A 288,358-nucleotide genomic window follows, 5' to 3' on the forward strand; every position below is an offset into this window, starting at 1 on the left:
TGTTAGTGCCCAGCTGAGAAGGGTTTGTGGGAGTGAACTTTCCTCTCTTGCTCTTCCGCCCTGCTGTCCTGTGTGCACACAGCATTCCAAAGGCCATCTGAAAGGAAGAGGGGAGAGCCCTGGTGGCTGCTGTCTGATCCAGGATTCCCCAGCCTCCAGAGCTGTGACAGTTACGCTCCTGGGCTTTGGGACTCACCCAGTCACAGGTTCTGTCACAGCAGCCCCAAATGGGGGCAGACTCAGCCACAGGAACAGCCGGGTACGGCAGGCTGGGGACCAGCCATGGCCAGAAGAACGCAGAAATGGAAGCACATGGCCAGTGGCTGGGAGGGAGGCTGTGCAAGGACCTGTGGAAAGACAGAGTCAGTAACATAAAAGTGTGTGTAGGCACGGGCATGTATGCCATATACAACCAGGCATGGGAATCGGGAAGCATTCCAGCCACAGCCAATGGGCTAACCTACTTCCGCAGACAAACCACAAGGCCCAGAAGACTCATGTGTTTCTAGGCAGAGGAGAAAGACTAACAAAGGATGCAAGAATGAAGACAGCAGACACAACAATGAACAGAGAAGTGCAGTTGGGTTTCAAATTCTTGTGGAGAGGTGGCCGCACCAGCTAAGTAGGAATTTACAGGATGCAAAGACAACTTTGCGTATGTAAGAACACAACATTTAGTGCACATTGATGTTTAAGGGCATCCCAGAAGCTTGTGTCTAGATGAAACAATCAGGTATTTTCACTGTGGTGAACTACAGGTAACATAGTTTGCTGTCTTAACCACTTGCAAACATGCAGACAGTTCGCTGGTGCTAAATGCATTTGCGCTGTTGTACCACCCAGCACCAGAGCTCTGTCTGTTGCAACACTTGAATGGCTGGCTTGCTCCTCTCCCAACATCCTGTTTTCTGCCCCTGTGACTTTGACCCCTGCAGGTGCCTCAAGTAGGTGAAATTGTGCAGTATTTGTGCTTTTGTGGTTGGCCTATTTCACTTAACGTAATCCCTCAGTACTCATCCCTACATAACATGTGTCAGAATTTCCTTCCTAAGGCTGAATGACATTCCATTAACTTTTCAGGGCCCTTTTCCTTGAAAAATTCAGGAAAACATTGTGATGACCAAAAAAAAAAAAAGTTGCTAGTCATCCTCCAAAGAAGTGTTGACATTTTACTGCATGTTCTTCAAGTTCAAAGGTAAACACAGTGAATTATACACCGTGTACAAATATTACAGTCCTGTGGCTTCCAGAACAAATCACTATGAAATGTACAAGTTAGCAATAGAAATTGATTCTTTTACCATTCTGGGAACTAGATGCCCAAAGTTGGTTTTCTGGGGGGTTAAAATCAATTTATTAGCACGTCTGTTTTCCTTTCAGAGGCTTTCGGGGGAAATCTGTGGCCTTGCCATGTCCAAGGGCTCAGGGAACATCTTCAGACAGAGGGCCTAGCATGCTCTCTATTTAGCACCCTAGGGTCTCTCCTGTTGGTAACCCCCTGTGCCTCCTGGCTCTCGGCAGGCTGCGGCTACGGCTGTAGAAAATCCAGGACAAGCTCTCGGCCTCTGAGCCCTATCTGACCTCAGCAGGGTGTCTGCCACGGAAGCTAGCATTCACAGACCACGGGGACTAGGCCTAGGACAGGGAACCACCCTGTAAGGGGCTATCATTCCATGTGCCCACCCCACAACGTCATGAATGGAGATTAGAAAAGTGTCTTCCATTTACACCTGGAGTCAGCCTTGGGTGGCTAAGCCTCCCTCCTCATTCTTTAACCTGTCCAAGACAGGTGAGATTTGCAGAAAGTTAGGCTGTTACATGCCTCAAAAGCAGCACATCCAAGGCGCCCCCTGGCTTCCTTGGCATCTGTGACTGATGCATGGTAGGAAGTACCTGATGTGTCTGCTGCCCGGGCCTACCGCCCTCTTGATGATACCTGGCATTGCTCTCTGTGCTCACACCACCCTTGTTCCTTCCATTTAAAAGTAGATGACATCAAATTTTAACTGAAGAGGCCCTCTCATGGGCCTCTCATGGACTCTGTCCCCCTGAAGTCCTGACTCCCAGGATCCCAGGTTGTGACAGTCCTTAGATGTTAATAGCTATGACGGGGTCACCCTTGGAAGAGGGTGACTCCTTAATGCCACGTGACTAGGACATGTCATAAGACCCAGCGACCTACTGGGAGGCCCACACCAGACAGCAGATACAGACACAAGAGGGGGGTGCCTACCAGCCAATGCATGCCATCCACATGGAAGCCAGCTAGAGGCAAGAAAGGGTTTCCACAGGATAACATGGGGAGCAGGGCCCTTGCTGGCACCGTGGGTTGGGATTTCTGTCCTCCAGAAATGTGAAAGAACAAATCTCTGGTGCTTGAAGCCACTCAGTTGGTGGCACTTTCTTTGGACAGACCCTGGAAATGAAATCAGACTCCAAAGCTACCTGTGCTTTATGACACCCTATGCCAACCTTGCTGTCTGGGAAGGAGGCCAAACCAAACCTTGGGGAAGGTTCGTGGCTAGCAAGGCTCGCAGCCTGAGCAGGAGACTAAGCCCTTGGCATCCCGGAGAGTCATCCATGTGGTCTGCTTGGGACATTCACCTTTCACCCCAGCACCCATTCCTGCACCATGTCCGACCTTTAACCAGTGTGCTCTCATCCTATCTGACCCCATTTACAACAGTCAAACAAAAGGCACCACTCCCGGCACTGACAAGTTCCCCAGACTATGCTACTTACCAGATTAGGTTGCCAGAAAAGCTATGCAGCCAGAAGGCCTAAACCGTGGGGCGTGTGATTGTGAACCGTAGCAGGCATTCTTTGTGCGGACTGAGTTTTGCAAAGGTTGTGCAGAGACTGATAGAGGACATGGTGAGGCCGAGCAAAGAAGCAGTGTGCAAAGGACAAGTCTTCAACTTCAGGCCGTGCGAAGGAGCCTCTGCAACTCCAGCCCTTCTGTCGCACCATCGCATGTCAGGCCGCCCTCACAAGGCTGCCCTAGGAGAGGCCTAGAGGTAGGCTAGAAATATACAGGGCCTGGCTTCTTAGCAGATCCAAAGGAAAAAGCTGTGTCAACATTTTCAGACTAAAGAGGAAAGGAAGAAGATGGAGGAGATGAGTCGGGGGAAGAAACACCTCGGGCCAGTGCAGTTGGAGGTTGAGATGGTCTGCCCTGCAGGCAGGGGTTCCCGGAGAGCAGAGCTGGGCTGGGTTGCAGTCCACAGGCCCTGGGAGAGAATCCGCTGCTTGCCCTGTTCAGCCTCTGGAATCCACCCACATCCTTGGCTCAGGACCCTCCGTCACTGCCTTTACAACCAACATGAGAAGGTTCACTTCTCCTATGACATCACTCTCATCTCAACTTCTACCTCCCTCATCCACATTTTTGAAGACACACACACTCTCTCTCTCTCTCTCTCTTTCACACATCCTCCCATATGTTGGTTCATTTTCCAAATGCCTGCCCCGACCCCCCTAATGTTTCCCCTGAGGGTGGCCAGAGCCAACCCAGTCACTGGACCATCATGACTGCCTCCCAGGGTGCCCGTTAGCAGAAAGCTGGAGCCAGGTACCAAATCCTGCATTCTGATGTGGGGCGCCAGTGTCCTAACTTGGGATTTTGCCCACTAAGCCAAATGCCGTCCCTATTTTAAGAAAGCAGCTGCTAGTTTGGCTTAAGGAGACCAACGTTTTTCTAAAAACACTCTTCATAATATTGTTTCCATCTTTTGTATTTTTCTTTACAACTGAAACATGATATAGAAATAAGGAGGTCTAGTGGGAATATATGATTTGACTAGAATTCTCCTTGCAACTATGCCTGTCTACTTTCTAATCAGATCTGGAGGGGTTGGTGTTGTGGTGCAGTGTGTTCAGCTACCTCCTGCCATACCAGCATCCCATATTGGAACGCAAGTTCAGGTTCTTGCTGCTTTACTTTTGAGTCCACTCCTGCTAATGTGCCCAGGAAGGCAGCAGAAGGTGGCCTGGGCATTGATTTCCTGTCACCCATGAACTTCCTGGCTTCAGTCTGGCCCAGCCAGGAGCCATTACAGCCAACTGGGGGCGTGGACCACAGGATAAAAGATCTCTCTCACTCCCTCCCTTCCTCCCTTCCAAGTAACTAAGATAGATCTTTAAAGGAAAGCAGAGCTGTATTAGTCCCATCTCTGCCCCTCAGGGCTGTGCTCCCTTGGGCCAGTTATCCACCTCTCTCAACCTGAATCTTCTCATCTGAAAAATCCACACTTGAAAATACCCATTTTCCAGGATAGCTGCAAGTATTGAAATGAATACATCACTTGCAGCCTGGGAACACAGTAAAATAAAAAATACTAGAATGACCAGGTTGAGCACTTGCTTCTGAGAATCCCACGAGTTGCGATGTGGCAGGGGCACCTTCGGGTGCCAGCTCAGGAGCCTGCAAAGGCAGGATCAGGAAGGCAGGGGGTGCCAGGAACAGAACATCAAGGTTTGAAGCTGAAAATTTAGACTCAAGTAGAGAGCATAAAAGACTGGGAGTATTTAAGAGCAGCCTATTAGTGCTGGCTCCAGCTTTTCAATTAAGGAGACACTGGGCCAGACAGCTCCTGTCTGAACTTGTCAGTTGGACAGGATGTGACTGCAGCCTCAGGGCCACCAGCCTTTAACTGACTTCCCGGTGCTGCTGCCCGACTCCATTAGGAATCAGCTGCTAGTGGGAGAGGCAGGAGCGCATCCTGCAGTGGAGGACAGGTGTGTGGTTCTGAGGCTATAAAGTAAGCCCTGAGTGCAGGAACAGGTGCACGTGGAAATGAAGCTTCCCATCAATGCATATCAAGACAGAAGGGGAAATCTGATTCCAGCTCTTCTCTGTGGCACTCCACCTGGAGTGGCCTCTGCCCCTCCGTGCCCTTCCTGCAGGATCGCTTGGAGTTTCTCAACGCTTCTGCACCTGCTGTCCTGCCTGCCTAGAGCGGCCCAGCTCCTCTCCTGTGTGTCCTTTCTCACCTCCCTCAGGTCCTCAGAGAGGCTTCCGCTGACCTCCCGCATGCCAGCAGGCACCTTCTATCAATCTCTGCATGCTGTTGGGTTTGTTTCCACACTTGCCTGAGGGAATATTTCCAAGTGTTTGTTCTCTTCGGAAGATGACCCTGCAGAGCATCGTGGGGCTTCTGTGATTTGAACCCATTTTATTCCCTCAGGCCGTTGTGGCAATGTTAGGAGGCAGGTGCTTTAAGGAGTGACTGAGATGCTAGGAGGGATTGATGCGTTCGCTGAGGGACTGGATTCATTCCCCAGGGCCTAGATGTGTTCCTGCGAGCGCATGCTCCTAAAAGCAAGGCTCTCTTCCATCTTTCTTCTCTTCTGCATGTGCCCACTTGCCTTTCAACTTTTCCATCATGTTGCAGTACAACCAGGTCCCATCTCCTGACACCTTCGATGCTAACTCTTACAGGCCCCAGTATCTTTGCCTCAGCTTGCAGTCCCTCTGTCCTGTCTTTGATGATGGTTAATCAACTCCTTGCTAAGGATCAACCCGCTAAAATAAGGGAGGGGCAGAAGGGTAACGCTAGCCCCACAAAACCCCAGTCACAAAAATTGCCGCTTCAGCAGTCGGCTTTCAGCGCTAGGCACTGGGTTCTGAGAGCTGCCAGCAACTCACGGACCCAGATCAAGTAAAACGGTATCCAATCTACCCGCAGACCCAGACACACCTCAGCTCACCTTTGCCATCACATAAGGAAGACATCAGTCCCTGTGACCGAGCAGTCCAAGAAAGGCCAAGAAGCGACTATGCAATGCCCAGCCTCACTGTAGGGTAGTCTCTCCTAATCTGAGGGGCAGCTGCCTGGCTCCTTGTTCTGCACATTGCAAAGAACTGCTTTCTACCAACCACTTCAGAGTGTTCGTGATTGGGCAAGCAGACCCAGTTATTTTTATTTATTTATGTTTTGCAGGGGAGTGCGGCAGATCTGTGAAAAATCCTGCAAAAATCTGGGAGATTTCCTATGATAATGGTTAACAGAAGATCCTCAACATAAGCATCGGCCCAACCTTGTACTCGCAGCCTGCAGAACTGGGAGCAAAATCAACTTCTTTAAGCATTCCCTAGCCCTGGGTAATGTTACAGCAACAGACAGCAGACCAAGTGAAGTTGGGAGGGAGGGGAGACGACCTCTTTGCGATAACGTTACAGAGGAGCAGGTGCTGTGGTGCAGTGGGCTAAGCCGCTGCTTAGACACGGACTTTCCCTATCAGAGTGCAGGTTTGAGTCCCAGCTTCTCTGCTCTCTTAGCTAGCTCTCTCTGAATGCACCTGGGAAGGCAACAGATGACCACTCAAGTCCTTGGGCCCTGCCACTCACATGAGAAATCCCAACGGTGTTCTTGGCACCAGACTTCATCCTGCTGAGGTCATCTGGGGAGGGACCTGGCAGATGAAGATTTCTCTCTCTCTCTCTCTCTCTCCCTCCCTCCCTCTCCCCTTGTCACTCTGTTTTTCCATGTAAATAGAGCCCATATTCTGCTGAGAAACCGTCAGCCATGCTTAGAAAATGCTACAGAGCAAGGACAGGAGGTCTTGACTAGACTGATTAGACACGATGACACTCTGTCCCCCAGCTTGTCAGCCACTATGACATGTCTGTCCCTGAGATGGCTCCCCTATCAAGTGCTACTCTTACAATGATTATTTCGCTGTTGTTGTTGACAATCACAACTTTTTTTTTTGCAGCTACAATTGTTTACAATTGCGCTGCTGCCCTTTCCAGGGTGACAAGCCTGGGTCCATTACTGTGTCTGAGCCCCACAGTAACCTGCACCCATTTCCCACAACTGAGGAACCATGGCACTGAGAGGGTGACCCACTCAAAACCTCCCACCCAGGAAGCTCGATGGGAGCGGGTGCTCTGGCTGTTGGTCCCCAGCCCAGCAGGCTGACCACAATTTTATTAATCTACCCCAATTTCCCAAATTCCAAATACTTAGCTTTTTTTGAATTCCGAGATCGCTTTTAGGGACGGAGATCCTTCCATGAAAGTTTGAGTAACCTAAATATCAAAATTATAGCATGCTTTCTTAGAAAAGGAAAACAGTCGCACCCAGAGATTCCATGGAGTGCTTGCGGCTGCTAGCAAACTGTGAGCTTGCCATTTTGCTGGAAGCACGAAACCACAGTCGGCTTCGAGTTCCTTCATTTGTTTGTTCCACTCCTTGTCATGGGGATAAGTAAACTTGAAAATAAAATATCACCGAGATTAAACGCGTCTGGAAAGAAAAATATTAAACCGTTACCAGTCTGTGGGGGGTTCAGTTACATGTTAATTCTATTTTATTTTACTGTATTTTCCAAATTTCCTATAATAATTGCATTACTTTTATGATCAGAAATTATGACTTGCCTCTCTGTGTATTATAACTGCCTACCTACTCAAAGAGGAAGGACATGCAAACTTTCTTAAGCTGGCTAGTTGAGCAGACAGCTGTTTGGGATTGCCGGTTGTTTATTGGAAAGACTGAGAGGCAGAGCGATTGCTCTCCCATCTATGCCTTCACACCTCAAATGCCCACAGCAGCCAGGGCTGGCCTAGGCTGAACCCAGGAACCTAGCATTCAGCTCAGGCGTCTCACGAGGGCAAGGCCAGGATCCGGCACTCTGCCAGCATCCTGTGCCTGCCGGGTACACATGAGCAGCAGTTCGAATCCCAAGTGGAGAAGCGGACTCAAATCAGGGGCTCCGCACACCCCCCAAATGAACTTTCTTAAAAAAGGAATAATTAGTCTGCTAGTATGCTCTAGAATTCCTTTGGCTACTTTGTGTGTTCTGTGATTTTTTTTTCTTGTTTTCATTTTATTTGAAAGAAAGAAAGAGAGGAAAATCTTCCATCTGCTAGTTCACTAGCCTGTCCTCTAAATCAATGCCCCTAACTCTGACTTTCAAATTGTTAAATAAATCTTTTAAAAAAAAAACGTAGTAGGGGTACTATAATATGTTAACAGATATTAAATGATTAAAGAATGAAGTAAAAAAAGGAATTGAATGTCTGGGGTGGGATTTGGGGGTAGGGTGTTCAGGGACAGCATGATCTGACAGAAGAGAGATGACAAGCCCCGCGGATGTGGGCAGGAAGACCAACATACACAACAAATGCAGAGGCACCAGCAGGCAAGTTGAGGTAGAGAGAATCAGCAGCTCATTGTTTGGGACATGTGAAGTTTAAGGTGCCGAATCTCCATGAGCACGGACATGATGATTTGACACTAGGGCACGCTTGTTCAGAGGTCAGGCGCAATAAAGCTGAGACTCACAGCATGTGGGTGACCTGTAAATCTATGAGACCCTAGAGCAGCAACAAGGATCAAGTGAGAAAAGAATCAGAACAGGAACCCAGGGATGGAGCGCTGGGAGCAACCTGCACATGGAGATCAAGGGAGTGGGGGCAAAAGGGAGACCGCCGTCCTGGACGCCCCAGGAACCCCACACTTCAAGGAGGACTTGAGCTGAAATGACCACCTTTGAGACCAATTAATTCTCAGAAAATTTCAAGTTGTGTTTGTTCCAAGGATTAACAACTCACATTACATCCAGGCCAGAGGGAGGAAAGGCATCTTAGAGGCCAGAATCTCATGGAAAAACAGAAGTTGGAAACATTGCTTTGAGGGCAGCTCCACTGCTCACTGGTTATGGAATCTAAGGAAAATCATTGAACCTTGTCAATCCCTTGGTCTCCACACCTGTATGGTAGAAAGGGTACCAGTTATCTCATTGTGTTGCTAAGAGAAGTAATGAAAATAAAATTCTTATCATCGTTGCTAACAAACAATGGATCCTCCATAAATATTCTCTTCCTCGTTGTGGTTACAGGTGACAGTTCTTGCGGGTCAGACTAACGGATACAAGTCAAAGCAGTCTGGAGGTGTTGAATCTACGGCACTGATTCAAGGTGACGCAAACCTTCATTCACTATCGTTCTAATTATTCAAGTGCCAGATATGCACCCCTTCCTTCCTAAAGTTTTAACTCAGCTTCTCAAACTAGAATTTCCCAAACTGAAGACTATTTGTAAAATAGTTCACGCAGATTAAGAACTTAATGTCAAGCAAGGCCTAGGAAGTGCTCCAGATTAAAATCAAATAACATGCCATCCCGTTTTCTCTCCATTGATTTAATCCCCAAGTGGCCATCATGACTGGAGCTGAGCTGACCCGAAACTAGGAGCCAGGAGTTTCCTACAGATTTCCCATGTGGAAGCAGGATCCCATGGCTTTGGGCCATTCTTGACTTGCCAGGCCACAAGCAGAGAGGTGGGGGAAGTGGAGCAGCTGGGACACAGACCAGCACCCATATGAGATCCCAGTGGATGCAAGACGAGGATTTAGCCACTAGGCTATTGCACCAGGGACCAATTTAAGATATATCTTAAGGTATGGAGTAATGACAGTGCTAGAATCTGAGAGCTGGATGATACTATTAAAATTGGTGACCCAGTGATGAGGGAACAGGTTTGAAAGAGAGGAGCAGAACATTTATCTTGCTGAAAATGTAAAGGAAGCCAGAATGCTTCTTTTGTCACTCAGGACCTTGCTCCACAGAAGGCAACATTGTGACTAAGGATGGATGACACAGCAGCAGTTTAGGAACTCCCTGGACTTTGTACATTTAGGTAAATTACTGCGAATCTCCAATTTCCTGTCCTCTTCAAATCTAGAGCCAAGATTTCTGCTAATGTCTGTCCTTAGAATACTTCTTTCTTTCCTTTCCTTTCCTTTCCTTTCCTTTCCTTTCCTTTCCTTTCCTTTCCTTTCCTTTCCTTTCCTTTCCTTTTCTTTTCTTTTCAAGGTTTATTTATTTTTATTGGAAAGGCAGATATACAGAGAGGAGAGACAGACAGGAAGATTTGGTCCATTGATTCACTCCCCAAGTGGCCACAAGAGCCAAGATTGAGCCGATCTAAAGCCAGGAACCCAGAGCTTCTTCCAGGTCTCCCATGCAGGTGCAGGGTCCCAAAGCCTTGGGCCATCCTCCACTGCTTTCCCAGGCCACAAGCAGGGAGCTAGATGGGAAGCAGGGCTGCCAGAATTAGAACTGGCGCCCATATGGGATCCTGGCACGTTCAAGGTGAGGACTTTAGCTGCTAGGCCACTGTGCCAGGCCCCTGACATGTTCTTAAGACTCTGCTGGGCACAGGCAACTTGCGAGATTTGGGGACATCAAAATACGAAGAAAGGTCCTGACAGGAGACTGCAACCCAGTCACAGAGTACAGTGGTAATGTAGAGTGTGCTTCTGAAATTGTATGAATTATAAGATTGTTTCTAAGCAATTAGAAAGCAACTCAAATAGTATTGTTTCAGAAATCAGTATTTTAGAAGGCTGTCCAACACAGTGATTACCAGCTGCGGCTCTGGGGGCTGGTGTTGGCACTCACCAGGTGCAGCTGCCGCTTATAGTGCCAGCATCCCACACTGGAGCACATTGGGATCCAGCCCCTGCTCACGCACCTGGGAAAGCAGCAGAAGACGGCCCCTAGTGCTTGGGCCCCTGAACCTGTGTGGGGAACCCGGGTGGAGTTCCTGCACCCTGGCTGAATTCATTCTGCCCCAGCCGTGGCTTTTGCTGGCATCGGGGACCTGAACCAGCTGATGGAAGATCTCTGGTTGTCTCTCTCTGTCTTGATCTCTTTGTCTGTTGTTCTTTCAAATAGATAAATAAATCTTAAAATAAAATGGAGCAACAGCTCTGGCTGGACTCACTTGAGTTCTCAAGCTGGCTGTGAGAAAAATGCCACATCCTGGGAGAAGGCTCCTGCCTAGGACTGGAGTGGCAATCCTGATGCTGTTACTATCTTGTCCTGAGATTGACGGGTAGACACTTAGCCCCCCAGGACTGTCTGTTGTTGGCAAAATGGAAGTCATAAATACTTGCCATGAAGTTGTAATAATTCAATGAAGAAACATACACAGAGACCTTAGGGTTGTGCTGGGAACAAAATAATAGCTCAATAAATGATTAGCCTCTGATTGTCATTCCTCAGAATGCAGAGGCAATTGTTCATGAAGCCAGATGGTTTTCCACCTTCCCCTAACCCCAAACCACGGGAGCTGAGTTGTGCTGTTCTGCAGAGCCTCGCTTCCCACATCTCCCCACTCCTCACCACCCCCGAGCCCAAATCTGTAATTTCTGCTCAGGGCTGAAATGATTTGCCAAAACCAGCCTCTGTCGGCTAGGGTTTCCCTCTTTCTATTTTCCATCAAAGGATGGGTCCCAGCCAGACAGAGGGTTTGAGGGTTCACTGGGACCTCTCCAAATAAACACAAAAATGCGGTTTTGGGGGCATCGTGAAAAGGGAGACATGTAAGGACAAAAGGATGACTGTGGGCAGGAGGGGACAGTGACATCTGGTAGAGCAATTTTGTTTGCCTGCGTCCTGCTTTTTGTTCTGTCATTATTTTCCACTAGATTTTTCTCAAAACATCTTCCACTGTTTTCTTTCCATCCCCTCAGATTAGATTGTGATGTTACCTACACATGCCAGGCGTTCTCCTTATTGACGGGTGGCAATGCTTCATCTTATTTCTTTTCCATGCAACTTCTCTCTCTCTCTCTCTCTCTCTCTCTCTCTCTCTCTCTCTCTCTTTCACACACACACACACACACACACACACACACACACACACACACATTCCTGACTCTTAGATTCTGAATTCTCACCAGATGAACAATTAAATTCCCCAACTCTTCGGGATTTTAGATAGCACATCATGGGGCAAGTGCTGTGGTGTTGCAAGCTAATCCTCCACCTGTCGTACTGGCATCCCATACATTCTAGTCCTGGCTGCTCCACTTCCAATCCAGCTCCCTACCCATGGCCTGAGAAAGCAGCAGAGGAGAACCCAAAGCCTGGGCTCCTACATCCACATGGAAAACTCAGAAGAAGCTCCTGGCTCCTAGCCCTGGACTAGGTCAGTTATGGCCATTGTGGCCATTTAGGGGGCAGACCAGCAGATGGAAGATCCCTCTCTCTGGCTTTCCCTCTCCCTCTCTTTGTAACTCTTACTTTTAAGTAGCATAAATAAATCTTAAAAAAAAATAGCATATCATTACAGTGTGGAAGCAGCTGGATCCACTCTCTTTTTCCCTAAATTTGAAGAAATCAGGCACAAGTCCCTGTTGGAAGTTGGGACTATAGAGTGGGGGAACTCTCGTTTGTAATCTACTCATTGGTGTAGCCTTTTACAGAATCCAATCCTTCCATGGCACGAAGGATCCTTATCACACAAGTCAAGATTCCGGCACATGTGGTATCTTTTCCTTCACTTGTTACAACAGCTTCTGGGAACCAATAACATGAGTTATTGGGGATGGCATTGTGCTGCACCAGGCTAAGCTGCTATCTACCGTGCTGGCATCTCTCAGTGTAGTGCTGGTTTGAGACTGATTGCTCTGCTTCCAATCTAGTTGCCCGCTAATGTGCCTGGGAAAGCAGAAAATAGCACGAGTACTTGGGCCCCCACACCAAGGTGGGAAGCCTTGTTGGAGTTCCTAACTGCAGGATTCAGCCTGGCCCATGGCTGGATGGTGTGGGCTTTTGCAGAATGACCCAGGAGAGGGAAGCACTCTTTCTCTGCTGCTCTTCCTTTCAAACAAACAAATCTTCAAAAGAAAAATTTGTCTCTGTGCATAGATTTCCAACATTTTTGCAACAACGTGATCTTGTCTTTAATTCTGCTTTCCATGAACTTTTTGAAATCCCCGTGCAAGGAACTGATTGTAGAAATGCACACTTTGGCTCTTAGCTACCTGCAATAACTTAGCCAAAAGTCTACAGCAACTCCAGCACCGAGCAGTGATGCTTGTGGGTCTTGGGAATGTTCTTTAGCCTGTAGGAACCTCAGTGTCGTCTGTTCAAGCAGAATCATCATAGCTACCCAATGTCCCACAATCTCTGTTTCTCTCACATGTAAATGAATTTCTGCTTTTTAGCTGGTTTTGTGGCTGCTTGTAATGAAACCTACATTTCCCAGATTTGGTCATGGGAAACAAGCTGTGAGCAGGTGTCCTGGACGAAGCAAAGGAATGCGGCCAGTAGGAGTGCCATCTTGGGTCTACGATGGACCCTTCATCCACTCAAGGAAAGGCTGAACAACGAGACAGAAAGCGCCTGGGTCCCTGGAACAGAGTCGTTACACTTGTCTTGTGCCACCTACCTCTGGACTCCTCTATGAGAAACAGAAATCTGTGTCATTCAGTTTCTTTTTTTTCCCTTCTGAATGTATAAGAAAGATTCACATGGTAGAACATGAAAACGTTCATGGTAAGTTGTTTTCTGTAAAAACTATACATGGATTTCAAAGTGGTTTTGGGAGGGTTGTACTGAAATAAACTTACTTTTTTTTTTAAAGATTTTTTTTTTTTTTATTGGAAAGTCAGATATACAGAGAGGAGGAGAGACACAGAGGAAGATCTTCCATCCAATGATTCACTCCCCAAGTGAGCCGCAACAGGCCGGTGCGCCCCGATCCTAAGCCAGGAACCAGGAACCTCTTCCGGGTCTCCCACGCGGGTGCAGGGTCCCAATGCATTGGGCCGTCCTCGACTGCTTTCCCAGGCCACAAGCAGGGAGCTGGATGGGAAGCAGGGCTGCCGGGATTAGAACCGGTGCCCGTATGGGATCCCGGCGCGTTCAGGGTAAGGACTTTAGCCGCTAGGCCAAGCCGCCGGGCCCAATAAACTTACTTTTTAATTCCATTTTCAGCAAACTTTTTGGTGTATCTTGGCTTTCTCTATGAGGAGGTGGTATTTATTCACTTGTTTGGACTGGAAGTTCCCCGCTGCTGAACAGCCTGAATTTCTCTCGCAGGGGTCTGGAGTTGGTTTCTGTTGCCTGCTGGGAGCCCCAGCTACTGGCTGTGGCCTCCTGTGCCTGTGGCAGTCCCACCTGGGTCTCAGCAGGCAACCAGGAGAGCTGACTGCATCGTCCCTGTCTCTCCTGGGGAGGAAGTGCTGTGATTTTATAAAGCACATGAGCTCCCCTACAGGTCCATGTTTCCATACATTGCTCTCCTAGCATTTCCCAGCTCTCCTGAAGGAGAGTAAAGAATATGAGTAATTCACAGGGAAATGTGAGCCAACATAACAAACATTTGAGATGATGAAAACACCTCCATATAAAATATTAATCACCCCAAGTATTCTCCCACAGTGGCAATCATACTCATGATTTGTAATATTAGTATCAACAACGTTGGGGAGAAATGCTGGTAGGAGACCAAGTTCGTGAATTAGCATCAAATGGCAATTAAGGTTTCTGTGGATATACTTATGCAGGAAAACAAAGCTACAGTGAGGCTGTCTGCAGTTTGCTTTTTTTAAATAGCTTTACTGAGGTTTAGTGCACATGGCATGAAAGGACGTCTTCTGAGTGTGCAAGTCAATGATGGTTAGCCAAATCATAATCACACAGCCACTACTCAAACTCAGGCTTGGAGACTTTCTATCTCCCCCAAGGGTCCTTTATGACCCTTTGCAGTCACACCCTTCCTCTCCCTTAGCCTCAGGCATCATTCATTATTTTTGACTTAGATTTGGCTTTCCTGATGTTGCACATCACTAACACATCTTAGTTTTTACTAGGGTACATCCCATCCCCAGCATCCTACATCTTTCATGAAAGCTCTAGTGTAAGATGTGGACATGTGATTTAAAGCCATGCTCAAATTTAGCTTAAAAGCATCCAGAATCCAGCCTCAATAAAGAGGAGATTGAAGGCTATTAAATGGCATCTAAGAGGAATTGGTATTAACACATTTATAGGTATAGTGCTTCATTCCAGAATTTGATAAGAAAGATCAATCGAACTTTGTCACAGAGCAAAGCTGTTGTTAATACTTTGCTCCATCCAGAGGGGGATACAAATTGATCCATGCATTTCAAAGCAGGAGGCACTGGGGACTTTGCAGAGCCTTATTATGGTGACAGTATTCCTATTATGCCAAATGTCTAATGTACAGGTAATGATTGTATAATACACAGAGAGCTGTTATGCACTGATTACCAACTGCTGTTTATAATCTTTTGAATGCATTTTTCTGATGCTGAAAAAATGATGGAGAAAATCACAAGAGGGAGAAAATGGAAAAGAAAGTGATCCATAAACAATGGGGCTTCAGAGAGCTCCATGTGGCCACGTTGAGCCCTGTGCTGTCTGAGAGTCACTGACAAGCTTCAGGAGCATGATAAATGTCTAGACCTAGCAGCAATAAAGCAAATAGTAACCTCCAATTGAACATGTACATGGGCTCAAGGGGGTGTGGTATCAGTGGAAGCCACAATTCCCATGCTGCTAGGCCTAATGGCAATTGCGCAGTTGCCTGTATCCCAGTCACACATTATCAGCCGTACTAATCAATGTGAGATCACTTCTTCTCAAGGGGAAACCAGCTACTTAAATGTTCAGAGATGTGATGGATGTTTGGCCTAGGGGCTAAGATGTTGCTTGGGTTGCCTGCATCTCCTATTGCAATGTCTGGATTCAGGTCTCAGCCACATTCCTGAGGCCCATTTTCCGCTAGAAGACACCCAGAGAGGCAGCAGGTGATGGCCCAAGTAGCTTGGTTTCTTTCATCAGTGTAGGGAAACTGGACTGGATTCCTGGCTCTTGGCTTTGGCCTGGCCAAGCCCTGTCCATTTCAGACATTGGGGAGTGGACCTGTGGACAGGAGATTTTTTTTTTAAATCACTTTTTTCTCTTTTTTGCCTGACTCTTCCTGTCTTTTAAATAAAACCAATTTCAACTCTAGATTACAATTTCTCCATTCAGTATGTCCACAAATCGTTCTTGAAGGCTTATTGAACACCAAGCACTGCTCCAGGGGCTAGTGATGAAGAAGAAACTCTTTGTTGGAGCTCAGTGGAAGAAATGCAATAGACCAGGAAAGCTCTACATGAAGACAGCACATGCTGGAAGTGGTATGTCCCATAACAAAATCAAAGATAGGGACTGTGGAGTGAGAGCAAATGAGGCTTGTCAAGTGGAAGATCAATGGTATCAAACCAGAACCTGTTTTGAAGTCATTAATATCATACCAATCATTGAAAGGTGATGAATGGCAATTCACCCAAGTGCTGAAAAATGCACAACTAAACCAGCAGTGGACTCTTCTTATAAGTGCTAAAAATGTCTGTTGTATTTGTTAATTTATTTGAAAGAGTGACAGAGAGAAAGGAAAAGACACACAGAGAAAAATCTGGTGTCTGCTGGTTTATTCCCCAAATGCCTGTGACAGCGGCCACAGCTAGACTGGGTCATATAGCCAAGAGCCAGGCTCTCTGCTTCTCCCTTCAAGGTGGCAAGAACCCAGGCATGTGGGAATCATTCACTGCCTCCCAGGTACATTAGCAGGAAGCTGGATTGGAAGCACAGAACAGCTAGGACTGGAGCCAGGTACTCTGATAGGGAATGTAGGTAGCCCGAGCAGCAGGTTAACCTACCATAGCATGTCCACCCCTAGGTCTGTAGACTGGGCAGATTGTGATTCATGGTGTCATTACTGTTGTTGATGAGGATTCAAGGAATCCTCATTCAGGGAAGCTTTTAATGATGTTCCACTCATTTCCTTCTTTACTAGAAATAGTTACTAAGGCTTAATTCAATTTATTTCTACAACTAGTAGAAGGCAATTCATTCATCCTTGAGCCAGTCTAGGAGATGTGACTAAAATAATATTACAAGGCTTTAGCTCTACTGCAAAGGTCTTAGTCTGTGATATATCCAGACATCAAAGCGATCTCAATGCCCAGCCTGAGTATCCCTTATTCAAAATGCTTGGGGCCAAAAATGTCTCCACGTTCAGAGGTTTTCTTATGCTGGAGTATTTGCATTGATGGTTAATCGTACATTCCTCACCAAAAATCTAAAATGTGAAATACTCAAAAACCCCAAGCTCTCTGAGTGTCAATGCCATGATCACAAGTTTTGAGATGTTTAGATTTTCAGCTTAAAGATGTTTAGCTCTTTCACTTTTTAAATAAGTATTTTCCACAAGGGACTCCTGGTAATATCCAGCCAAACAATTTTTTTAAATTAATTTTCTTTTTACTGGAAAGTCAGATATACAAAGAGGAAGATCTTCCATCCATTGATTCATTCCCAAGTGGCTGCAATGGCCAGAGCTGAGTCTGTCTGAAGTCAGTAGCCCGGAGCCTCTTCTGGGTCTCCCACTTGGGTGCAGGGTCCCAAGGCTTTGGGCTGTCCTTTGCTGTTTTCCCAGGCCACAAGCAGGGAGCTGGATGGGAAGCTTGGCTGCCAGGACACAAACTGGGATTCCAGCAAGGACTTCAAGGCAAGGACTTTAGCCAGTAGGCTACTGTGCTGGGCCCCAAGTGATGTTCTAAAGGGCAGAATTAGGGAAATCGTACCTCACAAGCTCCTTTTCCCTTCCTCGGTGCACCTCTGCCTCATTCCTCTGGAACAAAATCTAGGTCCCTTCTCTTCTTTGTTTAGTGTTTTAATTTTTACTTACTTAAATTTTTATTCAAAAGGTAGAATAACAAGAAACAGAGGAGACAGAGACAGAGAATGGTATCTTTCATCCCCTGGGTTACTCTCTCAGGGCTGTCACCAGCTGAGGGCTGGGCCTTCCCCAGTCAGGAGTGAGGAGCCCAGTCTGTGGCAGGTGAGTGGCAGGGACCCAAGTGCTTGAGCCATCACCACTGCCTTTCGGTGTGCATTTTACGAGGAAGCTGGATCAAAAGTAGAGGCAGGACTGCATCTTAGGCATCCCAACAGGGGATGTGGCGCCCCCAGTGGCGGGATCCATGGTGCCAAACGCCCACTCTTTCTTTGTTTCTTGACTACCCCATGGTGTGACTCTTTCTTCTCTTTTCTTCTCTTTTTTCATGACTCACTTTTCTGGGAAAGCTTTGCTTCCTAGTAACTGGTTTTTGACTTTCACAATTCTGCCTACTGGCAGGATTGGTCAATTCTCACCATATTACTGGGCTTTAATAGACTGCCTTCTACAAAAATATGCCAGAACTCTCTCTGTAGGATTCATCTGTACAAGGAAATTACCTGTATTTTTCTCTTCACTGACTCATGAGGACCATAACCATTCAGATCAAGAAAAATGATCCAAGGTATCATTCCCCAGACTTGACTGCGCTTAGAAGCCGTCTGAAGAATTTAATAATAATACAAGTTCTCTGATTTTACCTCAGACCTGACTGAGCTAGAAAACTATTCCAATATGGTTCTAATGCAACTTGATCTTTGACACTTTAATTCAATTTTATTTTGTTGTCATAAATTTGGGAGTAGAGCAAAGTTTAGTCATAACAACAAAAAACTTGCATTGACTTATTATTTTATATATTTTAAAATATTTTTTTCAAATAGCTCCAAGCACTTTGAGGTTTGGACAGAGTAGGTATCATAATTTCTGATTTTTATGTTGATTCTACAAAATGCCTAGGACTTGCTGTTCAATAGTCATCAAGGCAAAGTCCTAGATCCCAGGCTCTACATCCTACCACAGAGCAGAGACAAACATTAGCAATAAGGGAGAAAAGTCCTGTGAGAGGTCCCGTAGGGAGCACAGGCCCAATGACAGCACAAAGCTTGTGTAGCTGAGTGGGATGTGGGGACCCTCAGTAAGAGGTGGGCACCTTCAGTCTCCAGAGATGAGTTGACATCAGCGGCCAGGGTGAAACGTGTTTCTCAGAATGGGAAGAACACAATTTGAACAGTGCCATGCTAAGAAACTGAGAAAAGAGCTTAAGAAGCATGAATTAGGCACCTGTGTTGTGGTGCAGCAACTTAAGGCACCGCTGGGGCTATCTGTCTCCTGAGCTGGGGTGTCTGGTTTGAGGCCCAGCTACTCTGTTTGCGATCCAGCTCCCTGTTGATGTCCCTGAAAAGCAACACATGCTTATTCCAGCACTTGTGTCTCTGCCACCCTGCAGTCAGAAACAGACGGAGTTAACGGCTCCTGGCTTCGGCACAGCCTGCTTGGCTTGTCTGGGGAGTCAATCATCAGAAGGAAGATCAAGCTCTCTCTCTCTCATTATTTTTTCTTTCAAATAAAATAAGCAACTCATTTTCTAAAAAAGATTGAACTGTCAATGAAAAAAAAGAGAGAAACAGAACTTAGATCAGACTGATTAGAGAGAGGTTGCATGACAGAAAGTGGAAAAAGATGAGCGTGGGGTTGTAGACAGGAGCCAGCCAGTGAGACTGTGGCACGTACATACTTGCACAGCCTCGATGGGGGCGGAGAAAAGAGACGCAAGGTGGAGTCTACAGTGCTTGTGCAACCAGGCAGTTGCTGGCAACAATCACTGAGATTCAGATCAATATGGGAGGAGTTTGCAGGGATGGTGTCCAGCCTGACCTTAGTTATAATCAGCCAGAAGGTGAATCCACAAACATAGTGAGTTGGAGCTCAGGAGGGGAGCCAATGAAATAGGTGAAGACTTGAGAATCAGACGTTGAAACCGAAGCGGCAGATGAGACAGAACACACACAGGGAAACTAGGACTGAGAGGGTAGACGTACCACAGAAACAATGTGCTGGGAGTTGGGCTCAGGCCTCAGGTCTGCTGAGTCCTAGTGTCTTGCCTGTGAAGAGGGGTAGTTGGGAGCTGCCTCTGGGAGCTGACGCAGGGAGCAGACAGTAGCTGGAATGCCAACCTGACCAGGTACAAGCCACCGGTATTAGGCAAGAGACTTAATCTCTGTGCTTCACTTTCTTTTAAGTTTTGATAAGGAGATAGTGATAACATCCATCTCAAAGATAGTAGGCAGATTAAATGATAAAGCATAAAGCATGTAGGCTAGTGTCTAGCATAGAGCAGAAAGGCAGTGCACGGTGGTTCTTAACTGTCATGTCAACAGAAGGGACAAACTCCTTTGCAAGTTATTGCAGAGAATACATTGAAGGATATCGACTCTGGTATTTTAAGCTTAGTCAACTTGTCATGTTTAATTTTTATTTAAGTGCTTAATATTCACTCACGTTGATTCTCTCTTGTCTTTCAGAGGGTAGTTATATTATTGGGAACTGGCTGGCCAATGATAAATTTTAATGTGGCTAGGGGTGACAATTTGTATTCTGTTTTGCAGTAGCTATGCCTGAAGCTGAGAAAAACATGAGAACCACTCGCAAATTCAGGGTGTTTTAAATGAGGGGATACTGCTATATTTAGTTACAAGTAAGTGTACAGGAAGAGTACACTTACTTTAAAAATGTCAGGAGTTTCGTATCTGGAAGGGACAATTCTACAGCACAGACACAATCTACTTTGGAGGAAGAAAGATTCCACACAAAAAGAGCATGATAAATATGCTAAGTTTATACAATATGTGCTCAGTGATAAATATTCTAAGCATGTACTTCAATAATTCTCTCATCAGAGCAGACTTGTTACCTCCACCATCAGCAGATACTGATAATTAATCAACTGAAATGAATCTTTACAGAATAAACAAATCTGTTTTACATGAATGATGATTATGTCTCTTTCAGTTGTGAAAGCTTTTCATAACTTATTCATGCCAGCGTTAGGCAGACTTTTCCCTTGGGGAGAAAATCTCCCTTTTGGTGAGTTCCACCTTTTTATATATTTTTTTCCCAACATTCAGCGTTATACAGTGGATGGAGATTATTATGGGGAGCATACAGGAGTCATGGGGTACTGTACCAGTTCATCTCCAGCAAGGACAGAGTGAGCCCCTGCGGGGTCTCATGCATATTTGTAATTGTGCTGGAAGAGCTTAAGTGATGAGCCTTGACTACACTCAAGAAGGTGGCCATGACAGCTTTTGTGTCCAGATGGGAACACGCAGCGCTGCTGATAACTCCCCACAGGACAGGTTGCTTTGGAACAAGCAGACATTAAACTCTGCAGCTAGAGACCACGTAGAAAAAATAGAATATATCCCCTTCTTCCTCCAGTAAAACAGTACTCAGATCAACACATAAAGTAAATGATATATTCTAATTCCTAATAAGAGTACTTATGCTTTCATTAGAGATAATTCTCCAGCTATCTCTTGTATTTTATATAATTTTTAACATCTTGTGAACAGAGACGCTAATGAACTTTGTTACAAATGTTCTCATCAGAATGTTTGAAATTGGAAGCTCGTGAATGCAGGACAGCATGCTTACTGTCCATGAGAGAAGATTCAATCAGATTCCTCCCTGTGTTGCAAACTACTAACAGGTGATGGCATCACCTTGTCCTTGTTGTGTCACTTTGTGCAAGTTGGGACTTGAGAAATTCAAGATGTGGTCCGGCTGTTGACCTGTGTGTGACACACTGCACTTTGTCCCTGCGCTTTGTTCCGTCAGCATCCGTGAAATGTGTTAACTTGCAGGTCAGGTGAATTCTCAGGTAGTTTCATAATTCCTATCATTAGATTTTGGTAGTCTAATGTTTAGTGTGAGTTAATTTAGGTTTCAAGATTAAAATGTCAATTTTTAAAATGAATGATTTAACTTTTAAGTTATTTCATTTTTGTGATTCCCTTCCTTCTTAAGCTGAGCATATAGTTACTTCAGAGAGCTATGGTGCAAGCCAAATGGTCAAAGCATGTTCTGAGCCATATGCAACATGAAGAATTAGAAAAATCTTACCATATTTTAGTGACAAAAAATAAAAATCTATTCTTAAAGAATCAGATATAAAATTTAATAAGAAATGAAAGTTAAAATGAGTTGATTAAGCTGCTTTTGTTGAAGCCATCTGCTGACTAATTGTTACTGACTTTATTTATGTTTTTTTAAAATATATCATGACTCATTTTTCTGCTTGGATATAGATTTACCTGTAGCGGGAATCATCCTTCCTCTCCCCTCTGCCTCCCTATACCAGCCTCTTATCATTTGTTCCCAAGTTATGACAATGGCATATGCATTCGGTTTACTGTTACAGATTAGCTTTGTGATATATACACATATCATGACATCACAAATGTAGGAAGAAAATAAAGTAATAAAACGCATAAATATGATTACAAATAATAATGGAAATTCTACTACTGAGAGTAAAGATACATGCTGTATACATCTGTTCTTTCCCAATATTCTTATTCATTTCTTTCACTTTGTCTACAGTGGCTTTTATAAATTGTATTCATTTTTCTTAGAAACTCAGAATGAGTATACTATATAAAAGTATTTTTTGTATGTAAAGCCATCTGAGGTTCATCCTTTACATACTATATAAAAGTATTAACCATATTTTATCTATAATTGAGAAAATTATAAATTACTTAAATACCTTTAGAAAATGATTGAAGTGTTGATAAATTCTTATGAGGTAATGCTAGATAACCATTCCTAATTATGCTTTTTAAGAATAGTTAATGACATGATAAAATAGTTATGGCATAATACTAAGTGAAACAGTGAAATCCAAAAATTGATTATCCCAGGAACAGAACACATCATTACAGTACATAGTCATGAATAAAAGAAAAAATGGAAAAAAAAAACATTAAAATATTAAGGTCCAGTCGGTTGTTAATATACATGGACTCTGTATCCATGAATTCAAATAATCATATTTTTGAAAATGCTTTCTTTTAAAAAAATGCATCTCTACTGTGAGAGATGTCCTGTGAGTTTAATTGGCATTCCTTTACATGTCAATTGACTTTTTTCACGTGCACATTTAAGGATCTTTTCCTTATGTTCAATTGAAGAGAGCTTGATGATCATGTGTCATGGTGAAGATCGCTTTTGATCAAGCCTGTTGGAGTTCTGCACCCCTCCTGCATCTTGTTTTCCAATTTTTTCTCTAGATTAGGGAAATTTCCCTTTATTATTTCATTAAATACATTTGTAGAATCAGTTTCTCTTTCTGCCCCTTCTGGGACTCCCATAACTCTTATTTTTTAATATATATATTTTTATTAATTACATTGTATTATGTGACACAGTTTCATAGGCTCTGGGATTCCTCCAACCCCTCCCCATACCCTCCCCTCATGGTGGATTCCTCCACCTTGTTGCTGTATTACATTTCAAATTTAGTCAAGATTCTTTCATTGCAAGTGCCCATAACTCTTATGTTAGGCCTCTTAATAGTGTCTTTCAATCTTGAATACTTTTTTTGGCCTGATCCAGCTCTGCTTCTAGCTTCGTGGTGTTGTTAATTTCTTTTTTCTTCCTGATATTGATTTTGTTTTGTGGCTTTTCATTTAAGGGGATGTATAGTAGCTGTGTAATGGAGACAGTCATATCTAGTAACATGCTATTCAACTTCATGGCATTGTAAATTTCTACTTTTCTTTCTATTTTTGATTTTGTATTATAACTTTTCGTTTGAGGGGATGTACAGTAGCTGTGAAATGGAGACTGACATATCCAGATGTAAGGATACAATGTAGTATGCATCTCTACTTCTGACAAAGATGGACTTACAATGAAACTGTTTACTATATCTTGACAATAGGATGCTGGACTCTGCCATTGTCCATGCCTGTAATGATGGACATATGACTGTGTATGAAGAACTATACTTTAGTAATGATATAGAGGAATTAGGTGGGGGGTGAGGAAATTGGTGCTGGGATAAGGGAAATACCAGGAGCCTATGGAACTGTATCATAAAATGATAATAATAAAAATAATAATCAAAAAAAGAAAAAAAGAAATAAACATGGCAAAAACAAAAAAATGCATCTCTACTGAATAGGCACAGATTGTTTCTTGTTTAGTTATTCTCTAAACAATGTAATGCAGCAACTTTTTACATCACATTTCTATTGTTCTAGGCATTACAAGTAATCAAGAGATGATCTAAAGTATATCAGAGTATATGTGCACATTACACATAAATATGAACACCATTTTAAATAAGGGAGAAGAGTGGAATTTAAACTACCTCATTTGCAATACAATCAAAATCCTATTCCTAACACACTAAAGGGAGAAGCTTGAATCTACGATCATCACAGTGCCCATTTGAACTTTTGTAGCTGTCTGGGCTGACTCTACCAGGATTGCTAATTGACCTTATTAGCAAGTGGTTTGGGACAAATTGGCACATATTAAGGGAAATAGGTAACTTTTGTTATCCTACAACTCGGAGTAAGCACTTAGCTGGTATATGAATGCAGACAGGGTGGGTGACAGGCTCAAGGGAGAGCTGCCCCTTTGTTAAAAGACAAGTAGTCACTGCAAGAACAGGTAACTGTCCTCCATCTCTATCACCCTAACCTCCAAAGTGAACGGCTTCTTGTGTTACCCCATGCCTGCGGTTGGCTAGCTGCCTGTCCAAGGGAATCAGGAGAAAAAGAACATTACTATGGAACTGAACCTTGTAAGAAAACAAACAAACAAACAACAACAACAACAAAAACTTCACTCCTTTGCTTGATGAAGAAACTGGGTCCCAGAGAGAAATGACTACCTACAGTTAGAAACACTTTAAAGTTAGCAGTGGAACTATACTCCAACTAGAATCCAGGCCAACCTTTACACTGCGTCTGAAGTCTTTGACAGTGGTGAAGGCTAGCAAATCAGCTCATTTACCAACACAAATTTCTTAGATCTATGCTAGAAGTTATTTTATTTGTTTGGTTTTTTGGTGGAGTATGGAGGGTGGGGAGCAGTCTTCAAAGTCTATGTAAAATTTCAAATTTATTTTGCTTTAAAAAAGCATATGTATAATTTAAACATACATATTTAAATTGTTTGTATTTTAAATATATAAATATACATTTAAAATGCAGTAATTTGAGCTAGAGTGGCAGAGAGGGGGAGGGACTGACTGACCCGTCACCTGTCTTCCTTACATCTGTCTGTCTGTCCACGCGCTGCCTCATCCGCCAAGTGCCAACAACAGCTGTGCCTTTTCTTTGGCTATTCCACATGTTTGGCAGGGATTCAGGGTCTGAGCTGTTGTTCACTGTCTCTCCGACAGATGAATAGGAAGCTGGGTGACAGGCGCAGTGACCCAGACTCAAACCGGGCACTGTGTCCCAAGCAGTGGCTTAACGGGTCTGCCACAACGCTTGCCCAGTCAATGTTACCTTGTTAGCTCCATCTTCCAAGCTTTTTGAAGTACCTTCATGTGCAGCTACAGTAACATGTCACGGAAAATGATCTAACTGGGGAGCCAGGAAAACTGTGTTCTGGTTCAATCTGTTGGACACTAAACATGGCATTGGCCAAGCAAGTTTCCTCATTTGCTGAGGATACTTATGTAAGATACCTAGGATTCTCCCAGCCTAAAATTCCATGAACATTGACCCTTGAAATGCTAGAGGCAACATTTGGTGACTATTTTTTTGGGAGATGTTAGTAAATCATTTGCTTAACATACAGTTTAGTGCTCTCTACTATGGGATGGTATTTGGGATTTGTTAAATCATTAACAGTGAGTTGTTTACAGTTTAGGATGCAACAATACTCTTTGATGTTCCCTAATTATGCATTTTTAAAAATGAGTTCTGAGCCACTTCTCTGCCTAATTAAACCTCATTGAAAATTTGTTGAATTTTAAAGAAACATTTGATTTGCAAAAACGAGTCATACATTCAGTAACCTTCAGTATTTCACAAAGGATCCATAAAACATTTGAAAGTACAATAAGGTAATGTGGTATCTTGAACTAAATAAAAGAAAATTTGAAAAGCATAATTTTTCAACAGATTCTTTTTTGCTCACAAATTCTTGTTGGTAATATTTATTTTTATTTGTTTTAAAGGTCATTTACTTCCATTTAAAGCCTACATATATTTTTTTAAAGTTTTTTTTAATTATTATTGGAAAGCCGGATATACAGAGAGGAGGAGAGACAGAGAGGAAGATCTTCCATCCAATGTTTCACTCCCCAAGTGAGCCGCAACGGGCCGGTACGCGCCAATCCGATGCCGGGAACCAGGAACCTCTTCCAGGTCTCCCACGCAGGTGCAGGGTCCCAAAGCTTTGGGCCGTCTTCACCTGCTTTCCCAGGCCACAAGCAGGGAGCTGGATGGGAAGTGGAGCTGCCAGGATTAGAACCGGTGCCTATATGGGATCCCGGCGCGTTCAAGGTGAGGACTTTAGCCACTAGGCCACGCCGCCGGGTCCCAAAAGCCTATGATTTTTTTAGAAATCTTAAAAATTAATTAAATGATATAGGAAATCATTCTGTAGTAATATTAATTGGTTGAACTTGAAAGAGGTAAAATACAAATGGAGCTGAATTTTCATACAAGGGTGGGGCTCATTTAATATTTATTTCTCCTGTGAATCAACTAGATACTGTATCAGACGTTCATTTGAGGATACACATCATATATAATGTCTGAAAATATAATGATTTCTATACATGGCTGCTATATTCACTGATGAAAATACACAACTCCTTGCTAGGAATTTGTTCTGGAAAAGTGCACAAAAATAGATGATCATATCAACAGTGCTGAAACTAACGATAGGTTGGACACAGCCCTGATAAATATATATACGATAAGGTGGTACACAGACTAATGTGCATTGATACAAAAACACATGATGGCGATGTCAGAAAGACTTATTTACTAATGGGAAGTAATTTCTAAAATGTTTTATCAGGAGGAAAAGGTGTAATGCATGCACATTACAGTATGCAACATACAAGCAAATATACCTGTGTGTGCATTATCTCTAGAAAGCTATATAGGAGATCAGTAGTAACAGTTGCCTTGTTAAAAGGTTATTTTGTTTTATGTAGTAGCCTAGTTTTTCAGCAGTTTTAGACTCATAGTGAAATTAAGAGGAGGGTACAGAGACTGCCCATTAACTCTGCCCCAACACCTGCACAGTCCACCCATTGTCAGCATCTCCCCCCAGACCGGTGCGTAGGCTGCAGTTGGAAACTATACTAATTGACACATCACCACTCAAAGTCCACAGGTTACTCTGGGGGGTCAATCTTGGTGTTGCACACACTGTAAAGTTTATGGCTTTGGCCAAATGAGTGAATGTATCCACCACTGTAAAGGTATACACGGTTGCTTTGCTGCCCCTCCCCCACCTCCAAATCCTCCATCCCTCCACCCTTCAACTGCCAGCAACTGCTGACCTTGTATGAGCCCCATGGTTTTGCTACTTCCATAATGTCTTACAGTTGAACCTACACAGTAAGGTGGTATTTGGATTGAGCTCTTTGACTTAGCAATGTATTTTTAAGTTTCCTTAAAGTTTTTCTGTGGCTTAATAGCTAGGGTCTTTTTAGCACGGAATGATATTCCATCGTCTGAATGTGCTGGTTTATTTGTTCATTCACCTACTAAAAGGACATCTTGGCTGCTTCCTAGGCTTTACAATCACACATAAAGCTATGAGCATATGGAAATAAGCTTTCAGCTTTTAGTAACTACAAGGAGTACACTTGATGGATTGTTTGTAAATCGGAGTATGCTTAGTTTCCTGAGAAACTGCCAAGCTATCTTCCAAGTTTGCTATGATATTTCTCACTCCCGTCAGGAATGAATTAGAAATCCCCAGTGTCAGGTGATGTTCTGGGTTCTGGAGTCTGGGCCAATCTAACCAGAGGTGGCGGCTCATTATTTTCGTCCGCATTTCTATGTTGACATTTGGATGAAGCATCTTTTCATAAGATTATTTACGATCCGTATATCCTCCTTAGTGAGGTAAGTGCTAGATCTTCGGCAAATTTGTTTATAGGTTATTTGCATTCTTATTACTGAGTTTTAGGAATTCATTGTATATTTTACATAACAACGCCTTATTGTGTAAATATATTCTCACAGCCTGCTTTTTATTAACAATGCTTTTGTAGAAGAGAAATTATTAATTTTAATTAAATTCAGCTTATTATTTCTTTCATGGAGCATGGCTTTGAAGACTCTAAAACGTCATCAACAAGCCCAAGAAGTTTGGAAGCAATGTTTCTGCTTTGATCTTCTGAGCTATGGCGGAGAATTGGTATAATTTCTTCCCTAAATAAATGTTTGACAAAAGTCCCCAGTGGAGTCATCTGGGCCTGTTACTTTCTGTTTTGAAGAAACTTTCTGAAGGTTCATTAATTATTCACTGAATTTCTTTTAGTAATTTATTTAGTTAGATAAATATTCTTGTGTGAGTTTTATCACATTTTATCTTTCAAGGAATTTGTTCATTTCATTTAAGTTTTGTGAGCTCAGTGTTTATTATATATAATGCTATATATAATATATAATACATGATATATGACACATAATATATTATATATAATTATATGTTTTATGATATATAATTATAGGACATGTTATATATTGCATACATCATTATATAATATTACATGTTATACATAACATAATATACACAATTTTACATATGATACACCAAATATTATATCATACATAACATACAATCTGTAAAATAAATAAAATTAAAAAAATAACATAACATAGATAATATTTTAGACTATAAACATATAGTGTTTATATCATATATAATTATATATGTGATATATATTTCCATTTATATCACACATATATGTACATATATTATATATATGTTTATTATCCATTGTTTGTAGACTCTTAAATGATGTCTGCTCTTTGATTCATTAGAGTTTGTATCTTCTGTTTTTTTTATGTAGCCTACCTAAAGAATTATTTGTTTTAAAGATTTGTTTATTTATTCAAAAGCCAGAATGAAAGAGAGAGAGAGAGACTGGTTTACTCTCCAAATGGTCATAATGACTAGAGAAGGGTTGGTCTGAATATCCAGGAGCCAGGAGCTTATTCTGAATCTCCCAGGGGGACTCACAGGCACAAGCGCTTGGGCCTTCTTCTGCTGCTTTCCCAGGCGCGTTGGCAGGGAGTTGGACTGGAAATGGAGTAGCTGGGACTTGAACTGGAGCCCAGTGGAACGCCAGTACTGCAGGACTATCTCTGCTGAAGAGTTACTGATCTGGTGTTAAATTTCTGTCCTCTGAATTTGTTTTTTCTTTTTTATTGGAAAGGCAGATAAAAAGAGAGAAGGAGAGACAGAAAGTTCCTCTGTCTGGTGATTCACTCCCCAGTGGCTGCAATGCCCAGAGCTGAGCTGATCCACAGCCAGAACTTCCTCCAGGTCACCCGAGGCTTTGAGCTCTCCTCTACTGCTTTCCCAGGCCACAAGGAGGGAGCTGGATGGGAAGTGGGGCACCGGGATACAACCGGTGTCCCTGTGGGATCCTGGTGAGCAAGGTGGGGACTTTGAGCCACCAGGCTACCATGCTAGACCTGTTTTTTGGCTTTTTGTTTGTTTTAGTTCATTAACCAAGGATTAAAGAAAAACTAGTTCTGATTTTACTTGTCTGGTTTCTAAGACCAGTTTTTGGCTTTGTTGATTTTCTTTATTAATTTCTTGATTATCAATGATTTGTGCTCTAATCTTGATTCTTCTTTTTTTTCCTATTTATTTGGGAGTTAATTTGTTCTTTTTTTTCTAATTTACTACTGTGAGCAGCATAGATGATTTAGATTTTCTTTTTTTTTAATATGTCCATTTAATGCAAAAAGTTCCTTTTATGCACGGTTTTAATTTCAAAATTTTAATTAAATCTCAAAATTTTAATAAGTTATGCTATCATTGTTATTTAACTCAAATTATTTTAAAATTTCTCTTGAGATTTCTCTTTCAACTCATGTGTTCTTTAGAAGTATGTTGTTTTAATTTCTAAGAAATCAGGAATTTCCCAGCTATCTTCTTGTTATTGATTACAGTTTAAATCCATTGTGCTACACGAGCAAATATTGTATGATTTCTATTCCTGTAAATTTGTTAAGGTGTGGTTAATGACCCAGAATGTCATCTTTGATGTTGAATGCTCCATGTGAGCTTGAGAAGAATGTGCGTTCTGCTATTATTGGATGAAGTAATCTATAGATGTCCCCATTGTATCCAGTTGAGTGATGGTACTGTTGAGTTCAACTATGATTTGATTTTCTGCTTACTGGATTTGTGCATTTCTGATAGAAGGATGCTGAAGCCTCTAAATATAGCAGTGGATTTGTCTATTTCTCCTTGCAGTTCTATCAGTTTTTACCTTAAGCACTTGTATTTTGATACTATATTGCTAGTGCATGTTTTAAGGATTGCAATATCTTCCAGGAGACTTAACTCTTTTGCCATCATACAATTCCCCTCTTTACCCTTGAGAATATTTCTTGGTCTGCAATTTGTTCTGTCTCACATGCATCCAGCTGCTCTCACTCTTTTTGATTGGTGTTAGTACGATAAGGAGATCTGCTTGTTTGCACAGTAGAAGCATCTGTATGTTTAACATAAGTTTCTTGGACACAATTGGAATTGGGTCTATTTCTTGATCCATTCTGACAACATGTAATCTTTTAATTGGCATGAACTATTGAGACTCAGAGAAACTATTGGCACAGTTGCATGAAGATCTGTCTTCTTTATTTACTGTTTTCTATTTCTTTGTACTTATTCTTATGTTCCACTCTTTTTCTGCTTTTGGGGTTAAGTGACAATTCTAGTTTCTCTCCTTTATTAACATATTACTCATACTTTTAAAAACTTTTAAAGTAGTTGACCTAGAAACTGCAACCAACACATACATATCAATGTATATTTACATGTTGAAGTTCACTTTCAAAATAACATTCCAAAATTCCTTGGGTACAGTCTTTTTAATTCTTCCCTTATGCCCCTTATATCACTGCCATCATCCAGTTTGCATGAATATGAGCATAATAAGTATATATTCATAAGGACACTTCAAAATAATCATGAAAATCCTAAATATCCCGACCTAAAGAATGGAGCCAAAGCAGCTTTCCACAGAAGGGTTATCAAACCGTTATGTGGAGGATGATGCCTTTATTACTTAGGCAGTCACAACACTTTTAATAAGTACTATTCCAAATTATTTCTTTGATAAGAATATAACATCAATTCTAGAATCTGACAGATTTTATTAAAAGGGGGAGAGGTGGTGAGGAGTGGATAAAGACCGGTGTGATGTATAAACACTGAAACCAAACTCAGGCAACAAATTTTAAGGTTAAAGAACTATTAGTAAAGGGAGTCTATTCTATGAATCAAGGACTGTTCTACATAGAAGATATAATATTTTCTTCTAAGAATTTGAGAGGAGAGAAGGAGGGACAGAGTGTGGACAGGGGAGAGGAAGGGAGGGAGAGAGAAAGTGAGAGAGAAGTATCATTCATATGCTGGTTCACTCGTAAATGCCACAACAGCTGGGGTTGATCCTGGCTAAAGCCAGGAGCCCAGAACTTGATGCACACCTCCCTATGTGTGAGGAGGACTTCAAGTAAGCCTCCCCGAGTGTGTATTAGCAGGAAGCCAGAATTAAAAGTGGAATTGGGACTCAAACGCAGGTGCAGAAGCATGGGATGCAGGTGTTTTAAGGAACATGTCAGTTGTTATGCCAAATGCCCACCCCAAGGACAGGTATTTTACAAGGCATATTTTATCCAATCATGTCTTTTATGGCCATTGCTGCTCAGTACTTAAACAGACAAGCACTTTAGAGACTATAACTGGAGATGGCAAAATTCTATCATTTCTTCACTTACTATACAGATTCCTATGAAGAGAATTAGACTCTTCTATGAAAAGAACTAGATATTTAGTAAACTAACATCCTTAACAATTTCAAATCTACTGAAAAGTTGAAATTTAGTAAAAACTTTGATAATTCATCTAGACCCACTAGTTATTACCATTTTGTAACATTTATTACTTTCTCTATGCACACATGAGTATGTATCTAAGCAGCCTGCAAACATTATGATTCTCTAGACACTTCAGCACGTTTTTCTTAAAAATAGAATAATCTTTTGTAAAATCACCCAAAACATTTAAAATTTGAGCCAAATATTTTTACAACAGTGCTTGTATCCAGATTTGTCCAATTGCTTCCAAAATGTCCTTTATTGTGGTTATTTCTGATGTAGACTGCATCCTACGATGACATATCATATAAGAATATCATGTCTGTTTGAATTCATTTGTTTCATAGTGTCTCCTGTTTGGTCTTTTCCCCCTCTGTGGCACATATATATATATTTTTAAATTATTTATTATTTCTAATTCAGTAATTACATTGTATTATGTGACACAGTTTCATAGGTACTTGGGTTCTTCCCACCCCTCCCCAAACCCTCCCACCATGGTGGATTCCTCCACCTTGTTGCATAACCACAGCTCAAGTTCAGTTGAGATTCCCCCATTGCAAGCATATACCAAACATAGAGTCCAGCATCTTATTGTCCAGTCAAGTTCAACGGCTTCTTAGGTATACCCTCTCTGGTCTGAAGACAGAGCCAGCAGAGTATCAATGTGGCACATATATTTTTAAAACAGCAGAGACAATTGCTTTAGAGAAGATTTCATAATCTGAATTTGCTTCATTGCCGGGGTCCATGTGGTGGATGTGGGAAACAGGAAGATGTGAAAAGCATTGCTTCCTTGTGGCAGGGCCGCGGGGAGCTCCCCGCTGTGCAGCAGGGCTCCGGCGGAATGTTGCTTTGACCACCTGAATGCAGCCCACTTCCCATTGCATGGACACTGGACTATCCCACTGAGATTTCTGTGGTTTATTTAGGCATTGTCTGCCTCTGCGGAGTTAACAGTTAACGTATGGTATCTGTGCGAGCTTGGAAGCTGATGTTGCTGATATTGCTTTTAGCAATAAGGTTTCTCACTATTGCTGCCATGGCTGCCCCCTTTGATCCCTAGGCTAATCAAAGGCATAGCAGTTACCTTTGTTTAGAATCCTCTTCCATTGACCTTATGCTAATCAAGGGTGCTAGCCTCCAGGTATAGGGGAAACCCATTCTTTCCCTCTTTCTTTGATCTTTGGGTCCTGCCTCCTGTGTTGCATTTCCTCCCTTGGCTAATTCCAAACTGGTTGTGGAGTGAGGATTGTAGTAGGAATGTGTTACTGATTGATAGGCGCCAGCATGGATAACATCCTGCCTTAGGTGAAACAAACAGCAGAGTTGGCCTTGGTAACACCCACTTGACCATGACGGGGAAAGTCTGAGCCAGAGTTTGACTGATTCTGTATAAATAAAGCGGGATGGCTTTATTGCATAGTCCACAATCATCATGGAATCCTAGTGGTCCGTCTCTTTTTCTCTCTTTGCGCCGACTCCACGCACACTTCGCAAGTTCCGAACCTCGGCCGGAGCTGGACTCTGGAACTTCATAATTTTTTTGTGAATACATTCAGGTTAAATATTTCCATGAGTTTAATATGCAGGCCATGCAATGTAATTCCAACAGCTTTACATGCATCCACATAATGGGGTGGGTATTGAGGTTAATGGTCTAAGTTGCCAATTGGAACACCCTCTTTCCATGTTAGGGCACCTGGTTGGAGTTCTGGTGGCTCCACTTGCAACAGCTTCTTGTTAAAGTGGGAGAGCTGGAGTACTTGCCTCCCTGACACCAATGGTGGTGGCCAAAACCTAGGCTCCTGGTTTTGGCTTGGTCCAGCTCTGGCTATTGTAGCCATTTGAAAAACTGAACCTGTGGATGGAAGATCTCTGACCTTTTGCCTTAAAAAAAAAGTAAATGAAAATCATTTAAAATGTTACAGTCTGACAATGTCATCATAGAAGATGCTACATTACATCATCAGCTTCAAGCGGTAAGTCGTTTTTTTTTTAATTGAGAGAGAAGGAAAGTTAATTTTATGAACCTGATATTATTTAGCTCATTAACAACACACGGAGAAAAACTTGAAGTGACTTATCATGATCATAAAATAGATTTAAAATCTAGCCTATAGGGCCCGGCGGCATGGTCTAGCAGTTAAATTCCTTGCCTTGCCCTGAACGCCCTGGGATCCCATATGGGTGCCGGTTCTAATCCCGGCAGCTCCGCTTCCCATCCAGCTCTCTGCTTGTGCCCTGGGAAAGCAGTCGAGGACGGCCCAAAGCTTTGGGACCCTGCACCCATGTGGGAAACCTGGAAGAGGTTCCTGGTTCCCGGCTTCGGATTGGCACAGCACCGGCCGTTGTGGTCACTTGGGGAGTGAACCATTGGACGGAAGATCTTCCTCTCTGTTTCTCCTGCTGTCTGTATATCTGACTTTTCAATAAAAATAAATAAATCTTTAAAAAAATGTTGGATTGCATAAAAAAAATCTAGCCTATAAAGAAAGGCTATTCCATAATTTTTCAAACAACATTAATCCACACAGAACATACCCTGCTCTGTTTTGCCCAAACCATCATGAAATTCACTCAGGTCTTTTCCTGGCAAAAATGCCTCAGTTGAACTTCTTGTTCTTTGCTCTCCATTAAATATATGCTAGTAATGTGAATGTTTATGGTCTTTTTTCTGAAGTATAAGTTTCATGATTATTTGGAGTTCTCAACGTAACAAGGAAAATGCAAAATTTTACTTACACAGTTACAGGACACACACACACACACACACACAAACACACACTCCAGCCTTCAGAATACTTGTTTCTCCTTTACTTCTCAATATTCAAAACTAAAATTCTTTCCTTCACTCTGTATATGTTTCAAATAACTTTTGTTATGACTAGGAAGAAAGACCAGTTTTGTGTATATTGCAGCTCGTACAGTGAAAAGACACCCTGACGTTGCATGGAGCCTTGGAAAATGGTCCTGTGCTTGCATTACTTTGACATTTGAAGACTGTTCCCTGGCTCCGTCACTAATCACGTCACTTTGGATGGAAGTTTATTTGGCTTTCCAATTTGGCCCTGCTTTTTCTTTGCTTGCTTTTCCTTACTCATCTTTCTCTTTTCAGGCCTTGCTTGAACACTCGGTGTGTGTATGTGTGGTGGTGCGGGGTGCTTTACGAACTGTTTTCCAACTGAATTACCCCTCGAGAATATTCTGAATTCATAATAATTTCATATATTTGATAACATTAGGCTGCACCCAATTCTGTCACCAGGAGACTGGTTCCTAACTGCCCTTAGTAATACAAAGCAATTATTAGTTAGCGTAATAAATCTGAACAGGATAATATAACCAGATTTTTGTTTGTAGCTAACCTCATTTGACTTCTTTTGTGACGCAGGAAGCAGGTGACTGCAAGGATGGCTGAATGCTCCCAAGACAGAACATCAGGCCAGACCCTTCCCAGGCCCTTCTGACCTCTCCTTCACTTGTTCCCTGTAGTCCACATCATTCCATTTTAAGTCTCTCTCTCTCTCTCTCTCTCTCTCTCTCTCTCTCTCTCTCTCTCTCTCTCTTTTGCAAGTCTATAGCCTAGCATTTGAAATTACAAGAAAAATTATTTTTTGTTGAAGAGTAGCAGAACGACCTTTTCAAACTGAGTGTATGATTTGGCTCCGAGGACTGTTGTTCATGCCTCATCACACTTTTCAACATGGCAGTGGGGAAAGGAAATGTAGCAGGAAATGAGTTGGGCCAAAATTATCGTGTGGGGCAGCCTGGGGAGGCCAGAGTAGCAGCTCTGCGGGACTCAGCACCAGCATCAGCAGTTTTGGCTGTCTGACAGGAGCTCAGCAGGGGACTTTAGGCTTAACCAGGTTGAAGGCCTTGAACATGGACCTTGCTGATGTGAGAGACCCGGCAACCCAGCAGGCAGGCCATCCACAGCCTGAGGCTCCGGACGTCCCCAGACCATTCACTTTCCAGCAGCCACAGCCTGAGATCCCGCAGGCTGGCTCCCAGCCCCTCCCCCGGCAGCCATTGTGGTGGTCTAGAGCTCCATAGAAGCCCGGGTGTTTGCACAGCTGCTGTGCCCGGGACTTCCAGCCCAACGTGAAGTTTTAACCAATGCAAAAGCTTGGTTCTCTGCTGACGCGGGAGGAGAACCGACAGCTCCTTTCTGTTTCCTGGCTTTGTTCACATGCTCGCTCACATGTACTTTCTTGACTTTGTCTTTCAAAGATAAATGCTGACCATCCTTTAAGTAATGCTTCTGAAAAGAGCCCTAGATCTTTAAAAGTACTGTATTCTTAGCAGTTCCTCAAACCTTAGAAAATGTCACAATGCATTATAAAAATAAGTCATCATTGTTTTCTGCTTTGTGCCTGTTCACTACTGTCTTCATAATGTTTCCATTTTGGTCAAAGTCACTATTTACAAAGAAAAAAAAAGGCTTGGTTTTTGGTTTGGAATAAGTCTAATGTTAATAAAAAATGGGGAGACGAACACAGTCCTTCCACTATTTTGAAGTTTGATGCTCTTTGTAGAAAGGATAAACCAACACTGACATATCCACACTGTCACAAAGAAGATGACGCAAAACAAAGATCATCCCTATCAATCCTTGCCCTTTTTTTATTTAAAAGAATCACATATATATAAGAAATAAACCCTCAATAAAATTAAAAGTTTTTTATGTTTTATCAACAGTTTACCCACTACACTTGAAAAAAAAAATCACCAAGATATGATTTAAAAAGAGGCACCAAACCTGTGACATAAAGAGAAGACGCTTTGTCCAGTGTCCTTGTGCACCAGAGAACAGGCACAACGAAAGTTTCAGCAGGTGTTATGGGGCTAGATTTCTATGTAGATAGATAGTTTACCTTGCAGTCCAGGATGAAGTGGTCCAGGGAGAGCCCACACTTACTGCCATTCTACTAGAATGGCGGAAGTACTTATTTTCATCTCTCACTGGACATTACATGAAGGGAGAGCCTTGAAGGTAACCATGCTGTATGGTACTAATAAATCCAGTTTGTTCACGCGCATGGAGTTAAGCCCTCAAATAATCTTTTCAGTAACCCCTGAAGTAAGCTTGTGGTTATAATGATTCACAAGGCACTCATTCATTCATTTATTAAACCCACCAAAATTGTTTTTGAGTACCTGAGTTAGGCTAGAGATACCACACTAAATAGAAGAAACCAAAATCCAAGCCTTTGGAAATCAGAGAGAGGAATGGAGAGTCTTGTGCTGGTTACTTAAGAGGTAGAACTCAAGGAACATCAGGGCGTTTGACAACAGTATTTGACAGGAATTCTTTGCAGAGCCCCACAGAACATAGATCTGTGGGAACACACATCGGTGAACTCCATGTCTGGAGAGCCTCACAGCGAGAGGAAGTGGATGTGGGAATGCCAGTGAGGCTGAGGTCTTCAATTTAATTCTGTCCAAACTAAGATTATTACCCTGGAACAGATAAGTTGCAGCATGGCTGAATTCAGATGCCCCTGTAAATAATCTCCCACGGCTCCCTCTTTCTACTGTGTTATTATTACCAAACTTGAGTTACCATTCAGGAGCTCGTGTTACACCAGAGCATCGTTAATAGAGCCAAACCCAAGGTTTGCAGACACATGAGACAGAGGAATGTGTGAAGCCCACCCCAGTCTCCTGGAGCTAAATAAACCCACAGCTGAGCTCAGCTTTGCAAAAACGCAGCAAGTAGAGCAGGCAGCCCAGATGGGGCGTGGGCCAAACACACATCCCAGACCTCTGAGGTAACCAGCCATCATTCACCAGCCGAGAGAGGCGTTGGGTAAACAGGGCAACAAGCAGGCCTTCAGAAGCAATCCTGAGTGGCAGGGTCCGCCACCAAAGAACTGCATCTCTAACTGAAGCTCCAGTGTGATCAACTGACTGAAAAAAAAATGCAGTTCCCATGATGGCCCACTGTCAGAACACCAGACTACTTCAAAAAGTTCATGAAAAAATGGAATAGAAAGTGATTTATTGGTGCAAAATTTCGAGAACCATGCATATGAGAGGATCCTCCAAGTATTCCTAGGAAATGCAAATCATGAAGAAACTGCACATAGATGTCAAATTTGGTGTTGGTACCACTTTTGATTCCACTTTGCATGAATTTTTTGAAGTCTCTTTGTTCAGTTAAACAACAGGCTCTTGTTTTCACCAAGATCAGTTGTTCGTGGTCTCTGAAACTGGACTTCACCTTGGTGCCTGAGAGGCCACAGGGGGGCTAATGGAGTGAGTTCCTCAGCGACAGTGAGAACCTGACAAGTGCAAATCCAAATGAGTTAACATTTCTAAAGTTTTCTAGAGCCTCTAATCATGCATGCTGGCCAGCTGGTTGACAGTGGCTTAATACTTTGTTTTCTCCCAAATTCCCAGGTTGAAGCCCTCATAGCAATGTGGCTGCATTTGGGTTCTTAAAGGAGGCAAGTAAGGTTACATGAAGTCAGAATGTTTGGGGGGGGTCTAACCCAACAGGACCATTGTCCCTCTAAGAAGAAAAAGAAGCATCAGGTGCACACAGATAGCCATAGGGGAGGACCGTGTGAGGAAACAAAATGAAGGTGTTATCTGCAAGCCAGGAAGAGAGACGACACCGGCAACCAACCCTGCCGCCACCTTGAACTTGGGCTGACAGCCTCCAGAACCCTGACAAAATATCTTCTGCTGTTGCTTGTGATAACCAACATATGGTATTTGGTTATGGCAGACCTAGCTGGCTAATACAATGGCAAAGGTTAGAAATGAAATTAAGGTTGCTAATCAGCTGACCTTGCGACATGGAACATTATCTTGGGTCATTGGAGTCACAGATGTCCTTAAGCATGGAAGAGGGGGACAAAACAGAGGATCCTAAGAGGGCGGTATGTAAAGGACCAGGTCTGCCGCTGCTCGATTTGAAGTTGAACAAATGGACCATGGAACCAAGAAAATGGGCGGCTTCCACAGGTTATCACTTCAGTACCTGCAAATATCTAATACAAACATAGCAACCTAAGAGTACCTGTACAAGTCAACTGAATTAATATTTCTTAAGCCCACTGGACCATAAAAGCCTGCTTGCTGGCTACCTGGCTGGCAGTGGTTCAACACTGTTTGTCCTTTGCTTCCAGACAATGTAATTGTGACAGCAATCAAGCGGACTCAGAGATGGAAGGGACCTCAATACGTGGAGCACTTTGAAAACTCCAACAAATGACTTCACCTTATAATTTTCTCTAAAGGCCACCTACATTTCAGGATTACTTGGGGGGCACTCACTGATTTGTCAACCATTTGGTTTAGAAGAGGATTTGTTCTTATCCAGGGCCAAAAATCTGCTTTTCTTTTTCATGAGCCTAGTTAATCTAAGTTAGTTTATTTAAGCTGAGCCTTTGAAGAGCTATCAAGAAGCACTCAAAAGATCCAGGCTTGTGGCACAGCTAGTTCAGCTGCCACTTGCAACAGCAGCATTTCTTCACAGAGTCTGGCGATCCAGCTTCCCACCTAGCTTGCTGCTAACACTCCTGGAAAGGCAGTGGCAGATGGCTCAGGTACTTGGCCGCCTGACCCATGCAGCAATCCCAGGTGCAGTTTTCGGCTGCTGGCTTCAGCCTGGCCCAGATGTGGCTGTTGTGATCATGTGAGAGTGAATCAGAAGGTGAAAGGCTCTCTCTCTCTCTCTCTCTCTCTCTCTAAAGCAAATAAAACTTTTAAGAAAGAAAAATTTGAAACGTGCTCGTACAGGATAGACTTCAATAGGTGAGGCTAACTGTCTTGAAACTCCACATTATCCTGCTGCTGGTGAATGTTTTAAAATAATCCAGGCACTTCACACAAATGTTCCTTCTGAGAGGCGACTTTCTCCACGTTGTGGCCGTTTGATTAGGACCTTTCAATATGCAATTCCTAGCATGGAGCAGTCTCCAGAAGTTGTCTGCACAGTGCAGAAATGAACAGGCTCTGGTCTCCCTCATTCAGCCCCGGGATCATCTTAGCCCCCCAGAGAGGAAAGCAGCCTATAAATTGACATTTAGCTTGGACTCATACATTTTAAAAAGCATGTTAAATTGGGCTTTCCCAATCCTACACTTGTACCATTGATTATTTGGGTCCAAGAACACAAAATTCTTTTATCCCTTTTCAATATTATTGTATTCATATTTTATTTTCTTTCAGTCTAATGAACTCATTTACAATTGCAATTTTGTCATGTAAGGGATCAAGAGTTTCCTCTCAATTAGATTCAACAGACATCTATTGAACAAACTGGTGGACTGAGGCATCTACAATATTAATGGCGTGCGTTTCTAAGTAGTTATGAATTTAATGAACATGGCAGGATTAAACTTGGAGTGCTTTCTACAAAATATGTGCAGTTCTTAATGTAAACCTTTTGGGTATTGTCAGATTTGAATTAGTCTAACCATACAACCATATTCAGTTTCTATTTCTTCACCTTGTTCCTTGTAGTGCAACTTTGCCCAACGCCTATGGGAAATCCAGGAGTGCTATATTGCTATATTTGATATATAGTGTCGGATGTTTTAAAAAGGAAATGAGTTTGGATTTGGTACTTGCATGGCTCATAGCACCTAGTCTCCTTGTCACATATTAGGCCAGACACATCTTGCCTCACTCCCACTCTATTTCATCCTGTGACAGATTTTTTTAAACAAATAGAATAGTAGCCAAAGAGGCCTGCAAATATTGGAGACTAAAATCTGATTTGGCTAAGAAGTCCATGTTTCCTTTCGGAGAAGACAAGGCTGATAACAGAAGTAAAATGGCTGACGGGAATTTCTAAGTGAGAGTTCTGGAAAGCGGAGTGGAGAAGCAGGCGGCCGTGGAGTTTGATTTTTCAGGCAAACTCTGAGGGCCTAGCCGGAAACACTGCAGAGGGCACTGCATGCATGCAGGGTCTTGGATGGGGTTGTCTTAGCAACAGGCAGGCCCTTTCCCTGCCTGGCTCAGCCAGACAGGGATGTGAAAGCAGCTTGGAGGAATGTGCTGAACTTTGCAGGAGGTTGGTTTCCAAGCTCTTGGGATAGTTCAATTACAATTTCCCCAATGCATGTGATATTTTGATTCCTAAACCTTACGATTCAAAGAAATTGGCTTGTGCAATGCTTTGACAAAAAAGGGACCTTAATGACATTACCAGGCTATACAAAAGCTCAAGTTCTTTCTCCAGCTCTCTGCAGCCTGTCCTACCCTAAGGGACAGCCCTCACTGGGCTCTGGCTGGCCAACTGCAGTGGAAGAGTGACTGATTTCTCTGTCCTCTACCCACCTGCCACTCAGTTCCTTTTCTTCTAGCTGACAGAGAGACTTTTCTAAAGCCTTGATCTGTTCCTCATTTGAAATATTTTGATGTCTCCCATTGCCTTTAGGATACGAGCTAACCCTAAGGTCTTCAAAGATGCAGCTCATACTGGCAATGGGTACCCCCTTCTTCAATCCTCCTACACTTCAGTGCAACGGGTATTGCTTGTTTCCCTCATGCTCCCTCTTGCCTCCTTTACCTGCTGCTCTTCTCTGTTGGAGATGACTTCTCTCTATCCTTTGTCTTTTACGTTATATCCTTGCGTAGGGACCATGCTAACGTTCTCTGTAACATTCCAATTTTAGCATATGTGCTGCTGAAGTGAGCACTATCCTTTTGTCTTTTAAATTTCAGCAGAATCATCCCAAAAGCCTTCCCAATCTCTTTTTCCCCATACATTGGAAGGTAGTTCTTACATATGATATTATTTTAGTAATAGTAACGCATGCAAAACATAAAGAAAGCCCCTATTAGAATGCTGGTGTGTTTTATAGGATCCACACATTTTCTATTCATCATAACAATGTATGCTCATTAAGTTAAATTACAAGAGGGCATAGTTTGGGACTAAGCTTTTGCACTGAGCTCCAATAGTTCAGACTAAAAATAAAAATGTGTCACTCATGCTAAAGTTCCATGTCTCCAATCTGCAACAAATTTATTAGCAGACCCCAACTTTAATCCACATAATAATGATGACCCTCTGCTTTAATCCTTACCAAAGATGGGTAACCTGACATTGGCCAGTTATTTTTTCATTATTCTATGTCCTTGTCCCTGCCTGACAATGATTTGAAGTGACTAATTAGCTTTTTGGGGGGCTCTTTCCTGTCTATAAAACCAACCTCTTCTATTCAGCCCATCAGGATAGCTATTCTATCCAATGGGATGAAGTATTGCCTGATTCTAGAATTGTGAAGAAAACCAATGGACCAATGGAAACCTGTAAATTTGCTGAACTGTTGTCATTTGGGATGCCAGGTGACTCCGTGCTAATTGGCTTGGTTCATTGGCTAGTCTGATGGACTGCTCCCCTAGACAGCAGCACTGTCCTCATCTTGCCATGTGCTGCACTCACCCTCTATGGATGTTACAAATAGTGGGGGCTCCACTGTCTTCTCCAGCCTCAACCCCACCATTTCAAGCCCAGCTTGAACGTGCTTTTTCCATAAAGTCCTTCCATAATCCAACTCAGTGATCATCATTGTTGGTCTTAGTACAGCCAAACTTTAGCTCAGGGAAGCTGAGGGTGAGCGTTTGTTTCTTCTAATGCATTCACTCCAAGAAAACTCTTAGGGAAAGAGTCTCTTACAGCCCTTTGCCTAAAACGTTTGATTCAGATAAAACTGGATTAACAAAAATAGCACTTATACTTAGGAGCCTTATGCTATTTTAGTTATCAGTTTAGTCTCTGGGGAGCTAGTGCAGCATGAAAGTACTTTTGTGTTCCACCAGCTCATTGTAGGGCAACCTCGGGGCCCCAGGGCACTGCCCATGCTACTTGCTGCACGGTGCTCACCCTGACTTCCTGCACTATTCTCCAATACACCAGGTGTTAGCTGGGCCCAAGTTGACAGTGGAGTTTGCCCCCATCTTCTGGCCTGACAAAGGGCACTTCTTAATTCATTGATGCAAACTGCAATCATCCCACCCCCTTGACAGTGGCCAGCAAAGAAAGAAGAGCAGCAAGAGAAGCAGCAGTAGAATTCCTTTCTTTGGACATTGTCAGGTCTGTCTGGTATTCCTGGGACTGTGGCCTCCACGGCCACAAGGGGGTTAGTGCCAGGGTGGAACAGACAGATGAGAAGCAGGTAGGAGGATGAGGAGCATCGTTGAACAGCCCTACACCTCAGTACAAGGAGCTGCCTGATCTCACAACCTCCTGGGAAGTCAGAGAAAAGAATTTCTTTGTTTTTAGCCCATTAGCATATGGATTTTTTATTATGTGCAGCCATGTGTTTCTTAACTAGAACATATAGGTCTTCTAAAAAATCTGACCATCCACAGGCCCTCTCCCAGAGTAATTCCAGAACAAGGGAAAATGAATGCAGGAAGAGGCAATCAGCGGTAAGTGCACCAGTGAGCTAGGAAGTGAGTAAAACTCAGTGCCAAACATAAGCGTGAATAAGAAACATGTTGATGCGCAATTAGCTATGATATGCTGTAGAATCAAATAAGGGTTCAAACAGATTTGGAAAATGTGCTATAGGGAACACGGGAATTACATTGGGATTTAGAGAAGGCTTCATAGATGTAATAGGGAACTTTATGTGTCAAAGTGACTGGGCCAGGGGATGCCAAGTTATCTGCCTACACAGTATTTCTGGATGTTTCTAGGAGCAACTACATATGAATCAGTAGACTGGGTAAAGATGTCCTCACCCAATGCAGGTGAGCATCATCCAATTTGATTTGTTTCATTGAACTGTGGGCCTGAATAGAGCAAAAATTTGGAACAAAGGCAACTCTTTCCACCTGACCATTTGAGTTTGGACGTCAGTCCTTTCTTGCCCTTGGACTGGGACTTCACACTCCCTGCCCTCCTCATTTCAAGTCTTCAAATTCACACTGGAACTCACACCATCCAATCTCCCGTGTGACAGATTGTGGACTTAGACTATTTGTACAACGTGGACCATTCATTCTCTGGAGCCTCAGGACTTTGAACTTGAATAGAACCACAGCACCTGCTTACTAGCTTGAAGTTGAAATTTCTCGGCCTCTGTGATTATGTGGGACAATTTATTTTCATCTGTGAGTGAATGAATGTGTGTGTGTGTGTGTGTGTGTGTGTGTGTTGGGGGGGTGTTGCATAATCTCCTACTGGTTTTATTTCTTGGGAGAACTCTGACTTCTAACACGATGGGAGAGGCAGCGTTCAAGGGAGGCCGTGAAAGTGCCAGGATCTGGGATTGGGAAGGGGCTGACGGCTCGGGACGGCCCGCATGGGAAGCTGGATCCTGAGTGAGTGGTGAACAGACACTAGCTGCTCTTCTGAGCGTGCTTCTGAGCTGAATGGGAAAGACCTTTGTATCTGTGAGGCCGAGTGCAGGATACATGCATCTCCTTATGTGGCAGAGTTGGTTTTTGTACGACCAAGAAAAATAACAATGCTGTAGAGGTTAGAGGAAGGGCACCTCAAATCATCCGAAGGGCAGAGGCAAGACTGGGGCCATGATGATAGACTAGAAAATGAGGGGTTTTCCAACTGCACTGACAAAGGGAAAGGCAGGGAGGCCTTTTGAGAGACATGCCAAATCTCAAAACCGTGTGGAAAGGGGAAATAGGAATTAGAGGAATTAGCTCGCTAAAGAGATTTTTATTTAATGGGGTGAGTAAATGGGCGACTGAAAAATGTACTGAATTAAGAGTAAGAAAAAAAAAAAAAAAAGCAAACGAGCAAACAAAAGCCCTGGATTAATTTCCTCACTTGTGTGTAATCAGTTGTGTAATAATAACTGATAGGCAAATCAGCAAATCTCCCTGTGCCTCAGTTACCTTCCTGATAAAATGTCACATCCCCGACCTACCTCACACGGCCATCCTGAAGGTCAGAACAGAAACAGCGAGTGACAGACAACGGAAGGGAAAGGTTAGTTCTAAAGAAACATAAAAGGAATCCATTCTCCTAGAATTGTTTTAAAGCTTTATTTTTATTGGAAAGGCAGATTCACAGAGATAGAGAGATAGAGGAAGCAGAATTCGTTAAAATTAAATTGTATTTTATATTTATGTGGAAAGTAGGCATACAAAGATACAGAGACTGAACGATTGAGAGAGAGCAAGCGAGAGCAAGAGTGCATCTTCTGTGACCAGTTCACTGCTCAAAGTCATGTCATAGTTGGCGGGGGGTGGGGCTTGGTCCAGGCTGATGCCAGGAGCCTGCAGCTTAACACAAGTCTCCCAGTTGGGTTGCAGTGCCCCAAGCACCTGCTGCTTCCCAGGGTGTCCGTCAGCAGGAAGTTGGAACCAGAAGCAGATCTGGTACTCCAAATAGGCACTCTGGTAATGGGATGCAAGCATTTCAAGCCCTGACAAATCGTTTTTTTTTTTTTTTTAATGTGCTGAGATTGGTCACTCGGGAGAGTGACTGGGAGGCTGAGGAGTGAGAGGGTACAAACTTCAGGTGACAGGCACAGCATGCAGGAAGCCACCGCACTGCGTCCAGGCCAGCTTGCATGAGAGCAGGATGCTTGCAGGTGCGACGGAGGCACAGAGAGGGATGTTTTAGTAGTTAGGGGAATTAGGCTAAGACTTGCGGGTTTGGTTGGAAGGCTGCAATTAAGGCTGAATTTCAAAAGAAAAACTGAGACATAAGGAGGAGCTTGACCCTTTTTTGAGGCAATAATGACGTAATTCACACGTTCAGCTCTTGAACGCCTCAGAGACCCTGCTTATGTCCTTTCATGCTAAGAAGCACGGCACAGGTGGTGCGCAGAGCATCTCCAGAGGGAAGCAGAGGCGTGACCGAGGGCGCAAGGCATGGGCTTGGACAGAAAAGAAGCCACCCCTAGGGAGCCTCCTGATTCACCCTGGGTCAGTCTCTTTCCAGCTCCCTCCATGGCAAAGAGGTCGGCTGAGACATTTGAGAATTCCTAGAGGCACTGACCACTTTCCATCTCTAAACAGAAGTGGCCAGTTACATTCTCCTCTACTGTCCTTTGAAAGATTTGTGAGTTTGCTTTTTGATTGTCACACTGATTGTGGGGCCATCGTCAAGACACACTGGGCAGGTGTCAGAGATGTCCACGTTATTCAAGGTAAGGATAATGCTGCAAAGGATGGGCTGTTCTTTGCTCCACATTACTTCTTTTTGTCTGACTGGTATGTCATGTGTTTAGAGAAATCCATATGTAATTATTCAAACCACAACCCTGATTCCATTTGACATAAAAATCCAAGACCTAAATTTTCTTTTCGTTTGCTTTAGAATTTTTCTCCAATTTGTTCATTATTTGGAAATCCACCTGACTATTAAAAATCCGCAGCATTCTTTAAAGGATTTAGCTGTATATACAGCACAAGCAGCTTGGATTGTAAGGGCAGTTGTTGAATTCAGAGGTGACTTTCCATCCAAAGGCCAACTTTTGACTACTGCATTATGTCTCTCAATGTGGCTAGTCCCAAGTATTTACATATGCAATGCATATGATTTTATTATGAGCCATTTTCTTTTTTTCTAATTGCCACTATGCTTAAGATATTATCTTGATTTAAAACATTAATGGGTGTATATAGGTTACGTGAGCTATGAATCTCATTTCAGGATGGTGAATGGGGCTTGAAGTATGTGCTGTGAAAAGGTGGCCCCATGAGCTTGCAAGACACTGCATAGCAAAGGTGACAGACAGGGCAGGCGTCACAAGGTAGACTGTGTTAAATGTCCATGACTTACCCATTGTACCCGCTCTGATTTAACTGAAGGAAAATTACAACCAATGTGTAGGTCATGGAGGACAGACAAAAAAAAAAATGCTTTTGGATTGATTGTAAGTACCTCAATACAAGATTTTTTTTAAAGGACTTTGGCATGGAATACAGGAATGTGTCAGTCACAATACCAGGAGATTTGAAAGTGAAATAAATAATTAATAAACAAACAAACAAATAAATAAAGTGTATAAATCAATTTCCCACAAAGAATCTCTCCAGGCTCCTCAGGGAACAGGGAGAGGTTTCCGAATTCCAAGCGTGCAGAGCAGCGTGAGTTAACAGAGCCAGGGAAGATCAAAGGGACCTCTGGGTAGTCCTCGACCTCCATTAAACCCAAGGCATGGGGATGAGAGCTGTCCATCAGAACACAGAACAGAATTCTGGTTCAGGTCAGGCTTGCCTCTAGTGGAAATGACCTTCTGCTATGTGCTACCCCATGGATGGACCCTGGACACAAGAAGCTAGCGAAAGAAATTACACACACAAAGGTCAATGTTGCAGGATTCCAGCTTAGATGAGGTGCTCAGAGCAGGAAAATGCAGAGAACGTAAATAGGAAAAGATGGCCAGGGCCTGGCACAGGGCAGGACAGGGGAGCTGATGTTTCATGAGCACAGAGAAATGTTGGTTGTGGCCAGTGATGGTCCTGACTTTGGATGCATTTATTATCACTGAGCTATATGTGAATGGCTTACATGATGACTACTGTTACGTATAATTTATCAGAATAGAAAAACAAACAAACCAAAAACCCTAAAATTTGCTTTTGCTATTGTTGTTCAAACCCAACCTCCCGATGCAGTTCTATTCTGGAGTCTGTTCATTATGTCAAATCATCCCACTTTCCTTCCCAGTTCAGAATATGGTCATAAACACCACGTTGTTGGGGGATGGCTGGGTGTGGAGCAACCAGAAAGTCCTGGGAAGGAACTGTTCACAGTTTGTTTATGATCAGATCTTCCTGCATCGCTTCCAAAATCAAGCAGCAAAGATAACTGTGGACAAGCTCAGGAGATTCAGTGTTCTCCAAGTAAGTGTGGACAAGTGCAAAGGGCCACCAACGTTCCTCTTCCTGCCTGCTGCCCCTTTAGAAAGGAGAGTAGTAGCTGGGTGCTGCCTAAGGTTGCACTTGCGCTTTCAGACCCAACCACACACAAGATCGCACAGCAAGGTCAGTGCTCCCAGGCCCAGTCGGGGGGTGGGGGGCTGTTCAGCAGCTAAGCCCGAAGAGCTTCTTCCACCTGTAAGGGCTTTTGTAAAAACCATTTATCCTGATAATTTCCTAGTGTTCTTTTATCCTAGGTGCAGATTCCCACTCTGCGGAAAGAGAACGAAGAAAGATACAACCCAAACTAGGCCTGGAGGCCCTCTGCCGGATTCAGGCTCAGCCTGGACCACTGGAGAGCTGTGTTGTCTGCCTGAAGTCCCAGCTGGGATTTCAAGTCGGGCCTGCCACAGGCCATGGTGTATTTTCTGAGTCTTGTTTTCTGGTTGAATACCGTCATCATTTTGTTTGTGAATGAAAAATACAGTCAAACCTAATAATACCATTTGCCGGAACAACTGTTTGCTCTGACGGTCAGGCTGTCAGCTGGGTGACTGCATGGACGTGGCATCCTGTAGCACTCTCGGCCTCGGCATTTCTACCAGGGGCCAGAGGCCAGCAGCAATAAGAGTCAGCCCCCAGATCACTGGGGCTCAGCCACAGAAACTTCAAAAAAAAAAAAAAAAAAAAAAAAAAACCTGCCCTCTTGGGGACATCAAAGGTTTTTTGTTTGTTTGTTTTGTTTTGTTTTTTGTCTTCTTTTAATTTTACGGGTAAGGCAAATAGCAGAGTCTTTGTGCTTTATCAGAAAAGTTAATGAAGTTTACTTCTGTGGAACTTTGAGTGGATAGTAAACAGAATTATGTTGTCACTCTCCCTGGAGTACATCCAGTGCTGTTACACGATGCAAACATTTCTCCTGGGAACACGGTACGGCACGTGACTGGCGTGTGCAGGCAGCAAGCAGAAGCAGGGATCCACAGCAGGCACTGGCGGCGGTGTGCGATGGGCAAGGCTGGGTTTGTTTTCTTTTGTTTGTTTGTTTGCAGTTTGAAGAATTGTGGGAAGCCAGATTTACAGCCACCCTGCATGTCAGTTAGGAACTTTGCTATGAAATCTCAGTAGGAAGGATTAGCCCTGGGAGTCTCTCCCCGGGACAGCACCCCGTGAGCCAAGGGCAGGACTCCCACTTGTCTGGGAGGCTGTTCTGAACAGGAGTGGGGGTTGGCCTTGGGGACCTCTCACCTGATTGAGGCTGGGGGAAGAGGTGGCTAGCGCAGGCCCTCCGCCCCCACCGGCCCGGCTGCCATGCAGGCCAGCTGCACACAGCTGCTGACAGCAGGGACGGTGGTGGCTACCGCCAACAGAAAGAAAGGGGACGAATCCGCTGGCTGGAAACCCAGACCCACGGCTTGGAAATTTGTCCTAAAATGGCAACAGGCCCGTGGAGTCAACAAATTAGCTCATTTTGAGAAAGAACTATTCATGATCAAACATGACAGGTATAAAACGCCGGGGGGGGGGGGGGACAACTTTAGGACTCCAGGGGGAAGAGAAGGGACGGTTTACCCACCAGGCGATGCCACCCCCTAGAGTGTGAAAAAACATGTCTATTCCCACACCCCAACCTTGTGTGAATGCCTTGCCCCTCCTCATCCTTGGCAGTAGACGGTGCACTGCGCCCCCTTCCCCCCTTTCGGGTAAGTAAAGCTGCTTGGGACTCTGGGCTGTGCCCCATCCGAGAGTCACCGGGGACGACTTTTCAAGTGGCCTGTGGGGTTCGGCTGGCAGGGGTGCTGGGTTCTCTTGTGGTCAGGGAGCATTCAGAGAAGCAGGGGAGGGAAGAGCCACGTCAAGGCCTGACTTGTCCGTGGGAAGGTCCCTTGCCAGCAACCACGGGCCGCCTGACCCCAGTGCAAGGAAGGCCGCGTGGGGCAGCTGGCAAGCCAAGCAGCCATCGACAAGGCGAAGGACGCTGCGTGTGTGGCTTTGCGAGCTGGTCTCCGTGCCAGGGCCACACCACGTGACCCAACAGGGAGGAAGGCGGTTTTTCTTCCTCCCCTGCATTAAGAGCATTTCCTTCACAAATTAACAAAAAGTAAGGTTTTTTTTCCCTTCTTTTAAAGCAACGATTCTGCCTACTTGCTGATGAAATAAATGACATGTGAATGCTGGAAGGGAAATGGGGAAATAGTAGCTTCTGTTACTGGTCTCACTCTGAACAGGGAGACAGGCAAACTTGTTGCATCCAGCTCAAGGGCTTGTGGTTTGATGGTCAGGGGACAGGCGAGGGAGTCAGAAAGTCTAGGCTGTGTTTCCAGCTTTGCCACTGCCTCATGGAGTGACCTTGACCAGCGGCTGCACCCTCCATATCTTTGTAAACAGAAAGGGGATCTGTTTATTTATTTTAAACTTTTACTTTTTTATTTGAGGTGGAGGGAGTGACAGAGAGGAGGGAGATACACATATACAGATAGAAAATGAGAATTTCAGCAGGAACGAGAGAGACAGAGACAGAGAGAGTTCTTATCTGTTGTTTTACTTCCCAAATGCCTGCTGTAGCTGAGGCTTGGAGGAGGCCAAAGCTTGACACCTGGCACCCAGTCCACATTGCCCATATGGGTGGCTGGGACCCAACTAAGAAGCTGAAGTCAGGAGATGGAGTTGGGCATTAAACCCAGGCACACCAGACATGGGATGCAGGCTTCTTATCTGGCATCCCGATGGCCAGGCTAAACACTGCCCCAAGGGCAGGTCACTGAGCAACAGCTTCAGGAAGGAATGCTTATGTAGCTCATAGGCATGCTTGGGCTGCTGGGCAGGCAAAGATGGCTTGATTTCCTATTGTAATTGTCTTATACAGGGAAGTGTGGTCGAGAGCTTCTAGAAACTGGGTGGATCACCATAACCATCAGAGGAAACCTTGGTCCACAGTGTTACCGAAGAAATACTACGAGCTCCAAAGCTTATCACCTTCCAAGTTCCGTGCTACTAGGCTCTGTGAATTTATTGGAAAACAATATAAACTTAGATTCTGCAGCACTGAGTCCTCTCCTGCCACCTACTAAATACTAAGATGACCTTCTTTTAAAACATTAAACACAGTGGCTATTCAGGGGCATCACATTTGCTAGCTTAAAGACTTTCACACTTCCATTTGCTACTTTCCCTGAGAAACTTGAGAATTTGCTAATGTTACATTTAGCTCTTCATCTTTAAAATGAATACCTCAGGTCCCAGTGTGATGGCTCATTGGCTAAATCCTTGCCTGTGCCAGGCAGATGCCTGTGCCCATACAGATGCCAGTTCATGTCCCAGATGCTCCACTTCCCATCCAGCTCCCTGCTTTTGGCCCGGGAAAGCAGTCAAGGACAGCCCAAAGCCTTGGGACCCTGCACCCATGTGGGAGACCTGGAAGAAGCTCCTGGCTCCTGGCTTCGGATTGGCTCAGCTCTAACTGTTGTGGTCACTTGGGGAGTGAATCAGCAAATGGAGCATCATCTGCTCCATCTCTCCTCATCTCTGTATGTCTGGATTTCCAATTAAGAAAAAAAATCTTTTTAAAAAAATGTGGGAGACTTAATTCAACTGCAATTTTTAAAGGTACAGGTTTGGAGAAACAACCTCATCCTGATTAGGGTGGCATCTGCAAGACTGAATCCTGGTGAGCTCATCACAGATGGGCTGCAGAGGCGGACACGGGCATCCATTTTTTTGCCTTGTCATGCCCTGTGCCATCCTGGGACTCTGTTGCCAAAAACATTATCATCAGGAGCCAAACCAGTGAGCACTGCCCAAACTGTGGACTCTGACCTTCGGCAACCCTGGGCCAAAACAGACCTTCTTTGGGGAGCTGACTTGCCTCTGGTGGTTGGTTATAGTAAGGAAAAGTTGCCTAGTGATTCTTATGCACATCAGATACAAAACTAAAACCAAAAAGCAAGTTCACACACTAGAAAAATGTGGTTTCAGTTTATGTAACTATATATCCTTTGCAAAGACACACACACACACACACACACACGATCTTCAGAATGCTCATAGGAAATGTCCATTCTTAAAAAGGCTATGCAAGGATTTCAGAGAAGTTTCTATCATGACAAAGTCTTGTTAATTTCATTTTCTCAGACCTGTTTAAAGTTCCCTCATATTTGAAGTGCCTTTGTACCATCTGTAGAGCTAGTTCAGTTTTATTTTCAGTAGTTACACTGTATTTCATTCCTGAAAATGTCATCAGGTTTTACTGATGGATACTCAGTTTTTCTAATATTTATTTTTCAAACAATGTAATGAGCATTGCTGTACACACACTCTAGCGTACTTGTGTGTTGATTATTGAGTTCATTGATATGTTTGAATTTCTAATTTTATCCATCAGAAAGCTTGCACAATCCACATTATTAAAATGTGCTACCTGGTACTGAAATACCGAAATGTTCTTGAGCTGTACTAGAAAACAGAATGTCAATGGTTCTTACAAATTCTTGCTTACTGAATTTAAAATCTTCATTTCTGTTGATTAAACCCAGATGGAGTGTCCTAAAAGGAGTAATAATTGACAAGAAAGACATGGAAGACAAGTGGTTAGAGAACCGTATAAATAAATATTGAGTTGGAGCAGTTGAATGAGCGTCTTATGCTGCTGATCACTTTAAACCTGAGGGTTCCTTATCCCTGATTATTGTGAATAATTCTTTCCCTCTCATAGTTTTAAAATGCTCATATGACTACTATTTCAACATGATGATTGGATGCAGACAAGAGGAAGGCAACATTGATGTGCAGCAGCGAAACGGTTAACTGGGAGGCGATTATACTACAACCTAACCTCCTAAGTTACCATCAACTCAAGAATGACGTCCCTGAAGGATGAAATGAAGTTGTCTGAGGTCGTCACGTTGACTTGACTCACCAGCTAAGGAAGAGGCACTGTTATTCTTACACCGTGCATTGGTCTATTGCACAATGCTGACCTGCCACTCACAGGGACGACACAGACCAGGAGCCCGCTATGCTCTCTGGAAAGGGAAGCTTGCAGGCAGGAGTCAGCGTGGAGCTAGGGTAGCTACTGCAGAGCCTGGGACACACACAGCCCGGACCCAAGCGGAACACAATCCCGTGACACAGCTTAAGACGCACCGTCCGTGGAGACTGCTCTTCCCCAGCACAAGTTCTGCTCAAGACGTGTGGCTGCTTGGTTCTCATTGCTAGGAACACTCCCGCCGTGGCCTTACAACTTGGCATCCTTTGCGAAAATTAGAAACACAAACCTTGGACTTTCAGTTTCATTTGAAATTTGGGACTCTTGATGAAGGAAGTGAATAAAACTATTCATCAGCAGCTGCCCACAAATATTCCAATTCCCCATCATTTTCTACTGAGCAAATAGAGAGGATAATAGACGAAGCCACGTTGTGACTGGGAGATGTCACGCCACTTCAAGATTTTAGTAACACACTTTAAAAAAATATTAGAGGCCATGGCTCATTTGAAACAACCTATCAACCTGGAATTGCTGATAATGGCAATAATTGCCTGTTAATGGAGATTCAGGGTTTGAGATTCAAGCACTAGTATTAGGGAGAGATTTATTCTCATTCTCATTCCCAGAACACTCTTCCCTCTTCCCACCTCCAGGCTTAAATTTTTTTTTTTAAAGATTTATTTATTTTTATTAGAAAGGTGGATATACAGAGAGGAGGAGAGACAGAGAGGAAGATCTTCCGTCTGGTGGTTCACTCCCCAAGTGACCGCAACGGCTGGAGCTGAGCCAATCTGAAGTCAGGAGCCAGGAGCTCTTCAGGGTCTCCCACATGGGTGCAGGGTCCCAAGGCTTTGGGTCATCCTCACCTGCTTTCCCCAGGCCACAAGCAGGGAGCTGAATGGGAAGCGGGGCCGCTAGGATTAGAACCGGTGCGCTTATGAGATCCTGGTGTGTGCAAGGTGAGGACTTTAACCACTACACTATCGCGCTGGGCCCTCCAGGCTTAAATCTTATCTAGAGCATTAAGTTAGCAGAAGAAAATATTTTTGGGCTAGTGTATATATTTTAAGGATTGGGGTGGGTTTATGAAACTGTACATACGGGGCCCAGCACCGTGGCCTAGTGGCTAAATAAATCTTAAAAAAAAGAAACTGCACATACAATGGTTTCCTTGGGACATTTTGAATCATGAAGTTGATGTGCCTGCTCAGTGTTGGTTTGGCTTTGTTTAAAAGAGAAAACTTAATGAAGTGAGATCCAGAAAAACATTTACACTTCTTTGAATCTGTAATCATATTTCTAAAAAAAGATTTATTTATTTGAAAGGCAGAGCAAAGGGATAGAGAGGAGGAAAAGAAAGGGGGTGGGGGAGGGAGAAGACAGAGAGAGACTGAATCCTCCGACCTCTTGTCCACTCCCTGAATGGCTGGGCAGCCAGACTGGGGCCAAGCCTTGCCAGGACTGGTCTCCCCATGGCAGGTGAGAGCCAGATTACACGGCCTATCCAGACTGCCTTCCTGGGTGCATTAGGAGGGAGCTGGATTCCAAGTGGAGCAGCTGAGATTGCAGCTGGCACTTACATGGGGTGCTGGTGTCACAGTTGGTGACTTAACCAACTGAACCACAATGACAACCCCAGAATGATGAGTATCTAAAGGGGCTTGATGGGGTGAGCTTTTTCTTTTCTTTCATGATTTATTTATTTTTATTGGAAAGTCAGATATACAGAGAGGAGGAGAGACAGAGAGGAAGATCTTTCGTCTGATGATTCACTCCCCAAGCGGCTGCAATGGCCGAGCTAAACTGATCCGAAGTCAGAAACCCGGAGCCTCTTCCAGGTCTCCCATGTGGGTACAGGGTCCTAAGGCTGTGGGCCATCCTTGACTGCTTTCCCAGGCCACAGCAGGGAGCTGGATGGGAAGCAGGGCTGCTGGGATTAGAACCGGTGGCCATATGAGATCCCAGCATGTGCAAGGCGAGGACTTCAGTCACTCAGCTGCTGTGCCAGACCTAGGGGTGAGTTCTTTCTTTCCACCATTTGAGGATACTCCAAAAAGGCACCGTATTTTAAAATTTACTTTTGGGTTCTGGATTAAGATATAGTGCACGCACATTTTTTTAAGGGCCACATACAATTTTTGAGCACAAACATATGGTCTGATTGTACCAGACCGCTAGCCTTTCCATTCACTTATTTTTCTTTCTGTGAAGAAAATACCATCTTAGAAGCCCAGAGTGGGCTCTTGCCACACATCAAGGCTGGTGCCTTGGGCTTAGACTTCCTGGAGTTCAAAATACTGAGAAACACACTTCTGTTCTTGTTCAATTTACCCAGGTCAAGGCATTTTGTGAGAGTAGGAAACAAAGCAAAACAAAACAAAAACCAAGACACCTGGAAACGACTCCATTTCTCTGTACTATTCCAGGGACAAATTTTTTGGCTGCAGATGCACCTTGAGAAAGGCCAACACTGATCCGGCCTTCTGTCCCTGGGCTATAGCAACCCTCCCAACTTCTGGTTCTCCAGGGTTTCTGCTGAGAAATGAAGATGGAAGCTCCGGTCCTCTTGGCCCTGTTGATGAGACTAATGCGCTTGATGTTGTCTTGGGCCACAGTATCATGATGCCAGGGAAGTAGTCCTGTAATTCGAGACCTGCCATTCAGAGGTTAAAGGAAAAGGAGTGGCTACTTCAAATGTAGACATTAGGAGGTCTTCAAAAGACAAAAGTTTACCACTTTTAAAAACTGGAAACGGCCACTGAGAAATCTTACAGGTTTTAATCTTTCAGAAAATAGACATCAAACTCTATCACTAAGTTAAGCAAAGAGCTCTGAGGGGTTCCTTGTTGGAGTGTCAAGACCTCCAAGGTGAGCCCAAGTGCCTCCTGGGGAGGAGGCTTCCTGGGGGCTGCAGCCCTGCAGGTGGAGGCAGCTCCACAAGCTGAGTTGCCACGTTTCCTGTGCTTGAGCCTTTGCAAAGGCGGCTCATGGCTAAACCCTAATCGCACTCCAGCCTTGGCTTGGTCCTGGGTGACATGTGGGTCTCTGTGCACACCTAGGCAAGCTTTGATGGAGTCGACTGGGATGGCTGCAGAAAGGCCCATGCTGCCCCATCTCATTTCAGGGGGATTCCAGGAAGGCTGAGTCCACAAGAACAGAGAATGGAGTGAGGGTTGTGAGACTGGAGTGAGGGAGCAAGAGGCTCAGAGCGCAGTGTCCACCTGCACAGGAGATACAGGCTTTGATCTGCAGCATGGTGGGGAGGTCCTGGTCTACACTGTTGTGTATTAGTATCAGCAGAGCTGAGAAGATGCACCTGTCAAGGCTCAAGCATTGTGGATGGAAAATAAGACCCCCACCTCTACCGGGAAGCCCATGGACCCGATCTCATAGTGTGTGGGATCCAAAAGAGGGGAGCCGTGGGCCCAGCACCCCAGTCTGAGGCCTTGGTTCAGTGCAGGACAGCAGTGGGATTCTGTAGCAGGTGTTCAGGTCAAGTGGGCCCCCTGGAGAGCAGAGGGCCCTGCGTGGGGAAGCTGTGGTGATGGGCCCTTCCTCTATCCAGCTCTGTTTCTCTTTCAGGAGTTTCCTGGGGGATCTCATTAAGTGACCCTTTCTTCCAAACCTCACTGTAAGGTGAAAGCTCCCCCAAGATGGTTCACAGTCCTTTTCTGCCTTGCATCCTCTGCGTACACAATTGAGGATGTGTAGGCTCTCCACAGGCAGAGACTACTCAGGTCATCCTTGGGGTGCCTCTGAGAAGCCACATGGAAAAGTGATTTCAGAGAAAAATCCAGATCACCTCCATGAGTGACAGATGAATCCTGGTGGTCCTGAAGGGAGTCAGGCTCTGAGCTGTGTGCAGGGCAGCAAGGCAGACACTGGGCAGACTTCAGACACACAGGTTGCCTGGGTACCACCGTCATACCGGAGGCGGCAGGTCAGCCTTCCTGGTGTGTGCTTCTGATGATCCTACTGTGCCCTACTCGCTTTGAAAACCTGACTGCACAGTCTACCCACACATTCACTTCTAACAGAAAGCAAAAAGGAGATGTATTTATGCCAAAAAGTATGCCCAGGGAAATTTAGTTTCTTTGGGTTCTAACTTAATGTCCAGAACTGGCCACTGGCAAAGATTAAGACAACCATGGCTGTAACAATTGCTTTAAGGTCATATGGCTAACACCCCAACTCTCTTGGACCTCAGCAGGTCTATTCATCAAATTGCCCAAAGATCTTAAAATCAGATCATCGTTGAATAGCCGTAGGAAGGATCTAAGAGGTTGAGTTTACATGGGGATAGAGGAATTGTTTTTTCCTGGTGAATATAGGCGCTTGGCTAACTTCTTTGCATCTTCAAATATCCCAAAACTACTCCCTGAGTAAGAAACAAGAAATCAGGGATCTGTAGCAAAAGTCGAGGGTGGATAGGCAGTTGACAGCGAGACACTGAGAGCAGGGCTTGCTACCAAGGCCTCGCAGAAGTCCTAGGCCGATGAATCGCTCAGGAATGCTGGTTCTCATTTCTGAAGTCTCAAAAGCTTAGCACAGGGTCTGGTGTCAATGAATGAATAAAGGAACGAATGTGTGGGTGTCGAAGTGAGAGGGTGTTTAATAAGTGTTGACGGGTGGAGCAGCCTCCTAAAAGCGACAGTTGAGTGTGGGGGGGGGAGGTCCATGTGGGTGTAGAGGGAATACATCGTGAGATTTTTTTCTTCAAGGGCTGACTCTCAAGGCCTGGCGTTTGTTTTGGGAATAGTCCCCCTGTGGCGGAGTTTAAGAAGGGCCAGGTCCCCTTTCGTGGCTTCTCTCGCCATACCCCAGCCTCCTCCATCACTAGAATCAGTGCTGTGTCCAGCAGACGGCGCTGTTGTACTCCAGCGTGGTGGGTGAGGCCCTCCTCCTCCCTCTGAATGGTTCATCCCAGGTTTTCATAATAAAAAGGTCCTGAGGCACTTGGGCGAAGACCATCCTCACCTTCCCCCTCATCCCCCCCCACACACACACAAGAAAAAGAAAGGAGGGTTGCAAAAATATTTCTCTACATTGAGTTCATTCCTCATGTCTTTTCCAAGTGGCACAGGGAGGAAAAAAAAAATCATGTTTTTCCTGTTCTGGGAAACAAAACAGCTCCGACTTCTGTGGGATGGGGTCCTGACACCGTTGGCTGGACTCAGGGGCTGGGGGGCAGGAGAGGAGGCAGCAGTGGTCGGATCATGTCCGCCACTTAACCGCCAGCGTGTTTTGGTTGAGGGCCTCAAGTCCCACACTTGGTGGGAGGCCTGGGCTGAGCAGGACAGCTCTTCCTCGCAGCGAGCCAGGGAGAACACAAGGCCATTGTGGAGGACGGGGCAGGGGCTGCTGGAGGAGACTCGGGCAGTGCCTGTCCCCAGATGCCCACCGCCACAGCGTCTGCAGAGCAGCCCTGGCTGTGACCTCAAAGGGGCCGAGGAGGCTGCCACCCTGGCCAGGGGTCAAACTGTGTGTGGTGACAGGGAAAGGAATGTGGACTTTGGCCGAGTGGAGAAAGGAAACATGCGAACCCCAGGGCAAAAGCCACCTGGGCTTGTGGAAGGTTTACCTCCAGCCAGGGAGGGTGGTGCGCCTTGTCTTTCCAGATGTGGTGTGGGAAGCCCCGGTGTGTTAGCTGCTTTGAGAAATCCCATTTTGTATTGGGTACCATCTGGCAGAATCAAACAAGCTCTTTGGTGGCGGGGAGAAGGAACCGTTGGGGCCATTCCACGCAAGCCAGAGGCACGGCAGAGGAGGAGGGCGTTTCACAAGCACACGGCCTTCTGGATCACGGCAAAACTAACGTGCAGCTAAAACCATGGGAAGCCATCAATGGGAAAGCAGAATTCTCAAGCACAGCTGTGAATGGTGGCAAGCAGGCTGGATCAGGGATGGACTGTGGGCCTGGAGACACTGCTGAGTCTGAGCTCCATCGCTATGGGATGAGAATGGCCATTCATGTTCTGTCTCCCTCCCTGGGTTCTTCAGGGCTACACACGGAAAACAGCGTGTCAACTCCAAGTTTCCTGGAATTGTGAAGATTTCTGTTGGCTAGAAATCAGATCATTTCCCCTCTCATTTCCAGGTGACTCCTTGCCCCAGAATTCATTAGCTTTACATGCAGCAAATATTAACACATGCCATGGCTGAGCCAAGTCCTGACGCATTCTTGTGACTTTGGAATGAGGACTGCAACGTCCCCACCTCTGCTCCCCATCCTACATACTGGGTATTCCGGAGCTCCGCACTGCAGGAAGAGCCCTGGGTTCAGATAGCTTCAACACTTGGCTATTCCACTCTTCCGAGTGGCACAGCTATAAACCAGAAAGGACCTTCTGTGACCTCAGAAGCTTTAAGAAGTACTGCTTCATGCAGGTTATCATTACAGAAGAGATATAACAAAAACAAATGCATCTGTAATAATCCCTGAGTGCTAATGTGAGGCTGTTCAGGGCATAAAGTGGAATAGGAAAATACCAAACACCTGTACTATATAAGCTAAGACTATAAAAAACATAATTTAACTTCTGTACTTGACAGAAATACTCAAAGAACAGAAAGAAAAAGAAGCGAACTGCATTGTTAAAAGCCTTAGTCCTTTAGAAAATCCCCAAAGTGAGCTGTCTGTAATTCTTTCTTTGAATATAAACAAATGAGGACACGGATACACTAAAGTCAGTCCCGAATTCCTCCCTGCGCATGTTTTCTAAGCTGTGTCTGGTTGGCCAAAGGGAACACAGAATATGTGGCAGGCCAGGCAAATCCAGAGAACCAAATCACCATTCAGTCTAATAACGTCAGCAGGAACACGGGCTTCCGCGTCTGGGCCTCCCCTGCCCTTGGCGCGTCCCTGGGCCACAGTGCCAGCCTATCCTCTCTGCCCCTTTTCCATCGCGGCACAATGCCAAAGGCCTCAGCCCTGTGCACGTAGGGCTTTCTGGGTAAATGCTGGAAGAGGTTTTTCAAAGCCTCCTCATCACCAATTCAATTCAACTTCCAAACAAATGTCTAGGGTTGGGGAAGAAGTTAAAGGCTTAACAGGAGACTGAATTATTAAGCATTCATTCCAATGGAGACTATTTACAATGTGGCGGAAAGGGAGAGAGAATTCAAAGTAGGGTTGCACAAGGAGAAGGTAAAATGTGGAAAGAAAACATGTGAATTGTGGAATGTGCTTTCTGATACATTATTTATTTCAAGACTATTTTTGAATTGTGTTTAAGAACATTAACCTTAGTTTTCTTTCAGTTTATAAAAAGCCGATTGCTCAGACTTCCGTCTTGATCTTTGTAAAAATCGAAAACAATCCAACACTTCTTGAGTGTGCAATTTCAGTGCAGCTTTTTTGTCTTGTTTTTCCCCTCCGTTACGTGCTCCGTTACATGCTGACAGCTTCTGTGTTCATGCTGTTGAATGTTTTTCTCTGGCTGACGTCCAGTTCTAACGCTGCCCTCCTAAGTGTGATATTGCCCGAAACTGAACAAATATTTAATCTATTTCTCTTGAATAAATACTTTACTAAACTCTTAAAAGGGACATATGGAACAAGCAGTGTCATAACATGCAGCACAACATCGTTCTGTTTCATTTACATTTGACTTTTAAAATTAACTTGACATTTTTAAAAACATAGAAGGAAAGATGCTGACGGGTGAAGGCAGTACACGGTGCGTTGGGTTATTCCTTCCCCTGACAGATGGGCACGCGGAAATTAAGACTTTCTGTGGCAAAAGTCACAGAGCTAGCGAGGTACTACACCAAAGAGCCGGTCATTGGAGTTTGTGTCTAGGATTGCTTCTGGTATAACTGACTCCAATAGACTGAATTTGATGCCTTTAATCTCCTTTTTATATGTCTGGTGTGTGTGTGTGTGTGCTCTCAAATTGTAGTATCCCAGGAGGCAATTAATCTCAAAACAAATTAATATGAGAAACAAAGCAAGTGAAAATTTTTTTAAAATGGAAAAATTAGGAAAACAGGAAACTGATAAAACATTGTCATAATATCAAAGATGTCCAAGAAAAGTTGCCTTGGAGGCCTTGTGGGAAGGACATGGGGTATCAGTTCTGGTTCTTTAACTGAAATTCTGCAGGAGTTTGGGCAAATTGTGTCCCCAGTGTGAACTCCCATTTGTCATTTGCAAAATGCAGACAATGAGCTTCATGATCTACTGTCTTTCCCATCTCCCATCTTTCTCTTTGAGGTTATTTTGCCAGAAACCCCTGCTGTGCCAGTTGATCCAAAGATTCAAAGCTGGGCCTGTAGCATGCTGGATTAGGCTGGCACCTGTGATTCTGGCATCCCGTAAGGATGCCGGTTCAAGCCCAGCTGCTTCACTTCAGATCTCTCCTTGCTAATGTGTCTGGCAAAACAGTGGAGGATGTGCAGGCCCTTGAACCTCTGCACCCATGTGGGAGACTGCAAGAAACTTCTGGTCCCTGACCTGAGCCTGGCCATTGCGGTCATTTGGGGAGTGAAGCAACACATGGAAGAGTTCTGTTTCTCCATCCCTATCTGTAGTTTTGACTTTCAAATTAATAAATAAATCTCAAAAAAAAAAAAAAAAAAAGAAAGAAAAGGAAAAAGAAATGCTTAAAATAAACAAAAAGATAGTGGGTATGTAGCCTGGTGGTTAAGATGTATGCACGCCTCCCCTCATTCAAGTGCCTGGGTTCAATTCCTATCTCCGCTTCCAGATTCCAATTCCCATCAGTGTAGACTCTACCTTCCTCTCCTCCCCTCTCCCCTGTGCTCGCTCCTCCTCCCTCTCCTTCCCTCCCCTGTCTGTTCCCTGCCCTGCTCTCCTTTCCTCTCCTCTCCTCCCCTCTCTCCTATGTGTGCTCCTCTCCCCTCCCTTCCTCTCCTCTCTTCCTTTCTCCTTTTCTCTCTCAGAACTATCAATGGATTACAGAGATGAAAAAATTTAAGAAGATTGCTAACAAAAGTAGGTGACATTCTCTGAAGAAGATACAGGAGTGAATTGAAAAACAGAAAAAAAAATTCATTCATTCATCATACCGTTCATCAAATTCAACACTTTGTTAATTAAAGAAATAACTAAATTATAAGTTTGAGCAAATTATACATAAATAGAATAATCTGCAATAAAATTATTGTTACAAAAGAAATAGAGGAAGGATCATGGCACTTCTATGATGGCAATGGCAAAAACAGAAGATATTCTGATGATTGCATACATGAGGGAAGGGCACTTGAACCCGGAGAGCAACAGAAACCCACTGACATGAGGCCAGGAGAAGGAGGGAGTGGGGAGAACAGCACTCACAGACGTAGGCAGTCAACGTGCTAACCCTGCCTACGTTTCCATCCCCAGTGAAGCCAGAACTTAAAGACTCTGGGCCTCCAGAGCACCTGAGACCCAGCCCTTTGTCTCTGAGTTCTATACCAGTGGCTGACAGCAGAGTTTCTAGGCACATTTGGTTATCTTGGTCATGTATTCATACCATTTTATGAGTAAAAGTAGACAATGATTGGGGGGGGTTGTGATATTTTTGGTTTTTAATTTCTAAAACAAACAAGAAACTAATAATGTAATGGATGTCGAAGAGCACTAAGATCCTCATGCGATGGTCCTTTGGCTGTGACTTCTTTAGTGACAGACAGTGATTTCGATGATATAGTGACATGGCTATGATTTGGAGTTGTCAGATTGGTTTACCAGGATGTTTGAAGGCAGTGCTATGGTCTGGATACAGCTTTGGGTACTCCCCTGAGGTCCATGTGTTCAGGACTGTCTGTCCCTCAATTCTCACGTTAATGGTGGTAAGAAGGTGGAAATGTTTCCCACTGCAGTGTCTGGCGGTGGAGTCTTGGGGAAGTGAACTCTGCTGGTGCACCAAGGAGAGACATGGTCAAGTGCTCACTCAGTGCTGCTGGGGACACTGCCGGCCAGAATAGAGTAACCAGAGGCTGGAGCAGGAAGGCCGCCTGATCTCGGACTATGAACCACCCACACCATGAGCTGGGCGAACTCTCTCCTTCAAAGCCAGCTTATTTTAGGCACTTGCTTGTGGTTACCAAAAACTAAGAAGATATTATTTTCTTTTTTTTAAAGATTCATTCAAACAGTAACAAAAAGCACACAGATCTTTCATCTACTGGGTCAGTCCCTAAAGGTTCAGCTAGGCCAAAGCCAAGAGTTTCATTTGGGTCCCCTGCATGAATTATGTCCAAGTGCTTGGACCATCTTTCACTGCTTTTCCCAGTCACTAGCAGGGGATAAAAAGGGAGTGGCTGGGACATGAACCTGCTACTTTGCCTGCTACACTACAGTACTCCCCCCCTCTCCCTGCCTTTTTCAAGCTGCCTAAAGATGGAGTCGGAAGCAGGATGACGCAGTGATCAAGAGCCCATGATTTTAAGCCAAGTTCCCAGTTCCAGAGTTCATTCGTAGTAAGACTTAAGGAGATCACTTAACACTTGGATCCTTTGCTTCTTGGTCTGTGAAATGGGCTTTATGGAACTTGTCCCATCCACTCCGCTGGATTCTTAAAAAGGACCATATTCGAAGAGCCCACATAAACATTGACACTTTCCTCCTCCTAACAGTATGAATGCAACTTTTGCATGGATCTCTAGCCACAAGGCACCCCATGAAACATACCAGGCAACCAGTAAGTTGGATTCAATTGTGCTGCCCTCTTGATAAGACATAGTGGGTATCGTAGGGGTCTCTTATCTGAGTGTGATTTTCACTGTCTCAGTGGCTATCCTTGTCCCCCATCATAGCAGATCAATGTGAACATTTTTGGTGAAGTACAATATAATCTTCCTCAGCTGTAACTATCATGTCTTCATTAGATGAGGCCATTTTCCAGTAGTCCCCTTCATCAATGCACCCATAGTGTCATTTGTCATATAAAGGGATTTACCATGCAAGGTCCTAGGGTCTGTTCTGTGTTAGTGAACAGCTACCCACCATGGGACAGCCTAGAACACGGCTCAGCAGGAAATCGTGTTGTAAATGATTTGTTTTATTTTCGTCTTGTCATCTTGTGGAGCTCTGCATTGCTTTATCTGGGCTGTGGAAATAGTGTTGCGTGTGAGTGGTCAGAATCAAGGCATGTTCTCTCACTTCATCACATGTGACACATTTGCTCTCTGGGCAAATGCAGTGGACACTTTGCAGACCTGCTAATCTCAGGAAAACTGAAGTTTTTAGAAGCCACTCTTCGTATTTAGGGATAAGTGGCAAGAGGAGGAAATACTCACCACTGTTTGGATGTGTTTTCTTAGCTTGGCAGAGACTTAGAACTTAATGGGATTGATTAATGACTCACACTGGAGACATAGTCCAGCAGCTTGGGCTGAAGGAGCCTGTATATCTGCTTCGCTTTTCTGTCTCCCAAAATTTTTAGCAATCGCACAGCATCTGTTTCCCCAGTTGGCTTTTGCAAGTGGCGCTATCCAGAAGACATGTGCTTCGCAGAGAATTCCGTGCACAATCACTGCAGCCCTTTAGGGAATGTTATTCTCAAAAGAACGGGATGTCTGGTTTCACAGGTTCAGCATTTAAACTTATGAAATGGATTATTGAATTTTTTTGTTAATGATTTGGCAATGTTAGCTTCAAGAAGACTTCAGACAGTAGATAGACCAGCTTGGAGGAGGTACATCACCTTAACAAGCTAAGATCAAGGTTGAGTGCCCAGAGCTCTGGGGTCAGCCATTCAGCCTCAGCCTACTGTACCACGATAGCTGAGTAGCTTCCTATTGGATTTTTCAGGACCACTTCCTAGTGAAAGTGAAAATTCCCTTTTAAGAGTCTAAATTAGGGGTTGCTGCGATGGCTCAACTGGTTAATCTTTTGCCTACAAGGCACCATTATGGATGCCAGTTTGTGTCCTTGCTGCTCCACGTTCCATCTAGCTCCTTGCTTATTGCCAGGGAAAGCAGCAAAGGATGGTCCAAAGCATCGATACCCTGCATCTGTGTGGGAGACCCGGGAGAAATTTGTGGCTCCTAGCCCCAAATCAGCTCAGCTCTGGCCATTGAGGCCATTTGGGGAATGAACCAGTGGATGGAAGATCTTCGTCTTTCCTTCTCTCTCTATAAATTTGCCTTTCCAATAAAAAATAAATAAATCTTTCTTCAAAAGAGTTCAAACTAGATTTATCCAGATTTTGCCTCCTCTGTTGACAGTGTTTTGATAGGTGGGTAGATACTGTTAATGACCATTACTCATTAATATTAAACATTTATGCTACAAATAGTTGAATGAGTTCTAGGTGAAAAAGCTACCACTTTAAGCGAAACCAAGCTCCTCGTGTCTTGCGGCTTGCTTCTAATAGTAGGAAAAAACATTCGTGAATAATCAAGTTAATGTTTCATATTGTATTAGGTTGGTGGGGGTGCCACAAAAAAAAAAAAAAAAAGCAGCAGCAGCTCCAAGGAACAGGCAAACAGGGAGCATGGCTTTCCAGCAGGCAGCTGGGAAAGGTCACTCACAGGAAGTGTCATTGAGCAGAAGCCTGTCTGGGGAGAGGAAGGGAGCCACGCAGACGGGTGTCTAGAGGAGTGCGTTCCAAGCAGATGGGCCCAGCAAGCACAAAGGCAACATGGGACTGTGGTTAAGCAACTGGTCCCTGGAGCTTGCCTGGTTGAATTCACATCCTGGCTCTGCCACTTGTATTTGGGTATGACACAATAGTGATGATCCTAACTGGCCTTCATAAAGGGCTTCCCATGCTAAGCCTTTACATGGACTCTTGTTTAATTCCCACACAAGCCTTGTATAGTTGGCCTGGTTATTAATATCACTCAACTAATAAGAAAATAAAGCAAAAGAGGAGTGTTAAGAGGGGCTCCTGGTTCCATCCTTTGCAGTTGGAATCGAGAGCCAATAGTTTTAATGCAAAGTGAGATGTGGGATGAGCATCTCACTGGGGGAGATTGGACCATCTGCCCTTTGCAATGGCCCCCTCTCCAGCTGGTGCCTCTAGTACCCAACGCCACACAGGGTGGTTTGGGAGAAAGCCCCCCGCATCTCCACTTCTGGTCTTCGACCTTTCCCCACAAGAAGCACTCCTGGTTTCTACCAGCAGGAGCAGAGCTACTGTGCTCCAAGTCGACTGTCAAGTCCATCTCAGCGAGGTGCAGGTGGGAACTGATGTAGCAGAACTCACAGGAAATGCTAAGTGTTTGCTCAGCAAGGCAGCGGCTGTGGGCCCCAGGCCGTGTCACTGCATTGCTAAGATTCAATTTTTTCCCACATAACACGGATTGATACAATTTCTACCGCCAATCTCATCGCATGCTGTTTTTCTTTTCTGTGTGAATCAAGTGAGGTCCTTTGTGACAACATAAAATGGAAGCTAAAGTACAAACTGTATTTGGGCACACATAATGCTATAAGTAGCAAACAAACCCTGTGATGTTGTTTCTTGGTTACCAGAATACATTACTGTGACAAACTCCTGGTCCTGTTGGCTATTTCCATCTCTGATGTCTGTACTCTCCCACTTCTTCCAATTCTTTAAATTTTATTTCTTAAGACAATAAAGAAAATGTCACCTGGACTTTCACCAATAACTTAGTATAAAAATGTCACCTTTCTAGAAACTTAACTAATTAGAGCAGTTTGTAACCTTTGGTCTTGAAGTTATTTGACCCTAGTTTTTTTCCACATGTATTTATTTTGCTCTATGGAAAAATATCCATTAACCCAGAATGCTAGGTTGAATGAGAGGTTGTAAGAACTAACTATTGGTTAATTTAAAATGAAATAAGAGCACTTCCTCTTCTAATTCTCAAAAAATTATTCTTAAAATACATCAGTTACTCTGCAGTGAGGGTAACCAACTCTGTGTGAATTATCTCATGGAGAACAAAATTGCTATTTTAAGAATCTCTACCTAGCATGCAACCCTGTTTGTGAAGTCATAGGCAACACAGAAAGTTGAGTTAAAGAAGACAGGACCCTTGACAGCTCCTGGGGTAGTGATGGCTCTGTACTTTGGAAGAGTGGTAAAAACGACTTGGTTGCTGGAGAGTCAGGCTGGATGCCCGTTCACTAGGCTGGAAATCTGGTGTGGTTGTCTGGAAGCTTGGTTCCTTAGGACAAACTGCTTAATTTCTCTGAGTTGCTCATTCCCTTATCAGTTAAAATAAGGATACTAACAGCGATGTGTGGGTCCAAGAGCTGAAAAGGCAGTGACCTCCAACGGCTGGAAATCTGCAGTTGGCTGTGAAGAGCAAGATGTGCTTAACATGTTAGTTGATTCACAGCAGTTCTGTGAAGCAGGTCCCATCGTGATCTCTCAAAGAAAAGAGAGAATTGCAGAATACACGTGGGGAGTACCTTGCCTGGGGTCAGTCAGCTCCTGCTCCTGGCGCTGAAACTCCCCTAAGTCTGCCTGCCTCCACAGCCCTGATGTCCACACTGTCCTCTACTGCCTTGGATGGAACTCTAATGCCACTCCTTACCTCGTCCTTTATTTCCTGCTATTTGCATTTTTTTTTTCAGGGCTAAACAGTGAACATCTATGGAGTAGAACCTCAGTGGGGAATTAGAATTAGGGCTCTGATGGCTGGATTCCATGTGACTGGATTTTCAGAATATTACACATTAGTGAACATGGTCCTTCAAATTAATCACATACTGGGTGTGGCCCTGAATAAAGTGTTTTAAAAGTCAACATATCCTTTACATCAGATCTTTCAATCCTATCCTAAAATGTTCCTTGCTGGGTTTTATTCTTAAGCTTTTTGGTGAATGTGTTGACGTTTAGGGATAAATCTGAACTGTGCCTGGGACAATCCATCCCCAGCTGGGTGTGGGTCCACACTATCTGATGTGGGGATTGATATGAAGTCAGGGATGGCTTGTGGATGAAGGGTGGGGTACGGAAGGTAGGTGGGTGGCACGGTGGGTGGTCGGCTGGGTTGAGAAGAGCGTGCACAATCGAGTGTGTTTTTGGGGAATGTCAATGGGTCATGGATGAATTGTAAGTGGAAAGGGAAAAATTATTTTTCCATTCCAACGTATAAAACCATGACTCATGGTGGAACCGGTCTTGGATCTTGGTCCAATGACCCAGACTGACAAGGAAGGCGAAGAGATTCTGAGAAGACAAGGTAGAGAGCTGGAATGCTGGGACGGAGGCGGGATGCGCAGGCTTGTCGGAAGAATGAGAAGGAGCCGAGAGAAAGAGGCGGGAAAGCAGGGAGCACCACAGTGTTTTAAGACATCAAAGCAGAGTCTTTAAGATGAGTTCCCTGACCTCTTTTTGATAATCTTAAGAAATCCGAACTCCCTACCCAGCAAATTCATGGCGCATCCAAAGAAAACCTACTCCTCCTTGTAAACAAAGTGGAAATTTCCTGCTTTCCAAAAGGGCCCAGTCCCAGCCTTGGAAGAAGCAAGGAGGCAAAAAACACCATTTCTGCCTGAAATGACCTCCTATTTTAAGAAAAAACAACAGACCCAAAAGAAGGAAAGGAAAAACAAAGTTCCACCCAGAAGGAAATTGTGTGTAAACAGCCCAAAGGGAGACCCAGACAGAGAGGGATGGAAAACTGAAATAGGCAAGGAGGGACAAGCAGCAAGTCAGCAGCTGACCCCTGCAACTGCTTTGTAATCGACAGAGAGGGGCTGGGCTAGGGGGCTCTGAGCAGAGCGAGCTGCCTGCAAAGGCCCCGGCTGGGCCTGGAAACTTTGAAGTTGGCTGCATTTCTTTCTGCTTTTCTTTCTTCCTAGGTCTCTGCTAGTGTGTAACTCAGGGAATATCAGCAACCACAGAATGTTGGCTATAATTTTCTGCAATTTGTCACATGCCCTCTTCAAGCCCTGGTGTGATAGTTCTCTTTTGTTTTTAACCTGCAGATGGTAGCAAGGTAGTTTGGGCAAAATAAGAGCAAATTGGAATCGTTCTTCAATGCTCCTAAGCCTGGAAACTACATAACCCCCAGACATTTGCCTTTGTTCTGCATATGTATTTTATTTGGCCTACAGGGCATCCATCCCCACCCCCCTTCATGGACCCGGTACTTAAAAATCAAAAGAACCCAAGTAAAAACTAGATTTTTACTTACTTTTGAAAAAAAAGGTCTACTGACACTGGTCCCAGATTCCTGGGGGTGGGAGAGCATTGTCTGGAGCCGAGCCGACTTAGCAATTCCATTCTTCTGGCCAGGCCCCCTCTTACCACCTGTCTGCCCCGGGATCAGTGTGGGGTCCTGCACATCTCTCGGGATATCTCGTTGAATTCAGGATTGTAATAGCCTAAAGAGTCTAAGGTTGTGTTTGGACTTACAGTCATGTTTTGATGACTTGCTCATGTTCTCTTTGGGCACAGAAGTGAGTGGGAGGCAGCATATATGCCCTGAGTGCTGAATTATAACTCTCATCTTGCTTCATCTCTCCTTAAAATAAGATCCAGCCCAGCTTCTTAATGTACTTTTTCTACAAACATTCCCCAAACCTGAGAGTATTCATTTCATCTTAAGATTAATGAGCAGAACCTTCCTTAAGGAGTCTTATTGACTCTAGAAATCTCAGTACACCCACTGTCTTTTCATGGATCCTCAACCACTTCACAAGCAGCTGCTGGTACAGAATCAGAGTGAAAAATGTGTGAATTGAGAATGTGCTCCTGAACTGTAGCTCTTGTTTTAAGATGGCTTATGAGGTAGTGAAGACTTCTGTGGTTGTTTGGTTGCTCATTCGTTCATTCATTTATTCATCCATGCATCCAAGCGTCCATCCATCCTTCCATATTCTGGGGTCCCCAGCTGCCTGCTGTGGGAGTCAGGCAGAAGTACTCGCTCCTCCCCGCAAGTGGCCTTCACATCCCCATCACGGTTCTCTGCCTATTTACTGTCCCTTGGACAACCCCTCCAATTCAGCAGCCGGCCAGCCTGTAACTAACCCTTTCACACAAAATGGCCTGCCACAAGTTCAGGGCAGGGAGCCTCGGTTAGCTGCTGTTCTTAAATGAAACTCTTTGACACTTTCAGGGATTCTGTTGTTGCAGTTACAAGGACCCTTAAGAAAAATACTTGGAGCCAGCTGGCCCGGCCATCACCGGAGCCCAAGGGGAGGAGCGCCACGGGTGAGGAACTGTTCCCGAGATGTCTTAAAGTTGCTTGTATTTCAAAAGAATTCAGCTCACCACCACTGTGGCTTTTAGCCTCTCTAATAAAGCAGTTTTTAAAAAGCTAAAAACGTAATCTGCCTTTTAAATCTGCTCCTCCTGCTGAGTCTAAATGGGGTTGTAGCAAAATGCCTGGCCAGCATTAGAGTTCTCTGAAGTCAATCAGCTGAAATGGGGTTGCTTAGGGGTTTGAGATATATTTGAAAACACTCCAGGGGTGGTGCAAAATAACTGAACAAAGGCAAATTACATGAAAGGAAGAAGCAGGTGGAGGTTTATAAGGCTGAAGATTCACTTGCGTATTTTGGAAACATCAGAAACAGATAGCCACACTGACCTTACAAGTTGATCCATCTGATCATGAAAATGTTTTTCATTTGGACTTAGAAAAAGATTATGTTTAAGAGCATGGCTTCAGATACGGAATCTGGACTAGCCTGGGACAAACCCATGTACCCAGAGGATGTCCGAGGGGAGAGCATGGCGCAGGCCAGGAGGCCTGTATGTCTGACAGTGTCAACAGTTTTGAGTGGAGCAATACCATAAAATCATCCTGTTGAAAACGTGGACATATTCTTTGACGGCTCATATTTTTGGTAGGACAAACTCTAGCTTCCCATTGCATTGCATGAAAAAAATCAAGATGAAGTTACCATGGAGGGGGCATGAGGGGAAAATCTACAAATAAGCAGAACAATTGTTTTTTAAACTGAAGACAAGAGATTGTGGCTTGCGGTGCATTACACTCGTACTCGCTGCCATGTCTATGGGTCAGAGTCATTTAGAACGAGGGTGAACTCTGGGAAAAACATGTAGTTTGTGGGTTACCCTACAAACATAAAAAGTTATCTGATAAGAGAAGTTTGGATGGCCTCCAAGCCCCAAAGGATGTCTTCTTCCAACATCTTCCTTAATAGAAAGGAAGAAGATGAATTTCCCCGTAAATTTGTTAGCAGGTCAATGTCAGGACACACTTAAATAACAGACTGATGGACATATGACTGCTTATTAAGGATTATACTATTGTAATAATATGGGGAAAATCAGTTGAGGGGGTGGGAATTTGGGGAGGGGATAGGGAAATCCCAGACCCTTTGTAACTGTACCATAGCATTAAAAAATAATAAAATTAAAAATTAAAAAAATTGTTAGCTGGTTTACATGAGCTGCCTTAAAATTTTGCTAAGCCAAATTGAATTCTATTCTTGTGAGGGAGGAAGATTTAGTGATGCGAATTGCACTGGTGAAAAGCATATTTCTCTGCAGCAGATATGTGACACTTCTCTTCCTATACTTTTCCTCTGTTTGCAACATACAGAGTGGATAGTTGCCAGAAGTCCTTCCTCTCTTCGTTGGATGATGGTGATTTGGAGGCCTATACTTGAAAATGTAACTTCTGCCAGCACACAAAGGCTTGCTACCCTGGGAAGGCCAATACCCATGCTGAAAAGAAATGCCTTGGAATACTTGAAAAGCTGGATGCACAGGAATAAATTGTAAGGGATTGAAGGCTGGGTTTGGACCAGAATGGATACATTCAGAAGCTTCGCCAGGATAGTCCTAAGTGACTTTGATCTGAGTATCTCAAGAAAATGAGCCCGTGCTCTTCCAGCACTTTCTGGTTTTGGCCAGGCAAAGGATGTAGTGAAAACATAAATAATAATAATAAAAAAACATATCCAGAGTTTGTAATGGGCTTTCAGAACTTCTATCTCTGGCTGAAAAAGGAAGATAAAAGGGCAATCAATATTGTTTTTAAAATGCTAAGCCAAGATTTTTCAAACTCCAACAAAACATTGGGGTTTGATCAGGTTCCGCTTTGGGGCAAGTTTTGGGATGGTGCCTGTGCTAGCAACTTCCTTCCCACCTCCTTGGGAAGTCTGTTAGAGGCTTCTGTGGTTCCAGGAGCTGTGATCTGAAGGCTTGAGGCTGGGGCACCATAAGACGGGCTGCGAGTTTTCATTTGTGCCTCTGCCCATGCGCCCTTCAGTGTGGCCTGGGCCTTTTCTTACAACATGAGCCTTCACGGAGCTTAGAAGAGCCCTTCCGGTCCAGTCCTTCATGATAGAGGCTCTCGGCTGACTTCTACGCAGCTCCTCTGTGTGATCAGTCTCCAGCTGCCCCAGATGGGCACTTTGTCCATCCTAACTTGAGGGGATCTGGGGTGCGTATCTCATGTTCAATCAGCAGGTTCTTTTATTCGCATCATTCATTCAATTCTGGAATTCCTTGTTATCTGCTATACATTGTCTAGAAGGGGAAATGATGGTGTTTATTGGGAAATAAAAAGTAGACAGAGAGAAGATGAATGCTCTATGAGAACCTAGCATGTTCTAGGCACTATGCCAGGAGCTGTAATGCAGAATTTCAGTTATAATTCACATCCATATGATAGTGTGTAACCCATACTGTCAATAAGATACAAGGAGAGATTCATGTAGGAGACTGAACGCAGGGTGTGGCACCCAGGAAACACTCAGGAAGCCTGAGTTACTACCATTACTCTTTAAACTCCTTCCTTGAAAGGCATTCATTGACCTGTGCCTTTTCTTGGGGTTTCCTGCAACATTTTGCTATTAATAGGGTTTGATAAATATTTTCTGAATGACTACTATTGCAGATTTTCTTGTTAATAGGATATAATTTAAGAGATTAATTTATGTCCCTTTATAAAGCATAGCTTTGAAGAAGAATTTGACATCAAAATTGTCCAGATAAGGCAACAATTTTGTAATCTCATCTTAGTTTCTTTTCCTTCATTTTATGTTATCAGAGTTGAATTCTAATGAGCTGTATACTTTTTATGCTTGGATGAAACACAAATATACTACTTAGATAGCACTGTTTGATAAACTTAACCAGTGAATGCAATGTTTTGCAGAAATTTAAACTAGCTTGAACTCAAGCCATGGGAATATAAAAGCAAAACTGTGAGAAAATAGACTATCACTTAAGAACCATAGTGGAGAATGCCAGCACCGGCCAATGTCAACAGGATAACAATGAGTTAGAATGGCTTTCCTATTTCTTTTTAAAAAATATCTGTTTAATGTATTTGAAAGAGATAAACAGAGACGATCTTCCACCTGCTGGTTCACTCCCCAAATGCCTGTGACAGAGCTAGGGTGTGGCCAGGCTGAGGTCCAGAGTCAGCTTAATGTTGTGTGGTTGTCAGGGCCCCAACTGCTTGGGCCATTGCCTATCTGGGTATGCCTTATCAGGAAAATGGAATAGAGAGTGAAAGTGGGACTTGATTCCTGGTACTGTAGTTTAGGATGCAGCCATGTCAGCTGGTACTCTATCTGCCACTGTAAATACCCATTCCTGGCCTGCAAGTCCGTGAATGCAGTCACATCTTGAGCCTAGATCTGCAGAGTTTTCTTACCTGTGAAATGAAGCCACCAAGGCCATCTACTGGACCCTCTACCCTGATGCTCACACGGTGTGGTCCTTTTAATAACATACACTTATCTTCAACCTTTCAAAACCCTGAAATACTTATATTAACATATATATTTAAATTGTGATTTATTTAAATGTATTGAACAGTAACAAAGGTTGGAAATAAATTTAAATGTTACTTGGCTCCCCAGAATGTTGGACCAGAAAGACTTTAAGAGTCATGGGTGGTGAAAGATGAAAGAACGGACTCCCCTGGCTTTGCTCCCGGAGCTCCACCTTCCTAGCTGGGTGCTCTGCAGATGACCTCAGCTCCACCGCACTGATTGCCTGCCTGGTTATGCTGCTAGCCCCATGCAACCCAGGTGATCTCCAGGGCCAAACACAGAGATGTAATGCTGGAGGCTATGAAAAGTCACAAAAGGAAGGAAAATGGCTGAGAAACATTTTTTTCTACTATTGTAGCTTACAAAGGTTCTCTCATCTATCACTTATAATCAAAGGGCAATAATCTAGCATTTCCTCCTGAATGTGTTTATTTCTCCTTCCCCACCCTGCATCTACTCGAGGAATGTTTTATGTGTTTACCTGCATTCTCATGGACATAGGCAGTGTCTTGCTTTGCAAGGCAGATGATGGAGTCTTATTAGTCTTATTAGTCTTATTAGTTCAGAAGTTTCTAGACTAATGTTCTTCTAGTTCTAAATTTATCCTCAAGAAAGCCAATGCCAGAGAGCAAAACTTTTTAATCTTTAATTTACTTTTGTGCTAGAAAATTGAGTTTTATGTACTGACATTTAAAGTTTGAACGGTACATTAGTGTAATTTTCAAGATCTCAACATGAACATCTATTTTATATTTTTAAAAAGAGACTGTAAAATTACTCTTCTTTTTGGATTTGATAAATTCTCATTGCAGCATGGAGTTGCTCTTTAAAAAATCTTTTGCAAAATTCATATGCTAAATATCAAACTAGGTATGTGTCAAACTTTGGAAAAATATAAAGAAATTAGTGCTTTCAATTTTATTACCATATAGAAGTAGGAATCCTGTGGCACACATTTGAATTCTAAAACTTTTACAGTGATGCTAATGCAGGAGACAGTTATCAGCTCTCCGGAAGTGCAAATCCCCAGGTCGGGTATGTGAGTCTTTCTGCTTGCAAGCCTGTTATCAGCCAGTGAAAGCCGCATGTGAGAACCACACTTTGCAGACTATATGCATGGTCTCTGTGTATAGTCTGTGACTTCAGAAAGAACACAGCGGTAGATACTACCTAAAAATGGGTGACAGCGGTCAAGCCTTCAACAAGTTTGTTTTCTTTTTCTTGAAATGAAGACATAGAGATGGAGATAGAAATAGAGATTCTTCTTTGCCGGTTCACTTTCCCAAATACTCATGGCAGCCAGCAATGGGCCGGGTTATGGTCTGGAGCCTACAACTGCACCCAGGTCTCCCACATGAGTGGCAGGGGCCGAAGCAAAAAGTATTTATAACATGAACTCGTTCATTCATTAAACAATTTACTTATTGAATATGAGGACAAGAATAAATTCCTGTTTGCGTGTTTGATGGAGAAAAGAAATAAAACGAAGAAAAAAAAACCAAACAATCAAAAACCAAGTGTGTAATCTGTAGAAAATACTGGAGAGAAACGAAGGTAGGTGCAGGGGTCTGAAATGACAGCAGGTGCAGTGTGCTGAGGAGCCCGGGAGCAGCGCATAGGAAGGCACTTGAGCAGAGCTAAACAAAGGCAGCAATTGAACTGTGAGCATTGGTGGGAAGGACATTTTAGAGGGGAGACAGATTTTCAAGGGCTTGCACCAGAAATCGGGGATTGCTGGAGCAGAGGGGGAAGTCACAGCTGCAGAGGCCGCTGGCAAGCGCCTCGGATGGTGGAGATCACCCAGAAACAGAAAGGAACACGGCGGAGACTTCTAGTAGAGGAGCAGCTGATCGGCCTGCTGTTGACGGTTCGTGTGTGGCGTTACAGATCGCACCTCCTCAAGGGTCGAAGCTGTGTCCTGTTTCCTTCTGCAGCCACCGAAGGAACAAAACAACTTCTCCTCAGTCTCTATTTAAGTATATTTATGTTGAATAAATGTTTCCTGGAAGCACAAACTATTAGAATGATTGTGGAAAGAACTTAAAAATAGAAACCATCCCTGAGTTATCACAACTCCAGTGGTAACAACTGACTTGAGCAGAGTGTTCAGAGGGCTTCTTTATTACTTATTCAGCAGATAATTGTCTGGTTTTGTTCAATGATAATTCCCAGACGATGGCTTTTGCTCAGAGTGTCACAACTTTTCTTTATGAACATCTTGCATGACGAGAAAACCATACAATGTTTGAAGAATCAATCAAGGGCAAGACATAGCTCTAATTTTGGTCTGGAATGCAGTAGCTGCACGATTTTGGAAAATGAACTAATCATGCATCCATTTCTTTGTGAGGCACCTGTTGTGCTAGAACACCTGTTCACTGTTCTCTCAGTTGAGACTTTCACAAAGTCGGTGAGTGTGGGAGAATACCCGGAGGACTTTGAACGTGACCCTCCCATCTACAGTTTACCAGGCAGCTGAGAGAAATGGGCACCCAGAGCAAGGGACAAGTGCAAAACTCAGGTTATCCAGGTGAGGATGCTATGTTAGGGGAACCTGAAATGCATTTGTAAGAGAGATGGAGTCATTTTTGTCTACCAACATCTCTTCAGGGAGTCCGTATCTCACCCATTCCACATTCTTTATGATTTCTCCATTACCGTGCCGGTCTTGCTGACCACAGGTTAGGATAGGTCATCTGGAATGAGCCTCATGATACTGTAACCTAGTGGACAGAAGTGAATGAGGTAGATTCACTGAAGGACTTAAGGAGAGGAGGGCATCTTTTCCTTTGGATAAAGAGTTGGAGTTTGGGTTTGGATGTGACTATGGTTATGTTTCCTGGCATAGCTAAGAAATGCATACATAGCACTGAGGGAAGAAAGCTAAAGAAATATGAATGGATTTATATATCCATACACATATGATTCACATATAGACACATATACTACATTATAGGCATATAAAACATGCAATATCACACGCAGATAGATACATAGAGATCAAATGATGTACCTTGAGTCATGCCTAAACCAGCCATAAGCCAAGATTTCCTAATTTTCTGAGTCAGGTTGAGGAGGTTTATTCTTTCCATGCTGAGCAGAGCCTTATATACTAGGTCAATGAACTCAAGCTAAAAGAAGCTCTGCGGATGTTTCAGTCTGTCAGTGGCATGGTTTGACGGACCTACATACTATGAAGCTCACAATGACTGTTTTGTAGTAGATGGGCTATCCGAAGGGGCAAGATCAAATAAGGGAGCCCAGCTTTGAGGCCACTGCAGAGTGAGGCAAGGGGCAACAGTAGCCTGGCCAGAGGTGGTTAAGTGGTGAGATGAGAGAGACTCAGACTGTGAGAACCAGTCAAGCTTACAAGGGACAGGTAAAGGGGTGCTGGAGGACTCAGCAAGGCCCAGCAAAGGAGTGAACCCAAGTGTGGGTTTCTAGACTGGAGAACGAGAAAGGAGCAGCTAGGGGAAAAATGACTCAACAGTTCTAGAGATGTTAAAACCGAGTGTGAGCTGCAAACCACAATTCCTTTGCAGACAGAGATAACCGTTGGTCTAGTGGAGCTCCCGGTCATGCTGGGTCTGTGTGTGTGTTCTGATTTCACTTGGACGGAATGTTTCCACTTTTCTAAGAAGCTGAAGTGATGAGGTGGTGCTGGCAAGTGGGTGCACACACTACCATAGAGATCCCTGCGAGATCAGGCCTGGTCCACACACCCCTGCAGACACTCTATCTAGCCTATGTCAAAGGACTCCCGCATTCTAAAATGGGCATAAATGCAGTGAGTTTAAAGAGTTTCAGAGCTGTTTATGGTACTAACCCTAAATATACCACTTGGACAAAAATCAGTTGAAGAATTGTAATAAACTTCCATGTAACCAGAATAGCTACTGCCAGATGGTCACAAAAATGATATAAAAACACTTACTTTTTGTGCTCATTAGAAGTTAATTTAGCACAAAGGCCAAACTAGGTCTATAAAACTCTAAGTAGCAACTTAATAATTATTATTTTGTATTAGCTGAAGAATCAATAACCCATGATGCTCTTGCCAGCAGTCGCGTACAGCGTGGTGTTCTGTCTGCACAAGGTTCATTTGTGCTTCCTACTCTCACCTCCTGGCAACAGGAAGAGCAACAACTCAAGATAAGGGTTGGGGCTATCCCATCACCTGCTCCTCTCCTCCAAGTCACTCTCTCTCATGCTGCCAACTCATCAGCTCTAGCTCTCGAATCCAAGGCTGGCTTCATGTGGATGCGATCTTTGCCCCAGCTCAAAAGTGAGTCCACATTGGATTGCTCTACTGTGTGTTCGGAAACATTTACTCATTTTATCTTTAGGCGGATGTTTCACAGCTGCAGTGACATGTAGCTACAAAGCTGCATTTGAGCAGAGGGGTATGGAGACTCTTCCAGCAGCCCCTCTGGAACAGCATTCCCAATGCTCCTGGGGCACTTGGTGGATCCATGATGTGTGGGAGTTCAGCAAGATTCAAAATCAGCACCAGGTAGCTGAGTTACACCCCAGACTCTAGGGGAAGTCATGGGGGCACACTAACAGCCCCAAAGATCACACTTTCTGTTCAAACCAAAGAGTGCTTGAAGCACAGAAAGAAAGGCACTGCATTCAAAGAAATGCAGATGACCAGAAACCCATCTCTCCTGGCGTATCACTTCCCTGGTGCGCTAAAACGATGACATACGAGGAAAGGCAAACCTGAGGGAACCTGCTGAATGTGTTCCTTCTGCTTTCCTTGTTCATCAGTAGGCTGAGACTAGAGCACGTTGGAAGAACATGTGCCTACTGAGACAGAAAATAAAAACGACTACACAATTTGAAGAATGAAATACGTATGTGTGTGTGAGACACTCCAATGGCTACACATGTCCTAGAATTCACATGGCCCCTGTAAAATTTGATCTGGTACTTTAAAATGTTTTCAGAAATCCAGTTAGTCTCAAAAATTTCAGTCAACATGCTGAATTTCCTTTACGGATTTGTTGCTGCAGGTTGGTATTGTGGTACATTGGGTTAAGCTTCTGACTGTAACACCAGCTTCCCCCATATTAGTGCTAGTTCAAGTCCTGCCTGTTCCACTCCCAATCCGGCTCCAAGCTGATATACCTGGGAAGGCAGGGGAAGATGTCGCAAGTAACGGGGCCCCTGCCACATGTATGGCACACATGACACAGAGCTGCAAGCCTCATCCAGCCCTAGCAGTGCAGCCATTTGGGGAGTGAACCAGTGAATGGACGATCTCCATCATTCTGTCTCTGAAAGGCAACTCTGCCTTTCAAATAAATAAATAAAAGTAGTCTAAAACATTTTTGTTAATGATACAATGATTAATTATATTGCTCTTAATTAATGAAGTTTAATTAGTTTTTTATTGTATTCTTAACTTCCTTACGAGTCATCAAACTCCTTTGTAACATCTATTAAGAACTGTTCTTTGGTGCTCCTATGGAGGGAATTCTTCTTGCGGACACTCCTGTATTTCTGCCTGATCCTTGTCATCCCTTTAGTGCAACTTAATCAGACTCCTTGCACTGCATTTGGAAAGAGAAGCTGGGCATGCAGAGCCAGCGGGAAGCCTCCCGCAGAGGCACTCTCTCTGTTCAGCCTCTTGCTCCCTCCAGGCGTATTTCCACAGGATGCGATGGAGGGGTACAGCTATTTAACCAGAAAGAACTTTCTATGCCTGGGTCTTAGTCCTTTTAGGAGGCTCTCCTGTCTGTGAGAGAAGTCACCTTCTCTGACATCAGCCACCCATGCAGTTGCTCTAATGGCTTAGGTTTCAGGGAGCAGTCACGGTATACCGAGGAGAAAGGGAAAGGTGGGAGAAGCGAGCCAGGGAGCTCTGCCTTGTGGTAGATGGCCTGGCTCCAAGACGCAAGGCTCGTGCTTTCCTGCCCCGGACTTCCGAAGGACCGGTGAGACAGCAAATAGCAAGTTGGTCCAGCAAAGTAACTCAGTGTTTTCAGATTAAGTCAAGGTCCGGATGTGAAGAGGATGTTCTGAGTTGAATATATACCGAAAAACGGCAGGACCTAGATGAGTGCAGTCAGCTGATTCTGGCTTAAATCATTCCTCTTGGGCAAGCTTGTCAAGCGCTTTTTCCAAATTCTTTATGATAAATAACTCCCACCCATCTCACTCACTCCTTCCCCCCCGACACAGATGCACATCCATTAACTAATTCCACTGCTTTCTAAGACAGTTTCCATCATAAAGACAGAAACAAAAGAACATATTTTAGAGTCATCCTCCTTTGATCCATTAAATCATATTCTCAGGCGGAACAGGTTTATAACTTGAAACACTCACAGCCAGCTATTCCTTGGCAGAGAAGGCCCTAGGAGCTAATGAGCTCCAGACGGCGTTGGGGGGTGGGCAGCAAGCCCTCCAGGGGGGTCTGTGAAGTCCCACCTTGGGCTTCCTCTTTTCATGATGTCCAAAATAGACTCATTCATCTATTTTTAAACTTTCTAAAATTAGCAGGAGACAGAGTGCCAGGCTAAAGCCATAGGCTACTTCATTACCTCCCTCATTAGCCTGACAAAATAAGTGACTGTCCATTACACAGCCGTGACAGAAAAGGAGAAGGTTTAGGGGTCAATAGCTCCTGTACTAGGAATCCCTAAATGCAGTATTTCTCAAGGGACCGTGGGAATTAGCTGCTGACACGCTAATTGCTCTTATTCTGCAATTAAGCAAGCCTTGATTCATTAGTAGTTTGTTGCAATTGGACAATATTTTCAAGGATCTAAAGATCTACCCAATGATAATTAGTAAACAATTGAAATGAAACCAGCCTCCACTTGCTGACAAGATTAATTGAATAATTATTGTTTCATTGCAAATAAAAAGAGCAACAAAATGTAGTTAGGGAATCTGTACTTCTCTCTCTTTGGGCAAAAGTTCCTCTGAGACAAGCAAAAGATTCCTACTAGGAGGAGCTGTTGACTTGGTCTACTTAAAGAATCCCAATGTGGAATTTAATATTGAATTGATTATGATATATTGGATTTTATCTATTTTCAATAAAGCATTACTTTTGCATATATACACTTAACTATGTATCATTTAAAAGTAACCAGAGGGATAGACGTTGAACAAGCATCTGACAGAAGCCCCACAGATATATTGCTGCAAAAACTAATTGATTCGGCAAAGCAAACTGTACTCTTAAGAAACTTGGAAATATCACGGAACAATGTGTTTGCTTTAATTTGACTTAAAAGCTGTGTTTTTTGAAATTGTTAAACTGGTTTTTCAGTACCGAGTGCAAAAGACAAAAATTTACATCAAACTTCCGTGAAGATTCTTTTCTGCGTGTCATAATTAAGCGCTAGGGTGGATATTGAAGTTTGAAAATTGGTCACTGTGGACGGCCCATGATTCCGATGTGCTTAAGCCTGTTTTTTTCTTGTCAAAAATGATTTCAACCACACATCTCAAACTGTCAGTAAAAACACGATGCTGGCTGCCTCAGACATGCTAGTTCCCTCTGGAGGGTTGATAGGCTGTTAGTAAAAACCTGTTCGGAGAGGTCTGGGTACTTGCAGACCCCTCTATCAGCCAGAAATAAGCTCCTTCACACAGCCGTGGGGACAGCTACTCACTCTCTTAGCCAGGAAACAAGGGAGTCCAGCGTTATCCCAAACGGGCTGGCATCGCTTGGTCAGCTTGGCAGCTAACGGGACACAACGAGCAAGGAATCCAGAACTGGGAGGGTGGCCAGCCACCACCATGTGACATTCTTAGGACACTTACCTTTGGGAAATTTACTCCAACACATTCTAGAAAGGCGAGGAAATGGTGCTTATGGTAACAACAGTGGCTGCAATCCCTTTATCAGCTGGGGGTGTTGAGGACTCAACAGCCATCCTTATCTTTTACCCACACAAGGGTTCCTACAAATGAACTTTTCTTCCCGGCCTGTGGATGAGGAAACTAGGGCTTCAAAGAGCCAGGTGTCCTTTAGGAAGTTACAAACTCACTAACAAGGGAGAAAGCAGCAGGTTCAGGGTTCTGGCTCCATGCCTAAGAGGGCAGCCAAGCAGTGACCTACTGGAATTTTGGCTCTGTAGACATTTCTGCAGCATATAGGTGATCCGAAGTTAAGCAATTCAATGTGGAGTGAGGAACACACATCATTTCATCTGGGTTAGTGAACAGAAAATCCCAACACACTGAGAAGCTGCATTGGTCATCAGGCCCAGAGAAGCAGGGCAAGTGCTGGGAGAGATCTTGCCTTTGTCTAAATTAACTTTTGCTCTTGAATGGCGCCCATGGCTTCCCCACTCGGAGCAATGATGGATGGTGTACGGAGAGAGGCAGCCTCTGAGAGCTGAAGTACATTAGAGAGGGGCCTGAGTATCAAGGCAAAACTCAATAGGGGAAGAGACGGGAGAAAAACCACAGCTGACAGGAAGGTCCACATGCTGCAGAAGAAAGAGCAGCAGGTTGGGAGCCAGGAAACCTGGGTCCGTGGCCCTGCCCTTTGACTAACTGTGGGCCAGCGACTCCAGCGCTACATCATTCTTGACCTGCGTAGGACCAGAGCTTGTGCTTTGTCTTGTGGCTGAATTTGGCCAGCACAAATAGGAGATAGCCTCATGAGACACTTGTGGGGACAGGGCAAGGGTGCTAAGTCATTACCAGAACAGGTAGTGACCACTGCTACCCCCACATGCTGATAAGATGCCCCTCCGGGAAAACTGAACTCGGGTTCCACATTCCTCGTGTGTACACAGAAGGAATGGGATTCCAACGCAGAGTCCAGCATGGCAGGTGGCTGGCCCACTGGCTGCCCTTCCCTGCACAACCACGGCATGGCCAAGGGGTTCTGTTTTGCATCTCAGGTTCCTGGGTAAGCCTTAATTGGAAGGAAGGATTGCTTGATTAAAACAAAACAACTTTGAAAAATCAGTGGATTAGAAGACCTTTAAGCTCCTTTCTATTCTAGGTATTTGTGAATAGAGGAAAATTGAGACTGAAAGTGAGAAAGGAGAGTTCTAATGGGAAGGGAGTCAAGCCTGATAAGATCTTGGAGAACAAGCGAGCCAGTCCAGCTGCACACTGCAGCTTTGATTGGCCGACGACCCCAACGGGTCACAGCTGTAGAGGGATCTGACATCACTCATTCAAATGCAGATAAATCTGTCTGGATTAGTGGGTGCCTGGAAGATTCTCCCTCAGGCCTCCTCATTATAATTAGCAGATGATGTCCATAGGTTTGATTTTTCCTAATTGCTGCGCATACAGGTTTTTCAGCGTGGGATCGGTATTTTCCAAAAGGCCTTGAAATGCAAATCTGTCAGTTAAGGAGTCTGTGTGGCTCAGTTTTAAATCTAGTGTTGGAGACACTCTTGTTTCAGGTATACCTCTGTGACACAAAGTTTCCTGCCAATCAAGCTGTAAAAGACGAAAATCACGTTCAAATGCAATGGGGGAGCATGCAGCAATTCGCCCTGGAAGAGCAGAAAATCTTTATTGCATGTCATTTACCAGCTAGCTGCTCTACCTATTTCTTTGATCTTTCCCTAGAGCGGTAGGAGGCTGTGTTTCACATGGAGCCCACCCATGGCTGGGACAGCCTTCGGGATCGTGCATTGCTGACAGACTACCGCAGAAGGCAGATCTGCCCTTTGCTTTCCTCAGATTCAACCCAGAAAAGAGAACTAAATAAAGAGGAAAGTGGTCTTAAAAATAAACGATGAGAAAACAACTGTATCTGCGAGACAGTATTTCTCATTTTTAATATTGTAATTTTCAGTAACAGGGCATCCACTATCAAAACTAAATGGAAAGTTGATCGTATGCTGTGCCTCTTGCAATTCCCCACCAGGACCAAGGAAGATGATTCACTTAGAGGCTGGTGCCTCATGCCAGCAGCCTGTGTTTGCAGGCCACAAGGATAGAGAAAGCCACGCTGTAGGATCCACCTGCTCTTGCTCCCATGTTAGCCCAGGCAGCACAAGAGTCCCTCTCCCAGAATGACAGCTTTCCCTGTGTAACCGAAGACACTGTGCTTTGTGAAAATCAAGATGCTAAAGCGCATGCAGGTCTGGCTTTACCGTGAAGTCACATTTTTCATCTATTCTTTTTTTTTAAGTGTTCCTTCATTTTCATCTGCTTGAAAGGAAAGGGAGAGAGGGGTGAGCGGAGAGAAAGAGAAAAAGAGAGGGACAGAGTGAGTGAGAGAGAGAGAGAGATCTTCCATCTATTGGTTATTCCCCAAATGCCAAAGCCTGTAGCCAGGAACTTCATTCAGGTTTTCTGCACGGATGGCACAGCCCGAGTACTGAGCCATCACCTGCTGCTTTCCTGTGTATGTTAGCAGGAGGCTGGACCAGAGACCAAGGTGCTGGACCAGGTGCTCAGCTATGGGAGAAAGGCAATGCAGGAGGTAGCTTAACTTGCTGGGCCACAGGCCTATCCCATATCAGTTATTCCTTAGCAAGGCCACTCACTCCTTTTGTCTCAAAGCAAGTGTCTCTTCTCTCTCTGTCTTTCTCTCTCTCTTACACACACACACACACACATACACACACACTATTCTTTTGATGAGTTACTCAGAGCATGGCTATCAGCTTTTCTCACCATCATATTCACTTCATGAATACAAGCAAGACATTCCTTGCACGCTCTTTTTGCCCATGAGGGCATGGGGATTAGAACCAAAAGGCACACGATGGAGAGGTTGGCATTGCCCGGGTGTGACCGAGAGGCGGAATATGCTGCCGGGCTCTGAAGATACTGGATGGGCTGAAAATCCCAAGTCTAAGGTTCGGAGACTTGTCTTGAACATTTTATGTTTTATCTGAGTAAACTTGTTTAGGAAATTACATTGGTGTTGATCATTACATGGAAGTATTTATATAATTTTAGCAAGACTTACTATTTGGCATTAATGGGATACACACTCACATGTCTCTGGTGTCCCACTGTTCTCACTGTAAGTATACAGGGGAAATGTAGGACATGTTTCCAGAAGCACTGCTAGGCAGTTCTAGAACATATCACAGAAACTAGATCCATAACGTAAGTGTTTAGGTTGTTACTGGCTCATTTTTCCTCCCATCATACACATCAACATACACACACACACAACACACACTCACATTTATGTATTGGATCAGTTTGTCTGTAGCACATGACTTAGTTCTTGCTTTTTCCCGACAGCTAGGATGGCGCAACTGCTAGGTGGGTTCCCGGGATCTATGTGAGGCCCAGTAGCTGCGTTCTTATAGCTTCCATTCAGTAGGGCAGTCTATTATCTTTATCAGTCCCATTCAGCCTTACAAAGAGATCTGTTCCTACATGTGCTGATTTCACACCAAGGCGTGCTGCGGCTCCACTAGCTCTCCTCCCCACACTGCTGAGTGTAGAGCCCCAGCAAGGCGGAGGTGAATGGAAATGCAAACAGACTCCCTGCTCTGGCAGATGCAATGAATGCTTCACAAATTTCATTTGTCCAAAGGTCAGAAAAAAAATGGAAGTAGACGCTCAGTAAAGAAATGTAAACGAGTTGCTGTGCATGCTTTTCCTGTAATAGAATGAAGTCGCAGCGAAATCAACCAGTGGAGTAATCACAAATCTCTTTCTTAAAATCCATGTGTGTACATGCTAAGGTAGCAGAGGCACCTGGCGAAGTCACGCTTTCCAGTTGATTTCTAACTTTTCATAATAGATTATTATTTTTAAACAGCATTCATGATTTTTTACTTATTTGCATGCTAATCAGTCTTTAATGCAAAATTTAAAAAATTACTTAATTATCTGAACGGGAGAGAGAAAGAGAGATAGATCGCTGAACCCAGCCCATCCCTTCCCCAACACCTGCTAAGAGCAGGGCTGGGCTGGTGCTGAAGCAAAGAGCTGAAGCCTCAATCCAGGCCTTTCGTGTAAATGGTAGGGACCCAAGTATTTGAGCCAGGAAGCTGGAATTGGTAGCAGAGCTGGGAATTGGACCTAGGCACTCTGAAATGAGACACAGGCATTTAAAGCACCAAGACTAACTGGCTGACCCTGGTAGAAATTATAATTAGGTGTTATGGATCCTAATAACTGGATTCATTACAGGGTATATGTCAACTATGTGCATTCTAAATGTGTCCCTCCTCCCAGATCAAGCTTAACCTGCAGACGAAAGGCCCCTGGGAAGGCACAAGGCTTAGCTACCTTTTTAGCTTTTCTTCTCTTCTGGCACCCAAAGTAAAAGGCAGGTGTGGCTGAAGAGGGCTACTTCAGCTGCTCTGAGCAGGTCCTGCTATCTCTCTGTAGTTGTATTTAGAACATGGGTGCTTGGGACTTCTTTTTTTAGCCAGTTGCAGGCCAGAAACACAAAGGCACCTCTCCATATTGTGGAATGACTTGAGAACTTTTTCATGTCTGTGTTTTGAAGTATTAGAAAATTGTCAATAGGGTTAAATACATTTGTCCCTGATCATTTCACTCAACTTGCCTTTCACAGTGTTTTTGCACTGATGCTCTTTCTGATATAAAGTCTTTCACTTTTTCTTCTTTTCCAAACCTTTCAACCCTTTCTTAGCCAGTTTTCTTTTTACTGAGACAGCTTTCACATCTGTATACTGTAAATAATCAGGCCATGTGACTAGATGAGCTTTGCATGTAAATAAACACCTGCAACCACCACCTATGCCAAGCTACAGAAATTTCCAGCCCCCGAGTGGCACTCATGCTTTTCCCCAAAGGGACCACCAATCTAATCTCTAACACATCATGCGTGTTGTTTGTCCTTGAGCTTCAGCTAGACTTTGCAGCATGTACTCACGTAGGTGTGATTCTCTTTGCTCATTAGTTTTCTGCAAATTTACAAAGAATGACCGAAGACGTTACCTTTCTGTCAAGTCTGAGGAAAGTATTGGTGAAGAGACTCCAACCGAAATAGAATCAATCAGAATGAAGATCTCAAGTTAAAAAGAAGAACTAGGAGCGTCTACCCACCTGCCCCTCTACTTGCCCCGGCACTATGGGAGAGTAGCCATGCGGGGCCAGATGTGTGCTGTGCTCTGGACCTAAACAAAGGACTACTAGTCTCTGTGGAACCTAGGCAGATCGCCAAAGGTGAGGGAGAGGGGTAAAAGCACAGTAAAACTCCCCAATGGAGGTGAGGGAACCAGGATTGAACACAAGCTCCAAAGAGCTTGCCTTATTGGAGAAAGAAGAAACGGAAAAGACTAATGCCCTGCCCTCGAGGAAGCCAGGTTATCTCTTTTTTAGGTAAGAGTATAATAGAAGACACTTGCTTGTGGCCCTTAAGGAAAGGAAAAAGTAATATTTTTAAATTGGAAAATTACAACAGTATTCCTAAATTAAGAGGGTCTTAGGGAACAACTAGCCAATAGGAACAAAATATAAAAAGCATAAAGATGAGATAAATAAAATCAAGAACATGAGATTTACGTTATACCCTGAGTTGTGTCATTTAAAAGCAATCCAAGACGTAAGATGTACAGTGATGACTTCCGGTGCCCGTGGGGCTGGAGGAAGCCCCCCACCACCCATCTCTCCACCGGCTGTCACAGAGAGCCTGCTCACACGTCAGGAGTAACAAAGGCAGCTTCAAAATGCTTTTCGTTTGTCAGAGATTTTCGGATTTTTGCAGGACTTGCATGGGACTTGCTGCAGCTCTGAAATTTGAAACTTTTTGACTGTCACACTCAGCGTTTTTCACATTTTGGAACGTTTGGGGTTTAGGACTTTGGGATTAGGGGTGCCCAAACTGTGTCTGAAGAATCTGAAAGGTAAAGCACAGTGAACCTTTGGGGTTGAAAGGGAGGAGGTTCTGAGAACCAGGCATCCCTAAAAGGACAGCCAGGAGGGCGTCCGCGGGGGACCGGAGGTTGGCTCAGCATGAACGTGTCATTCAGCAGACGGATGGCCTGAGGGAGGCCATCTCAACAGGTACAGTGGCAACAGGTGACGGAGCTCGACATTCAAATTAGGAAGATTTCTTGGATGGATTGGCATGTGAGAAATGGGGCAGCTGCCCACTAGAGAATATTGACAAGATGTTGGTTAACTTTCACTAAGTCTTTTGGGTTATTTAATTGACTCTAGAACAGTGTCTCTCAAATCTAGAAATTTATCAGAATTACTTGTGGAGCTATCTCTTTTAATTTAACTCAATTTTCCAAATTGCTGTCTGATGAGTCCCAGTCCTTCGAGATCAGAATCTCTAGGAGTGAGGCCTGAATGAGAGTATTTTTCTAAAGCCAGTTCTCACTCCCTGAGAGTTCTAATGGGTAAGCCATTTGACAGCCACGATTACAGGGTACTGACAAAGACGGAAAACTTCTCAAGTTATTATATAATATTAGCTACAACTTAAAACCCTAAACCAGTGAAGAAAACTAGAGACTAATTACCTATGCATATAGAAGCAAAATTACAGCGTGAAATAGGATCTAGTACTTTACCAAGATATGTTTAGTTTGTTGATGTCATGAATCAAATAGTTTGCTTATATGATTAATTAATTATTATGTCATAAAATCAAAGAACGAAAACTATAATATTACATGTAAAGGAATTTACTAACATTGAACATTCATTTCAATTTAAAAATGCTAGAGGCTGGCACTGTGGCATGGCAGGTAAAGCCACTGTCTGCAGTTGCAATGTGGGTACCTGTTCATGTTCAGGCTGCTCTGCCTCTGGTCCAGCTCCCTGCTAGTGGCCTAGGAAGAGCAGCAAAGCAGACACATGTGTTTGGGCCCCTGCACCCATGTGGGAGACCTGGCTGAAGCTGCTGGCTCCTGGCTTTAGCCTGGCCCAATTCTGGTCATTGTGGCCGTCAGTGAACCAGCAGATGGGAGGTCTCTCTCTCTCTCTCTCCCCCTTATTCCTCCTTTCTTTTTTCTTTATTTTCTCTTTGTAGCTCCGAGTTTCAAATAAATAAATAGAAAATCTTTTTAAAAATTCTAAGCTAGCGTTAGAAAGAAACTCTTTACGTGGTATCAAAAGTATTTACTAAATCAATTTCATGATAAAAGAGTCCATTTTAACAAACAAAAAAACCCAGGAACTGAATAATGCTACTGTTCACCACTCTTGTTATTGAATGACATCTTGAGTATTCTATATAGATGTTGTTCAAACTTCACTATCCACATGAATCACCTGGGGAATGTTTTTATTTTTATTTTTAAAATAATTTTGGAATTCCATTTTGGTTTGGAAAGAACACCTAATATGATATCTATCTCCTTAAAAGTTGAAGTGTAGAACATAGTATTATAATGATTGGTACGGTGTGGTACGCAGATCTCTAGAACATATTCATCGTATCTTACTTTTATATCAGAATTCTAAGTGATTCACCCAACACCAGTACAATGATGTATTATCTATACTCATTTGTGCATTTATCTTTACTGATGAGTCTTAGAATTTCTTAGGTTATCAAATTTCTGTTTGAATTCCTGCCTTTTCAACTTGAATGCCCTTTGGCTGCTTTTGAAAACATTTCCAATGGTGAAGAATTCCTTTGGTTTGACTCATCTTTATCTTACCCGAGTTCTTGAGGGATAGTGCCTAGGACACAGGAAGGGGACAAAAGTGGCAACTAATAGCTGCTGACTCCTGTCTCATTTGTCCGATCTTTCTTGGTCAAACTTTGAGGAAGAGTTATTTAGAATTGTTCTCAACATTCTTTTCCCAGGCCGCTCTGATCAGGTTTTAGGCCCCTCAGCATGGTGTATGATTTCCCCTTGGCTGTATCTAAGGAGCTCTTCTGGGTAACTATCGTCATCTTCATTCTGTGTCTGACTTCCCGGCCTAGAGAGGTGTTTCCTTCTTAACTGTTGCTCCCTGACTCTTGGCGGTCAGAGCTCACTTACCCAGACATCCCTCTGCCGCTCACTGGGTTCTCCTTTGCTGCCTCTTCCTCATAGGTTGAGATGCTCCAAAGCTCAGTTATGGCCTTCCGTTCTGTTTATGACCTCTATGTGATCATTTGGGCCCAAGCCCTTTCCTAGTGTTGCTTTGCTTTTAGCCCCCTATTTACAGTTCTATCCAGAAGGTCTCCCTTTAGCAACAGGTCACTTCTACATCCTTGGTTTGGACAGCTCTGCGTGGTTGCCTGCTTTTCAGCTTTCAGGCAATCACCCAAGTACAGCCGTCATTCTTCTCATCTCAGCCATTGAGGTGGCCTCAGAAACAGTGTCTCTACAGCTCTGGCCACTCTTCACTGCCCCCTGCCCTTCCCCACCATCCATGTTCCACATAGAAGCCAATGTGATTTTGTTTTTAGAAATCCAATTCAAAACTCATCCCTTCCCTGCTTAATATCCCCCAGTGGCTTCCTACAGCTTTTAGGCTGAAGTTCAAACTGTGCCATGGCCACTAAGTGTGGCTCAGCCTGCAGGACTGCTGGGGTTCCCCCCATCCCCCGTACCTCTCTGCTGACTCACTACCTTTCAAATACTGTAGCCCTCTCACTCTCAGTCAGGCCCAGTTAAGGGCCTTTGTGTTTACTTTTCCGTAGAGTGTGTGATAGTCTCTGATATTTGGTGATAACCCTTCATTTACATGATCTGGTTACACCCCCATGATAACCTGCTAGGTAGAGATTATTGTTGTATTCATTTATAAATGAACTAAGCAAGTCTGTGCTCTTGCACCTCTACATCCAAAGGGAAAGGAACTGCAGTTTTTAAACCTCCAAAGAAGAAGTTAGGGAACTTCAGTCAGATTACTTAATAGGCTGAGCTAACCATGTGCAAACTTTTGCTTTGTGTTTTTAACCAAATGTTGGAAATTGAACTCCATGTGTTTCTATCCTGAAAACTACAAACCATTCAGAGAAAATGCTCTCTATTATTCCTGGGTCCAGATGCGAGAGGTCCTTGGTAGTCAGTGCTCTGTAATTAAATGAGATTTCAGGCTGGGCTTCTAATCCCTCGAGACACAGAATGTGCAGCTGTACCAATAACGTGGCCGATTACAGGGAAAGCCAGCCGGGCCCTTATTTCTTTATGTATACACACACACACACACACACACACGTTACGTTCACATTTATATTTTTAAAGCCAACAACAATCCTAACACAAGGTTCCCATTCTGTTTTTAAATATGGGAAGTAATATTAGATTAAGTTCATGTAATCACTAACATCATGTTCTGTAAATTGAAAACTAATGCAGCAGCTTTGCTTTTTCCACTCCCAGACTGCCTAAGAAATCAGAATTTACAGAATCCCCAGATCCACGCTTTTCAATGATAACATACATGTATACCACTTAGAGTAAGGTGCATAATTTAATATTTTATTATGTTTGATTTATAGGCTTCCTCAGTCCTTATTAAATTTAAGTTGTTACAACTGAGGAAAAGCCCGAAAGAAAACATATTTTGTGGTTAAAGATGTATCCCACATGTGCTGGGCTGGCAATTTAAAAGGCAGGCTAATTCCTCTCTGAGCTTTCGCTGTGTGGCTGAAAGTTCTGACTGCAGGGCGAAGGTTAGTGGGCCTGAGGAGCCAGCGCCGCGCTCAGAATGCAGCTGGAGACAGGTTTTGTTCCTCCGAGGTCTGAAGTCACATCCAATCCTCTCCAGGACAAAACTAGGTATGCATATCCCTGAAGAATTATATCAGAATCTCAATTCTTCTTTTTTTAAAGAAAGAAATTTGAAGGGGGCTGGGTAGTGAGAGTGATTTGGTTTTGATAACTTTGACAAGGTCTTTGCTAACAAACACTTTCAGAGCTGCGATTCCCAAACTGACAAAGACCTGGACGTGACCTCAAATATTTGCAGCTCCAGAAACGTTCCATGGAGCTACAGACGCCTCCAGCCAGGAATTCCAGGTCCTGATGGACACAGCGGGGTGAGATTTCCCGTGATTCTTTTCTGCCCCGAGTCACGCGGTCACTGAGCTGGAACTATCCTTCAGTTCTTCAGACTGGCCGTCCTTGCGAATCCGAATGCAGCTGACAACATTCTGGAGCCCCTCCTTGCTTGGGGGGTTGTTCACCTAAGTTTCTCCTGGAATTCTGCTTTTGTTATGGCAGGGAGCAGAATCTCTTCCTCCTTCCCTTCCACTCACCGGGAATCGGGGGCCTTGCTGCGTATCTTTGGGTCCTTTATGTTGTTGTTTCAGAGAAGCTCCGAGTCTTCTCCCTGACCCGTGACATCTCATCATCATGGGTTCTCCCTGATTCTCTCTTCTCTACATCTCTTGAAATGACTCACTTCCGGTAATTTCCACAATCCTGAGTCCAGAGCCTCTCTAGCGCCGCCTTCTGCCAAGACAAAAAAACCTCTCTGGTCTTCCAGATTCAAGCCTTGCTCAAGACCTGCCCTCGCGTGTTCACTCCTTACTCTCCCCGCCAGCCGGATCCCTCTCTGGTGCCTGTTTCCGATAATCCATCCATTTCTCTGCTGTGAGTTTTTGGTGTCTTACCACTGATTTAAAACACAAATCTAAATTCTTCACCATTGGAGTACATGGTTCTATCATGAGGCACCTCTGCTTTACATTCCCTTTGGCACTAAACTCTGCACTCCAGACCCATCGAACAGCAGCTACTTTCTCCCTATGCTGTTCTCTGCTACTGCCCCGTCCACTTTTCTGTAGGATTCTTACTCATTTTGTACCTCACATTTTCCTTGAGCATCTCAATGTGCTCTGCTGTTGCTTGGCATTTTGTTCTTCCCAATCATAGCTCTTTTGGGGGAATGTGCTCTTTTGTATTTTAAAGTGTTATTTATTTACTTGAAAGGCGGAGTGATGCAGGGGAAGTTGGGAAGGGAGAAGGGAAGGGCTTCCATTCACCAGCTCACGCCCCAAATGCCCAGGGCTGGGTCAGGCTGCAGCCAGGAGCCAGGCATTTTCTCCAGATCTCCCACACAGGTGGCACAGGACCAGGTACATGGACCATCTTCCACTTCCTGCCAGGTGCACGGTTAAGAACCATGCAGTAGCCAGACTTGAGCCTTCTCTCTGTCTGGAACACAGGAGTCTGGCTCTGGGGTAGCTTAAGCTGCTTCACCCCAATACCTGCCTATTTTCTTCTTTTTTTCCCCCTTTATACCAATTGATCTTTGAGAGCAGAAATTGTGCTTTCCCTTATAGCTTCATCACTACATGAAAGGCACTTCATGGCTATTTAATCAATACTCATTTTGTATCTTCTACACATTTTGACTCAGAATTTTCCAATAAGTGGACATTCAATATCAGCTGGATGCACTGGATCCAACTGACACATTATTTTACAGAAAACCCATGACTATTGAGACAAACTAACACAACTGATTTAAAAGCTGCTAAAAGGTAACTGTATGAGCAATGAATTTGACTAGCTGGCCAGTGGCACTTGGCCACTAAAATGACCAGAGTAAACAGATAGTATCATGGTTGCTATAATAACTTTTGCAGATGGCATTGTTTAGCTTTTACCAATAATGTGCCAACTCTAGCTATTGCCTGGAAATTGGCTGCTCATAGGGTCAAGAATTAAAAATAGCCAGAATATCCAATCCTCTGCTGATGGGCATTTTGGTTGCTTCCATGTTTTTGCAATTACTGATTGTGCTGCTATGAACATAGGAGTGCATGTTGGTTTCTCATAAAACAAGTGTTCTGGATATATTCCTAGGAGTGCTATTGCTGGATCATACGGTATGTTGATTTTGAGTTGTTTGAATGTTCTCCATACTGATTTCCATAGAGGCTGTACCAGCCTGCAAAGCTATGGTTCATCTACTCCATGGAATACTACTCAGCTATTAAAAAAAACAAAATGCAGTTCTTTGTGGCCAAATGGGCCAAACTGGAAACCATAATGCTAAGGGAAATGAGCCAATCCCAAAAGGTTAAATACCATGTGTTTGCCTTAATTTAAGATGATATGATGTTATGTATAACATGTTATGTTAGGTATGTTATATGTTGTGTATAAACTAAAATTGAAATGTCAATGAGGTGGTCACAGAAGGTGGTTAAGAACTCGCATTTACTTTTAACATATTGATTACTCATTACTATGTCAATTAATTCCATAATGATGTAAATTTTTGCTGATGGTATGTTGGAGCTTTTAATTGACTGGGATGATACTCTGCTGGCTCTGTCTTAAGACCAGAGAGGGTATACCTAAGAAGCCGTTGAACTTGACTGGACAATAAGATGCTGGACTCTATGTTTGGTATACGCTTGCAATGGGGGAATCTCAACTGAACTTGAGCTGTGGTTATGCAACAAGGTGGAGGAATCCACCATGGTGGGAGGGTTTGGGGAGGGGTGGGGAGAATCCAAGTACCTATGAAACTGTGTTACGTAATACAATGTAATTAATGAATTAAAAATAATAAATAATAAAAAAGTAAAAAAAAGATGACATCTTAAAAAAAAAGCCAGAATACTGATTGCACTAATAATTATTAACAGTTATTATGTTCTTTATGAGCATCGACTCATTTAATGCCCTGTTAATAAAATAGACACTTATTATTCTACTTTACTGATGAGATGAACGAAACAGAGAATTAAATAATTTGCTCGAAGTCTAGAGTTAGGGGAGGGCATTTGGCTTACTATTTAAGATCTCCAAAAGAGTGGTTGGATTTGAATCCCAGTTTTGCTTCTGATTCCGAGTTCTTGCTAAAGTAGACCCTGGAAAGCAGCCCATGATAGGTCTGGTGGTTGTTTTCCAGGCTTCTGGCTTCAGCCTAGCCAAGCCCTGGCTATTGGTGGCTTTTGGAGAGTGAAGCCCCAGAGTGGATGGGAAATCAATCAACCTTCCTTACTCATGCCCACCCATCCCAAGTTTTCACTGAAATTAAAAAAATAGTTTTTTCATAAGCAGCATGTAAAACGCACTTGGTCAACAAGGTCAGCCTCTTGTCATACCTGCTGGACTTGATTTGAATAAACCTTTGCGAGCAAGTCATAAGAGAAATGGGAGCAATTTGGAAATAAATGATTTCCATTATGCTGCAGGATCTCCCATATACTGTGGCATGTAGGAATTATTCACAGATGTACGTTTACAGTTAAAAATCAACTATACCGTGCTCAATTATATGAGGGGAAAACTCTAGTAAACAGTTTTTAATTGGATTGAAATTAAGATAAATTTAGGATAATGAGGGAAAATGTCTTAACAGCAAGATTTATAGACTGTGCGTGAGACTCCTACTGCAAGCGAAAAAAAAATGTCCAGGATTTTGAAATGCAAAATTTCCATGCGCATGAGGAAAAATGATTATGTCTACAATCAATTTCATGAACTCGCAAAATTTTTTAGAAAGAACTTAGTGTGTGTGTGTTGACTATTTTATTGACAGATAGGAACGACCACTGTTAGAAGGTCCTTGGTGAGGTATTACGGGACATAATAAGATTTTTGGAAATCCAGTTATAGATTTCAAGCACTTTATAGCCTGCTTAGTTATTGAACCTCTCTGTTAGAGTGACTATGTGGTAGAGACATAGTATGCTCATGAAATGAGAGAACGAAGCTGTTCCTTGGGGGGAGATGATGCATTTGGTGAAGACAAAACAAGCATTGGCATCCTGAAAGGAGAGTGGGGTCAGGAGCTCCCCTCTGTACTGACTCCAGGGCTCTCATGGGGTGTTTATGGGAGATGCTGCAGGCAACTTTAAAATGGGTTCTCTGATGGTATTGGGCCATCTTTTAGACTCATACAAATAACCTGGGACAAACCATGACACATTCCAAGCAGCATCAGCAACACAGGGGTAACGTGGTAGCGCGTGGAAGTGTTGCTCTAATTAACATCCACGGCACATGAGATTCTGCAGCGTTGCTCTGTTGGTAGGAGCCACATGCCATGGTGTCGGTTGACATTTCTGACATCTGTATCTGCTTCCTTCCCTAAATCCTCTTCTCAGAACTGGTTCTCTCATCATCTCCCATCAAAAATTAAACATTTTTTGTCTCTACTGCTTTCCACAAGAAGTGCTCTTTATTGATTGCCTTCCATTTTCCTCTGTGCCTCAGTCACATGGAACAATCTGCATTTATAGAATATGGATGGTATGTTCTTTCAATCATTCGATCCAAGTTACTCTTCCTGTCCCCAATTTGGACCAATTTGGCTTTTGGAATTCCATGACATCTTCAGTGTCCCCTTATCACTCTACTCCAGTTCTTCCCTCTACTCATCATATTTCCGTAGCTATCATCAATTGTAACATAATTGTTAACATAGGCTCTTTCAGTACATTGCTTATTTCTCAAAGGAAACATGTTTTAATTGCTTCGTAGTCCAAATGCTTACAAAATTTTTGCTAAATGAATGCTATATTTGCAACTGAAAATTCATGTTTTCCCATCTGTCAACTTCTGGCCAGCGCTGTAAGTGCTAAGGAGAAAAGGAGACATGTCTTGGATCCCTAAAATAGATAGACAACGAAGCTTCCAGACACACAGGCAAGTGCATGCACCCACACACTTAATCCTAATGTACTCATTGCAATGATATGATACGGCTTCTGCAGATAAAATCTCCGACTAGTTCATATAGTCTCAGTTAGACAGGTATTATCCCCGGGCCTCTGAAACACAGAGTAGTATCAGGAGTAACAAATGTGAGCAAACTATAAGGTTATTTCTTTTTTTAAAATATTAATTTATTTTTGTTGGAAAAGCAGATTTATGGAGAGAAGGAGAGACAGGGAGAAAGCTCCTCCATCCACTGGTTTACTTCCCACATGGCCACAATGGCCAGAGCTGAACTGATCCAAAGCCAGAAGCCAAAAGCTTCTTCCGGGGCCTCCCACATGGGTGCATTTTCCCAAGGAATTGGGCAATTCTCCTCTGCTTTCCCAGGTCACAAGTAGGGAGCTGGTTGGTAAGTGGAGCAGCTGGGACATGAACTGGCACCGCTAGGGAATGCTGGTATTTGAAGGTTGAGGATTAGCTTATTGAGCTATTGTGCCAGGCCCAAATTATTTCTCCTTAATTTCTATGAGAACCCTTGACTCTGCCTTGTTTTGTAGTCTTAGATCAAGTTGGAACTTTTGTGTGTTGCTATTTTTCCTATAGATATGGTATGAAAAACAATATCTGATGATTCTTCATAGAGATGCTCATTTGCCTACTTCAGATCTTTCTGGAAGACTTTTTAATTGTAAGACAAATAGATCAACAGGTTTGATGGGATAAGCTCTCTCTTACTGATCCTTTGATCTGCTAGGCACCTGGGGAGGCGACACAAGATGGGCCAAGTCCTCAGGCCCTTTCACCCACATGAGAGACTCAGATGAAGCTCTGGGCTCCTGGCTTTGGTGTGGCCAAGACCTTATCGTGGCAGCCATTTAGGAATTAAACCAGCAGATGGAAGATTTGCTCCTCTCTCTGTTTCCCTCTTCCCTTTATCTACCTTTCAAATAAATAAATTAATTAAAAATAAATAAATAAATTAAAAACATGTGGAAAGAAAAAAAACAACATGTGAAGGAACTTCCAGAGGCCACATGAGTTCAGTGTGTACCGGGAACAAATGTACCTTAATAGTAGGTCTTAAAAGGTTGCTGTTCCATGAAATCCCATGCTCACATGCAAGCTTGAAAAATATTTAGAGAAATAAGGACTGTCAGAATGCTAGGAGAAACATGGGCCTGGTGCTATGGTGCAGTGGGCCAAGGTGCTATAGGCATTTCATACGAGTGCTGATTCAAATACTAGCTACTCCACTTAAGATCCAGCTCCTTTCTAATGCACTTGGGAAATCAGGGGATAATGACCCACGTGTTTGTGCCCTCATAGCCACATGAGAGACCTTGAGGGTGTTCTAGGCTCCTGATTTTGGTCTGGCTGAGCTCCAGCTGGTCCAGCCATTTTTTGGGGGGAAATAATCCAGCATATTAAGGATTTCTTTCTGGGCCTCCTGTTCCCTTTGAAATAAATCAATTAAAAAATAGACTATAAAAAGTACCAAGCCAACTTGTAAAATAACCACACAAAACTGAAAAGATGAATTAAATTAGATACACAAAGGGGTTGGAAAAAATGAAGGAGATTCTTAAGCAGAAAGCCCTCAAGAAGCCTGTCCTCATGAATATTAGGTGATTAGAAATACAGAAAGAAGGAGGGATGAGTCAGGTGCTCTCCGGCACATCTGCTAGATGCCAGTGAGAGAGGCTGGAGAAAAGCCTGCATCCAAAGGTACAACATCTGAGAATCTTCCAGAACTATGGAACAATAGCTTACATGAAATGTGGGATTTCACACAAATCGCAGATAGTGTAAATAGAAAGTTCTATTCCTCAAAACATCATGAACTAACAGAAAACTCAAGTCAAAGAAAATAAATTAGAAGGAGAGAGTTAATCAGAAAGCTATAAATGGAGAGTGAAATGGTTAAGCGTACAGACCCTGGAGTTAGTCTGCCCGAGTTCAAATCTAGGCTTTTATGGTTGACTGCCTCAGTTTCCATGCCTATAAAATCATGATGGTAACTACTTCACAGTGTAGACATCAAGATGAACTGACATAACCGTAGCCCCAAATAGTCCTTGGCATGTAGAAACACCGTAAATTATATTTTTTATGCCCTGGTGATTGCTGTCTCCTCTTAAACAGCTGTACAGGGACTAGAGAACATAGCACAGAAAGGAACGTGCGAGCAAAGGCACAGGGAGGAACGCCCGGGGTCAGAGCAAAGCTTGCACATGGAGCAGTCAGTGCAGCAATGTCCTTGGATGCTGGCAACATTGATGATAAAACACATCATCAACATGGATCTGCGTAGAGCTTCACTGCTCTGTTCTCATCTCCTTTAATTTCACTTCCCAGGAGATTTCACGAAACACACAGAACCAGAGCACGTTAGGATAGAGGACTTTAGATTTTTCTCAAAAGTGTATTCAAAGTTAGGGCCCATGTTTAGTCATCAGTGCAATAATCCTGCTTTCTTCCTCAGGGAATGTAAGCTTCCTGGGTTGAACTCAGTCTGCGTATTTCACAGGAGAACCCATTGGAGTTGCACTGCTCCCGTTAGACATAATCGGGAACCCTGGGAAGCCTAAATACTTTGTGAGGTCTCCCAATGGAAATACTTTCCAACAACAGGTCCCAGAAGAAGATACATGTTCATGGACCAACTGTGGGCCTCCCAGCTATGCCCTACAATGGTGGGGTCAAGAAGCCAGAGAGCCCAGCTGGCTTCCTTAGGGGCTTCCCTGCTTAGCAGCCTTCCTGACGTCGACAACAGAGATGCTCCAGCAGCTGCTTCTCCCTCTGTGTACCATGTCAGATTCCCTGCACGTGCACATTCTAACCCGGGCTTCAGTGGCCTCTGTAATTCCGTAGCCCAGGGAGCCCTCACGCAGCCAAAGCCTGGTGTTTTGGGGGATGGCTGGGAGTGTTCCCCCTGCTGGCCCTGGCAGCCTTCATGGCTGGAGATGGCAGTGCAATGCAAAGGGGGCCATTTGACAGTCTTTGCACCTGATCATTTCCAAAGAATCTCTGCTCCAGAGACAATCGGCATTCTCTGCTGGCTGTCACATGCCAGCACTTTGGTCTTAAACATCTCAGAGGGTGGGGACTGTGGGGACTCAGGATGCTCTTCACAGGCATTGCTTCTGGGGCTCCTTTTCCTGCACCTCTGCCTCTTTCTGCTCTTCTGGCTTAAGATGTCAGCCTGGGGATGTAATTTGTCCCCTCCTGGGGGACTGGCTCCCAAGACACTAGGTAACTATGGCTTGGAACTGCCAGGCAGGCTCTGCTGTGCTGAGTCCTCCATGCCCTGGTTGGTCAGTCACTTCCTCCAGGCCACCTTCTTCCAGCTCTGCCACAAGATAAGGGACATTCCCATCTGTGGATCATCCACCATGGCTTTTATCTCTGTGTTGCTTGACATGGGAAATGGGACAGACACCCCATGTATAGCCCCCTAGAGAATCCTGGAGCTGGCTCTTAGATGCAATCTTAGTTCTTTATTATAATTTGGTATATGAAATATCTTCTGTCCTTGTGCCCTGACACACAAAAACAAAGGATAGGTTTTGTCACAAACTATGATTTCTATGTATACAAGGGCTCACCAATTGTTAAGTCTACTAAACACATCACTGCACATGTTTGGCTCGTCTTCAAATGGGCTAAAAGACTAATAAAATGTACATAACTTACATGGATTTAAACAAAGCTTTACATAAAACATAGATTCCAGCTAATTACTTTTCTTGTCTTTATTTCAGCAAAATCATGAACTTTGTTGCTATAATAAGGAGGTTTATGCAACTTGTCTTGAACTCTGAGCAATGGTCTGGAGGTTTTAAAAATATTCAAGGCATACAAAATTTAAATGTATTTTATGAGAATATAAAAGAAATAGGACAAATAAAAAGTGACTTTATATTTCCCAAATTTTTCTTTATAAATGTTCAAAATTGTCCATTAACTTTAAAAGTTAAAATAGAAATGATAACAATGTCAATATTTTACTTATTATAATGATACTTTAATCTTGCTTATTTTTACAACGATAATACTATTCACATGGTAAGTGGTTTGTGTCCCCCACCCCTCCAGTTATCACTGGGGATATGACATGTGTGAGGCTTTAAGAGTAAACGAAATACTAATATTGCAAAATGTTCCCAACTCACTGTAAGTGACTTTTCTGAATGTGATACTTGGTGGTGTGAAATCAGGAAATAGAACAAGAGAAGTAGGAGAAAACCTTCCCCCCCCCCCCCCCGGGGAGAAGTGACCAAGCCCTCTTCCCTTCACAGCGTCTGGGCCTCCCAAAGTCAAGTCCTCATAACCCACGGTCCTCAACGACAGGGAGTCTGGGAGTGACAGAGACCCGGAGGTGCCTGTCTCCGCACTTGAACCATGGGCCCTGAGATCGGGTATTGTGTTCTGGACTGTACCGGCCAGCCCCAAGCCCTGCAGCCTGAGTGGAAGAGGTTCCCACATGTCCACTGAACTTCGTTTGTTTTTAAATATAAAAAGAATTGATTTTATGTAACTCAAATATAATTCTAAGAATATAATCATCCTTCCTTTCTCTTTCTCTCCTTCCTCCCCTTTTTGTTTCCTTTTACATTTTTTTGAAGCAACACATTTTTAATTTACATTATAGTCAAAGGCTTAATGCTCCACTACATAAAGGTTTAATGCTCAACAAGTAAAAAGATCCTGGTTCAGCAGGAATCTTTAATAAATATGTGTGTGGTTGTGGTATGTGGGGCCCTCTAAAATACCTCTTGCCTAGGTCTATGGAACATATTGCATATGTCACTCATAATCACTTTCTCCAGGAAAAACTGCTAACATTTTGGAATATTTCCATCTGGTTCTTTTTCGTTTTTTCTTTTTAAAGGCTTATTTACTTGTAATGCAATTTACAGACACACACACACACACACACACACACACACAGAGATAGAGAGCAGTGCAGAGAGTTCCTCTGTCCAATGGCTTACTTTCCAAATGGTCACAACTGTGAGAGCTGGACCATGCTGAAGTCAGGCGCCAGGCAGTCCACTCAGTCTCTAGTATGAGTGGCAGAGTATTGGCTAGCATAGAGTCAAAGCACGTGAGACATTTTCCACTGTTTGCCCAGGTACAATAGCAAAGAGTTGGACGCTCATATTAAATGTTAGCATTGTAGGTGGCAGCTGAACTCACTGTACAGCATCAGCCTCCCTGTGTAAAAGTATTTTTAAACCATTTTATCTATTCAAAAGACAGTCAAAGACAAACATCTTCCAGCCTCTGACTCATTCTCCAGATGCTCATAGTAGCAGGGCTTGGCCAGGATGAATCTAGCAGCCAGTTACTCAATCTGGGTTGCCTATGTGTAAGGCAGTGACCCAAATACATCACTTGTCATTTGCTTCCCACCAGGGTTTGCCTTAACAGAAAGCTAGAATTGAGAACAGTCAAAACTCACCCTGGGCACACCCCAATGGGATGTAGACCCCCTAACCACCATTCCAAATGCTCACTTCCACCGGGTTCTTTTCCATGTCATGTTTCACATGAGAGATTAATACCTTATATATAGTTTTGTAACCTGTTTTATAAAGTTGTCAGTGGAACGAATTCTCAAGTGACTTCCTACATAAGTAGTTCTATCAGATGTCCACCTGGTCTTACAGAACAGCATTCTTTAAACACCATGGTGGCACCTGTTGCCTAGTCAAGCAAGTTCACACCATCAGCCTCAGAGGATTACAGCCTCATGACGGTGAGTGTGGCAGACACGAAACGCTGCTTAGTATTCAAAACAATCAAGTAAATAAAACTCTCAAGTATCTCCAAGGCACAGTGTTAGAAGCAGTAGAAGAAACTCGAAGGCATCTAGCACAGAGATCCCATCCTTGTGAGGGCTTGTTACAAATAACCAGCTGACAGACAGCTAACCTCCAGCCAAGAACAGGCCACTGGAACAGTTTAACCTGTCCAGTCAGGTGATCTGCTCGTCTTTAGTTCAAAGTTGGATCTTTGGGAGAGAAGACTGTCATAGGCAGTGCTTAGGAGAATGTCCTGGTTTATCCAGTTCCCTCTTGCTTATAAAAGGAACCATCACTGATTAGCGATATCATGCTCTAGAATAAATGCCCTGAAAATACCTTTGAAATTTCCTTTGAGTACTCATTTAATATTTTTCATTTGAATAATTACTCCATGAGGAAGGTCCTATTTATGTCCACTTTGAAGAAAGGGAAAACCAAAGTAGAGATAAGCTTAGCCACTGACTTTAGAGACATCTCTTTCCAGCATCTTCTGCTGCCCATCATCTAGTCATGGTAGGGAAGCTGCTGTTGATACAGTTTTAGGAGTGGAGAAACCATGAGGTCATTCAATGGTAATTGTGTCAATTAGGATTGGCAAAGTTGCAGCACAGTGCGAAGAGCTATCAAATCCAGAAGGATTGAAACTACAAATGCCTATTTTTTTCTGCAAGTCTTGTATCAGTTAGGGACATTCCTTGTTTCCACTTTGGGATTGGGTGATGGAAAAACAACAATCTGGTATTTTGTCAGTTGCGGTGGTAAAAGGGAGTAGGAATAGAATATCTTAAAAATTAAATGTTTGCTGTAAGGCCCTATGCTACTTGGAACTGGGGAGGGAGAGCAGAGAAATCTTACATCACCCTAGAAGGTGTGAGGAAGACGGGAAGTATAACCTATTTAAGGATCATAACTGGTAACTCATAGACAACAGACTCGAATTAGCATTAGACAATAGCAAAACTACAAAGGCATATGGGGGGAATCAGGAGCAATCCTAACAACCTCTTAACAGGAGGTCATATGCATAGAGCAGGGTGGGACCCAAGAGTGGAGCAGGCAGACAGGAGGAGGCTTGTATCCCAACCCTGAAGACTCCCAGATCCTCACCAAGGACTATCAGTAAGAGCACCGAGGACTACAACCCAACTGCAAAGGAGACCACGGGAGATGGAGTGCCTTTGGAGGCCAAGAACTCTGAGGTCACCCTCCCCCATTTGGATCTATCACATGGGATGGAAGAAGCCCAAATCCTGCCTTGCAGGATCCAAGGTCATTGGGACGACAAGCAGGAGCACTGAGTGGTTCGTAGAAACAGAAGAACAGTAAACTTCCTTCAGGACTAGGGAGAGGAGCTTTCTCTGGTCCTTGCCTGGTTCCGACTTTGGGTCCCCGCCCTCTCTCGTAATGACCATCAGGATCGCTCCAGAAACCCCTCAAAACAAACAAACAAACTAGAATAGATAGATAGAGAACCGCAAGGAAAGCTTAGAAACAGACAGGAAACAGTCAGCGGGGATGCACTTACACCTCACTGGGTGGGACACAAAGATTAGTTACTCCTCACTGGGGTATTGAAGATTTCTCCGCACACCCCTCCTAAAACTGTTCACCTAAACTGTTGACATATGTCTTGTTAGAGTTATAGAGTTAGATTACCCGAAAAACAGCCAGGTTCAGCGAAATCATGCTTCAATGCTATAAATTGCTAAATACTAAAATTAAAATAGACATGAGACAGCTGAATAGTAATCTATAGCCATTTTAAGGTGTATAGAACCCGGTTGTATGTAAACTAATAATTGAAATGTCAATGCAGAAGTCACAGTTGTGGTTCAGAACTTGCATTCTTTTTATTTTTTCCTCTTTTAACATATTGGTTACTCAATACCATGTCAACTAATTCCATAACGTTATAAATTGTTACTGATGTAATGTTGGGGCTTTTAATTGATCGGGATGATACTCTGCCGGCTCTACCTTCAGACCAGAGATGGTCTCCCCAAGAAACTGTTGAACTTGTCTGGACAATAAGATGCTGGACTTTATGCTTGGTAGATGCTTGCAATGAAAGAATCTCAACTGAATTTGAACTGTGGTAATGCAACAGGGTGGAGGAACCCACCATGGGGGGGCGGTTGGGGGAGGGGAGGGGGGGAACCCAGTGCCTATGAAACTGTGTCACATAATGCAATGTAATCAATTAAAAAAAGAAAAAAGTTAAATGTTTGCAGTCACACAGACCACTTGGCCACACACAAGGTCAAGGAGTACCTTGTGTCTGGAAGATAGAGAGCCAGAAATAATGAACCTCAACATGACCTGGACACTATATGACCTGATCTTTCCATTCCTAACAAGTTCTTCCTGCTCAGATCAGATTATGGGAGTTACCTAGATGGCAGCAGGGCTGTCTTCAAAGTGTTGGCAACAAGAATGTGGGGGAGATAATTTGATCCACGGGAAGAGTTGAGGTCTGGGCCAGGCACCATTTGGATGTGATCCATGCACATTAAGCTATTTAGTGCTCACGCCAATCCTGGGAGGGAGGTCTGGTTATTCTCATTTTAGAGGTGAAGAAACTGATGTACAAATATTGGGGAAACTGTCCAAGAAAACACAGCTTATATGCAGTGGGTGTGGGATGCAAACCTGGTAGTCTGTATCTCAAAGCCTCGCCCTTAGTCACCAAGTGCATTCTCCAACCCATGATCCGTGCTCTGAGCCAAACTCAGCGCCTGTAGAGAATTACAAACTAGCCAGTGCTTTCACCACCATAGATGGTATGGACACAAGTGAATCCAGAGGCCAGCATGGCATCTACAATGAGAATGCCCTCACATTCCAACTTGTCCAACTGACTACATTTCCTTGGCATTACTGGGTGCATAAAAAACAATCCCATTACCATAGACAAAGGTATTCTTCTACATTTATTTGTTTTATGACCTTACTCACTTTGCTTTCTTTGAAACAAAGCTGCAAACATTAGATTTCAAGATTTAAGTAACTGGAATCCGACTTCTTAATCTGTCTAACTCTGTCAGCAATGGAAATGCCATAGGCCACAGTTACCTATTATTCCTATTAAGACAGAAAACATATGTATCTTATAGTGCCTGACTGTATCTGCCAAAGGGGCAGGCCCATGCAGTATGCCAAGTTCAACTTAAAAAATGCTTTGAAGTTCTCCAAATACACAGCAAAAATAAGTGTTTTGCTGGCTCTGAACATTTGCCACCAAATAACCTGCAAGACAAGATCACTGCTTCTTAATGCCAGGCACAATTTTAAAAAGTTAGAATGACCCATGTCAACACTTTCCTCACTGTATTAACTTTCTGTTTCTGACAAGTTACCACAAATATAGCATCTTATAGAAAGGCAAGCTTACTTACAGTTGTGGAGATCAGGTGTCTGCGGGGCTGGGCTTCTTCTCCGAGGTCTTCTGCAGAGAATTTGTTTCCTAGCACTTTTCAGCTTCCCTTTCTCTTCCCTCCAACCACCTGAGTTGGACACTATCTTTCCAACTCTTTCCACTCTCTCAGATCCTCTGGCCTCTGTCTCGGCCTGTTACCTGGCTAAACCAAGTTCATCTCCCCCATCTTGCCATCGTTAAGGTAGTCACATTGCTAAAATTCCTTTTCCCCTGTAAGGCAATGTGTTCACAGCTTTCAGGGATAAGGATGTGGAGAGGGGAAATTATTGAGTTTACTCCCCCAAGGTTTTTCAGAGTGATAAACTGCATAACAATGTACGCTAAGGATCATTATCCACGGAAGAGAAAAGCACTGAAAGAAAGGCGGTTATCACTTGCCAAGTTGAGGATGTCCTAGCATCACTGGTTTCCACTTTGAACAACTGTTATTATGATATGAAGAGTTAATTTTGTTCCTACCTTTCTTCCCTTTTGGGCTGTCATCTGCTAGCTCGGAAGGTCCGTGTCCTCTGAGTTGTAGCTCTGTAGTTGAGCATCTCAGTTTATTTGTTGTTCTGCCAAGGTTAGCTGCTTGCACTCTTGGTTCCAGAGTGCCATAGGCTGCTGAGCCGGGCTGCTCCTGAAGAGTTCTTGTCCTTTTCTCCCTGTATAGTAAATTCTGCACATATAACGCTCCCTTGAGAGAAGTGGAAGGCTTTATTCCAGGCCTTTCAAGCTGTCTGGAGGGGCAGAGGCAAGCACTTGGCTCCCCCTGGCCCATGCCTTCTAGGTGGGAGCCAGCAGCAGCGTGGAGAGCAGGGCCCTGATTCCTCCATCAGCCACCTGCAGGCCCTTAGCCATCCTCCGTCCAGTCATTGGCTATCCAGACCTGTGTCCATTTTCTTGCCTCCAGCTCATCAGGACTGAGCCCAGTTCTGGGTGCACAGGAGCAGCCTTGGCAATACAGTAAGGTATGGATAAAGCAATTTGCAAGTCCAAATTTCCTAGGGTGGGTGTGTTGTTCCTGGAGGGGTTCTCCCTAAAACAAGGACAGAATTCCCAATTAGACAAGTTGAACTGCTTTTCATACCAAACATCTCTATGAAGAGTATATTTGGTCCTTGGAAAGCAAGCACTGTGTGCAGGCCGAGGCCTACCTAAGGATCCTAAGATTCATATGCCCATAAATCAACAGGGGCTTTAGCAAGCATGCCAGTGGGACTTTTAGACAAGTACTTGGAATTACCTGAGAAAATTCTGGGGCTGGAATCATCCTAGCCAGGTGCAGGTGACAACCTGTACATGTATAAGCACAAGCCATCCAGTATGAAAGACTGTGGCTAGGCGAGAGCGGTGAGGCCGGTGACGAGCCTCGGGTGCAAAAGTTGAGAGTGCCTTTTAACAATCAGGGAATAAACCACCCACCCCCGAAGCTTATGGAAATGCCTTTTACAAACATTGCAATTAATGCAAAATGAAATAACGATGAACATCCAGTTTCAATAGCAACAATGGTGTCAATAAAATTGACAGAGAAACTAGTAATACAGATCCTGTCTCTACTGAGAACTTTGATGTTTTGCTCATTGTCAAATGTTTGCTTTGATTCTTATGTTTTCTGAACTATTGCACTTAAATAGTTCCTGGCTATAGGGGTTTTGGTAGCCCCGTGAAGACTGTGTCCATTTGTGAGCGTTCCACTCACCTGACTGCAGTGCCCACCCTGAAGTATGTGGAGACTTGAAGTCATCTAGCCTCTTGTCTCCCCTCCCAGGCAGGCAGGGCAAGTAGCATTTGCATCTGACAGTGAGGAAACTAAGTTTGAAAACAAGCAGCCGGCACTGCTTAGGAGCATTTGATGCATGTTGGAGAAGAGATTAAAAATATACCCTGTAGACTTTGCATCTGGGGCTGTTTCCATGACAACAGAGACTCTCCATCTCCATTGCACCAAATCATTGTCTAGGAGAGTTGTTTGGATCTGCATTTTTGAGTCCCAGCTACAGAGACTGATTCGGAAGGTGTGAGATGGAACACAAGAATCTGCAGGTATTCCAGAAATGAAATCAGCCTGTCAAAAAGACATCTGCACACCCGTGCTTATGGCAGTGCTAATTACAATAGCCAAGGTGTGTGGCATCAACCCAGATGTCCATCAGCCGATGAGCAGATCAAGAATGTGGTTTATTACACAATAGAATTTAGTGATCCACAGAAAAGGATGCAATTCTGTCATTTTCAAAAATAGGGATGAACCAGGGGGACATTGTGTTAAGTGAAATACGTCACATAGAGAAAGACAGGTGCTGCATAGCTGCACTTATATGTAGAATCTCCAAAAATATTAAAATAAGAAAAGATTGATTGCATCAAAGTGGAGAGTAGGGTAGTAAGTAGAGGAAGCTGTGGAGAGTTGGGAGGTGTTGGGGGAGGTTGCTAAACAAAATTACACTGGAAAGAAAGAGTAAACACTGGTTTGTCAGGGCACAGTATGGCAACTCCCGATAATAATGACGCGCTGTTTATTTCAAGAGAGGTAGAAGAGAGGATTTTGAATGCTATCACTTCAAAGAAATTCATTTGAGATGATGGATGTGCTGATTACCCTGAGTTAATTGTTATACAGTGTACATATGCACTCAGATATTTTCTTGCACTTCATAAATATGTACACTCATGCCAACTACACAAAAACTGAAGAAACAGAATCTTAGTTTCAATACCAGTGGGTCACTACTGGCTTTGTGGCAACTCTACAAGTCAAACTAAGCCTGGGCCACCACTGTAAGAGATTCAATTTTTTTTGTTTGTTTGTTTTCAACATTTTATCTTACAAAAAGATATCTGCACTTAATATGCATTAAAATACTGCTTTACTTTCTAGCAAGAGTAACCTTTGTTACTTAATCATCGTTAATCAAGTAATATCATTGCTAACTAAGGGAAAACAAACTCTTAATTCACAGAACAGATGTACTCTGGAGCTTGAAATGAAAAGGACATCGTGAAGGTTGAAGGATCACTCCAGTCATGTGGGGCTCCCTGCGACTCACTTAGGTCATCTGCAGCTCCCTGGGTGCCTGGGATGAGCTCCCCAAATACAAAGGCCTTAAAGGGGTCCTTAAAGTCTCACTTTCTCTGCTGAATAATTTTTGCCAGTGTCGGTTAGAACTGAGAAGTGGATTCTTTCCTGATAAGGACAGTTCGTTTCTAAGGCCTCCTTAAGTGGCAGAAAAGGTTATAAGAAAAACAAATATTTTGTCCCTTAGTGTTTGTGGAAATTGTACTCTAAGCTTAAGTGCATGACCAAAGCGCAAGACAGAAGAGACCTGTGCTATACACTGTTATGTAGTTACAACGGGAGCAACTTTTGTCAGTGTGATCTGCAAAGGATGGAAAAGAAACAAATAAAATATTAAAATTGGATTCTTAAGCCACTCCTCTAATAAAAGGTCAAAAACAGCTGACAGCTGACATTTTCTTTAGCAAGCATTAGCCATGTGGACTTTGAGCAAGGCATTTCAAGTGGGCGCACAGCTTGCAGCTATCCCTCTCCTCAGCGGTTGACTGCACTCTCACATAGCTTGATTATGGCAAAGAACACAACTCCACACCACAATGAAATTTACTGGCCTATTTCATTCTCTGAGCTATGGTCAGGGAAGTGGCAAAGTGAGCCAGTTATCTAATAATTCAAGGACAGACTTGGATTCGATGAAGTTTTGGATCTGAAGTGTTCAGTTGATCTCCTCCTGTGCCTCAGGGTAGGTAGGTCAGGGTGGCTATAATAGTGGCAAACTGTTAGGGTAGCCCCCTACCCATAGATGAGAAAACAGCTTGTCTTCCAAAACTGCACCTGCAAGATGGATGTTGGGATGCTGGCCTTTAAGGAACGCCAAGTGTGGTGGAGAGTTTTTATATGCATTCTTTCCTTATTCTCTAGAACCTTCTGGATTATTATTATTTAGCCCCAGATGTGTTTGCTGGTTATCTTCCATTGCTCATCCATGTCAACCAGAGCAGTGTTTCTCAAACATTCAGCATCACAATCACCAGGAAATGTTCTTAGACCGTAAACTAGTGGGAACTCCTTCCAAGTTTTTGATTTGAAAGTCTGAGAATTTTCATGTGTGGGGTCTGAGAATTTTCATTTCTAATAACTTCCTCATTGATGCTGTTTCTAATAAAGACTTTGAAAACCACTAATCTAGAGTGATGCTTCTCAAATATTCAAATTACATGGGAAGCTTTTCTAACAATACAGGTGCCCAACTGGACTGCAAACGGGACTTGTTGCGGGGCTCTTGAAAGTTTGTAGAACAAATGGAATTAAAAGATGTTAATATTGCTGCCAAAACATTTGGAAATCCATGCAGTTTTTCAATCATACACGTTTCCTGTGAACATTTTGAATAGCCATGGTATGCATGGATTTCAACATTTTTTCTTTTTTTGCAGCTAAATCAACTTGTCTGTGAATTCCATTTGCCATGAACTTGTTGAAGCTCTCTCCTGTTCATTTCCCAGAACTGCCCTATCAAAGAACCCCACATGAATGACTTGGAACACTAGAGATCTGTTCTCACAGTTCTAGAGGTGAAGCCCCCATGTGAAGGTTTTGCTGGGAAAGCTGGGATCCCCCAGAGCTCTAAGGAGGGAGTGTTCTGGCCTCCTACTGTCGCCTCAAGTCCTTGGCTTTCCCTGGGTCCCAGTGTGTCTCCACCTTCCTATAGTCTTCTTGCCCACATGTATTGGTGCCTTAGTGTTATCTCTTCCTGCTCTAGGAACACTAGGGGTTGGATTTAAAATTCACCATCATCCTATTTCACTTCTTTTTAATCGAGACATCTTAATTCCTTCAGTAGAGATGCTAGTTCCCAGTAAAGTCACATTCTAGTCCTGGGTGGACATGGACTTTGCAGGATTTCAGGGCACTGTTAAACCCTGCGGGGTGCCCTGGAGTGTAAGGTTCAGAGGGTCAGAGCTATATGTTGTCCAACTTTCTGGGAGAGTCTGGCGCAGACCATGGGAATGGATGAAGTTGTCTGTTCTTGGATTCTACAGTCATCACAACATAACAGGTAACACCCACGCCCAATTCGTCTTAAAAGCTTGTTAAAACTGACTGTGGAGTCCAAGGACTTTAAAGTGTTTATCTGCAGGACTAAGTCAGCTGTAAAAGAAAGACCTTTCCTTAGCAACTTAAGATTCTGAAGGTATTTCTTTGTAGGAAGGTCCACGTTCTCTTCCTCAGGGCACTTTATTGGGCCCATACCTGTAAAGACCCAGATTACACACTTCTGAAAGCTTTTAATGATAACAGACAATGTTTTTGAACTTTCCTTTATAAACTAGAAATGATATTTTCACATGGAACAAAAATGCTAAATCACCAAACAGCCTCCCTAGAGGTTTTCATCTTTATACAAGTGTAAATGATCGTCTTCCATGAATGGAGATCACAGGGTCTCTCTTTAAAATGCCTGCAATGGAAGGCGGGGGCTGGAAGCCCGCTGTCTGAACTGCCAAGTTGGGGAAGCTGTTACTGAAGGGCTGCGGGGTGGGAACAGCTAACCAGCAGGTCCCAAGGCCAAGCACAATGTGGTCGCTTTGCTGGAAGGGCTGGTGTGGAATGTGCATCAACTGAAATCAGCGAGGGAGGTTTGGTTTGGATGGGGTGGCATCTGAGGATCACGGTTAGAATCCAAATGGCTTTATGGTGACTCTGTTCTTCCAGTGTCGGTTGTGGGGTTGGCGAGGCTTCTTTGAAGCCGGCTCTGTGACCCGCTGGGGAGCACTGTATAAAGTGGGCTGTGTGCTGAACTCAGAACTGGGAGTCCAGGATTCTGGTCCTGGCTCCACCACAAACGACCACTGAGGCTCCTTGCAGTTCAAAATATATTGCTGTGGGGGATGCAGATGTAATTAATAACATCTGAATCCGCACATCTTACTGCTTTGTCTGCTCTAGGCAGATATCTTTAACAAAAATAAAAAAGGAGATTTGGTCACTTAGAATTTCAGAGGTATTTTTCCAATAGTATTTTTTAATGCCCTTTATGACCAAAAAAACTTTAAAAACAACAACAAACAAGCAAAAAAAACCCTGTTTTATTTGAGCAAGAAAATGACAATGTTTAAAAGTTATGAAGATATCTAAGTACTTTTTAAACATTTAGGATGGTTTTCTAAATCTTTATAACATATACTCATTATTTATAATTCTTATGTTTCTTTTTTGTAAATCAGTGATGATAATAGCTTTTTTGTTTGTTTATTTGTATGCTGTAAGGTTTATCTATTGATTTGAAAGGCAGAGTTAGAGAGGCAGAGACAGAGAAATACTCCATCTACTGGCTCACTCCCTAAATGACTGTACTGGGCTGGGCTGGGTGAGGCCAAAGCCAGGAGTCAGGCCCCCCAGCTGGGTCTATAATGTGAGTGACAGGGAATCAGCGACTTGGGCCATCTTCTAATTAATTCCCAGATGCATTAGCAGGGAGCTGGGTCAGAAATAAGGCAGCTGGAACTTGAACCAGAACCCATAGGGGTACCAACATCACGGCTTAACATGTTGTATGCCACAATGATGGTCCCAGGATAATTGCTTCTATAGCTTCTGAACATGATGTTGTCTTATTCTTTCTTTTAAAAATTTATTTGAAAGGCAGAGTAACAGAGAGAGAGAAAAAGAGAGAGAGAACATAGAGAGATCTTCCATGCACTGGTTCACTCCCCAAATGACCACGACAATTAGGCTGACACCTCCATTTTTCCAGTTTCTGAAGCTTGAGATCCTGATGTCACCTTGACCTTTTGCCACCGATCTACTGTATTAGGTAGTCATTCACCCTTGATTATTTCTTCCTAGTTTCTTTTGATGGCGTTCCACTCATCCACTCTGCCATGACTTTAGCACTGGTCACTGCAGGTCACTCCAGCACTGCCTGAAACAGCCCTGTGCTTCTAAACCCTTCCCCCACCAACCCTCTGCCATTGTCACAATGATTTTCCTCAAACAGCTCTGTCGCCGAGAGATTCCCTGCTTAGGGATCTCTGGTAGCATTCAGTTAGGTGCTTTGGTTTCTCATCAAGGCAACACTGCCGCTTCTGCACCCCTCTCACATTCCTCTCTGCTCCAAGGGAACTCTTCCATGCTGGTTGCACCAGCACTTCTTTCCCCCAGATCTATGCTATTGTGTTCTACTCAACTTACCCTCCCATAAAACCACTGCCCATCACTGCTCGAAACATCCACCATCTCCATTGATTTCCTACTTTGAGTTCATTTTTGCTTCCTCCAACCACATGCCAAGTTTCTTGTGTATGGGATCTTTGTCCTGTAATTTTCTGAGAATCCTATGATTCTTGCTGGCTCATAAAAGAAGACAAAGTTACAGGAGTACACAAATAGCAAAATGTGGAGACGGATTTTTATCAGAGCCCTTAGGAAGAAACTGACATACACCTAGGAAGAAATCTCTCACAGCAGTTGTCAAATACCAGAATAGCAGGAGGGTTGCTATTTAAATAGTTCCTTATGCATCTTTTGCATCGTGGTGTGCAAATGCATGCCAGTGAATTCTTAGTGCAAGATGCTACCTAGCTGAATCTGTTTTTCATTTGAAATAACACTTAAAATATGTGAAATAGTCAATCAAGATTCCCACTCTTCCTCTAAGGATCCAGATGATGTCCGAATTCTAGAAATACACTAGAAATTGTGAAATGTTCTTAGGATTGCTAAGTTTGGCAGCTATTTTCCAAATAGGCTTTTAAAAGCACTGAATTCCAGCTAATAAATAGAAAAATTTCCCCTTGAGAAGAGTGTAGGAACGAGTTTTACACCATAAAATAGTTTCATAAATGAGTAATTTGACATGAGACTGGAAATGCAAATCAGCCTGTTGTAAGCAACTGTGACATTGAGAAAGCGTGGCCTTCTCCGCCATTGCAGCGTGGGTGCCAGCATGGCAGCGTTGAGCAACACTGTGGCCCAGCGCCTTCAGCTGCTGCTTGGCACTCCACCAGCGTTCATTCATGTTGGAATGGCAGTTGAAGTCTGATTTCAATCTAGCTTCCTGCAAATCTGCCTGGGATCATGGCCCAAGTGCCTGGATTCCTGCTCCCACATGGGAAACCTCAAAAGAGTTCCTGGCTCTGGGATTTGTTGTGGGAATTTGGGGAGTGAAAGAGTAGATGGAAAAATCTGCTGTTGGTCTCTTCCTCTCTGTCAATCTGCTTGTCAAACATATAAAGACTAGCAACATTGCCCAGTGCGTGTTTAGGAGCACAGCGTGCCAAAGAAGCTCAGATAAATATCAGCTAGGGAAATTGTGAGTGTTATAAAGGAACTGCTTGGGTATTAAAATAATATTTCAAGCCAAATGATATAGATATAGATATTTGCACGTATATAAATTAGTGCAGTCAGGATCTTTTGGTCATAAATAATGATCACACAAATAAACTCATATCCATCTCTTAGTTATAGACATGGTATTTAGACAAGATTTTCATGAATAAACATGAAGTCTCGTGCTGATATGAATGAGTACAGCCTACTTCCGGTTTGGCTATCTTTCCTGGAACTTCTTTTAGGGCCTTTACTTTAAACTGATATTCTTCTTGTTCCCCAACAAAACACGTTGAAGACTCTTGAAAGTAAGCCACCGTTCTACCCAGTACTGCAGTTCTGGAACTGAAAACTTGGAAATACCCAGAACTGTCATACCAGTACTTAGTGAACAGTGCCACAAAAGCTATCCACACCCGAAGGACCTGAATAAACCATTGTTGTGGCTTGGTTGATAGACAGCTTGTCAAGAAATGATCAGTATTGGCCATGATGTCAGGCTCATTTCATGGATGTTTTCCAGTTTCTGTGATCTTCTTTCTCCTTCCCCAAACAAAAGTGCTTCTGAAAATTCCTGTTTAACATCTTTCACTTTGAATAAAGCAAACACAAAACATTCGCCTCGCAGCTGGTATTGGTGAAATTGCTTCTCTGGAGGGACCAGCAGATGAGGGGTCTTGTTTGAGAGGCACTGGCAGAAGGTTGCATTCTGTCCTGTAGGCCACACTCAGGCCTGCAACCTGAGCTCTGTGCCTGGGCCCCTACACACACACACACACACACACACACACACACACACCATCTAAATGAACACAGATGGCTGGCACCACGGGTAAGCATCTAGGAACTTGGCTGAGGACCTCTCTGCTTGCCATTGTCTTGTTTCTATGAATACAGAGCGTTCCAGGTGCCAGCACCTCTCCTGAGGCCGAGACTCCCCTTGGGAAATCCTAGGGGTATTTCTCCACTTCCGGGTGGAAAACACAGAAGCATCAGAAAGATGCTGAGCTTAATTGGACTAAAGTCTAACATTCCTTTAGACTTTCTGGTTTAAAGTATTATGAATGTATTATTTAAAGTATTATGAATGAAAGCCATGTTAAGATCAATCCCTACTAGTTCCTACCAGGCCACAATTTTGCTTACAGAACTGCGCAACATCACCCAATCTATTTGTTTTACTGTGTGAAATAAATTCATTTTTAAAATGTAATGTAAAATAGAATAAAGGAAAATTTTACGAATGTTAAAAAAACATACAAAATATTTTTATTCCTCTCTAATTGAATGGAACATGTTCTCCCCCATTTATTTCTGTATAAAATATGCAAACAATTACCTAGCTTTGCAGGGCGTACTTATGAAGAGGTTGATATCTAAAGGGTTATTATTGATTTATAAGGTTCTGTACTTTAATAGAAGACAGATTTAGGGATAAAGAAAAGAATATTGCTTTCTCCAGGAATGATAAATGTCTCAAAGGGGAAATGTAAGATTTAAGAGTGATTTTTTTCATGAGACATACATGCTACAATTTGTGCTTCTAGGGGATATTTTCATTTGAGCAACGTCTGTGTAAGGAGAATTTGGTGGAACCATCTCATGCATTGTAGTACATTTTGTATGTCTCCAAATTCAATTCCAAGGGTAATTTTGGTTAAGTCTAAATTTGTCCATTTCCTATTGTGAATTTATAATCCCAATCTGCTGATTAAATACTGTATAGCTATTTAAACAAGATGTTCAGTTTAATTCATTTCCCGTCATACGTGCATATTCTTTGTGTATCTCCTACACATACGTTCATCTAATGTTAACCAGGATGGCCATGCTTATTAGCATGTGGCTATTAATTAAACTTTGTATGGGAAGCATCCCCAACCTTTAACTATATATGCTAAATTAACCTTGCAGTGTGTCTACATCACAGGAATAGACTTTGCAGCACTCAGAGGGTTGCCTGCTGTCAACATTCTGAGGGAAACAAAAGTAAAAGAAAATAGAATTTTTTCCTTTAGAGGAAATTTCAGTTTACCAAGTCATTCACAAAAGCATTAATCAGACTTTAAATAGTGTTTTAAATTATACAAAAGAGTCATAATTTGTGGCTTTCATGTAAAGATTGGCCCAGTGCCAAGAATCCCAAAGCAAAATGTTTTAAGAAAAAAAACACACAAAGAAAAACAACACAGTGTATTCTTTTAGTAGCATCCTACAGCCACATGTATAATCCTGTATAGTCTATAGTGTACCACAGTTCCAACTCCTTTCAATCTGATTTACAGCTGAACATTGTTTTATGCCTGCGGCTGACATTCAGAGAGAGTAACAGCCGAAGACTTCAACTTTTGGTTGAAATCAGTAATGAGGAATGAATTTACTCTCACCGTAGGCAGTCAGAGACACAGAACTGTGCAATGGCACTTTCAGACACTGCACAGAAGGTAGCATGGGAGTGCTGGGCTGGCAAGAATGAGAGCTAGCCAAGTGTGTCCTTTGATGACTTCCATATCATGACCCAAGAGCCCCTGGGCTGAACTTGGGGGAGGAGCAGCTGGTGCTACTGGCCCTCCAAGTTGGTGAGGCCAAGACATCTTGAAGTCCTAGGGTAGAGTGTTTGAGAGAGGGAGCTATGTGGTACAGAAAAAGAAGAGGAGAATGAAAGGAGGGAAGAGAGAGTGCTGGGAAAGTCTTAAGTTTTTGGCTAAGATCTTACATGCGTGACAGTAAATTGCCCGTCACAGAGGGCAAAAACCACTGGGCTGGATCAGCAAAAACAACAGAACTGGCTGGCTTCCCAGCAGCCGGAGTGGCAAGTGCTCCTGACAGCACAGGAGGTACCAGGCTGGCTCTTGATACAGACATGGCTTCAGTAGAAATGGATGAATAGTAGTCCCAGGGCTGCATGACCTACCCAAACAGCAAAGCTTTGAAAGAATCAACCTATCCCAAGGCATTTACCCACACAGCAGCCCCGAATCCAGCATCAGGTAAAGCAATAATATTTACAATGTGACACAAATTAGCTGGGTATATATAAAAGAGCAGGAAAATATGAATAACTAGGAAGTAATCTATCAGTAGAAACAGCCTGGAAAACTATAAAGATGATAGAATTAGCAGAGAAGGACTTTAAAGACTGTTATATTCTCTATTCGTTCAGAGATTTCAAGGAAGCCAGAAGTGCAAGGAGGAGAAAACAGGAGCTATAACAAAGACCCCAGTAGCACTGCTGATGAGCATGTCTAACGACAAGGAACAACAGCTGAACCGGGAAGAGCATTTAGAAGGTGCCAGGCCAGAGGTTGGATGCTCTCCTGTAACTCCAGCGCTGCTCCTGGGAAGCAGGTGTTAGAGGTGAGAATGCCGAGGGTTAGAAATGTTCAGCAATCATACACCACAGGGCTGATTCTTTGAACCCAGGGAGTTTGCGTTTTAGCTTCATGCTTGTTTGTATCATTTTTTGCCATAAAAGAATGAACCTCATCAGAAGAGGGTTGCCGAAGTTCTTAGTCTTATCAAAATGACACTTTGTTCAGTGTGTGTGTGTGTGTGTGTGTGTGTGTGTGTGTGTGTGAGAGAGAGAGAGAGAGAGAGAGAGAGAGAGAGAGACAGGGAGAGAGAGAGAGCTGTAGAGTATTGAAAGTTGGATTTGGGGGAGACTGTTGTGAGGTTTCAGAAGGAAAACTTAGCTATTTATCCTGACACTTTCTCAGGAAGATACAAGAGAGATGACCTGAAGGGAACTTGCGACTTGATAGTAGAACAAACATGTAAGATGGTTTATAGCTCTTTTTCTTGTTCTTAAGCTCTTTTCTAAGTGCTACTTTAATTAAAGTGTGGTGATAAGAATATCATGGTCATTCTCTGGGCTAATGGGCACATTTAATCTTTTAATACCTGCTTGTGGTACATGCCACTCTTCTTCATGGAGTTGGGCAGAGAAAAGACATCTGAGCTGCCAATGTGACTTAGAGAAAGTCACGCAAACCGTTTTTCCATGAACTTATCTTCGTAAACGAGCATCATCGTATTATAGCTTATCTCTATTACAACTTTTTTCTCTACAAGACTTTTGTTCTAATGGTTTTCATACAATATGATTTTATATAAAGATCATTGAAGAAACTGTTTCTAACTATACCAATTTGATCAACCTGGTAAAGAATGGAAACACATCATTTCTAAGAAATCAAAATATCTAGATGTGTTGGTGTAGATGGCATCAATGTAGTAATCATATTTGTTCTCAAAAATATCTTTAAAAATGCATCTAAGTTTCCTAAGGTTAAAAGGTTTCAGCTTCCAGGAGTCTTAATCATGGTCAAAGAGTTTTTTCTTCCATCCTCTATGTTCCCCAGAGCTAGGAGGCATCAGGACAATTGGAGATTTTGATTTTGTTTTGTTTTTTGTTTTTGCTCTTTGCACAAGGGACAGAAAATCCGCTGGTGAGCTTGTGCCAGGTCACAGAAGTCAACAAGAAAGTTGGACTGGGATTTTCTCATACAGACTCTTTACTTCTCATCCCCTCGTAAAAACCCCTTTCCTCTCCCAGAGGCTCAGTTGCCCTGAGCTGGGGGACAGTGCTCCTCAGGAAGGAAGTCCAGGAGAACACATGATACACTCAGCAGTTCAACAAGGCTCTCCTGAAAGCGACACTGTGCACATTCTGATGGACAGAACTCCGAGTTCCAGATGCTGGCCTGGCCCACTGAGCCAGGAGTCCAACACATCAAGCCACAAGTCTGTCACGCCTGTTTTAGTGGCAATGACCTCCTGGAACATCAGTCATCCGAGTAGTCTCTAGGCATAAAGTAGAAAAAACAGCCACTTGATCTGGCGCTCATGTTCATTTGTAGGCTAGCTGTACTGCTGTGGAGTAGGCAAAACAAAACCCAATTCCCACAATTTTGATGTCATGGGCTAGAAAAAAAAATTGTCTAAAAAGTGGCTGCCAACACAAACCAAGCAGAATAAAAACCAAGCAGCAAACCACCATGAACTATGACCGTCAGCAGATTAGGATTCTGTTTAACACCAAATCAGTAGTCAGGAAATGAGCTTTTCTCCTTATTAGATAAAAAATAACTTTTCAAAGAAGGAAATTCGCTTTTGTAAAAAGAAAACTAGTTGCATTTTTTTTCCCAGTTCTTATTTCAAGATGGACCAGGGAAACCCTTACCAGCTTTGTACTCTTTTGCATACAGAAGCGTAGGAACTACTCTGTGGATAAATGTTGGTAGCAGTGCTGAAAACCATGTTGGACTGAAAAGAAGAGAAGTGAAGGCGCACGCCAGGGGCAAGTCTTGCAGGATGCACAGTGCTGCCAAGAGAACCCTGGACCTTCGGACCAGGCCTTCCTTTGCCTTTGGTGGTGTCATGGAAAACAGATGTCTCTCACTGCTTGGTGTGTGGGGGAGGATCCTCCTCTTTGGATATGCACAAACGTTTTGATTCCATTATTCCCTACCTGTGCTTGTTGGGAAATTAAAAAGGTGGGGGAATATATTTCATCTGGGTTAACACCAAATTATAACATTGATGTAGGTTTCACGCATATGTTTTTGAATCACAAACCAAGTTGAGAAACAGATGAAAGCTATGAAAATTTCCCTCTGGAAAATTGTACTTATGAAGGAGTTTCAAACAAATCCTTGAAAGAAGGAAAATCGAAAGACAATGCAAACTTTTCATGCAGTATTTTGCAGCTCTGTAACCTGTGCCTACGTAGTTGTTTTGCACGTATTTACTCTGTAAGTGAAGCCTCGCCGAGGCATCCCAGCTTTAGCATATGAAGCTATCTGGAGTATTTACCACACTAGTCCAAGCTCTCTGTACTTCCTAGTACTGTTCAGGTTTTTATCTGAGGCCGAGGAAACACTTGATTACTTTTGCCTATTGCCTTTGTCCTATCTTCAACACAGGTTCCAAGATGGACATTAGGTTTTCATCTTGGTTCCTTTCACTCCTTCCGGTCCCCTAAGGCTAGCCTGAGCTTGGTTGCAGCCATGAAAATCTGTCTAGCTTTTCTTATTTTCCCCTGAAGTGTTGGATCTTGTTCCTTTTCTCCTTGTCACACACGTTTCTATCCAGTTTCAAATGGCCAATAAGGAAGAACAGTCTACTTCTAATTATGACATCCCAAAGAATCAAGATGGTGCCATCCATTGACCTTCCCATGTTACTAGTGTAAAAGACGCTTGTCATGTTGCTGCTACTGTGACATTCAACTTCTTGAACATCACTGTAAGTTGCATCAGATTTGAGGTTATTATCCTCCTTCGTAGAGCCTAAGTTTATGTACTGGCCAGATGCTTGGTAGAGCTAGTTTGTCCCCTTTTCCTGATTTACAACTCTCTCCACACTGCTTTGTGAAACATGTCTAGAAATGGTGACATGATCCAGAGCTGACATCCAGTCCCCTTCTCTATATGGGAAGAGATGATCAGACAGGTTTTCAAACGTTTCCTAACTTGTCATTTAGAACTGGTAATTCCTAGGAACAGGTGTGAACAACATTTAAATAGCTATTTTCTTCATTTCTCTTTTCAAGGAATCTATCATATATTTCCCAGAAGGAAACATCATTTTAAATCAGTCATTGGTTTGAGGCGAATGAGTGTTCATCTACCAAGTCCCCGAATTCAGTGATAATAAGGAGGGCCCCCCAATGGTTAACAAAGATTAAAAACCATCCCAAACGTGGTAGACAATGAGCTGTCATTTCATGTACTGTATGTAGTATTCTAACCAAGATTCACTGGAATACTTACAAACTCCATAAGCAAATGCCCAATGAACTTAAATTATTGCTATTATTGTTGTTATTCATCTGTGTGCCAAATTCACAAAGTGGTTTACAAGGCTTTTTGCATTTAACCCATAGAAATGCTCTTTTCAAGGCTATTTCTGGAGCCTCCAGTTTAAAATCAGTTTAGAGACATTAAGAAACCTACTAAGGGTCACTGGTAGAGTTGTAATTCAAATTCCTAATGGATTGGCTGGGTTCAAAATCCTGTACTATAGTGTATCACTGTTATACAATTTTCCTTACCATCTACAGTAAATGTAGATTTTAAACAAGCCTTTTATTCATTTGCTGTGGGGAAGTGGTGGTAGTTTAGAACACTGGTAAAAACAGCAGAACCTGGAAAAAGATAATCAAGATTGCATCCAGGCTTTGCCACTTGCTGCTTATGCAAATTGGGAGACATGACCTAAATTCTCCATGCCACACCTGCCTCAGTCTTGCTGTGAGAACTGAGCTTGCACATACAAAATGTTTAGGGTACTGCCTGATTTACAGTAATTGTTCAGAAACAAGCTACATTTGTTGGGTTTATGTCAAACAGCCTGATACAGTATCCACTTCTTTACTTTCCAATGAAAGAGTAAACTCAAAGCCAACATAAATGTTCTCTAACCAAAGATTTCATGCTCAGATTCATTGATATATGCTGTAGTCATTTATTCAATACATGCATGAGTTCCTTGTACGCATTAAGCACTGGCTTTCTTGCTCTGAGTAGGCAGCCAATGGAATGTGACTCCTCCAAAGGCAATTGATTCTGATTTAGTACTGTAAACAGCTCGAGTTCCTTGGTTTCTAGGTGTTTCCTCATTTATCAAGCCAATCTAAGACCTAGCAAGGAAATTCTTTCCTTGAAGAATAGATTGGCAAAGTCTTCTTGTGCCCAAGAATTGACCAAATGATGAAGAAAATGTCCCTGGACAGTCGGCAACTGAATAGACTATTCTCTCCTAGACGCATAAGCTTATCTTCAGATAAGTAAGGTCTCCAAGATGGCTAGTATCAGCTCATTTGTTTAAAATATGCCTGTTTGGTAAGTTATTAAATTCTTTGATCCCCTTACAACCTCCAAGGACCTGTCAATCTATATGCTGTTCTATTTTCTGACTGTTATTGTTCTTGAACAATGAATATTTGGTTCCCAAGTGAACTTTGGAACTTTGTGTCCATTCAATAGAAAGGCCGACTTGAAAGTAGGAAATCTGCTGCCTATTCAGTAAGTGCCTTCTTGCTGGGCGCTCACATCATCATTGCCACTCTTTCCCCCTCAGGCTAAGAGCCCAGGGTATGTTTTATAAGAAAAGAAGGATTACTCTACTCTTGGAGACCACATAGCAAAGATTAGTAGGCTTGCCAAAGTAAATATTCCTGGATATTTCAATTTCATCTTCCCTTAGATGTCTGCTGTGCTGAAATAACACAGAGTTTCCTAAACTTTTAAGCACCAGAGGAACACTTTAGACTGGAATCTTCATGATGTATTAGAAAATTCCAGGGCAACAGCACTCACTTAAGTGTTCCCTTAACTAAGTGGTGCTGGTGTCCCTGGATGCCCACTACAGTTGATGTGAGGCCAAGAGCTTCTCTTGCACACGTAGGTAAAGAGCTGATCTGCTGCAGGTGCAGTCCAGACACTGGGTACTGCTCAGGTATCCAACTCCTGGTGGGTCCACAGTGCTCACATTGATTTCCCTCCTTAGGGCAGTACTTCTTACAAGTTTAAGGAGAGATTCCTTCCAGGAAATGATGAAAACTATAGACTCTCCTCAGAATTTAAGTACAATTTCGGGGAATTTAAAGTCTTTCTGAAGTCTACGTCAGCACTTGCTAAGGTCTCACCATCACAGGCAAGAATAATTCCTGGACTTTACATAATCATTTTCAAATCATACACTTCTCTATGGAGTTCTATTTTCTTACAGAATCTATACCTCCTCTCTTACCACAGACACAGCAGAGCTTCCAGACCCACGGATTGCAATATATCTGATGAGTTTTCATTCATGTGGGTTTCACCCTAAGTGATGCTCAGTGATGGTCTGAGTTTTGACCACAGCAGCCACACCCACATGGCTCCTGGACCTGAAGTGACCATAGGAGTTTATCACAGTGCCCTTGTCATCCAGATGGTAAGACTTTCCCAGTCCATCTTGTCCTTTTCTTGTCACAAAATCCAGCACTTCCCCAAAGATATCTTGTTCTTTTTGGAAGGAAATTTTATTTTAAGAAATTAGTTTCATACTGGGCAAATGAAGACTCTATGATGGACTGTGTCAATCAGTGGACGACCTCATCGAGTGAAACTGGCAGCGATTCATAACTGGAGAACTATTAAAACCATTTGAGCAAGGATCTCAGAGCATGCCCCACATCCGGGACTTGGGGTGGGTGGGAAACTGGGTGGGGCTTCTCCGTCAATATCCCCCTTTACCTCAGATACATGATGGAAACAATATGGACATAATACTATTACCCACTTCCTTATACCCCCTGAACCTTTTTTTTTTTTTTACCGTAATTAACTATGTAAGGATTGTCAACAAAAATACAATAAAAAAAAATACATTAAAAAAAAAGAAAGAATCTCAACTGAATTTGAACTGAGGTAATGCAACAAGGTGGAGGAATCCACCATGGGGGAGGGTTTGGGGAGGGGTGGGGGGAATCCCAGTGCCTATAAAACTGTGTCACATAATGCAATGTAATCAATAAAAAAAATTGGTATTATATTTGGGGAAAAAAAAGGAAAAAAGAAATCAGTTTCAGTTCTGAAAATGTCCATTGACTGAAGTAACTCTCAGTATACACTTTGAATATTCTTATAAGTTAATTGGTAACAAAATATTTGGATTGCCCTTTAATAATGATACTTGTCTTTTTATCAATGACATTAAAAGATTATGGTCTTTTGTAGAACTACTCTGAAGATCATATCTCATATGTTCATGTATTCTAGACTTTTTTTAGAAGACTTTAAAAAGTTTTCTAAAGAAACCCCAAAACTGCAGTGTAGGAGGATGGTCCAGGTCTATAACTTATTACAAACACCATTGTTTGATTAGGGATCCCATTGATGAAATTTATGTCAAATACTGACAACATCTAGTGATGTTTTTGAGAATCAAGTCTTTAATATTTCCACAAGGTCAAGTAGAACCTACCCAATTTTGGACTTGCAATGAGAAAAACTGACAAGAAAATTGGGAGCACTCATAAATAATTGAGGGTACTATGAAATTGTATAGACATTTGAAAATTTTAAAGACATAAAGGTGAATATGGAGAATCCATTTTAGATATATATACACATGCATATATAAATGAATGCAAATTTTAAGACACTAAATAGTATATATTGACTAAGGTATACATATATGTAGCTGAAACTTCCAATGTGCACAGGAAGGGCACACACCCACTTTAGGCCCTTGTTAGGTTTTAGGAGAGAGGGAGAAATGAGAGCAGGGATCAGAGCCAAAAGGACTTCAGTTACATCTAGGATGCCTCCTTCCTTCCTTCCCTCCTTCCTCCCTTCCTTTCTTCCTTCCTTCCATTCCTTTCTTTCTTTCTTTCTTTTTTCTTAAAGGAGAAAGATTAGAGGACAAGAAAAAGCAGAAGAAAAGATAGTATGGAAGCATAAGAAGATATGAACTACAGGAAACAGGTTGACCTAGCAAACTAATCGGTATGTAGCAATGCAGCCACTTAAGCTACTCTATTTTAGGATAGAGAATACATGCTCCAGTGTGACCTGTCTCAGAATGCCTCACTTGAGTCCTGACTCCATTTCTGATCTGGTTTCCTGCTGAAATGCACTCGGGCTGATAAAAGATAATGGCCCAAATGGTTATGTCGCTGCCACTCAGGAGGGAGTTTCAGATGCAGTTAGAGGCTCCTGGTTTCAGCTTGGCCTTGCTCTGTCTGTTGTAGACATTTAGAGAGTGAAAAAGCAGATTGAAGATCTCTTTCTCTCTCCCTCTCTTACTCTTCTTCTGCCTTTAAAAATAAACAAAAATAAACACAACTTTTTAATAAGAAGAAAGAATGGAGGAGGTTGGTGTTGGTATAGCAAGCGAGGTCACTGCTAATAATACTGGCATCCCATGTTGGCATAACTTGCTTCCTGGCTGTTCCACTTGCCACCCAGCTCCCTGCTCATGTGCCCAGAAAAGGATTGGAAGATGATCCAACCAAATGTGCCCTTGTACTCTTTTGGAAGACTCAGATAAACCTCAGGATCCTGGCTTCAGCCTGGCCCAGACATGGCCATTGTGGACATTTGTAGAGTGAACCAAAAGATACATTTCTCTCTCCCTTTATCTGTTCTCTTTTGCTTTATTCTTGTAGCTCCGTCTTTCAAATAAATAAATAAATAAATAAATTTTTAAGAAGGAATATGAATTTAAGAAAAACATGTGCTTTTTTTGCAGCAGTATCCAAGTCAAGGAAGCACAAGTCTTTGTTTTTGCCAATAACATCTTATTGCTTCAAAAATTACTGAGTGTGAGCTCAACCCTGAATAACTCAGCATATAACTCAACAGGAACAAAACACAAAATCCTGAATAGTAAATTTTAGCCAACAGAACTGATTTCCAATGCTTTGTTTGTCAATACAGCCCTGGAAAACATCAAGATTTATCCAAGCAAGATGACCCTTGGCCTCTACAGTGCCTGGCTATCTCGGCAGGTGAAGCATGATGTGCTTGGTGAACAGGTGCCCCCAGGCTTCCAGCAGTTTTACTGGTGGATTTATTTTCTCCATTCCTTACTGTTCTGTTTCACATGGGGAGTTTACGTGAGACATAGAAGTGTCCTAGTTGATCCAAAATCAGCTTTAAGCATTTCTGCTGATCTTGGAAATGAACAGTTCCTGACATGCAGAGATCTTATTCTCAAGGAAGCTCAGGGCTCAGAGCAACAGATTCTGCTAACCACGTGTGTGGCAGGACAGGCTGCGCTGAGAGCAGTTTTCAGTTCACCTAACATCGAATCCTGCAACTACCTGGGACTCGTCTCATTTGCTGTTCTGTTTCTGTGTGTGTGTGTGTGTGTGTGTGTGTGTGTGTGAGTGAGTGTGTTCTGGAGCATTTTTGTATATTTCTCCATTTGCCATATCTCACAGGTATATTTTGTGGTGGGAATATTTTACATGAAACTGTACCCTAGGTCAGTATCAAACAAGAGTCTGAAGCAGAAATGGGATGAGTCTTTACAATTACAAAATGAAGGAAATAAAAGCAGCTGGGAAAAGGAACAGGATTGGGGACAAGAGGATAGGAGCTGCTGGGGAATGGAAGAAGGCACATCATGGGGAAAATCAATAACCTCTGCAAATTAAAAAAGCAATAAAATGTCTTTTTGTACTGCTCATAATAATAAAAATTTAACATAATTTAGTAAGAAGTAGGGAAGATTAAAAAAAGAGAGATTAAATTGAGGGATAAAGAAGAGAGGCAGTGATATTCTAACTGAACATAGAAGAACACTTTTGGTGGCAGGATAGGGTGGAAAGCAGCTTGGAGTCAGCCAGAACAGTGCAATCACAAAACGCTCCACTCATGTAGACATGGCCTAAGTGAGGAAGCCAGGAATAAAACCCAGATTTCCAGAATCTTGGCATGAGCCTTATGTATTAAATCATGTTGCCTCTGTTGTCAGACAATCATCTTGCATCTGGAACGTAAATACAGCCAATTCAAGTATGCATCTTGATCCGATCATGTAGTTAGCAATCCACTGTCAATAGGACTGCATCCCATTAATACCAAGTTCACTTCTTGGCCACAGAACGAATGACATAAGGTGGATACGTACAACATAAAATGTGGTCAGAGAAAATGGCCCTCCTTCCAAATACTGCAAGATATAAGAGGAAGCTTCCAGGTAATGCTACTGGGGAGAATCTTCAGCATGCTAAGGAGAAAAATTGGGAATATTTATGTTAAATTAAGATGTATTTAGCCCTTGGTAACTTGGAACCAGGTGGAATTTTAAAAATTGATTAGGAATCAATTTTTGAATTAAATGCCAGCCTTTGCATTGAGGTAACAATCTTTGCTTTAATCTATGCACAAGCCCAATTTATACACCCTCCTTTTATATGGCTTGGATTCTCCTTTCATGTTAAGCAATACTTAGGCAACACAGACTGGATAACAGATGATCACACCATGTTATTTGCTCTGTAATGTGTGATCAGCATCAAAGCAAGCTTTCAAACTGAATCAACGGAGTCAACAACTCTACAGCTTGTCTTCCCTCCAAATGCAGTAATGTCATGTTCAAAATGCTGAGTTGTCTAAAAAATATAATCCATACTTTAAAAAATAGTTATTTCTTTGAAAAGCAGAGATTCAATGATAGAGATTGACAGAGTGAGAGAGAGAGAGCATTCTTTGCCATCTACTGGTTCACTCCCCAGATGCCTATAATAGGTGATGATGTTCTTGACAAATCTACAAGCCTCAGCTCAATCCAGGTCTCCCACTTTCATGGCTAATATTCAACCACATGGACCCTTACCTCTACCTGTCAGAGCATGTGGGGGCTGGGAGTTGGAAGCTGGAGTTCCAGCCAGGAATTAAACCCAGGAACTACAATACAGGAGGAGGCCATCTTAACTGGCCATGAAACTAGCAGGCTAAATGCGCGCCTCTTAAACCAAATTCATGGAGGCACATTCATAGCAGCATTATTCACATCAGTGGATGAAATCTGATCATAACTGGAAAGTGCTGCTTGAGAAGAAATCAACACCATTTCAGGAGTTTAAAAAAAGCAATAGAACTTGTCCAGGCCCGGCATGATAGCCTAGTGATCAAAGTCCTTGCCTTGTACTCACCGGGATCCCAGATGGGCACCAGTTCATGTACTGACTGCTCTGCTTCCCATCCAGCTCTCTGCCTGTGGCCTACGAAAGCAGTAGAGAACAGCCCGGGGCCTTGGAACCTTGCACCCGAATGGGAGACTTGGAGAAAGCTCTTGGTTCCTGGTTTCAGATTGGCTCAGCTCTGGTCATCGTGGCCACTTGGGATGTGAACAAGTGGATGCAAGATGTTTTTCTATCTCTCTTCCTTATAAACATGACTCTCCAAAATAAGATAAAATAATATTAAATTAAGTAAAAATTAAATAAATAAATCTAAAAAACCAAAGAACTTATCCTCAAAGAATAAGCTGGTCAGGTCCCGACCTCACAGATTCCCTCATTTCTATATTTGCTATTCCCCTCTTGTTACGGACCTCTGAGGTGCTGGTGCGACTTCTTGTGGGATTAACTCTTAAACTCTTAAGTTCTTGGAACTATTTCAGCAATATACTCCCTAATCAATTGTTGAAAAGGTGTGACTTTTGGAAACTGTGTTCCTGGGGTACACAATTGCTCTACCCACAATAGCTGTGTCCCCCTCTTCCCATCACCTTAGGATAACCACTGGTTAGCATTCCACATCAGGAAAATGAGCAGGGCTTTTAGTAGGATGGACTAGAGCCCAGGTGAGAGATGAAAAAAAATCCTTTGATGAGGAATTAGAGAAACACAGACAACATGGCAGCTGAATAACCAGGACTCACCTGGCTTACAGAATGAGGCTTCTGAGATTCACAACAATTTTAAAAATCAAATTAAGCTGGCACGCTTAACCACCTGCCTGGTTCCAGCTCAGGCTGCAGGTAACCTGCTAGCAGGCTTGGATCAATTAGTCAATGTAATTGAAGCCAAATGTAAATTAATTATCTAATTTGGTGCTGTTTGAGTTTAATTTCACTAAATCACATTATGAAATGGGAGCAAGATGAAGAAACAGCGAGAAGAGGGAATCCGACAGGAGTACAGCTCTCACAGCAGGGGCAGCACATGCTTGAACTCAGGACCTGCTGCCCTTTGGAGCCAAACTCTAGACTAATGCTGATAAAAACCCACGTGCCCAGCATGCTCATGGCTTTGTGATCAAGTGGCCACTAAAGCAAAAGCACAAATGGCCCATTTTATCTGATAGGATAGGAAGTAGGGATGAGGAAAAGTTCAAGTTGATGTTCTTGCTATTTACTCAACAAGGAGTCATTATCATAAACATAGAAGGCAGGCAAAGACATGGGGCTGGGGTGTGAAGGCCTGAAACCTGTTGTCTCACCATACTTAGAAACAGCTTCTTTGTAGGTGATCAAGATGAGTTATGGCAGACTCTATACCAATGTGACTGTGCCTTTGCAAAATGAGGAACTGGTGCCCGGTGCGATAGCATAATGGTTAAAGTCCTCGCCTTGCACGCCTGGGATCCCATATGGGCACCGGTTATAATCCCAGCGGCTCTGCTTCCCATCCTTCCCGTCCAGCTCCCTGCTTGTGGCCTGGGAAAGCAGTTGAGGATAGCCCAAAGCCTTGGGACTCTGCACCTGCAGGGGAGACCCGGAAGAAGTTCCTGGCTTCTGAGTTCGGATTGGCTAAGCTCCAGCCGTTGCGGCTGCTTGGGGAGTGAATCATTGGATGGAAGATCTTCCTCTCTGTTTCTCCTCCTCTCTGCATATCTGACTTCCAATAATAATAAATAAATCTTTTAAAAAACGAGGAACTGAGACACAGAGACAGACATATTTGTAATTAGGAAGATGTTATAAAGACAGAAAATCACGTGTAAACCCTGGGGTTACAGGGGAAAAGAGAAGTGAGACAGATGGCAGCTAAGCCATTAGAAGCCAACCATGCCAAAAACTTGACTTCAGATTTTTTTTAAGATTTATTTTATTTTTATTGGAAAATCAGATCTACAGAGAGGAAGAGAGACAGAGAAGATCTTCCATTCATTTCTGCAAATGCTGCAGAAATCAAGATTTCGTGGTGTTGGTCAAAGAATAATCAAATAGTGGCATGACACGAAACAGACATCGCAGAGATAGATCCACACAAACACGAAGGCAGTATAATGGTCAAAGGGAAATATTACTGACAAAAGGTGGTAGGACAACTCTGTGCAAAAACAAAACAAAACAAAAACAAAATAAAAAGAATCTACACAAAGCCCCTGTACTCTTCAAAAACATTGATTCAAAACAGACACCATAACAGGATGCAAATACAGAGCTATCCAACTGCCGGCAGGCATCATAGGAGATAAGCCAGGTGACGGATGGCTTCTTTAGAATATAACATCCAGTGCATGGTCTAGGAAAGGAAGAATTGATAAAATGGTCTGAATTAAAACGTCTTCTCTGCAAAAGATAATGTCAAAAAGAGTGAAAATACAGCCACAGGCATGCAATATATTTGCCAGAGATAGGTGTGTTATTCAAAATGTCTAAGACTCAATCATTAGGGAATGAAATATGAGATTAAAAATAGGGCAAAGAGCTTAACAGACTCATCAACAAAGGAGACACACAGATAGCACATGAGCAGATAAAGACACTGCACATGATACATCTATAGGGAAGTGTGAACTGAAACTGTACAAGATATCACCATACATCTAACAGAACGGTCAAAACAAAGAACACTGACGTCACCAAGCACTGGGTAGATTATTAAGAAATTAGAATTCTCATCCTTTGCTGGTGGGAATGCAAAAGGAAGCAGCCATTTTGGAAGACAGTTTGATTATTTCTCACAAGGGTAAACATACTCTTATTACAGGACCCCACAATCATACTCTGTGACATGCACCCAGAGGAACTGCAAAGCCATGTCTATTCAAATGCTGTACAGTTATTTCTTCATCTATTAGTGAATTTCTTCATAATCACTAGAACTGAGAAGGAACCAAGAGCTTTTCAGTAGATGAATGGGCAATGAAATGTGGTATATTCAGACAATGGAATGTTTATTATTCACCACTGAAGAGAAATGCACGACCAGACAATGAAAAACATGAAGGAAATGTAATTGCTGCTACTAAGAATCCTATTCTCAAAAGGTTCACGTTGTGTGGTGATTCCAACTACAGAACTTTCTGGAAATGGTAAAACTCTGGAGACATTATAAAGGCCAGTGTTTGCCAGGAGTGGCAGGGAGGGATCTTCAGGTCAGTGTGATGGTGGTTCTAGCTCATTATACGCTGACTTTGTGTAACAATGTGTCAACATAGGGTCATTGACTGTAACAACTGTCTCATTCTCGTTGGGATGTCAATAACTGAGGAAGAGGCAACACACGCATAAGGGGATTGGGTGTATGGGAATCTGGTGTGATTCTCAAATTGTTCTGAAAAATTCCTTTTAAAATGTGGCAGTTCCACTCCAGCCATGGGATATAAATTGCCACTCTCTATACTTGGCAACAAATGATTACCAAGTTCTTAAATCTACTGCTACCTTGAAAGATGAAAAACACAGGATTTCATTGTTATTTTGAATAAGTATCTCTATGACTACTAGTAAGACAGACTTTTCACATTTGGATATTTTCAATTCCTATTTTGAAAATTGCCTTTTCACGTGCAGCTATCTCCTTTTCCTACATCAGCATTTTGGATTTGGGATAGTAACAAATTGTTACTGCGAATGTTTCCTCCCAGGTATATGAAGCTCCACCTGTTACGTCAGCGGCGAATACTCTCTCCCACTATGTTATGTGCTTTGCTGACATTTACCACGTCATGGCATCTTCAGTCTCTAGACTATGTGACTACAATCAGATCTGTTAATCTTTTCATTTGTGTGGTTTACCTTTTATGGCTATGTTTAAGTGCTTGTACACACACACACACACACACACACACACACACACAAAGGTATATTTGCCTACAGGGGCAATTATTATGTAGGATACCATTAGTAGAGAAAGCACAGCATAGATCACCGCCAGAAAGCTGAGTTCAATGATTGTGGCAAAGTACAGTTTATCTGCCCTATATGGTTCATAATAATCCATTTTCTGTTTTCACTGGATACATATATGTGGAAGATGTGTAAGTTGAGGGAACCTTATCCCATAACCCTCCTTCCTCATTTGTAGGGCTAGTTAGCAACAGGCATTAAGTATAACCAGAGTCTAAGACAAACTGGGAATTTATAAACTAAAATATAACTTGGTAAGAATGTCAATGTATAAATTAAAATAGGAGTGATTACGTGATGAATAGCACAAAAGTGCAATGTTTTAATAAATTGAGAACAGGAATTAAGATTGCTAATCAGTATCACTGTATGGAAGTGAACTGACCAGTGACCATTGATAGCATTATCTGGTCTATCATCCACATCGCTGGCTATCTGAGTTGGGAAATTGTTGCTGCCAAGCTGACTGAACCAACTCCACGCTGAATGCACTGTCATAATGCGATCTTTAGTTCATAATTTACTTCCCAGGCAGACTGTCCTACTGGGAAGGCAATGTTCAAATTAACTAGGACCTGATTAGCTCGGTAGATAGGCATCTCCTTGTGAATTATTCAGGCATTTAGAAAGGAGATGCTGTTTTACTTTCCCCTCCCCCGAACTCCCACCAAATTGTTCCCCCAGTGACTGATTCTTCAGGCACGGAAATGTTTACAAGCTAAGCTTTGCTCAGCCTGCAAGACATGGTATGTGCCTCCCTGACCCATCTCTCTCCACTGCATACAATCCTGTCCTTATGCTAACAAACACTGAATAGCTTTTCTTTTTCTCACTTTTACACAGTTGATAGATCCACTGACCTACACATGGTATTCCATGTAACACACATGTGCTGGCAATTATTGTGACAGAAAATAAAGAGGCAGGAGAAGGGTCACGAAGGATAGAGGAGGTGAAGTATTTCATCGTGGATCGAGATATGGAACCTGGCATGTGTTTTCTCATTCGCTGGAAGTAATTCTTGGTCTCTTGTGATTTGAGGCTCCCTAAGCTGTTTTTGGGGGACTCAGCCAATCTGGTTGAACAATGAATTTCTCCGCATGCATAACTGAAAGTATGAACTTAGTCCTTTCATACTCTCCATACACATGGTATTTAGTCCCAAAGCTTCTGTGATTAATTGGGATGGTGGATAATCCACATATGAATATGCACAGGAGGAGGCGAGTCAGTGAGCTGGAGTGACTTGGTACATATATAAAAGCTAGTGATTGTTGAAGAGGATAAACAAAGTAGACGATTAGAGAAGGGAGGTCCAATGGGCAGTGAGGCAAATTTCACTGATTAACAAAAACTGCGACACCCACAACAAGCCAAGCATTGCCTTAGGCATTTAGAACAAGTCACTGGGCAACAGCAACCCAACTGCCTCCCCTTTTATGGTTGAATTCTAGGAAGAAGAAACAAACAATCAATGTTTGACCTGGTGAATAAGTGAATTATACAGTGTATCAGGAAGTAACCCATAGCATATGAAAAGAAACAGCAGAACGATGCTAGTAGGATTGGGACTAGGGAGTGGAGTAGATGGATTGAGATTTGTCAGTAAGCTGGTGGTTGGGAAGAAGACCCAGTGGGAAGAGGAGCTTTGAGTGGAGACTCGCAGGAGCTGCAGGGACAAGCCTTTGGGCATCCAGAAGCAGAGTACGGCAGGCAGAGGCAAGCACCAGTGCGGGCTTTCTACAGACTTGAGATCACATGTTTCATGTATTTAAAACAAAACACTGTGTTCTGAAAGCCTTCCTGTGCTGCCCCACAAGGAAAAAGTTTATCGACGCATGCCTCTCCACCCAGGTGCTGGAGGGTCGCTTGGGGAAGTTTGGGCGCACATGCAGAGGCTGACAGGCGTGAGCTTACTTGGTGATGGGTAGGGAGAGGGACCAAGGAGACAGCAGGGGAGAGAAGGCTGCCAGGTGGGCTTCTTCATTAGCAATTTAGCTTCTATCTCAAAGTGTAACTGTTTATTCCAAATTGCACACCCATAAGGTCCTGCTGGGAAGAATTTTGATGGACTGCAAGAGGTGTGGCTTCAAGACAGCCAAATAGAAGGCACTGCCTCAACCCGAGGAGGTGATCGCAGCTGAAGTAAGGCTCACAGATGAACGTTCAATATGAGAAGATGCTGGGAGTCGCCCATCATTTGGGTTCTCCTGCATTCTGAGATGCGATTTTGGCCAGTGGAGTGCCGAGATCCCCCTGGCCCTGCCACATACTCTGGTGATTCCTGGGGGCTCAGTCTCTTCCTCTGTCCCTACCTGCCCTGTTTCCTGAAACTTTGATGAGAATCAAACAAGGTAACATGGGAAACAATTCTGTAAGAGATCAAAGGCAGCACACACAGGAGACTTTGTCTTCAAGGCTGTTATTTTTCTTCACACACCTGATCTAACACTTGACTTTAGGTAGCTCCTACCTACCTCAGTCCCAGTCTCCACCCACAAAGCTGGTATGGCTAAAGGGTAGGGAGAAAGTTCAGGAGAAAATCTACACCATGGCAAGGGCAATGAAGCAGCACAGGAAGGCAACACACGCACGAGAAAGGCTGCAGTGACCATGTTTGGGAGAAATCTTCAAGCATCTGCTGGAAGGTTTTGACTTCTCTGTGGCTCAGGAGAAGACAAAGGCCAGGAGGCCAGATTCGGCTACATCTGGGCTGTCCTCTTCCAAGTTCTTATCAGTGTGAGCCTGGCTGGCCCATCTCAAGCCTGGGCATGCTCTTCCCCTCTGGGAGGCCCCCCGTTTTCAAGGTCAGCCTTTCTTCTGCAGTACTGAAGCTGATTAACCTAGTCTCTCAAGCACATTGGCTATTTGGCCCCAAAACCACGCTAAAGAAAAGGGAGGGCCATTTTCCTTGCTCGAAACTTGGAGTTTAAGTTCACAGGGCATCACTGTGATTGTCCTGGAGGGGAGCTGTAGGCAGAAGAGGACTTGCCATCTCTTCTTGACCATCCCCATTTCCAGCCTCTGGGAAAATACGCTTTCCAGCTTTTATCAGCTTAAACCTGGCATAGACATCTGGTGTGGGGAAGGATGTCGGCTGTTATCCCGTGCCTCTGGCATATCATATTAAGATGAAAAGCACAAGTTTGCTACTTAAAGGGGAACTGTCAGTCCAAGGTCATCATTCCACAGCAGGCCATGGTACGAGCCATACCACAAATACCCTTTTTGGGTGTGGGACATGCATCTGGTTAGTGAATTCACTTGAGAGACGCAGAGAGAATAGTATTGCCTCCAAATAGCAGATCAATCATTTAAGGGCAATTCATCTTCTGTTAAAATGATCTCAAGTTCACAGCTAATAAGACCACAGCTGCCTTTTTATGGTTGAATTACCCACACACAACTCGGCACTGCATTTTCGGTCGGGTCACGACTGTGGAAGAGGCCTCCAACTTGGCAGTTTCATATTCTGTCTTTTCCTTGCCCAACCCACACTGAATTACACGCTGACCAAAGCTCCCCTGGAGTCACATGGAATGTGGATTTGGCTCCAGATAGCCAGAGCTGCAGCCCAAAATGGAGGCCTCCCCGGGAAAACTCAGTTTTTCCATTGCACTTTCGGAGAGCTGCCATGTGCTTCCCAGAGCTCCAGGCAGGCTGCTTTTCCCAGCTCATGGCGCAGGTTACACAACTGTAGATAGGAGAGTCCAGGCGAGTGTGACCAGATGGCCCTTCCACTATAGAATTACCCCAAAGTGAAGAACGAAATGAGACTCGATTGTTTACAAAGTGAACTTGAACTGCACAGAGTACAGAGGGGAAACGGATCTTAGCACAAGAGAAGGAAAAAGTAAATAAAATTTGGTCTTTGTTTCCCCTCTTTTCAAAATCAATTTTGCCAAATTGTTAATTACCCTTGAAAGGATGTAAAGTGCAGTGAGGAGGAAGTCGATGTTAGCGTTTCGGATATCCTGGCATTTGTCATGTGCAGTTTCTGGGACATCCAAGATGACATGGCCTGACATGCTGCTCCAGGCACATGCTCTACGTTACTGCTACGTTTGCGTAACTGATCCATTCCTGGCATATTGAGCCCCGACCTCTGGGTGCTAAGGGATTAAGACATCAGTCACAGGCTCAAGCTGTCACCCTGATGTAGGTGGATGTTAGCTTCTCCTGTCTGGCTCTCTGTGTCCCTGAATAATTTGCCCTCCCAACATATTCAAGGCCATTATTGGGCCCCTGTGTGGGCACTGGGACACTGGGACTCACTGATCCTGCCTCCATTTCTAGCTTTGCATTTCCACGTTGCACCAAAAGCTGGGACAATTGCCACAGTCTCATACATACATAGAGCTGGGCATGGTGCCTTGTATGAAAAACATGCTGAGTCGATGAGGCTGAGATGCTTACACGGTTCTTACAGCTTCCACCTCTATCATGAGTCCATCTGGCCTGCTGCTCTCAGGTTACCCACACACAAGGACGTGCTGGGGCCCAGTCCTGTTATTTGCCTACAGATGTCCCCCTTCCAATCTTTGAGCAAAATAATACAAAATATGCAGAGGGCAGATCTCTGTGATATTTCACTGTAAGTGTTCTTGTAATTTCTACCTAAACTGTGGATCAAGCCTTTTTGTTTTCTTTCTTACAAGAATATCAACCAGATTTAGTTCAACATGAATTTATTCAGATGCAGAAACTAGAATAAGTGAGGAAAGTGTTATTCCAATCTTCGAAGAACTTCCAGCCTGTTATGAGGGAGAGTGATTATGTGTGTATGTGTGTGCATGCATGTGTGTGTTCATGTGAACATGTCAGCTGAAGGCAAGGGTGGGTGTTAGGGGAAGTTGGGGCAGATAAGGGATAGCGGGATTGGACTAAACTACAAATAATCACAGTTCAAGGCATACATAATATTTATCAAAGAAATGCAAAACATCACAGGGTTCAAAAGAGGGAAGAAACCTTGCAGTGAGCAAACTCAGGGCATTTATTTCTTGCTTCCTCCTAGCAGTTCTGGTTATCATTCTCTCGTCTTCACTCCATACCTTCTGTTTAGGTTCCAAACATCACCTTTTCTCAATCCTTTCCTTTCCAGACTCCAGTCAACCACCACCTCCTAGCCAATTTTCCACTTTCGGCACCCAGAAATCTCACCAGCTAACAGTCTGTGAGGCTGCATTGATCTCGTGGGGCATCCACTCTAACCTCAGCTTGATCAGAGCAGTCAGTCCTCAGCCTGAATCTCTTCTTGACAGGTGCGACTCGCACCAAACAACCAAACTTTTTCTTTTTCACTTTGTGCTTTCCGTATCATTTTCCACCCTATTCTGACCCTCCTTGGCCCCCAGGCTCTTTAGAATCTGCTACCCTCTTCCACTCCACCTCACGTTGGCTGTTTCCCCAGTTCTTCCCTGGGGTTTCTGGAGAGCCTATTACACAATGCACCTGCTTGCCCAGGTACGCTCCCTGCGTGTGGGCTGTCAACCTGCAGCCTTCAATGACATCAGTTGTAGAAAGGCATTCATTCTACACTTCCAGTCCTATGACTCATCCTTTATACATCCCCTGAAGCATTTCCACATCTACTGCTTTATATCTTTATTATTCCAGTCAGAAGTTTCCATATCACCCTCAAGAAAGGATCCTGTCTCTCAACTCAATGAAATGGAATCTACCCAGAGCTATGCAACAGGACTTCCTGTGATGTCCAGCTTCTCTGCCTCTACTGTCCACTATGACGGTCTCTAGGCACATCAACCACTGACTGTGGTGAAATGTAGACAGGGAGACTGAGGCCCTGGGCTTAGTTAAATTTCGTTAGGGACCTGTGGTTAGTGGTTTCTCTACTGCACACCTTTGGTATGAATCAGTGCTGTCCAAGAGAAACACAATCATCTCCTTTATAATTTCAAATGTTCTAGTAAGAACACTAAAAAGGAGAAAGAGAGGGGGATGCTTAGCTTCACAGTGCAGATGGCTGCAATGCGTCTGATTCCACAATGAAATGCCTGAGTTCAATGTCAGGCTCTGTCTCCAAGAAGCAGAACCTGTTCCTGCCACACATGTGGGAGGACCTGTCTTAACCATCTGGGCAGTAAGCCAGAAGATGCCTCTAGGACTGTCAAAAAGAAAAGGGGGAAAGACGAAAAATGAAATAGGAAAAAAGGATTTTATATAATTAATAACATTGCTTTTATAGAATTAGTATATTTATGAAATCCAAAGTGTTAAAAAGATATTTCAATATGAGGTGAATATAAAAATTATGGATGAATATAAAAATAATTTATGTTGTTTGTTTCATGCTATGTTTCAAATCTCTGGTACATATTTTATGCTTCTAGCACATATCATTAAAGATACAAAATTTTCATGGAAAAATTTGATCTGTATTTAAATTTCATAACATTTACTGTTGAAAACATAGATTTACATATAAGTTGTTCCAAGCAAAGCTAAAGTTTTCCATTCACTGGATCAAGTATCTGTTTTTAAGTTTCAGTTTCCATTAATATTAAATACAACTTAAAAATTTTTGTCTTCAATCATGTTTGCTACATTTCAACTGCTCAACAGCCACATGTAATGCACTGTGGTAGAACAGCCTTCATGTTTACTCTTCCTTTACTAAACTGTCTGAGGACGACAGCCCGGTCCCAACCACTCAGTGAGAGCCGCGCTGTTAACCTCAGGACCTTGTTTGATGCATAAGTGAGGAGAGATTATGGATATCCCTTCTTGGACCCGGTGCAGCTTCCTGCTTCCCCTTCCCACTGCTTGCAAAATTTGTGCTGTTCCAGTTATCCACCAATGAGATGTAACCTCATGGCCTTCTAACCTGAGAATCCACCCCCTAATCTCTTGTGGCCCCTCCCACTAACCTCCTCCCACCTACCTGTGGCTCAGATAATCTCAGTCACCTGTCCCTTGGGGCCCGCCCGCAGCCCCTCTTCCCAACTAATTCCCCATTCACCGAAACACCTTCCAGGCCGACCTGCTTGTATAAATGAGCCTCCATGTGTGCCCCTACTCCTTTCCTTCCCCCTTCTCTTACTCCTCTTCCCCTTTCCCTTTTCCCTGGCTCTCTCCTGTCCTCCATCTTGCCTGCTTCCCTTGCCTTGGCAGCCCCCATCCTGCCACCATGATGGGGACGTTTCCCTTCCAGTTTTTCCCACTCCACCCCTGTACCCATTCCTGCCCTGTTGGAATAAAGGACCTCTTAACACTTCAACGTGTCTAGTATTTCAGCTCGCAGTAAACTAATTGTGCAAAGAGGACTTGGCTGTGGGAAATGAGCTGCACGCAGGAACTCTAAGAACTTTAAGTGCGTTTAACCCCCCAACATATTACCATGTCCCTGTTCCGAGTCCCATATGGACCCCCTCTTGGTCCTTACGCTCCCTTTTTACAGCCACCAGCAGTTGATTCTGTAAGCCACCAGTGTCAGTAGCACCTGGGGGTGCAGAAGTGTGATTCTCCTTGCCACCCCGGTCCTAAGGAAGCGGGGACTCGGTGGGCAGGCTGTAGCTCTCCACTTGCTCCTGATACTTGCTACAGTTTGAGCACCTCTGGTTTGTAGCAAAGTGCCCTTGAGAGATAACAAACCATTGTGAAGATGATTACTTTGTATATGGTAGGGACAGGGTGGGTGGCAAAGGGTGCCAAAAGGAGATTCTATTTAGTGCTGTGATTCACCTGGACATTTTAAAAAGAGGAGGGTCTGTGGAGTAGACTAATGACCTCTTCCCCTCCCTCATTTTGTTTCATCTGCTCTTGGCTGACTCTCCAGGTTGTAAGTCGGCTCAGTGTATTCACAGAGCTGTGTAACCATCACCTCAATCAAGTTAAAAGCATTTTCATCAACCCCAAAAGAAACCTCAGAGCCAGGGAAGTTACTTCCACCAGCCTCAGCAGCCCCCAGATTTTTGTTACATTTAAGAAACAATTTGTTACTAGAATTTAGGAGACAGCATTAACTATCATTGGTTTAGGCAAGAGACATTGTTCAGACATTCTGAATAATATTGACAATGATAAAATATCTCTCTGGGTCACAGGTATCTGTCTAGGCCTAAAATAATTTTTAAATGAAGTCTTCATTTTTCCTCATACAGGTCCTTAGGCTCAAAGACTTCCCCCTTCCACTCTCCCTCCCCCACTCTCCCACTGTTATCCCCTCTATTGTAACAAGAGTTTAGTCCCTCAACAGTCACAAGTCCATCATTCTGCTGTTTAAGTGTATCTCGACATTGTACGTATAGAGAATAGTATAAAGTTCAGCATTCTAGTGTCAAGATACAAATAACAGTTTCATTGCGAGTCTATCTGTTACTCAGAAGTAGAGACGCATACTGCAATGTATCACCACTTCAAAGTACACTTGCCTACGTTATATAGATCTTCTAGGTAAATATATATGTAAACACTTACATCTATAAAGTATTATGCATGAAGGTTGCTTATATCAGAGAGAACATATGATTGTTGTCTTTGTGAAATTGGCTCATTTTTTCTTTTGCTTAAAAAAATCATTTATTTATTTTACTTCCTTGAGACAGAGCCACAGAAAGAGACAGAAAGAGACCTTCCATCGTCTGGTTCACTCCGAAATGCCTGCAACATCCAGGGATGAGCTGGGCCAAATCAGGAGTCTGGAACTCAATTGGCGTCTCTCGCATGTGGAGGAATCCCTCTGCGACCCAGGCCAGCCGTATAGGAAGCTGGAGTCCGGAGCCAAATCCCAGGGGTGGCAACAAACCCAGGCACTGGGTTTAATCTTCGCATACCACTAGGCCAAGATGCCCTTGCTGAGTTCTTCTTTAACCTTTAGTGACAGAGGGACAGAAAATTTTCTGCTCAGAGCCACAGGGACTTCGCTCCGGAGGTGCGATGGGTTTTTGTCCTAAGAGAACAGAATCTCTTCTCCCACATCAGCAGTAGAGGTTTCCCAGCTTACAGAGTCAGGGGGCAGCACTAAGCGAAGGCTTCAACCCAAACCCAAAGCAAGGAGAAAAATCATGGCTCAGACCCTACCGAGTACCCTCAGCAGGCGCAGGGGAAGCGGCTGGGACAAACAAAAGACTGAATATTTCCTTGGGTCGGGAAGGCAACCTGCCAAACACTGCCTGCCTTGATCTCAGAGGACCACAGGCTCTGGCTGGTGCCAGGGGGCTGGGAGGCTGCACGCGCCCCTCCCCCTCCGTAGCCCTCTCAGAGGGTGGCTTTGTTCTTCCCAGCCCCTGGGGCTGGTGTTCTCTTGGGAGGCAGGGACAATTTTTTGTTATCGAGTAGACATATCAGTTTCAGTGACAAGCCTCTTCCTCCTTCATAAGAAAAACTGACTTTTCATAATCACCTTGCTCTAAAAATGTCAGCCTGGAGTGGTGAGACAGGGATGGGCAGCGATCACCGTGGAGACACGTCTCAGCCGGCGCCCTGGCCCTTCTTCCACCAGAAGTGTGCACGTCAGTGCTTTTCTTGGGTGAGAAAAGTCCACATGGGTTTCCGCGTAAGGAATCTTGAACTGAGAGATGGAATAGCTAGCGTGGTGGGGAGGGATGGGCAACTGCACGTGGGATGAAATGAAATGAGAAAGGAGGGTGGGGGTGAAAGGAAGGAGGAGGGAAAAAATTTTTCCATCACTGATAACAAGCTTTGGTCTTCCCCGGGCACAACCACGGAGTTTTGCAAGTGATGTGAAAGTTAAAATAAATAAATAAATAGGTAAAAATAGTAATGATACTCCGCAGCAAAGGCCCCTGGGTAAACGGTGTCATTTCTAATTTCTGCAGCTCCCGTGATGTAGTGCAGGAGGAAGGTCTGCAATTCACACCAGCTCTTTGTGCACTGGGTCCCAGCGGCCAGGGCCTGGGCCCAGGGAACGGGGACGCTGGCTTCCTACGGGATTTCACCACCGTGGCCCTGCATTGTCTCAGGTTTAAAATAATTTGCCAGGTAAAAACAAACGTCTCAGAATCACGGTGGGAAAAATGTACTTAACAATTCAATCCCTGTCCATTTGGGATTGGCAGAGAAAGTGCAGCCGAGGCTAATTAAATTACTCGACGTGTGTTTGAATGGTGGTTCTGCCAGCAAGTTTATTAATTCACATCGTTATCTTTGTTAGTGTAACCACAACTGGTAAATTAGGCTTTTCATGAGATAGCAAAATGTGCAGGCTCTTGGCTCGCAGTTCTACTCAGCTGTTGGTTTCTCTCTCGAGTATCATTCTTAGAAAGCAAAGCTCATTTGTCCCAAGCTCCACGTGTCCAAATGGCTCATTCTGAGTTAAGTTGTGTTTGTTCACTCTTGGGAAACAATTATTATTTACAAGGGCTTTCCCCCCCTGCTTTTACCAGTGATTTTCACATAGGGATATGTCTTGCCATGGCGTTAACTTCTTGCAAGGTGACTTCGCATGTATGCTTGGCTTATTCTGACACTGAAGTTCAGATCTAGTGGAATCAGAGTAACTGCTTATCCCTCAGGGAAAGTTTATAATCTACGGGTGGGAACTTTTGCAGATAGATTGACCCAATAATTTTGGACAAATGTGGAGAAACTTGATTGCAAAGATAAAACTTAGCTGCAAAGTACCTTAAGCATTCCAAATCTTCTTGATTCAAGAAAAGTCTACTACATTTGTGCAAGTTGTGAACAAATTTGGCATAAATCCATTTTGGCTTCTAGGCCTTGCTACTCAAAACACGGTCTGCAGAGCAGCAGTATTTGGTATCAGCTGGGAACTTGCTGGAAATGCAGACCCTAAGACACACCGCAGACACGCTGAGTTAGAACCTACACTTGATCATGACATTGGGTGATTCAAATGCATGTTCCGATCTGAGGATCACTTGAGTGTACAGAGAAGTATGTTCTCATCCCATCCTGACAAAGAACCGCCTGCCTTCCTGACTTTCGGCACTGATAAGGAGAAGAACTTGGGAAGGTGACAGTATCAAGTCCCTAGGCCTTTCACCCTTGCTCTCGTCTCTCTGTCCTCCCATGTCTGTCATGGCTAGACACAGCTGCGTGTGTGTAGATATGCACTCGTATGCAGCTGTTTGTGGATGTGTGGTGGCACGCGGTGGGATACATGCAGATATTTGTGTGTCCCCCCCCCCCCCCCCCACTGTCACAGACACAAGTGTCAATCTCCTGTGGCCCCACCACTAAGCGGTGAAAGCAGCTGTTCCTTGGGCAGTTCTTAGCACCACTGTGAGTAAAGGAAATGCAAACCCACCAAAGACTGAGTTGTCCTCTGACCTGCAGGAATCTGAATGATCAGCTTGTCCCGCGCCCCAAGTCCAGGCCTATATGCACCAGACATTGAAATGTGTACTACTTGGCAAACCTGAAGTCGTATTATAAACTGAAAGAATACAATACAATCTACTCTCTGGCTGTATTGAAAACCTAAGCCAGGTAAGTGTTGTGGTGCAGCCAGTTAAGCCACCACTTGAGGTGACCACATTTTATATTGGAATACCAGTTTGAGTCCCAGACATCCTACTTCCAGTCCTGCTTCCTGCTAATGCATCCGGGGAGGCCGTGGATGATAGCTACATGCTTGGGCCTCTGCCACCCATACAGAAGGCCTGGATGGAGTTTTAGGCTCTGGTTCAAATGGCTGTTGGGAAGTAAACCAGTGGATGGTTCTCTGTCTCTGTTTTAAGTAAAATAAATGAACATGTGCAAAAATAAGACAAATGAAATATCTATTGCAAGGTGCTTTATCTTGCATTTCATGCTAGTTTAGAGGCAAGAGAGAAGTTGTGGGTTGGTGGCTCAGTCACGGATGTCATCTGCTATGATACATTCTCTGTTTTATTCCAGGTCCCGGGTCTGACTGCATAGTGAGAAAAGTCTTCAGGACAGAGCGGACACTGCATCTATTTCCTCCACTTCTTTTGTTATAATAAGGATAAAAGATTGTATAAAATAAAATTTGTGAAGTAAACAAAAAATGATTTGGAATCCACTTTCCTCCCTACCCCTATAAAGGCCTTTGTGAATCCATACCATACCAAAACCAGGTTATTTTAGGATCTGCTGTTCTCCTATAATACCATTCCATATTTCCTGGATTACAGTTACAAAGTGCTTTTGCACATGAAAATGAAATTAGTTTTCCTTTTTAATCCCAAATTAAAAATCTGTTACCTCTCCCTCACTCATGGAAATGTTCATACAAAAATGATTTGGTATTTCAATCATCATTACATTTGACAAAAGCCTGCATTATAAATAAAATCTGAGTAGGCATACTACTGAAGTTCTTAAAAAAAAAGAAATTGTAGTTTTTGAAAAAGCATTATCACTTGGAATTATTTTGAGCTCATGAAAAGCAGCACTTTTCAAGTGGATGATCACTCTACAGAAATAGGTTTTTCTAGTGTTTTACTGTCATGTTGATCATCTTTGGGGAGATATAAATCCAGTGTCTTTCAAGTATAGTAACTCTGACCCTCTTTTAAGAACAAATACCCCCTTTGGGTTTAAAAATCCCCATGGGGAGGTATACAGGAAGATTTTGCTGTGGTGCTAAGGTGTTCTGCACTCCTGTACACGAGCTCTGGGGATCCCCAGCCTCCAGCAAACAGCTGTTCTGCTCCCACCAAAAGCTCGTTGCAGAAGTTAGTGCTTAACACGAGCAAAAACTCAACTTGCATTCACAGACACTATTATTTCATTGGTTTTAGACTTGGTTCTAGAGTGGCTGCTCTGGATGGCCCTGGCTGGCATTTCCAGGGCAGCCAGACAAGGAGGAAGGGCTGAGACCTCAGTAGGGCTAGCCCCGGGTGCTGAGCAAGGGCAAGACGAGAAGAAAGAACGTAGCTCATCTGGACTGGGGACAGTGGGGACGGCTGGTTGGTGGTGGCCGTTTTTGCAGTTTTGCTAATGTTGAACTGGGTCTTCTAGAACATGGTCATCATGAGAAGAAGCAGAAACGGTTACTTTTCCAGAACACAGTTTGTTTTTAGATGCCATTTGAGGTGCCTCCTCCCACTCTGCTTAAGCAAAATGGATGACATAATCTGGGTCTGTGAAATTTAGCTGTCAGAGTAGGGAGAGAACCCCTTTTCTGGAAATGCTAACATCTTAGAACTAAAAGACACATTGGAATTTTTGCTGTAGAGTAGCAATCCTAAGGGCTAGAAAGATGACCAAATAACATCACATGTAGACATGTTGAAAACATGTGAAAATTCATCCTCTGATAGGGAAAACTGCGGAAGGACCATTTACGTGGAGTCTGGGCTAATAGCCTTGCACTGAGAAAAGCGCAGTCATTGTGCATGCATATCACACTTGGAAAGAAGGCTTCCTCACACATGCAACAGAAATTAAGGATCAGAACACATAGATGTTCAATGTTAAGTATCTGTTAGGCTTTACACAATTGTCACTGATAGTTAAGATGGCACGAATCCAGGCATTTCATATTCTTGTTTATTTTTAGAAAACACTATCAATAGTGATCCCATACCCTTCTTCGTGTCTGGGAACTAGTAAGTTCCCAATATTTTAGACCTTGCATTTTTATACATATCAGGAATTTATACAGATCCATTCAAATGCTATCTCAGACTCCGAGTGGCACTTGAGGTGGTCTTCATGACAAAATAAACCCGTGCGCTAGGAGGATGCGAGTCCTCCTCAGCTTTCCTTAGTCCTTCAGATGAAATCACTTGTTACCCATCTTTACCGGAGAGCATTTCAAAATGCTGCCTGCTCGTTGCTGCCAACACTCCTCACTAGCAAACCGAAAACGGGTCATCCTGCTGCATTTCTTGCACCTGCATGGGGCTTTCTCTGTAATGTGCTTAGCCAGGGTGTAGTGGATGCATCTGGTTTACAAGTTAACTGGCAGAATTTGTTTATAAGCCCACTGAACAGCTAAATGAGGCAAACTACATTATCGTACTTGCTAATTACATTTGATTTCAGCCGAAAGCTTATTACAGCTACACACTGAAAAGACCTGACTTTTTAATTTGGTTTATATCCTTTTCTGCCCTAGGAGATGTTTTGCTCCAGAAAGCTCGGAAGGAGGGCTGCACGACTAGTGGTATTGAATAATGGGCCCTGAACTAGGCTTGCTTGTAGGAAAAACCTTGCACTCCTGATGTTGCTGCTTGTTTAACTCCATCTGCCAGCATCCAGAAATACACAATGTCTGTCTTTCACTTGCATTTGGTTCACTATTTTCTGAGAGTTCTTCTCTACAGATACAGCAAGAGGACTATAAGGAGGAAACCAGATGATGTCCCAAAGCACAATCTGAACAAGCCACGTTCGCATAGGCACGTCCACTCTGTTGTGGCCTTCTATTTTTCCGTCAGAATGAAAGTGTGCCGAACATTCCGTTGGCCGCCAGTATTATGTGTGCTCGGGGGTGGTGCGATTCGTGCGGTCTCAGCCCCAGTGCTAGATCCCTCCCACGTTCCCTCTGCGTAACAGTTTTCTGCCCCCACCACCTCTGTCAATCTAGAGCAGTGAAAAAAAAATAACCATCACCCACTGCTCCCTTCTGGAAGTCACCTGCAAAAATACTACCCTGCGTGGGTACGCCGGCTCTACAGGCTGTTCAGGTTACCGCACTCTTTTACTGTGTCCGTGTGGTAACAGACTTGCCTACATTCCTGTATGGTGTCTGGGGCCTGCTTGGCTTCTGCACCGGCCATTTCTCCACGTGCTGTCTCAGGGCAGGCTCGCTGTGTGCCTAGGATGCAGTCCAGGCAGCAGGCCTGCATCTGGACATGGCAGCCAGAGGGCTCTGGGTTCCCTTCAGCCATCTTCTCGAAGTAGCTGGGATTCCCTTAGCGCTTTCAGGAGACCCACAAGGTAAAAATTCTTTAAATAAAACTGCTAAGGCTTTATCTGCCCTTTTCAGTGTGTGGACATTTGAACTGATGATCCCATAGCGAAGATGGGTAAAGGGGTCGGCACCTTAGTTCTAATCAAGATAGTGACATCAAATAGCTAGCCATCCTAGCGTTTTAATCCCTGTGTATTCATGAGGGGCAAAGGAGCCAGTGCTACTTCAAACAGTAAAAATCCAATTGAACAAATAGCCTCTGAATGCGACAAGCCAGGAAGTACACTGCATACTAAAGCACAGGATGCATCTGTACAGGTAGCTGATCGAGGCCCAATCACGGGGCTTTACCTCCTGAAGAATGCCGTTTCTTGGAAGAGTGACTGACAAGCTATGGTGATTCATACTTAGGTATTTGGCAGACATTTTGTCAAAAATGAACAAAGTGAACTTGTCACTTCGTGCAAAACAACTGACAGTATTTGTTGCCAACTATAAAACTTGAGCTATCAAGCAAAAAATTTGGATTTTGGAAAATTTGTATCTGCCACTGAGAGCTTGACAGCTTCCTGGTACGTAAAGCCTTTTCTGAAAAGACTGGTGTGGTGTTAATGGTGTGATTTGTTGATCGTACAATGAAATGTGTCAACTTTTAGAATGTCCATGTAGCTCAGTGTTACCTTTCCTAAGTGGCCAATGTGTAATGTTATAAAACCAGGCATAATTAAGAGGTCTATTGAAAGTGCAAAATAAGCCAGTTGATTTTAATTTATTGAAGAACAGGGAAGTTATTGATATAGTTTCAGATTCCATATTGAAATTATTCTTTAGGAATCTGCCACTTGTTGAGTTTTGGTGTACTACCAAAGAATAATTGCAATTATGTAAAAGAGTGTTATTACACTCTATTTCCAACCAGGTATCTACATGAGGCTGAATTTGTTGCTGCACTTCAGATAATACTAAACAATGCAAGAGCAATATGAGAATTCACTTGTCTGGTACTAAACCAGATACTGAAGAAAAAATGTCATTATTCTCACTAAATCTTTTTAAGAAAAATATAGTTACTTTGAATTAAAATGTACCACATTAATATGCTACTGGTTTCTTGTTATTTAGGAATAAGCTAATAATTATTTTTGAAATTTGTCTGAATTTTTAATATGGTGGATAACAACAGATATAAACCATGCATAAAAATTCTTTGGAATTATCAGTGATTTCAAGAGAGCAAAGAACTGGTAAACTGAAAAAAAAGCCTGAGGAGTTTGTTCTGAGCCATGCTGTAGTAAACCTTAAAAGGTGATGTCAATCTTGTTTTTATTTCATAGTCACCTGTACAGAAATGTTTATATTTGCATGAGTGGCAGGAAATGTATTTAATTTTTTAAGTTCTATGAACCTTAAATAACAATTTATATAAAGCTGAATTTGTGAAATCTGTCCTAGAGGTCTAAGCTTTTCTGTACGTTAAAAACAATTACTCTTATAAACAAAACTCATTAATGAAGGTTATGTGGCTAATTTTAAGTTTTCCTTCTTTTCTAATACTGCTAGATATTCTCTTAGTATTGCCTTGATCATATCCCAAATGTGTGATTCATACTCACCATCTCTGTAATTTACAATTTGTGTTACTGTTGGTTTATTTCACCTTTTGTTGCCTTCTCTGATTTCAATGAGAATTTTATGCAATTTCATTTTATTTCATGTGTTATTGCATAGATTTCATTTTTCTTAAGAATTTCTTAGTGTTTTCCATAGAGCCTCTAATACAGTTTTTTTAATTCAATGGAAGTCTACCTTTTAAGAATGCCACCACACACTGGCATACAGAGCAAACATTCAGAATTTTTCTCTTCTGCCCTTTGTGATGCTTTGTCATTCATGTTGCTTCTCCATATAGCCACCCAATGCACTGTTCACGTCATTCCTTTAAGCATTTTGCTTTTAGATCAATTATAAATGAAGAGGAAAAGATGTCATCCTTACTCATTTTTTTGATAACTATACATTGATCTCCATCAATTTCCTGCTTCGTGAAGTACTAATATTTCTTGTGGGATGTGTCTATTGCTCACTAATTCCCCTGGCTTTAATCTGAGGAAGTATTTTTCCTTGATTTTTTTTTTAAAGATTCATTTACTTTTTATTGGAAAGTCAGAATAATAGACAGAAGGAGAGACAGCAAGTGAATGATCTTCCTTCCACTGGTTCACTTCCCAAGTGGCTGCAATGGCTGATGATAAGCCAGTCCGAAGCCAGGAGCCAGGAGCTTCTTCCAGGTCTCCCACGCAGGTACAGGGTCCCAAGCGTCATCCTTGGCTGCTTTCCCAGGCCACAAGCAGGGAGCTGGAAGGGAGGTGAAGCAGCTGGGACATGAACCAGCGCCCATATGGGATCCTGCCAGATGCAAGGCAAGGACTTTAGCTATTAGTCTAAAGATTTTTGAATGATAACTTTGTCGGTATAGAATTCTAGATTTGTGGGAGCTTGTCTCTTAGCACTTTCAATGTTTAAATTTACTCCATTCTTATTTTCATTGTATCTGATGACAAATATGCTGTAATTTTTGTCCTTTTTCCTCAACAACAACAAAAAAGATTTTTCCCTTTCTCCCTGGTTTCTTTCTTAATTATTTATATTTGATTTGAAACAGTGTAAATATGAGAGGTTGAAGTTTCTTTTTTTTTTTTTTTCTGGAATTTAGTTTATTTTTTATCTTGCTGGGTGTTCTCTGAATCTCTTGGATTTTTGCTTTTGTGTTCGTCATTAATTCTGGAAGGCTCTCAGAAATATTTTACTTCAGATCATTTTTTAACCTTTTTAAAAAATATTTATTTTATTTTTTATTGCAAAGTCAGATATACAGAGAGAGGGAGAGGCAGAGAGGAAGATCTTCCGTCCGATGGTTCACTTCTCAAGTGACCACAAGGGCCATAACTGAGCCAATCCAAAGCCGGGAACCAGGAACTTCCTCCAGGTCTCCCATGCGGGTGCAGGAACCCAAGGCCTTGGGCCATCCTCGACTGCTTTCCCAGGCCACAAGCAGGGAGCTGGATGGGAAGTGGAGCTGCTGGGATTAGAACCACTGCCCATATGGGATCCCAGCACGTTCAAGGCGAGGACTTTAGCTGCTAGACCACCGGGCTGGGTCCTCAGACAATTTTTTTGCTCTATCCCCTATTTCTTCTCCTTCTAATGTTCCAATTATACAAATGCTAAAGCTTTTGGAAATGTCCCACATGTCTTCAAGGTTCTGGTGTGAATTTTGTTTCATATTTTTTCTGGTTTCTCTCACACTTCAATCTAAACAACTAGAAAACTTCCATTAACACGTCTTCCCACTCTGATTCTTTGGCCATATCAAGTCTACTGCTGGTTCCTCCAAACACACAATTTCTGTTACAGTGTTTCTGATTTCCAGCATTTCTTAGCTTTTCCATCTATCTGATTACATTATCTAAATATTCTGGCAATTGTCTTTTTATGTCTTTTAGGGCCTTTAGCATATTACTTATAATTTTAAATACCCTAATTGATCATTCCAAAAGTTATGTCATCCTGAGTCAACGCTAATGCTTGTTTAGTCAAACTATGTTTTTCTCCCTGGCTTTCAGCACCCTTGAGATTTTTAAATTTTTTTGATGAAAGCCAGACATATTATATCGATGTATTAGCCAAGTTTTCATAACTTTGACTAAAACACCGAGAGGAGATTCTTAAGAAAGAGATTTATATCATCTTGCTTTTTGGAAGGTCACTGCTCAGGATTTTTGGTCCCATTGTTCTAGCATATGGTGCATTCTGGCCATGATGGAGCAAGTGTGGAGGGATGACCAGGAATGATTCAGGAAGCAGAGAGACACACACAGGAAGCCAAGCCAACTCACGCACTAAATCCTCTTAGAAGGGCTAACTTCTGAGGGCAGGTCCCCAGTGACCTGAAGACCTTTCACCAGTTGCCATCAGGTCAGTCTGTCCTTAAGCCATCCACCAGTGACAGAAGACTTGCTAAGTTCCAGGCCTGTGTGAGCTTGGGTAACTAAGTCCTGTTGCATCCTTTACAGCTGACAAATTGAGGTAAATAGGCATTTGTGGCTGAGCTCCAGGTGCCAGAGGCTCACCTTCCTGAACTGTGCCTGACTCAGTTTGTTTGACACTGGGTTTTCTGGGTTCTCCTTAGGAAGCATCCATGACTTGCAGCTCTTCCAGCATGGTCTGCCATTCTAAGGGGTCTCTGGGGCTGTGAAACTGAAGCCCTTTTGTGGTGGTGAAGTGCAGAGGAAGGGGAGCCTTCTAACATTTATGATTAACTTCTATCCTTTTTTTTAAAAAAAGATTTATTTCATTTTTATTGGAAAGACAGATATACAGAGAGGAGCAGAGAGAGAAAGAGGAAGATCCTCCATTTATTTTTTCACTCCCCAAGAGACCACAATGACTGGAGCTGAGCCAATTCAAAGTCAGGAGCCCAGAGCCTCCCCCCAGTCTCCCACATGGGTTCAGGGTCCCAAAGCTTTGGGTTGCCCCCTAACACTTTCCCAGGCCACAAGCAGGGAGCTGGATGGGAAGCAGGGCTCCCGGGACATGAACTGACACCCATATGGGATCCTGGTGTGTGCATGACAAGGATCTTAGCCACTAGGCTACCATATTAGGCCCAACTTCTATCCTTTAGGCACATTTCTGGGTTGTCAACTTCACAGGTGTATAGCTCTGCAACCCCTTGGATGAGACACTAAAGGAGAACTGAGTGGGAAACATTCCCCTCCTCTTGACTGGAATAAAGTTTGGGGGAAGTCTTTTCTCTGGACAGTAACCCTTAGCTATGGTGAATGCTTTGGTCATGCTGCACAATTATTACCTTCTCACCTATCAGAAGTGGGAAGGGTATTTTCTTACACTTTCAGTGTTCATGGAAATCAAACTCACAATCCCCTTAAGATTGCTATATAAGAATGTGACTTCCTCAATGAACATAGATTCCTTTTTTGCCTCCTTGAATAAAGCAAGCTACCAGGTTGGAGACTCCCATCTGGCAATATGCCAGGCTGACCTCCAGCCAACTGCCTGCAAGGGACTGAATTCTGCCAGCAACCATGTGAGCTAGCTCAAAAGCTGATCTTTACCCAGCTGAACGTCCACTCAACACAACAAAAAGGGCAATAAACAGAGGATATGGCTAAGCTCTGGCCAATTTCTGACTCACAGAAACCACAAAATAATTCTTGTACGTGGTTTTGAGCTATTCTTGGGGGGTAATTTGGTATGCTTACAATACATACAATATATATGCATTCAATGTAGTTAGTATCTATCAGAAATAGTAGGTTGAAAATATATCTGTATACTGGATTAAATATGAACATATCCATTCAGCAACATTTTTTAAAAGATTTCTTTACTTTTAGAAAAGTCAGATATTCAGAGAGAAAGAGAGACAGAGACAAAGATTTTCCATCTGTTGATTCACTCCCCAAGTGGCTGAAACGGCCAGAGCTTAGCTGATCTGAAGCCAGGAACAAAGAGCCTCTTCCGGGTCTCTCACATGGGTGCAGGGTCCCAAGGCTGTTGCCCATCTTCAACTGCTTTCCTAGGCCACAAGTAGGGAACTGAATGGGAAGCAGGGCCACTAGGACACAAACTGGTGCCCATATGGGATCCTGGCACGCGCAAGACGAGAACTTTAGCCGCTAGGTTACTGTGCTGAGCCCTCAGCAACGTTTTTGTTATTCCAACGCTGTGCCAAAGCACTGAATGGGACACTTGGAAGTACAATAGTAAGCTAAGAGACACTGGGGATAATATTCTAGATTAACTCCAGCTAGACATGCTGGGGTCTTTCCGCAGAAAGTTGTTTCCTTTGGAAGAAGAAAAAAATACACTTAAATACCTAAAAGGTGACTTTAAATCACATGTTGAGGGACACTCAGAACCCCAAGGTTGGTCTCTGAGGGCTTAAGCTGTTGCCAAGACTCACTGGCAACCCCAGTGTCACATTGATGTCCCTCTTGGGGCATGTGCTCCATAAATACTGAAGAGCAAAGAAACAAGTTATTCCAAATGAAATTTCAATGGGTTATTATAAAAATAATTCAAAATCCATGAGATGGTTGTGTTTACGTCCTTCTGAGTATTACAAAATAATAACAATTTGAAAAGTGACAGTAGTACAAAGACTCCATGGGCAATGAGCTGAGTAAAACTGTCTTGAAACACTCTAATTTTTAAAATCCTTTTCAATTACTGACTAATAAACATAGGTGCAATCTGAATGTAGAGAAAATAGAATGTTTGGGAGGAAAGAATTAAGATAAATGTTAATTCACAAAATACACCAAGATAAATTTCATACAGACTAAGTGATTAGTTATAAGAAATGAAATCCTTCAAATTTAAAATCTCTGATTTATCTTAACATGTAGAATAAAATTGTAATAACAAATTTGATGGAAGAAATAATGGAAGCAGAATGGAAAAGACTGATTAAAATGTCTCCAAAAACTTTTGAACCCATCAAAAGGAAGAATAAAAGAAACTTCAAGCCTACACATTTATAATCAACATGACAGAAGAGCACAGCTAAACTTTACCTAAAAAGACCTCTCTGTAAATCAATAAGAAAACCAGATTGCCTTGATTTTAAAATTGGAAAAAGGACATGAACTGATGATTCATAACAAAAGATATGCAAATGGAGAAAAAGAAAAAGTTTAATCTTAGTAATGATAAAATATGTTAATTTATGTAATGAGATAGCATTGTTTTACCCCTATAATTGGCAAAATGAAAGAAAACACACATGGTAATACTTAAAGTTAATGAGAGTGCAGGAGCTGAACATTCATACATGGTTTGTGAGAGCTTAAACTGTTAGAAAATTTGGGGAAGAAAATGAGTAATATATGTATATATATGTATGCATATGTATATATATGAATCCTCATAAACTCTTATACCATTTGATTGATTATTTGGGTCATTGCATGCAAACAAAGATCTATATGCAAAGATACTCATACCACTATTATGACAGCAAAACAAATAAAACAATGCAAGATTAGCCTTCACTTTTAATTTATAAGGGTATGGAAATGATTGAATAATTGTTATCTTGAGATACCAGTTAACTAGCCTTTGCAAATTAGTTTTCAGTGATGACCTAAGAATGCTTACAAGACAATGTTGCAATGGGTGGAGAGGCAGAGACTGAAGGATGTGAAGTTCCAGTTTGTGTGCGTGTATAGATATTCACAATCAATTGCTTCCAGGTGGACCCATGGGTTTAATAGAAACTTGGTAAGTTCTAATTGGGCTTTAAAAAAAAGTGAAAATTCATCAAGAAGGACATATTTATCACAAATACAGGGATCGAAAGAGGGAACAAGAAGAAGTTTGGTGATCTTAGAATTGTATTTATGAAATTTGTTCTCCCTATATTAATATGACTTTTTAAAAAAAAAATGGAAGTTCTGAGCTTTATAGAGTTTTCATTATTTTCTTCTTTACCTGTACTTGCCATGCCATGATACATTTATATCAGAAAATTAAGTTTGTAATGGTGGCATGAATGGCTCTGCCATTGGAATAACTCGAGGATCAATAATAGGAGGGGAATGTGGGTACAAGGGGAAGGGGAGGGGGAGGGTTTACCCTCATGCTTATAAATCTATCATTGAAAAAATAATTTTAAAAACCTTCATAATTCTAGGAGTGTCCCTTGCGCAAAGAAGTGTTTGTGAGATACACATGTGTGTATGTGTGTACATGGATGTATAAGCATATGTGTATATATCTTTCAGACACAAATCCAGAAGTAACCAGAAAGAAATGTTCTGAAAGCCAAAAGTCTACCATGAATCTTTTTTTTTCCTTCTGGGATCTATTAATTTTATTTGAAAGTCAGAATTATGGTGAGAAAGAGAGAGAGAGAGATCTTCCATCTGCTGGTTCACACCCGAAAATAGGTGCTATAGCCAGAGCTGGGCTGATCTGAAGACAAGAGTCAGGAGCTTCCTCCAGGTCTCCAGCTGGGGCACAGGACCCCAAGGATTTGAACCATCCTCTGCTACATACCCGGGGCATAAGCAGGGAGCTGTATTTGAAGTAAACCAGCTGGGACTAGAATCAGTGTTCATTTTGGAATTGTAAAATTATGGGCAATTTTCAATTTCTTATTGTTTATTCCAATGTCAAAGATGTTATTTTAGGGGGCTAGCGTTATGGCATAGTATGCCAAGCTTCTACCCACAGTGCTGGTATTCCGTATGGATTCCAGTTCTAGTCTCGGCTGCCCCATTTCCCTGCTATGGCCTGGGAAAGTGATAGAGGGTTGCTCAAGGCAACCACATAGGAGCTTTAGAAGAAACTCCTACATGCTCCTTGCTTCAGACTGACTCAGCTTCCATCACTGGAGCCATTTGGGAAGTGAGCTAGTAAATGGAAGAGCTCTCTGTCTCTTCTCTCTGTAACTCTGCCTTTCAAACAAAAATAAGTCTTTTAAAAGATAAATCTAAAGTCTTTCAAAGCCAGCTATGCAATCTTTATGGTTTCTATCAATGTGAATTTGAAAATTAAAAACATTCTTTATTGCCACTCACAATAAGGTGGTATTACAAGCCCAGAGAATAACCAATTGTAATTTCCAGTAGTGCAGCTTCATCCATTTGAAACCATCACACTGGCAGGAGCATCTCTGATACTTATAAAGGCCTTTAGGAAATACAATCCCATGACCACGTTGACTAGTCTATTTATTTCATGATTTCCAATATTAGACAATTAAATAAGCACCCCCATTCCAAACAAGTCCTCTTCCATCATTTCCACCAGGAACCCAGAATCATAGCCCCAGGTACGGCACTGAGTGCGTGCTCACGGCTGCATCTCCACACTTTGCTATTATCTGCATTGCTTTTCTCCTTTTATAAGGAATGGATGAACATAATGTAATATACAGTGCTAAAGAAAAACAAGCCATTATTTCAACAAGGCATCATTGCCTTCTCCCTAAAGATGTTTGTTAAGTTATTTAAAAATAGAATTGACCAGTCTTTTATTTAGGAATCAACCTTTAATGTTTAATGTCAGTGAACATTAGCATATTGTAAAAACTTATTCATGATTTTTTGAAAGATTTATTTGAAAGGCAGATTGGGACAAAGAGAGAAACAGAGACACAGACAGACAAATGTTCTGTTTGCTGGCTCACTTCCCAAATGCCTGCCGCAGAGGGTCAGGCTGAACCTGGGAGCCAGGAATTCCACCAGGATGGCTCAAGTGCTGACGGAGACCCAAGCACTTGAGCCATCATCTGCTGCTCAGGCAAATGAGCAGGAAGCTCGATGGGAAGGACAGAGCAGCTGGGGCTTAACCCAGACACTTCAGTATGGAACGGAGGTGTCCCAAGTGCTACGTAATTTGCTGTACCATACCACACACCCCTTTGTGATCCTTCAGTCTGGATTGCTTCTATGTAAAATCCAAATGACTCAACTTCACCAAAGAGGTTATCAAAATCTGAATTTCATGGATGGAACAGAACTCCATTTTAGTGCTGCTATTGATGTGGGGGTATTTGCTCTACAAAGAAGGAAAACATATTACCTTTTATTCATCATCCTATAATCTGCATAATCAAGGTCTTGGCATATCCAACACAATAGCTCAACTGGCTAATCCTTCACTTCTAAGTACCAGGATTCCAAACGGGTGCCAGTTTGTGTTCTGGCTGTTCCGCTACCCATCCAGCTCCCTGCTTGTGGCCTGGGAAAGCAGCAGAGGATGGCCCAAAGCCTTGAGACCCTGTACCCTCGTGGGAGCCCTGGAAGAATTTTCTGCCTCCTTGCTTCAAATTAGCTTAGCTCTTGCATTTGCGGTCGTTTGGGGAGTGAACCAGCAGATGAAAGGTCTCTCATTCTCTCTGTAAATCTGCCTTTCCAATAAAAACAAGTACATCTTTAAAAAACTCTTGGTATTTCCAACTTTCTAGATGCTTCATAGAGATTGCTGTTACATTCACTTTATAACTTACATTGATTCAATTAATTAAAGGGCTAAAGCTTATTTATTTCAACAAAAGAACCCTGGATAAAGGAGCTTTATGGGATTGAATAGAGAATTTAGCTGGGTTTCTAGGCATCCAGATTACAAAAGACACATGGAATTAGTTTGCATCAGCTACTGAAAGAAAACATCCAAGCTTTGGTTTCTAATGCAAGGTTGGAGCAGGAGTCTCCGCCTGTAGGGTGGTGGGAGAGGTTCATATTGCTATGCATTTACTCTAGGATTTAACTGTAGCTTCGTGACACACATGGAAGAACTAAAAACAAATCTATTTTCAAGGCATTATTTATCAAAAGGAAAACCAGCTACTAGTCACAGCAATGGCAGTAATTATAATGTGAGTGGTGTAATGGTTGAACCTTTTGCCAGATGGAAAAGTAGCACCAAAGTAAAGTGGAATTTAATTTAACCCAGTGGGACAGAGTAGATGGGTGGGAGGATAGGAAGGTTGTGTCTCTACAAGGATTTCTGGGACTAGGAGATTCTTGGGAAATGTGTCAGCAGGCAGAAGAAATGGTCTCAAGAGGTCAGGCAGACCTGGACCATAGGATGGCATTGGGGGCAGCTGGTGGATCTGCCACCCCGACTCCCAGAGGGCCAGGGCACTGGGGCTGAAAGGAGATGCCAGTCAGGACCAGCCCTGTGTCAGTCATGCAAATTGGGGAGTTGCCCTTTGTCGTGAAGACTCAAGGGGCAGAGGGGCTAAGCCACAAAGACAAATGATCCTACTTGCTTTCAGGGGCACCATAGAGAACAAAGAGCAATCTGGAGTCAGGGAAATGGACCAGAAGGATCCCTTACCCACGTGGTACTGTAGTATACAGGTGTGGGATGCAGTCGACAGATCTGGGGAGGCTATGCGGGGCAGGCTGCTTGAGCACACCTGTTCTCAGCCCCTCACAGGCCCCCAGATTCACAGACTCTCTTCTATCTGCACATGATAAATGAACTTGGACATATTCTCTCCACTCAAACCTTTGAATTGGAGAATTAGGAAGTCATTGCACCCTTTACTAGAGCCTTCCACACATCACATTTGGGACTATTTTAATGAACCAAAAAAACCCAACTACAACAACAACAACAATAAACCAGCCTGACTTCCAAGCTCTGGGGCTACAGCTTTGTATGGATGTGGTTTTCCCATTGAATGGATATTTCAAAAAAAATGCAACCACATTCTCTTTCTTGGTTTCTTGTTAATTTTATCTACAGAGTCCCAATATTTCACATTTTTATGGAGGACACAGAAAGATTAAATGAGAAAATTCACAAGCTCACCAGAGCTCCGGCGGCTTTGAAAGCAGCGGTTCCTAAAGCTGCAGAAGTAAAACTCAACAACTTAGAAAAACACTGCCATCGGAGGAAGCAAAAACAGTACCGAGGATCAGGGACTTGGAGTGCTGCTACATAAAAGAGCACTTGGTAGCACTAGACTGGCACTAAGTTTTATGTTACTGCTAATGAGAAGCTGATAACATGAAAGATTTTTCAATTCTTGACTATTACATTTCCTTTTCAAGTTTTTTTTTACTTTAATGGTTAAGTATTTATGGGAAAAATATCTAGCCTTCTTAAACATACATCCTAGTCATTGCAAAGCCTTGCACATAGCCCTGAAATTTGACCAATGGATATTTATTTTAAAGGTTATCTTTGAATGGCCTATGCAGATAAATACAAACATAGGATGAATGTCTCTATACTTTGCTATAAATCTTGCAGCTTAACATTTTGACTCAACAACTGATAGAGTTTAAGAGAGATATGGGATCCAAATTTCCCTGCATCCATTCCAGAAGGTGATCTAGCAGTGAGGTCAACTCGAGGCCTGTCAGGCTGAGATTCTCTGCCAGCTTTCTGTAGAAATGGCCCTTGAAGTGTGAGACTCGAGCACTGAGTCTGCCTGCATGTGTGTGTCCAGCCCTTGGAAGGAGCCTGCAGCATGAGCAGCAGTTCTGCGGACCTCCCTGTTGTTCTGAGAAGATCCGTGCCCTGGTTGCTTTTTCACTGCACCCGTCAATCATGTTGAGTCTTGAAGGGAGCACTATGGCAAAATCAGATAACTTAGAATACTACAAGGGCCGAGCAAGCTTGGGCACTTACTGTTAAATTTAGAGCATTCAGTGATACGTTGGTTGCTTTTTTATTTAAATATTTTTATTTGAAAGAGACAAACACATGCAACAACAGAGAGACAGAAAGAGAAAGATAAAGTGTGATATTATATCTACTGTTACTGGTTCATTCTTCCAGTGCCTACAACACCTGCAATTGGTTCAGGACCTGGCCAGGAGACAAGAACTCCCTCTCAGTCTCCCATAATAGTGACAGGCACCTAACTACCTGAGTATTACCACTGCCTCTCAGGGTGTAAGCAAGGTCAGGAGTAGATCTGGGACTTGAACCCAGACACTCCAGAGATGTGAGTGTCCCAAGCTGCATCATGACTATGGTGCCCAATGCCTGCCCCCAGTAAGCTGGTTCCTATATCTAAGGAACTCAACATCTGAATGGAAGCAAATATGTGAGAAATTACAGTGAAGCAATGAATGCTACATGCAGGTTCTTTATCTAGAATGCACATTCACACTCTTAAAAAAAAAAGATTCACTTATTTACTTCAAAAACAGTTACACAGAGAAGGGGAGATAAAGAGAAATCTTCCATCCACTGGTTGACCCACCAAATGGCTACAATGGCCTGGTCAATGCCAGTAGCCAGGAATTTTGAAAGTATCTCTCATGAGGCCCAAGATTTGACCATCTTCTGCTGCTTTTCCAGGCACATTAGCATTGAGCTGGATCCAAAATGGAACAGTCAGATCTTAAACCGGTGCACACAGGGGATGCTAGAATCCCAGGTGGTGGCTTTCCTATGACACCACAATGCTGGCTTACACACACACACACACACACACACACACACACACACATACTCTTAAGCCAGTGATTCCATGCCTCTTTTTGCCTATACAAATACGTCTAGAACTTGTAAAGCAATATGACCTTTGAAAAATATTTATGTAATTTTCTAACATTCTTCACATGAAAAAAACTAATTCTCAGTGTTTCCTCTTGCACACTTACAAAAACCAGCACAGTTCTCTCAAGCCTTTTAGGATCTATTAATTAATTAATTACATAGGGGAAAGGATTAGTCATTGTCTAGTTTTACATCAGTAGTGCTAGGTCCCATTAACTAATGCTGGAGCATTTTCACGGACATGATCTTCATGGGGACACAAAACAGGTTTCATTCTGTCCTTTGAATTGGAATGAAATTCTACTCATCCTTCTTTGTTGATAACTGTTGCTCAAAAGAATCTGAATATTTAACATCATCAGACAGGGCGTGAGCCATTGTTTAAGGATAAACTGCCGTGCTGTAGCTCAAAGCACATTTTCCCAGTGGTCACTGCCTGACGCCTGGTTGCCCAGAAGCAAAGGAGTGCTATCCCTGCTAACCACTTGCCCTCTGCAAGCAGAGAAGCATCATGCTTTTGGTTGTGCCTGGCATGAGGGTCTAGACTAAGGGGCTTCAAAAAGTGCACAAAAATGGAATCAAGACTTTAGTTTGGTGCAAAGCTTCTTGAAATACATGCATACACAGAGTCTTCAGAAAATTCAAAAACTGTATATTACGAAAATATTGCATGGATTTCAATTTTTGCACCAAAATAAACTTACCTTTCCCTCCCGTGAAGTTCTTGCATGTGTACTGTGTGGAACCTGCAAACTCTCCATGGCAGGTGAGAAAGAGGCAGAGATGCGAGCTGAGGCTACAGGACACACGAAGCCTTCACTGAACATGTGTTCTTTATTGAGACAGTAATCACTGTGGAACTGAGACAGCAGCCAGAGAAGACACCCACTCACACAGCCAGAATATTCCAGCTGGGCCAGGCAGCCAGATGCCTTGTAGAGTTGAGCTTTTTTATTTTTTTTTCCTCTCGCTGACACTAATTTTTCCTTGACTGATGATCTTGAAGTCATCTAAGAAACTATCTACAGAACCAATCGTTTTGAATTGCTTAAGCTAAAGATAGTTGCTGATGTATAAATGGGGGTGGGGTGGTGGTTAAGGCTTTGCTTATGCTTGGATTTGTCTGCAAAGACTCCTGGGAATGAATAAGTGTCGTGGTCAGTTTTGTCCCTTGCCGTTCGAAATCTCAAGGGGAAAAAAAACACTGTTGCCACATTTAAAGAGCAGCATATGTTTTTCTAGTAATTATATCTTATATGTTTACTATTCAAAAAATGCAGGTGTGGGCTTTTGAACAGTGGCCAATGACAATGTGGCAGCCTCTCCTAAGTGAGTCATGTTTCACTGTCGGTTTTTATAACTGTTTTTACTACTAATTTGGTTCTGTGATGCAGTGTGCAATTAGTTCTATTATGGAAGCAGCTGTCTTCAGCTTTACAGTGGCACTTTCCCCTCTGGCTCATGTAGAGCTTGTTGTGGTTCTGCTGATGTGATGATGGGAGTTGTAAAGTGGCACCTAGATGAGCCACAGTGGCCCTGGATCTTCCATACTCACAGCATTCTTGCTTACTCACTGCTGCTTGAGAGCTGCTTCTCACAGCTCAGTCTGAAAGGTCACAAACAAGTCACCTCTTGTAAGACACATCCTTTGGTTTGGTGACCAAGGCACCTATACCCTGAACAACCCTGTACATAAACATTCTATTTTGGGCCTGGTGTTGTGGCATAGCAGGCTAATCTATAAATGTTTAAGTTGTGCAATTTTGTCATGAAACTACTGTTGTGATGATCAGTGGTCTCTGCAGAATACAGGGTTGTTCAAAACTAGACTTTCTTGAATTCAAACTTAGGTTTCTAGCAGGTCAACACATATGGATCTTAAATATTCTAATATATCTCTTAAAATAAGTCCAGAAAGATATGGAACATTCGAAAAATGGGGGTGATGCAATGTCAGGATGCACTTGAACCGCAGAATGATGGACTTGTGACTGCTTACAAAGAACTATGCTATTGCGGCAGTGTAGGGGTGGGGAGGGAATTTGTGAAGGGGGGAAGGGAAACTTCAGAGCCTATGAAATTATATCATGAAACTAAAATAAAACTTAAAAAAGAAAAATGGGAGTGAGAAGGGATAATTATGTAGTGCAAGTATTCCGTTACAAATGTACATGATGGCTATTTTATAAATTCTAAAACTCTGCTTTAAAATGTTGGCAAAAAAAAAGTATGCCATCAGTAAGATGATTTTACTCCCTTACCCCAACCCCACCACTGAAATCCACCAGGTAATGATTCACAGGTAAGAATATTCCTGGGATATCCCAGAGCTCCGGAGCAGGCTTTAGATGCCTTCCTAAAAAGCGACGGAGTCGGAAGCATGGTACTCCTTGAATGTGTTGTCTCCCCCAAAGCCAACACAGTGCCACACATAGAATCCTGCGGGACTCACAGTTTTTTTATTGACTTGGATGAGGACCAGAAGACCTTCCGATATTCTATTCTGAGATTCTTTCTTATGCCTCCTTCATTCTATTATGGAATTTTTAATTTGCTATATTGCATCCATCATTCCCAATAATTTGGCTTGACTTTGTTTCAGTGTCGCTATTTCCTGTGTGACACAGTCCTCAAATTCCTTGAACTCCTGTATGTGCTTCTCATTGTTGATAAGGAGCTTTATAATGAGTTTTCCATTTTCTCAATGTATTTCTCAGTAAACTCTGAGGTTGGCAAAGGCTTTTGCTCCTTTGCAGGGGAGTCTTCAGTAATATTCATTGTCCCTCTGTCTCTTCTTTTGCTCTGGGTCATTGTACTTCTGGTTATCAGATTTTTCTCCTTAAGGCAGGTTTTTAAGCTGAGTCACCCAAAATCTACAATTCTATTTTATTTATTGCAGTTGGTACACAGTTCTTTGATTGCAGTCACATGTGCCACTCCTTCCAGTGAATGGCAATCAGTACAATGCACTGAGCTCATTGAATTCACTCCCAGCTCAGCACATGTGCAGCTTACTGTTGTCCCTGCAGTCTCAAAACCTGTACAAAACGGCACCTGATGTGCCACTCGTGGAGTTCTTGATCTGCTGGTTGTTAGGTCTGGGGGCTACCTGGACCGATTATGGGTTGAACCTGTAGGATGGCACGTTGTTGCAATTCACTGAGCCAGAGATGAGTTTGCTCCCAGTTTAGTCCATGCATAATCCTGTCCCATAGCCTTTGACTTCCTGCATAAAATGGTGTTAGATTCAACTCTGTTGGGTGTCTGGTCTGTACCTCCTGTTCAGCATCTGCTATTTTGTCTCTGCTCCTGGTCAAATCAAACATACAAGCAGGCTGGGAAGTTCTTTGGGTTCACCTCATGAGCCAATAGGAGCTCCCCTTCCCACCTTGTTGCTGGAGGAGTTCTGGTTGCCTGAGCAGTTCAGATTGCCGCTGACTAAATGCAGCTGGGCTATCTAGTCACTGCAAAACCACACTGTTCTGCTGCATTCCCATGTCCACACATCTCCAGGTGTCCCTCTGCCATCGATCTGTCCTCTCCTATTTCCTGGAATGTGCCCTCTCTGTTTCACCCTGGCTAATGTTTCTCTGTCTGATTAAGAGTTTCCTTATCCTATTCCACCATCTTGATTTTCTGAGAACAGGGAACTCATACACATTGCTTTGGGGAATGTAAATTATTACGACCATTATGATAAAAGTATGGAGATTCTTCAAACAACTAAAAATAGAATAAACTCATAATATTACTACTGAGTATGGAATTAAGGAAATTAAAACTGACATATAAGGGAGTGTCAGCTCTCCCATGTTTGTTTCAGCACAACTCACAATCATCAAGATCTGAAAACAACATGCATGGTTCCTCAATGAGGAATGAAGGAAGTAATGTACATACACATGACAGAATATTATTCAGCCATTTAAAGTGGAATCCTATTATTTATAACAATGCAGATGAATATGGAGGGCATTATGCTAAGTGAAGTAAACCAGGAACAGCAAGACCAAACAGCACATACTATCACTTACATATGGAACTTTATAAAGCTGAACTAAGTAATATAATGATAGTTTCCAAAGGCCAGGGGAGAAAGGAGAGAGCCAACGGGAAGTTAATCAAAGGTACAAAATTTCAGATGGGCAGAAGGTGTAAGTTTTGAGCTCTATTATAACATATTACATTTTTCAAAATAAGCAAATTTCAAACATGTCAGCATAAAAATGATAAATGGTGGATATGGTAATTAGCATGATTTAGTCTTGCCACAGTGTATATAAAAACACCACATTGCACTCCATTCATGTGTACAGTTACAATTTGTGAATTCGAAATAATATTAGTAAAATGTTAAAAATAGCATAAAATACTATTAGCTTATAGACTAGATATAGGAAACATTGAATATTAAACATAACTGAAAAAGGCTAACTCAAGCTATTCCCCAGGCACATGCTTAATTGTTCAACATTCCTGAGTGACTTAAAAATAGTTAAGGACTATATTATCGAGCACTTGATAATAGTAAATGCAATTACCAACTGAAGTGCATTAATATTTTCTGAGATGCATTTATTACTTCAGTTGCATCATGGCTTATGATTCCATTCATAAAGCATGATTCTATGCTTTGTACTCATCTGCTGGACAGTTTTGTAGGCTATGTTTTACTGTGTTTGTAGCCATTTTCTTAACAGTGTTGTACAGCACTGAAATGCCAGGATCAATTATGAAGTGTGTTGAAAGAAGTTGTAACTAGCAATAAGAAAGGGGTCTAAAGTTTACAAATTATTTGCGTTATGAATTGAGCAGCTGCAGCCGATTAAGTCATTTTATTATACTTTGTCTCTTTGAGAGTAAGAGAGGAAAGGAGCATGGTTTGGGCTGGTAGGGAAAGACTAGCTGTGGCTTGCTTTAGGTCTGTATAGCAGCTTGAAGAGGATGACACATGGAAAGTCAAAAAGATATCACAAAGACTGGTCTGTGCTATGAAGAAGAATGATGGCACTGGACAATCAGAACATTGTACATAAATGCAATTCATGTTGTTTACTAATATATGATGGAAGGAAGATGTCTGCCATCATTTTAATCTAGAAACATGTGCTAGGTCAGTTATGTGTCATAGTGGGTTATGCTGCTTCCTGAAATGCCAGCATCCCATACAAACACTGGTTCAGGTACCAGATGTTCCGTTTCCCATCCTGCTTCCTGCTGATGTGCTTAGGAAAGCAGAGGAACATCACCCAAGTACTTGCATCGCTGCCATCCACATGGGAGGCCCAGTGGAAGTTTCTGGCTCCCAGTTTCTTGTGGCCATTTGGAAACTGAACCAGTGGATGGACAATCTTTCTTTGTCTTTGCCCTCTTTCTCTGTCATTTGGCCTTTCAAATGGATAAATAAATTGCTAAATAATTTTTAAAAGGAAAGAGGCAGTAAGCACACATCAGTACTATGCATCTCAGTTCAAATACTACAAGAATCCTTCATCAAGATGGGATAGACACATAAGAGATTTACTGGGGGAAATGGAGTAGGAAGAAATGGAGATCCTTTAGATTGATGCAGTTACGACATCCTCAAAAGGAAACGGAGAAAAAGGGCTGGCGTTGTGGTATAGTGGATTAGGCTGCTGCTTGTGACCAGCAACTCATTTCAGGTTTTGAATCCTGAGTGCTTTGCTTCCAATATAGCTCCCCCCTAATGTGTCTGGGAAAGCAGTGGATGATGGCTCAGGTATCTGGACCCTTGCCACCCACATGGAACATCTGGAACGAGCTCCAAGCTCTTGGGTTTAGCCTGGCCCAGTCCCAGACATTATAACCATTTGGGGATTGAACCAGTAGATAGAAGTTTGCGCTCTCTCTCTCTCTCTCTCTATTTCCCTCTCCCTGACTTTTAAAGGAATAGATATTTTTAATTAAGAGGGAAAGAAAGAGGAAAGATTAGAGAAGATCTCTGACCACTGTTATTCTGAGATAAAGTTTCAGCCAGGTCAACCAGAAGTCCCTGTTCTTACTGGAATGAATTTTGTCATCTCACTCTCTGAAAATATGTCCACCTAAAATCTGTGAATGTGACCTTATTTGAAAAACGGGTGTTTGTAGATATGATGGAAGATCTCATGATGAGATAATTCTGGGTTATCTAAGTAGACCCCAAATCAAATGATAGGTGTCTTTGTAAGGCACAGAGAAGGTCCTGTGCAGGCAGGCACAGATGTCAGTTACACAGCTGCGCAGTAAGCATTAAAAAGGAAACCAGGCAGCCACAGAAACCAAGCATGAAATGGATTCTCCCTCTGATAGAAACCTGCCCTGCCAACATCCTGAAATCAGTCTTCTGGCCCCCAAGCCGTGAGAGAATATATTCCTGTTGTCTTAAGAGAGCTCATTTGCAGACATTTGGTATGGCAGCCACAAGAAACTGTACCCAGGGTTGCAGCGGATTAGCAGGGGAGTTCTGCATCCCACAGGAATGGGCCAGCACCAAGGCTCTGCAGAGTTCTGTCATCAGACGGGGAAGCTTGGCCTCACCAGGGTAGCAGCTTGGGCTGCCAGCCAAGGGTGCTTCTCCTATAGCAGGATCCCTTGAACAACAGCTTATGCACACCCATGGCTACTACATGATTGAGAAATTACTCTTTGATTCCTAGTAACTTAGCTGCCAGACGCAATGGATGGCGCACATGTTGGGGTCCAAGCATGGTTACCAACCGTGTCAGTTCTGAGGGAATCTGAAAGCACTGGGGTTTCACCCTGGGATGAACAAAGTAGGGAACCAAGATGAGTGAGCAGGGAGCAGGGTGAGTGGTTTGGAGGCAACGTGGAGTAGAGAAGCCAATAAAGTCAAACAAGAGGGCGGCCTGGTTGTTTCTTAAAGAGCAGGATTAAGGAGGAACAGTGCTCCCAAGCAGGGAGTGAACTTAAGGGAAAGGTAAACGGAAACACAAAGAGGCAAGGAGTTCTTCCTGGATCTCTTGTGTTGATGTAGAAAAATCCATTTCCTGTGTAATTGCAGTCCTGGGCCATGATCCAAACATCAAGAATCCAGGAAGCCCTGGTCTACTGGAATGAAAATGTTTCACCAGGATTAAAACAAATTACCATATTTATTTTAAAAATAATTTAAAGGACCATTATATTTGGAGCTGCTGACCAAAGTCAAGGGCTGAGAACTTTATCCAGGCCTCTCTCTCAAAGGTGGCCAGGACCCATTGATCTGAACCATCCTGCTGCCTTCACAGGTGTAGCTTGGCAGGAAGCTGAATGATGAGTAGAAGAGTCAGGACCCAAAGCAGGCACTCTGATAAGGCATGCAGGCATCCCAGCTGTGTTTTTAACTGCTGCTCACAACATCTGCTGTGACTATTCTTCAGTAACACGCACACAATCATGTATACGAAATTATCTTAGATATCTACAATCTCATCACTTGGAAGCAATGTTAACTTTGCAAAGTATAGATGTCCTTCCAAATCATTTCAAGCTGTATGTGGAGATACACATTAGCATACTTTCCCAGCCTGTGCCGCTTCTAACCTCCATTCTCCAAACTGTACAGACCATTCTTTTGCTTCCTACGTCAGGTGGTGCTCTCAGCCTTTCAAGGGAGCAAGTAAAGGCCTATTGCACTTTCAACAGCCACATACGGTAGAGGTTACTAATCCACCTCCAGTTTTCTTCTCCTGGACACACGGAACGATACACATTCCCGCTCCCTTGAAGCTTGGCAGGGTCAGGTGACCTGTTCTGACCAGTCAGCTGTGAGTCACTCCTAGGTGGAGGCGGTGCTGAACCTTTGCACAGCCCCATCCTGCCACCATGGCATGACACAGAGATGATGGAGATACAGGAACAGCCTGAGGAAGGTGCTTCCTGGGAGGAGATGGCTAGATTGTCAACAGACTTGGTGTGAGCATGAGAGAAACAAAATGCTTTAGTTGTAAAGCTTCCATGACTTAAGGATATATTTGTCACAGCAACACAGCACTGTTTTTTCCTAACATACATTGAGTATATTATGTATATGGCATATAGGTTGCTTCAAATTATTATTTCATTATTATTATAAACAATCCTGCAATGAACACCTTTACTATTTTTTTTTTTCATCAGTTGCTTCTGATTATTTCCTTAGAACAAACTTCTGGAAACAGAATTGCCAGGTTAAGCTCTGTATAATTTAGTGCTGACATGTAGTTCCTGGCACATAGATTGTACTGCCACCCAGGGTATCTTAGGGTATCACTGATGAAACATTTGACTAAAGTAGGCTTCATCAATCAAAGTTTTAAAAATTAGCAAGGCAGGGAGTAAGAAGCTCCCATGAACACCTAAGCATACAAACCCTAACTTGAACAGCTACTCACACCGCAGGTGACCGTTGCAGGAATCAGGAAGCCAGATCCAAGGCCGCAGGACTAAGAACAGACAGGCTGAAGGAGGCAGGAGAGCAGGACTCCTCACATCTCACCTCCCCCTTCTGCAAGGAGCACAATTGAAGGAGAGACACCTCCCACTTTGGGGCAAAAGGAGGGAATCTGATTCAGACTTTAGACTTGAAACCCGGCGCCAGCCAGTCTATGATGGAGCAGAGTCAGGCAGAGCCCCACTGCCTTCACCTGCAGGTCAACACCATTACAACTTGCCTTCGGAGCCTCAGCAGCAAGTGCGCCAGAGACTGCAACTGACAACCTCCTCCCAGTCCCTGCTGGACAGCACAGCAAGACTCCAGCTGCTGGAGATAAACGTAAGACTAAATGAGCGTCAATGTAGGACTTTTCCCTGAGGTTCAGCACTGGGCTTGCTACAATGAGATCCTGATCAAGTCCAGAGAGGCCTCCACGCCGAGACCAGTGCTCACAGACATCGCTTTCAGGCTCTTGGTGGGAATGCAAATTGTACAGTTATTACCATGAAGAGAATAGACATTCTTCAAAAAACTAGAACTAGACTATTACTGGACCCATTTATTCCACTGTTGGATATATCACCAAAGGAAATTAAATCAGTGCATCAACTATACTTGCACCGTTGTGTTCACTGCAGCACGATTTATAATAGCCAAAATATGGAAACAAGCTAGATGTCCACCTATGGATGAATGGATACAGAAAATGTGATGCATTCCTGTGTGTGCATCATTTGAGGCAAAATGGGTGGAACTGGAGATCATTGTGTTAAATGAAATAAACCAGACATATAAAAGGCAAATAGTATGATTTCTTTTTTGCACGTGAAAGTATAAAAAAGAAAGTCAACCTGAACTTAGAATGATTATCACTAGAGGCTGTGAAGAGAGAATGGGGAGAGAGGGAGACCGGATAACAGTCTTAATTAAAACAGCCATAGGCTAGTCTTCTCCAGTCAAGTTCTATTACACAGAGGGAAGGATACAAGAAAGTAAGAATTTGCTGATGTTAACATTTACTAACGACAGGGATGAAAGGCCTGGAGATGTATGCAGGATGCTGGTTTCAACAAGGATCTACAGAACAGGAAGTAAGAGAGGAGGGGCGTGAGGAGCCCAAGGCAAGGCTGGAGAAGTCTGATAATAAAAAGCTTCTATTACCAATGGTGCATCGGCCCCAGAGTTAAGGAAGTGACTGCAATTGGAATACCGGAAGAAGAGACCTAGAGAGATGGCAAGTCATGGGCAGAAGCCAATGCTGAAATCGATGATGGAATCATTTGATTATTGGTAATGATAAAATATAGGATGGAACCATAGAAGTGAACTGCTGAAGTAGAGGCAAGAGAAGAGGAAAGGAAGCAACGGAGTATTCTGGATACTAAACAAGGCTTCCGTATAGACGTTCAAATTGAGAATGGGATAAGCATGAACGACTCTAATGGAAAAAAAAGTGCGAGAAAGAAATAATTTAAAATACCAAAAATGATCAAAAATATGGTGGAGATTTGAGATTTGGTGTACATTTTATGTAATCTACATGCTTCATAAAGAATAAACACAATTAAAGAAGACACATTAAGTAAAGGGCCAGCAGCATAACTTCTGTTGTAGGAGTATGGTTCGTTAGCCCATAGCTTAAAAACTGATAAATGTCTAGGGAAATATTCCTAAATGATTCATTCATTAATGAAAATAGAGACTCTATCATTAAAGAGAATGCAAACAGTCACCCCTGGAGGGGAGTGGAGACAGCTCTCCTCTGGATTCCTGCAGTTTCCACTTTGTTGAGTACAAGGAATGCAGGAGGTAGAACACCTGGGGGAAGCTCCAAGCGCGGTTCAATAGGAGAGCCCCACTAAAACACGCTCCTCTGAGGGCACACACAGTGCCAGAGGAAATGATAAAGACATACTGATCACACATAAGAGTTACGACAGCATGATTGCCTTCTCCGGCATTGGAAAGTCGGGGGAGTTCTTTGAGATTTCCTAGCTACAAATCTGCAAGACTTTGGCTTTTCTTATAAATTCATAAGAATTTGAGTGATCGGGCCTGGCGCAGTAGCCTAGTGGCTAAAGTCCTTGTCTTATAACTGCCGGGATCCCATATGGGCGCTGGTTCTAATCCCAGCAGCCCTGCCTCCCATCCAGCTCTCTGCTTGTGGCCTGGGAAAGCAGTCAAGGACAGCTCAAAGACTTGGAACCCTATACCCACATGTTGGAGACCCAGAGTAGGCGCTTGGCTCCTGGCTTCAGATCAGCTCAGCATCAGCCATTGCAGCCACTAGGGGAGTGAATCAATGGACAGAAGATCTTCCTCTCTGTCTTTCCTCCTCTCTGTATATCTAACTTTCCAATAATAAAAAAAGAGAAAGAAAGAAAAAGAATGTGAGTGGTCCAAATGGACAACACCCAAATAAAGTAAAAGAAAACACTTAACAACAAGCAATAATAGTCAAACTATAATCAAACTTACAACGACAACAATCAAATTAAATTTAGGATTTTGTGTCAAAAAAAGAATATACAGCATAACCTATCTGGAGGAACTAAATGTCAACAACCTTTGCACGGGACAGCTTTGTTTCATGGGTGGACTCTAGCAGAAACAGACAGGCTAGATGCAAAAAGATTTTAGATGTTAACATTATCACAGGTAGAATATAAGATAATTATCATTAATACTTTAAAGAGTTTTTTAAATATGCTGAAAACATGAACAGGGAATATAATAAACAACAAGCAAGAGGATAGGAAAGAGAAGTAGATAGAATTAGAAATAGAGAAATACTAGTCAAGATGAAAAGCTGAATGAGAGGGTATCTTGGTCTAGTTGTGCTGTTACGATGAACTGTCTGAGACCGGAACTGAAAGGGATTTTTTCCTGATTGTTAAAGTTGGGATATCTGAGATCACAGCATTTGTAGGTCTGGTGTCTGGTGAGGGTCTGCTCCACCAATGACGTCTTCCTCCAGTGCCATCACCACCTGAAGCAGGGTGGAGTGGCAAAACGGGCAAAGCACTGTCTCACGTGGTGCAGGAAGCAAACTTACCCTCAAGCACTTCTGTGAGGCAAAGCCCATTCCGAGAATGGAGCCCTGACCGCCCATCTCCAAAAGGGCCTTACCTCTCACACAGGGACCAAGGCTTGGCACAATTCTAGAAGGCGACATGTCTAAACCAGAGCAGAGGAGTGAGAGCCAAAGAGAGAACAGTAATTTGCAAGTTGGTTTCAAAGGAATTATGTAAATGTACAGTTATGCATAATTTAAAATTGAGAATATAGGGTCTGGAGAAGTCACTTGGAAAGGTATCACTCAGGCTGAACTGGAGTTTCAGAAGTCGAGAAGCAGAGAATATCTGATGTGTTCATAGCTGCACATTTTTCAGCTGTGAGAAAAATGTCACCTCTTAGATCCAAGAATTCTAATCTCAACCATGGAAAGTAAAATTATACCACCACCTAGACACCTTAATCTATAAAAAAATAACAACAAACAAAATGAAAGAGACATAAGATGAAAACTGTAAGGGAGAAAAGATTAATACAAAGGCCACAGTTAGTTGGAGAGTTGACATCTCAACAGTCACGGGAATGGAACATAGAAAAAAGTGTCTAAAGTGTGTTGAAAGAACTAACAGTCAACCGAAAATTATATGACAAACAAAACTGTCTTTTAATGAGTTGAATAAATCAATTTCACCTAGCCCCTGGAAGAATACACACTAATAAACTGACCCTAAAGGAAAATCTAATGGACATACTTCAAGAGGAAATGATTGCAAAGGGCATGTTTCATAACAAACATGTCACTAGGGAGTCAGCACTGTGACTTAGCAAGCAAAGCCAATGCCTGCCAATACCCCATACAGACAGCAGTTGGCTGCCCAGGGTCTCCACTTGCCATCCAGCTCCCTGCTTGCGTGCTTTGGAACGCAGTGAAAGATGGCTCTTCCCTTCAAACCAGTCCAACTCCAGCCATCTGGGGAGTGAACTAGCCGATGGAGGATCTCTGTCCTTTTCTCTTTCTATAACTGTGTCTTTCAAATAAATACATCTTTTTTTTAAAGAGGAAATATATTATTAAATAGGCTTGCAAACTAAACAATCCACACTATAAATGATTGCATCTGATTCAGGAAAGAATCTAAAATTATTGCTGTCATTAAAATATTAGAGAAGCTAATCACAAACAGCTCAAGTTTTTATACTGTTAGAAAAGAAGATTTACAAGATCATAGAGAAGAAAAAATGAGAATAAAAACTTCAGATCAAAATCTGAACTGCCAATATCCTGCTTATATAAACAGAAACCCACGTGAGCTATAAATTCAACATAAGTCCAATAAAAACTTCACAATTTTTTCCTGACACTTCATAAGCTTAACCCATATATATAACTGCCTTTCAACTCAAGTTTTACTTTGTTATGCTCACTTTAACAAGTTCTGGTATAGAGGTTTTTACTAGTCTCATAAAATGAATGGAGTACATTTCCTCTCTTCTTAGTATTCAAGATAGTTTAAATAAAACACAGGTTACTTAAAATCTGGAGGTTTTGTTATAGTATCTGTTTGGGCTGAATGTCTTGCCTTGGATGGAGGAAAGTTGGCAATACCAACAAAAAAGAAACTTTGTGGAAGTTAGTTTTTGTTTCATTTTGTCAATTTTGATTATTTAAATAATTTTTAAAATTGTCCCCCATTATATCAAAGTGCTCATCTTACAGCTGATCTTCATCTCATGATTTTAAAGATCAGGCTAGAACAAGGACAAATCCCGAACATTTACCTCCCATGCAGTATGAGGATGTGAACCATGAAGAATCCATGGGATGGAACAAGCAGATTTTTAGTTGGCCAAGTTCTCCAAAACAAAAACTCTTTTCCCGCCATCCTTGCATGAGCCATGCCATACGACCATGTTGTGGCACTGCAGAAATTCTTGTTAAAAGGAAGAGCCACACTCAATTCTTTCCTCTTCCTCCATCCTTGCGGTCTGGAGTGTGGATATGATGGCTGGAGCCTCTAGCTGGCATAGCTCGGTGACCATGAAAGAGTCCCACAGAGCAATGAGAAGGTACAGAGTAACCAGCTTCGTGAGGTCATGGTGGACCAGAGCCACAGTCTAGCTCTGAAGTGTGCTATGAAAGAGAAAGTCTTACATTTGCTTCTTTGCCCCTGCTTTGGGATGTTGAAGGTGCTTGCTAACTTAAGCATTGTTCCAGTGTCTGAATGGATACACGTGTATTATAAAGAGACTACTGAGAGGAAAAACCCTAGTTTATATGGTGATTCTGTGTCATCCTTATTCATGCTTCCGTTTTCAGCATTTACCAACCCATGTAGCATTTCAGCTTTGAACAGAATCATGTGTATTGACTAAAATACAAGTGAAAAAAGTAAGATTAATGGTAATCTCTCTAGATAACTCAGATGTGGCATGTATTTTTACAGATCAAGACCGATTACACCAGATTAAAAACCAGACCTTTCTCCCTACAGATGCAGTTTGATCCTGACCATGGCAAGAAATTTTTACTTGGTGGCCTTCAGGAATTTCATCAAACCTATTGTCCCAGAATGTCACACACACACACACACACACACAGAGAGAGAAAGAGAGAGAGAGAGAGAGAAGAAAATCAACCCTTTCTACTCAAAGATATATTTGATTTTCAGGAATGTCATTTCATACACTGCAAACTAAAGTCCCCAGAGTAAGCCAATAGTTTTGGCTTTTGGTGGGGAAAGTGAACAGACAAGATGACAAGAGTCAGGTGCTTCGTACTCTAAAACTTGGTAACCTTTCCTTGAAGGTTGAAAGATTGGAAGGTGTGTGCCCTATAAGTTAAAATGGCCTTGAAGAAGCCATTATACTCTAAAGGTCAAAGCTCTGTGAGGCACAATTTTAGTAAGTGGATTCTGTGATTTTAAAAAAGGAGGAGGAGGGAGGAGGGGAAGGAGAAGAAGAAAGGAAGAATAGACAGAAGAAAAAAACTGTATTTTGGCTCAATTCCCCCAGAGATGCTCTACAGCATTCAAGAGAAAAAATCCTAGGGTTCCTTAACTCACTGCACCCCACTAAGGCATCGAGATATTTTTGCTTTCAGTGTAGGATTTGCAATTTCATAGTCCAGTGCTTGAGTAACAATCACACACACTCTCATGCATAGTGCTAATTCTTGCAATGAGGAAAAGTCTTTCAAACAGACTTTTAAAGATTTTTGTTAAAAATGAAGGTGTTACAAGCTGCTCCCTGTCTCTATGAGAAACATAAAACACACACACACACACGATATGAAGACAATCAAAATGTCAGCTTCCCAGCAAATGTTCCCATCGATCCAGGGCAAGAGGTAGACCGTACACAAAATATCTCCGTAGTGTTGAATTTGTTGATCAAATTTAGCACAAATAATGCAATTTAATGTCATCAACATACCTACGCATTTTTAAGATTTAATTTTATGTTTATTGGAAAGTTAGATTTACAGAGAGAAGGAGAGACAGAGAAAGATTTTCTGGCTGCTGATTCACTCCCCAAGTGGCTCTGATGGCTGCAGCTGAGCCCATTTGAAGCCAGGAGCCAAGAGCTTCCTCTGGGTCTCCCATGTGGGGGCAGGGTCCCAAGGCATTGGGCCATTTTTGACTGCCTTCCCAGTCCATAAACAGGGAGCTGGATGGGAAGTGGAGCAGTTGGGATATGAACTTGTGCCCATATGGGATCCTGGCAGATCCTGGCCTGCACCAGGCCCACATCGATGCACTTTCATTTAATTCCCATTTCCCTAGATTTGATTAAAACATAGACTGTGTGATATTTCATTCATGCATTTTTCTGATTTCAATTTATATTTTGAAATTATTATATTATTGTGTAAAAGTGATCTGCAGATAGTTAAAAATTTAAACATAGACTATCACGTGTAGTGCAAAGTGCAGGGTCATCTGCTGTTCCCTCACAGCAAGCCCTCACAGGGACATTGGGCAAGTACACCAATGGATGAGAGAGCGCCTTCCTTTTTCTGTTCCCCCTCTTGTTCTCGGTCTCTACATTTCACATAGATAAAATTTTAAAAATTGCAAGGTTGTTTAACTGTACCTTTCTACAAATTGCCCACTCATTTTTTCCCATAGTTTTCCACTGGTTTTTAAATGCTGTCCCTTACAGAACCCTAAGAATTTATATTATATAACCAAGACTGCCCCTTTTTATATGTAGCATGTTATAAATATGCCTCCCAGTATATAAAGATTTTATATATATCATTCTATCCTGAATAAAATGCTTAGGCTTTAGGTAAACATGTCATTTTTTTTATGGCTTGAAGGTTTTGTGACATATTAAAAAGTCTTCTCTCATTCTTAGATAACAAACATTCTCTCAAGGTTTCTTTTAGTATCCCTGGAATATCCTGCCAGAAATGTTTAAATTCCTCATCTTCTCAGATTCCTGATTTTGGAGGTGAGGGCAGCACGTGGCAGGGGCAGAGCTGCTTCTTTGCGAGCTTGGAAGGAGAGAGAAGGCTGCACTCCAGCCTTGGAGCCAGCACCCTAAGGTCAGGCCTGAAAAATTTAAATGTATTTAAAACAGTCATATGTCCATCATTCTGCTATTTAAGTGCATTGTGGCACTGCAGGTAGGACAATGGCAGAGAGTCCAGTATCCCATTGTCAAGAGACATTTAATAGTTTCATTGGGAGTCCATCTTTGATTTGGACATAGAGATGCGTACTGCATTGTCTCTTCATATCCAGATATGAGAGCCTTCATTACCCAGTTACTATATACCCCCTTAAATGAAAAGCCATAAAACAAAATCACCAACAGGAGGAAAAATAAAAAATTTACAACAACACTAAGTTAAGCAGTATGTTACTGAATGATCTTATGAATTGTTCTTTTAGTCTCTATTTGGGCACAATATCTATGAAGGCACTCCAAAAGTTCATGGAAAATTGGATTAAAAAGTAGGTACGTTTTAGTGCAAAAAAAAGGATCAAGCCTTTGAAATTATATATACTTCATGGAAAATGCCTGTTATGAAAAAAAAATGCATGAATATCAAGGTTTTTGCAGTAAAATAAGTTTATTTTAATATTTTTCCCAAAACCTTTTTAAAGTACCCTTATATGTACATTAATGTTAGCCAAATGGAATGAGCAGGTGATTTGTGGAATAATTTAAAAACATAATTTCTCAGGTGAAGTTAGTTCTATAAGGTATTAAAATGTGGTACACTAATTAAAACAACTTTCTACTGATACAGAAAAACAAAGCACAATAGAACAAATCAAGTGTCAACATGGATACCCATATCTCATGCTAATGTGGCCTGTTAGGAAGGACACATTTGAAATTCATGGTCTAGGGCCCAGCACGGTAGCCTACCAGTCAAAGTCCTCGCCTTGAATGCACCAGGATCCCATCTGGGCACCGGTTCTAATCCCGGCAGCCCTGCTTCCTATCCAGCTCCCTGCTTGTGGCCTGGGAAAGCAGACAAGGATGGCCCAAAGCCTTAGGACCCTGCGTTCGCATGGGATTCCTGGAAGAACTTCCAGGCTCCTGGCATCGGATTGGCTCAGCTCTGGCCATTGCAGCCACCTGGGGGGGAGGGGTGAATCATCTCTGTCTCTCCTCCTCTCTGTATATCTGACTTTGCAATAAAAATAAATAAATCTATAAAAAAAAAGAAATTCATGGTCTAAATGGGGGTTTTGCTCAATAACTAATGATGAACAATTGTTGAGTCTTCCTGAAAATAATAGACTAATTCTTCGGCTATTACTTCTCTTTTTTGAAATGGTCAATTTGTGCATTTGAAGGGTGGAATTACAGAGGGAGAAATAAATTTTCAGTTTGCTGTTTGACTCACCAAATGGCCACAAGAACCAGGGGCTTGACCAGGCTAGAGCCAGGAGTCAGGCTACTGCTCAACAGTCTGTTCATTTCACTCTGTTTTTGCATATACCTCTTCCATCTCATAATTTAAAAGGGTTTTTAAAAAATGGTTTCCAGTATTTATAATTCTATATTTATACTTATTTCTATTTTTAAGGCACATTCTGTTGATTCCTTACTATAAAGGATAAATAAACTGAAGACATTTCCACTTATTGGACAGTCTCTTCCCTCAATCCCAGCATTTCATTTCTTTGGCTATATTATTACCCTTTGTCCTTGTAGTACTTTTCTTTTTAGGTAACAGAGCAAAACAGCTATGATTTTGAAAAAAAAAAAAGCATTTCTTGTAGTGCAGCATGTTAAGCTACCTCTGGTGACGCTGGCACCTCCATATTGGGGCACCAACTCAAGTCCTGGCTGCTCCACCTCTCCACCCTGAGAATACATCTGGGAAGGCAGTGGGTTAGGGTCAAACACATGGGCCCTGCCCCATACATGGGAAAAGTGGGTGAAGTTTAAGGATCCTGATGTCAGCCTGGCCAAGCCCTGGCCAATGTGTCTGTTTGGGGAGTGAGCAAGTGCTGCATACAAGATCTCTCTTTTTCCCTCTCTGTCTCTGAAATAAATCTTTAAAAAAAAATTCATACACTTCCATACAAAACAATTACAAAAATCTGGGCACAATATGGAAACTTCAGGTGAATATCTGAACTGGCAATATAATGGGTTCAAATTGTGCAAACTCGGAGCCCCAAAGCAGACCCAGTACTGTCATGGGCAGCTGCCTTGGCAGCATCCAGCACTTGTTGGGGCTCCTTCTCTTTAGGGGACACACTCACCAAGGATAAACCTTCTCAAGAGGAAAGGTTGGATCAGACTCCTGCATGAATCTAGAATCCCCAAAAATGATTTTTGTGTGTGTGCTGAAAAGGTAAAGAATTTATAATTAACTATATTATAATTATACTTAATTAATAATGCATTAATCAAATTTTTAAAGCAGCCAGCAGAGGGAAATAGGAAACAGATGTTAAACTGTCTCCGACTTTGTTCTCGGTAGAAGGGCTTGGGAAAATATTTCCCTGAGAATTCCAAACCACAAGCAAGCCTTTACATAGGATTTCAAAGAATTCAATAACCTTGCAAAACCCAGAGCTAAGAATTTAATTCCAATGGTTTCTAACTAGGTAGTGCTCCCTAGGTGACTGGTAAAAGCAAAAAATAAATCGTATCTAAAGGAAAACTTTAAACTTGAGCTTCAAAAATGCCCACAGTAAAAATTCCAAGGAATGTGAATTCAGAATTGCAAGGGAAAAAATGTATTTAGTTAGGAAATCAAACATCATAAGAAAAATCAATAGAATAACAATCAAAAGTCACAACCATGACCATTCAATATATTAGGATCCATTAAACCTATACCGCCAGAAATTAACACAGAGAGTATGAAAAATAGGCTAGTTGAACATATAGAGAAAGTAGAGACTCATTATTACTAAGAAACAGACTATGAAAAAGAACCAGGCAAAAGAGAAATGTGTCAGAGAACTCATACAGATCAAATTAGATTAGATTCTAACAGCCGACTGACTAGCAGAAAGCCAACCCGGACACAAGCAGAGCAGGAAGGCTAACAAAACCCTCACCAGATTTTCTGAAGGGGACAAAATAATTAGGAAAAGTCACTCTTCAGAATTTTAATAAAGAAAAAAATGAATTAACAGCCTCAACAAAACAAACAAGACACTTAAATACACAATGAAACCTCTGATTGTAGAAAAGAAAGTGAAATTCTGAAAAGGGGCTAGACAAGAAAAAGAAAAGAAAAGAAAAACAGATAATTTACCAAGAATGACAATTGGATTGAGGCCATCAGAAGCTGAGATGGGATGGGGGTTTTACATCAGCAGGCTAAGCTGTCGCTCAGGGCACTGGCAGCCCGGAGTGCCTAGTTTGAGTACTAACTCCTCCAAGCTTGTGATCCAGCTTCCTGCTGTTGTGCCTGGGAGGCAGTGAATGCCTGTTAACATGCAGGGGTCTCTGCCCCCAACATGGGAGACCTGGAAAGCATTCCTGGCTCGTGGCTTTGGTATGGTCCAGCCTAGGCTTTGTGGGTATTTGGGGAGTGAACAAATACATGGAAACTTCTCTCGCAGCCTTCTCTTGTCTTTCTTCCCTGCACTGTTACACTTTCAAATAAATAAATCTTTAAAAAGAAAGAAAATGAGTGTCTTCAAACACTATTAGTAGTGAACCTAGAGTTTCATAGCCCATGAAACATCTCCCAGTGTGAAATGAACACATATCTAACAAATGGCAAGATCTCTCTTCTAAAAGAAATTTGTAAGAGAACTTCAAGGTTAAAAAAAAATTCTCAAAGATTGAGATGGAAGAGAGAATGCTAAGAAAAGACCTTGGTAAATATGTAGGTAAAGCAGTGTTAACAATAATAATGTCTTGACGGTTGGACGAAAAATAGGTTTAGTTTTGTCTTTGAAAGCATTCTGGGGGCTGCTCTACCCTGCTAAAGACACCCTCCCAGCAAAAGCTGGCATAAGGAATTAATGCTAGGCAGGGTGTGAGGCCAGCGTGTTGCCATGAGCATACATGCCCACACAGCTGCTCAACTTCAACAGAAGTTTTTTCTCCACTCACCATACAGAACTCATCTTATAAACCAAATTGCTGGTTATGATGGCACTGACTTGTGCAGACATCTAATAAGTTCGACAAGTTGCTGAGCTAGGAAATGTCATCATTATGCCTTCTAACACACTAGAGCCATGGACATACCAAAACTATGAGAACTGCTCTCTTAAGTCCTGACATCTTTGTATTAAAGACCAGAGGGGACACAGCAAAGAACACAGTGTAAAACCAGTCATATCATTATCGGAATTTTGCTTCCCTAGCTACCATGATAAGATTCTAAGTTTCTCTTTTTAAATAAGTCATTATGATGCCATCATGAGATCATTTCTAACCCAGTGGTGCCAGTCATTACTACCATTTGAAATACAGTTATGCCTTTCAGCTGTGGCTTAGTAATCATATTAAGTCTGAATTTCTTGCAAAAGCAATTTATTCATGTCACCACTTACTGCTGTAAGCTTGTTTATGGCTTTTTAAATGGGATCTGTTTCACCATTTGGTTCTTTCTTCAGCACATTTTCCTTTTGTAAAACACGTACATTTCTGCCAATGCAATCATAAACGATGACAGAGGGAAAGAAATGACTTAGAATGCAAAGTTGCTTCCCAAAGTATTTACATATGATGGCCAGATTTACAACGAGGAACGGGAAAGCACACTGCAAGGCGATGAAGTCGCCAGAACCCTTTCAAAGTCCTGAAATTTGCAGCCAAAACCTTTGAGCCATTGTACTGATATCTATCTCCGCTTATCAATGTGTAGGTATAATAAAATTAATATTTATATTCTCTGAATTCTTTTCATGATTTAAAAAAAACTCTGATGCTTCTTGTAAAATAAAACTCAGTTTCCCGTCACTAGGACAGGAGCCTCTTTTCTCAGCTTTTCTAATAAATCCTGCTTTAAAACTTAAAACAACAACAACAACAACAAACAAAACAAACAAACAAAAAACCCTCAGTAATTATGCCCATAACTTGATTGTGATAGTGAAATTACACATGTGGTGAAATCACCTAGCACTGTCCTCACCCCATCCCAAGTTCAGTGTCCCGGACTTGACAGTGAACGTGCAGTTACTGAAGACTCAGACACGGAATCTACAAGGGAACACTGGAACTAGGCAGAAAGGACTTAATTATCTCCGTAATTTCTTAAGAAGCTACATTTCTCAAGACAGAAGTTTTTTTTTTTTTCTTTTGAGGCTTACTTCTTTGAATTGCAAAGGGACAGGGAGAGAGAGAAAAGGAGCTTCCATCCTCTGGCTCACTTCTGAACATTCCTGCAACAGCAATGCTGGGCCAGTCTGAAATCAGAAACCCAGAACTCATCTGGATCTCCCACGTGCATGGGCTGCCACCTGCCATCTGCCAGGGAGTACGAGCAAGAGCCGAGACAAGAGAGTAGAACAGCCAGGAAGGACTCTAATGGGCATTCCCAAGCGGCGCCTGAACACAAAGCTGATTCAAAATCCATTCCCTCACCTTTCAATTTTAAAAAGGTTGAAAATATGGATTTTCATTTGGTTTTAGGGAAAATGTGCGAGCATGATTTGCTGCTCTCTTGAGAGGGGTCACTACCTCCTGCAGATCTTTGCTTCCAATGCCAACTACCAAGAGTTGGAGGACTTCTTCCTTCCAGAGCTCAGGCACGATTGCCAAGACCACAGGTGTCTCAGCAAGGCAGGCACTGTGCTCTCAGTAGTGGAGTGACATCAGGGAATAGGATACACAACTCACCCCATTTAGGCTGCCTGTTCATCCTTGCCACAGTCAAATGTCACAGCTGTTTCTGCTCATCCAACCACTGAGCCTTTTAAATCATGTGATATCACAGAGTTCCCCTGGTAAGGGTGCATGTACTTGCATTTGTCCATAGATCCAGGCACCACATTGCCTTGGTCCGAGAGGCAGTATTTAATCTCTGTTCTCCACTTGCATACGAAGTCACAAAGGGACTTGAACACTGGATTCTTAAATAGCAAGTTTCTTTTTTTAAAAAATTTTCCGTGTACTGGGTGTTAGACGCTTTACAAAGAGTATTTCATCTGATTCCCCCGCCTCCTCCCACACACGCCCTGTCACACAGTCTGTAAAGCACTATTGCTTTCTTCGTGCACAGAAGCAGACACTGAGGCACAGGTCAGTCAGAGAAGTCAGGCACATGAAGGGGTCTCAAAAGGTTCCTGGAAAATGTGTTTTACACTAAAATAAACTGAACTCCTATTTAAAGTTTGGCGCTTTTTGTAGTTTCAGGCATCTGCTAGGGGTCCTGAAATGTACCCAAGAGGGAACTAACGCACAGATATCTATCTGCATAGATATTGACTTACACATCAGTCCTTGCACAATAATCTGACATCCCACCCAGACATTAAACCGATATTTACCATTTAAAATAAAATGATGATTGAGAAAACATTTATATCAGCGGGTCCTTCATTTCTACTGTCATGTTATAAGCCTGTTGTTCACTCCTTAATATTGCAACAAACACATCTCATTGCCTTCCATTCATCAAACCACTTAGAAAGGCACTTTATTTGGGGAATTTTGAATTGTGACATTAAGTTTCACATGGGTAATGTTCTAATAAAAGTACCAACAGTGTCTTTTCTCAGTTCTGCTTAAGAGTAAGAAACAGAATACATATATGTAAAATATATGTTATATTTTATATAAATAAATATGTATTATATAAATATATACAAATATATTATATGTGATATATATTAAATATAAAGAGAAACTCCATGAAATGTTTCAACTATAAAGTTGACATTAGTTCAGTTAATTCCTTTATTTGGAAGGCAGAGGATGGAGAGACAGATCATACACACACACACACACACACACACACACTGGTTCATTCTCCAGATGATTGTGACAGCTGAAATTGGGTCACACCAAAGCCTGGAACCAGGAACGAACTCAGTCCAGGTCCTCTACATGGCAAGGATTCCGTTACCTGAGTGAGCCATCAACTGCTGCCTCATATAATATACATTATCAGGGATCAGAACAAGAAGTCAAACCTAGGCACTCCAACTTGGACAGCTATCGGTGTCCCAAGTTGAGCTTTAGTCACTGCACTGAACACCCACTGCAGAATTCTAACAGCAATAAAAATAATTCATAGTACTTTTCTTAGAATTAATATTTAATAAAAGAAACAGAAGTAGCAGCAATTTAGAATTGCTTTATAGTACAAAATTTGTAATGAAAGAAATTATGAGAAAGCATATCAAATGAATTTCATGACCATTTTTCTTGTAATGATGAACCTGGATAGTAAAAATTAGAACATTCTCTTGTGTAATAATGATTTTGATGATCAATTATCCTTAGTATACTTTTCTTGGGCTCTGGAAATTGTCTCGGTTACTTGATTCCTAATATTTTGCTTATGATAGTCCAATTTAGAGCGAAATCTCATTTTCCTTGAACTAATTTTATCTTTAAAAACTTATTATCTCAAAGGCAGTGACACACACACACACACACACACACAGATCATCTATACATTGCTGCAACACTCAGGGCTGAACCAGGCCGACACCAGGGGTCAGGAGCCCCATCTGGATCCCTGAAGGGACCCAAGGCCTTGAACAACTTTCTGCCACCTCCCAAGTGCACTGTCAGGGAGCTGAACTGGAAGTGGAGCATTCGGCGCTCAAACCAGCTGCCTGTTACAGGGTGCTGGGGTCAGGCTAGTGGTAATGGAGTAACTGTACCACAATGCTGGCACTGAGCCATACTAATCAGGCCCCTACCTCCCCATTTGCTGTTCTCAGTGTTACCAGTTCTGATTATTTGAGTAATGAAAGCATCTTAGAGGGTCATGCACAAAAATAACCAACGCTAATTCAGACAGAAAACAAAGGAGGTTTTATATTTACACACGCAGAGAAAATTTGTATTTTACATGGATGCAAATCAGAAAACCCCTAGTCATGTTAATATTTTTTTAGCAACAATCTTATTTTTACCTATTATTTAAATTAGTCCTTTCACATTTTTCCAACACCAAAGTTGAAATATAATTCATTCCTTTGTTTCTCAATAAAATGTTACCCATAGAAACTCACAGATATAAATCTATTCTGGCTTTATTCATCGCTACGGTTGCCAGATAAAATACAGGGTGTCTAGCTAAATTTGAGTTTCAGATAAACAAGATTTTTTTAGGTATAATTATTACCCAAATGTTGCATGGGACATTCTTACACTAACCAATAATTCCTTGTTTATCTGAATTTCAGTTAGGCATGTTGTATTTTCACTTAGAAAAGCTGGCAATCTTATTTAACTCCTTTGTTGCACCTGTATCTACTACTCACAGGGAACTCCACAACATAGCATTCATTTTTGTTACACAGGAAAACTTGACAGACTGTGCAGTCAAAAACATAATAACATATTCTAGGGTCCAAAGTCACAGGCTCTATAACCAGCTTGAGAAAGAGAGTCAAATTCTAGAAAACAAAAAGACATTGCTTCAAACAATCAGGCTCTGGTACAAAGTGATTTATAAAAGTTTAGCACCTTCCCTCCAATTTAAATTAAGAGAGCCTGAGAAAGCTAGCACATCATTTGGCAAGAGCTAAGGCAATTACTGGTGGGGGCGGGGGGGGGGGGGAAGGAGCAGGTGAAATTGAGCATGCAGCCTTGTCATCTTGTCATTGCCAGGGCAGGCAGCTAGAGCCTGCCTTTGAGGAAGCGTGGCTCTGCCAAAAGCCTCTGTTGAAGCTCTTTTGTGAGTGTGCTTTGGGGAAAGAAGAGACGGTTGGAGGCAAGTCACAATGGGACAAGTGGATTGTCGTCCCCTGGATGAGTTTATATCAGCCCTGACTGCAAAGTTAACAGCTTACTTGGTGAAATAATGCAAAGTCAATATCAGGACCAAGGTTTAAAAGATAGAAAGCATGTTATTTATTTGGAGACATGATCAAGGCTTTAAAAAATGAAATGTAATGTACTTGGCAATTTAATTGTTTAACTGCTTGTCAGGTATTCTTGCTAAGTTGACAATTTCTCCCTTTTGTTTTTCATGGCTTCTGGTCTTAATTTTTCTTTGAGGCAGGTTTGCAAAATTAAACTGTTTGTAGGACTGCAGCATTTATTTTGCTTGATTTCCTGTTTGATCACTTGTTAACCTGAACGGCAAATAAGCCTGCAACACCCCTGCAAAGTTTTCGTGCACTTCATGATAAAAGACTCTTAGTGATCTTCTGGGATGTTCAAAGTAATGAACTGTCAACCACCAGAACGGCAAGCTAACTTGCAACCTCAAACGGAAGAGAAAGTTAGCTCTTCTGTCTCACTGAGAACACTTTCCTTGAATTAATACAGCCATTATATATTCCCAACGAGAATCAAGTGACAGGCTCCAGCGAGATTGCCTTCACTGGAGGGCTGACTGGGGTTACCTAGTCAGAAGAAAACCCTAAACCTTCACCCCACAGAAAGCCACTGGATGGGCTCTTCCCAGCAATTCCCACACTGGGGTCAGTTGGGGCTCCCCTCCTAGTTTGCTTACCTCCTGCAAAAGCTGGGCTTCTCCGGAGTCTAGGGGTTATTTCTCTTTTCCTGCAAACCCATCCTAATTCAGATCCTTGCTTCTCTGTAACAACAGGCGAGCCACCTCCAGGTGACTGCTAAAGGCTTTTCCCCTGCAGGATCACGGGCATTTGTTAGGTTTCAGGGAAACACCTGTATTAATTGTATTTCCTGCTCCTGAGTTGCTTTTGTGTGCAATAAAGGAATTCATCTCAGGTGAGTTAACCTTGCTTTTTACGGAGGGCACCTGCAGTTATCTTGGTGCCTAGTGTAAATCAAAACATGTTGAGCCTTTAAAGAGGGAAATAAAGAGGTGCTGACAAGAGGGGATGCCAGGAGGATTAGGCGACTCTCTGAGGACAGAGAACAACTGAGTCAAGTTAAATTACAGGGGTGCTAAAGATCCCCAGAAATTCCACAGATGCAAGTTGACTGGCGTGTCTCCCCCCACCCCCCAATCTTCCCTGGGTGAGCCAGGGAAGAGGAGGGGTCTGTGAGGTGGTATGAAAAGACAACTCCCTCCTTAGCCTAGGGCTTCTGTAATTGACCAAGATTTCTCAGCTTGTGATTTGATCTAGCCAAACCCTGTTAGAGGCACTTGCCCCCAGCTGAGACCAAGGCTGCAGTGCATAAGAATTAGGTAACTCATGGGTATGTACAATACATGCATTCACATCTATTAGGATAAATGACACGTCGCTCACTTTAAGCACAGGCAGCTGGAGATTGTCATATTCTGAAAATGACAACTGTTATTTATTTATTGAGAATATTTATACAGGTTCTTCCTGGGCACGGAGAGTGCATTTTGCTGTGGTGCTATGACACCGCACTGTCACGTGTCTGGGACAGACGGTAGAAAACCATTAGCACACACAGGGACAAAGCACACATACTCGGGCAGCAATCCGCAGGAGCAGAGATTTAGAAGGTCGAATGTGGCAGCTTTTTTAAAAGTGAGGCTCAAGTCATTATCTTAACAGGGTTTCCAGCTACTCCGAGGGAAAAAGGATTGTTTCTTTTCTACACAGTAATGATTTCGTTAACTGCCAGAGGAGGGCCAGTTTTGCGGCACTGATTAATTTAGTCAAAGGGCTCACATTATGCAACTCAGGGGGCATGGTGGCCAGCTGGCGAGGGAGAGCTGGGAAAAGCATTTAAGACCAGAAGCTCTCCATCTTGTGTCTTGTCCACACACCACAGTCCTTGGGGTTCTGCAAAAGGCTTTTCCCCTGCCCTCTGCTACGTCTTCCCCAAGATTAAGAAGCGAGACTTTCTTAAAACGGTGTTTGTTCAAGTCGATGGTGTCTTCCTGGGTCCCAGTCCACGTGGCCTGGGGTGCAGCGGTGGTGTGCCTTCGACCAGGTTCTCCAGGCTGTTTCTTTTGGTGAAGCAGGGCAGCATTTCTGCACTCGGGGATCCTCAGTGCTGCCTGCCACTGCATGCACAACAAGGTGTGTGAAATGAGGGCTGAGGAGCTGCACAGGCCCCACATTTCTTAAGGTTTCCCGTCCTTTCCTACTTTAATATCCAATTGTGAGGGAATGGTTAGGACCCTTTTTGGGGAACACTCTCAGTGTATACACACACATCCTAGAGAGCTTCAATTAAACCTAAACTATTTCTCTTACAGCCACCTGGAACTAATTTCTTGGTATATTAACCTATGTCTCAGTCCCAGGGATTCCAGCGACCATATGTGGGACCGACTGGTCTGCTGTTGCTGTAGTGAGTCCAGCAAAGTAATCCTTGTTAAGAATAGATGAATGCCTTTTGAAAATGCAGTTTTAGCATGATGATCGAGCTACATATGTAAATCTTAGATTTCAAGCCATTATTTAAAATTGGGAAAGACTAAAGAAATCCAGTCTGACAATGCCTTTTTTTTTCCATTAAAATTTTTTTCTTAAAATTAGATGGGCATCAGAAAAAAAAAAAAAGATTTCAATGACACAAACTAGCATTTTTGTTTTTTAATTTAAAATCTTACAATTCTTCCTCTCTAGAAGGAACTACCGACAATACTCTGATAAATACAGATCCTTATCTGTGCATGAACAAACAGATTTTTAAAAAAGAAAAACCAAGATTTTTAGCATTCATATTATTTTTGCATCACACAAAACAATTTTCAGATCAATATAAACCCAATTATGGAACTACTTGAAGGTACTGTATGCCTCTGTTGTACGGCTATGTGATATACTGTTTAATCAACACCTGACTTAAATATTTAGGTTATTTCTGATTTTGTTGTTATAATTACTCAGTGAGATGATGTGACCCATATAGTTTGACGCATGGTCTGCCCCTTCCCTGTGAAACAAATTCATACAACTGTACGAACCCAGTGCCCGCCATTAGCAGTGGATTGTAAAGCAGCATGTGTGTGGTAACACCAGGCCAACTGGGGGACAGCTCACAAGAGCCACTCCTCATTCCCCCACTTCCCACACCAAGAGCTTATCAGCTCTCTGCTCTTTATGCTTTGAGGAGCCCTGGGGGAGCCTAGGATCCACAGCACACACATATGCACAGTCAGTTGCAAGTTCCTAGTTCCACCTTTAAATGTAGAGGCCCCGGTCATGAGCACTGCACTGAACTGAGTAGGGAGGTGGTAGGAAGTCGCCATGCCTTGGACTCAGAGATCATGATTCCAGTGGAACCTAAGCTTCATAGAATCTTATTTGTATGGGTGCTTTCCAAATAAGAAGTGCATCGAGAATGGAAATACGATATAAGTTTATTTCTTTGGGAACAAGTTAAAAATGAAAAACCATGTCTACAGTGGGTTTTCAAAAAGTCTGTGAGAAATGTGTCTTACGAAAAACACTATGCACTGATTTTACAAAGTACACCAAATTATTAATCTTTGAATTCTAAACTTGCATGAACATTTCGAGGCACCCTTGTGTTAGCTTTTTAAATGAGCAATATTATTCTGAAATTGAGAAGCAAATGCTTCCATAAAACAAGAAATTTTTTTCAGTGTCCTCTTGATTTGAATGTTGATGAAGGGAACAATTTTTCTATCACCTGTAAATGCGTAAACCAAGAAAATTTAGGAAAAAATGGACTTTGAAACAAAAAGCAATAAATGCATAAAATCCATTCTCTGTATTAATAAAGAAGTGATGAAATCAATGCTAATTAGTGTGACACACATAAACAACACACCAAAAACTTCAGATGAAAACAACAGTAATTTAGAGATGTATTTCAAAGAAGCCATCCACAACAAGGTGCTTAATGAGTGTATTTCAGTTCAACCTACACTTCAGTAGTTATTGCAAAACAAACTTGAAATGTCATGAGAAAGCTCATGAAAATCAGCATTAACATTTTCCCCAAACTGATCAAGAATTCTAAAACTTTACACAGCATAACACACAAGTTTGCAAAATTAACTTTTCTAAAACTAAGTATTTAAAAACATTTTAACTCAGGGCTACTAAAGGACTGAGTGATTTTTTTAATAAAAATATTACAAAACTATCATCATACCAAGAGGAAATCAGACCTGTAAGAAAACAGCATTACAAGAGTGTTGGAAAACTCATGCTCTTTTAAGATTGTGTGACACTGGCTGCTTTGTCAGTTTTATTACTGTTTCTCAACCCAAATCTTCATTTTTGTGCTCCATTTTATATTCATAAGTTTTCTACTCTTCTTGTAAAAAAAAAAAAAAAAAGGAATCAAGTAAGCTTCAGACCCAACAAAGCCAGAATTCAACTCTTGGGCTTCTGAGGCCAGGGAGCCCAGTGGCACCTACACACACAGCAAGAAGGTACTGCAGGCCAACAAAGATGTGCACAGCTCAAGGAAGATCAAAGAATGGAGAGAGCTCTGTGGCGATTGGAGGGGCTGGGGGCAGGGATTGCTGTAGAAACTGCTCACAGGACACTGCAGACTTTGAGAAACCCTTTGTCAGTCAGTCACTTTCCTAAGCAGCATGTTAGGTCCCTAAGTGGTGCTTAAATATATCACAAAGGTAGCAGATGCAGGATCAGATTGTCCACCGACTTGCTTGTAAAACCTAAAGAGCAGTAGTTGATCTGATAACTGGAGGATTCTTAATAGCTCAACACAAATAAACCACTTGTAAATGCCCCTGGGCTGGCCTGCCTCACAGCCCTTTTCACATGGCAGTAATATATGACCAGTAATTACCATAATGAGCCACCAGAAGGCATCTATTTGTACGCCCTGGAAGAACTTGCATCTGGCTTTTAGGTGTGAAGCAAGGAGAGGCAAGAACCAGCAGCATTTGAATATACATTTCCTCAGGCAGCTACTTATTTGAACAGCTGCTTAGGCGGCACACTGGCAACCTTCAGAGAGTCAGTCCGAGTCTGTGTGCATCTTGAGTTCTGTTTTTTTCTTTGAAGTACTTGGGGAACAGCCTATTTTCTCCCCGGGTAATAATTTCTCAAATTAAAAGTGGTTACCTGACTTATAACCTGTGACAGGCCTATTGTGTGCCCTCTATAGCTGGGAGTGGGTCGAGGTTCTTGGGGAACCGGGTCTAGAAATGAACCAAGGAACACGCTCACGAGTCATGTGCCCAGTTGTTTGATTTTAGAATTAAGTTGCACAGGGAAAAAAGATCCAGAGCTTGCTTGTTTTCACTTTTTTTTTTGCTCTTTGTCAAAACAGACTGTGTAACAAAGGCAGCATTTTGAGCCATTCCTTGAAAATGCAAAAATATTTTCATCGAAATAACAAATCGGTGGTGGTTTGTTGTGTCAGCTTCTATGTTTAATTATTCCAATGATAAGCATTTTCCAGACATTAGGTGGAGGTGCCTTTTCCTCCTGCGGAAAAGATAAGAATCCAGGGCCACGGCAACGTGAGCTTTCAGTCAATATTGGCAGTGTCACAGCAGTTGGAGAAGCGGGAAATGTTTTGGGGGGCGGGCAGAGAAAAGTCTGTGACTCTCCTTAATTCTAAAGAGTCAAATCAGGAGTGTCTCTCTTCTTTGCAGCTGAACTGACTCTCACGGCTGGGGCTGGATTGTTAGCTGTCCCGGGCTCTGCTTCTAGAAATTGCCAGAAATGGTGTCTGCCAGTAGAATGTGTGCAAGGATGCCTTTAACACACTTGGGGGCGTAAAACAATGCCCACAGGCATTTCTTATTGGCCCACGTTTGCCTTAGATGAGGAGGTTTACATACAACTTGGAAAACGCGTGTCAGAGGCTTGCCTTGACATTCATGGATCACTGAGCGGTTCCAAGTGCTTCTAAGCAGATTAGCAGGTGGTTGCGTTTCCTGAAGTTTTCTGATCTTGCTCCTAGAGTTCAAACTGTAGGTATTTGATAGCTTACCCTAGAGGTGTTAGTAAGGCACACATGACAGGGCCTACAAATAACACACAGGCCAGTGTTAGATTCCCCTATAGATGCCTCGGCTTGCAATTCTTTGGGACTTGCTGCATTTTTAAAGTTTTCTTTTGAACTTTACAGGTGTGTGTGTGTGTGTGTGTGTGTGAATGATTAAAACACATAATAATGTAAAAACTGTCTATAGTGAAATGTCTTCTTGCTCCCATACCCTATTGGCTTAGCTGTCTCCTCTCCACTCCTCCTGCTCCAAATATGCTGTTTGTTCCTTGTGTGTTCTTCCTGTGTTTCTTTTTGCACTAACCGCACAGGTAAATAGATACAGATGAGCTGTCCTTCCCTACTTATGTGCAAAACTCAATGTAGTCTGCATCCTGCTCTGTATCTTACTTTGTCACTCAGCAATGCATCTTGGACTTATTTTTATCCCAGTATCTGGTTTCCCCATTCATGTTTATAGCTGCATATTGTCTCATTGTTGGAAGGGATTGTCATTTATTTAACCCAGATGGCAGCCTTTTCTGAAGTTTAGAAACACCATAAAAATATGCTGTGGCAAACTATAAGCACCTTAATTTGTATTAAATTACAAATGAAATTTTTATTTTCCTGCAGCCTGAGTTTTGAAGATAATGGAAAATTAACATGGATGTGTGCATTCGGGGTAGTCGGGAGGGATAGCTAATTCATGAGTTTGAGCTGGACAAAATTGTATGGAATTGGAAGACAGAATCAACTAAAACCAGATAAGATGTTATTCATTCTCAATAGGTTTTTGTCCTGGGTAGCTCACAACCTATGAAGTGATTGCCATAGCTAACTTATTTTCTTTAAATATGATCTAAACATTGACTTTGATTTTTTGTTTTTCTCGAATACAGCAACAGCTGCCCTACATGGCTTTGTCTCAGACCACAGAACTAATGTTTCTTTAAGGTCTCCCTACCTCTCTGATCCTACTTTTACATTTAATTAAGGTAATCCTTCAATCTACATCCACTTCCAGACCCCATTCTCCTTTCTTTCTGAGCCGTTATCCAGGTCCCACCTGAAGCAGGAGATCAGATTGCAGTTTGGGTCCTAAGCTCATTAAACAAGAATGCATCTGGCATTTCTCTGGGAGGAAAATGAGCTTTCAAGTTCTAATTGGAAAGATCTGAAGAGTGTAGAACTCCGGTGTCTAACTGACCGGGGCTGCAGACCGCCACGTTTGCGTGTTCACTGTGTGAAAAACACGAGGTCTGTGATCTCGGTGGTAGTTCTTGTTTGTCTGTTAAGTAAAACTAGGTTTTATTTTTTTCTCTGCATCCTCAAGTGGGAAGCCTTCCTTGTGTAGGCATATGTAGGATTACTGCAATGAATGTGACTTGCTTCTCTTTAGCAAACTCACATGAGCTTATGGATAATGCTTGAGTATTAAGAAAGGTCAAAGAGAAAGCCAGCCCAGAGTGAAGCTGTGCCATCCTTCTGAGGGGGTAAAAGTAGATGAGAAATGAGAAAAGAAGAGGAAGGGAGGAAGGCGGGGATGCCGGGAGGCAGAGGAGCAAAGAGACTGAGGCTGTGGCGCGTCTTTCTGTGTCTTAGGGTGGGGGACCTAGGGTTTCCTCAGGTGGAAAAACTAAAGCATGAACATTGGTTTTGCCTGAAGGAAAAAACTTACTGTGTGTGTGTCTTTTTCTCTCTCTCACTCTCTCACACACACAAAGTATTGGTGATTCCAAGTCTTCTTGCTGAAGAAATTGGAGGAGCAGATTAGTTAAAAAAAAAAAAGAAAGAAAGAAAAGAAAAAAACCCAAACACTAAGCAATAGTATAAGACAGGGTTCTACGAGCCAGCCATGTCATCTGCCCGAGTGTGCGTGCTCGCTGCGTGTCCCGGGGCCTCTCTGCCACTCCTGCAAGCCTCACCTACTGACCCTGCTGCTGGTCCTGATGGCAGGCTGCTGGAGCTCCCCACTGGGTTCTGCAAGGGACCTGCTCGCGCCACCTTTCCAGGTATTGTGTGTGTGTGTATGTGTGTGTGTGTGTGTGTGTGTGTGTGTGTGTGTGTGTGTGTGTGTATGTGTGTGAGAGAGAGAGAGAGAGAGAGAGAGAGAGAGTGAGATTGTCTTCCCAGCACTGTTTTTCCTGAGCACTCTTGAGAGAGCGCTGTGCATTTTGCTCCTACAGGAGCCCAGCCGCTTCCCTTCCTGCCCCTTCTCCCACACCCATCCCGGGGTCAGCCGCCTGGCCTGTCTTTATGTAGTCACCAGAAAATAGGTGCCAGACCTTACTCTCCTGATTTGGAGCCTGACTCTGCTTGTATTTATTTTCACCTGCGGAAGCAGTGGAGCAAACACACAAATCCCTTCTGAAATCATCACAAAAGGATGGATTTCCCTAAGAACATGTTAGCTTATCTAAACATCTGCTGTTCAAGAGTGATTACTTGGGAATGTCCAGGTCACGCACAGGCACACGCCAGTCGGTTGCTACTGAATTCGTATAGACAGAAACCAGTAAGCAAACATTTTGGAATGAGACAGAGTGTTTTAAGAATTAGTCAGTGTTTAAGGAACCAAAAATTTGTGTATTTGCATGCTTTTAAATGCCATTCCTGATTCCGCTTTATTTTATCAATTTTTGTAATTGGCCTTTCCATTGAAGTCTGTAAGTAGCAAATACACAGGAGCCAGGAAAGTCTTGGAAAAGACAGACACTCCTGGAGTGACAGCACTTTGCTTTTAGGTAAAAGGAAAAACCACGGCATTGAGAAACAAGTTTTTGGAGGAAGCATTTGAGAGAAAACTTTAAACTCTGGGAAGTACTTATTGTATACACAATAGAATGAAGGAAAGCAAATTTTTTGGAATGTATTTGAAATATTTTATTGAAAATATGAAAATGTTTTCTTGACTAAGATGAAAGCTGAGAGGGATTCAAGAGAAGGGGAAACCCCAAATCCTAAAGGATAGTTTCAGCAAACATCTAGTTTGAGGGGTTGGTGCTATGGCATAGAGGGTAAAAGCTGCTGTTGAAATCCAGCTTCCTACATGGGCACCAGTTCGAGTCCTGGCTGCTGCACTTCCAATCCAGTTCCCTGCTAACATGCCCGGAAAAGCAGTGTGGAAGACAGCCTAAGTGTCTGAATCTTTGCACTCACACTCAGCAGACCCAGGAGAAGCTGGGTAATTAACTAACTAAATAAATGCTTTTAAAAACAAATGAAAAAATCCATTTGGTCTGGGGGAAGGAAAGGAAGCAATAAATAGGTGGGCAACTATTAGCCAAGCATTGTGTTTGGCATTTCTGTTCTGTTTAATTCTCCAATATGCTGACTGCCATCTGACAGACAGGCATTCTGCAACTCGGGAGGGTTGTCCATGATAAAACATGTCCACGTTACCTTAATTTTCAAAACTGATGGTAAAAAAAAGAAAAAAAAAAAAAAAACAAGCAAGCAAGCCACGGGAATGTCGTGCGGTACTGAGTGCCCTGGCTTCTGATTTTGGTTCTGGCCTCAGGCTCGGAGGAGGGGCTGGCCCGGGATCACAGCAGGTGCCTCGCAGCCTTCCTCAGTTGGGGTTGGCTGTGCTGTCCTGCCGATGCAGCCAGTGTGAAGAGAGGCAGCTCAGGGTGGAAGGAAGTCTGAAGGGAGTCTAGAGCCAACGCTCTTACCACGCTGGGTTCTATTAGCTGCTCTGGAAATCTGCAGTGCTGTCTTAGATTGGCTAGAAGGCAATCAGTGAGGAGGAGGGCGGTGCCCGCTCCACTGCTTCTCCTCAGGTCCCTGGAGGCTCGCCATACGCTTGACTCAGTGGCTTCTTATTTAAGTGGTTGACAACATTTAAAAAGTAATTCGACAGCTGTCTATTGGGCATGTGACAGGCGCTGCTTTAAGAACCTGAGATTCATTGAGGAATCAACTAGATAAAGCTACCCTCATAGAATCTGTCTTCTAGCAGGGAAAGGCAAATGATAAATAGTGAACATAAGAAATGACCAACAAATAGGATCTTAGGAGTGCGAGTTGAGGTAAAAGTGGCTTAGCTGTGGAGAGGCAGGTTGTGGGAGGCTTCCTTGAGGTGAAATTTAAAGAAACAACTGTAGGAGGTGAGAGACTCAGCCTTGTGAGGGAATGAGGAGTGCTCCAGGCTCCAGGAAATGCCTGTGGTGGGAGCACCTGTGTGTGTGCAACATGCCCAGAGACATGGGTACACATTAAAAAGTGGCAAGAAGTGAGATATGAAAATTGATGAGGGGTTGGATAGTCCAGGGCCTGCAAAGCTTTTAAAGGCCTTGGACTCTGAAACAGAAACCATGCCACAGGTAGCAGAGGTACCTGATGTACCTTGCATTTGAAAATACATGCCCTGAAAAAAAAAAAAGGAAAAAGAAAATATGTGCTCCGGTTTTTATGTCAAATGTAAATGACTGTAAGGAAGGGGGTAGGGTCAGACCCCAGAAGATCGGGTAGGAGACCTCTGAGATAGTGCAGGTGGAAAATGACGCTGGCTTGGCAGGGACCAGCGAATGTCATAAGAGTATCGATATGTTCTGAAGGCAACCGAGTGTGTCAGACAGGCTGCACAGCGAGGAGGTGTCTGGTGTGACAGTTATTCCCCGTTCATGAGAAAGGGGGAGCTGTAGTAGAACAGGCTTGGCAGGAAAGGTCATGCGTTGTGTTCTGTCTCACTTAGGTTAGAAATACTTGTAGGACATTTCAGTGTGTGTAACAAAGGGAAAGGTAGACACCCAAGTCTGAAATCAGAAAAGTTTCTTTGACAACAAATAAATTGGCATAAAGGATGGTGTTTAAAGGCATGTGCCTGAATGTCATTTCAGAAGAAGGGTGGAGAGAGGAGAGCCAATGACTTTAATGTTAGGAAATTTTAAAAAATAATAGATGTGTGTCAAAAAATCCAGATTTGTCTTCTCTTGAAAATGGCATGATTTGACAAATACAAGCCCACCTCACATGGCATCAATCATTTGGAGTTGAGTAATTAAAGTGCATTCTCCTTCCTGAATGTGAACAGAGTCTATGTGATCCCATTCACCAACTTCTCCATTGACAGACTTTCTGTTCACCTGCCTGTACTCCAAGGGTACTCAAGTTCGCCATTTGTAACATAGACCCCTGCATACAGATAGTACCAAGGTTATTCCTTGCACCTAAAGGATATCTTTCACTGAAATAGGTTTCCCCCTAAATCTATTTTGGAAATCAAGCCATCATCTGTATGAAATATCTCGGCCATTGAGGAATATAAATATGACAGTTTAACCTAGAGAAATATGGGGAAGATAGCATTGATAGTGACAAACAAGTTCATATCAGAAAATGAACTTTTCTTTTACTCAAGAATTCTCAATCTTGGCTAGCTTTGAAAGAGCAGTACACACTTTAGATGTGGTTAAATGAAGGGTCATGTCTATCTAAAGAGAAAGCAAAAAAAGTCAAGGGGGAGAAGAATGGATTGAGATACCATCAGAAGATGTCAGGAAGTTATATCTTAAGGGTTGAGGCTCCTAGGCACTGTTACCATGTCTTCATAATTGGAAAATAAAAGTTGAATTTTGTTTAAACTTGCTAATTCTCTTGGAATCTAGCTTTATGTACTAAGTCAATAGGAGACTGCAAATGAGCTATATTGTCAAGGGGATGTGTGAGACTGTCAGGAGTTGAGCAAGACACTTTTTGCTTATTTGAAAGTTCAGATAAGTCCATGTCCCACCCTTGAGCTGACAGTCTGTACTCGCTGGTCTTCGAAGCAATGTAAAAAAACTTTTAAGTGGGAGAATGGGCGAGCAGTCAACCAACATGCCCAGCACCTATACCGTGGTTCTTTGGTTCAGTGAAAAGGAAAGAGAGCACAGTTTAGCATTCACCATCCTTCTCAGGAGGGACTCAGGCAGCAGCAGTCACTCAGGACCCCTCCTGCGTCACAGCTTCCTGCCTGCTGCTTCAAAGAAAAACAGCCCCCGTGGTTTGGGCCCCTACTCCCGCCGTCCAGCCTCTTCTCTGAGAAAATAACCTCTTCACAACGGTAAACACTTATCAAAGTGCTTAATTTGTTTCTGGTGCCAGACCCACTTTTTGTCTCCGTTTGCTTTCATTTTGTTTGCTAATCCTGTCTTCCTTGGGAATTGATATCTTGAGCAATTGGTAAATGGTTCCTATAGCAAAGTCACCAAGCGTACTCTTCCAATAGCTCTTCTCCCTTCTTCCAGACCCATACGATGTGTTCACTGCTTTTTCTTTTTCTTTTTATCTGGTTTAATCTTTATGTTATTTTATGTCAACATGTTTAGGTGAAATCTCCTATGGAGAGGTTTTAAAACTCATTCACTAAACTCACCTTTCCCACATTTCATGTACATTGAAAGTTACAGAATATCAATACAGAGGGAACTCAGATCCAGTCAAGTACCATTTATTTTGTATTTGTGGATACCCACACCATTGTAAGATCAAAACAGTTCATGATAAAAGCAATAAATTATAGAAGAAAGGTTCTTTCAAATGATCTTATTTTAATTTTGCTAATGAGGGCAGGTAAAATTTGAAAGCCAAGGTGTAAGAAAGTACCGGTCATAGTTAGTGAACAGGTCCACTGAATGAGAAGCCCATGAGGACCAGAATTCATTGACTGGTCCTCCCTCTGTCACTGAAGTGGGACTGCCAAGGTGGGGGGAACCCTTTGAAGACCATTGTTCTTTATGTCTCTGTCATGACAGAGCACGAGACTTTCTCTGTGTTGGATCAGATCTGGCTTGCACACATTCCTGCTTTGTCTGACACAGAGTCTCTGGAAGGATACCCTGCTGGTCTCCAATACTTCAGCATCAATGGCTTGATGCTCTCCTTTCATGCTCCACTATGAATATTCATAAACTTAGTGGTCATATCTGCATATGCTTGTAGCTATGATTACAACTCCTGATATGTAGTTTTATACTTCTTGTAAGTATTGTAGTTGAATTCAATTAGATACACAAAGGTATCTAAAAAGTTTCTGAAAACGTGCATTATCTTCTTTCATTTTCTCACTAACTTTCTACATCAAAGGCCATAGGTTTGGTGGTCGTGATCCCACACTCTGGTGCCAGATTACTTAAAATCACAGCTCAGCTTTGCCACTGTGCGACTTGGGGTACTTACTTAATGCCTCCAGTATGAGAAATGAGGAAAGCAATCCAACTGTATTATGAGGATTAAATAGCCTAACATAAATTACACACCATTCATGAATTGGTTGCCTTTGCTAACCCCTCTCAGTCATAGGCTCTCCAGGTGACAGTCCTAATTTAAAATCCAATGAACCCAGTGCAAAGATCATTGGTACTCCCACCGTCCTATTTCTGCTTTGGTCCTCAGTTCCGCATGACCATCCAGGAGATGAGGAGGCCAAAACTTAGATTCAGATGAATACAATGTCTTGATTTTTTTCCTCCAAAATAAACATTTACTAGGAAAGCCAGCAATGAAAACCACAGTGAAATCATATGGAAGTATAGATTTTCAGATCATGTCTGTTGTCACAAAAGTCAGTCTGTGTTTCCACCGGGAGGGTTAGATAGCAACATCTGGGGAGCTGGCCAGGAGTTTGCCTCCGACCTCGCTACATCTGGGTTGAATGCTACACAAAGGCTCTCGGAGTCCAGGCCAAGGTACATTTGGACTGGGACTACTTCCAACTTGGGTAAACTATTCAGACCTATTCAGATTCTGCCTCCAAACCTTTTTTTACCAGTTGAATCAATTTGCATAGATTTTTATGCAGGATGAGTAGGGGGATTTTTTTTTTCTTAAGAAACAGATTTCCTATTGATATCTGAGTTTTTTGTTTTTCAAATTGTAAAATATAGAAACCTACTCAAGCCATGTAAATTAGGATTATGCAGAGAATATGGGAAAAGCCTGTGCATGGTAAATACTACCTAGATTTGAGTTAGCTGTCACCAGAAGGGGAGAGTGTCTGTTATTCAAAGCAATATGACCCCATGATAACCAGACCTGTGGCAGCTTCTTCTGCAGGGAGAGTATACTGCTTGAGTCACCTGGACTCAGGGTCCCTGCCCCTTTGGTGAAGAGAGGGGGCAATAAATGTAGATGCACAACACACACACACACACACAGAGGGAGGGAGAGAGAGAGGGAGAGAAGAGGAGAGAAGAGGAGAGGAGAGGAGAGGAGAGGAGAGGAGAGGAGAGGAGAGGAGAGAGAAAATTGTGACACAACTATGATAAAAGGATTGATTATTTTCATGGATATATTTTCATCCAAGTCCTGGGTGCATAATTAAAGTAATGTGGAGCTTACTTCTTTCACTACCTTGAAGTTGAGGAGTAACCCCTGGGTATGGAATGTGTCGAACTGAACAACTCCCTTGGAGTCTCTCCTGGCTCTGGCCTGAGAGCTAGGAACCATTATCTTACAGGCGCATTTGCACCATTTTCCCATAATGTGTTATCATCTTACATCAGTCTGCGTAGAGCTTATTTGCCATTTTTCTGCCCACTCACATGGCCAAGCAATTTCTTCTCACAGTTTATTTTTAATGCCTTGGTATGCTACTATACAAAAGAGCTTTGCATCAAATTTTATTCTAGCAGGATTGTCTTCAGATCATTTATAACAATGCTAAGTGGGATTGATCTGTTAATTGTTACTGTACACATTTTCATATATAGCCATCTTCTACCTCTTGGTTCCTCCTTTCTGCTTCTCACATCTGCCTCTATCAGCAAGTATCTCTTACGGTCTAGAAAACATAGACACTCAGTATATTTGGTGAATCCAACAGATAAAAATTATAACTCCTGTGGAATTTACAGGTCAGTGGGGGAAATAGCAATAACAAGTCAACAAATAGACATTTAATATATTGTATTGTTAGAATGATAGGCAGTTTTTGGGCATCATTTAATTTCCTGATTTGAGTTAGTCCCTTAATAACAAAATATTTCCCCCAAATCCACAATATCTATATCAAACTGGAATGCAACTATTTTTCTGTTTCATGTTTCATTGTATTTTCATCAGAATCATGAATCAACAAAAAGAAAAAATGTTTATTCTTTTTTTCAGAAGAAAACATTTAGGGTAAAAATTCATTTAGCAAATGTTTTTGACATATTCATGAAACATATAAAAGAAAAAAAATGATGCTTCATGCCCTCAAGAAACTTGCATCCTTATTATACAAAGCAGACTAACATCTGAGTACGGACAGCAAGCCAGCAGCTGGCCCAGGGGCTATCTCACAGTTCCTGCGTCACTATGGCTCTTTTCCCACACAGCATTTGTGCTGAGATATTGGCCTTGGAGTTAGTTTCTAAGTCCTTATTCTCAAGGCCTTGACATTGGCACTCAGAGTTACCACTGTCCTTTCTCTTCTTTTTATCACTCTGTATTTCAAACAAACAAGTAAGCAAACAAGGCAGATGAATGCATGAACTCATGGGTTCAGCAAAACAAGCTGCGCTCCCCCATGTGGGCAGGCATTATCCACTCCACTCCGCCAAGGGTTTGAATAGTTCATTTCTTCTGTGTCAACTGCCTACCTCTGTTTGTTTGTTTGTTTGTTTATTATCTATCTGTTCATTTATTTGACTGACTGATTTGAAAGGCAGCATAAGACAGAGGGCTGGAACAGGCTGAGACCAGAGTCCTACTACATAATGTAAGTATTATCAATTAAGTATTCTGGAAAACAGTTCATTTTGTGCCATCCAAAAAAACGGATGAGAGTTGAACCATGAAGTTCTGGTAGGCTGGCAGTATTGTTTCTTGTTAATACCTTTCTTAAATCTTTTTTCAAAACAAAAGGTGATTTTTAAAAGAAGAATTGCAGGGTGCGCTGAGGGGAGGTAGCTGTAGGAGCAAATTATACAAACAGCTGAGATCTTCCCATCGGTGAGGACAGAATGTTTTCAGGCTGATCAAGTGCCGTGTTTTCAAGACCAGGGATTTTGCTGTGCCACCCTGTTTTTTCCCTCCCATGTTTCTCCAAGAAAGAAAACAATGAATGAGTGGAAAAAGGCAGAAGTAAGATAAGCAATATATGTTATTATAATGAAAAGTGCCGGAAATGGTGCTAGTAAATTAATTTGAAACTTAAGGACTTTTACTTAGAAGTTTAATAAATTCATATTGTTTTATCATTTGAAACAAATTACCCATGCATTCCTAAACATGGTCTGCAGAAACTACAGCTGTGTACCAGTAGATACAACTCGGCGACTTCTCATTCCCTAGTGCTCAGGTCCTCAATGCTGACAGCCCACCTTGGGCCTGCTTGGCTTTCAGTGGCAAAGTGCTGCCCAGGGTGGGCAGAGGCCCAGAGTCGCCCTTGAGTGTGTCACTCGTCTCAGTAATGAGCCAGGCATCATCTGGAGCAGCAAGCCTAGTGTTGAAGTTGATCTCCCTGGGGGGTGTGGTTTGGAGGCTTCCAGAATTCAAGCTCAGACTGCTATCTTGGTTGTGTCTACTGATGTTTCCTTATCTTTATGAGAATAGGAAATGGGCCAGCCTTGTAGTAAAGGCCTTTGGATTAAACTCTCAAAAGGAAACTGGCCTCACCTAATAAACTCAGCAGAACATAAAAGGACATGGAAAAGAACGGTAAAACTAATGTGCTAATCAGTTCAATCAATGCCCAAAGCAGACCTCAAATCAAATCAAAGACAGGAAAGGATGCCTTGTTTGGGAGCCTTGAAAAATACACAGTGATGAGGAAGCGTTTCTTTGACTTTGAGTCACTGGAAGGAAAATATGAGTGGATTCTGAAGAGCCCTGATTGGTCCAAATACCTCCAGGGGCAGTTTGCAAACAGGGGTTATCATTTTCCTTTCCATCTTCTTCCCAAGTGGATGAATCCTCTCCTATGTCAAGGGGCTGGTTACTTTGCCTTCATTTCCACTAATTCCAAGATCAGCACAGACTTAACTCAGGAGTACTAACAATTCTCCCTTTCCAGGCCTCTGGTTCAGTGTGTCTGTTTCTGCTACAGCTTCCTGTTAAGGTACCTAGGAGGTGGAAGGGGGTAACCCAAGCACTTGGGCCCCTGACACCCACGTGGGAGACCCAGATGAAGTTTCTGGATTCTGGTTTAGAATGGGCCTAATGCTGACTATTGTGGGCATGTAGGGAGTGAACTAGTGGTCCAGTAAGGTCACAAGCAGGGAGCTAGATGGGAAGTGGAGCAGCTGGATCACACGCAGGTGCCCATATGGGATCCCAGCACGTGCAATGTGAGGATTTAGCCACTAGACCATCGCACTGGGCCCTATTTCTGTTATTGTGAGCCCCAGATGATCCCATATTTGAACATGGGGAAATCCTTTCAACCTCTTTATGTCATTCTTCATTTCAAGCAAACAAATAAACCTCTGTTTTTCAAAGATGGATGAGCACAAGAACTGATGGTTTCAGTAAAGCAGGCTGCCCTTCCCCCATGGGCAGGCAAAAGCCACTCCACCCCACTCCATTCCATTGATGGTTTCAATAGAGGGGAAAATCATCTTTTTTCCGACTCTGAATTGTATTATTGTCCTTCTTTTTCTTTGGACTGGATTGATATTCATGGTTCTCAGGTTTTCCCATTCAGACAAGAATTTCAACATCAGTTGCCTGGATCTCCCAAGTGCAGTTTGCCCATGTGGGACCTCTCAGCCACTGTTCCTGTGTGAACCATTTCCTGACAGTACTAATGAAACGGTCTCTCCCTCTGTGCTATCTATCTTATATCAGCTCTTTCACGTTCAGTCTCCCTATCTTTCTCTTCACTTCATTGGTTCTGTTTCCTTTTGCTAATACAACATCCCTGCAAATGAAATTGCCCCCCAGGATGTGAAAATCAATTTTAGTTTAGGGAGAAAGGGTGGGCCCAGGTCTAACTTTTCCCCAGCTTGCACTGAACCCTAACACCTCTCTAAGTAAGGAGAGAGGGATAGAAGCCCATGGAAGAAGCTCCAGGAAGATGATGGCCTGGCCATGGTGTCATGGCTCCTCCCGCCCACCTCCTGCTTGACTCTCACACAGGCTCTACCTGGAAGCATTGCTACCCTGCAGAAGCCATTTATTCTGGCAATCAGACAAATCCACAGAACATGAGTCATCCTACAGGCGATTCAATAAGTCAGTGCCATGGAAACATAGGAAAACAAAGGAGAACATTTTTCTAGAGTAAAAATAAGATAGGCTTACAAAGAATACTCATGCAATCCTACATCTGCTCTCTTACTTATTTGCATAAACTGGCCCTAAAGGACTTCTGGAAAGCTTGGATATAAAGTTTATATTAGATACTATCAGGGAATTAAGTTAATTCTGTCAGATGTAATAATTTCATTATCTGTGTAGAGGATTTTTAGAGCCTGGCACAACAGCTCAATTGGCTAATTTTCCACCTTCAAGTGCCGGGATCCCATATGGCTACCAGTTGTGTCCCAGCTGCTCCACTTCCCATCCAGCTCCCTGTTTGTGGCTTGGGAAAGCAGAAGAGGATGGCCCAGAGCCTTGGGATCCTGCACCTACGTGGGAGACCTGGAAGAAGCTCCTGGTTCCTGGTCTCGGATTAGCTCAGCTCTGACTGTTGCAGTCATTTGGGGAGGTGAATCAGTAGATGGAAGATTTTGGAAGATTTTTGTTTCTCCTCTCTATAAATCTCTCTTTCCAATAAAAATTAGTAAATCTTATTTTTTAAAAAGACTTTTTTGTTGTTGGTGGTGGTGATGCCTAACAAATTATTTAAAGAAAAAAAAAAGAAATATGTTACATGTTCCTATGGTTGCTCTAACAAGCCCACAAACTTGATGACTTAAAACAAGTAAAATTCATTCTATAAGTTTTAGAAATCAGATGGCTGCATTCAAGGCAATGGCAGGCCCATGCTCCACTGCCAGCTCGAGGAGGATCCTGGCTTCTTTCAGCTTCTATCAGCTCTCAGCCTCACTGGGTTTGTAGCCACTAACATCTCCTCCTAAGCTTCCCATCTTCACCTGGCCTTCTCCTCCCCCATGTACCAAAATCCCCTCTATGGGGTCCAGTGCAATGTCTCATTGGCTAAATCCTTGCCTTGCAAGCTCCAGGATCCCATATGGGTTCATGTCCCAGCTGCTTCATTTCCCATCAAACTCCTTGCTTGTGGCCTGGGAAAGCAGTAGAGGATGGCCCAAAGCCTTGGGACCCTGCACCCATGTGGGAGACCCAGAGGATGTTCCTGGTTTCTGGCTTTAGATCAGTTCATCTCCAGCCATTGTGGACATTTTTGAGTGAATCAGTGGATGGAAGATTTTTCTCTCTCTCCTTCTCTCTGTAAATTTGCCTTTCCAACAAAATAAATAAATCTTTTTAAAAAATTCCCCCCTTTTTTCTCCTACTAGAACACCAGTCAAGGGACACAGGGCCCACCGGGATAACCCAGTGTGCTCTGCCAGCCTGGCTGGTCCATGCAAGCAGCAGAACACTCAGACTGAGGCAGTGACTGGACAGCAGGAGCCCAGTGCCCAAGGCCTTGAACTCAGAGTGAACGGGGCTCTACATAAGCTTTTGCCAAGAGCCCAGCATTTTGAAATTAAACAGAAAACAGACTCATAACACATCATCTAATGGCATAAAAATACAGCTAAATAAAGGTAAGCTATCAGGAGAAAAACCAGACTTTCTCGCAATGAGAAGAATCCCCAAGCAAGACAATTTCCATAATGAGGGTTCCAAGTACATAAACATACTGAACAGCACCCAGATACATTGCTTGTATTGACTTCAGGGTAGGAATGAAGAAAACCGAGAAAGCTTGGGACACCCTGAGAGCTGAATTGAGACGTTCTGCAAGTTTTCACCAAAGCCCTGGGAAACGGGTCAATCTGTGTGTGAGGGTGAAGAACACACTGAGGCAATTGGAAAGAAGCCTTGAGTAATGCCACTGACAGTGCAAAGCCTTCTTCTGTATGTAAATACACCCTGGTGACTTCACTGACTTCACAGTGTCCTGATGGAAGTGACGAGGTCATGCCCTGTCCCCACCACCCCATCAGTTTCCTCTGCAGCACTCACTAGCCAAGCACAGTGGTTAACAAGAGTTTATTGTTCCCAAGTCAGACATGAGTGAAGCTTTGAATCCCTTCCCGCTTGCATCCCTTTTTCTCACCCAGGACCCACCTGCCTTGGTGCTGAGGAAGCAACTGCACATCCTCTGCTGGCTTAGAGACAGAGGTCCAAATGCTCCTCATCTTTGTCACACAGGTACCATGGACTCCAACATGAGCTGTAACCCACCGAGGTGGCAGATCTCGCGCACAGCTATCAGGGAAAAGGCCGACGGGTGGTGTTTCAACCCAGGCCTGCTTCCGAAGCCTCCAGGCTGTGGTCTTTTTTCACTAACCACATTTGTTCACATTTTTCTCTAATTGGACTCCGATAGGAACATTGAACTGGAGGCTCAGAAAAGACCCAAGGCTGTTTGTGCTTCCCATGGTGACTAGCGACTGGAAACCTCCATCATCACTTCCCTCTTTCCTCCCCGACCCCCCATACACTGCAGAGATCCTGGCTTACAAGTGCCACCTGCCTATTCTTCAGTTAGAAAGTAAGGGCAGCCTGGTGGGTTCTCCCTCATTTCCAACTGTGCTGTGGAGATACTGGTGGTAACTCTGTGTTGGTCACCTGCCCTGCGGACTTCTCCCACAGAATTTCTCAGGAAGATACTCATTCTGCTTTACTGAGGACACTGCTCACAGCCATCCAATCACCATGCCTTCCCCCCGCCCAGCCTTTCACTTTTAGAGTTTCATCAGTAGCCCCGAGTTGTTAAGTCCTCCTTCTGACTTACTGCAGGTGCCTTGTGCTTCACCAGGGAGGCTCACTTAGTGTCATACTCCTTCCATCCGTGCATTTCACACCTTTTGGAAAGGAGGCACCTGCTGCAGTGCCAGTAGACCTGCAGTGAGTCGACTTAATTTCGTATTGAACGTATCAACACCTGTGGGATACAACAAAGTCAATATTAAGAGGGAAGTGGATAGCATTAAATTCTTAGAATGTAAAGAGAGAGAGGTATCAAAGACCTAATTATGCATCTAAAGACATAGGAAAATAAGAACAGACCAAATCCCAAATTAGCAAATGAGGAGCAATAAGAAATCAGTGTTGTTGAAATTAAAAGAATGCAAAAGATCAACAAAATAAAAAGTTGATTTTTGAAAAGATAATGCAACAGATAGGACTTTAGCCAGACTAATACAGATTTAAAAAAATTAAAACTCAAATAAAATTAGAGATGAAAATGCTTTATAAGAAACTATAAATAAAAGTATGCTAATAATCTGAAAAACCGCCAGGAAATGGTAAGTTCCTGGATACTTATAACCTAACAAGATTAAGTCAAGAAAATGCAGAAAACCAACAGACCCATAACAAGCCACATGAGTGAAGCAGCAATCAACACTTCCATCAAGGAAAAATCTGGGACTTGATGGTTTTATTATTGAATTCAAAACATATTCAAAGACGAAGTAACTCTAACACTTTCCAAACTATTCTGAAATATTGAACAGGATAGAATACTGCCAAACTCCTCTCATGAGACCACATATTGTACTATCACCCTGTCACCCATTCTATTCCATCTACACTGGCCTTCTGTTTCTTGACCTTGGCCTTGGGCACAACTTTTTTTGGAATAGGTTGTGCCATACCACCTAATGCCAATAATTTCAGTTTTCTCCAGGGATGTAGAACCCAGGGTGGTATACTTATAGGGCCTCTAGGCTACAATGCAATAAGGAATACGTACAAACGAAACTCTATCCACCAAGTGCAACTTTCCTGAAAGTTAGGCAAAGGTTTGCTATGAACCCTAGCTATTGTCTCTGGTCTCAGATCTCTGAGTAATAGTTACTTGGTTAACTTGTTGTGTGGGTATTCTGGCTCAGTGAACTTGGGCAAGTGATAGAGTAACTGGTACCTGGTGAACCAGCTTGCTAGTCAGACTTCATTTTTGGTCAGATGTCAACAGGTGTTATAGATATACTAATCTTAATTTTTAAATTTTAAAACAAGTACATTAATAAGTATGGAAAATACGGTTAGACCAAAAGAAAAAAATGTAATTATCCATGATACCACTATCAAAATATAACTACTGTTAAGTCTTCTCCATAAATATTCTTTCTGCTCTCCTTAATTCGTGTTATTTATCTATTTATTTAAAAGGCAAAGAGAATGAGAGAGAGAGAATCTTCTCCCTGCTGCTTAGTTCCCCAAATGGGTGCAACGGCCTGGGCAAGGAAGAGCTGAAGGAAGGAGCCTGGAACTCTCTCCAGGTCTCCCATGTGGGTGGCAGAGCACAGGGACTTGGGCCATCTTCCACTGTCTTCCCAGGTACACTAGCAGGGGGCTGGATAAAAGGTGGATCGAACTAGTATCCTTAAGGGATGCCTGCATTGCTAGCAGGGGTTAATCTGCTACACCACAAAGCCAGCCCCTGTTTTCTTAATTTAATCCGCATACTTTTTATCATACAGGTGTGAGACCATCAGAGAATTAAATCTGTTAAAGAACAGGCAGCAGGATCTAGACATTCATTTAACAATCAATAAATTAATATTTAGGTACTTACTAGTTCTTAGGCTCTCAGACCATATTAGATGTGGGGAAAATAGACATTGAAATGTGTGGGGTTTTGCTCATACAGAGCTCAAAGTCTGGCAGGGAAGGAGAGACCTGGAAACAAATACCTTATCATATGTCTGAGTCCAGAGGAAGGCATGAATGGCGCCAGGCACAGGACAGAGGACATGGTCCTGAGGCTCAGGCAGAGCAAGCTGAGAAGCAGCCTGCAAGCATGATTAAGCACTTCTTAGGCAGACACGTTGGGTGTTGGGAGGGATAGAAAGTAAATACAAGAAGTAAGGATAGTTTGTTCAAAGCTTGAAAGAGGCTAGCATAAGCTCAAGAAGCTGCCCAAGGTGTCAGGACAAACTCGAGAGGTTCAGTTGTATGCTATACACAGAAGTTTGGTTGTCGGCCGTTAATGCCACGGGGGGCCACTGATTGAAGGCAGGAGAGGGTGCAGAGGTGCACTTTTCATGGCCCACTCCAAATGAATGGATTTGAAGCAGGTAAGAATGAGACACTAATGTGGGAACTTTTCCAATAGTTCAAGCACAACTTGTTGACTATCTGAACTCAGACAGTGAAGGTGGCATCTATCTTCCTAATCTTGTAGAGTGTTACAGGTGGCATGATGCTAGACCTACCTTCCATAGGAAGAAAACATATTTTGTGAATCTTTTAGTCATGTATGGTTTCTTGCACACATTGGAACAGTTTACCGATTCATTCTCTTTTGCCTGTAGCATTCTTCCCTGTCTATTATATATCCAAGAATGCCCACTGCTTTCCCTCAATACCCTTCTCCATGGTCCAGAGCATGGGTCAATAGTAGCTTGTGTGCCACCTCCAGCCTGCAGCCTCTTTCTGCAGGTACACTTTTACTAGAACATACTCACTCCAGCCTAGTCATTTCCCCATGTGTCTATGTCTGCTTTTCATTACAATGCAGAGATCCCATATGGCACAGAAAGCCTACAATATTTACTCTCTAGTTATTAACACAGAAAGTTTGCTGATCCCTCATCTAATCTAAATTTATCCACATCCCACTCACCCCTAAAGCCCAGTGTTCAGACCACAGTGATCCTTCTCTTTCCACTGCAGTGGTAGTGGTTGCTGTCTGGACTACCTATTACTTCAGTTTGCTTATTATATATTGCCGGGAGTTTTTTCTCTGCCTGTACAAATTTTCATGCCAATTACAAATGTAAGCTTTCTGGTAAATCAGATTGGGAGCAAACAGGATGCTTCTGGGACTCGGGCCATCCCTGCTCCCTACCACCATCCTCTCCCAGGTGATGGACAACGCTCCTTTGAGATGTTTATTTATCCTATTACTTTTTAAAAGTTTATTTATTTTTAAAAATTAAAACTGGTTCTAAATAAAGATGAGAACCAGTGCACATATGGGATCCCTGTGCATGCAAGGTGAGGGCTTTTACTAGGCTACAGCACCGGCCTCTCCTTTGAGATATTTATGCACTCGTGGGACATGCTCAAGAGATGGCTGTGTGGAATTTAAAACTTTTGGAGCCCCCATTTCAGAATGTCCAGGATTGTCTCTTCTCTGGCTCACAGCTTCTCAGGCGCTGTCATCTATGAATGATGCTAGGCTCACTAGCATCATGCCTCTTCAAAAATGATTTGCTAACATTGATTCACCAGGCTTCATTACCAGGGAAACAGCAATTAGCTTCTTCAAACTATAGTAGGGAGTAAGAGTAGGTACATAAGGACCCAGCATGATAGCGTAGTGGCTAAAGTCCTTGCCTTGCACACCCGGGATCCCAACTGGACACTGGTTCTAATCCCGGCTGCCCCGCTTCCCATCCAACTCCCTGCATGTGTCCTGTGGGGGGGTGCAGTTGAGGACGGCCCAAAGCCTTGGGTCCCTACACCTGTGTGGGAGACCCAGAAGAAGCGCCTGGCTCCTGGCTTCAGATTGGTTCAGCTCCAGCTGTTACGGCTGCTTTTTCTTCCATCAGATGGAAGATCTTCCTCTCTGTCTCTCCTCCTCTCTGTATATCTGCCTTTCCAATAAAAATAAATAACTCTTTAAAAAAAAGAGGAGCTACATAAACTTTGGGGAAAGCTGGAAAAATGTGCAATGCTCTAAGCATGTTAACGGTGTGAATGCTGAGAATACTCACCCAGTCAAGTCTATTATAGACTGGCTGGTACAGTCCACTGTAGAGAGCAGTGGTACATTCGCCACTGGACACACTATTTCCAAGATGGTGTTACGTGGCGGCACAGCATCCAGGCTCTGGAGTCTAACTGCATTTCAGAGTAATAATGATGATGCCATGAGATAATGTCAGGTTCTTAGAATAGGTATTAGAACTCCACAAACAATCCACAGATATTTATTAGTAGTCCCGTCTTCATATTATGAGACAAGTATTTTCTTCCCTTCAAAGAACAGCCAGAGAATATGTGATAAAATATGGGTTCTCTCAGGGATAGGTTTGCTGGGTTGCTTAAAATGACATTAGTGATCTAGGGCCCTAAATTCTTATTGGCATTGGTGAGATAATGACACTTTTCTTTTGGATGGTGCACTAGAAAATAAGAAATGAGAGCTCTTACTTTGAAATTGGCTGACTACAAAAGCCTCTCACAGGGACTCTAATTCCTATTCTATTTTAAATAATGAAAAAATTAAAGACAAGGGAAAGTAACCTTCAGTAACTGGCATTACATCCCATGAACACATTGTAATTGGGTTTCTTTTCTTTGGAATAAAACAACAAGTCTTTGGTTAATCCAGTCAAAGGCAACCTAGAATGTGCAATCCGAGCAGGAACAGAATTGCCAATGTTTGATCAGGAGAGCAGGAAGCACACGTTCTGCCTCTCCACTCCCAAAATAGAAAACCTATTTAGCACTTTGTAAAACACGCTAAATGAAGTTGGCTCTTTCCTGCAGATTGAGATTTTACTTCATTTTGTGCCAGCGAAATTTTTGAAAATTGCATGAGGAGAGAGCAATTTTTGGCACTTTGGCTAGGAGTACAAAATGTTAGCAAATGGTGCTGAAAGGGTCTTAAGTGTGATGTTGGAATAATATTCACACAACACTGGCTGCATCTTCATTTTTAACCTATTTACATATTCACAGGGAAAAATGCTTAGCGGTTATTTGTCTAAAGGGGCCTATTTAAGGGGAAAATGGCATTTGCAGTTTTTGAATGCATTAGTCAAGAGGGTTGCTGTGAATAACAATTCATAAAGAAAAATATCACTTCAACTATCATAGAAGAAGTGGAAGGAGATAGGTGGGGAGAATTACGGACATTGGTGTTATCTCTGGACACAAAAAGAAAAGAAAGGAGGGGAGTGAGACACGTATACTGGAAATTTCCACAATGACAGAGCCATTGAACAAAGCTGAACCAGACAGTGCCGGAATTACCAGCAGTCTGTGATGGCTCCCTTACTTTATAACCACCTGCCACATATGCACAGAGGTCTCTGCGATGAAAGTCTCTACTTTCATAAAAAGGGCCTTGTTGTTGTTTTTTTCATTCATAACAGCTATCTTTTGAATCTAAGGCACAGCAGTTATCACCAGGGCATTTAGAAAACTCCACACAATGTCCTGTCTTCAAAGAACTTACAGTCATGCTGGAGAGGGAACAATGACTTCCTGAAACACTGAACACGCAGGATGGTCAGGACATGCCACCTCTGAGTGTATGTTGGTTTCTCCAGCAGCCTGTGCTGAGGTGGAATATGAATTTGTCAATTAAAATTCTCCTGAAGAGAAGCAAGGTTTTTTTCCAAGGTTGTTTCATATTGGTGTATGTTGCAGACAATTTAAGGTCAAGCTGCATTGCAAGCCTGACCAAGACTTCATCCACCCAGTTGGAAGGAAGGGTGCTGAAGCATACGTTAACCATCAGGATGCATTCCCATTGGGCCAGAATGGCTGAGTCTTCCCCTTTTCTGGATCAGAGACCTTCAGCATGGGGGCTCTCTGCAGTTAAGGTGGATCCTTTGGCACTGAGAAATGGAGAGTCCCTACTGATGGCCCACTTCCTGTTGTGCAACTGCTCATCTTTGAAAGGGTATTGGGGCAGTGCAGCTGTGGGCCTACCATCATTCATTCATAGGGCTTGTGAAGAAATTCAAGTTAAAGAATCCACTAATGAAGGCAGATGGAGATTTGGCAGAGATCTGGCAATGCATTCCTGAGACATTAACTTCATGCAATTACAAAAAAACAAAACAAAACAAACAAAAAAACACCAGGTGGTTTTCTATAGACAGTTCATAAACTGATGTGTTTTAATACTGTAGGTGCTTTCTCCAGCCTGCTAAGTCTGTGCATATTATTTCCCCAATAAAGGTTCTGTGATCAAAATTAGAAAAATTATAACAGTAAGATAATTTTTAAAAGATTTACTTGTGTGCCCAGCGGCATGGCCTAGAGGCTAAAGTCCTCGCCTTGAAAGCCCCGGGATCCCATATGGGCGCCGGTTCTAATTCCGGCAGCTCCACTTCCCATCCAGCTCCCTGCTTGTGGCCTGGGAAAGCAGTTGAGGACGGCCCAATGCATTGGGACACTGCACCTGCGTGGGAGACCCGGAAGAGGTTCCAGGTTCCCGGCTTCGGATCGGTGCAGCACCGGCCCGTTGCGGCTCATTTGGGGAGTAAATCATTGGACGGAAGATCTTCCTTTCTGTCTCTCCTCCTCTCTGTATATCTGACTGTAATAAAATGAATAAAATCTTAAAAAAAAAAAAGATTTACTTGTTTACTTGAAAGGCAGAGAGAGAGAGAGAAAGGAGAAGATGAGAGAAGAAAGGAGAAGAGAATAGAGGAGAGGAGAGGAGAGGAGAGGAGAGGAGAGGAGAGGAGAGGAGAGGAGAGGAGAGGAGAGGAGAGGAGAGGAGAAGAGAGGAGAGGAGAGGACTTCCATTTGCTGGTTCATTCACCAAATGGCCACAAAGATCAGGTCTGGGTCAGGCCAAAGCCAGGAGACTGAAACTCCATCTGGATCTCTGATGAGAGTGGCAAGTGTTCAAATACTTGGTTCATCTTACATTGCTTTCCTAGATGAATTATCAGGGAGACAGATCAGAAGTGGAGCAGCCAGGACTCAAACCAGAGTTCTTATGGGATGCTGGTTCCACAGGTGGTGGCTCATTCTGCTGTACCACAATGCTGGCCTTCTTTTTTTTTTTTTTTAATTTATTCGATAGATTTTTTAGGTTAAAAAAAAATTCCAGTTAGTCTAATCCTCTGTGAAAATGGCTAATCTCTTCCTTTCTTATTATTGTTGTTCTTTTCAAACTTTTACTTATTTGAAAGGAATAAAAGCAGAGGGAGAAAGAGAGAAGGAGACAGATCATCCATCTGCTGATTTAATCCTTAAATGCCTGCAACATTCATGGCCAGGCCAGGCCAGGCCTAGGATTTGGGTCTCCCACAAGGATGTTTGGGCCAAAGTACTTGAGCCATCAACTGCTGTGTTCCAGCATGGAACCATTAGCAGGAAGTTTGAATTAAAAGCAAGGTCGGGATTTGAACCCAGGTACTCTAGTTCGAGATGTAGGCATCCCAAGCAGTGCCTTAACTGCTATGCCAAGCACCTACTCCAGGCTAGCCAGCTTCTCATTCTGAACCTTTGTTATAATTATAACCTTTAATTCAGAATTCTCATAGAGAATTTAAGGCCTACAAACGCCCCTGTACTTTTCAAGTATACTCTAATCATCAATAAGCCGCTTTTTTCAGTCATCTATGAAGTTACAGAACACACATACGCACATAGGACAGAGGTGGGACCTCTATAGATCACTTCTGGGCCAATAATGCAGTCATTCAGTCCCAGGATCCCCTTGTTGGGAAAGATGCACAAGATGCTCATTTCATGCTGTATTCTACACTGTCTCCTTTTGTAACCTCAATCACTCATATTTCCTACTTTCAGTTGAGATAAAAGAGGATAGAAGAAATCTGGAGAAAAATTCAAATAAACTTCTTGCATTTCTCTGGTCACAGTTAATCATATTTGAACCCAGCTCTGTGACTCCACATCCATGGTTCTTCCCTCTCTACACTTGCTCCATCATCCCAACACCACAGCACACCTCTTCTGTTTCCTATAGTCCACTAGTTCCTTGAAATATGAAGAATGTGACTCTGGTCAAACACGTTTGGAAATCACTAAGCTAAACAAAGTTAAACAGAGTGTTTTTTTAAAACACAGGAAGTCTCAGAACATGTTCATGCTAATATGCCTCATGAATTTATAAATAGCTCAAAAGCAGAGCTCTGCAGAGCTGCCTTGACCACAAAAATCTTTTTTCCGATGGGCATCTTACAAGGATCCACTGACAAACAGTGGGAAATTCTGTTAGATGTCACAGAAGGCTTCGTTGGTGGGTCAGTGTGGCGAGAAGATGAATGTTCACCACTGAGAGGCACTGACCCTGGCCTCCTGGGAAGCAGAGAGGTGCCCTGCCCTCCAGGTCCCACCTTTCATCTGACTTGGCTGCACTAAGTCAGTGTCAGGAGACACAGCCACTTGGAGAAATTGAGATGAGGGATTTATTTCTGGTAGTTTTAACCACGAAAGGAGAGAAAGATAAAAAAAATTCCAAAGAAACATAGATTTATTAATACCAGTAACACCATGGATGGATGTTCCATGTCCCTGAAAGGCATCACTTAGAATTCCAACAGTACCCACCAACTTGTAAATGAAAAAAGCAAGTGGAAGAATTGATACACATTCACACACTCACAGAGCTACAGATAAAGTCCAAACTTCTTACCATGGGAAAAGCTGGCCTGACAGCAACACCCATTTACAAAACATGTACATTTCTTCCCCAGCTCCTCCTATTTTTAGACAGGGCCTTTTCTTTCTTTCTTTTTTTTCCCTCTTTGTCTGAGGTCAATCCCCACCCGGCAGGCCATTTGACAGCAATTGCTTCCCAGAATGAGTCTGGCCGTGAGCTTGCCGCTGGTCTTGCAGGTGTGGAGATAGTGATTTATGTGGCCGTCGGGCTGTTGTCTTTGGACTTGTGCACCTCTCTGTTATGAGGACTGAGGGGAAGCAGTTCCTCTTGCAGAAAAATGAAGGGTGGGTGGGATGAATAACAGCCTAGTCAGTAATCTAAGACAACACAGTCCCGGGTCCTCTGGAGCAGCTTGGAACTGCACGTGGGTGGCACACCAAAGATTGGTTTTTATTAGTATCACTATAAATTTCCTTAACCTCGTAGGAAATGTCACCTCTTGTGGCCAGAGGGGTAATAAATTGGGAATCAAGAGAACTTAAAATTTCATGCTGGAAAGGGTGTGAGGCACTTGCTTTAAGATTTCTATTAAAAACAGTGGTTGTAAGTACTATTTCCTATATCTGATTAAAATGGCAGATGTTTTTCGGAGATGAGCTGTCATTACTTAAAATGAATGAATGGGGAGGTCTTTCTAGAATCTCTGTACCATCAAGGCAATGCATGTTGAATGCACTTGAGAGAGTCACATCCGTGACTGTCAGAACTGAAAAGAAGCTTCACCCTACAGGCTCCTGAAGAACAAGCTGACAAAAAGGCTGCGAGACTCAACAAGATGGCTCAAACCTGTACTGCCTGCAAGCCTGAAAATCAGTTTCCTCAGGGACTCTGGAGGAGAGCAGACGGTCCTCACCTTTCATTCAGCGTACTATAACTTGTCATTTTATTTCATGTGGGGAGCAGCTGACCCCACGCGTATGAGGGGCCGCAAGATGGCGGCTGGCTGAGGGCTAGGAGGCGGGATTTGTCCTGCCAGTCTGCAAACAGGAAGTCGCAGAGATAGGCTAATGCCCACCCCCGCCCCGCGATTGCTGGCCTATCAGATAGTGCCCAGTGGACCCACGGGGAGAAGTGATTGGTGGAGAACTATATATAAGCAGCCCCTGTCGGCAATAAATCCCTTTGGTTCGCCTGCCCCTTTTCGTTAGCCTTCTTTTTGGTTCGGCTTTTTCGTTTGTTTGTGTGTGTGTTCGTTCGGTGTGTGTGTGCCGGTTGCGGTGGCGGTTCCTGTTTTTTCCAGGCCCTTGCGATTCCTCATCATTTTAGTGTTGCTGTAGGGCGGCGACAATTTCATATTTCTTTCTATCTCTTTTCACTTAATTTTCTTGCTCACTGATTTTTGGATATTCTATAAAATTGAGATAAAGAAGTCTAAAAATGTTCCTTAATCATCAGGTTCAATTTAAATGTAAATAAGTCATGAAAAACTTGCTGGTAAAATTCTCAGCTCACTAAGTAGACTTATAATTTCAAATAGCATTTATTCCTTTATCTGTTTATCTTATTATCTTATTTATATTTACTAGCTATTTACATTTCTTAGGCTGTGAATTGCCTGTTCATAACTGTTGCCCATTTATACGAAAGCATCTGTATTTTTTAAAATGAGTATTATGAGCTAACTCTACATTAAGAGTTTTTTTTTAATCCCCTTGTATTCCTGCATAAGATGCATATATTTCTGAAAACTAGTTTAATTGGGCCCGGCAGCGTGGCCTAGCGGCTAAAGTCCTCGCCTTGAATGCCCCGGGATTCCATATGGGCACCGGTTCTAATCTCGGCAGCTCCACTTCCCATCCAGCTCCCTGCTTGTGGCCTGGGAAAGCAGTGGAGGACGGCCCAGAGCCTTGGGACCCTGCACCCGCATGGGAGACCTGGAAGAGGTTCCAGGTTCCTGGCTTTGGATCGGCGCTCACCGGCCCGTTGCGGCTCACCTGGGGAGTGAATCATCGGACGGAAGATCTTCCTGTCTCTCCTCCTCTCTGTATATCTGACTTTGCAATAAAATAAATAAAATCTTAAAAAAAAAAACTAGTTTAATCATGTCTAGGATTTAACTGAAATATCTTCTCCTTTTGCTGAAACAAAAAAAAAGGTGAAAAATCATAGAAATGCAATGTTCAACATAAAAAGAAAAGGGAATCTGTTAATTATTTATTTAGTATCAAAGAATAAAATATATGAAAATCCAATTCATTATTTCAGTTACTTTAATTTTTTCAGTAGCCAAATAATCAATCTTTAAAATGTTGGACGCATGGCAGATTTTGTGTACAGGACAATTTAAAATTCCAAGCTATCTTTGAAAGACTTTTTTTTTTTATCTCCAGTAGTGTTTCCTACAAATGAAATAGTTTTCCTTTTTATATACTCAAATTGGTTCAGATGTGAAATGAAAAGCTAATTGTGTGAATTAAACTTAAAGTTAAAACACACATACTCACACACATAATCACTCAAGCATGCATTGAAAAGAGTCTGTGAACAGAATAAAAAATGTTTCCCCTTTTTCTGTTTCCACTCTCTCTTTAGTTTTGACAGCACCATTAGTGTTGACATCTGAGCACAACCTGGTTGGATCTTCTAGGCACTCTACAGCATTAGGGTTTGGGAAGTCTTCTCACTTCCAATAGCACTAACGACATGAATGGCTAATGTGCCAACCCCTGAGCTACATGCTTTTCATGCACTAGCTGACCTGATTACCAGCTCTATGCAGGTAGGTAGTGTCACTGTCTGTCGCAATATGACTCAGTGTAGGCCCCATATCTGTACCCAGCAGTAGGTGGCAGGACCATGATTCCCGCTGGGGCCTCACTTGCTCCAGAACCCTGAGCACCACAGTACACTGGCTCTCAGAATGCAGCACAAAGCGAGAGGAGACAGACACTATCACGTTAGACACAGGAGGTAGATTCCTAATAGGGAAAAAAAAGGCAGGGGCTGGCAGGGAGAAAATCAGACTTTTAAGGATCTGGTTTATTTAACAACTTTCACACCTGAGCGCCAGGATCCAGAGATGACTACCTGACCCTTGAGTTCAGATTCCCACAGGGGAAAAAGACACATAAACAAATACATATAATTTACTTTGCCAGGCAGGAGGTGACATTTCAGCTAAGGACAGGAGGAGACGCGGAAGAGAAATGACTGCCAGGATCAGTGGTGAGAACAAGAAAAGTATCAGGAGTTGTCAGGGAGGGCAGTTGGCTTGGGGGTTACAGATCGTCCCCGTCCAAAAATGGGAGGGTCTAGATCAAGGTCCTGCCTCAACTCTCAGCTCCAGCTCTGGTTGGTGTGCTCCCTGGGGAGCAGCAGGTGATCTCTCAAGCGGCTGGATCCCTGCTCACTACATGAGCCATTCAGACGCAGCTCCACACTCTCTCTATAGCCTAGCTGAGCTCTGACTGTGAGCACTGGAGAGGGAACCAGCATATGGGAGATTTCTGGTGTTTATCTATTCTCTCTCTCTCTCTTTCTCTCTCTCTGCTTTTCAAATGAATGAATAAAAACTTTAACATGAAATGTTAAAAAAAAAGACAACAGGAGTTGTAGCATGAATACTAGCCTGTAGTATGAAATAAATACACTTTATGGGTGAGGCACTGTTAAGTATTTGCTTTCTCTTCTATTCCTCCTAACAACCCATGTAACTAACAGTATTACTTCCACATTACAGCTGAGGAGATTGGGGCAGATTAGGCTATCCTGAGGTCAGTATGCTAATAAGATATGAACCAGGCCATCTGGGTTCTAACCATGACACAGCAGTTTCCTCTTTTCTTTTGGAAACAGGAAAAATTTAAAAAGGGAAAGCAGGAAAAGACAGAGGTGAGTTTGGCTTCCTGACGTTTCTCTGTGCAGTCAGGCGTCAGGCTATGTCCCTACGTGGAGGGAGGGGGTTGGGTGGGTGCCTGAGGAGACTCGTGGACATTTGCATCCAGCTGGAAATGCCCTGGAGAGGAGTTGGTGTGTGTGGCTTGCAGAGCCGCCGCGAGTGGCGTGCTGGAGAGGAGCCTGGAGCCCATGAGCACAGTTTCTCAGTGTTGTGAAGACCAAAGCACTCGCAGTGGAGTTCCCTGGAGAGCATTCACAGAAACGACAGAGCGAGGCTCCTGCCCTCCTTCACACTTGTGGTTTGCCAGGCTTTGGGTTCGAGGTCTTTCCCCCGCCAAGGGCCCACTGGCTTCTCCCCTGGTGGGATCGGTGGACGAGGTCCACACGGTGCAGTCACAGATGTCTGATGTGGCGAGCTAGGCACAACGCTCACCACATCAGTGTCCCCTCCCCTGGCCAAACCGGGGAGAGGCAAGGCTCCACGCCTGCTGCTTGGCCAGGAGTGATTGATTGCTCTAAGCACCAGAGCCTGGTCTGTTTCCATAGAGCTTTGTAGAAAGCCAAGTCCTTTGCAGGGAACTTAGGCAGCAGGAGGCCAATCTTGTACAAGTTAACCCTTGCCGGGAACATTAATGTATTGGAAATGTTTCTTCTCAGAGCCTGCGCCAGGCAGCCAAGGAAGCAAACACTAGACTCCTGACAGCCAGGGTACAGAAGAACCTGGCTCTTGGACACTGCGCCTTATTTCCACATACATTCAGCAAGTGATAGTAATCAGTTGTTTTATCTTTGGAGCAGCTTTACTGAAGTGCATTTGACGATCAGGTGCATATATTTAAATTGCACAATCTAAAAGGTATGTATATCTACCTGTGGGAAACTGACACCACTCTTGAGATGTGGAAACAAACCCACCAACCCCACAAGCGTCCTCATGCCCTTTTGTCATCCAGCTCCTCCTCCCCACAGCAGCTGTTGGGTGCGTGGATTTGGTCCTCCCACCCTTCTTGCCTTGTTACTAAAGGGCTATGGTTTTGAGCAAGTTTCCATTTTGCCGTAGGACTAGAGATACAACTGTTAGCATTAAATAGTGGGAAGTACAAACTGAATCAGTGACATAGGAAGAAACCTTTCATCTTGGTGAGTGAATCTGTGAGCCAGATTCCCACAGCAGTGTCTGTATGTCTGACGGAATCGTGCAGTGGGGTAAGTTCCCTCTGTGGTCCCTCTGCTCCTTGTTGCCGGGCCTCCACGCTTTTACAGGCTCAGACCAGTGTGCCCTCCCAGGGAGACTCTGGCCCTGGGCAAGTGGACTCGGAAGGTTCCCTCCACCCAAACTCTGAGCACAAAATCCAACCCCATTCCTGACACTGGTGTCAGCCCCTCTCACGCACGTGAGCTGCTCTGCTCTCCCTGAGCTCGGTGCTTGGGCTTTGGCTGCCTGAACCTACCAATCTCACAGCAAAATTGGTGCTCCTGCTGCCCTCCCCCCCGTCCTCCTTGCACGCCTCATCGGCCTTCACTGGTCACTACCTCCTCGGAGTGCCCTTCTGTACTCTCTGACTTGCAGAGCACCCACCCAGCCCTAGCTTCTGCCATCTGCCCCCAGCTGTCCACACCAGGCAGGTTGGTGTAATACCCATGTCTTCTCTCTCCTGTCCTAATTTTGCACTGAAACAGCTTCCATGATCATTTATAACTTGTTTCCTAAATCCCCAGAGTCGGTTTAGGTACTAGTAAAACAACAACAAGATTCTCCCGTCTACATTGAGAGCTGCTGGTTGGAAAATTGTCCTTGTGCACCAAAATCACCTGTACTTAGTGATGGAATCGGATGTGGTAAAAATTGACTCCCTGTACATGTATGAGAGAGAATGAACAAGAGCTTCTTGCTTCACCCAACACTTGTTAGTGTATCCCCCTCCCCCGCCAAATACTGGACCTCGCTGAAGAGCATACACGTGAAACATAACACACAATGCAAAAATAGATTTAAATATATAAATAGAATTGAAGCTTATTTGTAAGTTGGGACAATTTATAAGTTGACTGTGACTAAAAATATGCAGCATACAATATACAATTGTGATTATATATGCTAAACAATACTGTATTTAAAATATGGAACATCTGTTATTCATTGTCACAGAGACAAATTTAAGTTAGACACAGGGACTCTCAAACAGCGAGAACAGTTCAGCCAAGAACATCCTGAGACAATCTTCCTCCCTCACCAGCGATGTGCCTTGTGTAGACATGAACTATCTAGGCTTATGGAGATGGTTCTAAATTGGGAGTAGTTTACACTTGCAGAGGGTATGGGCATATATATTAAATGGCAATTTCCACTATAGACAAGAGGATGATAGTTACAGAGATGTACAGATATCACAAAACTCAATCTCTACTTTCAACTTGTGACCCTAGACATGGGTAACTTTACTGGAACCTGATGTCACTATTTCAGATTCTGGTTCAAGCTATTTCCACCCTGAGTAGAAGAGAAGTCAAAGTCCTGGGCTGGAAGCACCACCTCTTAAGGCTCTGAAGGCATTTGGAGTGCAGTGGCTGCTCCGGGTTTCTTCTCTCACTGGTGAAATTCAAGGGAAGAAATGCAAATTCTTTAGGGCCACCTCTAGTGGGTTTTCTCAGTTGGCTGGAAGACCTCAAAGGTAAGGATTTAATGAGGAATTTAGCATTGGCTTCAAAAAAGAAGCCACAGTTTCTAGGTATTTCACACAGGAGACAAGTTGAGCCACTCACAAAGGAGTTTCCTGCTACAAATTCTTCAGTGGCATGGAGTGTGTCTCACTAATTGGGGTGATGACCAAGGCGACGCCAATGGCCGGCCCTTTGCCCAGGGTGGCTGCCTCCATTAGGAATGGCAATATGCCCTTTTTGTGAATGCTGAAAGGTGCCCAGTGGGGGGGCCTCAGGAGCTCCTGCCTGCCTTTGTGAGGGCACAGAGCTGGGCAGACTGTGGGCCAGCAGGGCTGGGCAGCCACCTGCTGACGGTGCCTTTCTTCCTCTTGAACAAATCCAGGGGATTCCATTAGAGAAAGTGCTGCTTTAAGCTCGCCACGGTCACTTTTAATGATTTCTAGGGAAGGAAATGAGTCTCTCAAATCAATTATGACACTCAATTAGGTTATTTAGGCTGATGAATCCCAAGTGAAATCAGAGGCTGGGGTGTGTGAGTCAACTGCAGCACAGCCGCAGGGCCTGGGGACTGCGATGGTAGTGTTCTGCTAGTATTTCTATGTGCCTCCTTGGTAGAGCTTGCCATCAGCCCAATCCTGGGCACCAAATTAGCGTCCAGTTCAAACTGGCTGAGTGTAATTTTCAGTGACTATTTTTTTCTGGAATGTGATCAGCATCTAAGCACTCACTTGAGAGAAAGAATACTCAATGTATGCATTCATGAAATGAAAAAAAAGTTGAATATCCACAATAAATGTTTTCATTTCAAACTTTTAAATCACACATGTATTTTTTAATAGCAAAATTTACCAATTCATTTGTTCTTCTCTGAGCTTCTCAGAGAAAGAGTGTAAAGGAGAAAGAAATCAAAAAAGAATTTTAAATCCATGCATAGGAGCCAAGCAACTCCAGGGGACAATATCCATTCCTTGTGTTAGTATTAGAAGGTGACCCACTTTTAGGGGCAGTGTGTCTGTTTACAAATGTCATTAAGAGACTGCCCTGAATTCCAGATCTTTCCCAGGAACAACACGGAGATTTTCATGGGTTCTGAAGGTTTTGTGGCCTTTGTCTCTCACTTCTAATGCCAGTGCAGTGTCCAGTGTCCCATGGCCACCACTGGGCTCGTCACTCCAGGGAGCTGCCAGTGTGCAGTGCGCTTGGCAAAAACAGAATTCTGAAGGGCACACTAGGGGACTAAGAGCCAGTCTTGAGCCCTGTTCCCCTAACCATGCTCTGCTCACCCAGCGGATGTGATTCTGTTGAATGTCTATGAGCAGAATGGTATGAGTTGGCAGAGGTCCTGCACTGGGGGTTGGCTTGCTGAGCTGCAGATGTTTTGGATCCCTTAGAATGACACCCTGGCTTCACTGAAAGTGATTGGTAGATGTCCATACTTGCAGTAAACCCCACGAAGAGACAAACCCTACCACAGAGAAAGCTGACATTAAAAAAAAAAAAAGAACCAGAATTTTCCAGAACTGAGGAACTATGAACTCACACAGGAAACAGTGTATTCCAGGCAGCATGAAAAACAAATCTATACCTAGATGCATTTAGTGAAATTGGAGAATACCAAAGTCACGGGGAAAATGTTAAAAGCGTCAGGAAAGAAAGCGATCTACAAATTATAGGTGGGGTTTCCACAGCCATAAAGGGAGCCAGGAAACAGGGAAATAATATTTTCAAAGTGTGGACAGAAAACAACTGCCAACTTACATTCTCAGCAAAACTGTCTCTCAAACGAAGGCAATGCAGACATTTTTTGGCAAACCAAAGCCAAGATCATCACTACAAGATCTTTACTGAAGAAACTTCCAAGGGGGTGATAATCGAAAAGAGAAAATGATTCCCAAGAGAAAATCTGAGAGGAATAAGAAGAAAAACAGGCAAAGAAATGCTTAAACTGGGAGGGAAACCTAAACATCATTCTTGGTATAAAATGCAATCATTCTTCATCTAATGGCTAAAGTTGGGAGAGAAAGTAATTACAGTCTGTTCCATAAGAGTCCATGTTTTCAATCAGAAAAAGATAAAGTATTTATTACTGCTTTTCTTAAAATTACCTGCAAAATTTCAATGGTGAATCCTAAATCAAGACTAAGACTAATAAATCTGAAACTTATAGGGGAGAAAAAAATGCAATTAAAAACAAAGATCCCATCAGTCTCCCATAGGGAAGAAATTAAAAGGGGAAGCCTGGAGAATGTGAATCAAATAAAAGAGACAAGGCAAGATGGTTAAAAAAAAATGAATACAAATGTTATCTGTAATCACAGTAAGTGTAATTAGGTATGTTAAATTCACCAGTTAAATATAAGAATATCAGCTGGGGTGAAAAATACAACTCACTGTGTGTGGGTATGTTGTCTACAAGCAGTATACCAGAAACATACCTAAGAACCTATGATACTTGAAAATCAAAGGACAGAAAAAAACTAAACATGCAAACACTAAACAAAACAGAGCGGGGATAACCATAATAATAACAGATGAGATAGACTTTAAGATAAAAGTCATTTTTATGGATAGAGAATGCCCCAACATAAGGACAAAAGTTTCAGCTCCCCAGGAAGATCTAACAACTCTAAAATACCATATAACTAATAAAATAGCTTCAAATAATATAAATCAAAAGTTGATAGACCCATCTGGACAAATCCTTTCTCATACGAGGAGACTTTGACAAATCTCTCTCAGTTCTTGATAAGTCATGGACTTCAGAAAATCACCAGTACAGTGGTGTTTTATTTCTCAGGAATTTGACTTTTAAAAAGAAATTATATTTGTATATATATATGTATACACGTGTCTATAAATATACATATGTATACACGTGTCTATAAATATACATATGTATACACACATACACGCACACATCGTTCCTAACAAAGGATTGATCTGGTCCCAGCACAAAGCAAGGAACCTATGCTTTCACCTGACAGGCTGCATTGTTGTGGCAGATATCATTTCCAGCATGCACGTAGAAATGCTATCATTCCTTCAAGGTTTCCGACATTGCTCTCTCATTTTCTTCCACTGATCTAGTGGAACCCACATGCTTTCAATATAGCAACACTGAACACTTGAACAACACAATTCATACATTCAATTAAAATCACATAGAGAAATTTATATCCAGTTATGTTTGAAGAACTCACGGAATATATAAGACAACTGACCAAATGAAACAATTGTCAAGATGTTTCAAACAAATGACATTTGACCACAACAGAATTACTTTTAAAATCAAAATATGAACCAATTCCATACATACAGAAATAAAAATATATGATACAAAAAAATACCGTAGTTAAGATTGAGTCTTGCTACCAGCAAACACTTCCACAGTTGTTACTATTTATCAGATCTGTCTTCTCCTCATACACTCATTTATTGCTTACATCCCACCTGTAACGTGAATGAAATTATTATCTCCATTTTTAAAATTATGAAACTAAGGTACAGAGAGATTCTGTACGTCTGCACGGTGGCAGGGGTCAAACCCTGGCAACTTGGTGCCAAATTATGTGCTCTTCACCAGTATTGTATGCTAAATATTTCTCAAAAGACAGGGCAGTTTCCATGAAATCCATAGAGCTTTACTAGAAGGTACTGATACCTAATAACGGATGGATATACTACAGCTCAGACTGGAAAGACTGAAAATCCCTGAGACACAAATTCTACGCCGCACTCCCTCCCCATTGCTTCGATGCATCAACAAATTGCTTCCTAGGTCAACAAGCTGACTGTAAATTTTATATGAAAATAAAAATTATCAAAAAGTAAATAAATCAGTGGAAATAAGGAAAACAGTAAGGATATTTGCCTTAATAAATGTAAGGACTTGATATATGCTACATTAATTTGGTTATTGTGATAATGACACAGAAATAATATGGACAAAAAAGTCAAATAGACATGGGAGAGAGAGAAGGAAAGAAGAGTCGACTTTCACATGACACAGTGACACTGTGTATCTTTGGATACAGAATGGATTATTCCATTAATGGTATGTTGACAACTGGGTATTCATATGGAAAACCTGAACTCCTTTTTCATGTCACACATAAAAGCAAATTCCATAGGATTCAAGGTTTAATAGTGCCAAAGAGTAGGAAAACGTAGAAGGCAATATAAGAGAATATGTTGTTGACTTCATGGTTTGAAGGAATTTCCTGAACAAGACATAGCCAGTTTAAGCCACTGAAGGAAAAACTGATCACCCAGATTACCCAAATAAAATATTGGGTTCAAATGAAAAAATATGAAAACAAACTATTAGGTAATATTAGGATTGATAAATTTTATTAGAACTAGTGGTATCATTTGACCTTTATGTTTCTAAGAAGGACTTATTGTTAAAAGTGCATAACACAATATGTTCTAGTAAAATAGTTTCATGCCTTGGGACTTGCTTTAAAATTAAAACGTCAAAGTGATTTCATAGAAACAGACAGTAGAATAGGAGTCACTATGGGCTAGGAAGGGGAGAAGGACAAAGAGAAGTTGGGTAATGGATGCCAAAATACATTAAGACCTAAGGAATAGGCTCCAACATTCTGTAGCCCAGTAGGTTGCCTATAGTGTACATTTTATTATACATTAGACTTAATTATAAATTGTATACTTGAATCAAACTAGCACACTGTACCCCTACAAACAGGTGCAATTATTTTGTGTCAATTACAAATTTTTAAAGATTTATTTTCATTGAAAGACAGATTTACAGAGAGGAGATATAGAGAGAAAGATCTTCCGTCTGCTGATTCACCCCCCAAGTGACTGAAAAGGCCCGAGCTGAGCCAATCTGAAGCCAGGAGCTTCTTCTGGATCTCCCGCACGGATGCAGGGTCCTAAGGCTTTGGGCCATCTGCCACTGCTTTCCCAGACTACAAGCAAGGGGCTGGATGGGAGGTGGAGCAGCCAGGACATGAACTAGCAGCCATGTGGGATTTCCGTACTTGCAAGGTGAGAATTAAGCCATTTAGCCTTCATGCTGGACCTTCAACTATAAGTTTTAGAAAAAAAATATTATTTTTAATTTGAAAGGCAGAGTTAGAGAGAGAGAGAGAATTTTTCCTCAGTTGATTCACTCCCCAAATGGCCGCAACAGTCAGGGCTAGCCCAGGCTGAAGTTGGGAGTCCAGAGCTTCTTCCAGGTCTCCCACGTGAGTGCAGGAGCCCAAACACATGTGCCATCATTCACTGATTTCCCTTGTACACTAGAAGGGAGCTGGTTCAGAAGTGGCGACGCCACGACTGTAGGTGGCAGGATTTCAGCACTGCAGGTGGTGGCTTCACGTGTTGCGCCACATCACTGGCCCACTTTTTTTAAAAAAAAAAAAACTAATTACAGAATAGAAATAGAGGGAGTGAAATGTGATAGGTATATGGAAATTATTTTATAATTCATTTTACTTTTGGAAAAATTCTTTAATTTCTCTAATAAAACAAGCAGAAATAAAAGAGGAGAAAGAGAAAAAGAAAAATCCCATTCATCTCCAACTACTGTTCGATTGGGCTCCCCAGAAGGCAGATGCCACAATGGAATAAGGGAGGACCCTGTGATGGACAAAGACAAGGAGCAGCAGGCATGTGTGGGAACCCTCAGAGGATTTTACAGGTCTCACACCGAGAAGGGAGTAGAGAGTGGAGCTGGCCCAGGAAGAGGCCAGGCTATGGGGGCCACACTGCATGCTTAATGACTTTGGACCTCCACCCCACTCAGGCTTTGGTGCTTGCTAGAAAAAGAGAGAGAGAGAATTTTGCATTTGCTGGTTTGTTCTCCAAATGCCCACAGCCAGGAGCTAGGAAGCCAACCCAGCACCCAGTTCCTTAAGCTATCACCTGCTGCCTCCCAGCATGGGCATTAACAGGAAGCTGAGGTCTGGAGGGCAGATGGCACTTGAACTTAGGCGCTGGTACACAGGCTTAAGAAGCAGTACCTTAACCTCTGTGCCAAAATGCCTACCCCAGCTTGGTGAAACTTTTAAAATAAAATACACTAATTTATGGGATGCTATGGAATAAGAGGAAACAATCTATTGCAGATACATACACCTTTGGAAATCAGCAAGTCATTTAGCTGACAAAGCCGAACACAGGGGTAGGCAGTTGTGACACCAGCATCCCTTATTAGAGCTCTGGTTCAAGTACAGACTGTTCTGTTGCCAATCCAGCCTCATGCCAGTGCACCTGGGAAAGCAGTAGAGGATGGCCTAAGTTCTTGAGCCCCTGAACCATGTGGGAGACCTGGATGGAATTTCTGGCACCTGGCTTCAGTCTGGTCTAGCCCTGACTGCTGTGGTCATTTAGGCACTAGACCAGCAGGTAGAACATTGTCTTACTCTCTTTGCCATTCTGATCTACAAATTGATAATCTATATGTGTGTGTATATAGTCACCTCTATTCTGTGCTCTTCTAATACTCATTTTCTTTGATGAATATAGATTATTACTCATGCAGTGAGTTTAGGATCACGATACACAACTCTTCTCTAAGGTGCTCACCCTTGCATTAAACCAGCCTAATGTCCACAAAAAGTGAGCAGAGGACATGCAGTGGTATTCCCACTTGTTTGCAATGTCTTTCAGTTCAATCCAGCTCTCCTCAAATATTCCCACATTTACAACCCCATACCTGTACAGTGGACTCAGCATTGACACTTTGGGTCTCAGCTCTGCATGCTCAGGCCTCTGCAGGCGATGGCCTCCCATCCTTCCACTGGCTGTCCCCGTACTTCCCTACCGGGAGAGACAGCTGCCTCCTGGCTTCCCTCCAGAGCCAGCCTCTGGCCCAATCCTCCGCTTGGACACACCCATTACCTGCCAAATCCTAGAACGGGAATCAGGCAGAGTGCAGTCACAGATTTTTCTGCTACATGGGAGCTCCTCCAAGGGGGAAATGGGTACGTGTCAGTGGGATTTGGGGGCGAGGGTGAGAGATATCTGCTTGGGAGGAATACTCTCATTGTAAAACCATGTCCTTGGTTTCTGATTCCTGTCTGCTACTCAAATCAATAGCTGGACTGGAAAACTAATAAAGGAAAGGAAAAGCAGCAAATTTGAATTTCTAAAAGAGTAAATATGAAAAGTTGGTTCTCTATTTATAAGAAGGAAAACACTCTTTTTATGGCTAAGATTTAGCCATGGTTATTTTTATTCAGGAATTTCTCCAAATCTTTGCTAGACTTGGGAAGAAAATGACTTTCTCCTAAACAAGAGAAAATTATTCAGCACTTACACTTTAGTCTACATTCTTGGCTGCACACTGAACAACAAAGTGAACTTGAAATAAATGCTATTATCTTTATTCCCAGCCTGGAGATTCTGAGTTAATTGACCTAGAGTGTGCGTGGGCATTAGGGTTTCTAAAGCCTTCCAGGTAGCCAGCACTTGGCCCAGCAGTTACCATGCCTGTATTCCACACCCGAGAACAGGGGCTCAACATTTGGCTCTGCCTTTTGACTCGTGCTTCCTACCAAGGCAAACCTTGGGAAGCAGTGGTATTGGCTCAAGTAATTTGGTTCCTGCCACTCCTGTGGAGACCCACATTGAATGCCCAGCTCCTGGCTTTAGTCCTGGCCCAGGCAGCTGCAGGCATTTGGGGAGTGAACCAATGGATGAAACTTTCTCATTCTTCTCTTAAATAAGTAAGATCTGGGTGATTCTTATATACAGCTAAGGTTAAGGGGCACTGACCTATCAACATGCTGAAAGGATGTGTTCGAGTGCTTGCGGACCACAGTCCTGTGCTACCTAGCTCTGCACTTGAGGAAGGCAGGAATCATAAAGGTTAAGTCATTTTCTCATGACTACAGAGCTATTTAAATAGGATTGTTAAATCAAGCACGCAGACTTCAAAGTCCATGCACTTAAGGAAAAGCTGTCCTTGTTGGGAAGAACAATATTGAATACGAATAAAGACCTGCTTAGCAGCCTCCATTTCTCCATTCTAAATCCATTATGTCCCCTAATCACTAAATACAATTGTTTTTGAAAGAAATATTAAAAGTTTGCCCAGCATATCCATTAGCCTTACACTCTAGCCCTGAAACAGGGCTCTGCTTGAATGTGTAGGGAATGAGGCCCAGACACATCCTCTAGTCCAGTAAGGAGGTGCACCGTGCAGATATTTAGGGAGTGATCTAGTAGATGGAAAAATTTCTTTCTCTCTCTTTCTCTCCCACCTCCATCTCAAATAAAAATACATGTGAACTTTTTTCAAAATAGCCAATATGGTATAATTAATATTCCATAATGGCTATCATTGATATCCCTTTTCCAATATAGTGTTGCTTCAGTCCATCACTTGTAGCTGACATGCTGCCACTGAGAGCTTTGATTTCAGCGTCAGTCCCAAAGATGCACATCCTAATTCCCAACCCTTCCTGTGCTGGAGGCATGCCCTCTAGGACTTCAGCCTGGCACACACAATGCCACCACATTCTTTTCTTCCATATTTCTCTGCCTGTCTCCTGGAGACTTCAGAGATCTTTGTGATGAGAGACTGGTGACCATTCAGATCCCTGCTCCAACTTGCTATCTCCATGGCAACCCATGTTATGGCTCCTGCCAAACAAAAGGTATAATGTTAGCATGCTGATCTGTGCATTTAAAAGCTAGGGCTAAAGAGTGAGGCAAACCTTCCCAGTTTCCTCAGAGGGACCCCAGCGTAACCCACAGCCACAAATGTGGTGGGGACAGAACCCTCACTTATCCCAAATGTTGCATAATCAACGTAGATAAAGAGGCATAATTCTCTGGAGATATTTTCAAGGTCCTCCTTAAAGTGAGTTTCCCTCACTATTGTGGTTCTAAACTATGGCCACAGCCTCAAGACCAAATTACAGCCCTTGGCGGCCGGTTTCAGTCTGGTGGTTACGGCAATGAATTTGGAGTCAGGAATCCTGGAGTCTCGGCCAACTATTCCCTGGGTAACCACAAGCAAGTTAGCTGCTCTTGTCTCAGTTTTTCTATCAGTCAAATGGGGTAATTTTTCCTTCCTTCCATCAACTTCAAAGGTGTATGTTATGACAATTAATTACCACATGACCACAGCTAACTTGGAACTTTCTATGCAGTAACAAAGCTGTTGTCAGCTTTTTCCTTCCAAGCATGTTCATTTCATCTTGGGATTTTTTTAGGTTTTAGATGTCTGATGGTCACAGCTGTGGGTTCACTCAGGATATTTTTCTCTAGGGCAACAGAGCCACATACCCAATTGCCTTAGTGTTGGCTGACAGAGCCAGCAGCATCCTTCAGAACATTAGACCAAAAAACCTGGATTTAGCCCAAGAGAACAGCAATACTAAATCACATTGGCGGCTTTCTGGAGTCCCAGTTGCCCAGGCTCCCCAAAACATGAGCATCTGATACCATCTGGAAAATGCTATATAAAGAACATGATTTGGTATTCACAGGCAGACACCATTTCTTGTCCTTGTATGACACCCCAATATCTTTGCCTGTCGTGTTTCCATTATTCCCAACTCTAATGGGATTCTTTTTCATATTCTATATTTTGTTGATACTTCAATACTGAAAAGTTATCAACTCCTTCCATAAAAGCCTTACCAGATCTATGAGGGTGGGATCCACCTACAGGTACTGCTTTTAGAGTATCTTGGAGAATGAAATAATCTTAAACTGGAGTTCCTATAGTTTGTACAAGTGGTAGCCACTGAGAAAAAAAAATGTACAGATAGCAGGTACATTTTAAAAATTGTTAAATGACTGTTAATACCACTTATTTTCTGTGTTGTTCTGTGTATGTTACTTCTAAATTAACAGTGGAAATGTTGGCAGTTAGAGGAGAATGCTAGTGTTGCCACATAATGTGGACTACAAATGCATTTGATTCTGCTTTTCAAAATGCTTAAATGAATGGAAACAGGAAAACAGAACAAAGCAGAAAACCTCTTCACACTTATTTTTTTTTTTTAAGATTTTATTATTATTGGAAAGCAGGATATACAGAGAGGAGGAGAGACAGAGAGGAAGATCTTCCATCCGATGTTTCACTCCCCAAGTGAGCCGCAACGGGCCGGTACGCGCCAATCCGATGCCGGGAACCAGGAACCTCTTCCGGGTCTCCCACGCGGGTGCAGGGTCCCAAAGCTTTGCACCGTCCTCGACTGCTTTCCCAGGCCACAAGCAGGGAGCTGGATGGGAAGTGGAGCTGCCGGGATTAGAACCGGCGCCCATATGGGATCCCGGGGCTTTCAAGGCGAGGACTTTAGCCGCTAGGCCACGCCGCCGGGCCCTTCACACTTATTTTTTCCTGCAATGAACAAGTAAACTTACAGTAGTAAGTTTAGCCAATTGCATCCTACAACTTTAAATAGGGTGTTCCCTAAACTTAAATAGCCATGTCCTTAAAATTTTGGGGTGCAATTAAATGTGGTATATACACTAGCTAGGAGAGGTGAATTTGCTTCGAGCCCATGTGGCACATTTATCAGTTAGCTGCAGACTCAAGTTCCAGGTCCTGGTCACAGTCAGACCCCTGGCTGTGATTGTGGCTATGTTCCTTTAGCGTTTTCTTTTTTTAAAGATTTTTTTATTATTATTACTTTAAAAGCAAGAGTCACAGAGAGAAGGAGACAGAGAGGTCTTCTATCTACTGGCTCATTCCATAAACAACAACAACGGCCAGAGCTGAGCAGATTTGAAGCCAAGAGCCTCTTCCAAGTCTCCCACGTGGGTGCAGGGTCCCAAGAACTTCAGCCATCTTCTGCTGCCTTCCAGGCCATAAGCAGGGAGGTGGATCCACTCCTCCAGCTTTGGTGCTCCAGTTTCCTGGTTTTCATGGACTGAATTGTTTCCCTTCCCAACTCCACAGATCTGAGAATTTGACTTCATTTAGCAGCAGAGTCCTTGCAGACATAATTAGTTAAGATGAGGTCATAATGTATATTGACAGCCTATCATGCAATATGAGTGCTTCAAGTCTCAGCTGCTCCATTCCAATCTGCCTATTTGTTGATGCACCTGGGAAGGCAGTAGAGGCTGGCACAAGCGTTTGGGTCCTGCCAGCTACATGGGAGATCTGAAATGGAGCTCTAGGCTCTAGGCTTCACCCTATCTCAGCTCTGGTCATTGTAGCCATTTAGGGAGTGAATTAACAGGTGGAAGAATCTCTCTCTCCCATTCCCTAACTTTGCCTATAAAAAATAAGAATAAAAAAGCAATTGTGGTTAGTATCCTAGTAAAAAGCTGGACTTGTAAAGACAGTCACAAAGGGAGAAGCCACCGAGTGGTGTCATGCAGCTGCAGGCCCAGGATGCCACAGAGTGCAGCAAACCATCGAAGACGCAGCCGAGGACTCCCAGGGAGCACAATCAGCTCACTCCTTGTCTCTAGGACTCTGGGTCTTAGGCCTTCAGGCTCGGGGACTGTGGGGCAATGAATTCCCACTGTTTCTCAGCCAGTTGCTTTGCGTACTTGTTGTAGTAACCAGTGTGCATTAAATGCTGTTCTTCCAAGTGAGAGTGCTAGACTATTCTGAAAGCCTCCTCCAGAAACACATTTTTACTTTTCTCTGCCAGAGCTCAACAAACATGCCCTGTTTAGGGCCAGATAGCAAATATTTCAAAATTGTAAGTCAAGCAGTCCTTGTTACAGCTACTCAACTGTGCCCACTGAAAGCAGTCAGAGAAGACAAACATGAGTGTGGCTGTGTACTCTGTTAAACACTGAAATCTGAATTTCATATAATTTTCATATATCACAAAATATTATTAAAAATATTTTTCCCCACCACTTAAAAATAAACAGACCATTTCAGGCTACTAAGCCACAACAGCAGTCAGGGGACTAAATTTGGTCTGCAGGTTGCAATTTATTACAAGTTGTGGACCTAAGTTTGACCCACTCGGTAGAAGGCAAAATGCAGTCTTTTATTCAGGACATGTCAACGAGGCATCCTGGTTGCAGGTGACAAAAATGGTACTCATGCAGCCACATCTTTCAGATATACATATGTGTGTGTGTGTGTGAGTGTGTACTTTATAAAACCATCCATGTATCACAATTAAACTACTAAAAGAATATTAGTTTTTACAACTTCATTTCTAATTAATTTAGCTGTTTGTTTAGCATTGTTTTAATAATGGCACAGATGTTAACAATGAAAATGATCACCATTTGTTGAGCACTGATTGAGTACCAGGCATACTGCTGAACGCTGCGAACAATCACCCCATTGAGCTATAGTAACCCTGCAAGCTACATTTTCTTTATGGTTTTATAGATAAATCTTACAAAGCTTAAGTAATGTGCCCAAGGCCACATTACTAGTACATATACAAGCTAGGAGTAAATCAAGTGATTCAGACTCCAAGGTTTATAATTTAAATCATGTTATAAATTGCCATTTTTCTAACTATAGATAACTTCAAATCCCTAACACCAAGGACACATAATTTAAAATAAAATCTGTAAATTTATTATTAATAATTAATTAATGACAATTCATGCTAACACCAAATACTGGGAGTGAATGTACTTTAACTCGTTAAATTAAATCAAATAGAACATCCTCTTCTTTGTGTCAAATTTTGGAAGTACATGAGCAGCCTTAGCCTTAGCCAACTTGGGAAAAACACAGAGTGCAATGTAAAACTCAATACTGTTTTTATGATACTGTTTTTTGTTACCATGTAATGAATAAGCAGGCAGGGGAAAAATCTGATTTGTTGGTAGCATTTGTTAAGCTCCTCATTCAAGTATATTGACAGATGGCAGAAAAGAGAAGAAAGGACATAGGTGCCAGGGAGGTGGAGAATGCTGTAACAAAATACACAACCATCTGGAACCTGCACTGTGGGACCCAGTGGTTAAGTGTAGCTGTCTGTAGCAGCGGGCATTGTGCTGCAACAGGTTCAGCTGCCACAGATGCCCACAGCGCCTTTGGGAGCACTGGTTCCAGGAACAGTTGCTCAGCTTTCTGATCCAGTTCCCTGTGAATGCACTTGAGCAGACAGATGAAGATGGCCCAAGTGTTTGGGCCACTTGCCATCCATGTGGCAGGCCCAGAGGGAGATTCAGGCTCCTGGCTTCAGTTTGGTCACCTGGGGAGTGAACTGGCAGATTTCCCTGCCTCCCATACTCTACTTTTAGAGTATATGTAAATAAACATTTAAAAATATATCTTTTGTATCATCATCTGATAGACTCCAGATTGAATTTCTAATCTGAATCATTTCAGCAAACAGAGAAAAGTAAATTATTAAGGAAATGATATAATCCATCTATATAAAGGTTAACCAAAGAAATTATTAAAATGGTACATCAAGATTTAAGGGCTTACCCCACAAGGATGCCCTCAGGTCTGGCACAGAAAGCAGACAACATGCCCAATAGAAAACGTCCCGAGTGCAAGCCTAGCAATCTGCTTTGTGTTACTTCCTAATAAACGTCAATGGGAAAAGAGTGTTTATACCTTGAAATGTAGACGGGGGCGGGGGGGGGGGGGATCCAGTAGCTTGCCACATGGGAATCCCTCCTCCTCCTTGATTCTAGGAAAACGTCATATCAGTACTGCGGCTCTGAGATGCTCGGCCTACATGCTCATGTTGATTATGCTGCACACACTGCATTTCTGCTGTGATGAGCCGCATTCATGGTATGGTGACTCAGGAAAAGGAGCAGGTCCTGCAGGGTTTAATGAATACAGCATTCTCACCTATTTCGCAGTTAGGCACATTAAGATAGCTTGGATAAACAAGCTGCTTCAGAACAAGTCACAATTGGAAGCTAGCAATACCATCAGAGTCTAGCTCGGTGCCTTTTATGGGAAGGCTGAGTTATGGAGGTCAATTTTGGTTTCATTGTTTCAGCTATGGCTTGGTAGAAACAGTGATCACTTCCAAAACTACAACAGAATTATGGACCGCTTACTATACTTTATCGGAAACTAGTTTTGACCCATATGATTGGGCTTAGCTGGATTTTATCGACACGTTTATTAATTCTTGAGGTGGGAATGAGGGAGAAAGTCCCCCACCCCCTGAGAGCTTTAGATTCTAATGAAAATGGAAAGAAAAAAGAAGAAGAATCTTAAAGCAGATTATTTTACTTTAGTGAGGCTAAATAATGAGATACGGGCTGGTTCTGTCAGAGTAGGCTAAGCTTCCACCTGCAGTGCTGGCTGCTCTACTTCCGATCCAGCACCTTGTTATAACCTGGGAAAGCAGCGGAGAGTGGCTCAAGTCCTTGGGCTTCTGCAGCTCTGGCAGTTATAGCCATTTGGTAGTGCACCTGCAGACTGAAGCTCTCTCTTGCTCTGTCTCAGTAACTCTTTCAAGTAAAAAAAAAATCTTAATATATATATATATATATATATGTGTATATATATATATATATATTTGAAGATATGGAGTACAATGGAAGACTGCAATGGAGGCACTGAGCCCTACCTAGGCGTCCTAGAAAGGTGATGCCGAACCTGAGTCCCAATGGACCAGGAGGCTCCAACCCATGGAGCAAGGAGGAAAGGGAATTCCTGGCTTGGGAAAACGGCCAAGAAAGGCAAGAAACAGGCCTGTGCAGGACACCCCGCAGGGAGCAGAACTACTAACCTGAAAATGTCAATTCCTGGCCATTCCTACATGGAAAAGATTAGGTGTCTGGAAAACATTACTACGAGTTTTAAATTTATAAAATAAATAACTGGGAAAAAAAATCTATGGCTGTTATACAATGCCCATATCAGGAGAGAAAATCTGGTCCCAGAAATATCTTTTACAAAAATAGATTTAATTTTAGAAAATGAAAATATTCCCTTTGTCTCACGTCTGGCCACATAGTCTGTGTCTCCTCTTGGATCAGTGTCCTTGCTCTGACACCAAGCAAACAGAACCTCAATGGCCCTTCAAGTACAAGCCCTGACAACCACTCACTCACTCAACAGGCCGTAGCCCCAGTTTCCTCCCCCAGGCTTTCCAGGAGGTATTTTGTACTCCTAGCTCGGAGTCATTCATTACCAGGAGACAACACAATGGGCAGGAAACCAACAACGGTGGCCGCTCTGCTCCATCTCACTGCCTGTTGGTGACTATCCCAAAGAGGTTGCAGGCCTTTTCCAGAGAACATTCCATCATGTTCATCAGTGCAAACTCTCCTAGGAAAACAGCTGGGGAAGGGAAAGCCTTGGAGGGAAGACGTGAAGGAGAAGGGACAGAACCTCCGGCGTGGTCCCCTGAGTTCTTCTCCTGGATTGTACCTCTATGACCTGGGCCCTAGGGAGATTGTCGGAAAAGCACAGAGACAGAGACAAGGAGACAGAGATCTTCCATTCGAAAGTTTATTCTCCAAATGCAAGGTCAAAGCCAAGAGACTAAACCTCAATCCAGGTCTCCCATAAGGATGCCAGGGCTCCAAGCACCTGGGCCACCACACACTGCCTCCTGGAGGCAGCCCTTTAGCAGGAAGCTGGGTTCGAAGTGGAGGCACTGGTGCTCAATCAGGCACCCTGGGTGGAACGTGGATGTCCTGAGTAGTATCTCAAATACTCTGCCAAATGCCCACCTCACATTTTTTTCCTTGAGAATAACTGCCCCACTCTATCGGGGCTGTTCCTGACAAACATCAAGAAAATATTTCCAAGCTGCCTTATAAGACAGTGGCTCAAGAATACCTGAGTTACACCGCCTAGCTTTCAATACCAGCTGCATCATTTACCACCTATATGTCCTCGAAAAAATCCAGTAATCTGCTAAGATAAAGAGAATCAGCTCTGTTTTCATCACTGCCCAGTCCGTCCCATCAACCGCCAAAGGGAATCACTAAAAGCAATCAGTGGACAAGGTCAACAGCACTCAGCAGAGGGCCTGTACTTGAGCAGACTGAAAGGAACACCGGGGAAAAGATGACAGTGCTTCACTGCCTGAGAGGCCCAGGATGGCTTCTTAGGAAGTCATCTCTACATGGGGAGAAGGAAGAAAGAGGGATTATCTTTATTGTGTGACAGGTTTCCCGATACCACCCTTGTTCATGTAATGAAGAGCTGAAATGCTCTTGGGAATTGGGGCATCTTCTCTGGGCACTGTTGACTCAGGTTTTGGACTTTGAGCAGAAGCCTAAATGTTGACAGCAGTTGGTGTTGTCACATCCGATAAATAATTGCAGACATTGAGTTGGATACCAGTTATCAGCTGGGGTGTACTGATACAAGTTATACAAACCAATTCCAGTTAGCATATGACAAAAGGGAACTTATTGGAAGGAATTGAGGGATTCTATGAGGCTAAAGAGAATAGGATTCAAGAGGCTCTGCTGGAGAAAGGGCCTCAGAATCAGAGAATACTGTTTGGGCTAAATCAATTATGACAGCTTTTCCTATCATTCTGTCTCTGCTTCCGATAGAAAGTCCCAGAAGAAAAAGTTCAACTAGCCTACAATTGGATTTATACTTTCACCCTTTGATCAGGACTGGGAAGGGATCTTTATTTTTCACTTCCGCAAGACTGCAGAAGGCCCAGCACAATAGCCTAGTGGTTAAATCTTCACCTTGTATCTGCCAGGATCCCATAGGGGCACCAGTTCATGTCACATATGCCCCACTTCTCATCTAGCTCCCTGCTTGTGGCCTAGGGAAGCAGTCAAGCATGGCCAGAGGCTTTGGGACCCAGCATCTGCATGGGAGGCCTGGAAGAAGCTCCTGGCTCCTAGCTTCAGATTGGCTCAGCTCCTGCCATTGCGGGCACTTGGGGAGTGAGCCAGCAGAGATCTTTTTCTTTCTCTCCTTAGCTCTGTAGATCTGATTTTCCAATTAAAAACAAAAATGCAGCAAAATGCAAGTGGAATGGGAAAGCCAAAATGGGGGTGTCTCAACACTTAGATTTCTCATGGGACGTCTCCTAGGTGGTCAAGATGAAACCAGTGTATACACAACATATACATAACATAACATGTTATACATAACATCATATCATCTTAAATTAAGGCAAACATGTGGTATTTAACCTTTTTGGGATTGGCTCATTTCCCTTAGCATTATGGTTTCCAGTTTGGCCCATTTGGCCACAAAGAACTGCATTTTGTTTTTTTTAATAGCTGAGTAGTATTCCATAGAGTAGATGAACCATAGCTTTCTTATCCAATCCTCTGCTGATGGGCATTTTAGCTGCTTCCATGTTTTTGCAATTACTGATTGTGCTGCTATGAGCATAGGCGTGCATGTTGGTTTCTCATAAAACAAGTGTTCTGAGGTGGTCACAGAAGTTGGTTAAGAACTAGCATTTATTTTTAACATATTGGCTACTCATTACTATGTCAATTAATTCCATAATGATGTAAATTTTTGCTGATGGTATGTAGGAGCTTTCAATTGACTGGGATGATACTCTGCTGGCTCTGTCTTCAAACCAGAGAGGGTATACCTAAGAAGCCATTGAACTTGACTGGACAATAAGATGCTGGACTCTGTTTGGTATACGCTTGCAATGAGGGAATCTCAACTGAACTTGAACTATGGTTATGCAACAAGGTGGAGGAATCCACCATGGTGGGAGGGTTTGGGGAGGGGTGGGGAGAATCCCAGTACCTATGAAACTGTGTCACATAATACAATGTAATTAATGAATAAAAAAAAAAAAGATGAAACCAGTGTTCATTATGTTGCTAAAACAGCAACCTTTTCAGCCCTGAAGATCAAGAGTCATCTAACCAACTTGGATTAACATCACCTAAGAGCTCATCTCAGTAAATGATACAGGGCTGATGCATAGTAGCTATCTAATAAACATTTGCTGAATGGGTAAATTTTTCTGCAATGTTATTTACTCATATCCTTTCATTACTGCCACTGATAGTTCGTAATTTCTGGAAAATATTCTATACTCAAGAGGAATGAAGCAATCTCTTCAGCATAAAGCTTGATGCAGTGAAAAGAGCTTCTGCCCAATGTGACCTTGGGGATTGGTCACAACTGCTCTGAGTTTATTTCTTCATCTGTAAAATAAAGTGGTAGAGGCAGACGCTCCTTAAGAATCTACCCAATTCTGTAAGTCTAACATCATGGCCACAAATATATAGATGACAGAGACTCAGCAAACTTAGAAAAATGCTTATAATTTTCACAGTATGAAGTGGCTCTACCCTGAATCTGGACAGAAAGTAAAACCTAACTTACTTGGTAGTATTTAGGAGAAATTGCCAATATTGTAGAAAATCTAGATCACTGTTATCAAACTTTAAAAGAAAGGCAGCAGAATCAATTTCTCAAATGAAATCTGACATTGAATCCCAATGTCTACAACAAATAAAGGCCAAACTCCTGTGACTGGAATGAAGGAGTCGTCCTGTCACCTCCCCCCACTGGCTCCTGCCAACACCATCACTCATCCCAGTACCGACTGTCCCTGGTTTCTCTACTTGAAATAGCTTTAAAATGAAGCGACCAATTTCATTCAGACAAGAAAAATTAAGGAAAAAGAAAAAGCATAAAGTATCTTTCCAAGTCAAATGTCTTGGAGACAATTTTAAACTGGAAAATGAAGTAAAACCTAGTAGCAACTAATCTCTAGATCACTGGCTAGTAATGCGTAGACTAAGACTATTGTATCAAACATTGGAAACTCAGCTTCTAAATGTTTTAAAACATTAAATGATAAAAGATGGAGAAACATCTCTGAAGTGTAAATCAATAGCTTTTGAATTTTGCTTATAATTTGACAAGTTTTAGCCAGCCCTCCTTCCTCTACATACTTTTTCCTGTAATTTTGCACCTGAATTTTTTAATTACCAAATAAGAAATTATTGGAAAGACTGACATAAACACAAATTGTCTTCTCTTAGGTTTATGACAGGAAATATCTTAACAGACAGAAGCAACTGTTCTACAAAAATCAGTGTTCTGCCTACCCTGCACAGACATACTGTCAAAATCATCAAGACATTCTATTAATTTGGATCATGAATTTCTATACATCTAATACTAACTATGACTACGAGCTTTAAATAACTCATATATTCCTGCTAATGTCCTGTGCTAAATTACTTTGGCTTTGGAGACACATATAGATAAAAGTGTTATCACTTTACCTTAAATAAGGAACTAGTCTTGGAAATAAATATTACAATCCATGTGCTCAATTTGTAGAACTGTTGAGCTTTAAGGATGCCATAATTATGGGCAAAGTAAAATTACAAGCTTTTTCTGAGAAAGTTTACCACTGGCAGCAACACAAAGTACATTTCACAGTTACTAGTTATCCCACCGACCTTTCTACTGGGATACAACATTTGAAATGCCCTGGTACGCTGATTAGACAAGCAACAACTTACATGGACTGGTGCCTCACAAGCAAGGTGGCAGGCAGAAGTATCCGGTCACGGCATGGAAGGCCTCCCGGGCTTGCTGGTCTATACTGGTTATGCCCCTCTTTCTTCTAATCTCTTGAACAATAATTTCATGATCCACCCCATACCACATATTTAAGATGCATCAAGCTAGGAAGGGATGAATCACCTGCTAGTGATGCTCTATTCTTTCATCGTTTACCGTTTTCAGGTAGGACAGTTCCACTTACTGTCAGCAACTAAGATCAGAAACCTACCTATTCACCCAGCAAATGGGTCATATCCCAAAAGTTACTTGCTGAGTAAACCCTAAAGCAAGGACTGACTGAAGTGAAAACACCCTTGCTCTGCTAACCCTTACATTAGACAACTCTAAAAACATAGTTTAAATGGCCTCCTGGAGTTCCCAGTTAGAATCACGGTCTTAGAAAGTAATTTGATACACCCTCTTCATTAGCATCATTTCCATGCCTCATATTCACTCCCCAATCACGTCAGTAATAAGTTACTCATTTGAACCCTTGTGTCTGTTCTAAATCGACTTCTGAGAGAACTTAAACTAAGGCTATAACTTTTTAAAAATTCAGTCTAACACAAAAGACCACTAAAATGCTTGCATATTACTGGAAGGCCAGTTAACATCCCTGTTCAGAAATACTTCCATGTGTCACAGAGAACCTGCACAACTTGTCACCTAGTCTAAGAGAACATTTGATCTTATTACCATTGCTAATATTGCTTTAATATTTCCTGAATCTTAAAATGCAACCACAGCATAACAGAGTGCAAGTATAAGCTTTATTCCACATCAGCTACAGAAGATGGGAAGCCACAGCAGTAATGCAGTGAATCTGTCTGGCATGTAAACTCAAACCACAGCTCCTGGCAAATGAAATGCAGTCCTTCAGCTTTCCTGACAACTACACAGAAAACAAAATCACTATTATGGCCATTGTTAAAGGTTAGTTTATGACACACATGAAACTGGTCATCTAAAAAGCAACAGTAAGGAACAGAAAACCAAGTAGTGTTGCAGAACACTTTCCAGAAGACAATGTACTGTGCAGTAACCAGTATGCTTAGATGTAAGACCTCACTCATGGGGGTTTGGACAACTGGTAGGAGGCTCTCTAGCATTTCTAGATCTGCATGCAATTACATTACTTTATCAATGGTTTAGGTGATACGCCTTTGAATTACTAAAATGGTGACAGTTTTGGAAACCAAGTGGTAGGAGTCAACAGTAAAGAAAAAAAAACTAGGTCACTTTGGGATTTATAAGAAGTTCTGGTTTTAGGGTGTTTTAAGAGAGCAAAGGGTAACACACTCTAATTTCAGTAGTGCCTCAGTTCTGGGGCACATGTTTGTTGCAACAATTAAACATCAGTTGGATGCAAACAGCCTTTACTGGAGTGCATGTGTTTGAGTCCTGGTTAATTTCCTAAGTCTGTCTTCCTGCTAATGGCATTCTGGAAGACAGCAGGTGACAGTTCACATAACTGGGTCCTTGCCATCCACATGCAACATGCAAATTGAGTACTTGGGCTTCAGTCTGATCCAGTCCCAGCGCTTGCAGGCATCTAGGAAACACAGTAAACAAAAGCTCTCTCTCATTCGCCTCTCCTTCGTATGAAGGAGTCCATATATTATACAGACTGTAACATAAAGCAGGAAAAAGTAAGACACTTGTAATGGTGACGGTTTGACCACGACAGTAGTAGACTGTAGCTCTTCTGGTTGTTCATAAGTGAAAAGCAACCACAGACCCAACCTAGTGTCTTACTGAAAGGAAATCCACAGGCTTATTTTACAGGAAGCCTTGACCTAGAGCAGGCTCAATGACAACATCAAAAATGTTTTTGTTTCCAGACTTTCTAACCATACTCCCCTCGGGTTGGAATGGTTGTTAGTACTCTGCCAACAGCTATGGAGACTAGATGCTTCCACATTTAAGTTTAGATGGAGACTATAGCTGTCTGTGGTTAACCTTTAATCAGGGCCTGGCCTGACTCGGGAATGAGTTTGGAGGGCCTCAAGTTAACATGGCTTACGTGAAAACGCAGACACCTGCAGCATGGAAAATCATTTTCTGTTAGGAAAGAAGTAAGGGAGAATGCAGTGCTGAGTAAGCAAGCAGTATTAGCAACCCAAGGAACTCACCTTTTATGTAGAGTTGATAGGCTGTCCGATGGACATTGAGAAAATAAGAATTACTGCATTTTGCCTTCAATAATTGGGTATTGACCCAGACAGGGAAGACTGAATGAAAGATGAGGTTTCAGCAAGATAATCAAGGCTCTGTTTTCAACAAGTTGGTTTTAAGATACTCACTAGAGAAGCAATCAAGTTTCTAGCTGGATATTTGAGGTTTCATGGTAGGCCCAAACAGAAAACAGAGATTTGACATCAAAAGTATTGAGATGGAATAGTATTATTAGAGAATGTATGGCAGACCAAGAAGTTTGCTCAGGTCAGTGTCTGGACTCAAGCTGTGATTTGTGTCAGGTATTCGTTTTTTGAGAGGCAGAAAGAGGGGTGGGAGTGCTGAGGAGAGCAAGCTAACACCACTCCCTCACTGGTTCACTTCCTGCAGCCCCAAACAGCCGGTCGAGCCAAAACTGGGAGCCGATTATTACCATTACCTGCTGTCTCCTGGGGACTGACTGCACTGTTAATAAGCTGAACCGAAAACTGAAGCAAGGAATCAATGCAGGCTCTCCAACATGAGGGGCCAGGCATCTTAACTGCTAGCTCAAATGTCTGCCCCCATGCCAAAACTTAAAATGCACCAGAAGTCATTATGTAGCTAGAAAACCCAAACTCAGCATTTGTGTGGGTAGAATGGTGATGGTGCAAACTGTTAGTTCTCTGCCAGAAGGGTGGGATATACTAGTTCTCTTGACTTGGGAAGTGTGAGGCAAGAAATGATACATCTGGGGCCCGCGGCGTGGCCTAGAGGCTAAAGTCCTCGCCTTGAAAGCCCCGGGATCCCATATGGGTGCCGGTTCTAATCCCGGCAGCTCCACTTCCCATCCAGCTCCCTGCTTGTGGCCTGGGAAAGCAGTCGAGGACGGCCCAATGCTTTGGGTCCCTGCACCCGCGTGGGAGACCCGGAAGAGGTTCCTGGTTCCCGGCATCGGATCGGCGCGCATCGGCCGTTGCGGCTCACTTGGGGAGTGAATCATTGGATGGAAGATCTTCCTCTGTCTCTCCTCCTCTGTGTATATCTGGCTGTAATAAAATGAATAAATCTTAAAAAAAAAAAAAAGATACATCTTTTAACACTGCAGACCATGACATGTCATAGAAAGTAAGGTGTTACTAGCATTTCACATTAACTTCTAAAAGGTAGGTAGCAGGCTTCTTATGAGTCTTCTAAAGTAAACATTCAGTGGGAACAGTGTGAAAGCTTATAGCATCCATGGCAATTCCAAGGCAAGATCTAATGAAAAATGCTGATGATTGCTACCTGTGGATTGCTATATGTAAAATATTTCAAGTGGAAATTAATCATGGAAAAATGCTGAGAAAAAAGGAAGTCATCCAAAAAGGGGGTGATACACAAACATAAGTCTGTTATCAACAAACATTGTATCATGGAACAAACTGCACTTCTCCACATATCCACTCAACTGAAATTCAAGGAGCACTTACATGGAAGACTTTACTATGTTATACTGAAAGGAAAATCCAAGTTGTTGAGAACAATCCCTGCCACCCAGTTTCTTCTTTGATCACTTCCTCGATCAGTAACTATGGGCATATTACTACTGAGTTACTTGGCACTTCAGTCTCCTTGGGAAAGGTAAAGGACAACACGACCTCTCTCAGGTTATAAAGATTAACTTAAAGCATATAAGCAGCTTGAAGCAACAGCAGCAACGTCATCAGCAGCTATTAAGGGGTGATGGAGACTCTTGCAAATGGTAGCATGGCTTAGAAAGCAAAGTAGAAAAGAACTTGTGAACAGAAAAACTATTATTAGCCTGTTTTGATACTCGCTTAAAGCCCAGCAAATAATGAATAAATTCTAACACAAGACCTCACCTATCAAAGTATCAAGCAGGAAACTCAATCAGGAAATATGGATTTTGGTTTCTACCTGACAGTTAGTTAGGCAATCCTCTACCCAATCACAGTTTTCCATTTGATAAAATGTTGACAAGGTAGGTAGGTTTTTCCTGTCTGCCTCACAGGTTGCTGTGAAATTCAGAGAGAAGTTTTTAAACTGTAAAATCCCATAAGTCTTTCAGATGGCTAACTAGTCTCACTTCCTACCTGCAATACACTTCATCATCCTAATGTTAAATACCAATTTTCTGGTATCCAACTGTTAGAAATTCCAAACTGCAGAAATCCATTAAAACCCCCACTCAATTCCTGTAAGATTTCAAATTGTAGCTCACCAAATTATACTAAGTCACATAAAATAGTCATCACTCTGGGTTCTGACCCAAGATTGTCAAGTTCTGTGCCACTGAAAGTAATATCAAGAAAATATACACCAAAATATTTATTAATTACACATCAACAAAGTTGCCTGTGCTTCACTACACAAAAATACTACTTCTGTCAAGCAGGCAAGAAAGTTTATGAGGAAGAAACATGCTTGTATTCAAAATCACCTTGAGGCATAGCTTGTCTACACTGCATTAGTTACATAAGTTTATATGCAAAATATCCAACAGTATGGATAATTCTACTTCACAATAAGCAACAAATTTAACTCTGAAAATATTACCAAGAAAAACAGCATGGGTTTTACACTACTGTATCAGAATTCTTTGCATACCAAATTAAATCTCCCACACACAAATGTAGACCATCACAACAGCAATCACTTTCTGGAACTTAATTGTACTACATCAATTGTTACACAGTGCCTGAGAACATCCACACATTACTCTGATGAAATAACTGGAGCCCACTTTCCTGACTTACAGAAAACACTGTTCTTGAACTGTCATCAAACCACACCAGGCTTTAAGAACTAATAATACTCCATCAACCATTAATAATATTATTAATGGCTCAGGAACTGAGCAAATTACAGCAATTTATAGTGATTAATATTTTAAAAACATAGGTTTTGAAGGGTCACCTTAAAATGTCAGTAAATGTTGTGTAAGTTATCAAAATACAGATGAGATTAAGGTTAAATGTGATGTAAAAGAAGTATTTTATAAAATATTGTGAAATAGGACTAGCATTTAATTGATGCAATTTAAGAAAAGTATTGAATTAAGAAACATGAATTCTTGCTCCCGCTCAGTCAACCTAAGATTTAACATTAAAAATAAAAATTCATATTATGAAATTCTGTTGTCTTAAAGTTCTGAAAAATCATTAATATAAAATTTTTAAAAAGAGGCAAAAGATCAAGACTTGTGAACCAAATAAAATTTATTTTGTGTGTGTGTGTACTTAAAAAAAATAATATAAGTAGATACTGAAATAAACATTTTTTTAAGTATTCCACCCTGGGATCTCCATTCTAGAGTTAAGTCAACAGTTCGTTCAGGTTACTTCAACACTTCTGAGGGTTATGAAGTCTCCATCTTAAAACCATGCTTCTCCAGCTCAGCTCTGTAAGAAAACACAAAGAACGATATCACTAGGCATCCCTAACAAATTCTTAATAAATATAGTAAACTAGTAAGCACCATTTTAAATTGAGTTAATACAAATAAAATTTTGCTGTTAACTAATATTAGCTAACCAATATATTCTCCTTAATTTTCTGATAAATTTTATCAAACAAATGTGAGGAATTTATTGCTACTCCCAAATACTACATATATTTTCTGTTCGTAATAAATGCTTAAACATCAATTTGAGAATCATTAACTTTATGGCTAACTTCACATTGAAATGAAACTTGTAGGGATTTTATGGTCATCAGATGTAACCTAAGCACTAAAGCTACAGATGGAGGAAACAGATTCTGCTCCATTGAACAAATACCTCTTGCTTTAAGTCAGAAAAAGTATTAATCAAATCTAAGGATAAGTGAGTTTTCCGTATTAATTACTTGTAGCCAAAAATCAAGGTAACGTTATAAATATTAAACAAAGCTTTGGTATCCTGATCTCGGACATGGATGAAAATCTCAAAAGCTTATTATGGCATAAATACACACAGAAGACTTATATTTTTAAATCATTTTCCCAACCTGATGTTTTAATCATATTTTGAGAATTTCAACTGCAATTGTTGATCTGTCTTATAAAACATTTGTTCAAAACCGCAGTCCTATACTCAACTTCAACCATTTAGTTACTAATCCCAAATGTAAACAGCTTTATCTACCCCAATTCAGATATTTGCCAACATTCATAGAAAAATTACTGGAGGGTTATTCTGTAATACATCATTGTATAAAAGCATAATTAATAAACTGCCTTCAGTAAGATAAAAAAGCTGTATCTCAAACATAATTTGGCTCAGACACCATCATACGACCAATGGAAATGTAAAAATACACAGGAATAATCTGTAATATATTACTCATTTCCCCAATTCCATTTTCCTAAAAGTTTTAATTATTTATAATACTGACCTAATTTCCATGAATAACATAAAGGCAAGAGATTATTCAAATGCCTCATCCCCGTCTTCTGCTCAGGGCTGAGCACGGTATGCGATGCTGGAGTCCAGAGCCCCAGGTCGAGCCGGCACCCCAGGACCTTCCTCGGCTAACGAACAGCTCTCTGGATCCCTTCCCTGCTTCACTGGAAACTCAAGACTACAGTATCCTTCAACACTGCTCATCTCCTTTTTCTGAGGGTTAAAATGAGAGTTACATGATGATGCGAGGGGAAGTGCTTCTTGTTTCCATGATTACAGAAAATGCCTCAAATATTTCCTTAAATACTTATCTTTGGGGAATGTGATAAATGCTTTGAAATTTCTGCTAAAATGCTGTGACTTCTCTATTTACAATGGAAATGATTTTGAAGCATTCTTACACATTAGTTTTCCACTTCCTTTAGCCCATCACTACTGATGAGTTTCATTCTTTTATTTAACAACAAAACCAAAGTTCAACTTCAGATTTATAATAACAATAACATCAGATTTGTTCAAGTTTGTGCGTATTTATCATTTTGGTAAGAGTTAGTCACTAATTTTACTTCTATCTAGATCATTCACAAACACATGGGAATGATGAAATGCTTCCAATCAGCTAAGTTCTTAAGACAACGTTCTTTGCTAGAACTTATAAGAAACCAAAAGAAAAAGAAACTGTACAAAACATAAAACAAAAACACAAATGTGATGTGGATACTGCACAGAAAAAATATCCAACAAAAAAACCCCAGCGTAACTGAAAAGATGCAGATAACTGTAAAATAAAGTAATTACTTTGAAAAAGAAAAACACAAAAAGTGCTCAGTCTGCTATATGAAAAGTTATTTATTCAACACACTTATGTTCTAAAGTATTTTGCACATATTAATTCATCTCATCCTTTTAATAACCTGTGAGTAAAGCACTATTTTATTTACATTTTATAGGTGAGGAAAGTGAGTCAGAGACAGGCCAAGTGGCTCGTCCACGCTCTCCACGGCTGAACACGAGGCTGATTCCAGGGTTAGGATGCGGGCAGTTGTGCTGACCCTGGCCTGAGGCTGCATCTCCAAAACCATATGGCATCAGGATCCAACAGCGAACAGTCAGAAAATATAAAAATACATTCTTTACCATGCATATATTAACACTTGAGAGTCACCCTATTCTGTGAAGGTAAGGAAGAATATCTCTGTAGGGGACTTGTTAATCAAGACCTTTTTTTATTTTAAAAGATGGATTTTCTTTATTTGAAAGAGTTAGAGACGGAGCAGGATCCCCCAGCCACTGTTTCATTCCCTGCATGTCTGCAATGACTGGGTCTGGGCCATAATGAAGTCTGAAGGTTCAGCTGAGTCTCCCGTTTGGGTGCAGAGGTCCAAGGACGTGGGCCATCACCCTGTTACTGCCAACTCATGAGCAGAGATTGCAATCAGCCACCACATAGGATACTGGAGTTGTAGGTGTTACACCACACACTGGCCCAAAGACGAAGTTTTTTAAAACAAGAATTGTCCGTGGCTGTGTTCTTCAATACAGGAGATTAAGGTGGTTAAATTAAATATAGCATTCAGGTCCTCAGTTGTACTAGGCACAGAACATTGTCATCACTTAATTCAATGACAGTCTTGGTCATGGTTCAGCAATCTCAGTCGGAAGAAACTCCTGACTCCCAGGGAATAAACACCACAGGCAAGATAACAGCCCTCGAAAGCATACTAGAAAAAAAACAGGAAGCCACAAGAAACACGTGGATAAGGCTCTGCTTCTAAACCATTTCGAAGGCAAGAAGATGCAGAATGACAAGAAATTCAATTATCAATCTGTTTATACTAAAATGTCCCTTGGGGGAAAAAAATTAATGTCTTGAAAATTTGAGAGAAAAGTGTAATGTTATGGCTAACAGAAGTTCACAACAGAAACAGAAACTGGAGGAATCACAATTCCAGACCTCAAGACACACTACGGGGCACTGGTCATCCAAACAGTCTGGCACTGGTACAGAAACAAGATCAATGGAACAGGAGAGAAACACCAGAAGGGAGTGCATACTTGTACAGCTAATTAATCTTAACAAAAGAATTGGAAATAATCCAGGGAAAAAGGCTGGTCTCTTCAATAAATGGTGTTTGGACAACTGGCTAGCAGCCTGCAAAAGTAAGAAGCCAAGACCCCCACTATCACTTTAGACAAAAATCAACTCTAAGTGGATCAAAAACCTAAATCTGCACCCAGAAACCATTTAACTATTAGAGGAAAACCTAGGAAGCACTCTGTAAGATACAGGAATGAAGAAAGACTTCTTGGAAAAGACATCAAAAGCACAGGCAGTAAAAACCAAAATAAACATATGGGACTACATCAAACTAATAAGTTTCTGTACAGCAAAGGAGATGATCAACAAAGTAGAAGATGATTAAAGACAAAGCAAACACCAGAATGGGAGAAAATCTTTACACGCTACACAACCAACGGGGGCTAATATCCAGGACTTACTAAACAACTGCAAAACAACCCACCCTGTGAGGAAATGGGCAAAGGAAACGAACAGACCTTTTTCAAAAGAACAAATTCAAATGGCTAATACACATATGAAAAAAATGCTCAAGGGTCCCTATTGGGAAGATACAAATGAAAACCACATTGAGGCTTCATCTAACTTCAGTTGAGACTGGCCTGCATTCAGAACTCCACTAACAACACCTGCCGGCGTGGCTGCAGGAAGAAGGGTACCCCTTTCTTCACTGTTGGTGGGAATGTAGGTTAGTACAACCACAATGGTAGTCAGTATGGAGAGTGCAAATAGCACTGAAAACTGAGCTGCTGTAGGACCCAGTTATCCCACTGATGGAAATATATCCAAAGAAAATGAAATCTGCATATGAGAAAGGGGTCTATAATCCTACATTTATAGCAGCACACTCTACAGTAGCAAAGACATGAAAACAATCCAGACACCCATCAAAAGAGGAGTGGACAAAGAAACTGGTACATCTATTCCAAGGAATACTACTCAGCTATTAAAAAGAATGAAATTCTATCATTTGCACTAAGTGGTCCCAAATAGAGACCATTATGCTCAGTGAAACAAGTCAATCCCAAAAGGACAAATATCATATATTTTCTCTGATATAAGGCAACATTCATGCAAAATATAAGCCTTTTCAATGCCATTTTTGCTACATCTCATGGATTTTTGATATTTTTGCTTTTATTCTCATTTCTTCAAAAAAATTTTTTTTAATTTCTTCACTGACTTAAAGGTTACACAACAGCATCATTTGCTTCCAGAAAGTTTTCTGATTTTCTTTTTCAGTGACATACTAGTCATTCAGTAGCATATTACTTAACTTCATATGTTATTGTAAATTTCTTTCTTCTTATTGTTGATTTTGCTTTATGGCTTTTCATTTAAGGGGATGTATACTGTGTAATAGGGACACCAGAATGTGTGCTTATTTTAAGATAATTCACTACAGATCAGGTAGTACCTCCGCACTAACAAAAAACGCATTTTCTGAACTCATTAAAAATTATCTCACCTCCGGTTTTTTTTTTTTTTTTTTTTTTTTTTTTAGGATTTATTTATTTTTATCAGAAAGGCGGATATAGAGAGAGCAGGAGAGACAGAGAGGAAGATCTTCCATCCGATGGTTCACTCCTCAAGTGACCGCAAGAGCTGGGCTGAACCCAATTCAAAGCCAGGAGCTCTTCCGGGTCTCCCACGCGGGTGCAGGGTCCCAAGGCTTTGGGCTGTCCTCGACTGCTTTCTCACGGCACAAACAGGGATCTGGATGGGAAGCAGGGCTACCGGGATTAGAACTGGCAACCATATGGGATCCCGGAGCGTGCAAGGTGAGGACTTTAACTACTACACTATCGTGCTGGACCCCTCACCTCCGTACTGAACAAGCATACTAGACTAGTAAATCAGGAGATCACACTAAATCAGTATTATGAACGGAGCCAAGCACAGAGATCAGTCTACTTAAGTATCTTTGTTCCTGAGACAAGTAAACCAAAACAAAATTAAGAGGGAAAGCAGTGCTGAGACAACTCTATGTCCACATGTAAAAGCTGGACCTTTTTTCTCAAACCATATACAAATAACTCACAATGTACAGAGACATAAATGTAATAAATTATAAAAACTCTTAGAATAAAAGGATAAAGTTTCATTAGTTTCAACTTAGCTGATTTTTTAAAAAAAGATCTATTTACTCATTTGAAAAGCAGAGTTAGAGAGGGAGAAGCAGATTTTCTGTCCACTGGCTCACTCCCTCGTGGCCACAATGGCCAGCACTGAGCCAGGACATGAACTAGCCTCACATGGAATGCCAGTGTCACAGGTGGTAAGCTTTACTGGCAATGCCACAATGCCAGCCAAGCAATGAATTCTTAAATAGCAAAGTAGTAAATGAAAACATAAAATGGAACTCATAAAAAATGGAGACCTTTGGTGAGGGCCTGGTGTCACAATGTTGACAGGTCAGGGCACTCCCTGTGATGTGAGCACCCTGTGAGGATGCAGGAACGTTCCAGCTGCTCTACTTCTGATCCAGTTCCCTTCTAACGGCCTGAGAAAAGCAGCAGAGATGGCTCCAGTGCTTGGGCCAGCCACTGCCACCCACACGGAAGACTCGGACAAAGCTCCTGGCTCGGGCTTGGCACAGTGTTGGCCATTTTAGCCACGTGGCAAGCAAGCAGATGGAAGACTTGTCTCTTCCTGTTCTTTTAAAATAAATGAATACATCTTAAAATAAAATATAACACAACTGTTAGACAAAGAACATTATGAAGAAAATGCAAAAATCTAACAGGAGAAAATAGTTGGAAATCCTTTATCTGATAAGGATTTAGTATTCAGAATACACAAAGATGTCTCAGATCTCAACAAAAAGACAACCCAATCAAAAATGCGAAAAGCACTCAACTTGAGTAGATATTTCTCTAAAGGAGATACACCAATGACTAACAAGTACTTGACAACATTAGTCACTAGGGAAATGCAAATTAAAATCACAATGTACCACATTCCTTGCTTATGGAAGGTTACCAAAAAAAAAAAAAAAAAAAAAAAAAATAGAAAGCTACAAAGTTTTGAAGAGGATATATAGACTAGAACTTTTATACATCACAATTATTGCAATACCAACAAAATTACCAATTTTATTTTGAGATATATAATACTGCCCCCAAACTGACAGAACTCAAATACTCATCCATCCATACTCACAGAAGAGCCATTCACAGCAGCTGAGAGGTACACACAATCCAAACATCCACCAGCTAGTAGACAAATATATCAATACACTGCAATATTACTTTACTCCCATAAGAAGGAATGAAATATTGACACGTGCTACAATTTGCATGAACTTCAAAAACATGTTAAGAACCTTACTAACACCCAAGGACACAGGCTCAATGATTCCATTGTCATGAAACACCCAGTCAGAAAGCAGACAAGTATGCTAGAACATAGAAATACGAAGCGACTGCCCAATGAGTATAGTATGAAACTTGCTTTTGGAACGCTAAAAATACTGGACCTAAGTAAAACAGGCAGCTACACAATTCTATGTAAATGTACTAAATGCCAAAGTACTTTATACTTCAAAATGTCTAATTTCACATAAAATGAATTTTACATCAATAAATACAATTTGGTAATTTATGCATGAGTATGAAAAAATAGACTCCAACCCCTCAAACCCAACCCAGTTTAACAATCAACAACCTATTGAGTTTCAATGAATTTTTGCTGAGCTATTCAAGTTTGGTAGAAAGTTAACACTGAACCTACAAAAATAAACAGAAAATATATTCCCATTTAGCTACTTTTGTAAGAAATCAGGAAGAATAAAATCCATACACAATTAACCAACTATTTATGTTTAAAAGCAAGGAAATGAAAGCAAGAAGTCCTACTTTTATACTTTTTCAGAGGTCAATTACCCATATCAGCTACAATATCCTGTATTTATAATGAATACCAAGTTGTAACAAAGAAAAAAAACAAAACAAGACAAGACAAAAAAAAAACAACAAAAAAAAAAACCAAAAAACACTGGCTTAAAACTTACCGCAGCTGGTTGGAGAAGTCATCCTCCACATTGTCATCATCCCAGTTATCCTCCCAGACATGCGCATCTTCATCTTCATCCAGGCCAGCCCAGTCTAAAACACAAACAAATGCCGTCTAAGTATTTCTCAGTATTCCCACAAGCAGAAACATTTCAGAAAGTTTCCTGAAGAACCCAGTACAATTATAAAAGTTAATACCACATCTACGAGGTTTCAAAGTGCAAGCTGCCTGGAGTCCTGCATGCTCCACCTGCTGAAGGCCTGAGGAAGCAGCAGGCGTGTTTGTGCCTTCAGGTGCCTGCACCCACGGGGGAAACCCAGACGACACTCCTGGCTTAGGACTGACCCAGCTCTGGCTGCTGTGGCCATTTAGGGAGTGAATCAAGGTTATGGAGGAACGCTCTTCGCCTCTCTTTTTCTCTGTAACTCAGCTTTTCAAATAAAAATAAAAAACATTAAAAAAAAAGTTTTCTGTTAAACGTTTTCTGTTTAGAGACTGATCCTTAAATAAAACTCTAGGGGGTCTGGCTCAATGGCCAAAAGGCTAAATACTTGTCTTGCAAGTGCCAGGATCCTGACTGGGCACGGCCAGTTTGTGTCCTGGGTGCTGTGCTTCTCACACAGCTTCTTCCTTGTGGCCTGGGAAAGTAGTAGAGGGGTGGCCCAAGGCCTTGGGACCTTGCACCTGTGTGGGAGACTCACAAGAAGCTCCTGGCTCCTGGCTTCAGATCAGCTTAATTCCGGCCACTGCAGCCACTCAGGGGTGTGAACCAGTAGAAGGAAGGTCTTTCTCTCTGTCTCCCCTTCTCTCTGTAAATCTGCCCTTCCAACAAAAATTAATAAATCTTTAAAAACATACTTTATGGTAGGACTTCAAAAAGGTTCACAGAAGGGCTGGGCACATGAAATCCTAGAGTGCCTGCAATCAGCTCCCACCTCTGCTCCCACCAGGTTCCTGCTGATGTAACCTTGAGAGCAGACAATGGCTCAAGAGCTAACCACAGGCTTCCAACTTCAGCCTGGACCTGCCCTGGCTATTACGGTTGTTTGTAGAGTGAAGCAACATATACAAGATCTTCCTCTATCTTTCTGTTACTTTGCCTTTCAAATAAATAAACTTTTTAAAAAGTTCATGAAAACCTATGCCTGAATTTCAAGATGTTTTGTACCAAAATAAGATTACTCCGTTGTTTCTTTCTGTGAACTTTCCGAAATACCCACATACTAAGTGTACACAACACAGTTTGGTATATGGTCAATTAATAAACAGTCTACTACTTTAGCAGGAAACTTCAAAAATTGTTTATTAACTGATTACATACTAAACTAAATTACATACAAAATTTAACTGATCTAGTATAATACCTAAAATATGTTAAACACTTACAAACCCTCTATTCTACACCACACAGATAAAAACCATACTAAGTTATGCTTAGCATAAAAAAGCTACTACTGTTGCCCTCTCTGGGTTTAGCTGTTGGCTCTCCTAACCAACCTCTGCATTGCTTCCATTATAATACGTCAATAACAATGAAATGCTGTTTAATCATCCAAAAAAACAAAGGAACAGGCAGCTTCGATTTACTATTTCATTCCAAATATCCACCAACATCCAGGGTCTAAGCTGGGAACTCAAAGAAACCCAATGATCTGAATCACCTCTGCCTCCCTCTGCACTGCACAGGTCAGAACCAGGAGCCCGAACTGGCACGACTCAGACACTCCAACTTGGGATACGGTGTCCTAAATCAATGTCTTATCCACAGGCCAAATACTGATTCCTAATCATTCATTTTTAAAGCAGTATATTTTTTTAAAAAAGAAGAATAAAATGAAGCAAGGATTCATGTCTAATACCATCTTTCAATACATAGAAGTCCTTATAAAATATACACTTTCACTTCAACACTAAACTCACTGCCAGAATTGTGATTAAGCATTTAAATAACTACAGCTGTGTTGATTTCAGTGTAGAGGCCTCCAGATGTGTCATGGTTAAAAAAATACTATATTAAAAAAGAAAGAATTAAGAATAACGAACAGCAGATGCCTCACACACACATGTGTAGTTTCCTCAGATTCGGCTTTCTTCACATTTTGGCACCTGAGAACTACATCTGTGACTAGCTTTAAATCTCAAGAATCTGAGCTATCGAAGACCCCACATACTTCAAAATTCTCTAAATATCACCTTGACATTTAACTGTGACGTTTTCTCTCAACTTGGAAAATGTCTAATATTTATTCTCTCCATTTCCAAAAATCTTAAAGACATGAAATATACCATTGTGAAGAGGAAATTCCACCTAGTTACTAAATAAGGTTATAAATGTTCTACTCTGTATCAATTTTCAGGAGCATCAAATTCTCCTTTCCCGACAGTTAAGCCACTCTGAACCAAAACAGATTCCCAAATTTCCTCCCCCAAAAATAACACTAGTACGCAGAACATTACATGAATGCACACTCCCCATCACAGGTGAACCTGAACAGAGCAAAGGTCGGCAAACAGCCACATTACACCTCTCGTTATGAGCGAAGCCATCAACACTATTCATTCTGATACACAAAGGTATTTTCCAGCCAATGCTGCATTAAAACATCTTTCAAAATGCAACTTCTTATGTTATCCTGATGCAACTCCCCTCCGCTCATGATTTGCTCAGTAGCTAAAAAAATCAGTACTAGTACTGCACCACTGTACCACTTCTCTAACAAGGACAAGGACCAAAAGTGTCCACTGAGAACTTAAGAACAAAGAACCAGGGCCTGCTGTGGTAGCCTACAGGCTAAAGTCCTGGCCTTGCACACACCAGGATCCCAGGCCCCACTTCCCATCCAACTCCCTGCTTGGGCCTGGGAAAGCAGTCCAGGACAGCCCAAAGCTCCAGGCTCCTAGCTTCAGATCAGCTTAGCTCTGGCCACTGTGGCCACTTGCGGAGTGAATTAGCGGATGGAAGATCTTCCTCTCTGTCTCTCCTCCTCTCTGTATATCTGACTTTCCAATAAAAATAAATAAATCTTACAAAAAAAAAAAAAAAAAAAAGGACAAAGAACAAGAGGTAAGTCATAAAGTGATGTCACTTCCAGATCCAACAAATTCAAGTTTAGGTAACTATTAAGAATACTTAAGACTACTGATCCAATTCATTGCATCAATAATCTTGTGTGTGTGTGTGTGTGTGTGTGTGTGTGTAGCAGTCTTCTACTGTTTATTCACCTGGTTCATTAAGAGCCATTATTTTTCTTTAATTCCATGAAATTCCCAAAATCCACCACTACCCCCTTTCCAGTTCTCATGGCATAAGCTCAACTCTCTGATCCTTTGGCACAAAACGGAATCAAGTGTAACCAAAAACATCCTACCACCCCTATTCTTATTCATGTAAAGGCAAAATCACAACCCTTGATTTTTTTCACATTCCCAACATCCTGTGCATAACTAGTTGCCAATGACCCATCAATTCTACTTCTGTGATGAATTCCTGCATCATTCTTTTCAGGCCTAGTATTTTATTTCAGTCTTTCAGAACCTCTATGACTTTGGCCTCTATTTTTCAAATTCTGCTGGGCTAGTGTCTTCCAGACAATGCTCCTTCTAAAGGAAACACACATGCATTGTCTTAAGGAAACAACAAACCCCACTTCTTACCTACTTAAGGCAGAAATCATACCTGGTCATTTCACTGAAGCTTTCAAAAATCAGCCCCCTACCTATCTGCATCTGCAAACAATTATTTCACAAACAAAATATTTGTAAACACACACATTTATTTTCGACCTCAAAGAAACCCCTCCTACACTTCCCTTTCGAGATCTCTGGCTGCTGAGGTCATTTAGGGAGTGAACCAGCGGATTGTTGTCTCTGCTTCTCTCTGTTAATTTGCCTTTCCAATTACAATAAACATATCTTAAAAAAAAAAAACAAACAGCAAACATTACCAGTAATCTAACAAACACTATGACTATGGAACACCTACCCAGATGCAAAACCTGAATCTAATCATACGGAAACGGGAGACAAGCCCAAACTGAAAGTCATCTACCTACTAACTGGCCTCAAGTCTCCACTGGGGCAAAAGTCATACAATGAAAGACAAACTGGAATTACTCTAGACTGAGACTAAGGAGACATGACAACTAAATGGAAACCACGATTTTAAGATTTTTTTTCATTGAAAAGGCAGAGTAACAGGACAAAAAGAAAGATCTTCCATCCATTGATTCATTCCCCAAATGGCTGCAATGGCCACAGATAAACCTATCTGAAGCCAGTTTTTTTTCAGATCTCCTAATGGAAGCAGGCTCCTAAGGACTTGGGCCATCTGCTGCTGCTTTTCCTGGGTCACAGGTCAGAAAGCTGGAAGCAGAGCGTCCGGGACAGAACCCAGTGCCGTTATGGGATGCCAACACCTGCGGGCAGAAGATTAGCCTGTTGAGCCACCACTTTACTCTTGGTAACCAATATTCTTTTTTTTTTTTAAAGATTTATTTATTTTTTATTACAAAGTCAGATATACAGAGAGGAGGAGAGATAGAGAGGAAGATATTCCGTCCGATGGTTCACTCCCCAAGTGAGCGCAACAGCCGGTGCTGCGCTGATCCGGAACCAGGAACCAGGAACCTCTTCCAAGTCTCCCACGCGGGTGCAGGGTCCCAAAGCTTTGGGCCGTCCTCTCCTGCTTTCCCAGGCCACAGCAGGGAGCTGGATGGGAAGTGGAGCTGCAGGGACTAGAACCGGCGCCCATATGGGATCCCGGCGTGTTAAGCACGAGGACTTTTAGCCGCTAGGCCACGCCGCCGGGTCCAGTAACCAATTTCTTAAATGAAACACTATCAGGATAAATCGGGAAAGTAGAAAGGAATGAGAAGATGAGATGATAGCAATGTTCTAGTACATTAATTTCTCGATTTGATGACTGTACACTATGTCTTTGTAGGAAATACATATTAAAATAATCTGGATAATGGTCATCAAGTTGGCAACTTATTGTCAAATGCTTCAGAGAAAAAAAACTACTATATTTTCAAATATTCTGCAACTTGGAGGCTATTTTAAAATAAAAATTACTATCAAAAAATGAATCTTACAATTAACTTCTCTATCTTATAAACATAAAAATATACAAAGATGCAAGATTATCCAATGGCACAGTCTTCAATTGTAAAAAAAATTTTAACTATAAAAGCTATCTACATAGACCATAGTAAGGGACTAAATGGACCATTTTTTTAAACTATGCACACAATGGAGCATGAGGTGGATTTTTAAATGCAAAATGTGTCTAAAATCAATATAAAGTAGAAATACATAGTACGTTCCTCAGAGTCTTTAATGACTGTGTACATAGCATGGCATGTTTATGTAAATTCTAGGACACCAAAACACCCTTTGAACAATGATTATCACTGACGTAGGAACATTATGGGGTAGAGTAACAAGGTAGGGAAGAATGGGTCCTACTTTACAACATACACTCTTTATAGACTTAATTTTTTAAAGGGTTTATTTTTATTGGAAAGCCAGATCAGATCTTACGGTGACAGAGAGAAACATTTTCCACCCACTGGTTCACTCCCCAAATGGCCACAATGGTCAGAGCCAACTCAATCCAAAGCCAGAAGCAGGAACTTCCTACAGGTCTCCCACATGGGTGCAAGGTCCCACGACTTTGGGCCTTGCTCTAGTGCTTTCCCAGGCCATAAGCTGGGAGCCAGATTGGAAGTGGGACAGCTGAGACGCGAACCAGTGTTCATATGGAATCCTGGCGCTTGTAAGGTGAGGATGTAGCAATTGGGCTATTGCACCAGGCCCAAGAAGATTAAATGTCTTAGGATGGTCACTTATACATTTATCACACATGAGGAATCTTCAAAAGTTCCTGGAAAACATGTTATAAATAAAATGTGTGGATTTCAAATTTTTTTGCATCAAAAAAAAAGTCTGAAATCAACCAGACTCAAAAGTATTTTTAGAAAGTTAAGCATTAGGTGACAAGCTAATACTTATGAGGACATTCAATACATACTCTGCCACTTCACAGGTTTTTTGTTTTTAGTAGCCGAGTTCTCCTCTTGCTGCCACCAGCATGTCACTAATTGAAGTGATGGTATTATTTACATATCCACTATATTAAGCTTACTAGGGCAAACAGCAAAGTTCTTCTTAGCTCTAAGCAAACTAACTGCCAAGGATCTGCTCTGGTCAACACAGGCTAAGTCCACCTCTGTATTTAACACTCTAAAGCCACACTTCTGTTGCTTGTTCAATCCAGATGGGGAGACTTCTAAGCAGCACTGAGTGCGGGATAATTCTTCTTTTCAAAATATTGTGGAGGCAGTGCACACATGAAAAACCCCAGGCGAATGCCCCCTAAATGTAGGCCTCTAGCTGTCAGCTGACTGACAGCCAACCCCGCCCCACTGCAGCGGCCCCTTCCGGGATGCCTAGGCTGAATGCTTTAGTTACTCCGGAACCCAGGTGGCAGGAGGGAGTGGCCTGGGGGTAGTAAGTTTACTTCTGATTTCCTCAGATTATATCAGTGTCTATGGGTTTATAGAACAAAACATCACGGAATACTTATTATAAAAACAGAACTCCCTTGGAAATGCTATGGTTGCTGCAGCCCAACTCAATTTCATTTTAAACATCCTTAAAAAAAAAAAGCTAGCAAAAACCAAACTCCTCCATGCTGGATTGTGAAGAGAACGCACTGACAGGCTTGTTTTCTCCTCATGCTAACTCCCATTTACCTCCAACGGTCAAGAAGAAATCAATGAAATCATCTTTAAAAACTCTTTCAATAGCTAATATAAAGAACTGTTCAAAATCTCAAGTAGAAAGTACTGCAGTCTTAGATTCCATCTCCGCCACCAGGCGCCACAGGAAATCTCCTCAAACTTCAAGGTGCTCTTCTGCTCTCAGACACCAACCACGTTAAAGCCTCCAAATCACATTACAACCACTCATGCCCAGAACTTTCACTATCCTATGTTTAAGCTTAGATATGCAAGTCGTTTTAAATACTTAGCATTTAACAACTGTAAGTTTCATATTAAATAATTTCAAATAAAAATAGTCAAATTACTGAATGCGTTTCAGAGATTCTAGGTAAAATTTTTTTTTAATTACATTTATTTTTATCGGACAGATTTACAGAGAAGAGACAAAGATCTTCCATTCGCTGATTCACTCCCCAGGTGGTCGTCCTCAACTGTCTTCCCAGGCCACAAGCAGGAAGCTGCAAGGGAAGTGGAGCAACTGGGACACAAACCCATGCCCATAAGGATCCCGTAGGATCCCAGCACATGCAAGGCAAGGACTTCAGCCACTAGGCTGTGGCGCTGGGCCCTGACGCAATTTTTTTTTTTTTAACAGTTCTTGCTTTAATGACCTGTGGTTTAAACACTCACCAATAGGGTAACTGTGAGGAATTCTAATGTGACAGATTCATAGCTTAAATAATGAGAAGGAGATAAAAGCATTTGTTCCTTTATACGTTCAGAGAATCCTTGCAGATATTATAATTCACACTGAAGAGATTCTTAGAAAAAATGGTGAAGAGTACAAAGTAAAAGTTATCTGTGTTTTTAAAATAAAAATCTCCAGGGCCAGTGTTGTAGCATAACAGGTTAGGCCACTGCCTGGAGCACTGGCCCAAGTCCCAGTGGCTCCACTTCTGACTCAGCTCCTGCTAGAGTGCTAGGAAGGCAGTGGAAGATGGCCAAAGTGCTTGGGCCCCTGCACCCATGTGACAGTGGGGACAAAGCTCCTGGCTGATCTGTCTCTCCCTCTCCGTAACTCACCTTTCAAATCAATAAAAATAAATCTTCAAAAATAATTCCCACACCTTAAAATGACATCCTACCAAATAGGCTATCAACGGTGAGACGGAGCACAGACACTCTTGGAAAGAACTGACACTCTAGTCAAACCATGAATGCATAATTTCCAACCGTCCTGTGGCAATCTTGTAAACTACAAACCCCTAGAGTGGCCAGCATCATTTCTGAGCAGCACCTGAGAGCATAAGCCTCTTCTGAAATGAACAGGGCCCAAACTGCCTCCACAGCACTCTGCACTTGCAGCCAGTACTGAGTTTATTACTGGCCTCTTTGCTTTGAAGACAATCACAAGAGAATGAATTTCCAAAAAGAAAGAAGATGAAAGAATCAGGGTATTAAGAACTGAACTGAAACACCAACTTCAAAGAACACAGTCTTGGTAAAGTCCAGACTGAGTAGGTATAGAATGAGCTATCACATAGATGCTCCTCCACCCCCAAATTGATTTATTTGAAAAGCAGAGTCAGAGACAGAGAGGAAGGGAGGGAGAAACAGAGACAGCAAAAGCTTCCATCTGCTGGTTCACTTCTCAAGTGGCCTAACGGGTGAGGCTAGGCTAGGCCACAATGAAGCCAGGAGCCTCACCATGAGAGAGCTTCTCCCTAGGGTGGCAGGTGCCAGGTACTTGGGCACATTCTGCTGCTTTCCCGGGCACATTAGTAGTGGAGTAGCCAGGGCTTGAACTGGTGCTCATCTGGGATGCCAACAGTGCAGGTAGTGGCTTAATTCACCGTGCCACACACCAGACCTGAGACTCTAACAGCTCCCAAGAATGCCGAGACTTCTTGCCTACAGATCATTTTCTGAGCGGCAAGAAAAGACTGCACACCATTTCAAATGAGAAATAATTCTACAGATATTCTTCCCCTAGCATTTCTTTCCTTTTGTTATCAGGGCAATTTTCTCATTAGTAAGTATTGAGTGGTGTCACCCAGGCGGATAATTCTGTATTCAACCAAATTTCATCATCTCAGAAGAAGGAAAATGTCTGAACCAACCAGGCCGACCAACCAACCAACCAACCCAACAACACAGAAACTCGAACAAAGGTAAAGTATTTCAAATGCTAAAATGAAGTTTCTTGGATGAATTACCCTCCATACATTTAAACCTGAGAACAAAAATTCTGTAAGAACAAAAAGTTACTCAATGCTAATAAACCACCAGCCTGTTGTGAAGCGTCTTCAGAAAGAACCTTGACTGGCGTTATTCAATGAAGTTTTTGCCCTGTTACCATACAAACAGCACATTTTGAATAAACTGCTGTACATAACAACTTAACACAGGTATGGAACAGGAACAAACTACACACTGCAAGTTGCTGGGGGGAAAAAGTCAAGTGTATTATAAAACAGATCTGCTACATCCTTCTGAAAGTCAGTTGTTAACTATTCAGAAAGCAGGTTCACTACTTCAACAAGACTTACTGACCACCGAGGACAGGTCAGGCACCTGCTGCTTGCTAAGGGAGCAGGTCTGGATTGAGTAGTTAGACCTTCCAGGGCTGCAAGGCTTCCTGTTCACCTGTTTTACCAGAATCTCCTTTCCTTGAGGGTGGTAATCAGACTGCACAATACAGAATGTCCCACACTGTGCTTGTATAGAATGAGTAAGAAACGCACAAGATCTGAAATGTGAAAATTGAGCAGAAAACAAATCCTGCTTTTGATAGGCCAGTTTCCTAAAATATAAATTAACCTGAAAGTTAAGTGTGTGGGGGCAGGGAGCTGAACAGATAAACCCACCATCTGAACAAAAAACAAGCAATTCCCACAAAATACATAAATGATGTCCAGAACTGAAAATAAATGAATACTTGGGGTCGGCTGATGAGTGTGTGAACCAGGCATATGAATGTTCTCTTCCATTAAACAAACAAAAGTGTACCCCATAAATAAACCAAACGAACGTTCCAGCCACGAGGTTTGATGCACTAACGCAGGACCAGGTCAGGGAAGTGGCCATCGCCCGACGTGACTGACGCCTGTGCCCTGAACCTCAGGCCACTCGCAACAATCAACCAAGACAGCCCATTCTGAAAACCCAAGCAGCCACGGGGAACTGAGCCCCCCGAGAAGGACACTACGAGCCGCTGCTGGGATCCCCCGGGGCCGGTGTCCCAAAGCCCGACTCCCCATTCCAGCCAGTTAACCTAACACACGCCACGTGTTGAGTCGGCGTCCCAAGAGCCAACTTCTTAATCTGGAAAAAAAAAAGGTTTTTTGTTTGTTTGTTTTTTAAATGTGCTGCTCTCTGTATTTGATGAAAACAGATGTAGTTCCTACAAGCCCAGCACCGAGACGAGGTGCCAACCGAGGGCATTCGCCCGCTCGGCTGTCAGCGACGGGGAAACAGTCAAGTTCAGCCGCGAGGCCGGCGGAGGGGACAAGCTTTGGGTCCCCAAGCCTGGACACGAGGCCAGCCCGAGCCGGGGCGGGGCGGCTGCCGGGCACCAGAGCCCCGCTCCTCCAAAAGCCCACAGAGCAGGCCCGGCACCCGACGCCTGCGAAGATGCTGGGGCGCAGGCAGGCAGGGCCCCCCAAACCCCGGCGGGGGAGCGTCCCCGACCCGCCGTCCAGAACTCGGGGCGCAGGGAGCCCCCAGGACCAGCCCCGACCCTCCGCCGCCGCCCCGCACCAGGCCCGCAGGCCTGAGTCACCGTCCGCGCGGCTACCTTCGGCGGGGAACTCCTCGAACTCGTCGTCCTCCTCGAGGAGACCCAGGTCTGCCGGCTGCTTCTTCTCGGACATGACTACCCGCCTCGGCCGAGCTCTCACAGGTGAACAGGAAGCGTGGCGGCCTCGTTCCTCCTCAGCCCACTCCGCCACCGGCAAGGCCGGCGCTACCACAGAGACGCGGAGGCAGAGCTACGGCAGCGGCGCGAGGAATGCTGGGACGGCGAGGTCCTCCGGGCGCGGCCCGCGGCCTCGGCCGCCTTTTTGGCTTTCCTGTCTGGGACTTTTTAGACCGCGCTAAGCCTGCCCGGACTGAGAGTCGCCGAGTGTAAGAAAATCAAATATCTAAGCGGAGGTTGTCACTGAGGGAGGCATCCAGAGCGATGAAGTGTCTGGTCCTAGCAGCCATACCCCAGGGCTGAAATAACATCTCCACGTCCCGAAAGAATCTGGCAGAAGCCCAGTCTCCCACCTTTCTCGGTGTTGGAATGACTTGGCAGTTAAAAGTCTGTGTGAGAGGTAACGCTGGTTTACACGTTCTTAGAAAACAGCGCGAGGTAAAAATGGGCACGTTTTATGTTCAAAATGTGTCAGTCACGTAGACTTGTTTATGCGTGTAGGAATATTGTCTGCGTTTGAAGTGAAAAAGAAAGTTAACAAATATTAGAAATTAAAACAAATTTAAAAATTGTTTAATAGCTTGTGGATGTGGTGGTAACACTTGTTGGAGCTTGGTGGGTAATATAGAGACAGGTCCTATAGATGCAGATATAGTATGTATAGATAGTATACTATGGCTGTGTGATAGGATGTATCTCTGTCTCTAGGGAGTATTTTCACACATCTTGTTCACGCGTGTTTCTTTAATATGTGAATCCCTTCCTGCACTCACTCACAGCCTCGCCGCAGCCCTGCGCCTGGAGCATCTGGGGGTGGGGGGGTTGGGGGAGGAGGCTCTCTTCAGAATGTGAGTCTACTCAGGGACACACAGCCAGCAGATAAGATCAGTGTGTTTTGGTGCAAGAATTTTGACAACCATGCACAGTTTGTTTCACAGTATGCATTTGTCATGAACTTTCTGAAAGCCTCTTACACACATGGATTTTTACAATTTTTGCACCTACGTCAATGTATCCCTAAATCCATGTGGACAGTTCCAAGTGGTCCTGTATTTTAATGAGCTTGATTTAGCCTTCCCACAGTGTAATACATCCTTCATATCGTAAATTCACAGAGGGGCCATAAACTTGACACAGTTTGACTTGATGATTGTCAACTCTACCACGGGGTGAACATGAACGTGATACACGTTGAGCACAACTGTACTTCACATTTCGAATTTCCAGCATTTTCCAGCTTAACAACATGCGCTGCTGTTCCATGCTGGGCAGCATCTTGGAGCTGTGGATTCTAGTCATGTCTGTCCGCACCAGAGTAACTAAACACCATCCTACAGTGTACCCTGGAGATTTAGAATTAGATATGTGAATGCATTTCCATTTACAATAATTCCAGTTTGTGATGGGTTACTTAGAACATAACTCCCTTATAAGTTAAAGAATATCTACACAGAATTTTTGTCAATTACAATTTTTTTAAAATTTTAAAAAACATTTTTGCCAGGGTGTCAAAAAATCGAAATTCTAGTTGACCCACCTTGTAGTTCATCTGAATATGATGAAGTTTTTATCAGTCCTTAGCAAAAGAAAAGCCAACAATACAATGTTTCTCACTCTAACACTATGTTGCTTTCAAGGTATCATTTTTTTTTTTAATTTTTAAAAATTTCTCTAGTTCATGAAGTCCAGCGAGCAGAACCAAAGGAATAACTGTTCTCTTCAGTTGCGGTGGCACTTAGAAATGACACATATTCAAGTGTGAGAGGTGTCATCACCTGGTTAGGTTAGCATGTAAGAATACATGTTTGCACATCAGTTCATAAATTCAGGCTCTGTTCACTCCAGAGAGAGGGGCTAGATAACTTATTTAATTTCTCTGTTAATATATTTTAGTTTTTGCAGAGTCATAGTTAAGCTTATTGTGTGTATATTAATTCTATGATGTGTATGTATAATGGGTATAACTCAGTGTCTGCCTGCCAGGTTAATACGTGTTAGCTCTTATTAAATAAGGAACTTACATTTCTTTTTTTAATGCTCTTGTATCTCCTTATTAATTCTAAAGTCTTTAAGTGTAGGTTTTGTTTCCGCAGGAAAATCTTGGTGATACTTTAAAGATAGTCAATTACTCCCCCTAGCAAATAGTAATAATCAAATAAATATATCTTTAATTTTTACCTTGTATCAGTTACTAGGCCATGCACATTTTATATGTTTACTCAATCTTCCATACGGCAGCCCTATTAATTGAGTAAATTCAAGCATTTTTTACATTGGAGAAAACTAAGACAAAGATTGATGAAGAACCAAGGTCACTGTGCTAACAGGGCCTTCTTGCAGGACAGCAAACAAAAGATGCAGAGGCAGACAGTGACGTGAGAACTGCCAGAATAATGCTTTCCTAACACCTCTTGAACTCATGTGAGGAAATGACGCAAGCTGGAGCCGACACTGTGGTGCTGTGTGCCCTTCCAGAACCAGCTGCTCTGCTTCTGAGCCAGCTCCCAGGGAATACACCTAGGAAGACAGTATAAGATGGCTCAAGTTCTTGGGCCCCTGCACCCACGGGGGGGACCCAGAGGAAGCTCCTGGCTCGTAATTCAGTCTGAGCCAATGTTACTATTTGGGGAGTGAACTAGCAAATGAAAAGTTCCCACTCTTTCTCTCTGAATCTCCTTCTCTTCTCTGTAGCTCTGCCTTTCAAATGCAGTAGGTCATTAAAAAAAAAAGATGACCCTACAAAGAAAAATAAATAAATGCTCACATAAATGTAGGCAGAAATGCAGAAGGCAGAGGTGGAATGAAGAAGGTTGCTGAACCTCTAGGTCAGACTTAGCTGTCTGTGTCCAGAAAAAATCACAAATCTTAGAGAAGCATTTGGACTCAAAATTGTGCTTTACCTATGTCTCATTATCATATCTCTGATTGAATCATGCTACCTTCATAGGAAGCCACATTAGCGTATTTTGCAGATGATTCCATTTCTCAAATAAAATTTTTTCTCTCCTTAAAATTCCATTAAGGGATCCCCATGGTATCATAGTAGTTTGCATCATAAATTCTTAAATCCGTATGTTTGCTGTGGAGTGACCATTTAGTACCATGGCCAGTTGGACCCTAACAGGTTGACCATTGTGTGTGTGTGTGTGTGTGTGTGCCCAGGAGAGAATGGTGAGGGCTTGTTAGATGGAGGGTATCCAGAGGAAAGACTGAAGAGCCAATTAGCCACTCAGACTTGAGAAACCTGGCCTGCACCTCAGGTTCTACGATACCTTTTCCCATATGTAAAAACATTCAGACCCTAGAGTCACTTTGCTTGAGTTTAAATCAAGCCTGCACTATCTACTGGATGTGAATCCCCAAGAAATTTCCCTCTTGTGCCTCAAAATTTTTTTAAGATGTATTTATTTTTGTTGGGAAGGCAGATTTACAGAGAGAAGCAGAGACAGAGAGATCTTCATCTGCTGGTTCACTCCCCAATTGGCCGCAGTGGCTGGAGCTGAACCAATCAGAAGCCAGGAGCCAGGAGCCTCTTCTGGGTCTCCTGCATGGGTGCAGGGTCCCAAGGCTTTGGGCCATCCTCAACTGCTTTCCCCGGGCACAAGCAGGGAGCTGGATGGGAAGTGGAGCAGCTGGACATGAAATGACACCCATATGGAATCCTGGTGCATGCAAGGCAAAGATTTAGCCACTGCACCATCGTGCCTGGCCCTTGTGCCTCAAGTTTTAAATCTTCGAAGTAAAAGTTGTAAATAATTCCTCCTCACACGGTTTTGGGGAGAATTGGATGAGCTCCTGCAGATAAAACACTCAGGAGAAGGCCTGGCTTTTGACAACAAACATGCAACAATGTAGTTAGAGGTGGAAAGAATGACAGTAATGCTAAAACCTGCCCTCTAGCAATGTGTTAAACCCTTCAAAGTTGGAAGAAGAGTTAACTGTTATTTCCAATAGTGTGATGTTCATCAAGAAGCCTGAACATTAGCTCTGCTGCAGATTCCAGCTGTCTGCCTTCAAGCAGAGCACAGCATTGTGCCTGTGCTGAGTGTGATCGACAAGTCTTAGAAGAGATTTTTTTTTCAGCCATTAAGTTGGTCTGCAACACAATTCAGAAACCTTTTTTGGATTCAGGAACCACAATTCAGGTCCTTGCTTTCAGGCAGCTATCAAAACCATGATCAAAGTTCCCAATATTATTTGTGGTACATCCATGTGAAATTTGATAAGAAAAAAAGGGGATATTGAAAGGCTGGACAAACCAAGCCATATAGGAAATCTTCGATTTCACAGAAATCTATAGCTCCCTGTTCAGGTGTTCATTATTTCTGGGCCTTTGAAACTTTGCTGTGAAGCAGAGCTTGGCAGTCTCCAAGAACAGGTGGATGCTGGATACCTAGAACTAGCTCCGAATTCTAGTGTGATGGATGTTTGGAGTTTCTCTCTCTCTTTCTCTCTCTCATTATTGTAGTAAGATTTAGTTTGAGATTACCCTCTGAACAAATTTTTAAGTGCACAACACAGTGTTTACATCACAGCTCTGAAATGCATTCATATTACCTAACTGAAACTTTATATGTGCTGAACAACAGCTCCCCAGTTCCCGCTCCCCCAGCTACCATCTATTCTGTTTCTGCTTGGCTATTCTAGATACCTGTATAAGTGGACTCAAGCAGTGGTTGCCCTGTGATTGATTGTTTTACTTCAGGGCCAGTGTGGCACAGTGGATTAAGCCATTGATTGTGATACCAAATATTATTTCTGAGTGTCACCTGCAGCCCATTTCTAATCCAGCTTCCTACTGAAATGCCTGGTAAGGAAGCAGAGAATGGCCCAAGTGCAGCTGCCCCCACCATCCAATGGGAGGCCATGGTGGAGCTCCTGGCTCCTGGCTTCAGCTTGGCCTGGGCCTGGTTGATGTGGCCGTTCAGGGAGTGAACCAGCAGGTGGAAGATCTCTTGATCCTTCTCTCTCTCTGCCTTTCAAATAACTAAATAAATATTTTTTTTCAAAGTCTTCAGTATTCTTCCATTTTGCACACTTGGCAGGACTGACTTCCTTCTTTTTTTAAAGCTCAATGCATTCTAATGTACATGTATACCACAGTTTCCTTATCTACTCGATGGACATTTAGTTTTGTCCTGCACGTTGGCTATTGTGGATATCGCTGCGGTGTGCCAGGATGGAAGTGCAGGTATCCCTCTGACATTCTGATTTAAATTCCTTTGGATATACAACCAGCTGTGGGATGACTGAATCATGTGGCGGTTCTGCTTTTAATTTTTTGAAGAGCCACCAGACTGTTTTTATAGAGAATCTGCCATTGTATAACACTCCTACTAACAGTATGTGGAGTTCTAACTTCACATCCTCTCCAGGACTGGTCATCTTTAACATTCTAACCAATGTGAAGTATCATAGCATCATGATTTTGAATTACATTTCTGTGATGATTTGTAGTGCTAAAAGTCTTTTCATCCATATGTGGACTATTTGAATGTCTTCTTTACTAACTAAAGTTATCCATTTTATAATTAGGATGTTTTAAAAAATATATCCTCATTAATATCCAGAGATTAAACTTTGTGAAGCTTTACAATCCCAGTAGAAGAAGTGACACTTTTCTCATGACAGAAACTCCTGGGCAAATGTGAAAAATCATAATTTTAAAATAACTGAAACATCTAGATTTCGTTGTAGAACAATTAGTAATGAATGAATAAGGAAACAGTTCTATAAATTTCAAATGCTGATAATCAGAAGTATGAAATCTACCCCAAAGTAAAAGCACAGCCAAAAAAGGACTCTTCTTGCACCAAAATACATGTTCAAAAATCGATATTTGCACGCCCAAGACTTGTTTGAAAAGGCGATTATGGTCTCATAAGTAAATCATAAGAATTTTTAAAATTTTGTAAATGCTGTATTTATATGACAGACAAGAACCACTCTGAAGGAATCATTATGGTTTGGGAAATGATATGCAATTTCAAAGTCACCTAAATCATTTCAATTGCCTGTATTTACATTTGTATAATGGGTATTTATAATGGTGATTATTTTAGAACTTACCTTGTTTTCCAGGATCTCACATTGGTTTCTATGGGAACCAGAATGGCTTTGAAGAGGAGCATTTTAAGAACTCTTTTCACATTCAGTGACTGCTAACTGAACTGTAAATTCTGTTTGTCTATTAACGGTTTTTAACACTTAAATTTTAACACAGAAATTAAAGTTGAGCCTTCTAGCTTCATAAATAATGTTAGATAATAAAAAAATTCTTTTCATGAAACATCTGGCATATTGAAACATTTATAAAACAAAATAACGGCTTTAGGAGCTCATAATCTGTTCACTTTATTAAATTCACTAACGATTAATGCACATTGGCCATGTGCTTGCTGTTGGAAAATGGCAGAAAGGAAAAACTTCATCTGAAAGATGGTTACAATTTGTTTTCTCTGCTGTTGACACACAAAGGAATGTTTTCATACTTTTGGAAAAATCCCTTAGAAAAGCAGCATAGAATGTTCTGTATTTATGTTCTGTTTGCCCCAGCCAAGAGCTCCCTCATCATGCATTGTTACTGATCCTGCTACCACCATGCTGTACCTCCTTTCAGAGCTGGGAAGGTGTCCTTACACCAGCTGGAACTTATTTTTACTATTCTTTTTTCACACAAGTCTTCAAATTTCAGTTTTTCTTTTTCTTGGAATAGAGTTTTAGATCATAAAAAGCCTTATGTGTAACTTATGTATTACATTTGTGCAGTTTACTGAATTTAATATTTCCCCACATTTCATGTTTTCCCATAAACTTCATTTTTTTTCATTCCCTGAAAAAATGAAATTTCAGTATATTTTTATTTAATTCCCTCTCAAAGTAATTAAAATCCACTAAAACGAAGAGAAGCCTATTTCAGAAAAGAGGGCTAAAACTTGACATTTTTTTCTTCTCAAACTATAAAAGATGCTAGTTAAAAGCACATGGCATCCTATAACCAGCTTATGTAATAACTACTCCAGTTATTGCTGATATATAATCTGTTTTAAATCCAAAAAGTGCAGGTTGATGGCAGAGCGCCAGGTGGGGTGGAGTAAGCGCTGGGCTGTTGTTTTGCCCTCAGTTTGGATTTAGTGAGTTTCTACACTTTCTTGGCCTTGACCTTGGGGGCTGGAGACTAATGACAGTTTGAGAAGTGAAGCTACTGACATAGAGAAATGCTTTCACAACTCATGGCTCTGGTGTGAGCGCTCTGATTTTTTTTTTTCCTTTCTGAAAAGTATGTTTTCATTCAGATTTGATTGAATATCACCACATTTGGACAACAGTGGATATAAATGAGAAGTATCTTATCAAATATTTGGGGGAAATGACTAATTGAATGGTTATTCTCCTTTTTAAACCTGGTTTTGAGTTGAGGTAGAAGACTGAAAAGTTCAAGACAGGCTAATGTGACTCTTTAGAAGAGAAAAATTCATCTTAAAAAGTGTCTAAATCTGCAGAACATAAATATCCAGCAGAAGGGGCTACTTCCAGAGTAACCTGTGAGCCAGTCAGTGTCCACCCAAGACAGCCACAGAATATTTAATGCATTAATAGTTTAACTCTGTGACTTTGCATTTTATCAAATCAGTCTATGACATTTGGGAACTTTTCAAATTTACGTGTTACAACAGGGGTACCTTGATTTAGCAGATTGTTGTAAACCAGGAAAGAGTATTATTTTAAATCTCATACTATGGTGAATAATAAATTATCCTATGTACTTCCGTTGAAGACTGGGAAGCGAGGTGTTCCTAGCCCTGAAAGATCTAGACCTGGTGTAACGTTCATTTTCCTGAGATTGCATCAGAGGAGTCTGAAGCACATGTTATTCTCTCCTTTTGCTTATGTAAGCACAAAGTTGCAAAGGGCTTGAGTGAGATAGCTGATATTACATGATTACCATGAATATTTTAAAGTCAGGTCAACAGTATTAATTAACTTAGTGTTTCAATGAATTAAATAATCCCCTTAGCTTGACTATGGCAAGAAATTGTATATATTTGTAAGACTTTCCCTTAAAATTTCAAAAGGAAAACATTTGTTTACAGCCTTTTTATGGGAGGCTAGTGAAACTACACACATTGCCAGTCAAGGTAAAGCATTGGAAGGAATTAAATTTCCGAAACAAAAATTTAACAAAGAGAATGAAGAAAGTGTAAGGCAGGAACACATGTATAGCTTGGCTAAAGAACAGACAGAACAGAAATCTAAGACCACTCCTCTTTGAAAGGTATAAAATCCTGAAAGACAAAGAACTTGCTATCTTGGACTCTAAACAGGAGAAACAAGATGAAAATCAGAACAGAGTTTAGACAAAACATCAGGAATTCTTGTTAATGGATGGGAGTATTAAGTTAGTTGAGTAGGCGCCCAAAGGCATCTCTGAAGATATTTAAAACTTTGTTGAACAAAGCTGTGGACATTGTATTGCAAGAGCAAGACTTAGTGGCAAGGGGGATGGCATGGATCAACCACGGGTCTTTTCCAGCTCTTATTTCTACTGGCCAATGTCTCTGTGAAGAATAGTTGCTGAATTGCTTGATCAACCCAGACAAATAAAATCCAACACAAGAATAAAATCGCAGACAAAACAATAAATCTACCCAAATGGAAACACGCCCCCCAAAATTAAAAAAAAAATCTTGTACCATACCCCAATGACAACAAATTCAGGCTCTGGCAACCTGCCCAGAGGAATAAATTCCAGAGACAGGCTCTTTCACCAATCAAGCCTAACCAACAGGTTTTGGAGAATTCAGCTTCTCACATGCACTTTCGTACCTCCTAGTTGAACTCAAAGCTGCAGCAGGCTACAACGTGAGAGAGAGGAAGACAGTACAGACCCGAGTCTAGGAGAGACTGAACCCATTTACTCCTTCTTTGGGGACTAAGGCTTGTTCCCTGTTTCCTACCCACTGTTCTAGGATGGAGTGCATCCATGACCAAACAAAACAGATTTATAATATACTCAGGTTTCTCTTCAGATTGTATAAATCTTTCGCCTTTTACAAAACAGGCTTATAAGTTTACATACTGGGAGGAGGAACACCAGTAGACGTACTGGCCACATCTAAAGAGGCACTAAATGCCAAGAGGGGAAGAGGAAGTAAAAAGAAACTGACAGAAAGGTGCAGAACTCTGGAAAGAGAAACGTTTGCACAAAACTAGACAGGAGGTGAAAAGGGAAGTTCCTGGGGGAGCACAGAACCTGTAAGACTGCGCCTGCTGGAGCGAACCTGGTGTGTGAGGAACAGCAGGAGGCTAGTGTGGCTGGGGGGAGAGGATGTGCAGGTCAGAGAGGCCTCCCAGGCTGTGCCTAGGACCTCCTAGGAGCTCAGAGAGGACATTCGTTCAGGGCAGGTGTCATCTTCCTGGGAAACCACCCCCCCACACACACACCTGGGTGTTCCTTCAGACTGTTCAGGCAGTGAGTTTTTTCTTTTTTCTTTCTTTTTTTTTTTTTAATATTTTAAAATATGTTTGAAAAGCAAAGGTGGCAGGTATTTTTGTGCTCTGGTTCACTCCACAAATGACAAATGGCTGGGCCAGGCTAAAGCCAGGAACTCTGTCCTGGTCTTCTACATGGGTAGCAACCCAAGTGCTTGACCTGTCTTCTGTTGTTCTCTCAGGTGCATTAGCAGGGAGCTGTATTGGAAGCAGAGCAGCTGGGGCTTCAACCCACGCTTCTGTCAAGAAAAATAAACTGCATACCAGGCATTTAGCCCTTAGGCTCATGAGCCCTTAGGCTCATGTTTTATGAGCTCTAGGCTTCATCAGAGGATTGGTAAAGATCTGTTTACTAGGAGTTTAAACATCAACTTGAAAGACAAAAGTAGATCTGCTTGTAAGAAATATGGGTATTATTAAATGGGCTAACAGATGTTTTCAGATATTGGAAAAGATGGTCATAAAATTAAAGGTGAAGTTGGGAAAACCTTGTGATTGTTCATTCATTGATTAGAAAATGTGTGTTCAGTGTCTGGCTTGTACTGAGCATGTTTTCAAGGCCCTAGAATACAACGTGGAACACAAGAGCACCTCAGCTCTATCATGTACTCCACGAGAAGTCTCCCCAGGACACTGACAGGTTCTCAGCTGTTCTGAGGGATTCTTAGCAGTCTTTCATCCTGAGGAAGAGGCAGATCAACGGGGGAGGGGATGGGGGAAAGTGGCTCACCTGTTCCCCAGCATCCGTCTCCAGACGCGCCTTGTGGTCAGGAAGTGCTGCTTCCTGGCCTGTATCCACCTGCTCCTCTCCTTTGGAAATCCTCAGACCACATGTCTGTTCACAACCTTCAGAAAGGGAGAAGAGCACCAGCCTGGAGTCAGATCTACGTTCTCTAACATGAGAGCCACGTGCCACGTTTCACTTAACACTGTTGCACATTGAGATGCACTCTAAGACACGCAGGATTTGGGGGACTTAGTATAAAAATGTAGAATATCTCCAAAAATATACCAATTGTCTGTTAAAATAGCATTTTATGCATTGAGTTAAATATGTATCATTGAAATCAATTACTCTTGTTTCTTTTTTAGGTTGGCTGCTGGAAATACAAACTGCCTAAGTGGCTGACATGCCACTGAGTCAGGGGACCTGCATCTGCTTCCCGTCTCTGCACAGGACAGCGGCAGAAAGGTCAAGAAATCTGCCTGACAATCAAGATCCAGGGAGTAGAAGAACAATTAGGCATTTAAAGTTGTAACTAACTCAGTGCCTGTCCAACCTGAGCCTGCATGGGATTCACCTACAGGGTGAGTATTAGCCACCTGGGTTCTGACTCAGCTGATGGGGTGTCACCTGACATGGACATCTTTAACAAGTTGCTAGATGATGTTCGTGATGCTGACCCAAGGGCCACACATGGAGAACCACTCGTCTAATCAATACAGTGTACTCCCTCCCTTTGAGCCTTATCATGTCCTCAGCCTGTTTGAATCGTGGTTTCTTTACCTTAAAGCATGAGTAGTACAAATACTTATGCATATGCCGTAAAACCCACCATTTTAAAGCGTGCACTTCTCTGGCTTTTAGCGTATTTAGTTTTGCAACTATCATCAGTTCCAGAACATTTTTATCTCTCCAGAAAAAAACCGAAAGTCATTTGTAGTCCGAGTCCTATTCTCCCTCATCCGCAGGCCTGGGCAACCACTAATTTCTTTCTGTCTCTATAGGTTTGCCTATTCTGTGCATTTCATAGCAATGAAATCATATAATATGTGGCCTTTTGTGTCTATTTCCCCTAGCATAATGTTTTCATCCACATTGTAGCATATATCATACTTCATTCCATTTTATGACTGAATAATATACAATCGTATAGGCATAGCACATTTTGTTATTTATTCATTAGTCGATGCACATTTTGGGCAGTGTCCATTATGAATGGATATGGACATATGTTTCCATTTCTCTTAGCTTGCAACTCTGAGGTGGTCCAGTAAGAGTGGGATTGCTGGCTTTGTGGTAACTCTGTGTTTAACTTTTTGAGATACTGCCAAACTGTTTTCAAAGTTTCAATTTTATATTCCCTTCAGTGATGTATGAGCAGTCCAGGTTCTCCACATCCTTGCCAGTACATGTCACTTTCTTTTTATTATCCATCCTAGTGGATGCAAAGTGGTATTTTACTACAGTTTTGATTTGCATTTCCTAAGAACCGATGATGTTGCTTATCTTCCTGTGTGTTTATTGAACATTTGTGTATCTTCCTGGGAAAAAGATCTTCAGAGAATTTGTTGCTTTTTTAGCATCTTGACTTGTGATTTTATTGAGAAGAGTTCACTACAGTGCAATGGTTACTGTGTAGCAAGCTAAATCACCCCTTGTAAGGTCCATATCTTGATCCAGGGCCCCTCTGCTGCCAACCACATTCCTGGCTGTTGGGCATGGACACTGGTACAGGATGGCCCAGGAACTTGGGTTACTGTCACCCATTTAGAAGATATGAATGGAGTTGCTTGCTTCTGTTTTGGGCCAGGCTTACTACTGATGGTTGAGGGCACTTGGGAATGTGCCGTCAGATGCAAGCTCTCTCTCTGACGTTGTCTATGTATTTCTGTTTCTCTGTATTTCAAGTAAGCGAATATGAATAAATAAACACTAAAAAGATTATTTATATATCCTTGGATGCACTCCTATATGGAATATACTATTTGCAAGTAATATCTCCCCTCTGTGAGTTTTCTTTTCACTTTTTTGATAGTGTGTGTTAACTTGAAAAGGTGTCCAATTTATCTGGTTTCTTTTATCAGCTGTGCTCCTAGGTCACTCTAAAAACCATTGCCTAGTCTGTAAAAACCATTGTCTAGTCTGATCATGAAGATGTTTGTTAATTCAGGTCTACAATCTGGTTTAAGTTATCTTTGTGTACAGTGTGAGATATGGGTCCAATGCCATTCTTTTAATGTGGATTCCCAGTTGTCCCATCACTATATGTTAATCACAAGACCCTTTTAAAATTCAGGTAAGATGTTTTATAGGCCTCATTAACTAATACTTTATTAACATTAATTATAGTGCTTTTTTCTCTTTCCAGATCTTTGTCTAATATTCTGTATTGTAAGTAATGTAATTAGGACAAAATTAATGTCCTATGAATTAAAACTCAAGTCATTACCATAGGAAGGCTTTTTCAGTTATACCCTGTCATTTTCTGTTATAGAAAGTGCTAGTATCTTTTCCATTACATCATCCTGTATTAATTCTCCCATCCACACATGCAGGATGGGAAACGAAGGCATGTTCATCCTATGTAATGATCTTTTATGAATTTATAGTGCCATTTTACTGCCGTCTTTACTTATGAAACCATTCAACTGATGTTATAAGTACAAATTTGAAATGTAATGAGTTATTCCCATATACTGAGTGTACAAGATGATGTAAAAATAAGAGAGTAATAGGAAAAAAAGGAAAACGTGTTAAGTTCTACCTGCTTGAGACCTACAGCAATTCATAAATTCTATACAGAGATATTTCTTTTGCACAGGAAGTTAGGTAAAGAGAAGGTAAAACACAATACAGAGATCATCTAAAAGTTGTGAAAGTTTGCAGTGGTGGTGAAAATGTAGAATTTGCAAGGTGTGGAAGCATATGGCACCCAGAGAAATGAAAATGATATCCTAATAGTTTTTGTTGTGTTCCCAAACAAAGCACACCCAGACTTGTAACAGGAATATTTATACTGCTGAGGTGAATATAACTCTACAGTGATGAAGCTACTGTTTCAGCCTAAATATGTTCTTTTCTTGGTTTCAAAGTCATTAATCCCGATGCTGTGCTGCATTTATTTTTAAAGCTGATATTTTGACAGAAAAACAATTAACCTGCAATATTAATATTTGTTGATATCAATTAAGAAAGTTTTCTAATGACTTAACTCTGTCAGAAGAGATTCTGATCTGAGGACTGTTGAGCAGGAAGGCCTGCCTGGTGAATCCAACAACTTTGCTGAATAAAGTGACAATAATGAAATTACAGTCACATAGTCACATTCCTACTCAATAAAATTCTGGCCACTATCTCTCATAAGTCAAATGACAGAAATGCATTTTGAAGTAAGTCATGTCCTCATTTTTCAGTGTATTGATTGAATAACTACTTAGCATACAGAAGATTCTGGTGAAGGCTATAGTTATCCCAAGAATATATTTATGGTGAGTGTTCCTATGTTGTGAAAACACCCACTAATTTTGGTAGCACACACCCAAAAGCTCCTGAGAACTAAGTATTACTAAAAAAGAAACCCAATCAGTATCTTTCTTTATGATTTATTCTAAATCTCACCTTGATAAATCAGAATGGAGAACTAAAGAGTGTCATCCCACAACTCCTGACCAGGGACTATGGCAGAAGGATGCTATGTAACTTTTTTTAGGATTTTACAGCTCCTTCCATGCTCATTCACTTCTTGTCTGGTGTCAGTACTCCTATACCACTGGATCTAAACTTTTAAAGCAGAAGAAGTATGCTTGTCGACACAGTCAATGACGAAGCATTAGGGAGTCTGTGATCCACTCACGGCCATCATGGAGGTGAGCAAAGAGCAGACCTGCTAGCGATAAAGGTGGTAGGGGCTGTGTTAAGAACACAGATGCAAACTGTGGATTTTGGTCTGATCAGTTTTAAGTCATATGGGGCAAGAAGTCAAGCCATTGACTATGAAATACTATTCAGTCATGAAAAGAATGAAATCTCATCTTTTGCAACTAACTGGGTGCAATTGAAAACTATTATGCTTAGTGAAATAAGAATTCCCCAAAAGACAAATATCATCTATCTTCCCTAATCTGTGATAACTAATGCATAGAGCACAAAAAATGTAATCTGTAAATGTGGAGGTGATATTCTGGGATATGATTATGGCCTCTGTATATAGCTGAGGGACAGTAGGATTTTTGCCTTTCTTGGTTTTTGTTGTTGTTGCCTTTGCTATTATTATCTACCTGCCATGTGTAGATAATGTAGCCTAAACCTGGGGAAAACAAAATAGATTCAGATGTACATATGTATATATACACATATAAAAAAATTAAGCCACAGTGCCTGATGCAATTATGTTCCATAAAATTCTCATCAGTACTGCCCATCAACCATGGTGTTTGTCGCCTTTACTTCCTGGTGCCAACAGGAAAGCATTTTGAAAAACATTGGGAAGTGACCCCAGTGTCCACACAAAAGCTGCCTGTCTCCTGGGGCTTCCACCAGGTGAGGTACTCTTGAGTTAGGGACCAATTGCAGAAAGCACCAGAACAGCGACACCCCAGAAGTGATGACCGTATCCATACTGCCTGCCTGGTTTCTGATGTGGCTTCAATCAGGTCTGCTTTCAGAACCGGCGGTCGCCTTTGCCATCTTGTGACTCTTTCTGATTACACGTGGGGTTGTTGCTACACACACACCTGTGGCTGAATTGAACAGCTGATTGCCTCACCCTGCTTCCCATTACCTGAAGTGATCAAAGGCCTGGGGGACGTGTACAGGGGCAGAACCTACACAAACAGAACCCCCGCACCTGGGGTCCCGGGGAGGGATATTTTTAGGATGGTTGAAGAACTAGCTCCAGTTAGCTAAATTCTCAATTCTGGGGCTGATTCCAAGCAGAGCCTAACTTCCCACATCCTGGACAGAGCGAGTCTATGCATGTGGTAGCCTTGACGTCATCTCCCCTTGGAGTGGCTAGGCCAGGTTTCCCCTCCCTGGAGGGGGTGATGCATGAAGCAGTGACTTGCACATCTGGGTCACACTGTTCCCCGACTTTCAGGATGAAGCTGGAGCCAGGGTGTGGCAATCCTGCCCTGACTTGTGTCAGCATGTCCTGGTATGTAAGCCAAGTTTAACTGCACGCTCATGTCTTTGAAGAAAAACCAACATAGAATAAAATCATTCTAGGACTCTTGGTTGACAAGGAGTCCAGACCTGGCCAGCATTTAAAATTCATTGAAACCAATCACCTCTTAAAAAGCTCTGATATTGGTGCTGAATTAACTATTTTTATGAACTGTCTCATTTCATTAAACTTTATAAACATCTTGTGAGTTAAAATGACCTTTTAAAGGCAGTAATTGATTAGCAGCGAAGTTAAAGAAACACAGCACCCAATTTTTTAAACTCTACACATGAATATAGAATAGACCTAATTTGTTACACTTTTTCCTGGTAAAAACAATTCCTGTGAATTAGGAAAATAAGCTCTTATTTTTAAAGGGGGCTGAGAACAGGGGAAGGTGAATATACATATGAGGAATTTATGTGAAACAAATCCAACCTGCATGCTCTTCCGTCTTGTTCTTTGATTAACTTTTTTCAAACAGTTGCAGCTTTTAACAAACGTATGTTGAACAAATGTCTAGAGATCGCCATTTAGCTCACATCTAGTCTTACTACATTATTAGCTACTTTGCAAGTCTGTACAGGTGTCTCTGGTGTTACGTAGTGTTCTGTGCATTTCTAGGATCCCTTGCACATTATGTTTAGTCATCTCATTTCCTAGGCTTCTCTCTTTTTTTAAAAAAATATTTATTTTAATTGTAAAATCAGATTTACAGAGAAATGAGAAACAGAAAGATCTTCTATCTGTTGGTTCACTCCCCAGTGGTCACAATGGCCAGAGCTGAGCTGATCCAAAGCCAGAAGCCAGAAGCTGCTTCTGGGTCTCCCGCACGGATACAGGGTCCCAAGGCTCTAGGCCATTCTCCATTGCCTTCCCAGGCCACAGGCAGGGAGCTGCATGGGAAGCGGGGCTGCTGGGATTAGAACCAGCGCCCATATGGGATCCCAACACATACAAGGCGAGGACTTTAGCCAATAGGTTACCATGCCAGACCTCTTAGGTTTTTTTTTTTTTTTTTTTTTTTTTTTTTTTTTTTTTTTTGACTGTGATCATTTCTCAGATTTTCTTGGTTTTTGATGCTCTTGATAGTTTTGGGAAGTATTTCTGTTTCGAAGATATTTATTATACTTCCATATTTAAATGAATGGCATTTTATAGAATAATATCTCTCTTTTGAGTTTTTTTTCTTTCTGATATTTTCCCTTAAAATTAGGCTGGGTATGTGTTTAGGGAGGAAAATTGTAAGGATGAAGTGCCGTTGTCACCCCTCGGGAGCAGGAATACTGTGAACTTGACGTAGACCGTCAGTGCTGACCTTGGTTACTGGACTCTGTGTCAGTTCACGTGCTCTTCTAAAATTTGATTGGATATACAGAATGGTTCCTTAATTAGGGGGCTGGCCATTGTGCTGCATACTCAAGACATCTACATCCCATTTCAAGATGCTTAATCAGGTCCTAGCTCCCTGCTAATGCACCCAGGAGGGCAGCGGTGATGTCCCGAGTACTTGAGTCGCTGCCATTCATATGGCAGACCCAGATGGAGTGTGGGATCCTGGCTTCAGCCTGGCCCAGCCCTGGTTCTTGTGACCATTTGGAAAGTGTACTGGCAGATGGAACTTTATCTAGTATTTTACCTTTTCAGCAAATAAAAACCTTTTACTTTAATTCTCCCTTAAGTAAGAGCCATTTAAGTTCATTTTAATCATTTTTCTCGGCAGCAGTAAAAACTATCAATGACACACGTTACAGTACATAAGAGATGACACCGCACATTGAAGAGAGCAATAGAGGAGGAATTGCTCAATAGGAAAACTGGTTTAGTGCCTCTTAAAGTTCATCATGACTATAGTTCCTTTGGAAATTGTTGATATTGTAAAGTTCTTCATTAGCATATTTTACTTTGCAAAACACATTGCAGTGTTCCCTTGGTTATTTTTTTTCCAGTATGCCTATGATGGTGTCAAGTAAACCTGCCTTCCTTTATATTAAGGAGATAAAGGCTTTGGAGTCAAACACTTGTGTTTGATTTTGAACTTAACCTCTTACTTATCTGTATATCTTCCACAAAAATTTTTGAATATGTAAAATAAATAAAATAATATGAGAGATAAGTGAGAGGTGAGCAGAGAGGAATTATTTTCCTCTGCCCTTTATAAAGCAGTGGTTGCATTCTCCCTTTTCCTTTGAGTGCAGCACAGTTTGAGCCCAGAGGTGGCAACGTGGCTGGAACTCAGAGCAATCAGTTCCTACATTGCTCTTCATTCATCTTTTCTTTTCCTGGATAGGTGGATAGCTAGTAGGTGGCTGTATTAGAACATGTAGAAAAACAACAAGGAAGATATAAGGCAGGTGGGGCAGGAATGCACAGGTTAATGCCAGGCAGAGAATGGGAATTCTGTGACTCGTACATATCCAAAGCATGCTTGTCCTTCAGCCTGCATATTTTCCAGTGAAACAGAAAATAGGAAACAGATATTTTTCTGAGAGTTGATGGTGTGGCAGAGATGGAGGCTCACTAAGTAAGCATCTCAGCTCACAGTCAGGTGAATGGCAGTTTGCCAGCTCACAATGTTGGAGCAGAAGGAACTTCGTAATGACCTGAGACTCTCATTTCCTACTGTGTGTGCGGGCATGTTAGCATCGTCTATTCAATGAGTATTTTGTGATTATGAAAAGAAAGCACTAAGCATGCTCATGATGTTAATGAATATGAATTTTAGTCAAATTTGAAGAAACTGAATGTCTAGTTGCCTCTAGAATGAACGACCCAAAGCTGCAGACAGCATTACACTCAGCTATACCCTGTCCGTGAAGGAACTAGGCTCATAATGTCTTAGAAGGCCATTATTTTGACATTTTGTTTAAGGCTAGTTCCTAATTTGACTCAGTTATTTTAGACAAGAATGCGTTCAGAGACCTAAGTGATATTATTAACAAATAGGTTACATCTTCTCTTCACAGAGTTAAGCTTCTAATTATACCTAGAGCTGATTTATTAGTACCGCAGGCTTCAACATTTCCTCACTATTCAGACTGCCTAGAGACACAGGGTAGCTGTCCACAGGCAGGGGAACTGAGAGGGGAACACACTGCAGAGTAGGGGTGGGTGGGGGAAGTAATACATATTGGATGAGTCACTAGGAAAGGCCCAGAGAAAGGTATTCATTAGGGTAATAGGAAATTATAACAAGTAAAATATGGGTTAAGTATCAGTGAATTTCCCTTAAGGACATATTTCCTATGATCGTAGGGGAAAAGTCTTCTGAAGGTGATTAAAGACTCCAAGCCTAAGACTTTTAAAACGAGACTGAACAGAGTCCCTGCGAATAGAGCAGAGAGAAGAATTCTATTGTAGCTGGGGAGGAGGGGACAGTAGGTGAGCTAATGACCTTTTTCCATGGCTAAGGTGCTTGAGTCACTGACCTACCCAAGACTCCAGCACATTCTAAACCATCAAGTAAGAACCGAGTGCTGTCTCTTTAGGAAGTAGCTGCCATCTCCATGGGTGCTGTGTTCTTTGGGGATAATCTTCCGATTTCACAGATATTGATGTGAAAATCCTGAAAGTCTGCTTTTATTTTAAAGGCTCAGTTATCTATTTTGATCATTCTTCCAAGAAAGGAAATTTTATCTCTCAAATAAAAAAATCAATATTACTTTCAGTTTCCTCGAAAGGATCATCAAATTTTTAAATGTCAAATTGACTTTGTTGGACTTAATTCTTTTATTCCTTGCCCAGCAGAGCATTGCTAGTTTGGCATCAGGGATGAGCTATATGTCTCACGTATTTCAACAGTGACTGTGGTGGAATGAGGAATTGTTGCCACTATCGTTCTAAATGCGTTAAGGAGAGAACTCACAGGAACTTGGTCTTAGTTTCAGCAACTTCATGCCTTACCTGTGGTTAGTACAACAGGACAGATCTGGGTCTCAGACAATATTGGACCATAGCACTCTTCCAAGGTCCATTCTGTTAGATCCCTCATTTTATGGATGGAGTATGTGACCATTTATGGAATTCCACCTGCCTACTTGTTAATATCTGAGATAAGTATCATCCTTTTTTCAAGCATCAGTAAGCACTGAGGTGTGGCACCTATTTGCCAAACTGGCATCCTCTTTGCCATTGTCCATCCTATTCGGTGCCACTCTTCCTATCTTCCTCTCAGTGACATTATGGACTGCTTTCTCCCAGACACCTAGACAGAGCCTTGTCACCTTTCTCTCTCATACTCTTACTTCATTTAATAGCTGAGTCCTGTTACATCAACTTCCAAATATTTGTGAAGTCCCCTCCCTTGCTGTACTGCCTCAGTTCGATGTACACTCATCCAACTCGCTCCCATGATCAGCCATGTTTCCCATGAATTCCACTCCACTTGAGTAGCTCTCATTCATCACACAGACTTGGCCACAGATGACTTGTCTTTCAAGTGTCTTTTATGGTTCACCCTTTTGGGTCCTCTATGTTCACCCCATGTATCCCTATTATTCTGTAATGTTCTCCCAAGAGATTGTCATTGAACAGCTGGTCATAGACTGGGTATGCAATCTGCAATATTTGGTATGCAGTGCTGGCATCTAGAAAATGCCAAGTAAGGATTGATTAAAACAAAAGGACAAATATTCTCTGGTGGAGGAATATTTTGATTTAATAGCATAAGAGGGAAATAAGTTAGGGGAAATTATCTGCAGAAAATCTGGGGAAGAGGTAAGGCACTGGCAAGAGGAAGGAACATTCAGCCGAGAGGAACTGTATGAACAAAGATACCAAGATTGGGGCCAGCGCTCTGGACTCAGCTCAGTCTTCTGATCTGCAGAGCAGTGAGCAAATACATTTCTGTTGTTTCAGGCACTTATCTAAAGGGTGATGCTTTGGCAGCCTGAGCTGACCAATGAACTCTAGAGGAAGCCTGAAAATGGAACTGGGTGTGAGGAGGAAGATCTGGGAGCCAAAGACAGAGACGAGACTGAAAAGGCACAAAAGTTAAAGATGGGGAAGAAGACCCAGAGCCGAAGAGATAGGAGACAGGGAAGGGGAGAAAAACGTATGTTGTGAAGTGGTGTTATTCTGTGGGCAGAGCAAGGACTGGGAAGCAACACGACCTAGGGTGGACCGCTTTCTTTGCTTCTGGGACTCTTGAACAATTAGCCCCTATAGAACCCATGGCTTTGTGATTTTAATAATAATAATAATAATAACAATGACGCCTACATTTCATAGTCATTTGAAATGCAAAAAGATTAATGCAGGCAAAATTAGTATTATGCTTATATTTAATTAACTGCTACAAGTATGTATGTGGGACATTCCACAGTTTCGAATATTGCAGAGATGTCAAGGCAAAAGAGGACAAAGTCCTTACCATTCCACAGGAATGTGTGTGGAGGGACGAGGCAGAAGATAAGCAGGTACCATGCAAAGCAGGTAAAGGTGATGTAAGTGAACAGATAGAGTTTAGAGCTGAGAACAGATGCAAATAAGAATGCAGCAGAATGAAAGCTGGAAAGTGCAGCTAAGATAACTGAATTTTGAAGGATGGCTGTTTTGTCAGGAAAGGAGAGACATGAGCATATGCAGTGGTAAAAGGGAAAGACAAATCAATATATCTTTATTGCCAAACTATTCATAAAGCTTGGGATTCCAGCTTTGTGCAATTCTAGGAAAAATTGCTTTCATTAGCATAAACAGTCTCCAGTGTTTTTTCTGTCTTGATCTACGCTTTGCTTCCTGGAGCTACTGTTGCTAGTTAGTGTATTCAGAAGTCCAGTGAGATTCACATTGTGAGTTTGAGATGGAGGATTCTACGGGGCCCCTGGCTGTGCCAGAGTCCAGATGCAGGGTGACTCATGAGACCAGGCAGGGGTCAGATGAGAAACTAAAGTGGTTGGCTTCTTTCCTTTCCCATTTGGAATTTACTAGTGGTGCTGGAGGTTGAAGAGCATTTTTCTTTATTGAATATATTGGGAATATCAGAACTAGAAAATCTGAAGTAATGAGTCACATTGTTATTTCTAAGAAGCAATTACTTAGGAATATTCTTTCCCTTCTGGGGGTAAATTTAGTTTTCTATGAGTATGAACTGTATGTGCCATTTTGTGCATTTGCATCCATAAAGCCCCTTATTTGGTGAAATGCTTCTTTCGGAAAGTGTACTTGTCACCTAATTATCTGCTTACAAAAGAGGGAGGATGATGTCATTGAGAACCAGTTATTGTGGATTTACATAAATGCAGAATGCAAATAAAATAACATTTCTGAATAGTTCCCTGCACATTTTCATTTTGGGAGAGCTAAAGATCCACAGTAGGTTTCTGGCATTATTTTTTCTTCTGTAGATATAGATAATTTGGAGTGACTAATCCAGCTATCCTGACTTAATTATCTGACTGGCTTCCTACAAGAAGCACATTCGTGGTAGAAGTCAGAAGGGCCATCATAATTAGAAGACAAAAGAAGAACTGAGTAGAGCTTTGCTTAGCAGATTCACCTTTTGTTGTTGGAAAAATTGCATAGCAGTATTTTATTTTGGAATCAAATCCATCATCCTTGTCTAGACATAATCCTCTGACCATGGAGGAAAGTTTCTGCCCTTCCACCAAACTTCCTGCTGCAAATCTGCTTTCACCCGCAACCTATTGTGTGAATTCACAGCGCTATGGACAAACTGCCTTTGATAATTTTACAAGCAGATAGAAGGAGGGAGAGAGGGATTAGAAGAAAGAGAGAGGCAGAAAGAGAGTCAGAGATAGACTTGGAGATAGAAGGAGGGAAAGAGAAGCAAAGAAGGGAGTGAATGAGGTTTCCACACATTACTGGAGGCCAGCAAATATGCCTGGAGTATTTGAGTGTCAGGGCCCATCAGGTTGCCTTTTCCTAGCTGTCTCCTCCTCTTATTTCTTCCTTCCTTTCTTTTATTGAAAAGGCAGAGCAACAGAGAGACAGAAGGTGCTTCAGTTAGCTGGTTCACTGAGGGTTGGGCCAGCACAGAGTCGGAAGCAGGAGCCAGGAACTCAATCCAGGTTTCTGGTGTGGATTACAGGCTGTCTCCTGGGGAGCACACTAGCAGGACGTTGGATCAGAAGTTGTGTGGTTGAGACTCCTAGCACATATTCTGTTTCTTAAGCACTGCATGCCTGGCTATGTCCTTTGTAAAAACTGCATGTCTTGGCAAAAAACTGCTACTTCCTGTCTGTGAAATGCCCTCGTAGAGCTTAAAGCATCTAGGTGAAAGAGTCTGCCTTGGTGAATTTCTGGGCAGATTTGGTTTCTTAAGCACATCTTCTATGTGAGGACTGGGTGTCCTGAGAAAGTGGGCAAACCAGCTCTGGATGCTGACTTTTCTGTTATCAAAAAAAGAATAGGATTGAGGAACTTGGGGTGGGGACTGTAAGATGCTTTTGGGGTGCCAAAGACTGCTGACTGGGATGAGGGCTGCCCTGTGCTCTGGGTCAGACACAGTCAAGGCAACAGCTCCTCGGAAAGGAGGAATTCTCCCCTCCCTCTTGCTTTCTCCTTTCCACTCATCACAAGGCCGAGGGGTACCTGTGGACAAACAGTAGGTCCATTGGCTAAGCTGCAGGAAGATTTCAAAGCAAGCTATCCAATAGGCAGAATGACTTAAGAGAATGAATTATGACACTAGAGATGCTCGTCCTGGAGGGACATGCCCACCCCAGGGCCCACGTCCTGGATAGGCACAAAGAGTGCTAAGGCTTCTGCTGCTTCAGCTTGGGGACACTGTCAGCCACGGTAGCAATTTTTTAAGTGTAAACACTGTGGAAAAAAAATAAGCAGAACAATCCATACTAGATGAAGCTCAATGAAGGTACTAGACAGAGGGAAAAAATGCAGACATAAATAAAAGTCCTCAAGGAAATAAGAGGTTATTAGAACTGTAAGAATGAGTCGGTGACGGAAACTAAGCATCAAATTATGAGAATTGAAGTGAAGAACTCAATGTACTTGAAGTGGAGTTTATGAATTAGAAGGTCTGAAAGCCAGCTCTCTCAGGACATTTTGGGTAGGGAAATGTACAAGTAAGAAGAAACGTGCAGAAGGCACAAGTTAAAAACAAAAGTTGAGATCTGCATGACAGGAGGAACCTTGGAAGAGGGGACAAATGGATGGAGGGAAGGAAATATTTGAGGAGACAGTTAACAAGAATCTTTCATCATTAAAGAAATGTAATAGACTTTGATTAAAATGACTGATGGACTGAGAAATAGAATAGATGACAGACACAATATACTAACATTTAAGGCCATTAACAAAATGGGAAGCTTTCAAAATAGAAAGGTTCGGGGGGAGGGCAGAACACTAGAGGTTATAGCTCCATAGGAGCAAAAATTAGATTGTCATAATAGATATCAAATGCATTAATATATGTAAATTGCTACAATACTTCTTTGCACAGAGGAAGATTTACTATCAGCCTTTTCGACAATAATCCCAGATGGAAGGTGACAACAGAGAAATATCTGTGTTACAGTCAACACAATGTTGAAGGAGAAGATTTTTGAATTTAGGCTTCTCCAATACTCTCAGTGAAATAAGGCTAAGGAAATGTATAACTTAGGATTCACTTAAATTATGCCATCAGACAAATATTTCTACTAAAACGAGAAATACATCTCAGAGGATGCCCTGAAATGCCTGGGGAGTAGGTCTGATTTCAGATTAAAGTGCAAAGATCAGGAAGAGAAATAAGAAGGATTTGTCAAAAGGGCTGTGGAAAATGGAATTAAAAGATTAGTTTGGCATGAAGCTTTTGGAGTCTGCATAGCTTTTTCATAAGATGCATTTGCATAACCTTTTTGAAGACTATATTTCCATGCAGATTTCAAACTTTTGTACCAAACTAAATTAATCTTTTAATTCCAGTTTTTATGAACTTTAGCAAAGTACTTTCACTTATCCAATTTATGCAATTTCAAACTAAAATTTGATATACAAAATGACTAGATTTTATTTATGGAGGGAAAGATAGCCATTACAAGTATTTGCCAGTTAATGAAATTAATGATAAAAGTATCCATTTTAATAAAGTAAGTATCAATGGGAAGATAAAATTATGTAATATGTAACTTCTAAACAACTTGAAGACAATGTAAGTTTAATGAAGAGAGGACTCTTACCCTAGATATTCCCAAGAAGGCACAGTTTGAGAGCAGTCCTTGCATGTAGATAGTCTATGTTGGGAAGAGGTCCGTGAGCAGGACTAGGGGAAGGGGAGAAGGGGAGGGAAGGACAGGTGTGGCGCAGTGAGAAATGTCCACATTCCATATGGGAATTCTATGTGGGCATTGATGTGTTCCGTCTCTGCTCCTTTGCTACTCATCCACATCCCTGCTAAGGTGCCTGAGAAGCACTGAATGATGGCTCAAGTGCTTGGGTTCTTGCCATTCACATGGACACCTGGATGGAGTTTCCAGCACCTTTCTTTGATCTGACCTCTTCCTGGCCATGAGGACATTTGGGGAATGATCCAACAAGACAGAAGACATTCATTGTCATTCTCTCTCTCTCTCTCTCTCTCTCTCTTTCTCTGGCTTTTAAATAAATAAAGCTTATTTGAAAAATGTAAAAGAAAGCCAACACAAGGATATGGAAAATGATGTTTGTCAGAGTCGTATTTATAAGGATTGTAAGCAGGCATTTCCCCATGGGATGCAACCTCAAACTTGTAGTCAGCCCATGAATGAACTACTGAGGCCATGCTGCTGTATCAGGTGGCCTTGGGCAGAAAATGAAACACAGGATGCAGATGAGGCCAAGTGCTGTCAGGCAATAGCCATGAAAAGGTGGCCACAGCATGGAGAACAAGAGTAAAAGAGAGGATGAACATATACAGGGCACACTAGAGACACCTGATACGGTAGTAGATAAAGGAAAAAAATCATGAACAGTAACAGCACAACACAAAAGTATATAGTAGCAGTAAGTCATAACAGAAAAAATAATGACAATAAATAGTCACCAATAAACAGACCTGTGTTCAACTGGATAACATAATAAAACTGAACAACATATTTCAAGAAGAGATTGATAGAAAAGGAACATTTTTAAAAGATGTCAAGAAAAGAATAAAACTTCTCAGGCAAATATTAAACCATTGCAGATGAGTGAGCCCAAGTTTCTAAGACTCTCAGTACTGGACTCAGCAAGAGCCAAAAATAAGAATCCAATAACATAACAAATTCAGACTAATAGGTATACAAGTTTATACCCATCAAAAATTGCACGCAAAGATTCTCCATGAACTTTAAAAATTAATGTTACAGAGAGCAAACATTTAGATGTTAAAAAAAAAAAGGTAATCCAATGATAGGTCTACAGGGCCAGGCATTGGCTTAGCAGCAAAGACCTGGTTAGCACTCCTGGGTCCGGTTCAAGAGAGTGGTAGGTTGGCTGCCTGCCTCCTACTTCTGATTATAGCTTCCTGCTGGTGTAGACCTAGAGAGACAGTGAGGATATTTGAGCTGATCGGGGGCTTGCCACCCATGTGGGAGATTTACATTGGTTGCCTGGCTCCAGTCTTGGCCCAGCTCCAGCCACTGCAGATGTTTGTGGGAGAAGACCAGTGGATGGGGGCTATCTCCGTGTATCTGCCCCTCAAATAAATAAGTCCCATGGATGAAAATCAAACCCTCTCTATCCTTTCTCTCTACCATCCATATATAAGTGTTTAAAGGGATTTGGGGTAAAAATATAAAAAATATTTATTTTGGTGTAAAACAATTGAAATCCATGCCTAATTATCTCATAATATTTCTTTCACTTGTACCTGTGGAAGACCTCCTCACACATTACTGAAAAAGTCTTCAGTTTAAAAGTTGACCATTCCCAGTCTATACAAAATTGTACCACAAAGTTCAAAAAATCAAACTAAAAATATAACAAAAAAAAGAGTTGACCAAGAAAATTGACAAAAACAAAGAATGTGCTACATATCAAAATTTATAGAGTTAATCTTGAGATGTGAGGCTTGACATTCAGAT

General features: G+C 42.3%; 1 protein-coding gene, 1 long non-coding RNA gene and 1 other non-coding gene across 3 annotated transcripts; all 3 read right to left on the reverse strand.

The window, feature by feature from the left end:
* Positions 1-238: 238 nt before the first annotated feature.
* LOC131482796 (uncharacterized) lies at positions 239-184,169 on the reverse strand. The gene is made up of 3 exons (XR_009247297.1): positions 184,056-184,169; positions 105,194-105,752; positions 239-347 (listed from the first exon to the last, which is right to left on the reverse strand). It is a non-coding gene; the product is annotated as an uncharacterized LOC131482796 (long non-coding RNA).
* LOC118758201 (U6 spliceosomal RNA) lies at positions 41,163-41,270 on the reverse strand. Its single transcript, XR_004995589.2, has one exon. It is a non-coding gene; the product is annotated as a U6 spliceosomal RNA (small nuclear RNA).
* A 59,920-nt stretch (positions 184,170-244,089) lies between the features above and the next one.
* Positions 244,090-262,035, reverse strand: SEM1 (SEM1 26S proteasome subunit). Its single transcript, XM_004582327.3, has 3 exons — positions 261,856-262,035; positions 251,333-251,426; positions 244,090-244,262 (listed from the first exon to the last, which is right to left on the reverse strand). The coding sequence occupies exons 1-3, from the start codon at positions 261,929-261,931 to the stop codon at positions 244,220-244,222; spliced, it is 213 nt and encodes a 70-aa protein (XP_004582384.1). The 5' UTR covers positions 261,932-262,035; the 3' UTR covers positions 244,090-244,219.
* Positions 262,036-288,358: the final 26,323 nt, after the last annotated feature.

This window comes from Ochotona princeps, chromosome 20 (genome assembly GCF_030435755.1).
Source record: "Ochotona princeps isolate mOchPri1 chromosome 20, mOchPri1.hap1, whole genome shotgun sequence".
NCBI lineage: Eukaryota > Metazoa > Chordata > Mammalia > Lagomorpha > Ochotonidae > Ochotona > Ochotona princeps.

Coding starts and splice junctions, on each gene's coding strand:
- SEM1 (XM_004582327.3), bottom strand. CDS start 261,931: ATGTCCGAGAAGAAGCAGCCGGCAGACCTGGGTCTCCTCGAGGAGGAC. Junction 251,427..261,855: donor CGAGGAGTTCCCCGCCGAAG/GTAGCCGCGCGG, acceptor TTTGTGTTTTAG/ACTGGGCTGGCCTGGATGAA. Junction 244,263..251,332: donor GACTTCTCCAACCAGCTGCG/GTAAGTTTTAAG, acceptor GTTTTCTTACAG/AGCTGAGCTGGAGAAGCATG.